Below are 246,615 nucleotides of genomic sequence, written 5' to 3'. Positions count from 1 at the left end.
CCAATGAGACGACTCTCCATTCGAGTCACAATTTATAAAAGTAAACCATTATAGGTCAAAGTATGTCATCAACATAATTTGGATATCAGTGAAACATTGAACTGTAGTAGTCCTTCTGAAGAAATATTTAAATGTTTGCCAACTATTTTCACCATTTTGTACATGCTGGCACCAGTAATTTCTTTGCTCTAATAACCTCTTGATTTTTTCATCAGAAGCACTTAGGCAACTTGAATAAATCTGGGTTTTCTTTAATTCATCATTATTTATGCAGTGCTCCATGTGAAAATTAAAAGGTACAGGGTACCAGTGCCAATTAAGTGGACAGAAATCATTTTGGGCTTATGTCTTATTGTTGAAACAAACTAGATAATTTATTGTTATCTATGTATTACATTTCATAGAAAAACTTACAATAGGGAAGCAGGAAGCAAATAAAAGATGGAAAGAAATAAAAGTTCATTTTTTGAACTATTTCTGATAATTTTCACAAAGTTGAGATTACTTGTCCAGGAACTTTTATTCAAATTTTTATACAATGTTCCATCCAATTCAAGTTTTTTTACACCCCATTTATGGGCATTATGTGATCTGATTTGTGCGTCCGTTTGTTCGTCTGTCCTGCATCAGGTTAAATTTTTTGGTCAAGGTAGATTTTGATGAAGTTAAAGAACTATCAACTTTAAAACATAGTAAACATGTTCCTTATGATATGATCTTTCTAATTTTAATGCACAGTCCACTGAGATACGAACTGAGATAGTACGATTTAGGAATCTGTGTACTAGGGACACATTCTTGTTAGTGTATTTATGTGGGGTTTTTTTTCGTGAAGGTGGTAGATGTTAATAGGAATCAACCTGTCTGTCTGTTTGTTTATTTATCTGTTCTTACTTTTGAATCCTCTGTCCAAAATAAGTCAACTATTGTACTTTGGCAGATTTAGGGTGGAGGCACAGGGGCCTAGCCAACCCCTCCCCCCCTTTTCTGTGAAAAATTTGGTTGATTAAATAGGGAATCAATAAAGCATGACCGCAGCAGGCCTCTTAGGGCCCCACTTATGAAAATGTCTGGATCTGCCACTGACTTGTATGCCCAACTTATGTTTTTTTGTCTGTGCATCCTTTGATTGATTCATCTGTCCATCTGTCGTGCTACAGGTTAAAGTGTTTGGTCAAGGTAGTTTTTAATGTCCATTCAACTTGAAACTTAGTATACATTTTCCCTGTGAATTCTTATTGCGAATTTTAAAGCCAAATTAGATTTTTGCCCCAATTTTTTCAGTCCACTGAGCATAGAAATGATTAGAACATGTTTTTTTACTCATCTGTGTACTATGGAAACATTCTCATTCTCCATTTCTCAATTTTATTCTTGTTATGATATTTAGTATACATTTTGCAGACACAACTACTAATTGCTACATAATGAAACTATATTTATATTGTAAGATCCTACCTATAACACAATGCTGCTCCATGGACAAATCCAAGTTGGTGCTATTCAGAATACACTTTTTTGGGAGCAAGTTCTTCTAAATGCCTCTTTAGTTGTTCATGAAACTTTGTATTCTCGAATACTCAAATAAGGTTGTACAAGCAAAATGTGGAAGGTTGACATTATGTGTGTTAGGTTTGGAGAACGTGTTTTTCAACAAACTATCGGTATTCCCATGTGAACAAAGTGTGTCCCTCTTCTTGTTGACTTGTTACTTTGTATTTATGAGGCTGACTTTATACAGGAACTTCTTAGGAAGAAAGATAAGAAGTTAAAAATATCCTTAAAGTTTAATTTTACCTTCCTCTATGGAGATGAAGTTTTTTTCGCTAAATATAATTCTAAATTTGGTGACTGTGTTGAACACATGTATCCCATCGAATTAGAGATCAAGGATACAACAGATACAGTTAATTCGACCTCATATTTTGACTTACATTTAGAGATTGACAATGAGGGTCGGTTGAAAACAAAAATTCACGACAAAAGAGATGATTTCAGCTTCCCAATTGTAAACTTTACTTTTCTATGTAGCAACATACCAGCAGCGCCTTCATACAGAGTATGTATTTCCCAATTGAAACGATATTCCCGGGCTGTATTTCCAATCATGGTTTCCTTTATAGAGGTTGCTGCTCACGAGGAAGCTATTAAACCAAGAGTTCCGAATTCAAATTTACGTACGCCATCACGAGTTGAGTGACAGGTATGAAATATCCGTTGTACAGACGATACGGATATGTTGCTGATGTTGTTACTACAATCCCGTTCCCTTTTCGCGAAAGTGACCTACCGAATTAGACTATTTATCAGGGTTTGTAATAACATGAGCAAGACGAAGAATGACACATAAGGAGTAGGATCTGCTTTCCCTTCCGCAGCACCTGAGATCACTCCCACTTTTTGGTAGAGTTCGTGTTGCTTAGTCTTTAGTTTTCTATGATGTGTATTGTGTACTATTATTTTTCTGTTTGTCTTTTTCTTTTTTAGCCTTGGCGTTGTTAGTTTATTTTCAAACTGTGCGTTTGACTATCCCTCTGGTATCTTTTGCCCCTCATTTGTGCATTTAATAGAAAGCAAGGGTGTACTGGTTCGAATTCAGGAACACGCGTGTAATATCATTTAGAATGTGTTTGTCTATTAGTCGTAGAAAGTTTGATGTTTAAAACAGTATAAAAAAGAAGATTTGGTATGATTGCCAATTAGACAACTATCCACAAAAGACCAAAATGACACAGACATTAACAACTACTATAGGTCACCGTACGGCCTTCAACAATGAGCAAAGCCCATACCGCATAGTCAGCTATAAAAGGTCCTGATTAGACAATGTGAAACAATTCAAACGAGAAAACTAACGGCCTTATTTATGTAAAAAAAATGAACAAAAAACAAATATGTAACACATAAACAAACAACAACCACTGAATTACAGGCTTCTGACTTGGGACAGGCACATACATAAATAATGTATAAAGTATCCAAAATATTAGTACTTTGAACAGTTTAAAGCCTGCATTTTTATACGACCGCAAAATTTGAAAAAAATTTACGTCTTATATTGCTATCACGTTGGCGTCGTCGTCTGCGTTGTCGTCTTCGTTGTCCGAATACTTTTAGATTTCGCACTCAAACTTTAGTAAAAGTGAATAGAAATCTATGAAATTTTAACACAAGGTTTATGACCACAAAAGGAAGGTTGGTATTGATTTTGGGAGTTTTGGTCCCAACCTTTTAGGAATTAGGGGCCAAAAAGGGCCCAAATAAGCATTTTCTTGGTTTTCACACTATAACTTTAGTTTATGTTAATAGAAATCTATGAAATTTTGACACAAGGTTTATGACCACAAAAGAAAGGTTGGTATTAATTTTGGGAGTTTATGTCCCAACAGTTTAGGAATTAGGGGCCAAAAAGGGACCCAAATAAGGATTTTTCTTGGTTTTCGCACCATAACGTTAGTATAAGTAAATAGAAATCTATGAAATTTAAACACAAGGTTTATGACCATAAAAGGAAGGTTGGTATTGATTTTGGGAGTTTTGGTCCCAACAGTTTAGGAATAAGGGGCCCAAAGGGTCCAAAATTAAACTTTGTTTGATTTCATCAAAATTGAATACTCGGGGTTCTTTGATATGCCGAATCTAACTGTGTATGTAGATTCTTAACTTTTGGTCCCGTTTTCTTATTGGTCTACACTAAGGTCCAAAGGGTCCAAAATTAAACTAAAGTTTGATTTTGACAAAAATGAATTGGTTGGGTTCTTTGATATGCTGAATCTAAAAGTGTACTTAGATTCTTGATTATTGGCCCAGTTTTCAAGTTGGTCCAAATTGGGGTCCAAAATTAAACTTTGTTTGATTTCATCAAAAATTGAATAAATGGGGTTCTTTGATATGCCAAATCTAACTGTGTATGTAGATTCTTCATTTTTGGTCCTGTTTTCAAATTGGTCTACATTAAAGTCCAAAGGGTCCAAATTAAACTTAGTTTGATTTTAACAAAAATTGAAATCTAGGGGTTCTTTGATATGCTGAATCCAAACATGTACTTAGATTTTTGATTATGGGCCCAGTTTTTTTAAAGTTGGTCCAAATCAGGATCTAAAATTATTATATGAAGTATTGTGCAATAGCAAGTCTTTTCAATTGCAAAGTATTGCACAATGGCAAGAAATATCTAATTGCACAATATTGTGAAATAGCAAATTTTTTTTTAATTAGAGTTATCTTTCTTTGTCCAGAATAGTAATCAAGAAATATCTAATTGCAAAATATTGTGCAATAGCAAGATTTTTTTTTAATTGGAGTTATCTTTCTTTGTCCAGAATCAACTTAAATCTTTGTTATATACAATATACAATGTATGTTCACTTTTTACTACCAACTGATAAATTAGTCTTTAGTTTTCTATGATGTGTATTGTGTACTATTATTTTTCTGTTTGTCTTTTTCTTTTTTAGCCTTGGCGTTGTTAGTTTATTTTCAAACTGTGCGTTTGACTATCCCTCTGGTATCTTTTGCCCCTCATTTGTGCATTTAATAGAAAGCAAGGGTGTACTGGTTCGAATTCAGGAACACGCGTGTAATATCATTTAGAATGTGTTTGTCTATTAGTCGTAGAAAGTTTGATGTTTAAAACAGTATAAAAAAGAAGATTTGGTATGATTGCCAATTAGACAACTATCCACAAAAGACCAAAATGACACAGACATTAACAACTACTATAGGTCACCGTACGGCCTTCAACAATGAGCAAAGCCCATACCGCATAGTCAGCTATAAAAGGTCCTGATTAGACAATGTGAAACAATTCAAACGAGAAAACTAACGGCCTTATTTATGTAAAAAAAATGAACAAAAAACAAATATGTAACACATAAACAAACAACAACCACTGAATTACAGGCTTCTGACTTGGGACAGGCACATACATAAATAATGTATAAAGTATCCAAAATATTAGTACTTTGAACAGTTTAAAGCCTGCATTTTTATACGACCGCAAAATTTGAAAAAAATTTACGTCTTATATTGCTATCACGTTGGCGTCGTCGTCTGCGTTGTCGTCTTCGTTGTCCGAATACTTTTAGATTTCGCACTCAAACTTTAGTAAAAGTGAATAGAAATCTATGAAATTTTAACACAAGGTTTATGACCACAAAAGGAAGGTTGGTATTGATTTTGGGAGTTTTGGTCCCAACCTTTTAGGAATTAGGGGCCAAAAAGGGCCCAAATAAGCATTTTCTTGGTTTTCACACTATAACTTTAGTTTATGTTAATAGAAATCTATGAAATTTTGACACAAGGTTTATGACCACAAAAGAAAGGTTGGTATTAATTTTGGGAGTTTATGTCCCAACAGTTTAGGAATTAGGGGCCAAAAAGGGACCCAAATAAGGATTTTTCTTGGTTTTCGCACCATAACGTTAGTATAAGTAAATAGAAATCTATGAAATTTAAACACAAGGTTTATGACCATAAAAGGAAGGTTGGTATTGATTTTGGGAGTTTTGGTCCCAACAGTTTAGGAATAAGGGGCCCAAAGGGTCCAAAATTAAACTTTGTTTGATTTCATCAAAATTGAATACTCGGGGTTCTTTGATATGCCGAATCTAACTGTGTATGTAGATTCTTAACTTTTGGTCCCGTTTTCTTATTGGTCTACACTAAGGTCCAAAGGGTCCAAAATTAAACTAAAGTTTGATTTTGACAAAAATGAATTGGTTGGGTTCTTTGATATGCTGAATCTAAAAGTGTACTTAGATTCTTGATTATTGGCCCAGTTTTCAAGTTGGTCCAAATTGGGGTCCAAAATTAAACTTTGTTTGATTTCATCAAAAATTGAATAAATGGGGTTCTTTGATATGCCAAATCTAACTGTGTATGTAGATTCTTCATTTTTGGTCCTGTTTTCAAATTGGTCTACATTAAAGTCCAAAGGGTCCAAATTAAACTTAGTTTGATTTTAACAAAAATTGAAATCTAGGGGTTCTTTGATATGCTGAATCCAAACATGTACTTAGATTTTTGATTATGGGCCCAGTTTTTTTAAAGTTGGTCCAAATCAGGATCTAAAATTATTATATGAAGTATTGTGCAATAGCAAGTCTTTTCAATTGCAAAGTATTGCACAATGGCAAGAAATATCTAATTGCACAATATTGTGAAATAGCAAATTTTTTTTTAATTAGAGTTATCTTTCTTTGTCCAGAATAGTAATCAAGAAATATCTAATTGCAAAATATTGTGCAATAGCAAGATTTTTTTTTAATTGGAGTTATCTTTCTTTGTCCAGAATCAACTTAAATCTTTGTTATATACAATATACAATGTATGTTCACTTTTTACTACCAACTGATAAATTAAAATAATCTTTACCATTCAGTGACAACAAGCAGTTTTTTTTACATCTTAATATTTTATGATGTATTTAAATGAGTAGTTATTGTTGCAAACTCCATTAGAAATTTTAATTGAGATTAGTTTTGGAGTAAGGGAAAGGGGGATGTGATTAAAAAAATTGGGTTCAATTTTTCTCATTTGAAATTTCATAAATAAAAAATTTCTTCAAACATTTTTTTGAGAGGATTGATATTCAACAGCATAGTGAATTGCTCTAAGAGAAAACAAAATTTTTAAGTTCATTAGAACACATTCATTCTGTGTCAGAAACCTATGCTGTGTCAACTATTTAATCACAATCCAAATTTAGAGCTGAATCCAGCTTGAATGTTGTGTCCATACTTGCTCCAACCGTTCAGGGTTCAACCTCTGCGGTCGTATAAAGCTACGCCCTGCGGAGCATCTGGTTGTATATACTCTACTCTGTTGTTGATTTAAAGATCATTTGGGTTGCTTTCTCGTCAATATCTTCCCCCTATCTTCTTATTTCCGTATATGCATTTCTGAAAGGGGGTAGATTTATATGAGACGCATTCGTGAACTATGAAAATGGGTTATGCAGCATTGGTTGGTGACTTAAATAATGAAGTGTCGTCCTATTGGAGATACAGTGGTATAATAATTGTGGATACAAATGCCTCCCAAAATCTATTATATACATTACATTTCATGTAAAAATCCACAATACAACCACCTCTTATATGTCAAAAATATTCATTTTCATATTAAATAGCCTCGTGCACCACTTTGAAAAAAAAATATCGCAATTAATTTTATGCAATAAGCAGCCCGGTTCAGTGTCCGTACTTGTCTTGATTAACAGGAAACAAGAAACTTAGTATGGACTCTTATCATAAGAGTTATATAATATAATATTCAGCATATATATGTTTTATTTCATCTATTAGATATAGACAATTAAAAACCCAATATAAACTGTATAGAATTGGCTTTACAACATGTAACTACATTATGTATGCAATGTTGTACATCTTGGCCGGGATAATGTTCTACGTCTAGTTTTCCTTTGGTTATGTTTAACTATTGGACAATTTGAAGATTCATTCTTAATCAGATTGAGGTGTATCCAGAAATATTTTCCAAAGCCAGCAAAGTTAAGTAAGCTCACACATGAGTTTTGGTGTTTAACGCAACCTTCGTAGGGACAGATAGACTGATGAACATGTGGTCGAGTTGAGTTTGTAATAGCTTTCAAAGTCGCTCTGAAATACATAAACCTGAGATTACAATTTTTTCTTCTTTGCATTTCTATAATCGACACTATAAAACGACAGATCACAAACACTATTTTCAAGTTTGACATAATTCTATGAAACATACCGGGGTACTAGTATGCAATTTTAAAAACATATTGATTTCATGCTTTGGCTTCCTGAGATGAAATGATACGTCTAAATACGTATTGATGGAAAGTACTGATAAACCTTAGTACCAATACTAACAGGATGTGGTATCCTGTTCATAGGGGGTCTCATTGGGGGGTTCCGATCCCGCCGGATCCCGCTTACTGTTTTGTCAGATTCCCGTATCCCGCTTTCACTATGTACGTCACCAATTCTCATTTTTTGTCATTTTCCGGGTCCCGCAAGACCTCATTTCCCGTTTTCACGACAAAATAATTTGACTTTCACGTTTCACGCTTACGAAAAATCGGCAATCCCGCGTCACGCTTAGACCCCAATGAGACCCACTTCATAGCCCCATGAAATTCGAACTAGTTAAATAATTATATTGTGCAGGAAATAAAAAGTAAAGTATATATATCATCGTTACCGGAAATATTGGATCGTCTGGTACAGAGGAAGATTTATCATTCTACCATTAGTTGATAATTATGGCGGAGAAGCCGAAATTAGACCCAAAGGACTATCAAGGCAAGTTTATTTCAGTTTTAACAAATGGATAGAAAAGTTTTAAACATTTTTTTTTCTATTTTCTAACGAATTTTGAAATACCGGTTTAAAAATGTTTATACATGAACTTTGCTTTCCAAACATTAAGCCTCAGATTCAGCTAGTAGCAGTCAAAGCAGGAGTTAAACCGTAAAGTACATAAAACTTCTTGCAATCTTTTTTTTCTGTGAAGTAATAAATTAGAAAATTTAATTAATGATTTTTTTTGGTTATAAATCAGCAATTTTGATACTTTGGCTTGATTATTCCACGTTGTGCAGCAAGCGTGATGAGGTAAAAAAATTAACTAATATCCAACCCCCTAACATTTAAAAAAAAAATATTACATACATATTTATATTTGTATTAAAAAACAGGTGGTAGAGCATTTGGTCAGTTGATGGAAGACAGAGAAGCTGCATTAGAAGCAATAAATAAGGTGGGTAATTTTGCTGCTGAAAATAAAACTGGTATATATTTATTTTTACATAATTTCTAGACAGGTAGGCTTATTCATGTTATTTATATATAGCTCTTCCTATATTTACATCTACGTGTGCTGGTTTTACAGTCTTATCCCTCCTCTTTTTCTCAGTAACTGTTTTGCTCAAATATACCATCGGTATAAAACATTAGCCTAAGGAGTAGGTCCGGTAAGGACCGATTTTGGCCTCAAATTTCAGGTTCATCTAACATAAGATTTTGACAGGAATTGTGAAGATTTCAGTAATTTAGAATGACTAAATGGTGCTAGCACACGATATATGTGCAGTATATTGTCAAAAACAGCATATTTTATGTAGCAGAAGCATTCTACTGTCCAATTAATTACTAAAAGTTTACATTTTAACAATTTTGTAAAACTGCCATATTTTGGGGCCAAAAAGGGGTCTTACTGGACCTACTCCTTTCAATTTGATGTTTTATTGTATTTTCATTCTCAAATTACCAAGATTAGAACTACTAAATGCTAGTCTTACAGTGTGCTGTAAATAGCAAACAGTTAGGAATTCAGTTTTTCTTACATAAATCGAGGGTTTGCATAATTCAAGATACAGTATTTGGTTTTCTCATGACCGCTTTAATTTCGTGAATTTTCATTTGAACCCTGGTGGGTAGTTTTCTCATTAGCAATCATAGCACATCTCTTTACTTATATATCGAAATCCTTGTCTACAGCATTAATAAAACGAAAATTTAACATTAGTATCCGTTAGACTATATAATAAAAACTATATGCTGCTTCTTTTTGATATTTTTTATTACTATGTATGATATGTACATTTTTCATTGCTTACAGGATTTTTTAGAAGATGATAAGTATAAAGAGGTAGAAGATATAGAAGAGAAGTTACAGACGTATAAAAGTAATACTTCCTTATATTCAAATACATTGAATAGTTATAATGAAACCTGTCATGACACTTCCCCTATTGATTCTAAGTACATTCACGTGTATAAGTGTATTGTAAAAGTGTATACTTCCTTGAACTGTATAATAATGTCAGACATCTCCCTTAACATGTTCAATCTCAGTATGAGTGTGCATGGTAACTGATACACATTATGTTTTCTTCGTTTTCGTCTCACTTATATATGGTATTGTAAAATTTCGAAAACGTGCGATTTAGTTGTACTTTAATATGATATAGTCAAATTACTATACAATTTAGTATGGTACGAACCAAATGTAAAGAACCAGTGTTCCAATCTATTCGCTTAGGTTTGCTAAACTATTGTTCTAAAAACAGTCTTTATATTTTACACGTCTTTTACATCAGGGGTGGAATAAGATCTTCTAAGAAATTAGTTGCCTTGTGGCAAAGTTCTGTTTCTTGCAAATTAAAATGTCCAATAACAGGAGAAGGTTGTGCATACTCTCTTTCGATATTCTGATATCTATAGTTCCTATTTCTGTATTCTTGTTGAGTAACTCGGTTATAGAAGTTAGTTATATCTCTGAGAACAGGCCTTCCAGAAAAGTGTTTTGTGTTGCATGTCTTTATGTCATTTTGTTCTGCACATCCAATTCTACAAACGTTGTCCAAATTCATATGCTTACAGGCATTATGAGTAGTTGACAGATCTCCATCGTCGTGTTTGTTAAATCCGTTCGTTATGGATTCTGTGCACACCTTGTTATGTCTAGATTTATAAGAATAGTCTCCTCTTCCATTGAAATGAGTGATTTCATGGCTAGTTTTATTATTTATATTAGATGTCACTTGTGTCGCACTAAATTGTTCTGATGAAACATCTCGCAATTTCCCGCAATTCACGGCATCATATTCAACCCCATTACAAATGCACGGTATAAACTGTTCACTTGAATCCAAACTTTGTTTCTCTGCGTCGGAATAATTGTTCACCATATCACTGAGGTTATTTATGTACACCATTGCATCCGTAAGAATTTTGACTTTTGAGCATCTATCATATTCCGTAGAATAAGGTATATGATTCCTCAGATTTTCAAACGCATCATTAACGGCGTGTATTCTCTCTCGTTCTCTACTATTTCGTCTGTTGACTAATTCCTCTGGTAACTGAGAGTGAGGGATGTGTCGACGTCTTTTTGTCCTTCTTTGCTTTACTTTTATCGATGATTGCAAACTATTTTCTCTCGCAAACTGTATCGGCGCAAACATTGTGCTGATCAGCTCTCTCTATATGTCAACTGGTAAAATCAAGATCTTAGGGAATTGCAAATTTTGGATTCTATTTTCGAGTATTTATAAAAAAAATGTATAATTTTACGGACAATTTACTTTTGACATTTTTATTAATAAAAATAAGTAAATAAAGAAAATCAGGGAAACAGTGAAATTTTTAACTTAAATGGATTATAAATTATTTTTCTTGTAAGGAGTAAGTATCTGCTTGGGGCAAAACGTTACTTGTGGCTCACGCTTTTTGTCAAATCTTCAAGGAAGGGTGATAATATTTATACCTTTCACGCCAAGAAATAGACAATAATTATTTATTCACAACAAATCAATTTCTTTAGTGTTAAAATTATCCGGCTGTCAACACGTTGATCAATCTTTCCTGAAATTACCTATCTCGTAAGCATGGAGCATTCAATTCGGTTGTTTAAATTTATTTAAACTTTGAAAAAAATAATTCCAAATTGTTTCGTTGATAAAAGGAAATGACTGGCACCAATCAGACTGATAATGCATAATTTCAATTATATATACATTTTTGTATTTCCTATAATTTTTACCATTGTATAACGGTTAAATTAGTTTGTATTATATATATGTATTGTATTTTAAAAATTATGGTTTGCATATTAAAGTTTGATATGGTCCTTGTGAACTCGATTTTTTTGCAGTGTATCAGATGTAAAAAGATAAAAGAAATATATATTGTCGTCTCTAGGCGGAAGTTAGTGGAGACAAATACATTTCCTTCCTATTCATGATTTTGAAACTTGCACATTAATTTATTCGATTGAATCATTGCATCTGTAACGGAGGGGGTCGGTGACGACACCTCCCGGGACGTGTAGCGGCCAGTACTTCGCCCCTATTCGACCATTGGGATACCTGATATCAGATTATGGCTGAACAACAGACAATTAATAAAATGAAACTATATTTTATTCACAAATGTACAGTAATAGCATGAATATTAAACAAAGTCGGAAATAAACAGGAGTCAGAAAACTTTCTAAAATGGAGTTCAAATATAAAGTAATTTCAAATGTAAAATGAAAAATAGAGTGTTCCCAGAGTTAGTCTTAAAAATAAAATAAGGTAAATTTTCTTCGCGTAATGTTTTAAAGAGGTAAAATTGCATCTAAAAGGGGTGACTAACTCTGGCGAACTGCACCGAAGTGGTGGGTAACTCTACACTCGAGTACTAATATTAGTTCCGGCGAGTATGTGGAGGCCTGTGCAAGGCTGACTCCGACTAATTATTAGATGATATCCTAAACTTGTCATTAATCAGGAGAACTTTAACATAAAAGGTACTGAAGAAAAGTTAAATAAATGAATATTCTTAAAACATAATAAAAACATCAAAAGTTAAATACTAAAACAGTTAAATTAACATTCATTACTTTTATCCTACTATATTTAAATCAAATTTAACTTAAAATAAACATTTAAATACTAAATAATTAATCTGTCCAAATTAAGGGGAATTAATCAGGCACATCAAAGCACATCTATTACACTTCGAACACGCGTGAATTATATTTTGGAAAAAAATGTAATTTAAAAAATGCATATAAAAACAATAAGTACAACATTCATAGAATTGGAAGTATTCAAATAGTATCTCTGTTATAATTTCTCTGATCGAAAGTGTCTATTTTGCCCCGAGGTATAGAGATGTCTTCACTCCATGTTTTGGTGGGAAGTCGTTGACAAAGGTGTGTATGTCCGTCAATTCACACCACAACCGACACACTTAGATAATTGCCACACGATTTGAAATCACTTTTTTGTTTGTATAACAATGAAACAACCATTTTATGTTGATAATTATGTATTCACTCTTTTGACATTGACATTTTTAACAATATTTTCAGATAAATTCCTAGAATTTGATTTGGACACTTCTGGTGATATCGGTATGTGTATTGTTTTCTCTTGCAATTTGTACATATATATATATGCATACGACTCCTTATAAGAACCAAGTTCTAAACAAATATTGGAGTCAAAAAATACTTTTCGGAGACTTCTGGAAATTTAATTATGAAATGTACCGTTATGCCGGAAGGTGTAATTTAACTTTTGAATTCTTTTCACATTTGTCTTAGCATATTCAGTATTCAGTGTCAAATGATTGTCGGATCAGTTATCCTGTTGTCCCCTATTCTGATGCCAATATACCTGAAAAGTCATTTAATACATCATTAGAAAAAGACAGTGCAATAAAATTTCATTGCACATTAACCAATTGTCGGCAATCATGCAGATTCCGCAATTCGAAAATCCGTGTTGTGAAATTTTATATAAGTTTTCATTATTCATGCAGTTGTAATTACTTACCTACAAGAATACAACAAAAACCAATTTTACACTTGTTGCTCAATTGTTGCTTATCTAATACAATACAAAAATTAAGAAGTATCATGCCATGTTTAAGTTTTTTTTTTATTTCGTTCTATAGATAAAATGGGTTTAAAACAAATGCTAGAAAAGTTAGGACAACCAAAAACTCATCTTGAACTGATGAAAATTATCAAAGAAGTGGATACTACAGGATCCGGTACTATAAGTTATCAAGAATTTCTATGGATGATGTTAGGAGGGAAAAGTTCTATCTTAAGATTGTAAGTCTTCATAGAACTCAATAAACCAACATTATACATCCTCTTACTATATTTGCAAGAACGAATATAATATCGTGATATCAAAATTAAAACGATAGCCTATGAAGTGATATTTCAATTCCATGAAAAAAATATGCATTTGACATGACAGAGGCTAATAGTATACAGAGAATATTTTAAAAGAAAGTAAAAAAACGACACATATATACAGGGCAACAAAAGGAAACATCATTGGTGTTCATAGCTGGCAAAAATGATATGTTTTTTTCAAATACTATTTGAAAAGAGACAGGCTGTTAGGTGCAATACTGAAAAGATATATCTATTTCAGGAGGGACATATATGAAAAATGTCAGTCGAATGAAGAAATTTCATTGCGAGACCGATTTTTTTCTCTCACAAATACCCCTCTTTATCACGATATTCCAGTTTTAAGTACACCGAGTAGAATTAAACTAAACTTTTATCAATCTGTAGTATGTACATGGCTTTCAATTAGAAACAGGCCGCTTCAGATAAAGAACATAAATGATGAAGCGTCTGCGAAAAAGGTTATACATGTACTACGAAATACATGCATTTGCTTGCAAAGACAGTACAAAGAGATACTCTTGTTTCGATTATCTTGGGTAATTCAAAATGAACGAATTTATCTTTATTGAAGAAGATACGTAAACAGTATACTAACTGTCAACCAATTAAAATCAATTATATTTATTAAGGTGTAATTATTAGGGATGTCAAAAGATCTGAAATTTGTAACTCGGATACTCGGTTATGATACTCGAGTACTCGCAAGTACTCGGATGAATCTTAAACGTCTATTGAAAAGTTAAGATTTTAGGTGGGATGCAGTGTTTTTGTACTATCTTTCATAAACAAATTAACGAAATACAAACGTATTACAAACATGGCTTGATTGTTTTTTGTGGCAATTAAACAATGAATAACCGATCGTCGTTTCAACAAATAACCTGTCATAATAGCAATTCTTGTTTGTGAAAGTGTCCATGAACAAAATTCAATTAAAAAAATTTGGATATAAAGTCCGACAAAGTTATGTAAAATCTGTTCCTGAGGAGTTGGTATTTTTTATACTTCAACTTGTCCATTAATTTTTCAACAACAATTTTGGACTTTGAATTACGTGTGCTTATTATTGAAGGGAAACATGTTTATACTTAAACTCATATCGAGGTATATGTAATAAAATTTATGATTATTTTCAGAATTCTTTTCTTCGAAAACGCCGCCAAAGACGCAGACAAGCCGCATGGGATAGCACCTAAACGGACATTAAGTAGCTTGCCATGAACGTCGACAAGATTTCTTTTTTTTGTCTATATTTTCTACATGTATGTCTTATGCGTATAAAACTGTACTAGAACATTAAAATCAACCTAGTCTTTAACTGTCATTTTTACTGAAATAAACGACAATATATCAATTTATTGTTCAATTATAAACCGTCGATGTAATTTTCCAATGATGATGCTTTGGTCATATAAAAGTTTTAATATTGAGGGTATTTTATTTATACTTAAAACCACAGTCCCATCATTTTAGTGACCTATCGAATTAGACTTATCAACGGATTTGTGGACTCTTCTGGGGCACCTGAGATCACATTCCCCTTCCCCGTTTTTCTTATTTTTTTATAACGTTGTCAATTTGTTTTCGACATATGAAATAAAAAATAAGATGTATGGTATGATTGCAACTCTCCACCAGAAACCAATTATAACTATACACTATCGTACGGCATTCAACAATGAACCCTTACCGCATAGTCAGCAATAAAAGTCTCCAATCTGATAACTGTAAAACAATTTTCAAACAAACAAAAAACACCGGCCTGATTTAAATACAAAAAAATGACCAAAAACAAATATGATATACAGCAACAAACAACAACCACTGATATTACAGGCTCTTACAGAATCTGACAGGGTTAAACTATTTTTTTGGTGCTAACACCACCCCTTTTAAACTTGGACAGCGATGTACAGTACAACATCATGAACATAAAAAAACAGTCGAAAGGGACCTCATAATTAGATCCGGATACAATGCAGAAACGCATCTTACAAAAACACAGACCAGCCGTTGCACAACAAGCAAATTAATGCAGATTTGAAAGTACTCGAAAGTTATTGATAGCTAGTTCAAAGCCAATTACAACTTGTAAAACAAAATCATGCATCTAAGAAAAAATTATCAATCAGTACACATGAATCTTACATCCAATGGATTTCGTATAAAGACGTCATAAACCGTCAGAGAAAAACATGACCTTTTGCAATGATAAGTTACGACAGATTGTAGCTCTATGAATGTGTATATGTATGTAGGACTCTATAAAGTGCAATAGGGACGCTAAAACGCGATGGTCACGATAAAGTGCAATGACCTATGCCAAAGTCCGGTAGTTTGATACTCTAAAGTGCGTTTGTTTGCAAACTTATGGACGTTTAACGTTAAGTTACAAAACGTTTCAGTACAAATTAAGATAGACATGCCGGTAAACGAGAATGTTTGAGCAGTTGAAGGATTGTTTTTAATTGAAATGAGAATCAAATGATCTCAATAAAGAGCATTTTGGTCGGTGCTAAAAGATTTATGTAGAGGAGTTATTTCCCAAAAATATCCTAAACAGTAACAGGAATGCAAACCTTTTGATCTCGCTGCGTAGTTGGGGACAAACGTGTTTTTGTTAGTATACTGGACAAAAAAATCTCATAAATAGAGAAACTGACGATAGTAATAATAGGCGAGATAGTAATAATAGGCGAGCGCCGATTTGAGAAAAAGCATCTCGTTAAGGTTTTTAATGCACCTATCGAACACACAGCTAATTTTGGTATCAATCAAAAGAAAAACTTCTAGAGCATACGATTTGGGTGGTCGTCAAAGATCCCTATGGTCACGTTTCTTGCAAATCTCACGAGAACACAGACATGTTGAATTACTTTGGATTATACGGTGACATTTAACATTGCATATATCGGAATTGTTGTAAATATATTATTCTTTTTTATCTAAGATAGCTTTGAATTCATCCGAAAGAGACATAGAATCCCAAAAAAAAGAAGATTTAGTTGATTCTGAGGTATCTTTAAGACCAACCCTAAAATGTAAAAAAAAGCATATTTTTTTTAGATTGTCAGTGTCAATGACTTATTAAAACTCTTGTATGTTTTGTTTTTATAAATTCCATATACCCTGAAAAGATTGCGACACACATCGAAGCTCAACGATGGATAATAAATGTTTGACGACTTTTCTAAAATCTGCATTATTAAAAGAGGGACCAAATATACCAAAGGGACAGTCAAACTCGTAAATCTAAAACAAACTGACAACGCCATGGCTAAAAATGAAAAAGACAAACAGAAAAACAATAGTACACATGACACAACATAGAAAACTAAAGAATAAACAACACGAACCCCACCAAAAACTAGGGGTGATCTCAGGTGCTCCGGAAGGGTAAGCAGATCCTGCTCCACATGCGGCACCCGTCGTGTTGCTTATGTGATTACAAATCCGGTAAAAAGTCTAATTCGGTAGGTCAAATTCATGAAAGGGAAGGGGATTGTAGTTACGACGTAAGGAACATATCCGATATCATTTGTGAAACGGTTATTCCATAACGGTCAACCAACTCGTGATGGCGTCCGTAAAATTTACAAAGGGATGATTTCAACTTCACCAATTGGAACCCTTGGTTTAATAGCTTCCTTGTGAGCAGTAAGCCTCTGTCAAGAAAATCATGATAGGAAATGCAAGCACGGGAATATCGTATCAATTGGGAGATATATACCCCGTATGCAGGTGCTGCTGGAATGTTGCTACTTAGAAATGGAAAGTTCACAATTGGAAAGCTGAAATCATCTCTTTTGTCGTAAAGTTTTGTCTTCAACCGACCCTCATTGTCAATTTCTAGATGTAAGTCAAGATATGAAGCCGACTTAACTGTGTCTGTAGTATCCTTTATCTCCAATTCGATGGGATAGATGCGATCCACATAGTCACCAAATTTTGAATTGTTTAGTGAAAGAACGTCATCTATATAGCGGAAAGTAGAGTTAAAGGATATTGCTAACTTCTTATCTTTCTTCCAAAGAAGTTCCTGCATGAAGTCAGCCTCATAATAATAAAGAAACAAGTCAGCAAGTAGAGGGGCACAGTTTGTTCCCATTGGGATGCCGACAGTCTGTTGAAAAACACGTCATCCGAACGTAACAAATATGTTGTCAATCAAGAAATCAAGCATCTTGATAATATCGGTTTCAGAGAATTTTTCATTTGAATCAGAATGATTCTTTACAAAGTAGGATTTATCCCTCCCTAAGACAAGATACTTTTATCTACGTTGGCCATTCTTTTTTATGAAGCAAAGTAATACCAACTCTTTTAATTTGTCTTTTAGTTTGGAATGTGGAATACTTGTGTAAAGAGTAGAAAAGTCAAATGTTTTAATACTGTTACAAGATCAAAGAGAGTTAGATTGTATGTACTCTAAAAGATCTTTGGAATTTTTAAGTTTCCACATCTGATTTACGTCACCTCACAATAACTTTGAAGCCCGTCTTTGATTGCTGATAAAATGGATGTTAATAATTTAGAAAGGGGTTTCGTGGAGCACTTGGAAGACCCAGCAATATACCGTTGTTTGTAAGGACACTTATGGAGTTTAGGTATCCAATACAGTGATGGAAGATCCAGTTCTTCATCTTTGGTTGAAATACCAAAGGAACAAAGAACAGACCTATGATTATCCAGGATTTCCTCTTTGGTAAGTGTCGTGAGGGTATATGTTGGGTTTCCAAGTGAATTGTCTATACCTAATTCGTTTATCAAGCAATTAATGTAATGACATTTACAGACAAAAACGATGTTATTTGGGGCTTTGTCTGCGGGGACAACAACATATTTATCATGGAGGTCAGATAGGTGTTTAGCAACATTTGGGTCTTTGAAGATTGACGTAGCATGGGCATTGATGGACCCATTCAGTTTCTTAATTCTGATTTGTATTAACGACCTCTTTATTAAACGGTATTCCGGATCTGTATCGTGTTTATCCCAGACGCTAAAAAATTATATAAATCTAGTATCTAATATGCATAGGTAACACTTGAGTTTCCAAAACACAAGTCGTGCTTTTAAAACATATTACTAGATAAATATTCGTACATGTGTAGTACATGTGTAACCAAAAGACCACTTTAACCATTACTAACGATATCGGCATGTGTTATGTAAGCAGCAGACTGCATTTTGTAGAATAGTATATTCTTGGGAGAGATCTGTTTGCGCCAAAAAATACGTCCTTTTGCGCCACAACATTTGTTCTCCAATGCTACGTTTGCGCCACCTGTTTTTAAAATTGCATGGTATCATTTGCGCCAAAAATAAAACATACGATTGCGCCAATTGCAAGAAAAATGACTTCCCTCCTCCTTTATTCTGACTTGGAACCAGCAGTTAACACGGCAACTGATTGTTTATTTTTCTGAAACATACTTTCTTCTTACTGCTGTTGCATGGTTTTTTCCAAATTTAATGTATGTAGTAGCTTGTTACTTCATTGTATTGCTAAAAAGACAAACATGCAAGGATGAAATGCATAAAACAGTTCATTATAATGCCCGTGGACTGCTTCTGTTCCATTTATGGTACGCCTTGCGGTAGATAGAGCTTCAGCCCATACAGATGGTAGGAACAAAGCACTGTGTCAACATATGGGGATAAAACATAATCAGCAAAAGCTTTTTTTTTCTTCTCTTATGGCATATCTTGTTATAAATATATTCAGCAAAGCAATAAGTTTTCTTCGCTGTACATGGACTGTATAATTAATTTCAAGTCATTTCATTTCTCCCCAGATGCTCATCTTCATATCTTCGAACAAATGAACATTTTTAAGCCAAAGATAAAAATAAATATTAATATTTATGGTAGATATGTGTACAGGTAAATTGGCGCAAATGAGTTCCGAATATTGGCGCAATTGATACATTTTAGAAAACAAAATTTGGCGCAAATGATACCCATAAAAAACAGTAATTGGCGCAAAAGGACTGCTGCCATATTCTTGAATATTATCATAATTACTCATCATTTGAAATGTGCCCCACTTCCAATGAAGCGCGGTCGCATGTCCATAAATTATCAACGCTGTATAATATGTCGAAATATCACACAAGAGACTCTCAGTATGACAACTAATAGAGGTTTCACAACCTTAATGAATGCTGTTAGCTTAAAGCAAAGACAAGATGATGTGTTAAGGGTTGTTTTTGAGTGAGGTTGATACATTAGAGGCATTGTTTAACAAAGAAGAAGGCTTCATTGATAAGATAGAATCTTACAAGGGATGTGCTTAGTCAGATAACATCGGCAATGAGAGCACGTGCGTGTCTTGTCCAGTGGTGACTAATGTCACGATGAAGCAAAACCAGCTGCAATGAAAAGGGATAAAACATATGTAGACGATCTAACTGTTTATATAACAGAAAATATGATAAATCCATTTGACGTTGATAATCACCCCCGTCAGCATATCATTATGAACATTTCAACTGGTCTCCATGCAAGTCACGACATTGAAGATTCACTATTAAAATCAGTTGAAACTTGAAAAACAAAAATGAAGATATTTGTTGAGTCATCACTATCAACAGACAAAGATCAGGACTGAAGACATTTGAAGATATGAACCCCAAAGTACAACTTAAATGAAAATCTGGGCAAGTTGTAAAAGGTCATTTGAATCCCGAGCTTGTGTTTACCCGTGCACTATCTCTAACTAAATGTAGAGATGACGTATCTGTGGAAACTGTTTCGTCCTATCTAATTTGTCCCATTCCCACTGCATTATTTTATGACGATGGAATTATGAGGAAGACAAATAAGTCTGAGCTTCCCATGAATTTGAAAATTTAGTAGGATCAGTCCCTAACATTCCTCCAATCGAGCACAGTGCTACCGTACCAATAAGAAATGGCATGAGTTTAGTCATTTGATGTTAAAAGGATGTCCACGCTTGGAGTCTTGGCCAAATCTTACATTATGCAGGCACTCATTTTTAGCCATGGCGTTGTCAGTTTATTTTCGATTTATGAGTTTGACTGTCCCTTTGGTATCGTTCGTCCATCTTTTACAATCATGCTTCCGATTCACAGACAAGGTTGTTGATGTCTTTGATCGCTATGACACTGAACATTCCATAAAATCAGCAGAGTGACATAGACGATCGGCAACAGCAACTAGGAAAAAATTTCATATCGCTGAACCGAACTGTTCCAGACTGGAAAAAATGTCTATCAAGCAACAAAAACAAGCAAGCTCTGACAACTTTCCTTGGAGATTATCTGAGCAGCAAATTGTCTGATATGTTCCAGGAGGAAAATAAATGTTTAGTTCTTGCCGGCGCATTTTCCAATCCAGAAATAGAGCGACAGCTCTCAATGAGAGCATCATGTAATCGATCTCCAGATATGTCCTGTTCGTACGAAGACCCAGAAACAAGACTCTTGCTTCTTGTTATATACTCTGATAATCTTTTAGCAGTTTAATACAAGGCGACGAATTATAGTCAAGTGTTCAGATACAGATGTTCTTGTGCTCTGTGTTTATTATTTCAAGATTCTTGTGTCGACTGAACAAATGTGGTTTTTGACGAGGTCAACTAATTCTCTTAAGGACTGTAGAAGGTACATACCAATCCATGAGTTAAGTAAATCTTTTTCAACTTTACTAGCTAGTCATTCTCCCTGTAGTTTATGCTTGAAATGGTTGTGATACCACTTCTGCTATAATTGGGTTTGGCAAAAAGACTGTTTTCAAGTTGATAAGAAAATCTCCGAGTAAGTTTACAAATCTCCAAATTTTCCACATCGTTGTCAGCAGCCAGAGAACTTATGTTAAGCTTGTATGACCCACAAGACAAATTCGCTTCATCACATGTTGACTTAAACAAGTTACGTGTTAAACTTGTAACATGCAAAGACTCAAGTGAAACCGGCATTCAAAGAACATATTTTCCGGTCATTTCTTCAAACGAAAATTTGGATGTCCTCACATCTCGATCATCCAAATCCTTTGTCTCCTTATGAATACGGATGGAAAAAGAGTTCACATGGCCCAGATCCAGTCTACTTTTTAGGCATGATGACGTATGATTTCCTGCAAGATTTAATATTTTCTTGTAAGAGGGAATACACATGTAGCAAGAAATGTATTTGCCGAGAGCCGCAAATGTCTTGCACTGAGCTTTGTTCATGTCAGGGCAGTGATACTTGCCAAAATATTTATTCTAAAGAGGACATCAACCTCTAAAGAAGATCAAATGAATGACGATGATGAAAATGAAAACGATACCATTGACTAATAGCGAAAGAGCATTTGATCAAAGGGGCAACATAAAGTTTAAGTTGCCTCACTGTTATTCAATGTAAATATGTATATTATTAGTAATTTTGTGTTTTGTAATAACTCTACCAAATGGTTGTGTACTTAAGTTCCGTAACGGTATGCGATGATAGTTGTAGTTAAGAAAAAACCGAAAAAGAATCAACACCTTGCTAGTGATCTAAACAAAACAAAACACAACAAAAAAACAACACCTTGTTATTGATCTTCGTCCTTGACGTGGTCGGCAAGCTTAAGACAATTAAATCATATTGTATTTATAACTGTCGAACTAACAGGAGACCAAAATAACATATATTTTTAAGTGTGCTGTAAACATGGTAAATATGCGCTTTAAAGCAGTTTTACGATATGTTTTCATATAGTTTTATCAATATTTTTTCGATATAATAAACCAGCTAGGCGAGACCTTAGAACTTAAAAAGCTAGTCATGTATGTCACTTAAATAAAACCAATAGAATTTGTGTGTGTTTAGATGCAAAATTAAATATTACCGAGCGTTTTGTGTCAATATCCGTAAAAATTATGATTTTCACAAAAATACGAGATTTTTTCATTTTAAACACTTTTTAAAAAAAAAATATTTCAGAAACAAAAATTAGATAGACTATAGTTTGTCAAATGATATATTTCATATTATATTGCAGATGAATTTGTTCTTAAACTGCGTTTTTCGAACAATATCGTCAAATTATGACTTATATTTTCCCCCCCCCCCCTTTTTTGCCGTTTTTTGAAAAATGTGACCATTTCCCAATTTGACGACCAGGCAATTCTGAATGTACAATAAAAGACCTTTCAAATGATATATCATATAGCCGTGTGTAAGGTAGGTGCATTAAAAACCTCCGAATCCTTGTTTTGGCGCTCGCCTATAAGGGAAACGTGTATACTGTAAAAAGAGCAAAAACGTCAAAATACACAAAGTGTCAAAGTACTTTTAATTCGTCCAAATATTTAGAATATGTTTTTAATCTTGTCTCATTTTCTTGCTTGAAATAAAAGCTATTTTCAGTTAACTTTCTAATTGAATTAGTATGTATAAAGACAAGCATTATATGATTCCGTCATTTCTTTAAAAGAGATGGATACTCGTCAACAAGTCAGTAACATAACGACCAGATTTGTAGTATAACATACTATGATTGATAATATTCTATAACGACCAAAGGATATCAAAACGACCAGTACAATACAATTCAAACGATTGGTTTATTTACAAACAATAAACAATAAAAAAAAACTGATAAGAAGATGTGGTATAATTGTCAACGAAACAAATACCCCTAAATGACCAAATGTGGTTCATGTATACACCTAATAACATTGTGACCTTCAACTCGGAGCCTTGGCTTACATCGCATAGCAAACTATATAGGACCACAAAATTACTCTTGTAAAACAATTTATTAGTGAATTTATAAACAACGCAAAAGACGAAAAACTAAAATGAACACAGCAAAAAACAAAAATCATTACCCGAACCTAATTCCCGTTACATCATCGTACTTTAGCGTGTCATATACCATCGCACTTTAGCGTCTGACACCATTGCACTTTGGCATAGACCATCTCACTTTAGCGTGACCATCGCACTTTAGCGTGACCATCGCACTTAAGAGTACCATCGCACTTTAGAGTACCATCGCACTTTAGCGTCCTACACTAATATTTAGATATTTAGATTGCTTTTAATTTACTGATATACCAAAATCAATATTACAACTAATAAAAACATAAGTTTACCCGGAACGTTTCTTAATTTCCGAGCATGATAAACAACATTTCAGTAAAATTGAGAATGTGCTATCCCGTTTAAAATAAGTTTTCTACGGGTACAAACCAACTTCAAAACCAAATCTTTTTATCTACGCAAGAATAAAGTATTTTTTTTTTGTAATTTGTGGCAAAGAAATCCCTGGCTGAATAATTTGCTAGTGATACATATGTTAGATTGTTTTGATAACACATCATTGTCAACATAATGTTATTTTAAGCGACTGTCATACAAGTGAAAGCTAGCTATAAAACTAGGTGCGATCCACCATTTTCTACCATAGAAAATGCCTGTACGAACGTTAGAAGATGCATGACAGTTGTTATCCATTCGTTCGGTGTGTTTAAGCATTCGATTTCGAGAAGTTAATATATATATATAGTTTTTTTTAATACTAACACAAATACGGAATTGTAACAAATGAACTACTCCACCAGATCCCAAAGGACATGGATAAAAACAAACTTCTAGATTTTCTTTGAAGTTTTGTCTCATTCGGTTAAATGTTTTGTCGTGAGAAGAGTTACTTGATTTCTTCCTTTTTATGGACTTGATCTCTTATTCTCATGATGCTTTTGTTTAAATTTCTAATGGTTATTACTCGAATTTTTGTCTTTGGTTTTGCGTATTTTTTTTTAAAGATATCTTGGAAGGTCCCTCCATGAATACATCCCAGTCATTTTGTTCAGGCTCCCATATTTAATTTTATTGTACTCGGTTTAACTCGTATTTCTCATGCTGACCAATGTTACTCTTTTACAATTTGATTTGTTTTATATGGTTGTTTGTCAATGGATTGATTTCCTTTCTTCATTCATAATTCTCGAATTCAAGGAATTACACATATTCTTGACATTAAAATTTTTAATTTGGTAGAGTTTTGATAAGAAAATATAATGTGCTTTTATTACTGCTTGGTTCTGGAATTATTTAAGTCCATCAGGAATATCTGTAATTTGGTATTGTTGCTCTGTATGTTATGTACGTTCGCCTGGGTTTGTTCCATATGCTGATAAATTGAAGTAAATTCCGATCAGTAGGCATGCGTTATTTAGTTACGCTCTATCGACAGCTTTTTCAACTTCACAGAGGCTTTCTTTGTTAACTAGAAGTTTAAACATTAAAATATGATTATATGTAGAGACCATCTGTTATGTCTTATTTGGATTCGTACGTATATTTTTATATACTGTTCGTGTCCTCTTCTTGCACTTCAGTTCTCAGAAAAGTTTTTTATGGACAATTTAATCCCGCTGTCATTCAGTTTTGTGTGTTTTTTCTATTCTTTTTGTTACTTTAAACTCTGGTGAGAATGTGTGGCTATTTGTAATTATTGATTCTTACAAAGTTTATATCATAATCACCACACATGGTTGTGTTCTATCCACAAGAGTGTTTGTATTTTTATTGTTTTTTTTAACGAATGACAGTTAAAGTTTCAACCAATCAAATGTTGATTTCGCTATCAAAATCAACATGTAGTGGAATAATTATGTTTTGTTTCTGTTCTCTCTAGATTAACGTGTTACGCGCTTTCCAGTTGATTTTCTTTTTGAGATCCAGTACTCATCATGTCAAGTGTCAACTCTAGTGTCAGCTCAAATGTTACAGGTTTGGCCTGCTTTCCATTTCACTTTCAAATTTTCATAAGAAAACAGTGATTGATTATTTTCTTTTTAATAAATGTGGTATACTTTGAATTAGAGATAGGACATTTTTCACAACCTTTATTCATGCAGTTATATTATTCTTAACTAAGCAATGTGTCGATATGTTTGTAATATACATTTATCAAACAAATATTGTAAGCAATACAGAGGGTCATATGTGTCAAATGGATCCCTCCCCCTTAGGACCACATTTGAAAAATGTTATATTATAGGGTAACTGCATGAATATTGGGAATATTGTCCTGAGTAGAATTGTATATTGCACGACAGAGGGGTAAAAAAGGCATATCCTTTTATCAAATACCCCGGTGGGGTTAAAAATGAATGATATTCATTGGATAACAGTACATTGGTGAAAAATACACTGGCTATCAACCAATCAAAACCCCGGAATCTTACAGAAGGTGTGATTATCCCCAATATCTTTTTATTGTATAGCAATATAGTATTTGAAAGTAAAAAATACTTAGTAGTAACGTTGTTTTAGACATTACCATATAAGCGGGAGGTTTGGCTGACCATAAGCCAGGTTCAATTCACCATGATTTTCTTGAAATGACCTGTACATACATGTACATGTAAACCAAGTCAGGAATAAGTCAATTTTTATTAAATAATCCATTTATATACAACATGTAAATGTACATGATGTAAAAATGTATGTTTGTTATTGTTTTTGATGGAGTTCAGTGTTTGTTGTTTTCCTCATACAGTTGATGTGTTTCCCCTCATTTTAGTGTGTAACTTTAATATCACGAATAAAGAACAGCTATGTCATGAATTTGGAGTAATTGCGCTAGTGCAATATTGGTATTTATTGCACGCTAAATTTTGGTTACTTTCTATAGGGAATATTATATTGCTATACAATAATATTGTTTATTATATTGTATATTGTATATTGTATATTGTATATTGTATATTGTATATTTTATATTGTATATTTTATATTGTATACTTCATATTGTATATCAGTTTCATACCATCGTAAATTGTATATTGTATATTGTATATTATATATTGTATATTGTATATTGTATATTACATATTATATATTATATATTATAGAAGACTCTGATCGGTATTATGGCATTTAAATGGTTTGTTAGTCCCAAATGGCTTCACCACAAGAGTCCTGTCAACCAAAGAAAAAGAAATCACGAACTAAAAGCAAGGATAAAAACGAGCCAAACGTGGGTGTGTTTGATTTGTCCGCCATTACATACTCACAACAAACATTTCCAATGAACAATAACATGTCCAGCCAGCCTTACATGAATAATATGAACAATATGACTAGTAACTATCAAAACATGCCTATGCAAATGATGGCTTCTCCTTTTGTTACTTCACCAACCCAGCAATCGCAGATGGTACCCCCCTTTTTTCCATGCCATACACCAGCACCGGTAGTTAGCCCTCCATTATGGGCAACTGATCTAATGTCTAAATTTGATGCGTTATCAGTAAAAATGAACAGTATTGATGACATTAAAAGCTATGTAACTAATATTGACCGAAAAGTGACCGATATGAAAAGTGATATGGTTCATCTCTCCAAGCGTGTAAATGAGGTAGAAAATAGTCAATCTTTCATTTCGAAATCATTTGAAGAGAACATAAAAATGCACGAAAAAACAAACAAAAAAGTGGAATCAGATTTGAAGAAACGTACCTACGACTGTGCGTCACTACGTAAAGAATTTAATTCCATGAAAACTGAATAAAAAAATCTAGTTGAATCCAAAGAAAACTTAAATAAAATTGCCAAAGCAAATGAAAGGTTAAACAGTGATTTAGAAACAATCCAGCGCGAATCAATGCGTGACAATTTATTATTTCACGGTATAAAAGAGGTGACAGAGGAAAATTGCGCTGATCTCGTTAAACATGTGTGTGAATTTAATCTGGCGATCCATGATGATCTTTGTATAAAAGCTGCATTTCGACTTGGAAAGAAGGCTGAACCGTTAAATGAACATGATATTGGGCAGGAGCGTTCGAGGCCAATTCTGGTAAAATTTAACGATAGGCAAAAACGTGATGGTATTCGAAAGAATAGTTACAAATTAAAGGGGGAGTCTATTTCAATTACGGATCAGTACCCAAAGTCAGTGGTGGATAAAAGAAAATCCCTTATTCCGTTGTTAAAAAAAGCTAGAGAGGCTGATGTTAAGGCAGTGTTAATTCGTGATAAATTAGTTATTGGAGATGTATTTTATTCAGGTGGGCCAATTGAAGTGGCCATTGAAAATGCTAAAAAGAGGAAATTGAAAAAACAAACAAGTGAGTCTGTAAATATTGAAAATGATACCGTTGCCGCCGGTAGTGAAATTCATAGTGATATGATCACGGCATAGGATCCGTCGGAAATTTCAGTTACAAATATCAAATGTTTATCATGGAATGTGAATGGTGGGTTTGAGGCGAAAATTAAAGATGTAAAATTTAAAAATTTTGTATGCACTTATGATATTGTGTTTTTAGAAGAATGTTGGATAAATAATACATGTGATGTGGAAATTGATGAGTTTATTTGTAAAGCAATCCCATTGTCAAAAAAGAAATATAAACAAGGTTGTGGTCTCTTTGTAATGATTAAAAAATCTATTGCTTCATATGTGAAAATAATTGAAATATCGTATGAAACATTTGTATGGGTTAAAATATCTAAAGAACTAACTGGTACTGAAAATGACTATATAATTTGTAATGTATATTTACCACCATATAGATCTTCGCTTTTCAAGGTACATGATGTGGACTTATTCTATGAACTGGAAGCACAAATCATCAAGTACTCTGATGAATGTCCGAATATTTTTGTTTTTGGTGACTTTAATGCAAGAACTGCTCATTTAAATGATTTTGTAGAAAATGATTTATTACATGATAGTATTTTAGATAGGGTTGGTGAGTTGTTTGCTTATGTTGCTGACGAGACTTTGCCAGACCGGAGTAATCCTGATCCTGGAACTAATGACTATGGAACAAAACTCATCAACCTTTGTAAATGTAGTGGTCTCCGAATTCTTAACGGCCGCCATGAAGGTAGTCTCGCTAATGATTATACATACAGTGGTCCAAAAGGTATGAGCGTAATAGACTATTTATTAACTAGATCAAGTAATTTCGACATTGTGTCAAAATTCATAACTTGTAATTTTACTACATACAGTGACCATGCACCCTTGCATATTCAATTCAAGACTAATTTTTCTATTAAATGTAATGGTGTACAGTCCAATTTTGTGGATGCTGAAGCATCCAAATTTTTTCGATGGAATGAGGAATATAAGGATATGTGTCGTAATGCACTTTTAATAAACTCTGACAATATAAAATCGACACTCCAGAATATAGAAGCTGAGTCTCAGGATGAAATGGATTCATGTGTGAACGATTTTACCCACCAATTCATTGACATTATGGCGCCATTTTTTCAACAAAGTCAGAAAAGTGGTACTGAAATGAAACGAAATCATAAACAGAACTATAAGCATATTGATAAGCCTTGGTTTGATATACAGTGTAAAGAACTTTATGTTAATTACTGCAAAACTTTATCTATATTTAATGGAAATAAATCAAAGAAAAACCATATTGAATTAAATCGTGTGAAGAAGACATATAAAGATTATGAACGTAAACGTAGACGTATATATATGCGACAAGAAGGTGAAACCCTTTGTAAGTTAAGGAAGAACAATCCTAAGAAATTTTATTCTGTATTCAAAAAAAGGAGAAAGGTCAACAGTGATCTAACAGTAACTGATTTTTAAAGAGCACAACAGTAGACCAGAAATGCCAGATAATGTGTGTATTTTTGAAGAACTGGATATGGATATAACCATTGATGAACTTATTAAAGCTATACATGACTTAAAACGCGAGAAAAGCCATGGTCCAGATGGTTTGTTAAACGAATTTTTCATTGAGTTTAAGGACCTTGTGCTGCCTTATATATGTACTATTTTCAATGCCGTTTTGAGCTCTGGATATTTTCCGTCCACTTGGTCTGATGCTATTCTAGTGCCAGTATTTAAATCCGGGGATGCGAACGACCCAGCAAATTACCGTGGTATAAGTCTTGTCAGCAATCTAGGTAAACTATTCACTACTATTTTGAATAGTAGATTATTAAAATGGGCATCAATGAACGATATTTTATCTGATGCACAATTTGGTTTCCGTAATGGTTACAGTACAGTAAATGCTGTGTTTTGTTTATATTCTGTCATACAAAATTCTTTTTGTAAAGGTAATAGATTATACTGTTGCTTTGTTGACTTTTTAAAAGCGTTTGATACAGTTGATCGTCTATGTTTGTGGTACAAGATTTCTAAATTAGGAATCAGAGGGAAATTGCTTAATATTTTAAAATCAATGTATAACAATGTAAGATCTTGTATTAGATTTGATGGATTTAATTCAAAATACTTTTCTAATAATCTTGGCTTAATGCAAGGGGAAGTTCTTTCCCCTATTTTATTTTCATTTTATGTCAATGACTTTGAGAATGAATTTATTAATAATGGTAACTGTGGACTTGAATTTCAGGACATAACACTTTTTTTATTAATGTATGCTGATGATATGATTTTGATGTCAGAATCAATCCAAGGCTTACAAAATATGTTAAATACTTTATCTGGTTATACTGAGAAATGGGGTCTTTCAGTTAACACCAAAAAAACAAAGATAGTAGTTTTTCGTAAAGGTGGGAAAATTAGTCTTACTGAGACATGGATTTATAATGGTAAACCATAAGATATTGTAGATCATTTTTGTTATCTGGGTGTGTTATTTCATTATAATTGTAAATTTTACTCAAAACCACTGTGCTGAACAAGGCAGGAAAGCTATGTTTAGTATGAGGAAAAAGGCTTTATCCTTATACCTGAACACTGTTACTTCTATAAGTTTATTTGACACTTATGTATGTAGTATTTTAATGTATGGTTGTGAAGTTTGTGGTGTTCATAGAGCACCAAATGTAGAAAAAGTTCATTTGGACTATTGTAAAACATGACTAGGTGTCAAGAGATCCACTTCTAATGTAATGGTATATTATGAATTAGGTAGATTTCCATTGTTATATGAGCGAAATTTTAGGATGCTCAAATTATGGACTAAAATTCACGGTAGTGAAAATTGTATTATAAAGTCTTGTTACAAAGAACTAGTAGCAAATAGCAATAAATGTAAAAACTGGGCCACTTGTATTAAAACAATTTTATATGATCTTGGTATGAATTATTATTGGGACAACCAATGGGTACTTTGTTTGGATAGTTCATTTTTACAATTTACCAAACAACGAATATATGATCAAGCTAAACAAGAGTTGCATTTTACGCTTGAAACATCACCAAAGTGTAGATTATATAAGTTTATTGTGTCAAATGTAGAATTACAATTTTATTTACAAAAATGTATTCCTGTAATAGCTCGTAAATGGATAACGAGAATTCGCCTGTCCTCACATAATCTATGCATTGAAACTGGTCGTTTTTATGGAATAAGTATAAATAGTAGAATGTGTATTGTGTGTGATTAAAATGTAGTAGAGGATGAATTTCATTTTATTTTACAATGTACAAATTATAATGATATACGTAAAAAGTTTATCAAGAAATAGTATTGGACTAGACCGTCAACTTATAAATTAGTACAATTGCTTTCTGTTGAAAACACTAAGGAACTCTGTAATTTAGGAAAGTACTTACTCTATGCATTTAAGTGCAGGAATAATATTTAAGATCTATATGTTTATTATATGTAGTATGAAACTCACAAACTGTATAATATGTAACTGATATTTCTGACGTTTGTTATTTATGTGTATGTTAACGCTATACAACTTGTAAACTGTATATTTATGCATATTATACTGATAAACTGTATTGTTTAAAGTAAATAAAGAATTGAATATGTTGTATATTGTATATTGTATATTGTATATTGTATATTGTATATTGTATATTGTATATTGTATACATATTGTATATTGTATATTGTACTTAACATTATCTACCTGATCACCATGGAGTGGTGTCAGGTAAAACAGATACTTATAGGGACAGGTAAGTTTGTTACTATTTTATTGATTTCCCGTAAAAAACGTAAACTATTCTATAACTGTACGTTTCATGCTACGTTTAGAATTACTTTTTGGGGATTAGTGAAGGAGAATTGCAAAAGTCTCTCCTCTGTGAAGGCGGAAAGTTACTCGCAAACAAAACGTCAATATTGAAAAAAGGAAAGTTATTGCAAATACATACTTATTTATAGACAATAATCATGTCACATCTACCACCTCTACCAGCGAGCCTTAAACCAATTCAGCATTATCTCAAAACTGCCAACGAACATGATAAGCGAGACCCCGTTGTTTCATATTATTGTAAGTAAATATCCCAGGAAGGTGTGATAATGACATCAATCATAATGTAACTCTGTAGTGACTGTACTCCTACCATCCCACATTTATTTACATATATCCTTGCAATTTAAATTATACTCCTTCTACTTCAATTTACTTCTACCAGATAATGACCACAATCAACACACTGAATATTTTGCCTTGACTTCGTTGCACATCACCCATATTGTTTGAATTTAGTTTAGCTTAGTCACTCACCGACTCACTAAGGCTTTAATAGCCTCGACTGATGGCCCTGACACTACCCCAGGTGGGAGACTATTCCAATAATTGATGGTTTGTGGAAAGAAAGAAAATTTCCAATAATAATTTGATGCTGCAGGATTTTTTGAAGCTTCTGTCATGCATATTTCTTGACAATCGTTTAGGTGGAATCAGACAATCTTCCTTTGTCACAGCAATTTTCTCATTAACTATATTGAAGAGCATGGTTAGTCTTGTATCTTTTCGTCTTTATTCAAGTGATCTCTACTCTAGGTGGTTTAGGATCTTGCTTACACTCCCAATCGAGTGATTTTGGTGTTTGTTCATTACATATCGTGCTGCACGTCTCTGAACCATCTCTAGTCGGTCTATTTCTGTTTTATTGTATTGATCCCATCCAGGACTGGCGTATTCTGATATTGCTCTAACAAGTGTTTTGTAGGCACTTTCCTTTACAGACGTAGATCTGATGTTCAGGTTTTGTTTTAGGAAACTGATTTTGAAGTTGAGAGTGACAAATTTCTAACTCATCCTCCTTTCAGCAGTGTTGCAAAGCATAATTTCTGCCTTAATTCCCTTATTTTCCAGTGAATGTACGTAGCATTCTAAATCCCAACCCTTCCTGCCAGACTCCCTATTGCAGGACTTATGGTACAAATTCTATTGTTCAAAGTTGGTTCTTGACATTCTTGACATATTATGTGGGATATATATATAGATATACATGTATATTCACCACTGGAAATAATGCAAACAACAATCACTCAATCAAACAACCAGAAATTTAATAAAATAAAGTCAGGTTGTCAAAAGGACTGATTACAATATCAAGCTAATAAATTGTATGACGATTATGCTGTTTCTAGAAGGGGTTAGTAAATCTGTCCAACAAGTTTTTTTATCATCATGATCACGTGATAATTAAGCAAATATTTAGAACTTTGAATGTATGACTTAAAAATTTATAACATTATGATTCTTCATAAAATATTATCATACATGTGAACCTTCCGACGGGAGTACAATAATCCTGTTTTCAGGGGTCTCCTCCCGTCCTCCCGATTAGGAGAAAAAACTCCCGTGTATGAAATATTTTATGAATGAAAATTTTCGACCGTCATATTTGATAATTCTTACTACTGTAAGGGTGTAATTAACACCTTTTTTAAATTTTACCTGCAAATCATAGAAGATGTATAATTATATGGCTTCAATTGACAGCTTAGGTGTCAAACATACTGGTAATCAACGATGTTTACCTCTGGCTAACTGCCGTTATGTAATAAAAAATTTGTGTGTTACTTCCCTTTGAATTATCATGTTTTAAGTTATTTTGCTCTTTAAAGTGTAAATTGTAATAAGACTATAAATGAATAATATTTTAATCAAATTATCATAAAAGGATGGTAATTAAATGAATTTAAGGTGGTACCCAACACTTGCACTAAAATCAATTTGGCTCGTTTAATTTTCATAAAATTTTGTCAAAGTACTTATTTTGAGCCTTTAACAAAAATACAAAAATTTCAAAAATTTTGAACCAACCGTTTTTTACACTGGTTATATAGCAGTTTGACAAACACCAATTTTGATCATTGAGAAGCTTAATATTCCTTTTACAACATAATGTAATTAAAACGTTTAGCTGACTTTACAGAGTTATCTCCCTGTAGTGTTAGGTACCACCTTAAATGTTTTGGGACAAATAAAAAAATATAAATTTATAAATTATTTTAGTAATCTGTACTTCTTTCCAAGGATTAAATGGAAGTTTATATTGAAAGTCTCTCTCAAGGTTGGGCGGTAAATATCACCCCCGGTATTTACCAGTGGTATTTACCGGTATTTACCGCCCCGGACAATACTCCCCAAGTGGTCAATACTGGCAAATACTGGTCAATTGAAATTTTTATGTTTTTTTTTACTATTAATTGAAGTTAAATCTTGATAAATAGTCAAAAATAATGTGTCAGCTTATAAAATTAATGAATTTGATATGTTTTATTCATTTATTCTTATTCTAAACACTTATTCTTACTGATTTAATTTTTTTTTTTTAATTATATAATTATGATATTGCATACTTAACATTGCTTAAGATATACATATATATACAAATTTATATACTTTATTTCAACATGTTTAAATCAATATATTTTTGTTCAAAATGTATGATTTTACAGGTAATTAAAATTAAAGGTAATTAAAACTTCAGGTGAATGAAGTTACATGGGTCTTTTTACCTATCACCTGGCGGTTTATTCCCGATTGTCCCACTTTTTTAAATTTTAGAGTTCTGATTGTCCCACATGAAAAGTTCTGATTGTCCCACATTATTTTATGTAGTAAAATGTTCTTAGATAAACAAAGTAACTGTTGTTTGTTTTGCTAAATAAACAAGAATTAATTATTGCACATTTAACATTAATTTTATAAAAGCATAAAAAAAAATGTTTTTTAAATCATTAGATTGATACACGTTTGATTAAAAAAATATAATATTTCTGATTGATGAAAAAGATCTTTTAAGGTCTTGAATTAAACTTTTTTTCTGAACCTGATTTTTGGGGTTTATATATGACTCTAGAAAAATAATTGATGACGAAAATGAGATGGTGGTGCACTTATTTTTGCTACAGCCATTTGAAAGTACCCAATTTTGAAAATTTTCTCAGTTTTCATCAAATGTTATCCATTTTTGGGCTATTATCATGAAAAAAAATCACAGTTTCACAATTAAACTTTACTTTTAAAAAACCACTAGAAGTAGGTGTTAATTTAAGAAAGTTTTATAAAATTTTATTGTTTTTTTGTGTCAAATTGACCATTCTGTCAATTTGTCAATTTTGGAATTTTCTCTTTTTTTAGAACACAAATCTAATTATTTCAACCTCTTTGTTATAATTCATTGAAAAAATACATATTTGAGAAATTTTGAAAGATTTTTTTTGTATATGGGATGCACATGCTTCTGGTAAAATCATTTCTTGTACCCCCATCTACTTTCTCTAAATTTGCTGCTGTCTAGAATTTTTCCAGATCAGCCTTTCCAAGAATCACTATTAAAGGTTGTTTTTCCAATTTTCCCATTGTTTTTGCAGTCAACAGGACTCTTTACCAATTTAAAAAAAGAGCCAAACTTCCATAAGAAATAAGAAGATGTGGTATGATTGTCAATGAGACAACTCTCCCAAAGAGACCAAATGACACAGCAATTAACAACTATAGGTCACCATACGGCCTTCAGCAATGAGCAAATCCCATACCACATAGCTTCAAAAGGCCCCAAAACGACTAATGTAAAACGAGAAAACTAATGGCATAATTCATTTACAAAATAATGAACGAAAAACAAATATGTTACACGGCAACAAACGACAACCACTGACTGACAGGCTCCTGGCATGGGAATCACCACAATAAAAACACTAAGTACAGATCTGAGAGTACTCGCAGTACTGACTAAAATTTTTTTTTTTTTTTTAAAAGACTTCATTTAATATTATATGATACTTCAATTGTACCTACTATGAGCAAAATAAAATATGTAAATATTATTATTTGTTCTTATTTTGTTCATATTTTATAAGTTACATTGATTAGTAACCTTTGATTAACTGCAACACGCTATAAAAACAGTTCCCAATTGTCCCACATTTAAACTTCCCAATTGTCCCACAAACATATTCCCGATTGTCCCACAAAGTTTCATTACCTTTTTACCTGTAATTTCAAAAAGTGGGACAATCGGGAAGACACCGTTTTATTGCTAGGTGTGAAAATTAAATTACTAAAACAACAGCCTCTAATAAAAGTTGACAGTACATAGGTTGAAAGTAATAAAATTGATATATGAAGACTCCCTTAAACAATAAATTATTTCCTGTCCATAGCTATTTAACTGTGAGATAAAAAAACCTTTTTCATGCTGGAAATAGAAATTTGAAGCAGGGACAAAAAGTTTTTATCTTTTACTATAATATTATGCACACATTATTCAATGTGGATCCCTATTTGAATTTACTTATAATCATGATAATATTAGAAATGAAAGCATTAAAAATGATTTGAACACTTTATTTTTCAATTAGTTATTAATTGTAATTATAATTGACCAGTAGATAGTGGTTTTTATAGTAATGACCACTCAAATTTCAATCGACCAGTATTTGCCGGTATTTCCCAGTATTTGCCAGTATTTCCCGGTAAATACCGGTATTTACCACTGGCATGGTCAATACTAGTATTGACCACTTTTTTGCCAACCTTGGACTCTCTCTACTAATTTTGTAATCAGAATAAACTACAAGTACATTTTATTTTAAACAAAATAAAAGTCCAAGTTATAGTTAAAAACCTTCAGATTGAGAATGAATTTATTGATTTTGTCAACCAAACATAGCAAAACGTTTCACGCTGTCAGAGTCTTTTAAGTTTTCTAGAAATATGACTTTCATAATGCTTAAAAACCATGAAATACTATTGTTAGTGTTTTTTATTTTTCTTATTAATTAATTTAACATGTTGCAAATATACATGTATAGCATATTTCTTTCTTATTTGTCTATACAGTTACCAATGATAAGGAGATGAGGACATGAATACAACTCTATACAGATAAGATAAATAAATATAATGATTTATTTGCAAGCAGTGAATACTCAATTATCAAATGACAAAAACAAAACAAGAAACAGATTCTTCTTAATATTTTATTTTCATTCAAATAGAAAGGCAACAAGGGTACTATAAACATATTACAATTTGATGGAAATTTGAAGAAAAACACCATTTCTACATCATACGGTTACATTTACGACAAAATTTATGTCGATAAAAAACCTCCTGATCTGAGTCCTAATCTCCTGACCAAAATTTCCAAATCTCCTGATCTGAGTTTCACAGACCATCACATGTATGTATTATTTATTCGTAATACTATTTAAAATATTTATAACTTAATTATACTTGGCTTTTAGTACACTTGACCAACATGTCACAAGGTTTACATTGACTATAAACTGCATGTTTTTAAAACCTGAATCAGATGTATTTAAATCATTGATGTACATGTATCTGTTTTTTAAAGGTCAACTGTATGCAATGCAGAATGGAATGGAGGTTGATAAAAAGTCAAAGGATGCAAGAACATTTTTATTTTCATTGATGGACTATTTAGAAAAGGTATATATATAAAAGAACCATTAGCAGCATTTGATTACTTTTAAGTAATAGTGACTGAGTAAAACTGTCTCAAATTGATTTAAAGTGGAAGGCTGATTTCGTAATCATCATATTACTCTTTAGCATGTATAGCAGTAAAAAAATCTTTCTGCATATATCTGCACCAACAAAACACATATTATGTTTGAGACTTTTTTCTGTCCTGTCCCTCTGTTTCACAAAATTAAAAAAAAAGATTTCTGCAAGAGAGGGAGAGAACTATTTGAATCAGCCTGTTGCACATTTAATATAACAAGTTACACCACACTAAAAAATCATCTCTGCATTAGAAAATTAGAAAGAAATATTTGCATCAGCCACATGATATAAAAAAGAAGATGTGGTATGATTGCCAATGAGACAACTGTCCACAAGAGACCAAAATGAAACAGACATTCACAACTATAGGTCACTATATGGCCTTCAACAATGAGCAAAGCCCATATCGAATAGTCAGCTATAAAAGTCCCCTATAAGACGATGTAAAACAATACAGTTTCACAATTAATTTTACAAATTTCATGATAATTTCGAAATGAAACATTGAATGAAAAACAACCTGACAATGTAATATCTGGTATTGATAACCATACACCCAGACATCATTTACTTTAAAATTGTCATGTAAGTATTTTGAAAGGTTGAAGCAGCATTAGATTTTCTTAATCTTACAAAATAAATCTTATGATTTGAATGATTTCTAAATTATCTCCAAAAAAAGTCTGTTAAATCATTTTTCACAGTCAATATTTTTGAAGAAATTTGACAAATGATTTTTTAATATCTTTTTTTTCTTTTCTTTTAAAAGCAGTGAACATGTATTTGATTCATTGGATCATAAATGTATTGGGTATAGATATGTATGCTTGATCCTTCAGCTTTTTAAAATATTATGAAGTAACCATGTATATATATATATATATGTATGTCTTTACTTGTCATTCACAAAGTTTCATATTTTTATCATGACACCCCAATATTTCAGTTTAAAACAGAACATAGTGAAAATGAAGCCATTACTAGTGAGGTAGTAGGACAAGCACACATGGAGAATTACGCTCTGAAAGTTTTTCTGTTTGCTGACAATGAAGACAGGGCTGGAAGATTTAACAAGTATAAACATTTATTTTAACATATCTCTTTACCATGTTTATCATCCACAACAATATACAATGCAGATATTTATGTATTTTTTTCAGAGTTCACGAAAAGTGGTGTTCCTCAAGATTTTACCACCAAAATGTTGCATAGGACTGGCATTTTTTTAGTATTTTTCAATAGAATTAATAGTGAGGACCAGTAGATTTTCTTCAAGGACCACCAGGGGAAAAATGCATTTGCAATGTTTGCATATTATTTTATTAATCATGGATCATTAATAAATTCAATGAAATATATTTTCCTTTTAATTACATTGTTTTGGTGGGCTACTTGTTTCTCAACCTTTAGTTTTCTACATTAAGTAAAATCACAAACATACTAAACTCTGAGGAAAATTCAAAACAAAAAAGTTGTCTCTTATTAAATGGCAAAATCAAAAGCTGAAACACATCAAACTAATGAATAATAATTCATATTCCTGACAAAAAAGGGATTGTTGGACTGTTGTTTATATCTTTGAGCCATACTAAATAATAGGTTTGTTTGCACAAACGCTACCTACCCAGAAAAAAGCTGCATACTCAAATTCTTTTATTGTCCTGATTTGAAGAAGGTTTTTTTTAATCAAATATGCATGAAGACAAATAAACATCTGATACTTCAATTTCTTTTTTTGAAAAAAAAAGAAAATGCCTACCTACTGTCTCAACCTTTGGGTAGGGTTTGGGCAAACCACAATACTTTTAAGTGTGGCCTTGTCCTTTTAAGTATATTAATATTTTATAATTTTACAGAAATGTGGTCAAATCATTTTATACAGCAGGGATGTTATTTGATGTGCTGAACTGCTTTGGTGAGATAAGTGAAGATGTGAGTACCAATATAAAATAAATAATTAACACACTTCTGATTCAGATTTCATGAATTCTTATTTGCTGAGATATATATATTTCTACATTTCATATAACGAGGGCATGCAGCAAGGCATGTTAGTAAAATCTCTTTCTGTGTCTGTATCTCAGCTCTTGTATGTGGCTATAAATCAAGATTATGAAGTTTAAACAAAATATGTGGTTAAAATAAAAGTTGAGTCTGAGAAACATAATTTTGTACAAGAATTCAAGAAAAAACAAAGGTATTCCTAAATCAACAATTCCATCTACAACGACATCATACTTTGATAAATTGAAGATTAGAAAAAGGCACATACTCGGGGGAAAAATTAAAATCTGAACATGCTTACATAATATAAATTTCTATAGGTAACAATGCTATTTGAAATTGTTTCTTAAATATGGTTAAAAAGATTGTTTTCGTGAAAATTCATGAATTCCAAGTTGTTTCTCTGTGTTAAATATTGATAAAAAATATTATGGATCTTCATTTTTTGTTAGAATTCCTCAAAAAACGAAGGAAAGGCATAATTTGCATTCCAAAGTTTCCCCATGCGTTAAATTTTAAAAGATAAAATGAGATACTTATTTTTTTGCTATGTTTCAATGAAAATGGATATGTCATGTATGTAGCTATGATTTGCTATTTCAAAATGATGCCCTGTGTCAAATATTATATGTTTGTCCCACCAAATCTATAGTACTTGGATTGTAACTTTTTATTGAGAAACTTCCTAAAGGAGCGGTAAGGATGGATTTTGGCCTCAAATTTCAGGTTCATCTGACGAAAGATTTTGACCACTTTATAAACACTTAAGTGTGTCTATTTCATTTGAATCAATGAGTTTATGTGAAATATTTTAACTGATTTTGTCATTTAAAACGACCCGATACAAGCTCAAATATGGAATATCTACCAAATATGCCGAAAAATGTCACTTTTCAGATGGTTTTCGTCAAAAATAAAAGTCTGTTCATCCTCAATCTTTATACATGTTATGTATTATCATAAAATACAACTTACATTTTAATATACAGGATGAACAAGAATGCGGCCACTTTCATTTCACATGAAAAGGGTCTAAAAATTAACTAAAATGCTAGAATTGTGAAGATTTCAGTAATTTAGCATGACTTATTGATGCTAGTACCTGATATATGTGCATTGTATTGTCAAAAACAGCCCATGTTTATGAAGCAGAAGCATTCTGTACAATAAATAACTAAAAGTTTACATTTTAACAATTTTGTAAAACTGCTATATTTTGGGGCCAAAAAGTGGTCTTACTGGACCTACTCCTTTATTGCTGGTCTCAAAATTGATAAAAAGTAATGAACATGTACCATGAGCACGCAACAAGTCTAGATCTCTGTTCCTAATTCATTAAATGACTGAGTGGGACATTTTCTTACATTTTTTAAGACAGTTTTATATCTTGTTTATTATTTTACTGCCTATATTTACATAAAATTAGAATAATCAGCATATTAAATAATAACTAAAATCCATTCTGCCTTCTGCAGACATTGCTAATGTTGATGTCAAATCTCTATGTCATTAGACTAAGTATGACTTATGGAAACATGTAATGTTGCTGAGTTTTTACATTAAAATGTTCCATTTTTTAAATACAGCATCAAGTTATCTCTTATAATTGCTTATTTTTGGTTTCCATTCTTATAAAAGGCACAGTTAAATATGAGAGCTTTAAAATTTAAATTTAAATATATAAACTTATGCAAATACATATGCAACATGTATTCACAATTTTGGTAAGACAAACTCAGATATTTTGAGATTTTTCAGATAAATGCCATGGTGTTACTAGTCAATATTGAAGAAATATCTTCCTTTTGACTTCTAGAACTTATTGATAAGTAATTTTTCCATGAATAGATGTAATGAGTTATCATTTATTCAATATTTTGTTGTTCTGAAGCATTCATAAACTAAATATAAAAAAGAAGATGTGGTATGATTGCCAATGAGACAACTATCCACAAAAGACCAAAATGACCCAGAAATTAACAACTATAGGTCACCGTACGGCTTTCAACAATGAGCAAAGCCCATACCACATAATCAGCTATAAAAGCCCCCAATAAGGCAATGTAAAACAATTCAAACAAGAAAACTAAAGGCCTTATTTATGTAAAAAAAAATGAACGAAAAACAAATATGTAACACATAAACAAAGGAAAACCACTGAATTTACTGGCCTCTGACGTGGGACAGGCACATACACAAATTATGTTGCCCGGTTTAACTTGTTAGCGAGATTCCAACTCTCCCCCTAACCTGGGACAGTGGTATAACAGTACAACATAAGAACGAACTAAAAAATAAAACCTTGAAAAAGGCTTATCTCATCAGATGGACAAAAATGCAAGACGTGGTCGGGTACTTATACATCCCCACCCAATTAGCTGTTGCATAAAGCTAGATTTGTATCAATGATGTCATGCTGTATGGTTCAATAGACTATTTCTGTTATGGAGTTATGCCTCTTTACAATATTATACAGGGGCATCTGTGTTCCATATGATTTCAAATTATTTTTATAGGATAATGATTTTGAACAGCAATTTCATAATCCAGGACATTGTCTGCCAAGCTCATCTGGCTTCCATCTTTCTAAGGTACAAGATAGTTAGAGAAGTGGTACCCTTCCATCAATGAATGGATAAAATATTGTTATGACATCTGTTAAATATTTGTTCCCATGTAATTCATTTGTAATGACGAATTTAGTTAGTTGTTGACAAGTCTTTTGAGTTAAACTTTTTTTTTTTAATAATAAAATATTTTTCTGAAAATTAATTTCCTTCTGAAGCCGACACATAAGTCTTAAAATGAGTTAAAGTTAACTGTCGTATGTGTTCTTTAACCTAATATGATAGCAGAAATGAATCATTTTGATTATTAAGAATTAGAATCAAGATTTCAATACTGTGTTTATCTTGGCCTTAATACTTCTTGGTTTTACTGGTGCAAATATCTGCTCACCTATCTCTGTTAAGACAAGCTTAAAATACAATACAGTTATCTTTTAAATACAGGGCAAAATATTGAACTTCCTGTCTAGGTGGAATTTTGAAATTGGTGTTATTTTTTAAGAACATCTAGCTTTTCTACACATTAAAAGAGCTACCTGGTGGGTATAGAAAAATTCCAGGTGTGATGATCATGTGCAAAATTGGGTATGATGTGACTTGTATGGTTTAAAGGGATGCGTCACAAATGCACTTTTGACAATTTATAATCAAATTCATGTTAATTGTTATTTTGCTTCATGTTTTATTCGTATACAAATTGATTTCTTAATGAAGCACCACTTTTTGAGGGATTACCCCTGCCATCAGTGTAACTGTCAACTGGAGGCATTGGTTGTATACAACAATGTAGCACAATTACAATCAATGTTGTACATCTATCTATGAGACACTAGAGGATAAGAATAAGGATATAAACAACTAACAGTAACTTTAGGGTCTTTAACAATGAGCAAAACTTATATGGTAAAACAAACAATTATTCAAAAGAGAAAACCAGGCCATTTTCATAACCATCATCAGTGGACACACTTTTTATGTTTTTAGATCCAAAAGAATAGAAAATATGCCAAATGGAAAGCAGCATACATACATAAATGTTTAAAGAATGGGGAAACCCCAGTGCCTGGCCCTCTTGGTGGAGAGGATGGAGAAGGTATGAGTTGTAATATAATCTGTGCATATTTATAGTGGCGTCTCAATTTAGTGTGTATAATTAAGTGATTTTTTTTTTAAACCTTTGTTTCTTATTTTCCTCTGAAGGATCATCATATATTAATCAAGTTTATTGTAAAATACATCAAGGAACCAGAGATGTTTTCTAAGGATACTCATTAATGATGTACGTCTAATCATGTTCATTTGGAAAAATTGATATTGACACAGTCTTTTCAAAATAGCTTTTTTTTCTTCAGTATTACCAGATAAATATTATTTAAACACAATTTTATTTTACATTTCAGAAGGTTTATCACCAGCTGATAATTTACAACCAGGACCATCTTACCCAGTGAACAATTTACCAACCCCCAGTAACCAACAGCCACAAGTTGGAGCCTTTGCTCCACCCACCACACCACAGGACCCACCCCAGATACCACAACAGCCCTCCCCATCACAGGCCTTTGTACCACAACAACCTGCCCCATCACAGTCGTTTCAACCACAGCCAGCAGCCGCTGCATCATGGACACCACCTCCAAATGCAAGTAAGTACATGTAACATGTGTGATTTAAGTTTTAACTCATCTGGTCAAAATAATCAGTTCTTTTTATACGACCGCAAATTTTGAAAAAATTTTCGTCGTATATTGCTATCACGTTGGCGTCGTCGTCGTCGTCGTCGTCGTAGTCCGAATACTTTTAGTTTTCGCACTCTAACTTTAGTAAAAGTGAATAGAAATCTATGAAATTTTAACACAAGGTTTATGACCATAAAAGGAAGGCTGGTATTGATTTTGGGAGTTTTGGTCCCAATATTTTAGGAATTAGGGGCCAAAAAGGGCCCAAATAAGCATTTTCTTGGTTTTCGCACTATAACTTTAGTTTAAGTTAATAGAAATCTATGAAATTTTGACACAAGGTTTATGACCACAAAAGAAAGGTTGGGATTGATTTTGGGAGTTTTGGTTTCAACAGTTTAGGAATTAGGGGCCAAAAAAGGGTCCAAATAAGCATTATTCTTGGTTTTCGCACACTAACTTTAGTTAAAGTAAATAGAAATCAATGAAATTTAAACACAAGGTTTATGACCACAAAAGGAAGGTTGGTATTGATTTTGGGAGTTTCGGTCCCAACAGTTTAGGAATTAGGGGCCAAAAAGGGACCCAAATAAGCATTTTTCTTGGTTTTCGCACCATAGCGTTAGTATAAGTAAATAGAAATCTATGAAATTTAAACACAAGGTTTATGACTATAAAAGGAAGGTTGGTATTGATTTTGGGAGTTTTGGTCCCAACAGTTAAGGAAAAAGGGGCCCAAAGGGTCCAAAATTAAACTTTGTTTTGATTTCATCAAAATTAGATAATTGGGGTTCTTTAATATGCCGAATCTAACTGTGTATGTAGATTCTTAATTTTTGGTCCCGTTTTCAAATTGGTCTACATTAAGGTCCAAAGGGTCCAAAATTAAACTTAGTTTGATTTTAACAAAAATTGAAACCTTAGGGTTCTTTGATATGCTGAATCTAAAAATGTACTTAGATTTTTGATTATTGGCCCAGTTTTCAAGTTGGCCCAAATCGAGGTCCAAAATTAAACATTGTTTGATTTCATCAAAAATTGAATAATTGGGGTTCTTTGATATGCCAAATCTAACTGTGTATGTAGATTCTAAATTTTTGGTCCAGTTTTAAAATTGGTCTAAATTAAAGTGCAAAGGGTCCAAAATTAAACTAAGTTTGATTTTAACAAAAATCAAATTCTTGGGCCTCTTTGATATGCTGAATCTAAACATGTACTTAGATTTTTGATTATGGGCCCAGTTTTCAAGTTGGTCCAAATCAGGATCTAAAATTATTATATTAAGTATTGTGCAATAGCAAGTCTTTTCAATTGCACAGTATTGTGCAATGGCAAGAAATATCTAATTTCACAATATTGTGAAATAGCAAATTTTTTTTTAATTAAGAGTTATCTTTCTTTGTCCAGTAAAGTAAGCAAGAAATATCTGCAAGAATTTTTTTTAATTGGAGTTATCTTTCTTTGTCCAGAATCAACTTAAATCTTTGTTATATACAATATACAATGTATATTCACTTTTTACTACCAACTGATAAATTTAAATTATCTTTACCATTCAGTGATAACAAGCAGTTTTTTTACATCTTAATATTTTATGATGTATTTAAATGAGTAGTAAATGTTGCAAACTCCATTAGAATATTTTAATTGAAATTAGTTTTGAAAAAAGGGAAAGGGGGATGTGATTAAAAATTGGGTTCAATTTTTCTCATTTGAAATTTCATAAATAAAAAGAAAATTTCGTCAAACATTTTTTTGAGAGGATTAATATTCAACAGCATAGTGAATTGCTCTAAGAGAAAACAAAAATTTTAAGTTCATTTTAATACATTCATTCTGTGTCAGAAACCTATGCTGTGTCAACTATTTAATCACAATCCAAATTTAGAGCAGAATCCAGCTTGAATGTTGTGTCCATACTTGCCCCAACTGTTCTGGGTTCAACCTCTGTGGTCGTATAAAGCTACGCCCTGCGGAGCATCTGGTTAGAACTTTATGAAATGAGTCAACCAAACCTCATTTAAAGGAAAATCAAAATCAAAATATGCAGAGGCATTCAATTTATTATTTTAAAACTTTTTTTGATTATTTAGGGAATCACTAAAGCATAATTGGAGCCGCCCTTCCTTTGAAAGGGTAAAATTTGGATAATCAATATAAATATATTAATCATTATTATTAAAGACAGCTATTTTACTTTTATCTGTTGATAAAGACAGGCCTTAGCTGATCATATTGTTAATGAAATTTTCTCACCATGATGTGTTCAAAATGAAGATCAATTGGTGTACATTTCTCAAAAAATTGTACGCTTATAATGTTAAATCAATAGATAAATCTAGGTGAATTGGTGTAACTTTGAAATATACTTAGAACATATAGTGTCCTATAGTTGTAAACATGATTATCCTTTGGTCTCTAGTGGATAGAAGTCATAATATCAGTCATACCAAATCACCTTATATTGATTTATAAGTTATAAGCCATTTGTCTGCTGCTCAAAATTGAAGTAAAGACTATTCTCTCTCCATCTCTTTCAGAGGGTGTGAGGTTAACTGCAGACCAGTACCAAAAAGCAATGAAGTTCTGTAAATATGCTGGTAGTGCATTACAATATGAAGATTCAGAGACTGCTGTTACTAATCTTACAAAAGCTCTTAAACTTCTAACAACAGGCAAAGAAACCTAAAATATCTGTGATATGTACTGTATGTGTTATTTTATATATTTTTACTTTATGTCTGTTACACAGATTAAAAATGTATATTTCCGTTATTTAGTAGGTAGGAAAAGACATTGGTTACTTTGTATGATTTATAACTCAGTTTAAGAATTGATTTATGTTTTGGCCAAATTATTAGTGATATTTATTTGTGTGTTGAGAACAAATGAGGTATGGGAGATTTTTTGTTTTAAATTAAGCAATGATAATGAGCAGATTTACTCTTAATATTTTAAGTCAGGTTTAACTATAGCAAGTATTGCTTATTACAATATAATATCCTGATGTAACAAACAAGATTAGGTTGCTTTTTTGTATTCTTGTATGTATACCCACATATAAAACTATAGAAAGTATTCTGCTCTTAAACTGTAGCAGAAATCTTCAAAACATTTAATTAGAACATAAAATTTCCATTGCTCATATTTTTTGCAAATTTTATTATGCAATTTGACAAGTATAATTTCAATGTGTATGGCTTTATAATGTTAAAGGTGTGTTAAGAGTTTAAATCTAAAATGCATATGTTCATGTCATTAAACATTTAAATATGCACATCTGATTAAAATTATGTTTCCCAAAAATTGCTAGAGAAATATTACTGTTTTGTCAAGAAAAGTTAACAACTACTATTACAAAATCTATACAAATTAGGTATAGGGATGTTTTTTTTAAAGTCTATTATTCAGTGCGCTTAGTTCATCTGTACATGTACTTATTCTGTATTGGTTTTGAAGGCATATATTTATTTCAGATTTTGTGAATATGTGAATTGTTATATTTTTTTGTGAGAGAGGCTAGTATTTGCAGTAAAGTATATTCTTCATGATTTTTCTCAAATTTAAAAAATATCATAATCCACAAGGAAATAATGAATTCTTGTAGTAAAAATTAGTTAATATATTATTTCATATTGAATACATGTTATTTATTGCTCTTCAATTTATTTTATTTAACTATTGTTAATGGTAGAGATTAAGACATGGCAAGATCTACCAGATATACAAATCTTTATTTCTTCTATCAAGATTAACAAACTTGACATGTAGCTGAAATAATCCAAAATGTGTTATAATATGAAATCTTTTAAGATTGTTTGTCAGATGTGAATGTATGTAAATGACTCTTATAGACCTGTATTCTGTTATTGACAAATGTTTTTATATTAAAAAACCTATCATATCTTTAATACAGTTATTTTGTAATTTTATTAAATTGTAAATTTTTCGATTTTCATGGACCAAATAGATTTATGGCAATGATACTATATTTATAAGATTCTAGCTTCTTTGCAAATAGGATACTAAAGATGACGTTTTCACATGCACCAACATTAAAAAAAATGTCATTAAGAATCTGTATGATAATAAAAATGCCACAAAAAAACAAAATAAAAAAAGACTAGCTCACTATCAAAAGGCAAATATTTTCCTGGAAAATGAAGATTGAACAGTATACACACTATGTAAAGAAAAGAAGAGCTGTTTTAGAATGTTTAAAGATATAATGATTGCTGTAGGCACTGCAAGAATTTCCAAATATCAGGTTTGCTGGAAATCTTGTATGAAGTACAGTAACTAATATTTGAGTGTAGGACAGCATGACTTCATATCAGCAGGTTGAATATTTACAGCTTACATTCAGTTACTTGGAGTATTCTTTAATACATTAGTATATTGTTTATAATATTGTTGTGTAAACTTGTGTTCTTGTTATCTAACTTGGCCTTTATTAAAGATTAAAGGTTTTTTTCTGGTTCTGCAACTGGTTTCACATACAGTTTTACAAGAAAAAATACTTGTCAGTCATGATGTTTTTGATATATTATATAGTCATTTTATAAAATTTACTGTTCACAAAAGTATGAATTATACTAAATTCTAAATAATAATGATGTTCTTGTCCCAGGCGTATTGTTTTCATTTTGTTTTTGGACTTTTGGTCCTCAGTGCTTTCAAATTTGTACTTATTTTGGCTTCCAAACTTAGCAATGCTGGTTAGTCTTGTGTGGACTTGGCGCACGTCTGGCTTGTTAAATTGTCATACTGGTACATTTGTTGGCTGAGCCTGTTATTCATTTGTTTCTCTGTCCTATATTTTTTCTCATTTACTTGTATTGCAGTCCTGTCATGTAATATTGTCATTTAAATGCTATAGCAAACACTGCTATTAAAACAGGAGGTTTGGCATGCCACAAAACCAGGGTTAACCCACCATTTTTATTTTAAAATGCCCTGTACCAAGTGAGGGAAATGGCCATTGTTATATTATAGTTCGTTTCTGTGTCTGTTGCATTTTAATGTTGTGTTTCTGTTGTGTTGTAGTTCTTCTATATTTAATGTTATTCCCTCAGTTTTAGTTTGTAACCCGGATATGTTTTTTGTCTATCAATTTATGAATTTTGAACAGAGGTATACTAATGTTGCCTTTATTTAATATAGCTCACAATTAATTTTGATCGTTATTGTTTTTGTGAAAAGAGCCACTGATTTTTAGGTCTTTCCACTTTTCGTGCAAAGACCTATTGTTTTTCTTCTGATAATTTTTTTTTTTTTTTTTTTTTTCTTCTGCCGTCTGTCAGAGATGCTTATTTGTTTTACAACATATCGAATGGATGTTTGGCCAATGATGTTGTTCAGTAATGGACATTTCAAAACTCACCCTGTGTGACCGAACAGTTATTCTTATATGAGTTATCTCCCCGCGTCCCCTTTTTCTTGTTATCACTATATCTCTAAAACCGTAAAAGATTTTTACAAACTGTTTTCTTCAAATTGTTCGTCTACTCTTAAGAATGATTTGTTTTATTTTGACTGAGGTGATCAGAAGACATCTTATGAGAGTTATTTCCCTTTGAAAATATTTAAAATAAACGATATGTTGGGTTAATTCATACGGTACAAGTTGTAGAGGCCTACAGTCTTTTGATATGAAGTCCTTGGTCCTTATAAAGTAAGTTGAGGTCAAGGTCAAAGGTCAAGGTCATGTTATAAATTTTGAATTTTGCTTGTTATCGTTATTCAAAAGAAACTGTAACAGTTAATGATATGATATGTTTGCAAAATCACTGTTTACAATAAGGCACAACTTCAACTTATTCAGTCGAAGTGTTTGGTTAACCCTTATAGGAGTTTTTTCCCCTTATGGATGTGAAATCATTATTTCTCCACAACCATACAAGTGATTGACCTCGGACCTTCTAATTTGAGTTCACTGACCCATGACCTTGAAATTGAGGTCAATATCAAAGGTCAAGGTCATATTCTAAATTTTGGATTTTGCTTGTTATCGTTATTCAAAAGAGACTGTTACAGTTAATGATACGATGTGTTTGCCAAATTACTATTTACAACAAAGGGCAACTTTAACCCGTTTAAGTCAAAGTGTTTTGGTCAACCCTTTTAGGAGTTTTCTCCCCTTTTGTATTTGTAATCGATATATCTGTACAATCATACAAGTGATTGATCTGGGGTCTTTTGATTTGAGATCACTGACCTATGACCTTGAAATTGAGGTCAAGATCAAAGGTCAACTTGACGTTCTAGATTTTGACCCTTGCTTTAAATTTGTTTTTGTTCATTATAAAACAATTAAGTCTTCTGCATATACCTTATATATCTTATTTTTCTATATCAGTTGAGGTACCAAATAACATCAACAAGGAGTTACCCTTTCTAACATATTTTTTAAAATTTCATTCTAATTATCGAGGTGGAAAGACCTCAATTGTTCTCTGAAGAATTGGTTTTTAGTTATTTATACATTCTTTATTTAGCTTTTCTTGAACGATACAGATTAAAGGGGAGGGATAAGATTTGATTCCACCCCATAATTTTGTGTCTGGTCCATGTCAGAGACTTCATCAGAGGTTGTCTTTAAAGAGACAAGACTGGGTCCTTGCATTGTAAACACCATTGACAAACCGGGTCAGTCCATTTTGACACGACCTGTTTCCTTACTTCTATACATACAAATACAATTCTAATGCAACATCGTTTGTAACTTTCATTCAGATTGGATAATGTTACCAAATCTCATGGCATCTATTGTCAATTGATGTTTTGAAAATGTTCCCGCAAGATGTACTAGTATACCAAATTTAAAATGTGTGATTTGATGTTGTTTTCTGTCAGTTTCATTAGAATGGAGATAACAATATTTTAAGCTCTGATGGCATCAATTGGTGATTTGATGGTCGCAAATACCTATTTACTGTACCTGCTAACATGTCACCTGTTACCTTAATTTGCGACCAGCAATTCATCACTTGATGCCGTCAGAGCTTAAAATAAAATACAGTTATCTCCTGAATATCAAGGTGCAAAAAATGGTTAATCTGGCAATCTTCAAGTATATAACTTTCTTTTTGCACATTCTTTAACTATAAGGTGCACATTTAGAATTTATGAAAAAATTGGCATATCTAATGAAAGTTACTGCTTTGCTTCAATTTGTCTTGCATTTTTTTACATTTCTGTTTTGATCTGGAACAGTTGTCGAAAATATTGCATCTGACTATTAAAATAGTGGATATTAAATACTATTAAGACAACTGTTTTGAGCATGTCAATAATAATTCAAGTATTGTATACTACAATGGTTAAACATAAGTGCAGTTATCTACGAAAAAACTGTCCTTTCGTGATCTTGTCTCTTTTGAAGGTTTGTCTCATTGGCAATCATACCACATCATCTTTTTTATAAACAGATTTTGCCTGGGTACTTGAGACACAGTGGAACATATCGATCATAAATTTTGAAAAAGTGTTGTCAGACGATTTTATCTTCAATTGTTATCTGAAGTGCTGATAATACTGTAGGGAATAACATGGCTAGCAGGGAGTGAGTCCAACATACTCAATAGCTAATTTTGAGGGACAACTACTCACTACATACATGTAACACATAATATTGTTTTGAGCCTATCGAGAACAATTCAAGTGTCGTCTACTACAATGGCTAATGACAGTTGCAGAAAATAGCAGTTACCTTAAAGAAAACCTGGTTCTTGTGTGATCTGGTGTACATCAAAATGTCTACCTCTGGTCTACAAACAGTCCACATTTTTCTATGTTTTCATGTCTGTGCTTAATAACAGATTGAATGATTTGCACTACCTACTTATTATTTAATTTGTTCTAATCAACAATAATACATGAACTATTGTCACTTGATATTTACAAACAAAATCATTAATCTAGGATTTCCGTTAAATGATTTGCTGTTATTCAAAAGGGAAAGACTACTTTCTTGCACATCTTACCGGATTTGTTATAACATAAGCAACACGATGGGTGCCACATATGGAGCAGAAAATGCTCACCCTTCCGGAGCACATAAGATCACCCAATTTTTTGGTGGGGTTCATGTTTCTTACTCATTAATTTTCTATGTTGTGTCTTGTGTACTTTTATTTGTCTCTGTTTTTTTGTGTTTATTTGTCTTTGTTTTTTGTTTCCTTTTTAGCGATCGCGTTGTCGGTTTATTTTCTATCTATGAGTTTGACTGTCGCTTTGGTATCTTTTGCCCCTCCTTTGCACATGATAGTATACGAAAAAGATAGTAAATAAGACACAATGGAAATCATAATCACATACATTTCGTTTATCATGTACTTTTCAATATTCACATTGTGTACCAATAAAATCACTTATTACTACTGCTGAAAGAAGTCAAGGAAAGATTTTTCAAAGTTAAACTGCTCATTCTATTTGTTATGGACTTAATTTTGACAGCCATTTTATTTTGATTTCACAACAATTTTTGTGCGTTTTACAACTGTTAGTTTTTAAGGACCACTCCTGTTTCATCCAGCGAGGTACACTGTGTTGCATTGTTGTTTGGATATGTTGGTTTTTAATCGTCTGTATTAAAGTAAACCTTTGTTGTATTTTTGGTCCTCAAGGCTCTTTAACTTTGTACGTGTTTGGCTGTATGACTATTTTGATCTGAGCGTCACTGATGAGTCTTATGTAGACGAAACACGTGTGTGGCTTATTAAATTATAATCCTGATACCTTTGATAACTATTAACAGTATTGTTCTAAATTCAAGATATGAAATGCAAATGTTTTCAAACTATTCAACAGTTTATTTAATATCTCAATACAAAAGTGAGGATATATAGATTCTCACACTGCAACAAGTGTATTACGATATTTCTCCACTCGAGACAGTTAAATTTTATTCGAGAGTGGAGAAACATCATAATACACGAGTTATAGTGTCGGAATCTTTTCTCTAATGCTTTTTATCGTTCTTTTTCAAAGATTTTCAGAATCTTGTGTTCTTTATATGCGACGTCATCAGGCATTGTCGCCTTTTTTCATGACATCACAATCGGAAAATTCAGAAGAAAACAAAACATTTAGACGTCATAATCAAATTTTGACTAATTATTTGCCGATAACAGATTTTTCACTAGTGAGGAGAAATTTTTTCTCACACCGCTCAGGAAATGTATAAATAGTGCCAAAAATTAGAGAAACCAAACTTGTAAGATACATTAGAGCACATTATCGACATCTAGTCATATTCATAAATACTGAGGTTGTTGTGGCACACAAAGGAGCTATCCTCATTTAGTGTTGCAAATTTAGATGTTGGGAAAAGTAAACTGCCTCTACTATACATTACACATAATATCCTCCCAAAAGAACCCCTGTTTTTTTGTCCAATTGGACAAGCAACTGAGTGTATGATGATGTCCAGTATAATAATGCATATACATTTGTTTTTGTTAATGATATAAATTAAACAAAACAACACATTATCCTTTTTATGAAAACCCATTTCAAAAATTTTGAAGACAAGTATAATATATGTGCTCTAAAAATGTTAAGTGTGCAATATTCTAGCATACACACTGATTTAAGATGGTTATTGATAAATGATTGCATGATGCATACACTATTTCAGGATTTTTTTCCAAAAAAGTTTTAACTGATGATCTTTTCAATTTTACAAATGACTTTTTTGTATGTATTTATATTGGTGTAGAACTGCGTTTAAGCTTATTTCAGGGGATAAACGACCGTCCTTGATAAAGTAAATCACAATAAGACAGAATTTAAATACGTTCTTTTTAATTTTGATATAGCTTCCCTCTTTTATCCATCAAATGAAATGTTGTAAAATCAGTTGAGTTTCATGACCATGTTAACGGCTTTACACGAATGGGCAAGTGATTTGCTCATTGTTGTCAAGTTGTCATGGGTAATTGACTGGAACGTTGCTGTAGCATCGTCTATCATGGTAATTAGCTTAATCTGTAAATATATTATGAAACGAAATTACATGTCGAAAAAAAAATAAATCTGCTTTTGTATGAAATTTATCGTTCTAACTGAAAAACTGAATGACTTTTGTCATACCACTTAACTTGCGTTTTTTTCAATGTTGATACAATATTGCAGACTTGTATGGTTTCGATATATCTTATATAAATCAAAGCACTACCGAAGCCAAAAAGGTTAAATTTTAATCTGAAAGACAATACAAAGTTTTAACTTTTTTTATATGATAAATTTATGAAATGATTTTGTGGGATATTGACTTTATTTCACAAATATACGAAGAATGTCTTTACTTTTTACTTAATCGAAAATAACTAGTCAGTTAATTCGTATGACACACATTTTCTTGTAAATCATTATTTTACTAGTATCACGAGTTTCTGAAAAAAAAAACATCATTAAATGTCATACCTCTAGAGCATGTAATCCATGTACTGTATGTACATCCATAGATTCTTGAGATGACATAGTGTAGATATAACAGGCCTTTGCGTTGACAGCCATCATCAAATGCTACAAAACAGATCATGCAATTTAATGTTAATGTAGTGCTTTTAACCATACAATAACTTATTTAGGGCAAATACAGAAAGACCTAGAAAGTAGGCTGTTGAGAGCTGGTACAGTTGATGGTGATGTGTATTTGACTGCACCTACATGTACAGGTGTAATACTGTCCACCAAATCCTATGACGTCATATACGAAAAAAAGTCGAAAAAAATATTCCCTTAAATTTAACAGTTGTGAGAAATTAATCCTACATTTCATTGCAGTTCATTTCTTAGTTATAAACATATATTTTTTGTATTTCAAATACGATTTTTTTTTCATTTGGCGTCCCTACAGAATATTTTTGGGAAATTGAGGGGAAATGCTTACTAAAGCTTTGTTTCTTTTCCCTAATACAACATCTATCTATATCAACGTGATTCAGCAGTGTGTGCTGTTCTGTTCTGCTCTGGGTTTTTTATTTTACAACTTTGATATATTTAGTGTATTTTTATAAACTTAAGTACATAGGTTTTTTTTAAAAGAGTTAAAAAAATAGTATGTTTAAATTACCAAACAAATGAACATGCAGTCCTCTGTCAACAAAATTTTAACATACCAACAAAAAGTCTATTTAGGTGAAGAATATTTTTGTCACAAACGATATTAAGTGTACTTACCGATGTTGGGTCATATTTAAAATAATGTTTATCTGCCTCCACTGGTTCCCTGGTAGGCCTGGTGCCATGGGTCCCATGAGAATGGTGATGGTGATTATGATGTTTTGTTGTCATGTCTGGTGCCATTGTAGTAGCACAAAAGACCTTAAATTAAATAAAACCAAATTAAAACTAATGATATCCATGAAAGTAAATCTGTAGAAATTTAGAAATTACAATAGTTTTATCTATTTTCCCGTCTGTATGTAGATTGTAACTCCTTACCTTTGATAGCCACAACAATACGTTTTTATTGCTATAGATATTTACCTTTTTCCTATATTAAATTTTTATTATTGAGAATAAAAATAAAATGTTTTGTGAAATGGAATACGGATCTTAGTACTGTTGTAAATAACTAAAATGACATGTCTGTGAAATAAACTAAATGATTTAAAGATATTTCGGTATAATTGTCTGAATGAATGAAGCAGACACAACCCCGCAATATGTAAGCGAATGAACTCTAATCAGCATGTTTTAGAGGATTATTTTCCCCATTCTTAGGAAAATCTGTCGGAATCCTATTTTTTGTTAGTGGTTTCTCGTTCGTTTAAAATTAAACAAGCCAACACTTTTTACTTAATATAATGAAGACTATAAAGATAATGTAAATAAGCTTAAAAATTCCGAAGAAGGTGACTATTTATCTCTCGAAACCAAACTTGAATAAATGATATATTAGTATATCACAAATACAGGAACATTTGCTTAGTATACCTTACTCACACCAATGATGAGTCAAATGAGGACTAATGATAAACTAAACTTTTTGATTCATATTATTTTAATTGTCTCATTGTGATTTTTTTGTATTAACTAGTATGATGCCACCTGAACCTGCATATAAGTAGATGCGATATTTCCGAGCTCATTTTGTGCAGATGCATATTTCTTTATCCTGTTAAAATTTTTCCACTATTGAACTAGTGCTCATTTACAGGTAGCTATTTTAAAATTTCGATGGTCACAATGACTTTCTTAATGTTATTAATAGTTGTAAATACATTATTTGCCACAAAGAATAATACAATGAAAAGGTAATGTTCAGCTACTTTGTTGTGAATGCTTTTCATGAAGACCTCGAGGATCTCGATTATAATTGCAGACATATTAAACATAAATGTTTTTTGCCGACATTTTATCACTAAGGGCTGAGGCAAACATATTAACAGTACGTGCTCCTTTTGGAAACTCTATTTTAATTGAATATTGTACTTCGAAACTTCAATATTTATTACATTTCTCACTTTAATGTCATATTTAAATTGTTATTTTTCTGGTAGCGACACAATCTGCATTCGTCATTCTACCCACATCCTCTTGTCTCAGATTTCAAACTATATACCTTAATATAACAATATCAAGGTATTCAGAAGAAAAAAATCTGAGACAAGTGCCTGTGATTCTACTTCCTAATTGAATAATTGAACTTGCTTTACCTGTGTGACAACCAATGAAATGATGATAGCCTTTAACATTGTGTTTCCTTTGAAGGTATTATTGGTTCTGGGAATGGTTGCGTACTTTTCTGAAGTCAACAAAGCTATAAATCAAGATAGGTATTTATAGTCAAATATACTCCAGCAAATACGTGACATATCGATGTTCGTATTGATATCTTGAGGTCCCAAGAAGTTATAAATTGATTTTAATTGTTCTACTAAACTATCAGAGTTCGTAGAGTATGTACCAGTCATTAAGTTCTAATTACGTGTTGACATGTTATCGTTTGTGGGATTTGACTATAGAGTCCGTTTAAGTCTCAAATCAAGGACGGATATCAGATCTTTCAAATAATTAGAAATTATTTTTCATGATAATAAAGGTCATATCCAACGTTTATGTCTATCTTTATAGACAAAACCACATGAATTATGAGGTATTGAAACATATGCAGCGAAAGAACCGAAACACAATCACACATGCCTTATCTCCTGTTTCACACTCAAGGAACACATAAATACTTCATAAATTTTCTGAAATAGGTAGACTCAAACTAAAGAAAATTGACAGCTGAGGATGTAGAAATACCTGAAAAAGTGAGAATCTATATGTCAAACAGTCGACATAAATTGTAGTCAAATTCTTCTGCGGTCAACTTTGCTCTTTACTATGAGTTTTACTGCTAGAAAGGAAGAAGTCCAGGACACGATATGTATTTACATAAGTCAACCTTTAGGTAGCAAATGGACTACATGTGATGTTTCTTTTATAGATTGTTATATCATAGCTAATAATAAATGATTTTTGATTATTTCGGTTAACATATAAAGAAGATTAATTGTTCTTATCAATTTCAGAATTTAATAAAATTGATTTTGCAAATCATGGAAAAGGGGACGAGAGAAAGTCTACTCCAATTGGAACATATTATGAAAGAACAATCAGATTTCTGGGACACATTTGATCAGAATTTTACTTCTACTAGATTAACCCCTTACACCGACAAATGTAAAGTTGAAAAGGAACCTTTAGCGGTATAATGCTGGGTCTTCCAAGTGCTCCACGAAACCTCTTTCTAAATTATTAACATCTATTTTATCAGAAATCAAAGATGGGCTTCAAAGTTATTGTGAAACTGCCTATTCTAGAGGTGGCGTGAATCGGATGTGGATACTTAAAAATTCCAAAGATCTTTTAGAGTATAAACTAAAAGACAGATTGAAAGAGTTGGTATTACTTTGTTTCATAAAAAAATGGCCAAGGTAGATACAAGTATCTTGTCTTAGGGAGGGATAAATCCTACTTTGTAAAGAATCACTCTGATTCAAACAAAAAATTCTCTGAAACTGACATTATCAATATGCTTGATTTCTAGATTGACAACATATTTGTTACGTTCGGAGGACGCGTTTTTCAACAGACTGTCGGCATTCCAATAGGAACAAACCGTATCCCTCTACTTGCCGACTTGTTTCTTTATTATTATGAGACTGACTTCATGCAGGAACTTCTTAGGAAAAAGGATAAGAAGTTAGCAATATCCTTTTACTCTACTTTCCGCTATATAGATGATGTTCTTTCACTAAACAATTCAAAATTTGGTGACTATGTGGAACGCATCTATCCCATCGAACTAGAGATAAAGGATACTACAGATACAGTTAAGTCGGCTTCATATCTTGACTTACATCTAGAAATTGACAATGAGGGTCGGTTGAAAACAAAACTTTACGACAAAAGAGATGATTTCAGCTTTCCAATTGTGAACTTTCCATTTAGCAACATTCCAGCAGCACCTGCATACGGGGTATATATCTCCCAATTGATACGATACTCCCATGCTTGCATTTCCTATCATGATTTTCTTGATAGAGGGTTACTGCTCACAAGGAAGCTATTAAACCAAGAGTTCCAAATGGTGAAGTTGGTGAAGTCATCCCTTCGTAAATTTTACGGACGCCATCACGAGTTGGTTGACCGTTATGGAATAACCGTTTCACAAATGATATCGGATATGTTCCTTACGTTGTAACTACAATCCCCTTCCCTTGCATAAATGTGACCTACCGAATTAGACTATTTACCGGATTTGTAATCACATAAGCAACATGACGGGTGCCACATGTGGAGCAGAATCTTCTTACCCTTCCAGAGCACCTGAGATCACCCCTAGTTTTTGGTGGGGTTCGTGTTGTTTATTCTTTAGTTTTCTATGTTGTGTCATGTGTACTATTGTTTTTCTGTTTGTCTTTTTCATTTTAGCCATAGGATTGTCAGTTTGTTTTAGATTTATGAGTTTGACTGTCCCTTTGGTATCTTTCGTCCCTCTCTTAGCGCTGTTCCTTTGCTTTGGTCTATTTTGTACAATCTTTGTGTGTTATGAATTAATTTAAGCCGTACTCAGCCAGTAATTACAGTATTCAAAAGTAACCGTTTCAAATTAACCATATATTGCGTACAATGCGATTTGGTAATACTCAGATGAAACGTTAAAACGAAAAAAAATTTGGCGGGCTGTGGTTAAAGGGGTCTTCAAAGGGAAGTTCTAAGAAATGCGAGGGAGCATCCTTTCTACAATAATGGTATGAACATAAGAATCGTTTATAAGCCGACGAGAATTCTGGTTCATTATCATCCATTTAATGTCTATGAAGACGATGACCATAATACGTACGGTTAGTTTTAAGTTATAACTGTATTCTCTAATATAGGGTAGATACTTGATTGTACAAATAGGACAAGATTTTTGACTAAGAACACATTGGTATTTCTACACATTAGTATATCAATATTGAATAAATCCTATACTTTGTAAATAGAACATTTTGAATTCAGTATCAAACTTGTAACAAACCAATTCTGTCTTAAAAATAGACACCCGTACCTTGTGTTCACGTTACATTATAACTTGTCTGAAACTAGATACGGGAAATATAGTTATACAAAGTCATTTTAAATCAACTTATAAACAACAAACACAACTTTTCACGTAAGGACGATATAAACGTAAAAGATATCTATTACAAATGGAAAAGACTCATACAAGTTACACAAAGTGGAAAACAGTGACAATTGTTTTATCTATAAAGGAAAAGATCAGGTGAAACAGATAGATTGATATGCATGTATGAGACAACATGATATTTCGATGCTTATGGATCAATAGGTTAAAAGGAAGGTTACTGAGTTGAGAGTTTGACTTGGTCTTTTATAATTTGGATGATTCATGAGGAACATAATCGTTGCTCTCTAATGTAAAACCCAACGTTTTCTTGAGTTAAATTTGCGGCATTCGAAGAGATTCTCTATCACCGTAGCGCTCACAGGAAAATGTTGGAAAACCAAACATACAAACATATTATTATAAGTAATAAATAAATATGAAAAAGTTTTATGAAGTTCCAAAAAAAATAGTATTGTTACAATAATAACTATCTAATGAATGTCAGAGCAGTATTTAATAAGGTACATATATATATTAGAAATGTGGTCTAGCGGGACGGCTGCAGTGCAGGCGATTTGGTGTCACGATATCACAATAGCATGGGTTCGAATCCCGGTGAGGGAAGAACCAAAAATTTGCGAAAGCAAATTTACAGATCTAACATTGTTGGGTTGATGTTTAGACGAGTTGTATATACATTATGTACACAGCCATGTATCACCATCATTGATGGCGATCCGATGGATACATCTGTTGTAGGATTGTCACTGACTCAGACGTACTTATGAATATAATTATTTTCTGTGACTGTATCTTACATTAATTTGTAGGATCCTTTACTATAGATAATTTAGCTGATCTGTAACAATAACATCTTCATGCCTTATATATCATGTACTGTAGTACGCCGCTAGATTAAAACTGACGTGGAAAGGTAACATATGGCCACCGAAAGCTCTTTTTTGAGAGCCCAGGTGGTCGTGTGGTCTAGCGGGACGGCTGCAGTGCAGGCGATTTGGTGTCACGATATCACAATAGCATGGGTTCGAATCCCGGTGAGGGAAGAACCAAAAATTTGCGAAAGCAAATTTACAGATCTAACATTGTTGGGTTGATGTTTAGACGAGTTGTATATACATTATGTACACAGCCATGTATCACCATCATTGATGGCGATCCGATGGATACATCTGTTGTAGGGTTGTCACTGACTCAGACGTACTTATGAATATAATTATTTTCTGTGACTGTATCTTACATTAATTTGTAGGATCCTTTACTATAGATAATTTAGCTGATCTGTAACAATAACATCTTCATGCCTTATATATCATGTACTGTAGTACGCCGCTAGATTAAAACTGACGTGGAAAGGTAACATATGGCCACCGAAAGCTCTTTTTTGAGAGCCCAGGTGGTCGTGTGGTCTAGCGGGACGGCTGCAGTGCAGGCGATTTGGTGTCACGATATCACAATAGCATGGGTTCGAATCCCGGTGAGGGAAGAACCAAAAATTTGCGAAAGCAAATTTACAGATCTAACATTGTTGGGTTGATGTTTAGACGAGTTGTATATACATTATGTACACAGCCATGTATCACCATCATTGATGGCGATCCGATGGATACATCTGTTGTAGGGTTGTCACTGACTCAGACGTACTTATGAATATAATTATTTTCTGTGACTGTATCTTACATTAATTTGTAGGATCCTTCACTATAGATAATTTAGCTGATCTGTAACAATAACATCTTCATGCCTTATATATCATGTACTGTAGTACGCCGCTAGATTAAAACTGACGTGGAAAGGTAACATATGGCCACCGAAAGCTCTTTTTTGAGAGCCCAGGTGGTCGTGTGGTCTAGCGGGACGGCTGCAGTGCAGGCGATTTGGTGTCACGATATCACAATAGCATGGGTTCGAATCCCGGTGAGGGAAGAACCAAAAATTTGCGAAAGCAAATTTACAGATCTAACATTGTTGGGTTGATGTTTAGACGAGTTGTATATATATATATATATATATATCCATCGAAAAGAGCAAATATTACAATTGTAATGTATCGGAATGAAAAGTTATGCACTGTGTTTACGATCATAAATTAGTACATAGTAGTCATTGGAATGAAAATGTGAAGTACTGATATAAATAAGTCAAATCGAGGTTATTTCTAATACTATTAATAGTACTGTTACACAACATATCGTGTTAGATGGAATTAAAGTTATCTTTATAGACTTGAAGATTGTCAACTCTACATGTTCATTCATGAATGGAACAAACATATGAACAAACATTAATTAAGACGTTACTACTATCATATATCATTCAAAAGGATAATATACCGGACTGTTTATGCCTTTATAGACCTCTGTTGGTGACCTTCTGCTGTTGTCTGCTCTATGGTCGGGTTGTTGTCTCTTTGGCACATTCCCCATTTCCATTCTCAATTTTATTTTATATTTCATGCAAAAAAAGAACTGTCAGCGTAACGAACAATCAACCTACAACACAAGGGGTTTCATAATTTTTGATACTGTACAGAATGTCAACAATTGCTTAACTTCCCTCTTTGCATCGTAAACAAATTATGCTACGTTCTTCAATCACCAATCATTCTAATGCAAGAAATCCATGAAATCATGCTATTTTGAAATATTAATTTCATGTCTCATTTCAAATTAATACTTGAAGGAAGTCGAAAGGAACATTTTCAAAAACACAGTTCTAAAATGTTATCGGAAATGGGCGTTCAACGTTTGAACTATTATTAAGAGACTGTTCAACAATTACTGAGTGCTTGTCTCGTGGAAAAATTAAGTGCACTAAAAAATATCTGATCCCATAATTTTGCCTTAATTTGATTTTAAAAAAGGGAGAAAATAGTAATAACCATTCAAAGAAAAAAACAGAAAACACCATGATTAAAACGAAAACAAACATATAGACAAGCAACTGCATCCAACTTGCTATAAATGAATTAAATATTGAGCACCACTAACTTCATCAAACCATTGGGATGGAATAGTATGCAGTTCCTACACCAGTAGTGGCATCTGAAGTAAATATCGTAGATAAGATGATGACAATGTGAAATATACCCGTAGACATCTGTGAAACATATATATCATAACGGTCAACCAAACCATAATGGCGTCCATAAAGATTTCGAAAAATAAATATTTTTTTTTTACTGAACCCCGAGGAAAATTCAAAACCGAAGGCCCTCAAATGGCAAAATCAAAAGCTCAAACACATCAAACGAATGAATACTAACTGACATATTCCTGACTTGGTGGATTAAATCTAGTTTTCAAGCTAGCGAAACCTCTCACTTGTACGATAGTCGCATCAAATTCCATTTCACCTTAAACATTTTGGTCCCTTTGTTTAATAATGGCTACTGTTTATCAAAGATATCATGATAGGAAACTGAAGTCCTATGATATCGTTGTAACATGTAAGTTAGATGTCCATGAAACAGTAACAAACAACAAAATATATAAACCAAAATAACCACCCAAAGGCCATCATAAATCTGATGGCAAATACAAAAAAATCAAATTTGACAATCTCTGAATCTTCCCGAAACAAATATATTGGGACATTACACAAATATCCATAAAAATGTAAAGTATTGTACTTTTAATTTTGGTTCTGGAAAAATATGTTCTGTTTCAATACCTCGTCACAGATACATTACTAATATACCATGCTGCTTGAAGCTAGTCCAGTTAATAATCAGCAATTGGGATAAATGCATAAAGTCAACTAGAGAAAAATACATTTTATTTAACCCCGCCACATGCAAATTCATGCATCTGACTAATACGACGAACTTCGTGTGGCAGTGGTTGTTATTTTGGTGTCTTCTGGCTATTCCTACATTTTGTATTTTACTATTCTGGCTATTCCTACATGGGGGATTAGTGGAAGAACAATACATGTTGTTATTGTAAAAATATGTTGGTTTAATCATTAGTGTTTAATTTGGTCAAAGGTAAATTTACCTGTAGAAATTAAATAAAAATCATTAATTATATGTAAAAAATGAGACTTTCTTGCTTGAAAACACGCATAAAGTAATAATTTTAAGTATTTTAATACCATGGAATTTCTAAATAAGCATTGGAAAAAATAAAAATACAATGAAATAAAAAGTAGTAAATTTAAAGCATTCAAAAGTCTGGAAAGCCTGAAAAAAAACGATTTAAAAAGAAAATTAATAGTTACCCACACTTTCAACTTCAGCCTCAAATATAAATAAGGAGATGTGGTATGATTGCCAATGAGACAACTGTCCACAAGAGACCAAAATGATACAGACGTTTACAACTATAGGTCACTGTATGACCTTCAACAATGAGCAAAGCCCATACCACAAAGTCAGCTAAAAAAGGCCAGGATATGACAATGTAAAACAATTCAAACGAAAATTCAACGGCCTTATTGATATATCAAAAATTAACGAAAAACAAATATGTAACACATAAACAAACAACAACCACTAAATTTCAGGCTCCTGACTTGGGACAGACACAAAGAATTTATCAATTTCATTATTTTAACAAATTATGATTTTTGAATATGAATATAATATCAAAAACTTAATTATTATAGATAATAATAGAAAATAAGGTTACAGAATGATGAATTTACTCTAGTCGAGTATGGAGATACTGCTTCTCATCTCCTGTACATTGATTTTAAGACTTTGTATTCTCTTATATGTTGTATTACTATGTGAGCTCAGTATGTGAGTATAAATTTCAAAATATAGGAATAGCCAGAATGAACCGTTATTTTATAATATTTTCAATGTATTAAGTTATTTGGATAAGTTGGTGTTAGTGCTGATGGCATATGCTTGATACTCGTTCACATTTTGTAAAGACTTTGGACGATTCAGAATTTGGCATGTTGACTGTAAACACAGTTGTCTTTTGTTGCAGATTGTATGCTGCTCTCCAGATGTTTTAGGTAATAACTAGTTTCTATGTATGTTGCATTGTCGTTTTTTTTGGATGCACTTCAGAGTTTTGTTGTTTCGTTGTTTTCATCTTAAATTGTATGTGCTTCCATCGGTTTAAGTTTGTAATTCGAGTTTGTTTTCTCTGAATCGATTTATGTACTATGATTTATGTATATTACTGTTGCCTTTATTTAAAGGTTCCTTTTCAACTCTACATTTGTCTTTTTACATTCCTATCTGATTGCAGTTAATAAATAACGATATATTCTATAAACATATCAACAAAACACTACCCTTTCCCAAAATACAAGTTATCATCTCTAACTGCCAAACGATATGTACCAAATATGTTTTAAAAGTGGTCTTAATAAATATACCATTTCGAAATAAGGGCATGAATAAGCTAATAAAGGTTATTTTGAATGAATTTATTAATTTGCAAAGTAGACCGTGTTTCCATATTAATAAATTCCTTCCTTATAACAATGTGGAGATGTGTCAGACTTATATAGCGTATATAACTTGAATTATATTGATATTCAAATACAGAGTCTTCAAATATTAAGTTCTATATACAAATAAATAGATGTATTATTTATAGAATAAATGCTTGTAATGCCGCCACGAAATCAATACAATTCTAGTATACAACATTAGAAACAAATTTATAGTATGTGTTCGATACAACCAAAGCAACAGGTAATGAAATTCCTGGCTGTGATACAAAGTCTTTAAATGCACAAATGAATCTTAGAATGTCTGTAAAATCACTACAGCAAACGTCATCTTGATGATTCGACACATATTCAAATTTATGTATTTTTAAGCATACACAATGGAATCAACAAGTAACATCTATAGATAGTGTTCCCAAAGAAAAAACTAATGTAAAAAATGCGTAGATGGGATAATACTTAATTGTTATAAAACTCAGTAAGAAAAAAAAGTGAACATATAAGAAAACACAGAAAAATATTCTGAACAGTGAGTATTTGGTTTCTTTTGGACTTGTTGTTGGAAACTAAAAAGCCTATCAAAGCACATTTTGTAAATATAACATAACAAAAATGTTTCCAAAGTACACGGATGCCCGACTCGCACTATTATTATTTCCCATGTTTAATGGACCGTTAAATTGGGTAACAAATTTAATTTTGCATTAAAAGTAGAAAGATCATACCATAAGGAACATGTGTACTAAGTTTCAAGTTGATTGGACTTCAACTTCATCAAAAACTACCGTGACCAAAAACTTTAACCTGAAACTCACAATTTCATTTCTATGTTCAGTGGACCGTGAAATGGGGACCAAAAGTATAATTTGGCTCTATAATTTGAAATAGCGAATCATAAGTAACATGTGTACTAAGTTTCAAGTTGGTTGGACTTCAGCTTCATCAAAAACTACCTTGACCAAAAACTTTAACATGAAGGGAGACGAACGGACGAACTGACGCATAAACGGACGAACGAACTGATTGACGGACAGACCAGAAAACATAATGCCCCTCTACTATCGTAGGTGGGGCTTAAAAACAAAATTTTAAACAAGAACCGAAATAACAACCAATACTTGCATTAGAGATCACATTTGTATATCTGCAGATGCGTATACGTAAACGTAAACGAAAATTATACGATGGTTACGTCTTTAAATGAACAACCTCTTATCAAACGTTAAGTACAGCCTTTGCGCTTTTCGTCTGTAAAGGATACACCAGTGACTCCCGAAACAAAACATTTCGTAAAAGGTCAAATAAAGAGCGACGATTTGTTGTGTAGATTTAAATCTATCTTCCTTTTGACCCATATTCGAGTTTTTTTATACAATGATTGTTTTTGGTTATAAGACACTCGACCAGAAAGATTTATTTTACACGAGCAGAAAAAGAGAACATAAAAGTCAGCAAGGTTAGGGATAAAACAAAATATCTTCTTTCAATTAATATGATTAAGGGAAGTATTGATGTGTAATATTATATTATTTATATATTTTGTTAATGTCTTTCGTCATCTCAAAAGTTTTCATGGATTACTTCCTCTTCAAAATTAAAACGGAATCATGGAATTTGTGAAAAGTCATATTATCATCCACTTTTTCAAATACATTAGCGCAGTAGATATCTAAATGAGATAGTAATCGAGATGAATAATTACATATATGATTTCTAAAGTTTGATAGAAGAATGACATAGCTGAAATTTTACATATGATATAATCAATAGTTTTATAACCATCACTCATAAGCATTTATAGAGATCACGTGTTGGATTCTGAATATGAAGGATAACGTTTGGTATTTCCCTTTGACTTCAGTCTCGTTTCAGGATCTGCAAACAATAAACAAATTCATTATTTTTATACGGATTAATTTTTATAAAAACCTATTTGTATTTAAAGTGTCATTTTATAAAATCATATAAACAATGTATAAGTAAGATTTATCGTTGGCTATTATTTGATCATTTAAGTATGTTTCTTTATATATATTTGATGCGACTGTCATACAAGTGAGAGGTTTTGCGCTATAAAACCAGATTCAATCCACCATTTCCTACATTTGAAAATGCCTGTACCAAGTCAGGAATATGACAGTTGTAGTACATTCGTTTGATGTGTTTTATCATTTGTTTTGGACTTTCCGTTTTACATTTTCATTGGAGTTCATTTTTTTTTTACTTTTTGTTCTTTAATGTTATCATGTTTATAATTTTTCAACAGAAATCGACTTAAATGATAATTTTGATAAATATAGAAAGAGTCATTTCCCTGGAATATTGCAGTTGTTATCCTTTCGTTTGATGTGTTTTATCATTTGATTTTGTCATTTGATTAGGGACTTTCCGTTTTGTATTTTCCTCGGAGTTCAGTATTTTTGTGATTTTCCTTTTCTTTTTTTTATTTTATCATTTTTACAATTTTTCAACAGTCATCAACTTAAATGATAATTTTGATAAATCTAGAAAGAGCTCTTTCCCTGCAAAACAATAATTTGTTCCTTTTTGTCACCTCAAAAGATAGTGTATTAAGCTGTCTTAGAATATGTTATATCTTATTTTACGTAAATCACCGCGGACATGATTATCAATGGTCAATGTTAATAATGTTTATAATGTGCTTTAATAATGCTTTGACACATAAGCACTCAAATAATTTATTGCGAGTACTATTTAATCTATGTTATTTTCGTGGTTTTGTTATAAATCAAACGATTCCAGGAACATTCCAAGTCGATACCTATCGGAATTAGTTTTTCAGTGATATCCTGTTTTATATTTTTTTAAAGTCATATAACTATTCTAAATATTGATAAAACACAAACTTTTTTTATTTTGCTAGGATTTTCTAAAATTGGAAGATATAAACTAATTGTACAAAGACAGTATTTTCATAATACTTCTGAATATGCACTTACAAGAAGCATCAATTTCCTTCGATATATCAGTAAACTCTTTCTTACTCTCACTGACCTCTGAGGTGTAAGTATTGGAAGTTGCATCTGAAGAAATTGAAAATAATAGAATTTATGAATCAGATCAACACATACAATTAAGCATATTGAAACATTCAATCACACTTGTATGTCTAGTGAAACACTACTATAATAAATTGAAAACATGTTATACGCAATGAAAAAAAAATTAATTCATTTTCTAATTTTTTTAAAATTGACTTTACAGTTCTTTTTTATGGAGAAAAATTGAAATCAATGGTTTTTATAATGCAGTATAATTTTATAGTTAAAAAAAATCCATGTCATTTTTCCGATTAGTTAGGAAAGTACAAACCAGTGGGTTAATTCCTTAAGATTGCATGATCAAACTGTTTCCTCTTATTTAGGATAACAGACATTAAAACAACATTCATTATTGAACAACACAGAACAGTTTATATGTTTGATAAAAAAAAATTAGATTTAAGTAGACAGACAGGAAGAACAGGAATTAATACAACATGACAGGTCTGAAATGTCAAAACACCTCAGGTATGTCATTATAACATATGAAGAGAGTGTAATTAAGTTTTAAGCACACACAAAAGATATATACAAAAATAGAAGAGGATATGAGGGGGCACTCAGACAAAGAATTGTTAGAATCGAAACACCATGGCAACATAACGAGACGAAGTGACAAAAATATTTATTGAAATATTAAGTAAAAACAATATTTTAAACATGAGCAACACGAACCTAAAGAACAACCAATATGATCAATGATTGGTATGTATGCTTAGTCAGGTTTCTAGAGATTATTCAGAAAAAAGGGAATGAAATATCTGAATAATATTTATAGACTTAATATAATTGCATTAACCATTCAAATCACAGGTGTCCTGATAAAATATTTTATTTATATACCCCACATACCCATTGATTCTAGAAACTTTTAATTCATTTGCCCCTTTTTAGTGCAGCCACATATTTCACACCATATGCACATTTCGACAATGAGTTTAAGTGATGTTCGATACCAAAACAAATCGAAAACTTGTTATAAAAAAAAGGAACAGGTTATAAACCAAAAAAAGGACAAATAGTATGGTCAAAGCCGGGAAGGTTATCAGATTTTAACTTGATTGGGTTATACTTTTATTTAAAAATAAAAGTCATAACCACAAACATTAAATCTAAGTAACATCATTTACTGATTTCAATTCATGGATAGATATCTTTTTTTTATTCTATTAAATCCAATTTTCATTTAAAAAAGTAAGATTTTTTCCCATATAAACAGATAAAATGTGAAAACATCAACAGAGTCAATATGAATATAAGCCAATAAAAAGTTAATACTTGCCCAAAATACATGTATTTTATTCAGTCAAATTTATTATTGATATTTGATGGAGGAAAAGTCATTTGAAATATTTACCTGTAGGACTATAAATTAAAACATGCACTTTACATCTTTATTAACTCCTCCTTATTATACGTTTATATCTTTTAAGGCTTGACTTGATCTCTCTATGATAAACTTTTATTATATTTGAATGGTAACAGAAATTCGATTGAATTTAATAGTTTTATTTCCATATTAAAACCATTTAATATGTATTTTTGATTTGATGACTAAAACAAGAACACCAAACATAACTAGAATTGCCATTGCAAGCAATAGCGGATGTCACCCTTCCCCCATTGCCACTGAGCGGCAGCCATTTCAAAACAAGTAAACAGTGAATGCAGATCTATGAATTGCGATATATCTTTTTGTAAATTTTCATTAAAATAAGTGCATCGTGAAAAGTTTCACATTTCTGCTGTTTCCATGGCAGCGGCAGCCATTTTGAAAATTCAGAAGTCAAAAGTCTCATCTATACATGCCAGCTGACAATAATATTAATTTTAATTAAGTTTGGAGCATTTTGAAAATTTTTGACATTTTTGCAGTTTCCATGGCAACGGTGGCCATTTTGGAAATTCCAACTTCAAAAATCTCATGCAGACTTGACATTCAGCAATCCTATTAAGTTTCATTATTTTTTTAGCATTTTGAATTTTTTGAAATTTTTGACATTTTGGCTGGTTTCTATGGTAACACAGACCATTCCAAATTTCTAATGGCAGATACCACATTGGTACATGGGAGGGAACATACCATCAGAGTTTCAATGGATTTGACCTACCATTTGAAGGAAGTAAATGCCACTTTTTAAGGTTTTTTAAGCGTTTTGACCATTTTTGCCTTGTTTCCATGGTAACACAAGACATTTTGGAAATTCCAACGCCAAATTGCACATCTTCCAATGTTGCTCATCGTTACTGTGAAGTTTCATTGAATTTGGAGCATTTTGATATTTTTGAAATTTTTGGTGTGGTATCCATGGCAACATAGTAGTTCCAATGAATGCCAAAAATCATCCAAAACCAGTATATAGTGGGCACCTACATTGTACCAAAATATAATGATTCTAAGTTAAAGCATCTCCAAATAATTCACCAAAACCAAAAAGTGGAATTTTTCACATTTGTTCCGTTTCCATGGAAACGGTGGCCATTTTTAACCATTCCATAGCAAGGTGCACAACTTCAGATGGGGGTCCTTATTATAGTAGAGTTCCATCAACATTGGTTCCCTTTTACTCCAAAAAACCTGACGGACAAAAAAAGGTGGAAGAATAATAATAATAACAAAGAAACATAAGAAAAGCAATATGTCACCCGACATTGTCGATCGGGTGACATAATAAAACTGTAAAAAGAAAACGTTTAATACTTTAATTTTGGTTTTATAGATTTTTTCTTAACATTGTTAGAACTAAAACAAGCACATTCAGACATAACAAGACTGTTAAAAGATTAACGGAAAATACAATACTTAGACGAAAAAGACTTCCTTATGTACATGTTTACATAATTACATGCAAACAAATTGCTTTTCCTCAACCAACATTACTAAAGATACTTTAAATAAATTTTAAATAATATTAGGCAACAATAATATAATATAAAGTAACATTTCCCCGGTTTTAAAAAAAGGATGATCGCTTGCCCATTCTTTTTTTTCATATTTTGATTCGTTTTTAATAATATTGGTTGTTTAAGAAAGGGAAACTAAGACAACAATCAACTACATCCTTTACCTCTTGATCTCGTATCAATAGTTCTCTCTACAATGATTATAAATAAGCATATACAAATGAAGTATATATGATATGAAATAAAAGGAATAAAACATGCGTTAACTGTGATTCATCATCAATGCAATGTTTAAAATTATCATGATTTTTACATTTATTCGTAGGTCAAACAGAACATATGAACATTCTTCATATGTTATTCTTTATCAATGTAATCAGTTTATAAATGGTTTGCATGTTAATAAAAATAAGATGAGCTAGGATATTGCTGCATCATATAAACTCTAGGTTGCAATTTGTAAATACAGCTGTTTCTCAAAACACGCCTCTTTTGGGGAGATCTTGAATATTCATAAACAATTAATTTTGTTACACACTGGTTCCCAGTTATGCTCTTTGTGTTCCATCTCACAGAGACATAATTTGGGAATGTTACCAGTAAATGAACATGTACATATTGTTTACATTGAAATATGTGGTAACCTTTCATTCGAGGTAGGGGTAGTTTACAAAATTAGTGTTAGTTTAAACTCTGAGAAGTTCAGGGCATATAAACGTTGAAAATATGCCGCACAGCCCTATATTTTGACCTTTGAAAAAAATTGTGGTTCATATGAACTTTCAATTCTAGGATAAGATTTTTTTCAAAACTTCATAGTAAAAGTTGTACAGTTTAAGCCGTAAAAGGAGTTCCTTTGGGAAATTGCACTGTCAATATTTACAGAAATGCAACCTGTGAGCAAGGCATTTTATAATATTTTAGATCTTTCAGATGTTCCTGTCATTTCCCAGATTCATGCAATTAAAAATCAAATATTATGATAAGTTATTCATTCACTTCAATATAAGAATACATAAGCAGATATACCAGCACTAGTTTTATATAACAAAAGTATATAAACGAGAAGTAATGATTGAAGATAACAGAAGAAGTAATAAGTTTTTATCCAATATATGACACATCCGGAAATTTAGAATAGTCCATGATCTTAAACGTTATTTGGATGCAAATGAAAACATAGTTATAACTATGTTAAAAGATTTATTTGATAGGATTTTCAAATTTATAGAATAATTGTTAAAACAGAAGATTCAATATCATCAATTATTTAACAAGCTTTTCTCAGATTGTCAAAACGTATAAGTTAACTTATTTTGAAAATTTAAAATAGCTATAAGTTTTTACTAAGGTAAGAACACTGTGTCTAAACCACACCGGCAGAATTTGATCGGACTCGATGGTATCTAACGTCCGGCACAATGACGGAACATCAATAGACAGAAGAAAGATAGGTTTCTCCTTATTTTCTTATTTTTTTTAATGATATCGAAGAATATATATACATATACAACTATTTTCTATTGTGAGATGCAATATTTTCTACAACCGTTCTATATTAACGGAGAAATAAGTCAAAATGCATGTCAAAATGACGAATTGAGTAAACCTTGCCTCGAAATTGTTTAATTTCTCTTTAAATTGTTCACATTGTACGGAAAGAAAGGTACGGGAAGATAGATACTGACACAGAGATTGCAAAACTAGTCATTATGAGCATCTCAATACTTGTATTTATTTGTATGGAACGAAAGAAATGGGTCATGTCAAATAAAAATACACCGGTTTCGTCATTGTTGTTTACTACACAACACCCGGTTTCGTCTATATATATCACCCGGTTTTTTATATTTTTTTTAAAACCAACAATTTATGAAAAGCAAGGTTAACACGGATCTGAACATTGTCTTTCGAAAGAATTTAAATATATATGTATTATAAAGTAAACTTGGCGTGTTTACATTTATTTACATAGGTAATTATAGTACTACACATTTTCCTAATGAAAGTCGTATCCGTTATTTCACTGATCTTCAAACTAATTTTAAATGGAATATAAATACTCAATAGCAAACACTGATATCTAATTATTTTTTTAACATTAACATTATGATATTTTTTTATATAGGTTTTGAGATACATCGCAGTATGTGACCCCCCCACTTTTTTTTTACAAAGAAAACCTAATTAACGCTTTAAAAACAAAATTTAAAACATCACCTTAAAGTATGCAGAAGTTAAGATTTATATTACTAAGAAGTGTGTAAAGTTTGATGCAATAATGATTAACCATTTTGAGATATGGCGCGACATGTTAAAAAAACACACTCCTGTTTTACTTACAAAGTTCTGTAACTCAAAAAGATTTAATTTGATTTTCACTAAAAGGTTTACAAATCGTTTGACCATTTCAAGAAATAACTTTGTTAAGTTTCATGAAAACTAGATAAGCTGTTCTCAAGTTACGGTGCGACATGTTTACGCTGGACAGAAAGATAGACGGATAGCTAGACGGACGGACGGACGGACGGACGGACCGAATGACTGATAGATGAAGGAACGGACGGATGGAAGGACGGATGAACAGACGGGTGTATACATTATACGTCCTGTCAAAATTGAGATGGGCGTGTAAAAACGCAAAGAAATGAAAAAAAAAATCGTAATTAAAGGTCAATAAGTTTTATTAGGATATCGGCCAAGTCGATTTATTTGTATATTTGTCTGCCTTATCATTTTCCTATATAACTTTTATATATATTTGAGAAAAATGTATAGAAATCGATAAAAAGAACTTGATATTCGGCATTTATTATAATAAACATAATCCAACTCACATAATCCGATTTCCCGGGTGTCCCTGTTTTCTCATTTCTTACAATATTTTAATTCGTTATACACTTTACAAGATAAGTGGCGAATCTACATGACGTATAGGTTGCACGCCCCGACCCCACCTTCGGTTGCCAAAACTATATTGATTCCTGTATTTAACGATTTTGTAAAGCAAAAAATAATCAAAATATTGTTCGACTCGCTACGCTCGGCGGTATGTACAAGTTGTTCGAAATACGCCCACTTTGAAATAAACTGAATCCGTCTGTCCGTATATATTGTCAAAACATATTGACCAACGTCAGTGTACGATCATCATAACACAATGGCGACAGTACAGACTCTTTTTTTTTTTAATAATGTTAACAAAATAATTATTATTGAATTTTATCGATGACCTGAGACTATTATACTAATTTGTACATAGCAGTATAGTTACAATTAGTGATAAATAAATTTTATTTTAATGCATGGTAGTTGTAACCCTACATTCATTTTTATGCCGATTATGCATGCATATACATTTGTCTTATTATCAACGTTTATCCTTAAGAAGATTTATTTTTAACGATGGTAGAAAAGATTACACACATGGAATGATTAGATTACTTATAAAGATGTCCATTCTTTTGTGCGAGAAAATCACATATCAATTGTGTGTTTCGATTTTTAAGACCGTAAACTTTAATTTCAAGTTTAAACATGTTCAACATATTTTCCCATAACTCATATAGAAAACGCACATTTAAAGAGCTTTAATCTCAATATGCTGTTAAAAAAGTTCGGAATGCAAAGTAAAATTAAAATATTTGAGTTCTATAAGAGTAGGAATTTGCTTATTATTTATTTGAATCTGAGGCTCATCTGAATAATAAGCCACTGTCCGGTGAACGAACTTGTTTTCGAACGACCCACAAAAATCCTTTTGAACTCTGAAATTAAATAATCAATTATAATGTAATGCGATTATGATTTATTTTTATTTGACCAAACCGGGTTATGCATTTTTAAATCTATGACGAAACCGGGTTGTATACATTGACGAAACCGGCCAGTTCCATTTTGACATGACCCATTTCTTTCGTTCTATACACAGAGTTAAAATTATTGAGATGCTCATAATAACTAAATTTGCAATCTCCGTGTCAATATCTATCTTCCCGTACCTTTCTTTCCGTACAATGTGAACAATTTAAAGAGAAATTAAACAATTTCGAGGCAAGGTTCACTCAATTCGTCATTTTGACATGCATTTTGACTTATTTCTCCGTTAATATAGAACGGTTGAAGAAAATATTTCATCTCACAATAGAAAATAGTTGTATATGTATATATATTCTTCGATATCATTAAAAAAAATAAGAAAATAAGGAGAAACCTATCTTTCTTCTGTCTATTGATGTTCCGTCATTGTGCCGGACGTTAGATACCATCGAGTCCGATCAAATTCTGCCGGTGTGGTTTAGACACAGTGAAGAATGTTGATTGTATTTTTCCCGCATTTATTTCGTGAAAATGATGCGCGAGTTATAATTTCAAAATTTGCTTATTTTCAAGATTGTTCTATTAACTTCAAGCAAAACTTCATATTATCTCGATGAAATTCTCCCTGTCAACTGTCATAGCATCTCTATAATCATGCATTCTTTGAAAAGAGATATATTTATTAATGACGATTATTATTATAAATGTTTAAATACACTATATGAATATATACCTTTACTCATTGTAGGTCCACTGTATTTTGGTGGAGCACGTCCAAACTTTCTCTTCCACGCTTGCTGAGCTTCCGTTTTCAACAGGCAATAGAATATAAAAATAAATAGTCCTTGAAGAGAATTGAATATCGTGAACAGATATTGAAACACTATTCCTCCACCATCAATGGAAAATATTGCAAATGCCCATGTTAAGCCCAGAAGAACGATTAAAGCAATTGCACCTTTAAGTCTCTGTGATATGCTGCTTTTATTGTCAGATTTAGTTATTTTCTTCGATGAACCATTCAATAGAACTCTGAACACTAATACAAAACAAATACAGTTAAGAATGAGAATGATCCCAACTGGTGCCAAAAATGCCACATAGAATGGTACTGGAGACAACCAGCATCTACAAAATGAAAAATATTTTAATTTTTTTTTAATCTAAGTTCATTTATTTGTTTTAGAGTTTAGTATGACGTTTATTTTCATTGAACTAGTACAAATCGTTATTTAGAGACCAGTTGAGGCCCACCTCCAGGTGCGGGATTTTAAAGCAGTATGATGTATAAATTAAATTGTTTCAAAACAAATAACAATGTGTAAAATATAGTAAACTATGTTTATGGTTTTTGTTTGTGACATGGATTTGTTTTCGTTAATCAATTCATGATGGCGAATTACTTCTTTTGCCTTTTTTATGAGGCCATTAACCATTAATTTAATTACTCGGAACTTGTTGTGTAAATTGATTTATATCACATTTTACATACATTCCACCTGCTTGTTGTCCATAATTGTTTGTAGAATTAATACCCAGCGTAGCTGCTACAATGATTAACGGCATACCTACAACCACAAACATAAAGGTGAGGTATATCTTCTAGCTATTAGACGTGTTAAGAAAATGTATATTCCCGATTCTAATGTTGTCAAATTAGACTCTAAATGCATTATGAATATTTCAACGCATATTCAAAAATAATTTTATGGATCAAAATTTTTTCTCAAACTTTTGTGTAGGTCAAATGTGACTTACAGCCATCCTTCAAATAGGATGGCTTTTCAAAATGAAGAGTGCTATATATGTAGCCAAAACAATTAAACAACTAGAATTAGTTATATCTATATTCTGATCAAATTTGAAACTATTTTCAAAACTGAAAGATATATCACAAATAGATGTTGCATAATTTTTATCAAAAGTAAATCTTTATCATCTTATTCGCTGGCAAGACACGAGGCATCTGATTTCTACATAAACATTCTTTTTCCTGATGGTATCAGGTTAAACAGTAGTTTGAAATAAAAAAAAAAATTAGTTATTGTTTTACAAATCCATCGTTATTTCGCATGTTTAAACTTATTCTCCAACAGTGCAGTCTAGTTTGGAAATGTATTGGAAATAAGTCAATCGTTGTTTATTATCAGTTATTATAAAATATACATAATACAAAAGTCTGCCTGGTAGTTATTTTCAGACTGCACAGCGGTGACATCTTTGCAACTAAGTACCTAATATTGATCATATTAATAATAGTCTTGTGTACTATTATTTGTCTTTTTAAGCCATGGTGTTGTCAGTTTATTTTGGACCCAGGAGTTTGATTGTCCCTCTGATATCTTTCGCTCCTATTTTTGACATATTTGACATGCGATGTTCCAAAATGTTTAATTAGATATGTGGATTCATTATTATTCGTTGGATACCAATTTTTGTAGGTTTTGTTGATATAGGTGATCTACGAAATTAAATGTACAACGCGAATTACACATTTTCTATAGGCTTTGTAAATAGAGATTGGCATAACCACGAAATCAAATATCAATGAAAATGCATGTTTTCCTTATTCCGCGAAAATTGATATCCACGAAAATAAATGAATCCACAGTAGTTGAAGTTTACTGTAAAGAGAACATAAGCCAGCATTTGCAAGTACAAATGAATAATGTTTATTCATATAAGAGAACGTATGATAATTCTAGAAAAACAGGTATATTGTAAATTATATCACCTCAGTTTGACCAAAACGTTTTCCTGAAAATTCGGCAAATGTGTTCTTTTATCAAAAAGGAAAACTCACCCCATCCAAAAAGACAACATTTTAACAGAAAATGTGAAAAATATGTATTGAAAACTTTAATCAGCGCAAGGTACATGTAAAAAGCTTCAATCAACATCCAACACATAGCTGATAGCAGGACATAATGTAGAGCTACAGCAACTATCTGTAAATAAATAAGTATTTTTTTATGGTTCTATATATGTTAACTACTTGTACCTCTTCAACGCTTCCTATGAGGACAATTACAAACATAAATGCATATTATAACTAACATGTAGGAAAATGTATCTGTTTATCAACGAAAATCAAAAGTCGGATTTAAAAAACACAATAACGCTCACTAATGAAAGGAATATGGTTGCATTTCATGAAATACGTGACTGACAAAACTAGATTTTATTCAGATGCATTGAAGAACAATGACTGTTGTTTTTGAATTGATGAAAATAGTCTAGAACGTCTTTGTAACTAATTGTTTTTTTAAAATTATATAGACTTTCTAGATCTAAAAAAAAGAATTACTTGGAAACAGCTGACTCAAAATGTTATTAAATTTCCCATTCTAGTTAAGAGTCTTGACATATGATAGTTATTACCTTACAGCCGATATCATTATCTAAGGTGTATTCCTGCATGCCAACAAGGAATATTACATTCGTTACAGCTAAAGCCATACACAGATTTATTAATATCTTGGAAGGGTTATTTACTCTTAATTTTCTGAAAAGTAAATCACATATTTATGTAAATATCTCATGAAAAATATCGAATCATTTGTTAAAAGAGATCTTCATTCATGAAACTTCTTTTTTTTTTCGATAACTTATATTCGTTTTGCCAAATAAAGCTTATGTATTCTATTCATAGGGTAGAATACTCTCATTCAATGATAACTCATGTCATATAGAAGTGATGACTCCGAAGCTATTATTCAACATTCAACAAGGGAAAAATATACACCTGATATTAGCAAAAATGTATACTAGTAAACGTTCAATTGGTATTCAAGCAATTTTCGAAAATGTAACAAACATTTACATAGTAATTCATTTTCTAAATTCAAAAATCTGATTGAATAACTATCTTAAACTCTATACTAGATAATTGGCAGTGGTATCAGATAGTCCGGAAGGATATTCCACATACTGTTTCCGTTTTTTCCGTTTAATTGGTTTTCAATTAAAGGCGGTAGTTTATGCTAGCTGTTAATGAGGCATAAGATTCAATTATTCAGTTTGTTTATATCATAAAATTACTATTAAATATGTTATAACAAAATCATTAAGTTACCCGCTTCACGGCTACTTTTGCATAGGTACTATTTCTGTATTAAAAAAAAAAGTACTGGAAATTCACTTTTAATATTTAGTACTATTTCTTCACTTCACAACTATTGTAATACAGTGTATTTAGGTACTTGTATTTTACAGTACTTGATTTGTACTTAAAATTTTGGTACAGAAATAATACAATATTCCATGTTTGAAAATCATAACTTTAAGAGTTTTGAAAAAGAAAATTTTCAAAATGCTGAAAATGTAACGGTAGTAATAGTACCTATGCAAAAGTAGCTGTGTAGCATATGTCCAAACAAATAATGTCTCTTGAGTAATGATCGAGACCAAAATATTTGAAAAATCCTAAAAAAAATCGTTGGAAGAAATGACCAAAAAAAAAATGAACTTAGGTACTGTAGAATCCAGACAATTAATCAGACTTTTGTATGAGGGAGAATATTCCTTAATTTAATAGGACTTCACACAAATCTTAAAGCAGCAAATCGTTTTATCTAACAATATCTAAATCCATAATGTCATGCCAGTACCAAAGTACCTGCTGCTAAGCTTATAAACAGTCAACAAGCAAATGTATCGACCAAGTGGTAGTGATATCAATTTTTAAGCACAAGATACGTGTTTCGATAATTAAAAAATGTCTATTAAGAGATGATCGATGCGAAAATATACGAAAATATTTGAAAATCAAAAACCTCTGAAAAACGATTGAAGAGCTGGTCAACACAAAAATGACGTCAAGTTTAGCCTAATCCAGATAAGGAGTCAAAACTAAAATGAGGTTAGTAAGGACACGAAGAGTACAACATACACAAATGTCATTAAACTTAAGCAGAAAATATTCTTTATCATTTAAACTACTTTACATGTTTGAAAAGAAAAATGATAAAAAAAAACTGAACTGCGAGTAAAATTCAAAACTGAAATTCCCTAATCAAATGGCAAAATTAAATGATAAAACACATCAAACGAATGGACAACAACTGTCATATTCGTGACTTGGTACAGACATTTTCAAATGTAGGAAATGGTGGATTGAACCTGATTTTATAGCCCGCTCACTTGTATGTAAATTCCATTACATTTACAACGATGCGTGAACAAAACAGCCATAATGGGTAAAATTGTCATAGGGGTATACAAGCAATAAGAAGGCAACAAAATGGCAACACACCAAGCAAGTAAAATGTCTTTTTGATTTATAATTGAATTTCATTATTGCAAATGAAAGGCCTACAAAAAACGAAATACGTTATGATTTCTTTCGCATTTCAAATTTTACATGAATAACAGATTAATCCTGTTAGATAATTTAACTGTTCCTATCACAAGTATCATCGTCGTCAAATATTTGTAGAATAAATAAAACTAACTTATTATTCGTTTGACAAGTCTTTTCGTTATGCATGGTCCAATTTTTATTTTAATCGAAATGTTAAGAGCTTCAATAAGTATATACGTTATAGAGTAAAAATACACATATTGAGCTATGTAAATTAGTTAAAAAAGCAGTTATCAAGCCTTTTGTGTATGTTTCTTATACTGATATTGAAGATCTCGTCACTTTTTAATTCATTGTTTTTAAATGTTTGAATTTGATGCAAACAAATACTGTTTTCGATGTTCCATTTAACTTTGTTTTTATCTTCTGGGTGTAAAATAACATTTATGTGATTTATCAAGACTGGGACAAAAAGATTGATTTAGTGATGCTTTGATTAGTAGGATGTTAGCGTATTTGGTTCATATTAAGTTCATTGAACTCACCTAAACATAAAATAAGTAAGCAGTGTTAATAACAGACCCAAAAGAGACACACCACATCCTATGTAGGAAATATAGGTCAAGGCTAGTTTATTTGCTTCAGACAAATTGCCACCAGTTTGGTAGATGTCCTGAAATAAACATAATACACATAAAACATAGAAATATCCATTATTGAATTGAACCTTTAGTAGGTTATGACGATTTTATGATTAAAAAGAAACATTAAATAGCAATATTTTACACGACTTTCTTTCGTTGAAATATATTATTAAAGAAGAAAATGCGGTTTAGAAATATGTCAACTACGTCTTTCTTCGAGGACGATATTATAAAAACCCAGTAACCCTACATCGTATCATCATATGAAGTAGTATCATAACAGCTTCACATAAAATATTTTAATAGAATTACATTACTATTGAAAAGGTGCGTGTTGTATTAGCCATATATTTGTCTACGTTGTTGGATATTTGGTCACTTAATTGTTGCCTTTCTTGTTTATTATTTGTTAATGACATTTGTTTATAGTTTGATACCGATCGATTGATTGAAACTGTAGTACAATACAATATTATGCCATGAATTTCATATGTCTCATATGTTAGTTGGTATCTATGATGAGTTTATTTACTACAACTGGGTCGATGCCACTGCTGGTGGAGATTAATTCCCCAGAGGGTATCACCAGCCCAGTAGGCAGCACATTTGTGCTGACATGAATTATCATTGATAAATAGCTATATTTATAAATTTACTGTTCACAAAATTTTGAATTTTTGAAATACTAAGGCTTTTTTTTTTGGATTCGAGCGTCACTAATGGGTCTTTTGTGGACGAAACGCGCGTCTGGCGTATATACAAAATTTAGTCCTGGTATCTATGATGAGTTTATTCGTTTATTTTCTTATTGGCTTATTTCGCAGTTTTATTTTTGAAAGTGGTATCTAAATTGTTTCTTCAGTCAGGGTACTTCATGTCTTTTCATAGTTATCAAATATATCGCATTTTAATTTAAGGTAAACAATTTGTTGATTTGGACATTTACTAAATTAACCATATTTCACCATGGCGTTGCAAGTTTTTTGTTTACTTAAGAGTGTGAATGATTATTTGGTATCTTACGCCTTACGAATGTTGTCTGTTCATCATTTTTTCTTTTTAACCTGTTGGCATATTTCTTTTTGGCGTTTTCTTACTTTTTTAAGCATTGCAAACCTGTGATGATCAAAATTATAAATGTATTTGATAACAAAATGAATAATGATATGACCCGATAGGTTCGTAGAAAGCATGACATTTTTATTAGTCGATTACAATACATGATGTAATTTTTAACAAACATTAAATCAGAAAAATGATTTCATGACACATTTGTTTTCATCTCAGAATCAAAACGTATAAATTATTATATAGGCATGTATCATCATCCCTTCTACACCCTACACAAACTTAATATATTGTTATTACTTGAAAATTAGTTTGAAGAGTACAAGAATACTAACCATAAGTAAGGCAAAGCTGGTGAGATGATCACATTCGCAGTCTGTATGACTTCCTTTTACATGTTCTTTTACTATACATCCTTGGCTCGACCATTCTATACTGGAAGATACAGTTGGTTCAACAAAAACACACTGTGGTCGATCAGAACTCTGACAATGAATTAAAGAAAGTTGAAACAAATCTAAGAATATTTAATTTAGTGAAGAACTTGAAAAAAAAGTATTCACATTTGTACATGTTGTAGTCTTAAAAAGGTACGTATTGTGATAATAACTGATGTTACTGTAAAAAAACAATGGTTCAAAGATGTTTGCTTTTCAGCTATTTCAAACGTTTTCTTTTTCGCGAGTTTACTTATCATAAAATGTAAAAACGAATCGATGTCTAGTAATGATAAATGATACAAATTCAGTTACAACTGGCAATTTATATCATTATTATAGTATTTCATATTCAGTATATATGATAGTAATCTTAAAATTACGAATGTTCGAATGTTTAAAAAAGCATATCTAAATTTTCGAACTCTTCAAGACGTTTGTGTAGTCGAATAGCACAAAATCCTTTTGCTCGATTTTGATAAAAAGCATGTCATATTGTAAGAAATTTTCAAATACAAACTATTGATAAAAACTAATGTCAAAGACTACATACTAAAAGGAAAACATACATCATCGAAATGTTTAAATCTAAAGACCACAGGTTGCTTCAGTCCTTGTACATTTGTGTTCTGTACTGATGTTGATATTACAGGAGCATTTACCACGTTTACACTCTGGACATTTATAGGCGTCACTAGAGGTGCCTTCAGATTCTTTGTGACAGCATTCTATTTACGAAAAAGTAAAATTATTCGTTTAACGATTTACAATTGTTAGACATAAATGTTTAAAGAATTACATTCTTCAAAATAGGTACACTCTATAAAAACAAAGAAACATAAAAAATAAATAAAAATAATTATTTAATAGATCAAAACAGGTTTATTAAATACGTAACATAGGTATTATAACGGATGTTGTTTATCATCTTAACAACGTGTTTTATAGTTCTTTCATTTGTCTTTGTTCTACTATTAATATTAATTTTACTTTTGAATGGTTTTATGTAATATCCGTTTGACGTGGATCGGTACTTATACATCTCGTCAATGTGTTTTTATTGTCTTTCATTTTTTGGTGGTGTGTTTTGTAATGCGACTTTTTGTATTTCTTTGGTTGTTATTACGTGAATCTGTACTCTAAAAGATCCCGTCAGTATGATATTGTTCGATTTTTTGTCATTATGATATATTTCTAATATGAATTACAATATACGTTGAACCACAAACGCCAAAATCATTCAATCGCGTAGTGGAATTATCTATTCGTGGATTCTTATAAATTCTATATATAACTTTTTGACTAGTTTAAATATCGGTCTATTTCTGAAATTTATTCTTACATCCTTTTGATTTTTTAACCCTGTATGCTAACATTACCTATGTAAATTTTAAAACTGTTTGTATGCACATTAAACGACAAATCTATGTGACGTATAAAATTTTCTGACGTCAGACACACAAATCAATGAATGTGTTTGTAGATAGATGTTTTTGTGTTCTGTTAAATTTTTCCTTTTGAAATTGTTATACGATGATGACTGATGTACCTACATTTTGACTATTTAATTTATTGTGTCTGTTTAGTTAACGCATCAATGTAAATATAACGAAATTTGAAGAGAATGTCATCAAAGTGAGAGGGTTAGCGCTATAAAACCAGGTTTAATCCACCATTTTCTACATTTGAAAATGCCTGTACCAAGTCAGGAATATGACAGTCCTTGTCAATTCGTTTTTGATGCGTTTTGTTATTTGAGTTTGCCATGTGATTATTGACTTTCCGAATTGATTTTTCCTCCAAGATCAGTATTTTTGTTATTTTAATCTTCACAATACATTTGTTTCACCATTTTTAATGATAAACCATAATAAATGGCATACTCTTAATCAGGCTAATCTAGAAACTTATTTCAAACTCATTTACACTATTAAAGCATCTACCCTCAATGTCAAATTTCAGATTAAACTTAAAAATATGAATACAATGGAAAGATGTATTTTTCTTCCTGAACTATGTATATAAATAAAATTTCATAAAACGCTTACTTTGAAGACTTTGTTGTTACCATATACTGCAAATGCAAGTCTTGGCGAATTACCACCAACAGTTTGGAAAAATGTTGACGGTATAATAACTCCTGTCTGCAGGTCTGATAGATCAACCCCATCTTTTATTGTAATCTATAACAAAAACATATGGTTCAATATTTTAAAACTTGCATGATCAAACATTAATGTTATTATTTTGATGTTCAAATTGTTGCTTCTTTAAAATGTTTAATTTGTAATTTCTTAATTTCCTTGACTATTGAACAGTGGTATACTACTATTGCCTTTATTTATGCTGTTAAATCCTTTGTTTACATAAAATTTGAAATGTTTGACTTTGATATAAAACGGTACTTCATTACAAAATCCATTCTGTGTTTATCTATTTTCATAATTAAATGTTCTAAAGGTTCAAATAAGTAGCATTCCATACAATTTTAACAATTTAAAGTGAATTAAAACGTTTAATTTAATTGAATTATTTAGATTAACTTGGACTTTCCAGTTTTTTTTTTGTTTGTAAATAAAAAAATTTAGGATGAAAATAACCGAACATTGAATAATCTAATTATTTGAAATTGAACTTGTTATTTTTATAAATGCTTTGATAAAGTTTATCAAATAACAAATAAAAAACATACTCCATTTTTACTAATTCCTCGCGTTTGCGACACACTGACTGCCATAGTTAGTCCTGAAAAGTTATTAGGGTCATTTTGTCGCACTGCTAACGCCAAGTTGTCTTTTACTGCTGTAAATTCTCCTGATGAAGGCACGATTCTATTAGCCAAACTTTCTACAGTCTTAACAAATCTATTTTGATATTAAAAATATGACAGATGTATATTTAAAATGCATATCAGGAAAAAGTGTTAATTTGTCAATACACTTTATTCTGTGTGTAGTGAGAAATAAAACAACAAGTTACACGATCATCAAAAAAAAAAGACAGTGGCAACTTCTATTGCATATTTTATAATCATTTATATAAGTTTCTGCTATTTATCCCCACATAGTGTACAATAAATGCTGTATTCTCATTTACCATATTTTAGAGCATAAAGAATAGATTCATAGTTTCTCCATTTTTGTGTTAAAAATTAATAAGGCTTTATTGAAAAAAACAGAACAAATTATATATTATTTAGGCTACGATGATGAAACCTCCAGAGCAATGACTCAGGGTCAGACCTACACCGATATATTACGATAACCATGATCGAAGTTTGTTCACCTCTTTATACTCAAACACACGTTTGAAGTCATTATTTGACGTTGTTTAAAAAATATTTGAAGCAAGCTCTATATCATTTAAAAACAAAACCGTTTCAAAGTATCTGTAACATAGAAACATTACGTAACTTAACAGTATTTTCTCATATCAATAGTATTTTTAACATCGTCACATCAGCGGGGGATTTTGGCTAGCCATAAAACCAGGATCAACCCACAATTTTGTCTTAAAATGTCCTGTCCCATCTCAGGAATATGGCCGTTGTTATCACAAAGTTCGTTTCTATGTATGTTACATTGACGTTTGTCATTATTGCTCTTTAGTGTTTCTGGTGTTCTGTTGTATTCCTCTTATAGTTAATTTGTCGTCCTCGATTTAAGTTTCTAACCCGGATATATTTTCACGCAATCGGGTTATAATTTTTGAACAGCAATTTTATACTGTTGCCTTTATTAATATTCAGAATTTTCTTATACTAGGAAGTATCATTTCCTGTCCTGTCATTTTTATGTTAATTTGATGTGAAGCGTGGTCATAAAACTTGACACAAACGACATGACATACCTTTCTGATGACTTATACGTAGTTTCTGACTCTGTTAATACATTTTCCGGTGAGTTAAGTATATTACTCATTGTTTCCATCATGTCCTGACCTTTCTGAGTGTTTGTATATAGCGAACCTTCTATTAGCAGATCTTCAATTACCTCCACGGAAAGAGATACATCAACATCGGTAAAAGAAGACGATTCTCTGGATAATGAAAGAAGGTCTGACTGAATGCTGTTAGCATTACCTATAACAAAACAAAGCAAAATTTTTTTTTAATTGCAACTGAATCAAATATTAAATATAAGGTTAAATATGTTTTAAGAGATTGGCACTTTTATCTTAATATACAAAACTAAACTACAGTAAACATGATTGAACTTACATCATTTTACAAAACTTTACTCCAGTAAAAATGATTGTGATTGAATTAAAAACTAAGAACCGATAAAATGTTGTAAATACTATCATTTAAGATAGTACAATACAAAGATTTTACAACCCCAATCAGACATCTTTAACCTGATGTAATTCGACTCATCCTTCTTTAAATTTTATAAATGAGGTACCAAAAGAAAGAAGAATGATTAATCTTTCAAATTGTGATAATTTCATTATGACATAATTATTACATAATTAATCGTTATGTAATTAGTTGCTATATTGTGATGTCCATACTTGAATGAATTTAGCTTCTTTGTTATTCATAGCATCCCAAAATATTTAATAGATTATTGCACAACCCAGTTTGACCTCCAAAACTGTGTCTCAGATTTTTCCTATCTTCATATTGTATTTCATTCTCTCATAAATCTTCAATAAAGTTTGCAACATCAATTCATAAGAGATCACTAAATTCAATTGGGTATAAAATTTGTTCTATTGATGTTTTTGGAAATCTGAGACACAGTTTTGGAGGTCCAGCTGTGTAGTTCAGGAATCTATAAAATAATTTGGGATGTTATGAAGACACCTCATTTATAAAATGTAAAGAAGGATGAAATGAATAACATCAGTTTAAAGTTATCTGATTGGGAGTGAAAAATCTTTGTATTGTGCTACCTTAAATGTAAAAAGTATTGGTAACAGCTTTGTAGTCGAGTTGTCTTATCGATTCCCAGATTAACTCTTGTGATAAATAGTTGTACCTCGGAGTTGTATTTGGCACGCCTTTTCAAAAATTTCAGTTCTAATTCTCATCTTTTTATTTGATTTTGGCCATTAACCTGTGTTTATTCAAGGATGCCAATATTGAGTCTTATGTAGTCGAACATGCCACACGCCACTGGCGTACACACTTATAAGTCTGATGAGCTTTTTTTATTTTTTAGAATAACACTTACTACTATCAACGTTTTTGTTGGCGAGTTCAGTAAGAGACTGTGTGACTTGATTTATAAACTGACAAGATGATGTATCTGGTGCATTCCATACTGGTTGTCCTGATTGGTTCGTGGAACTATAAAATATGATAAATCATACTTATCAATAATTGGTTAAAAATATTTCAATTAATTACTTGCGTAGGGATTTCTGGATTTTACTTCTTTAGGACCGCTCCTACCGAAAATAACGAAAGATTAAAAACCAATAGAACATGGGATGGGCTAAATGCACAAATGTGGTAATTTAAAAACAAAATATAAATTCAACAACGAAAGGTTATAAAATCAGTCAATATGAACTATTAGGGAACACATACATTATTATTAAAATTATTAATTAAGTTTTAAGCGTCGGTTTTCCATCAAATAGTATTTGTGTCTTTAACTGTTCTTAGATATAGGAAGATGTTGTGTGAGTGCCAATGAGACAACTCTCCATCCAAATAACAATTTAAAAAGTAAACCATTTTAGGTTAAAGTAATATTTACGTGTGTTTTAATTATGCAATATGTATGCTAGATTGGAAGAGGTGATGTTGAGCGCTCGTACAACTAGATTCTTCTTGTAGGTTATGTACTTGTAGCAATTATTCTAAACACAGTGTTATTCTTTATCATTTATCTGTGTTTTTATTTTTGTCAGGACTATGGCATTATTTTCATTGTTCCGTTGTTTGAAATCGTTTGATTTTGTCAGTTTGTGTAGACCTCCCCTGTTTCAATGCATTTTGAAGTTTTGTATAATTTTTGATTTTTTATATATGTTTATAATATTGGAGGAATCGGTAGTTGGTTCTTTGCTGATTAATTCTTATGTTATCCTTTTCTTTTCATTTCAAAAACTTAAATGAAACAATGGGGTGGTCAATTATCTTAGAAAATAAAAACCAACACGGATATATTCAATCGATATAACAAAAAATCTTATTGGTTATAACAATATTCCAAAAGCTGTTTAGCTCATACTCATTACTAGGTCATACACAATTACACACATGTGTTTTGTAAATCGTACTACCAATTTGTTCTATTCGTGGCTCCATAATTTGTAATTACCAAAGTCGTGTTGCTGAAGCTCCTGAATTACCAGAACAGGGTACCGTTGAAATTTCTGCTGGGAAAACAGGTTTCCATTGGAACTGGCCTTTAGTATCACTTGTAGTTTCTGCTGGACACTTGCCATCTAAATCATAAAATAATTCCTCTTTTAGAAATATTGTCAGACGCATATATCAGGAATACATCACCTGTAGGACAAACAGACGGTATAAACTATCTTCAGTTTCCTATATTTACTTTAATATGTCTTAAATATTGTTTAAAGTTAATATAATTGTAAAAAATACAAATAATTCAGCAAAATAATTGGACATTTATGGTTTAAATAATAGATTTAAGACATATGGAGAATAAAATATAATCGAATTAAAGAACATTTACACCGAATAAATGACAAAACGAAATTACACTAATTATGAGTAAATGAATATGTTATATTGATATTATAATGTACTATTTCTGTTATATTAGAAACAGTTGAATTTATCAACTGCAACAACTATTATTTAACCTAGATTTGGTATAACCAAGACAATTTGATTATTGATACAGTACAAATTTATTATTATTTGTAAAAACAGGTATATAGGTTAAAGCAAAACAGACTTTGAATAATCGAATGAGAATTGCATCTAAGTGTTATTTATATAAATACATTGTCAATAATGGATGTTAACAGAATTATCTAACAAAACATATGAATTTTAGAGGGTATTTAACCCGGTTACATTGTCTTCACATAATTTGTTTGTTGAAGTAGACCTTTATCATGGTGGAAATAGGTTAGATAGAAAGTGTACTCTTTGTACCTCAAATACAACTGAAGATGTATTCCGTTTTGTCTTACAAAATGAATTATATAGAGACATTATGAGACAGTTTAATAAACCTTATTATTATAGACGTCCATCGTCGATCAAATTAGTGCAACTTCTCAGCACTGAAAATGGAAAAGATTTGCGTAGTTTGTGTAAATTCTTGTTTAATGCACTTAATCACAGGACCGAACTGTTAGTAATCAATACTTGAAATTTATTTGCTTCTTTGATGTATTATGTCATGTTGTGTTATATAAAAAATATTTGTATTTATTGTACTTATAAGTATAATGTGTTTGAAGTAAAAAAAACAAACAACAACATTGAATTAAACTAGCAGTGTGGTATATCTTTCCAATGTTTTATATTTAATTAAAAATTTGGATTTATAATGACAGAATAATAATTACCAAGGAGATTAATATCTATACTGAGTATTGGGTAGGCTGGCGAGTACAAGTGTGACAATTGTGGGATTTGATTTTTGATGAAGGAAGATCGATTGTCACTGTCAACCTCTTCTATTGTGGTTATCACTACTCGCACATTAACTGTCCTTTTTGGAGACCTGAAAAATTAACTCGTCAATACAAAGACATGTTAATTACAAAAGTCACAATGTTTGATTAAAAAGTTTCAATTTATGGAACAATAAACAAGACAAACCAAAAAATATAATTTGTAATTGATACAAGAAAAGTATTTTTGAAAGTTTAAAAAAATGTAAAAAAGTGATCAATGTCATGCGTTTAATGCTTTTTTTTTCGATTTACTTTAATCAGAAACGTTCAAAGCCGAATATTTAAAAGCCTAGGATGTATATGGATCAAATACGTCGAAGAGCTATAAACCAAAAAGAACATAAACAATAGCGTAATCCATCTACGGCCAACTTTGCATGAGAGAGTGGAAATAGTTATTGTCTGTATCAGCTCATTTTGGTCAATATCATACCTCGAGCCTTCGGCCCTTGAGCTGATATTGAACTAAGGACTGCTTAAATATCCGATATGAAAAATGCAATGTAATAATCTGATATTATTGCACACCTGAACGATTTATTCAGATTAGAACGCTTTTCCCTGTAATTAGTAATTTATACTAGTTCATGTATACCAATATTGAGATCCTGGACCTCCGAGAAATAAAGGTCCGAAATAAATTGTTATTCTAATACCTTATCATTTCATTATACAAATATTGATATGTATAAACGGCAAAAGATTCTTATAAATCATCAACCTTTGCGTCGAATTCTTTCTTTCACTATATTTTACAGATCATTTACCTCTTTTCTTCAAATAAAAGCGTATGGAAATGTAGGCTTGATCGTACGAATAATAGATAGTTATCATCTTTAAATTTTCTCCCGTTTTGTACTAATGACCGGAATTAGCACAGACTTGATTTTATAATAATTATTGCATTTTGTACCCACTTTTTATATATTCCTATATAATTCTATAAATCTCCAGTAAACACGTAATTAAGAGAAGAAAAGACACAATGGGTAAGCGTTTGTTCAATAGAAATATAGATACATTAAACCAAGAATTATCCATATCATTCTTTACTTATAAAACAATACTTGTACTTAAAATGTTCGCTTCTTTCGTTTTTGAGTTTTTGCCATATATTCGGAATCCTCTGGCTTTATTCATAAAGTGTTATATATACTATTTATTCTCTGCTATAAATTCATTTTAAAAAGCAATATGTCAAAAACCTTATAAAATCCTTGTAATTGTTTCATATATTTTTTTTAAGAAAAAGGGTTTCAATGTTAAATTTAAGAAAATGTCAAGGAAAAAATATTTCTAGCCAAATTTGCAATAGCTCATATTTTGAAAAGAAGCACATGGAACCATCTTTTTTTTCTTCTTTCTTTTTAGGTTTCTTCATTTATAAACTATCAATTCATAACAGTCTTTTAAGGTGGTACCTAACACTACAGGGAGATAACTCTGTAAAATCAGCTAAACGTTTTAATTACGTTGTGTTGTTAAGGGAATATTAAGCTTCTCAATGATCAAAATAAGTGTTTGTCAAACTGTTATATAATCAGTGTAATATTTCTGATAAAACGGTTGGTTCAAACTTGTATTTTTGTCAAAGGGTCAAAGTAAATACTTTGTCAAAATTTCAAGAAAATTAAACGAGCAAAATTAATTTTAGTTAAAGTGTTGGGTACCATCTTTTGAAAAAACCTTTTTTTTTCTTAACAGAGTAACAAACATCCTCAAATAAACATATTTTCAGTGCACTGTACTAAGATCTAAAACTCTTGGATGACACAATTACAACAATATACATGCAGTGGATTTTAAATAATAAAAATTATTTTTAAAAATAATGTGAAAAAATAAAATTGGTCTAAAAAGCAAAATATAAAATGAAGAGCGGATATTCCCTCAAAAAGATAATAAATATATCAAACACATTAAACGAATGGAAAGTTAAAGAAATATTCCTAATGGTAAAGACATTTCCTGATGTAACAAATGGTGGATTAAACCTTTTTTTGTGTATCAAATCACAAAAAAACTTCATTATGTTAAGTTAATATTGCTCCGATTTTGTTACGCAATTCACAAAAAAGGAATAGCCGCGTAAACTAATTTTTTTCTATAAAAATAGAAATATAAATAACTGTAATTTTAGCATTAAATTAATGTAACCTACATCTCAATTTCAACTCGTTATATTCTATAAATATGCATTCGTAAACAGATGGAACTATTAAAGTACAAATTGGTTATGTAATAATATTCGTTTAAGTGACTTCCATACACGGATCTACTATTAAATGTTACTCTTTCATAAGACGAAAAAAATCAATTGCAAAAAATAGAATAAATAGAAATAACATACACAATGAGAACAAATGTAAAAGTGAAGAATATATGTTTGCTAAGAGTTTGTAGTTACACGTTTAGTGTTTGTCAAGACTGTCAAAATAGAACGAAAACGACAATTTCAGATACTAGTACGCTTTTCTGGATATACTCTCAGCCCATATATAAATAGCTAATAAAAGCTAATGAAATATTAGAACCAAAACAGATAAAGTGCTATATGACTTATGAACGGTAAAATTTGCCTGAGGGATTTGAAACCTCAGATTTTCTTTATATGATTGATTTATTCATAAAGGTACATTTCAAAATATTGTAATAAATCATGTGATTATCGAAGTACTGGATACTGAAATGATGATACCATCAGGTACTAATAGTACAACAGCAGGGGTCACTGAACATTTACCTTATAGGTCTTTAAAAGCGCTAGGCATTTTAGTACTTTGCAACAATTTACGAAAACAAACCAAAACCGTCTGTAGTAATAGTTTAACTAAGATAAACTATTAACCAAATTGGCCGCAACATATTTCTAAAAATCTGCCATCGACGATGGAGCTTAAAGCTTAACATGTTTTAACTATTTTTGACTCATCATAATTATCAATAAAATGTGTTAGGGGGTAAAAATTTGCGAATAAACACTAGCATTTTCTTAGATAGTAAATGTATCGACCAATCTCCATAGCAGATACTGTAAATCTTCGGACAAAGGGTTGCTTCATGGAGATATGTCCCTAGCTGTATATGGAAACACTTTCAGGAATTTTTGGTGGTCAATGCTCTTCAACTTCGTTCTTTATTTGGCATGTTTGACATTTTTTTAATTTTTATTCGAGCGTCACTGACGAAACGCGCGTCTGGCTTCAATAAAACATTTTAATCCTGGTATGTCTGATGAGTTTCTTTTCTTTTTTTTGTGTTCTACTTTCGAAAAAGTATTGTGAGGTGTAAATTAACATACGCCATAACTACTGAATACATAATTTTTTTAAGGAGAATCAATAAAGCACAATTATCAAATTCCGACATTTCTTAAAACAAAACGTACATTCGATGTGATAATGCCTTTTAATTTTTGTTCAAAGAAATAAAATAGTGCTTGTCAGTGCCTATCAATTGAATAATATATACCTATAACATGAATTCTAATAAAAAGTAGGACGAGTCCATTTCTGTAGAATGCAATTGTGTTTAGCATTTCTATGAAAAACATACCACCCAAGGTTGAAAATGATTAGAGCTACCCTAATAGGAACTAATAACTATGCTAACTAAGCACACACTAGTGTTAGTAGAATGTTTTCAAAACTGCAAATACTTTTGTATGAAACTTCAATCGAAAAAAGCAATTAAATTAACTTATTCATTGTCTCAAACAAGAGGCGTTACATACATACACTACGAACCGTCTATGAGGACATGAGATAAAACTGTAGTTATATATATAAAAAAAAAGCTTACATGTGTAATATGTGCTGATAATTGTTTGTTTATGACCAGAACTTATTAGCAATATATAATAAGCAAATATCAATTAATCCTTAATATTGTATTTGAACTACGTTTAATAATGCAGTTGATCGTTTTAGAATCTTTGCTTTGTTAAATTCAAAACTCTGAAAATGAAATTGAAAAAGAAAAACTTACTCGATCACTGTAACTGTTGAAACAAAACTGCCAAATGAATTAGCTCTGTTGTTCAGTGCATTGTCAATCTACAGGGTTCAATATTCATAACGAAAATTAACATATATAATACACAAATAGTTAAAATAATTTCGTGAGAAATAATGCTGATGATTGTTATTGATTGTTATTTTTTATCATTTGTTAAGAAAAAACTCTGAAAATAAAGAATAAATTGGTAATCTATGTTTGAATAGTATTTTGATTATTTTTTTGATTATTTTTGGAATATTTCGCTGTTTCCATTTTTATTTACGGTCTTTAAATTGATTTCAATTTTTTTTTTAACAGATAAGCTTCCCATTTAATTTGTATAGAAACACTCAATAAAATGGAATGAGTCAAAATCAGTCAAACATGTGTACGAAAACATATGCGGACAAATATGATATAGAAATCTTCGTGTAATCGAAACTTCTAACAAACCGTGATGGATATCAAACACTTAACCTAATCTTCTTTGCATGCCACACCCTACATATTGTACTAGTTGTCAAAGTAATTAATTGATAGTTTAAACACATTTTATTGTTCCAAAAAGAGACAAATGGATAAGACACAAGTTATTCAACTTAGTAACGTCTTCTCCAAAAATTAATCGATGACGTTATGAATTAAAAATGCTTGGAGAAATAACGTTAATAATCACCTGAGACTGTACAGCAGTGATAAATGTTGTGTAGAATATTAATCCAGGATTAGATAAACTATCTGGTATGTCTGCATTCACAACTATTTTGACCATATAAGCCGAGGTGTGTAATCTACCTATATTAGTATATATGAAAGGAATAAAAGTAAAATATACAATGTTAATTTCATGAACTACAAAATGTACTCAGAGAAATGATTAAAAGTACAAAATAAAAACAGAATAGTAACCAAGCTGCTCCTCAACGTTTTATTTTTTGCTTACTGAACATTACTTGCATGTTTGTATTTGCCAAACTTAGTATAAATCATGAGATGGTTAAGGTTTTGGACCTGTCTTGAAAGTCAGACGGAAAAGCTTACCATGGAAATATGTTAATCATCATTTATTTATTTTTAACATAATAATCATCTCGAATAAATATCATACTCGTTCAACATTTGAATCTTTATATAAATCGTATTCATGATAATTACTTGCATACTTTTTTTCTGTATCTCTTTTCCAAAAAAAATTTTGTTTGTAAAAAGATGTGCCTACACAATAGATTATAGTAAAATAGTATAGAAGAAAAATCAGAGTTAATGATTTAAATCTGAACATGATCGGAAATGAAATTACTCTGTTTGTAAACAAAATCAGTGTCGAACGTTAAGGTTTGTCCTTCATTAATTTCCGTTCTTTGACAATAGTGTTCCGTTCCTTCCATTAATGCAGTTTATATTTGTCAGATGTTTGATGTATGCACTTGGTTTTTTTTTGCATTAACGTCTTTGATTTTAATGATGCAATATTTTTGTTCATTTAAAAACATTAAGTTCTAGGAAAAGAACCTTGGAAATTTGTTATTTTAATTATTTTATCACAAATATCAAGGTTATTTTAACTACATTTGCAGTTTTGATTTCAAAACCGTAATCTTTTCTTAATTTAAAAAAGTAATTACTTGGAGATAGTATCGCGTATTTTGACAAAAACTGGCATGCAGATAATGTTTAGTAAGCCAAATTAAGGCCAGAGATCATTTTTACTATGTTTGCTTTCAGGGCCGTCGTATTGTATTTTGCTTCAAGAAAACTACAAATGTATGTTTAGACGGAATAACTCTTTCTTGTCACAGTGTATAAAATGAACAGCTACACCAAAAAAGAAAAAGAACACGTTGTATAAATTGTTTGCGTCCGAAGCACTTTTTGTTTGGAATAAAATTCATCAAAACACTCAGAAATGTTTTTAAAATACTTTAAATGTGAGCATTTCCCTGAAGAGACATGTATTGTCGAAATGCGCATCTGGTGCAACAAAATTGGTACCGTTGATTTTATTACTACCACTGGGTCGATGCCTCTACTGGTGGACTATTAGTCCTCGAGGGTATCACCAGCCCAGTAGCCAGTACTTCGGTACTGGCATGAAAATACGGATTTTTTGTGTTATTAAAATTTGCTGTTACAAAATATTAAAAATTATTATAAATTAAGGAATGTATCTCCCTCACGCAAAGCTCTGATTCCTTTCACGAATTTGGTAATACTTTTTGGACCTTTTGGATTATAGCTCTTCATCTTTTATATATGCTTTGGATTTCAAATATTTTGGCCACGAGCATCACTGAAGAGACATGTATTGTCGAAATGCGCATCTGGTGCAACAAAATTGGTACCGTTGATTTTATTACATTTCAAATTGAATAACATAATTTATTTTATTTGGTTATTTTCTTTGTTATGTTTTATACTTTGTTGAAAAGTTGCTGTAAACAAGGAAGCGTTTTAATCAATGAGTTTTAAAGTTAGTTGAAAATATTCATCGAAAGTTTCACCGACTTCAAATGTATTATTAGACAAAAGAACACTCGCAAAGGTAGTTGTGTACGAGTGCTTAAAGACCTTTTTATGTCATGTGTTTGTGTCATTTTGGTCTTTTGTGGAAAGTTGTCTCATTGGCAATCATACCACATCTTCTTTTTTTATATTTTTAAATTAACAAACATATCTCTATTATACAGATGAAAGTGTATATAAATACACAGTAGCCTTTCTGAAGAAAAATATAGCCAAGGAGAAGCATATTATTTACGAGTGGGCAGATAAAACAGATGGCAAAATTCAGTTCAAATTAGATGAAATTAAATATATTAATCAAATTTGACCGGAAGTACTAATATTACATCTCACACAGGTTATACCAACTGACCCTTCAAAGCTGGTTTATTACAACGCTCTCCTACGCAGCAGAATTTACACCGAGCAGTTGATTGTCCATAGCACTGATCGGCATTGTTACGTTCACTTCCCAGACACTGACTGTATGATGTGCATCCTTTATTAATCATTAATCCAGAAGATACATACACCAATTCTTCAAAACATGTAGGCTACAAGAAAAAAATATTAAAATTATCCCAATATTTCAAAAAGTAACATTAAAAGCCAATCAGACAACAATTAGAGTAACATTTAGTAAAAACTGATTAATTAGTAATGAAAAAGAAGACGATACTTTGAGTATATTTCTTTCAATTAGGAATAGTTAGAATTCAATATGAATAAATTTATCAATTAAGAAAATACAATGTGTGTGATAGGATTACAACTATTGCAAGGTAGAAATCTGCATGAATGAGAATGAAATTAAATATCGGACGAATTATCAGGACAGCACAGCATTTTACAATATTTTTCATCTTCTTAAAAAGGGACGAAAGATACCAAAGGGGAAGTCGCCATGGCTAAAAATGAAAAAGACAAACATAAAAAAACAAAAGTACACATGACAAAACATAGAAAACTAAGGAATAAACAACAGGAACCCCACCAAAAACTAGGGGTGATCTCAGGTGCTCCAGAAGGGTAAACAGATCCTGCTCCACATGTGGCATCCGTCGTGTTGCTTATGTGATTTCAAATCCGGTAAATAGTATAATTCGGTAGGTCACATTCATGAAAGGGAAGGGGATTGTAGTTACGACGTAAGGAACATATCCGATATCATTTGTGAAACGGTTATTCCATATCGGTCAACCAACTCGTGATGGCGTCCGTAAAATTTACGAAGGGATGATTGCAACTTCACCATTTGGAACTCTTTGTTTAATAGCTTCCTTGTGAGCAGTAACCCTCTATCAAGAAAATCATGATAGGAAATGCAAGCACGGGAATATCGTATCAATTTGGAGATATATACCCCGTATGCAGGTGCTGCTGGAATGTTGCTACTTAGAAATGGAAAGTTCACAATTGGCAAATCTGAAATCATCTCTTTTGTCGTAAAGTTTTGTCTTCAACCGACCAAGAAAGGGAGCAATGCATGAAAACAATAGAAAGTCTAACTAATGGTTTGTTTGCTGTTTATCTCTACGACAAAAATAGCAAGTAAAAACATTAACAGATATTGCTTTATCCCGATCGTACATATTTTTCAATTTATAGATGACTTGTTTACCACATGTCAAGAAAATGTGTTAATTATGTCTTTAAGGGAAATTTAGAGAAACGTGGATTTTGTTATATATAACGTTGTCAATCTTAATTTAAAAGTTATTGTTTGAAAATAACGCGATGAAAAACCGATCTGTTAACATTGGTATCCAGTGCTGATGATGAATGCAATGTTTTCAATTAGAAATAAAGGAAAAAATGACACCATATTTTATTGCGGGAATGAACGTACGTAAAACCGAAGATTTTATAACATTCGATTTTTATACAACGACAACTGATGAATAACAGGCGTTTGACTTAAAACAGGAAATAAAGCTTGTGGCGGGGTTAGTTGGGGTATACATGTTTCTTGGAGCTTAATCATTTCTCTAACATGAGACAATGTTAAAGCAGTACCATACCAGAAATACAAACGTTAAATCTCGTCTTAAAAAACAAAAAACTTACAAACCAAATAAAAAAAAAACAATAACAAGGAGACACGTACATAAAGTACAAATCTAAATAGTATCAGTAAAAAGTTTTAGCAGGATAGTAAAAGCAAATTTCAACTTATAAGTAAACCATTCATATTTTGTGTACATAACAAGTTGTAAATGTAAACGATTATAGATGAATATAATTAGCATATTGAACTAGTGATACACATATCAATGCGCTCGTGTCATGAATGCAAACACTAGAAGCGTGACACTGTGGCACGTGTTACAAGTCATTTTCGGAGGGATCAACAACTTGTAATTCAGTTCATAATCTAACGAAACATTAGATTGTGTGAGAAATTGAATGTCATTTAATACTAGTATATGTAACAGTTATCTGGAATATCCAGGAATATGAAAGTTGTTGTCCATTTGTTTGATGTGTTTGAGCTATGGATTTGGCCATTAAATAAAAAAAAATCCGCTTTGAATTTTCCTCGGAGCTCAGTATGTTTGTGATTTAATTTTTTATCTGCATACTTAATATATTGTATGTTCATTAATGCTTTTTCTAATAGAAAACAAATGTTTCTTCTATATTGTAACATACTTATTCCGGGTTCAAGGCCATACCTTGACCTATAATGGTTTACTCTTATAAATTGTTACTTGGATAGAGAGTTGTCTCATTATATCTATAAATTTTAATTCTGTAAATATATACAATATAATGTCCCATAGAAACTCCAATTACGGCTAAATAAAGGCAACAGTAGTATAACGCTGTTCAAAATTCATAAATCCAAATCGGGTTATCAAACTAAAACTGAAGGAAACGTATTAAATATAAGATGTAACACACAGAAACGGACTAAGCATTAGACAAAATCCTATGAGAATAACAAATATAACATCAAAACCTAATACATGAATTTGGGATAGATAAGTACCGTGACACGTCTTATAGTAATGTGAATTCACACTAAAAAAACCGATACAACGGGAACGCAACGTTAAAATGTAACACACACACACACGGAAACGAACTATAATATAACAATGACCTAATCCTGCCTTGGTACAGGACATTTTTAAAGGTAAAAATGGTGGGTTGAACCTGGTTTTGTGGCATGCCAAACCTCCCTCTTTTATGGCCATGTGAAATATAACATTAAAATGACAACACAATTTTAACAGGACTACAATAAAAATAGATAGGAGAACACAATTGACAAAGAAACACACGAATAATAGCTAACAAAAGGCAACAAGTTTAAAATTTCAATACGCCAGAAGTGCATTTTGTTCACACAAGACTAACTACTGACGCCCAGATACAAAAGTATGAAAGCCGAAACAAATACAAAGCTGAACAGCACCGAGTACCAAAAGATCAAAAAAGGTGTGCCAAAAACGGCCTGGGTTTTCTGTTCGGTACCAGAACATCCCTATTATTAAGAACAATTTATACTTTTGCAAACAGTAAATTTTATAAAATGACTATAAAAAAGATGAAGTATTAACCAATTACAGGAAACAACCGAAAAAAATTACATAACCCGACAAAATGAAACACAAAAAATAGACACATACGAATAAGTCAAAACCTGAACGCCAAGTGACGTCATATTTGAAATTGTAAAAAATGAAGAAAAAAAAAACCCGTCACATTTGAATTTGTAAAACAGATCATTAAAAAATAAAAATAACGTCACATTTGAATGAATAAGATAGAATAAGGATTGATTTAAGATTATATTTGAACTAAATACTGATATTACATTTAATGACAATGCACATTTCAATTCTTATTAATAGCAAACTTAGGTAGCAATTAACTATATTATATAGCCATGTCCGGTTTGTTTTGAATCTAACTTCAAACGTAAAACATCATACAAATTACGTTTTAACATAAATTGGATTTTTTTCGTTTGATGTTTTGATGAAATAATTTGCTTAAAAAGTGTGGTTAGGGAAAACCATGGTATATAATATGCTAATTGATGTTGTACAATACTTTGCTAATTAAATATGCAACTCAACTAGAAACCAAAGGGAAAAAGGCGGAGCTTCAGCCATGGTATAACATATTCATTTTCATGTTATTCCATGGCTGAAGCTCCACCTTTTGTTTTAAATGTGTCCGCCTCTTAAATATTAAGGAAACTGCTAAACGTACTAAAAGGTCAAGATCTTTATTTGTTTTCATTTTATAACAAAAGCAATAAGTTATGTGTGCCCACATCTTAAGAAACTCTTTTCAAACTATATAGGAGTGTTACGAATTCCCCTAATTTTGTAAATAATTATTAAATGTTTCTTCTTTAAGTTGTGAAAAAAAAATGAAATGTGAAACTATCATTTCCTTTGCTAAAATCCAATTAAATTTCGATTTAAAAGGGGGGTACGTATAGAAAAAGGAATAATAAAATATCGGCTACAAATATCTGTGAATTTATTTTTTTTGCGATCAATTAGGGGAACGTACACTATCTACGCTCCCTGGGTCCGCTACTGTTTAAATACAGTGTGTTATCATTAAAATTGTGTTTTAATAAATAATCTAATAATCGAATTAATAAAATAACGGAAGAAAAGCAGTTTGTACGAAAACTAGAAATGTATAAATATGCATTTTTCAATGAGATGAAAATTCTGTAAAATATGATAAATTTGTATAATACCTTGAAAACAAACAAACAAAAAACAATTCTTACCGTCATTAGTATAATTATTTAATCCTTTTCGCTGAAATCCGATATTTTTATTTACCTCATAAAATTGAGAATGGAAATGGGGAATGTGTCAAAGAGACAACAATAGGACCAAAATAAAAAAACACAACAGCAGAAGGTCACCAACAGGTCTTCAATATAGCGAGAAATTCCCGCACCCGGAGGCGTCCTTCAGCTGGCCCCTAAACAAATATATACTAGTTCAGTGATAATGAACGCCATACTAATTTCCAAATTGTACACAAGAAACTAAAATTTAAATAATACAAGACTAACAAAGGCCAGAGGCTCCTGACTTGGGACAGGCGCAAAAATGCGGCGGGGTTAAACATGTTTGTGAGATCTCAACCCTCCCCCTATACCTCTAACCAGTGTAGAAAAGTAAAAGTCTGTCTGATGACATTATGAAATTAACTGCGCAAACAATCATACACGGGGCGCAAAACTAAATAAAAATTGGGAAAATCTGACATTTTCTTTCCATTTTTACAAAATCAGGGGTTCTATTACATGAAATACACAGTCAGAAGATCATACACGAGGCGCAAGTAACGAGACGCAAAGGTGACTTACACGAGCTTCCATTTCCTTGGATAAAACTGAAATGTGATCAATTTCCAATATTAGTTCAAGGTCTTGAAGCTGTCAATCATTTTATTTATATTACAAATTTTATATACCATGTGTCTTACTCATTAACATATTTAAACAAACTCATCCTTCGGATTCGTTTGTTTAAATGTGTTAACTCGTTAAAACCATGGTATATGTAGTACTTGAACAAAATCAAATCTAATAAATGAAGGCGGTGATTAATTTTCTTTACCATAACACGGGAATATAATAGAAGAGACGTCAACACCTTTGACAAAATTCGATGAGAATTACAAATATAGCATTAAACATTTAAACTAAATACATGAATTCGGGATAGATAAGTACCGTAACACGTCTTATAGTAATGCAAATTCACACTCAACAAAACAGTCACAATCGGGAATAAGTCACTTTTGGTAATTAAAAGATTAGACGACGTAATGACAAACCAAAATCTACCATGTGGTAAAAATGTCCTTACCTAGATTGGTCAAAGACACATTGTATGGATCCACCAATTCGTGATGGTGTCCATAAAATTTACGGCGTATCAATTTTAATCTGTCCTCCTCATAACTTTGTTGGAGCAGTTTCTGCGCAAGGAGCACAATCCTGTACATGAAGTCCGTATAGTGTGAACAAGCACGGGAATAACGTACCAATTGTGATATGTAAACACCATACGAAGGGGCAGTGCTTCTTTGACTATAAACTTTCCGAAAAAAAACTTTTTTCAAGATTGGAAAGTTGATATTTACTTGTATTTTATTCTGATGTCAAAGCATTTAGCTATTCAGTTATTTTCATCATTTATATACCCTGAACTTCAAGAGTTAAAACTAATACCTAAACTATGAACTATCCGTCCTTTTGCGTTGTGTCTTCTTTAAAAATAAATATGTGCCTCTATCAAGTACTAGTATATTTATCCTGGTATCATCCCCAAGTTATGAAATAAAGAGATCATATATGGGAACCAGTACATTAAACAAAACAAAATATCTATGAAAATTTCATTTCTCACCAAAAGAATCGTGGTTTATGAAACAGCTGTAACAAGTGAAACTGCGAGCTACTGCTCACTGATGATACCCCCGCCGCAAGTGGATAATATAAATAGTGTAAAAATATGCAAGTGTTCGGTAAACAGGAAGTTGTCAAGTGATCAATCTGAAAACGCATCACACGGTATAGCTGACTTATGTAAATTCAGAAACCAAATTTCAGAAATCCTTGTATTGTAGTTCCTGAGAAAAGTGTGACGAAAATTTTCAACTTGGCTATCATGTTAAAATCATACAAGTGTTCGGTAAACAGGAAGTTGTCAAGTGATCAATCTGAAAACGCATTACACGGTATAACTGACTTAGATAAACCCTGAAAGCAAATTTCAGAAATCCTTGTATTGTAGTTCCTGAGAAAAATGCGACGAAAAAATAAATAGTGTAAAAATATGCAAGTGTTCGGTAAACCGGAAGTTATTGAGTAATGAATCTGAAAACGCATTACACGGTATAGCTGACTTATATCAATCCTGAAACCAAATTTCAGAAATCCTTGTATTGTAGTTCCTGAGAAAAGTGTGACGAAAGTTTTCAACTTCACTATCATGTGTAAAATCATAGAAGTGTTCGGTAAACAGGAAGTTGTCAAGTGATCAATCTGAAAACGCATCACACGGTAAAGCTGACTTATATAAATCCAGAAACCAAATTTCAGAAATCCTTGTATTGTAGTTCCTGAGAAAAATGCGACGAAAAATATTCTTTGGACGGACTGACTGACGGACGGACTGACGGACAGACAGAGGTAAAACAGTATCCCCCCTTTTTTTTTTTAAAGCGGGGTAATAATTACAAATTGAAACCTATATCCCTGTAATTCAATATTTATATAACACAAGTAAAAGATGTCCTAAAAAATATGATAAAACAAGGATATTCACTTAAGTTTTCTATGATACTAAATTTAACATTTGCATTTACTTCGGTACAACGCGTGTTAACTTTGATACATTTTAAAACTTGCTCTAACCTCCTTTGATACATTCCAAATTTGACGTTAGTCTACTTTGCTACAGATGAAATTTTGCTAGTTTACTTTGCTACAGATGAAATTTTGCTAGTTTACTTTGCTACATGCACAACATACGTTTGTTTTCTTCTTTACATGAAGTACTTAAGCTAAGCCTAGGATACTTTGAGTGTTACCGATGAATCTCTTTTAGACGATACGCGTGTCTGGAGCACAACATCTATAATGAATTTGCTACAAGGGTTATATTACCGTAGTTTATTACCGCGTTAGAAAACTAACGATTATAACATTATGTTTCATAGAAAAAATACGCTTGTTTACTTTGCTTTAAATCAAAACAAGCGTAGTTTTAATACTAAGTAAAACCAACGCTAGTATCCATTGTTTTACAGTACACATATTGGCTAGTTTATTTTGTTTCACAGTACACATATTAGCTAGTTTATTTTGTTTCACAGTACACATATAAGCTAGTTTATTTTGTTTCACAATACCAATTCTATCTACTTAGATCTGATAAAAGTTTTATCAAACACTAGTTGACTATACATTGTAGCAGAGCGTGAGTTTGTTAACCCGGGTAAATATTTAAATTTACGTTAGTTTCATATTTGTCATGTACTTATCGATCCTTCTAAAGCAGTTTAGTAATCCAGTCTGCACCAAAAACTTTTTCAACTACTAGTCAGAAGACAAATATTCTGACATTTTTCTTATTGGTCCAAACAAAATTTTGCAAAAACTCACTAGTCCGAATCAAATTTTACTAGTCTGGGGCATCGGACTAGTGGCTAACCGTGCAGACTGGTAATCTAACGCGGTGGAAGAGTTAGTCCCTTGTGAATGATGTTTAAACAACAATACAAGTATTGTTTCACGTAATATAGAAATTTTTATAGAATGTTTATTGTTGATATCGCTATTTTTAATTTTATGTTCATAATTCTAATGTACGTGATCAATACTCTGCAAGAGGTTTTTATATGAGTCTGACCGTATTCATAACTTTAAAAACAACACTTTGAATGCAATAACTATATGATACAAACTTGATGTCAGCGCGTAATGGAGCTGATGTTTTCCTAAAGTGAATCAACGATTTTGATCAAATTTGAATACTCTTTCAGTAACGCATCGTTAAAATTATTAACTGTTAAGTAAAAAGAGATACTCAGAAGGATAATCTTAAACATAAGCATAAAGCCAATATTATCTTTTTTTAGTATAAAAATCATCCGATAGTTCAAATGTACTAAGCAATCTCGATATCGGCTTTTTATGAGTCTTTAAGCATCAGTGTGCCGAGATGTATATGGAAGGTTTACCATACAGAACTTAAATTGCCGTGATATAATACCATCGAGTCGTCATAGAAATATGACGGTATAATATTTTGGCTGAAGGTCGGAGTTAAACAATACACTTAGCAGCATTCAGTCGAGTTGAATATGAAAGGTCAATCGTATTTGGCTATCGATTGAAGGTATAGTATACCTTAAATATCTTTGGGCTGTCATCAAATATGAACTTAAGGTGGTAACGAACACTTTCACTGAAATTAATTTGGCTCGTTTAATTTTCCTAAAATTTTGGCAAAGTATTTACTTTAATCCCTTGACAAAAATATGAAACTTTCAAAAAGCATTTCATCAGAAAAATTACACTGGTTATATCGCAGTTTGACAAGAACTAATTTTGATCATTGAGAAGCTTAATATTCCCTTAACAACACAACGTCATTAAAACGTTTAGGTGATTTTTACAGAGTTATCTCCCTGTAGTGCTAGGTACCATCTTAAATAGTGTCTAAAGTATCATTGAGCCGTGAAGACATATGTTATTTTATAGAAGTCGGAAAATATGCGAAATTTGCTTCTTTACAAATATTTTTCAAGTTTAACATCATTTTGTTGTGTGAAATCGGACTAATGAAACATACAAGACCCATATTAAGAAGGAAAAAGCAGATAGTTGTGGGTTCCTGGTTGAAAGATTGCAAGTTCTTATACGGAGAGGGGATTGGGCAAGGATCCCTGACTTAGAACAGCTGCACAGACAAACAATATATCTCCGACATATCGTAAATAAAACCATAAAATGACATCAACAACACGCATCATATAAAACAGGAATTAACGTTCTGGTTATACATATACCATGCGTTGAGCTGGTTTCTTTTGGTTTAATAATGATTAAAAAAAACATAGATTTGAAATGAATTTGATATTTATTCATATAACAGTGATATACAAATGCTAAACATGGTAAGTCAAAATCATCTTTATAATCATAGTCAGATGAATATAGATAACAGGTAACATTAAAGTCTTGAAGCAAACACCAATCAAACAATTAAATAATTATCAAACATCAACCATCTTTATAATAATTGATAAGATAAATACATCCTAAGTGAACTGGCGGCTCTAAAGAGCACGTGTCGCTCACTTTCAAGGTTTGTCTACACCAACAACAGAGACTTTTGTCGTGAATTCTATTCTTGTCTACATCAAATGTGTGTGGTTTTTTATATGTACGTATAATTTTTATACGTACTCGACGTAAAAAACCCACACACATTTGATATAGACAAGAATAGAATTTACGACAAAAGTCTCTGCTTTGGTGACTCAGCAACCAAACAGTCATTGTTTTCTGCGTATGGCGGATAGAAGCTGACCTGATGAACATTTATACCCATGTCAGATTTGCTCTTAATGGTTTAGTTTCAGAGATATAAGCCAAAAAACGGCATTTTACCCCAATGTTCGAGTTTAGCCATGGCGGCCTTGATATATTATAAACATTATATACCCTAAGGATGATTTAGGCCAAGTTTGCTATTTATTTTGCCCACTAGTTTCAGAAGAGAAGTTAACGGACGCCAAGTCATGAGAAAGGCTCACTTTTAGGCCAGGTGAGCTAATAAAAATACATTCTTTTTTACATATAATGATTGATTTTTAGCAAAATGTGAATTGAACGGAGAATTTTCTCACTGATAGTCATACCTGTAACCACATATTCTCATATATATTGCAAAATATTTTTGATAGTATTCATACATCAATCATCAGTATGATCATTAGTGAAATAAATACATACTTAAATAATAATAATACAATAGTCTTATGCAAATCTTGTCTTTTTTTGTTTCCTTGATTGGTAGTGGAAGGAGGCAGAAGGCAGATCTTTGATACTTGTTTTCTTTTCCTTACGTTGGTTGACAACGTTTGATTTTGTCAATGTTCCATTCTTTGAATTAATCAGGGAGGTCGGTATGTTTGCTATACAATTTAAAAGTGTATGTTTAATTCTGAATTCAGGTTCATAAAAGTCCGAGCATTCTAAAGCTAGATTTCGTCTTATATAGGTTTTAAAAGTAATTCTAACTCGTTGATGTATTCTTTCACCAGATTTTGTCTAGGTTAGGTATTCTGAAGTCAGTTTTATTCTATTCTAAGCATTCATATGCCAGTTCTGATGTAATAAATTCGTATGCAAATTCTCTAAATATTCATTTTTTCTCATGATTTCCTTTTCAACATCTTCAGGCATGTATGTCGGAAATGCTTGTGTAGAATTGCATATATCAATGGATTAATTGCATTGTTTATATAAAACAGGTGACAAAAAAAACTCTGTGATACGTTTTCGAAGTGAGATTTTGTATCCTTTGGATCTTTGGGATCCATTAGATTTTTAATTCGTACCACGAAAAAGGGTAACCATGAAAGAATAAAAACAGCTGTAACTAGGGACAGTATCTTGGCAGCTTTTAACTTGTCAGGTAAAATCTGTTTTGCCACGGTAAGCTCTTCTTTTCTCTTTACATCTTTTACTTTTGATGAAAAATTAAACTTCTGGAAATTCAGATTGTTCTCAGTACTAACTGTTTCTACATCAGTTAATGAAATTATAGCGGTCGTATTTGTGGTTGTTGATTGTGGTTTCATATCATCCATCGAGGTAGTAGACGCGATGATTTTTACGGGATTAATTTTTCTGCGTGCTACATATGCTTTACGAGCAACACAAGTGTACAACACAACTAGACAAGTACACATAGCAACAAAGCAACAAAACAAAACCGCTGCAAATAGTTTGTATAAAAGGGACTGTCTATAATGACTGGTAACGTCACATACATATCCATGTAATAGTGTATTGTTTATTTCTATGACTATTTCACGTTTTCCATAAAATAAAAGCAGTGGAGTACTGATGACTACACCAACAATACAACAAGTAATCAAAATATGGTTGGCGAAATTCTGATAACGGAAATACTTCAGAGGGAAACAAATAGCGATAAAGCGATCGATTGATACCATTAGAAGAATAGCAGTCGAAACACAAAGCCCGGCGTGGATTCCAAATTCAAAGAATTTACAAAAGTTTGTCCATTTTTGGTTGGTCGAATTGTACAGCTTAAAGATAACATACGGATGAACAGATATCAATGTTATCAAATCGACATAGGCTAAATATAAAATAAAAAGAACAGCCGTTGTTTTCTTCTTTTGTTTGGTATACACAATAATGACAAGTGAGTTCCCTGGAACACCTGTCACTACTAAGATAATCATAAATATAATGATCGTTATGCTGTCTGTCATAATTATCCTGTTGGCTTCCTCCGTTAGGGGTTCCCAGCATGGGTCCGTATTCAAACATGTCTGTGTTGTGTTTGAAACATTCATTCTAAAAATGGAGAAAAAACATGAGGTCAACATTCTGTAGGTACATGACAGAAACTACAATGTAAAAAAATAGAAATATCAAAATGAATGTCTCCTCTTTCATTTCAATTCAACATTCAAAAAGAACAATAAATCGGTGAATTAGCGTCCTTCAGTCATTTATATAAAATAAACTGTCGCATATCAGTTTTGTTTTTTACAGTTTTGTTTTTAACTTGTTGCACAGTTGCATCTGAAAAACTTGCATTATTGCAAAATGGAAAAAACAATCAAAACACCACAAAAATACAAGCAAAACAGGCTCAATTTGAGATTGTTTGTCACAAGATGCATTTGACTAAGATGTTAATTTTAACATATCTGTTTGGGTTAGGCCTTTTTTCCAATCTTTTTTTTTCTTTCCAAAACTAGGTTAAATATGTCCGTCCTCATAAGAAAATGTCTGTACCAAGTCCGGAAAAGGACAGTTATTTTCCATTCGTTTAATGTGTATATATTGTGATTTTGCCATAACATGGGGGACTTTCCGTTTTGAATTTTCTTTGGAGTTCAAAATTATTATTAAAAGAACATCATGTGTAAATTCCGAAATATATAAGCATTACAAGCTTCATTAAATCAAAAACAAAACTATTGAAACGCAAATGATTTCAACAGGAAAGACAATAGGGAGATCGAACCAATATAAAACGGACCAATAGGACAAAACAACGTTAATAATACATTTAAGGAGGCTCGCGGTATAAACATTTCAGAATTTTTTTCTTTTTTTTTTCTTTTCAAATTTTATCTATTACTTTATTATTTGTTACTTTATCATATGGTACAAAAAAAGTCATTCAACTAAAAATTAATTCGTTTTGGTCCCTGATGACTTTTAAAATGTAAGTTTCATTGAAACAGCTCCAAATTATCTCCCTTTGGTTCAAAATTGCCATTTTTGGCATTGAAATTGAAATATCTTTCTTAAATCATTAGTGAGCTAAATTTTTTATTGTTATTTTCACAGAAGCTGTACTTAAACTTAACTATTATAAAGTTTTAGCGATTTCTGTAATTTAGTTCTTTTTTTTATTTCGATATTTCCTCTTTTTCTCCTATTAGTTCAACAGAAGCAAGTACTTTTACGAAAATATATGCTTCTTTCGAAGGCACATTGTGATCGTAAATGAACTGTGACCCCGTTTTATATTTTATTTTTATTTAAGGTTTGAGACAATGTTCATTTATAGAAAACATTACTGAAATCCTATATAAATAAATAAAAAATGATTTAGACCCGCAAGCCCCCTTAACTGCAATCTAAAGATGGTGCAACACGAACCCAGGTGTTCTTGATAACAGTAATAATGCACATGGAGCAAGAATTGCTTTACTAGATGAATATATATTTTATTGATGTTAAATAATCCTAATGTGTGATAACCAATTTTTTACTTATTTAGTAGTAGAGAAACGCCATTTTACGATTAATAACTATGTGAAGAAATTGTTTTCCGACTTTTTCAGATTTGTCATTTAGAACACCACTTAGAATGATATATACCTTAAAACCGACATCATTCAAACGAAAATTTGTGTTTCAACTGTGTCAACTATATATTAATTTTTAAACAGGAATTGGTAGTTATGATTTTCCTACAAATTTAAGAATGATTTTTGATAATAGAATGTGATTTTTACAAAAATGAACAAAATATTTAAATCTGTTTATTTCATAAAATTAATGATATAAATGCATTTGTAGTTCAACGAGCCAAAGTTGTATGCGAAATGTGACCAAAATAAATGACATAACCTATTTACCGTACTCTGACTTTAATATAACTATTTTATTTTAAGTGCTATGTTTCTTTTAAAATCCTAATTTGTTTTTATTACAGTCATCCTATAATTTCATACCATGTATCAATCGCTGATTAAGACATAAAACATCATATAAAATATGCATTCGTAATTCAATAAACACGATTAAAATTTCTATAAAACAAAAATGTTAATGAGGAGAAAGCTAACATTCAATTAAACACATGTATTGACTTACCCTTCAAATCTTAAGCTGTCAACTGCCACCAGGTAAAAGCGCGATTTGATGAATTCAGCCTCCGCGCCCACGATCTTGTTTATAATAAACTGTTGATCCAGCTAAATATATCATGTTTCTTATGACCTATATATTAGTCTATATCATCTACTAATATTCACACTTAGCAAGTTTAATTGCAGGTAAAACAAATATAATAATTTATATCAAATATAACAAATAAATCAGTTTAAATGCAACAGTAGTAATAATAGTCACAGTTAATACAGATGTTAGCATTTGTTCAACAGACTAGGAGGTTTAATTCAGTTAAAAGCTAAAACTCCATTTGAATATTGAAACTGATCCATACATGAATAATTAATACATACTAAGTGAACATTTCACTTGCACTAGTAGTAGGAACATATTAACATCAATAAACTGATTGTTTCCAGATCATGGACAATGGACTGTTCTGAAACGTATACCTTAATCAATCATTAAATGACAACTTGCTTAGAATTGTTATCTTGTGAACATATACTATAACTAATTATGATGAAATGAGTACTGTGAACCATCTAATTATCGCGACTTTCGCAAATATAACATTAACGCGAGTACAAATCGTCGCGAAACTGTATATCTTGAATCTTTCCTCGTTTAACTACAACAAGTTAATTTCAAGATCGCGAAATTGACTAGAAAGGACTAAATGCAAAATAAAGAATCTTCGAAAATAAGTTGGTTTACAGTATTAGATGGACGCTTGAGAGTATAACGCAGCATTTATTAAGACCTCTATATACAACAGGTTAATCAAAAGTGAAAAACAAGAATATCTGTTATGAAAAAGATCAGAAGATTATGCCGATGAGAATTCTCGAGAAAAGATTTCATTATTCACAATACCTGATGAAATTTCTAAATTGAACCTTTGCCAATATGTTTAGTCATCAAAATAAACAGCAAATTTATTTTTCAACTAAACAAAATAAATATGATATTTGGCGTGAAAATGTACTGTTATATATATATATATAATAAGACTTTAAAACAAATTCCCAACACTTGAAATAAAACACTATGATTTTACTTATTTCCATACCCGATTTGTTGTTTTGGTTGAGCAAGTTGTAGTGAAATTCTGCTTTACACATTCTTCTGTACTGCGAACATTTTTACAGTTCATGCATGTTACCGTCTTAAACAAATCATCTACAATGCGAACGTGTTAAAGAAATAATCAGAAGTATAGCCCTTTCAACCACAATTTCGAAGATAAAATTTGTACAAATTCATATGATTTTTACAGTTTGTTAGATTGTAGAAATAACACGGTATCGCCATTGTGATTTCTTAAAAGGTATATAGGTCATTAGGACACAAAAACTATCATTCTTTTATATGTCTCTGTAGATTTGACATTTCTTACTACCAACATGGTATTTCTCACTTCCAAATTTAAACAGAGAAATCCGTAAAGAAGAGCCTTAGAAAAGGTAAATATGGACGGAAAAGGGTCATGCTTAAAGTAAGTCTTGTCAACTTTGAACTTGTAAATGCATTCCACCATTTAAAACCCTAATCTATTTGTTTAACTTTGTTCTTGTAGCTGTGTTGCTATTCTATTAGACTGCTCACTATTTAAAACAAAATATGATATTTAGCTTTCAGAAACTGAATATTTCGGGAAATCCAAGTGTCATTTATCTTTATATAGTATATGTAATACCTGAACACGATCCAAACTGCGAATCAGTCATATCTGTCATTCGAATGTTAGTTCCTTCACATTGAGCTGTTATAACCAATAAATCGCCCTGTCTAGCGGTAATCGATTGTCTAAATGCCCTCATCTCACAATCACAGTTTAATGGGTTAGCGTTAATGGCCCTGAAAACCAATCATACAATATATCCATATCATCTTCAATTAGTACGACAAATACTCATTCGTATATTACACTTAATTACTTTCATTTGAATGCAATTATATTGCGATTGTAGACATATATAAAACTAAGTATAAAAAAGAAGATGGTATAATTGCTAATGAGACAACTATCCACAAAAGACAAAAATGACACAAACATTATCTGTAGTAAGAGATGCAGAAATCTATTTTTGTGTTGCGCTTCTCTGTTATCAAACAATATTGCGCTCTCGTAAGAACGTAGTAAGTAAATTATAGTTTATAACCCTAATGATTTTTTTAGGTTAGTTTTTAATGATTTCCTGTTGTCCCTTTTGACGCTACCATCGGTTTAGGATTTTATGCATAGCTTTCCCGGTTATAAGTCTTTTAACGATTAACGAATTTGTACAAATACAAAACGTCTTTTTAGTCGATGAAACATAAGGATACATCACAAGGTCTGCCGATATTTTTAAATGGAATAGACTGTGTGCATTAAATTCTAGAAAACGCATCTGTTTTAAAGCTAAAGCTTATCAAATGTAACTTATACACGGAAAAATAAATATGATTATATAATACACCCAGACCGATACCAATTCGTCAATATTTTCACAGTGTTTGTACCTTGAGTTAATAGTTATCAAAGGTACCAGGATTATAATTTAGCACAACAACAACAAGTTTACCAAGTTGGCCTGAATATAGACCTTAGAGTAAACAGTGTATAACTTGCAATTTTTTTCATACATTTTTCCAATTTATTTCTTGATATTTTATGCATGAAAGATTGGGTGATGGAATTACTTTATCTTTATGTTCAGTAGTGATTTGATCTAGTTTAAAAAGGTAAAATAATAGTATATTTGAAGCTGTTTAACTGAATTTTATATCCCTATAACACAAAATTGCCAATATTATGAGTAAGAGCTGGTAGAAGTTTCAATAAGTTCTATATTATTTGTCCCAATAGTCAGTTCCCTACACTGTCAGCAAGTTTTTGAGATAGAGCAAATGTGATTTTTTTTTATTTTTCAATTTGAATTTATTGTCTGAAAGAAATGCACTACGAAATAGCTGTGTTCTCGGGGCAGTTGGGGGACAATTAACGAGATTAGAAACTATTGTGAAAGGACATAAATTATGATATATTCATTTTAAAAAAGAATACCAGATAATTAAGATATTAATCAAAATGTGAAAATAGATATTTGATCACCCATATTTGAATTCATACAATTATTTTGTGGAAGGTGTAAAAGATTAGGCAAGACAGATTTATCAATTATTTACAGGAACACAAATTATTATATGTCTCTCCGTTAGGGGAAATAAAGTGGCAAACATGCACGCAAAAAAATCTGAAGACAAAATTCTGATAAATCAAAACACTTTTTATACTCTTGTTCAATTATTTCCGTACAAGAGCTAGAAGGCTAATCTATATTACTTACAACATTCCAAGTTTAGGAAGGTACAGGATACTATCTCTATCAAAACTCGATATTTTATTATTCGATAAATCTCTGTAAAATATAAGAATGGGACATGAAATACTAAAAAAATGTTTTCAAAATATGATTGTTTATCACTCAACACAGATTCACAATATAATTGGAGATTCTGGTTCAATATAATGTATATATAACTTTGTGGTTAACCAGATCAATACAAAATGCATGAAATTGCACTTTGTCAAAAACATTTATTTGGCACCATACATCTTATCTACCCAACGATCTTCATATTGTCATGTCAGGTCTAGTTTCAGTAACATACTTAGATATGTAGGAGCCTAAATATATGAATACTGAAACATATCAGTACTTAATTAATGGAACATTGGAACTTAAATGCAAATGTGGATGTTGAACTAATGCTTCGAATAAGATGATATTTGATAACAATTGAAATAGTCGATAGATAACTTTTTTCCGTTTTAAGTTAAAGTTTATGTTCTCTATATTCATACATAGAGTTGTAAATGCATATAATCACACCCTATTGGCTAACTTGTAACCTAACTATCATGTTTTGAATTCTACAGAATAGCAATCGGTTCAACTCTTAGGAACTGTGATACATTTAGAAAGTTTAGTTAAAACCAGGTTTAACCATTAAATCCTTTATTTCCTTAATAAAATGCCTATATCAAGTCAGAAATATGACAATTGTTGTCCATGCGTTCCGTTTGTTGATATAGTCGAGAACTCTGTTTTGTCTGAAGTATGGGTTTACCCTATTTTGCCTTGTAGTTCGGTATTTTTGTTAATACTGTTTCGTAAATTAATTTTAAACAGTAATACCTGCATGAACAAATCACTTACAAAAAGAAGGTGATTGGATTTTATTCTAGGAAAGTTATTTTGTTCTGTAAGATTATTTCTATATCAAGAGAAATAACTCTGTTTTAACTTTCAATAATTTCCTATTTTATGTAAAGCATAACTGAGAAAAGGAGTAGGTTCAGTAAGACCCCTTTTCGGCCCCAAAATATAGCAGGTTTACAAAATTGTGGAATTGTTATCTTTAAGCAATTTATTGGAAAGTAAAATGCTTCTTCTATATAGCATAGGCTGTTTTTGACAATTCAATGTACATATAACGGGTATAAGCATAATAAAGTCATGCTAAATTACTGAAAGCTTCCATATTTCAGCATTTTAGTTAAATTTTAGACGGTTTCCGTCTAAAATGAAAGTGGCCGCATTCGTGTTCATTCAAAACTTTGAAATGCAAGTTTTATTTGAGGATAAATGTAACATATATGAAGGTTGAGGATGAACACGGATGCGGCCACTTTCATTTTTGATAAAAAAAACAAAAACATCTGAAAAGTGATGTTTTTGGCATATTTGATAGATTTTAAGCTTGAATCAGAGCGTTTTTAATGACTAAATCAGTTAAAATCTTTCACAAAAACTAAACAAAATAAATTAAGAGAGACACTTAAGTGTTTAAAAAATGCACACAATCTTTCGTTAGATGAACATGATATTTGAGGCCAAAATCAACCCTATCCGGAGCTACTCCTTTACTTTTGAGAGATTTAGCTAGCTTATAAACCAGGTTTAATCCTCCATTTTCTACACAAGAAAATGCCTGTACCAAGTCAGGAATATGACAATTGTTATCTATTCGTTTGATGTGTTTGAGCTTTTGATTTTGCCATTTGATTAGGGACGTTACATTTTGAATTTTTCTCGGCATTCGGCATTTTAGTGAGTTTTTTCTTCACCAAATCAGTCGCCAGCACTTTGGTGTTCAGATAAAATATAAATGATATGTTCAAGTTTTCTGTATTTTTATACTGTTAATGAAATGTCACATCCTATGGCGATTTGTCAATAATTCATTCATATAAAAAAGTACCTTTTTGCCATAAACCAATAGATACCCTTCCGAAGCGCATGTGATACCCTTTCTAATTTTGTTTTTGTTGAACAGTCTTGAGTTTTCTACGTTGTGTTTTGTGTATTGTTTGACTTTTGGTGATTTTTTAGTGTTTTTTTTTAAACATGGCACGGCCACTTTGTTTTCGACTTATGAAGTTGAATATCCCTTTCGTTTTTTGACCGCCTTTCTTTCGTCTCAATTTGGTGGCGAGTATATGTTGAAATTTAAGGAAATCGTCTATTAATAAGTCAGGAATATAACAGTTGTTATCCATTCATTTGATGTGTTTGAGCATTTATTTTTTGTCATTTGCTCATGGACTTTCCGTTTGGAATCTAAATTGATACTCGGTATTTTTGTAGTATAACTCTTTAAATGCACAAACGTAACACAAACTAGTCTACAACAATAAAGTCGAGTAATTATAGCTTATATCATTTTTATAGGCGTCCCTGGTTCTCAGTCAATAAAGATACCTCTACTGTTTTAATGTATTGGTGTATCCACTAGACACATAATTTATCAGCAATAACAATATACTTACAATGAAACCAGATTTGGTAGGTAAGTAAAAGATCCAGACTGAATCACTGTCAGTTTGTTATTCTGTAGATTTCTGTAATATGATACGCAAAAATATGTTTTATTTCAAATTATATTACATTAAAGGCAGTCAGTTTTGATTTTGTTCTTTTGTTTGAAATGTAAAACGAAAGATTTGCAATACATATTATTGCTTGTAATGTTTCTTTTCATGTCCGAAATGATTTTCATTAAATCATTAGTTGTCAGAAATTTGTATCTAGAAATCAAATTCGATTCTCATGTTCCTGAAACACAATTGCAAAAAAGAAAATCTAAACTGTATACCAGTCTCTTTTATCGATTTGTTCTAAACGTGTGCATGTTGTTGGTGTTGTATGTGGAGTGGTCGCTTTTTTTCATTTGCTTTGAGCGGTAGCTTGTAAATATTTTTTTGTGAAAAAAGTCTTAAGCAACTCTGAATTCAAAAGATTTTTTCTAAATTGTTTATATAGGAAATTACCTCTGATTAAACAAGCACCATTGATGTAGATATTGAAAAGCAAGCAAGGAGTATTACTAAAGGAATGTATATATCATTTCCATGATTGCAGAAAATAATATGATTGAATAATATTTAGAAAAAATATTTTAGACACATGAAATTTATCAAGCGTCGATGCTGCTGCTGGTAAACTTTTTGTCACTGATGTTATCCTCAGTTTAACAGTCCTTTCTAAATCACCCGTTTATAAATTAACAAATTTTTAAAGAAAGTAAGATTTGACAAAGTTGACATTAGATGAATTACACTATATATGTCCTTTATGATCATATAACTCCGTAACTGCTTCGTTCTTATATATCCTTGGCTTCCAAATTTTTTAGCATTGAGCATTATTGATGAGTATTTCAGGAAGGCGATCTGGAAAGCAATTTCGAAAAAATATGCGTTTTTTTTTAACATTTATTCCGATTATGATCAGGTACGTCTGGATTTCTAGCAGACTTGGTTGTTATTTTTAAGAACTGTAATACTTACATGGTACTGAGTTTGTATAACTTATCAAAGGCTCCCTGTACTATAGTAGAAATCAGATTACGTTGTAAATATCTGCAACAGATAAATATCAAAGATCGCTAAATGGCAGTTAATGTTACATCATTAAAAACCAATAATAACAGATAACTGTCAGAAGCCATTCTTACGCAGGAGAAAGTTTTAAGTATTACTGATATAGAAATATGAACATTTAGTTCATATACAGTCAGGATGATTAATGGACTATCATATCACTATTTGCAGTCTGTCCTTTCAATACATTCTCTTTTATTAAATAAAGAGATGATTAATTTGTCGATCGTCAGATCAAGTTATATCATATATTGCATCTCAATTAATTTGCAGTATATTTACATCAAACAGAGCCGACAAATTCGCTTGTCATTTACTGCCAATGAAAAACATCGAAGAAAAATTGTACAAGACAGCACAACACAAGAAAGACACTAGACGAATGTAAACAAGGGTTTAATCATACATAACGATAAGAAGTAGGTGAAAAAAATATAAATGTTTTCTTTATCCGTATATTCGTAACGGTTGGTAAATCAGTTCGTAGTCAACCAGTCCGTAAGGCAGTCAGTTCGTCAGTCTGGCTCCTGATTTGAACTTGTTTTTAAAAATCGGAATGCAACCTTGATTGGATATGTGGTCACAGATAATGAGAGGTAGATTCCTAATGATTAAAAGTCACCATGACAAAATTCAAGGTTGTGGTTATCAAAAATAAAATAAAAAGTTATTTGGCGAAATCAAAAATAAGTTTAATATGACCAAAACTGCCAATTGACCCTTTAAGGAGGTATACATTTTTTCACAATTTGTTCATCTAGTTTTTTTTTTAGTTAATTTGAAAATCTTCTCTTTTGAAACTGCTGAATCAATCTCAGCCAAAATTGGGCTGAACGAGTTTCAGAATATATAGTATAAATTTTGTATTTTATTTCTTTGTATGTCAAGAAACATAGCCATTTTGGCTAAAATAGAACATAGGGGTAACATATTAAATGCATTTATTTGCTGTTGAAGAAGATTTGACAGATACAAAGAACATTTAAATGTCATTCTAAAATCTCTAATTAATATTTATTCGTGGATGAAACATCTGAGCAAAAAGTAACAAGCGAGCGTTTTAGGCTTTTGAGAGCCTCTGGTTCTATTTATTTAAACGACTTTAAAAGTGCAAAATCAAGAGGATAATAATCATATATTCACACGATTTTGTCATTTACACTATAATGCCATTTAATGTAATTTAATATCCTGTTTTTGTCATGCTTTACTATCAAATATAGAGGTCAAATTACTAAAAGACCTAATCCTAAATTATTGAAATCCATCATTAATCGTTTTAATTCATAGTGTACATTAAATACATACAGTCGAACTAACGCTTTTATGGGTGTATATGATACACTTTTTTCCAGCGTGTGAAAACGTGACCTTTTTTTTAACAATTGTGAGTATGATGACGCATCAGTATATAATGTGAAGTGTGTGGTTTTTTTTAAGTCTGCCATTATACGACCTAATTTAAAATGACGGATTATATTATAGAAAGCAATAGAACTTCAAAACCGTGCAAAAATTCAAATAATTCAATATTTTAAAGTTTTTAGGGAAAAGAAGTGCTCATCAATTTGTGTCAAACTAAATAAAGATAATTCGATCACCTTTTTTTCTTCGTTATCTCAAACGTTTAAAGTATAAAAGATGATAATAGGGGATATGTGAAAATAATCTAATAGTGAAATTGTCCGTTTTATGTATTTTCGTTTTTCCATAAATGTTCGACATTAAAACGAGATAATTATATTTGCTTTTTCAACGAGATAATACATATCTAGAACATTGAACCTAAGATTATTAGGGAGCACTATACCAGGTATAAAGCATGGTAGAATACCGATATATTTTAAAATACGGATCTTTCTAACTTTCTTTCTATGTATTAAAACAACATATAACTCTAGACTGCAATAATGCAACAACACTAACTAAACAACAATCAATCACCAATAAAGTGTTGTTTCCAAGTGGACGGAGATACGAAGTATCATACCTTAATTCGCAAACACAATCTTAATTCGATTTCTTATCGATTTTATCGTGGTTGCATAAGAGACATATTTTTTGTTTTGTTATTACATAACTTTAATGCAAACTGTATCTATGCATTCATCGTAAATAATTACAATTATATTCCATATTAGAATATATATAACCGTAAAGAGTTTGTTGACGATAGCCAGATACATGTATCATTATCTTTATAGTTACAATGTTGTTAGCTGATTTCATCCGGCAAAGTCGTTCAACTGAATGGTTGTAATGAATTCCTGATGTCGTTATCTTTATACTTACAATGTTGATAGTTGATTTAATCCAGTAAAGTCGTTCAATTCAATAGTTGTAATGATGTTATCACTGAAGTCTCTAAAAAACAAAAACAGAGACTGATATAAATATGCACAAATGGGTTCTCTGTATTAAAAGATTTTAACAAAACTCAAAACAAAATATAACTAATTATTTAGACGAGATTTGGACATTGTTTTGTAAAATGTACTTTATATGAATTATGTGTTATTGTAAACTAATACGTTTCCATCATTTCGTGAGGAAAACAATATTCATTAAATGACATCATGATCACTTATACGTACATTTGCGTAAGAAACAAAGTCTAATTTACTCTTTAATATAGTTTCCCTCGGTGGAGATGTATTTCCCCGAGGGTATCACAAGCCCAGTAGTCAGCACTTTGCTGTGACATGAGTTGTCATTAATATGGTTATGTTTATAAATTTACTGTTTACAAATTTTAGAATTTTTTGTAATACTAAGGCTTTTCTACCTCGGGCATGGATTACCTTAGCTGTATTTGGCAAAACTTTTAGGAATTTTGGTTCTCAATGCTCTTCAACTTCGTACTTTATTTGGCCCTTTTAACTTTTTTGGATTCGAGCGTATCTGGTTAGTCTTTTGTAGACGAAACGCGCGTCTGGCGTATATACTAAATTTAGTCCTGGTATCTATGATGAGTTTATTCACATGGTTAAATTCAGAAATTGATAGAACATAATAGTAGAATTCTTATATTAAAATGATATTTTAAAAAGACTTCTTTTAGAATTTTTATAAATATATTATATATGAAAAGTCAATACTTTCAGCATCATAGCATTTCTGTTTAAATACAATGCTGCTTCAATACTACTTTAACCTGCATGTGTAATCTAGTTTACGTTTTACCTAGTATACGTACCACACGATTTGATTTAGTATTGTTTAGGAATGTCCTTATTCGTTTTATTTTTTAAATTCGCAAATCATCATGATTATGCTTAAATAAAATTGCATGATTTGTAATCTTACAGCTTCAATATTTTATTTACATGTTAATCAAATTCAACATCTACTATTTCAATCTTGAAATACCCTTATGATAAAAAGGTAGTATTGAAAATTTTAGTAATTACTGAAATAATAGAAAAACCAAAGATATGGGTTTCATTCATGACACAATATCAGTACATGGAGAGCCAAAAACACTTAAAGCAAAGGAACAGCAAAGACCGATCGTCCAAGTCAGAATAATGTGTCCGACTTGAAAGATAAGTCATGCGTGGAATGGTACCATTTGAGCTTCGATTGTTTTATGCTAAGTAAAATATTTTGGTAGGGTTCGTATAGCTCAGTCTTTAGTTTTATAAATTGTGTTTTGTTGACTGTTTTGTTTGTGTGGTGGTTCTTTTTTTTGCAATGGCATTTTCAGTTTATTTTCGACGTGTGGATTTAAAAATCTCTCTGGCGACCATCGGCTATCTTTTCAAACATTTGTCTGTGTACCCCGGGTTTCGGGTCACTGAGTTCGACTAATTTTCAATATCGCGTGTTCCTATACGTGAAATATAGCAACTAAGGAGAAACTATGATACTATTTGTGTGTCTATGTCCATACAACTAGAACTAATTGGAAATAGTAATGTCCAAACAACGACCGGATCACTACCTTTTCTATCCACACAAAGTCTATTGAACAACAGTCATACAGTTTTATTGCAATACCAGTGCAACTAACCTAACGATAATGGATTAACCCGGCACATAAAACAGAGAAAAAAAAGATACTCTAATAATATAAATCCGTAATTAATTAATTTTATGTTCTTGTTCCTGTTTCTGGAACATTTATCGTAAACGTAAAAAGAATAAAAAATCTTATGTTGCGTAAATGTATTCCAACAACGCATTTTCAAAATATAATATGCAAGCGCTAAAAGCTTTTACCGATATAAAAATCGTTTCATTTGAATATTTTGTATAAATTCAGCGTCAGCTACTGTGTTTAGGGTACATGTAAATAGCTAATAAAATTTTTATTCTTTTTATTCTTGTCTCAGTATTTATGACACAAGCCAATGTACATTATTTGAATTTGAACCTTGAAGTTTATGGGACTTTCATACAAGTGAGAGGTTTAGCTAGCTATACAACCAGGTTTAATTCACAATTTTCTACATAAAAAAATGTCCTGTACCTTGTACATAAATAAGGCCATTAGTTTTCTCGTTTGGATTGTTTTACAATGTCATTTCGACACCTTTTGTAGCTGAATATGCGGAATGATCTTTGCTTATTGTTGAAGGCCTATAGTTGTTAATTTATATGTCATTTTGATCTCTTGTGGAGAGTTGTCTCATTGGTAAAATTATTCCTAGTTGCCTTGTTCAAATATCACATTTAAAGGTATGCTTTGACATTTCTGAAATTGTTACTGCAGTGTAAATTAAGTTCATATTCCAAATCAGGACAAATAGAAGGTTTTGATGTCGTGTAAGGTAGTTAACATTAAAAAAACAAATTGATTTGGTAGGATTGACAAATGAGGCAACTATTCATCAAAGTTCAAATGAAGCGGATGTTAGCAATCATAGGCAATCGTATAGACTTCAACAATGAGACCCAAAAAAATATTCAGTAAAGTCGTCTTTAGAAAGTCACGACATGAAAAATATGAATCAAAACAATTTAGGAAACTAACGGCATAATTCATAATAAAACAATTTGAGAACAACAAATATGACAGACATGAGCCAACGACAACCAATATTCTAAATTGCTGCAAATTGTTCAGGAAATAAAAATAAAAACAAAAATAAAAATAAAGGGTAACAAATGTAAGTTGTACTTTTAGATATACATTCTAAATAATCGATGTAAACGTATATACCGACAATTTGTTTTGGTTTTAAATATTTCCAAAAGATTATTATTGGTATAATCGGTGGATGAGTGTTATCCCCACTTAGAACAGACACTATCGAATGTAATAAAAGAGATGAACCAACTTGTGTCCGTCTCCATTTAGGAGCCGGTAATTAAATGGTTCATGTTAGTTCATTAACGTCATATCTTTGTGTTCGTTTAATGTTTGATTATACCGTTGTTTTTCTAGTTCTAGTTTGAATTATTTACCATTTTGACATGTCGGGTCTATTAAGGTCTACGTCCCTGAAGTCTAGTCATACAAACTGTGAAAAGTCGTACAATGTGACCCATAGCCTTTAGTTCGTGTCGAGAACACCAAAAAAGTAAATGACTTGTTAGTAATACAAATATTTTATGGAGTCGGGTTTCGTTATCACAATTTCATATTTCCCATTTATCCCCAAATAAAATTTTAAATAATTTTAAATGGACATTTTTTTCATAATATGTTTTTTTTTCACTTACAAAACTTTTGTATAAAATGTATAAGTTAATAATTTTCAAATGAGTTTGTTCTTTTGGAATTTATTATAGTTATGGAAAAGTTCTTTCTAAATTAATTATCGTCACTTCAAAATCAATAACACATACTTTTTTTTATGGGTTGGGGAACTATTTTTACCCTTTCTCTTTTTAGCCCGAAGGCTTTTCTCATCACTAAGCGTCCGTCCTCCGTCGTCGGCGTTAACTTTTTAAGTTTTGAACTTCTCCTAGAGAACCACTGAATGGAATAAAACCAAACATGGCATTCATGTTCTTTATGAGGTGCTGACCAAGTGTTTTTACTATGTAGCCGATCCATCATTCAAGATGGCCGCCAGCGGGGGATTTAGTTTAACATAGGATCCTATGGGAAATGCATACAAATGACTTCTTTTAGAAAATCACTGTCTAGAATGAAACCAAACCTAAAATGAATGTGCCTTATGATGTGCTGACCAAGCGTTGTTACTTTGTAGCTGATCCCTCATCCAAGATGACAGCCAGAGGGGGACTTAGTTTAACATAGGACCCCATGGGATGTACGTACAAATGTCTTCTTTTAGAGAACCAGTGTACGAAGTCAAACATGGCATGAATGTTCCTAATGAGATGCTGACCAAGTGCCAATCCAATGTCCAATATAGCCGCCAGTGGGGGGACTGAGTTTAACATAGGACTCTATGGGAAATACATACAAATTTCTTCTTTTAGAGAACCACTGAATGGAATGAAACCAAACATAGCATGAATGTTCCTGATGAGATGCTGACAAAGTGTTGCTACTTTGCAGCTGATCCATCATCAATCATGGCCCCCAACCGGGGTGGGGTAGGGGTTAGTTTAACATAGGACCTTATTGGAAATACATACAAATTTCATTTTTTAGAGAATCAAACTGAATTGAATAAAAACCAAACATAGCATAAATGTTCATTCCTAATGAGGTGCTGGTCAAGTGTTGTTACTTTGTAGCCATTATTATTGGTATAATCGGTGGATGAGTGTTATCCCCACTTAGAACAGACACTATCGAATGTAATAAAAGAGATGAACCAACTTGTGTCCGTCTCCATTTAGGAGCCGGTAATTAAATGGTTCACTTCAGTTCATTAATGTCATATATTTTTTTGTTCGTTTAGTTTTTTGTTATGAAAACTGTTGATTTCCTCGTTCTCATTTGAATTATTTCCCATTTTGACATGTGGTGCATACAACATAAATAAATGCAATTAGATAAAAGGTTATTGCACATGATAAAGAAGTTTTAATTGCATTTTACAAATCACATCAGCATTCAATTACAAAAATAATTATTCTATTTTCAAATTAACGGCTTGGAAGTATAGTCACTACACAGTAGAATGGAAAGTTTATGCTAAATCCTAGCAACGATCGTGTTAGTTGTGTACAAAGAGAGCTGCGAAACAAACAGTACCTGGTACGTTTAATATTGAAAATAAACTCAAATGTGTTTTTGCGCAAAATGGATGACAAAATAACACGACAAGGTAAAGAAGTACATGCAATGACACTTTTATGACGGTTTTGGGGAAAGGAGATTTGTTTGAGAAATGACAGCATTCATTTTCTCACGTTTTCTATTTGTTAATAATTAAGAATATATCATACAAACTGAAAAAAGTCGTACAATGTGACCCATAGCCTTTAGATCGTGTCGAGAATACCAAAAAAGTAAATGTCTAGTTAGTAATACACAATTTTATATTTTATAGAGTCGGATTTCTCTTTCCCAATTTCATATTTTACCATTTATCAAAAAATCATTTTTGTTTTGTTTTAAAAGGTGGGGAAACTATAGTTACCCATTCATTTTTTTTCAAATGTGAGTATGTTTCAGATATGGTATAATTGCCAAAAAGAGACTGACTATTTATCAAAGACCAACTGACGTGGGCGTGGTACCGAAACATGTACATGTATCAATACTATCATGATGGAGAATATCAACGATATATATCCTTTAGTGTTGTAACATCGTGCAGCAAAGATGATCCGATAATCTCGTCTACATGTGACAAAAGATGCGGAGCAAAGTTACTTCGTGTAGCAAAGATAATCAGATAAGCACATCCAGACGTGACAAACAAAGCGATAGACATAAAACATAAACTTACAACTTTGGTATCAACGTGCATAACTCATCTTCAAGGATAAATTTTATCGGGTATCATTAGTCAAGAGGGAAAGATTAGAAGGGGACAAGAAAAGCTTGGAAATAAGATATTTTCGAAATTAAAAAAAATTGAAGTTTTCGATATGCCACTTATTGCTTTATAAGAAAATGAAGGTATCTTACGTTTTTTCACATGGTATTTCAATCGGCCTGAGAAGTTAGATTGGTACGTGAAATGTAAGATCGGCATTGAACATTATTTACCTCCCCTATTCCATCACCTATATTAAAATGTAAAAGTATTTATGAACCCATAAAGTGTATCACTCTAACAAATGCATTAAACATGTTCAGAAATTCTATTAAAATATTCTACCCGATAGAAGATCTACAATTCCTGATAACACTCCGCAATTACTTTTGTATCTTGTTATACAACAAATGACACAGTTGTTGTTTTATTACTAATTTTAAAATTTTGATTAAATACGTCAACCCGTTCATAGTAATTTTAGATTAGATTGAATTTTAATTTATTTATAACATACTGTTTGCTCGTGGTTTCATTTTGCATCACGTTCACACTTTGCTTTCTCAAAACTATAGAGAATATTTTAATATCAGTGTAAAACATATGCATTGATATTGCGGTGGATCATGGCTAAGTAAATGTTTGACGTTTATAGTTGATACTTTTTTTAGCCTTATTCAGATGGAGATTATGGAAGTCTGCTATGAAAATGAATACTTCTTTGTGTTAGATCGATACACTGAATGAGTCTGCCCTCAAGGAGACCTGTATTTCTTTAATCCGAAAAACAACATGTGAGGTCAGTGTTATCGTGATTTATGAGTTTAAATATTTTTTTATTTTTTTTAAAGTTTGGTCTATCATCGACAAAATTATGGCGGCGAGTCTTATGCATGCTGTTTCCGGAGGGTATGGTGTGTGCGCCTTAATTTTGAATTTTGAATTTTTATATTTTATTAGATTACATTTCTATTAAGAATTGCTTATTTTATGTCAATACTATTTGGTAGGATGCTGCATTAGTATTAGTATCATTTATTCTGGCAGTTAAGATTATTTGAACAGACCCGTCAGGCAAGTATTTATTGGCTTGGATACTTTTGCATACTTGAAATGTTACATTATATATTATATATTAAAAAAGAGGGACGAAAGATACCAGAGGGATAGTCAAATTCATAATTCGAAAATAAACTGAGAACGGCATGGCTTAAAATGAAAAGGACAAACAGACAAACAATAGTACACATGACACAACATAGAAAACTAAAAAATAAGCAACACGAACCCCACCAAAAACTAGGGGTGATCTCAGGTGCTCCGGAAGGGTAAGCAGATCTTGCTTGCTCCACACGTGGCATCCGTCGTGTTGCTCATGTTATAAAAACATAGTGTAAATCGGAGGGTCACCATCATGAAAGGGACGGGGATTGTAGTTTAGACATTCGGAACATTTCCGATATCATTTGTGCAGCGATTACTCCATAACGTTCAACCAACTCGTGATGGCGTCCGTAAAATTTACGAAGGAATGATTTCCACTTCACCATTTGGAACTCTTGGTTTAATAGCTACATTGTGAGCAGCAACCCTCCATCAAGAAAATCATGATAGGAAATGCAAGCACGGGAATATCGCATCAATTGGGAGATATATAACCCGTATGCATGTGCTGCTGGAATATTGGTTCTTAAAATGGAAAGTTCACAATTGGAAAGTTAAAATCATCTTTTTTGTCACATAATTTTGTTTTCAACCGACCCTCACTGTCAATTTCTACGTGTTCTTCGTTTATGTTATACAATAAAATAAGCAGCTTTCGCTATAAGAAAATCAACAGTACTTAATATTATATTCATTAAAAAAACAGCTGTATAGGAAAATTGACAGTTTAAAACCATAAACATCTAAATTGTGCTTAAACTTTCATTATTTGTCCTTTACTTGTTTGCTTATTAGTTTGAAATGAAAATAGTGAATCTGACATTTCATAGCGATCATGATAATCTCTAATTTATCGAATTCTTTTTAATGAATAAATACTATTTAGCAACTTGAAATACTTTATTAAATTATTACGTGTGTATAAAGAAACCCTATTTTAACAGTTAAATCGTTGATGATACATGTATGTTCAATGTCGCTTATTTACACCTTTGTTCGTTATAAATCACCAGTACGTGATAAAATAGATAAGTAAACTAGCTTCGGGAGAGGGTTTTTGAAAGGTTACCACTTGAAAAGATATTCATCCTACAAGGACTAATTAAGAACTATTTGTAACTTTATTAAACAGTTGTTGAACTAACAGGTATAGTCAATACTGAAAATTTCAAAAACAAGTGCCTTCTTTATATATGCATATTAATAGGGGAGGGTTGAGATCTCACAAACATGTTTAACCCCGCCGCATTTTTGCGCCTGTCCCAAGTCAGGAGCCTCTGGCCTTTTGTTAGTCTTGTACTATTTTAATTTTCACATTGGTTTCTTTTGTACAATTCGGAAATTAGTATGGCGTTCATTATCACTGAACTAGTAAATATTTGTTTAGGGGCAGGCTGAAGGACGCCTCCGGGTGCGGGAATTTCTCGCTACATTGAAGACCTGTTGGTGACCTTCTGCTGTTGTTTTTTTTTACTTTGGTCGGATTGTTGTCTCTTTGACACATTCCCAATTTCCATTCTCAATTTTACATTAAGATCACTATGAAAAATGAATCCTGATGGAAATATTTAGCAATAACGTAAGGGGAAATGAACAAACCTAACCAATCTGACCATATACATCTGGTGATATTTTGAGTGTACATATGTACATGTATGATAAATGTGCTGACTGTAAACGTGCGCAAGACAAACATTGAAGAACATTTTCACAATCTTTTCCAGGTGATCTAGTATTATGGTTGCAAAATATTCTAAATTAATATCAATTGATATTGTATCGATACATTTAAGGAATGGAGTGATAGCATTTATTTCAAGTTAACATAAAGCCATGAGTAAGTTTCCATATTTTGAATTAACAATTGAAACTAATAGTTTTATTTTCCCACCTTTTCTATAACTTTAAATTGAAGTTTTAAAATCAATTTATCTTTGGTAGATATAGTTTTCTCATTTGAAATCATACCATATCTTCTTATTTTTTTTTTATATCACTCGGTTTGTTAATAGTCAAGTTAAAGGAAAGTATTCGTTGCTTTTAACAAGGGTAAACGTGTGGGTATCCGAAAAACAAGGCTATGTATGGAGTAGAAAATACGGACTATTTGCAAGGCGTTTTCGAAACACATTTACGAAAAACCTTACGCTTGAACAAATTTTTTGCTGGATTTTATGGTGTCTCATTAGCCATGAAGTTAGGTTTACTAACAAACTGTACTTCTGATAGAGGTAAAATTACATAGAAGGAATTGTTATGAAAATAGCCATACGTATATTATATTATGGAAGCCATAATTACATTAGATAACGAAATTCGCCATTAGTGTTTTACCATATTCTAATAATCATTTAACGCCCAAATGGCTTAAGTACTTTTTGAATTACTTTTTTGATGAATTTGTTTTATATCATGAATGAAATTATCATTGTCAATATACTTAATATAATATTCATACATCTAGATAAATCCATGGAGACAGCTATACCCTAATAATTGTACACGATAAGTATCATTTTATAAGCGTATGGGATACTCAATACATTTATATAACTATAAAAAACAACAACATTACATTTAAAAAGACGTACAGAACAGCAAAAAAGGACTGCCCCTTTCCTTAATAATTAATTGTCAAATGCTTGTATAGATTTGTGTATGATCAAGAACACGTGCTAGTTCCTCGTGCAAAGAATATCTATTCATTATGATAATGCATGATATATGCGCTGGTCACAGATACACTGTTTTCATTGAGGTGCAATTTTACGACTAATTCTTTCAAAATTCTTTTTAGAATTGTTTATGGAAAACAGTTTAGAGGCTCAATGAAGGAGGAATAATATATACTTAAAAATTTCCAACAATTTCGATCTTAAAAAAAGCTTCACTGATAGACTGTATATTGTAGACGAAACTCAAGTCTGGAGTATCAAATTATTATAAGCCTGGTTGGTACCTTTGATAACTATTAACAGTTACAAAATTCCATTAAACCAAAACATGTTGCTGTTGGAGGCATTTTGAAACAAAATAGCAAAATTGAGGTTCGGCTCTACATATGTTGCCGATAAATGCATTTAAATTTTTTTGATTGAAAATTACAAATGTTGATATTTAATAATAGTTTGGTTCGAGGGACGTCCATCCCTAAAATAAAATAATGTGTATTAGATATCGATATATCTGTATATGTATCGTTACGTCGAAGGTAACAAGGCTTTACAAAAACTTTTTCAAATTGTGACTTGGATGGAGAGTTTTATCATTGGCACTCATATCATATCTTCTTATATCTATTGGGAAGTAGATATAGGAAGATGAAGTGTGAGTGCCAATGAGACAACTCTCAATCCAAATAACAATTTAAAAAAAAAAAGTAAACCATTATAGGTCAAAGTACGGCCTTCAACACGTAGCATTGGCTCACACCGAACAACAAGCTATAAAGGGCCCCAAAATTACTAGTGTAAAACCATTCAAACGGGAAAACCAACGGTCTAATCTATATAAAACAAAAACAAGAAACGAGAAACACGTATATATTACATAAACAAACGACAACTACTAAACATCAGATTCCTGACTGAGGACAGGTGCAAACATTTGAAGCGGGATTAAACGTTTTAATGGATCCAAACCTTCTCCCTTTTTCTGAAACAATAGCATAACATCAAAGCACGACTTGTTCCCATATAAAATTGAATTCTCTTTTGAACAAAATATAAGGTCAATCAAAGAAATCGGTCAATCTGACTTTTGATTGAAAAAAAAAAAGGTTTATTCACAATTTTAATCCCACACTTCTTATAATATTAACAGTGTAAAAATATACAAGTGTTCGGTAAACAGGAAGTTGTCGAGTGATGAATCTGAAAACGCATCACACGGTATAGCTGACTTATATAAATCCTGAAACCAAATTTCAGAAATCCTATTCACTATTCAACTATGGTTTTGAGAAAACGATGATAGTCCGTCGGAAAGGGACGATAACTGGCTGATCCGTGTTAAGAGAGAGCCATATCTCTTGCACGTGAAAGACACCTTTGTAGATTTCGAAAAAGAGTAGGCTAATGCCGCTATAAGGCAACACTCGCACCCGCAAAGTTGAAAGGGATTAATATAAGTTGCTTTTTTTCCCAATCCACTATAAACAAATATGTTTAAATTACAATTTAAACTACTCAAGATGAAGATAATACCATAAGTACTACCGACATTATAGCAAGCTTTGTCAAAGCATACATTTGACTTTTTTAACTGACGCAACGACAAGAGTGGGCAGAACAAAGCTTAATTATTACACACTACAATACGAGATACTATTGTTCTTCAGTAACTTGAAAGTGCTGATTTTAAAACAGTGTTAACATTAAGAAAGACGATTTCACCTAACAAATTACAAACTAGTAATATACATTTTTTTAAACTCCTATAAAAAGACTATTCAGTAGAGACATTTGAAATCAAATTCTTCATTATTGGAAGAAATTGTTAAGAAACAGTGACATTTTCTTAAACCATAACAATGACAGACAAATATTTACGAACCCTTCAAATATGAAATAGTAATAATTTGAACAAACCTCAAACCGTAATTTGATAAACCGTAATTTGATAATTGCATAATACATGTAATACTTACACAACCACTGCATCAGGTTGAATCCCAGCAGGAACTAAGTCTAAAGTCCTTTTGGAGCAGTTAACCTCTAATCTTCCAGCACCATCATACGTACAGTCACATTTAGTGCCAACGGTGTTAGTACACAGGTTTCCAACTGTTACTGAATTCACGTTTATTGTAAATGAAAGTAGCAGGAACACACCGTACAGCAATGGCATCTTTAAAATAAACTTATTAAACTTTTAAAAAGTTATTGTTTTAGTAGAATATATTAAGAATCAGTACTTAAAGCACTAGAAAGAAGAAGTCTGATTGTATAAGGTACTGTTCCTTTTCCGTTTGTTCAGTCAGTGCATTGGTATCGCATCTATTGCCGTCCAATTAACATTGTTCCTAGGTATCAGTTTTCCCACTGATGAGTCGGAGATCAGGCACCTGTAAAATATCACACCACTAATAAAGATAATGTAACAAAGTAATTATAATTAAATACTACAATTTTTACACTACAAGAATTTCCATATTGATTTGAATATCAATGAATTTTTACAACAGCAATGACTTATCGCTAAAAAACAGTCGTGCCACGCTAATGGAAAAGGTACTTGTACTTAACTGTCCCGTCATTACGTAGAATATTGGATCGCCGGTATTGGATATTTATTGCTTTTTTATTAAGTAAAAGTTCATTTGACTATTTCGAATAATTATAATTTAATGAGGTACACAGACAACTGAGAATCAGCAGATCAAATGCAGTTTAATGTTGCATCAAAACTATGATGTTATGGCTATTCCAAACTCATAGAGCAATTATACTTGGGAAAAAAATAATACAATTAGTCATTCTATCCACAGTTATTGCAGATATTGAAAAAATAGATTTAAAAAGTTCTATAGATATGAAACCAAAGAAAAAGTTAAAAAGGCATCAAACTTTCCAGCAGTCATAAACGTATAAAAAAATAGGAGGTCAAACCAAAATTGAAAATCAGTCTCCCTTAAGTTAATAACAAATTGCATTGGAGCTTTAATGATTTTTTTATTTTTTAAATTGGCCAGAGACATAAAATGGGGATCTTGAGGGTTCTTTTTACTTACTTTGCTCTAAAGTATCGCCAAATTGAGCTTGGTAATTTCAAGTAAGAAGAATTTTTGAAAATTACCGATCAGAATTGATAATCGCCACGTGATGACCCTGTTTCCATCGAATTGAAACCATATGAGTATTATTTGTAATAGTTCTTTCATAATCATTCCTGCTAGTTTTGCTTGAAATAGGCCGTATAGTATAGGTAGGGTCAGAAAAAGGGATACAATTGAGTTCATTATAGTGAAACTTTAGAAACGAAGTTCATATTTCTCTCTGTAGAAGTACAAACTACCGTCGTGTCGAAGAACGAACAGCTGCTTATTTAAAAGCCTTATATAAGTGAAAAGAACCAGCTTCCGGTTCCCAGTTCAGAGTCTTTTTAGTAAGTGGTACATCTTCCAGTTTCACTGTAATGAATGGTCATCTTTCATTATATTTAGGAGTTCTATTTTTATATTCTTTTGGATTCTTCGTGTGAATATCTAGTTGCATGCTGTGTTTTTGAGGGAAAAAACTAATTATTGGATAGAAATGACACGATGTGAACGACACGATGTGAACGAAACAATTCAAAATACTGAGCGAAACATGTTGATATCATTTGTTAAAGAATGTATTAAATGAACTGTTGTGGTGTTCATTTAAATGTCTATCCCTATTATGTCTTGTTTTCTTATGGGCTTAGTTTTAGCCATTTATAGGTTTAAATCGTATATACATACTTTTTACGATAGAATACACCGAGTAAATGTTTTGTTTGCTTGCAGACAAGAAGACAAAGACAAATGATAAAAACAATACATGTTCCTATTCATTTTATTATTTGCGAAATATAGCTTTCATCTTTACTCCCAATAAACATTACGGCTGTACGGTGCCTTATAGTTGTTTACTATTTATAAGAAGATGTGGTATGATTGACAATGATTTCCATCGAAGTTGCAATTTGTAGAAGTAAACCATTATCAGTAAAAAAAAACAAAAAAAAAACGAAATACAACACGTCCATTTGGTAAGATTTTTTTAGCACTCCCGATATAGCTGTCTTTTTTATTTTATCTGTCTATAATTATGTAGTATGATTGCCAATGAGAAAAATCTCCACAGGGAACACAATGATACCGACATAACAAATATATGTCACTATACAACCTCAAATAATGAATAAAGCCTACACCACATATATAGTCAGTTATAAATGGATCCGAAATAAATTTAAAAAAAAGGAAGTAAAACGATTCAAACGAGAAAACTACCGGCCTCATTTAAAAGAATAAACGAAAAACATATATGTAACACAGCAACAAACTACAACCATTGAATTACAGGCAACCGACTTGTGACAGTCACATACAGAATGTGGCACGGTTAAACTAGTTTGAAGGTCTTCAACAATGAACAAAACCTATAGCATACATTGCGCTACGAAAGGCTCCGAGATGACAAAAGGTGAATCAGTTCAAAAGAAAAACATCATTATAAAAATAATAGTGTCAAATTATGAATAAATACAGATTTTTAAAAACATAATTTCTCTACTTTGTATACAACGTCATGGGTCAGTGGTCACAAGACTTTACAGTTGTTTGCCTTCAATTTTTCTTAAGTACTAAATTAAACACTGGCTGAATGACAAATAGTAGAGTTAAAGGTGATACACCCTTTTTAAGTGTAAATTAACCATGAAATTACTTTAATACATTTATGGCACACTTAAATTGATATAAATCGTTTGTGCAAGTATTTTTTTAACCATTTCATTACACTAACTATAAAATGTTTTGGAAGAGTCTGTTACTCGTTATTATGTTATAGAACAGGAAAACATCGAATTAAATTTAAAACCGTATTATAGATGTATGTCAGAGGTTTTGCAACATATGAGAAGCAAATACATGAATTATGTTTATGCATTTTTTTCTTAACTACAATCATTCCTCAATTTGATAACTGAACTATTAAACCACTTTACAGGGCTATTATTAAATTTCATGTACTGTGTTAAAATCCTATATTAAGCACATGCAGGAAGTCATTGCTCTTCTAAAGAAATCTCTATTGCATAAACTCATTGTCGAATAGTATGTTTGTTAATTCTGTATATAGCTCACCCTCAACTTGATATTCTTTGCATAGACAGTCTTCTGTGAAAAGTGTACAATACCCTGACAGAATCAATTGGTGATTGGTGGACAAACATACTATAGGACATCTTCTTTTTTAATATTGTCATGGAATTGAATTCATTTATAATATTAGTTCTAACTGGAATAGGATTTCTATTAGAAGAAGTGTTACAGTATTGAGCTGTACAGAAAAAGAGGTATGGAATATGTGATCCAATATGAATTTATATAAATAGTGTTGTTTCAACCAAATATTTAAAAGAAAATATCAATTAGGAGGAAAAAATGTACTTGTACAGAATGGTAAAAAGTGCAAATTAGTGAATATTGATGGCATAAGCTGAATCCTGTAGAGAGAGCGAGATACGTTGACAAGTTCAAAAATACAGTTGAAGAAATTTGATACTCCGGCTTTTGATTTGAATGACTCATGAAAAAGTAAAAATTTAGATCTTTAGCACTTACTGCGTTTGCTAATAGGATGGATGAATGATCGTTGACCGGTTAGTTCCGCCCAGTTTCATTGTGTAAGTCCTAATAATGAGATGTCTAGTTGCTATCTTATGTTTAACTAAACCAATTGAACATTTTATACAAATAAAAAAGCTTTAAAAAGTTTTTTGTATAACTGAAATCATTATAAAAAATAACATAATTACACGAGTGTCGGAAAAGCCTGATGTTACACGCCCTTTTAAAATCTCTGCACCCCCACCCCCACACCTTAAAAAAAAGAAGGAAAAAAAGATAACCTTAAAACAAAAACAAATAGTGAAAAGTGGATTTGTATGATACGTTTGTTAAAATTGTAACGTATCTTAGACCTTTTTAATGTGTTTACTATAGGTTTCTTTCACGTTAAATCACCTGCCGTCCAGTTTATGTAAAGACAGGCACAGTGGTATTTACTATAAAAAAAAACCATACACAAAATATAAAATGTATAAAGCAGCATTCATTTTTTCTATCCTTAGCTTCATTTTAATACATATGAATTATTAGAAAACGTGGGGGCCCGAAGATCAACCTTTTAGATATATATATATTTTTAAATTGTTCGATAAATTTTCTGTGGTCATCCGTACTGCTTTAATAAAATAATTTCTTACAAAGTATATTACAATTGAATTGGCAGTTTATTCTGTCATCTTTTCATGACATCTTGACCAATTTCTACTATCAATTTACAAATACCTTAATCAGAATTATCTACACTATTGCGATGCGAATCGTTGTTATTATTTTTAAGATATAGTATTGTTCTATTTCAAAGTCGGATATGTTTTTAACATTGACATGTTAGAACTTACCTTACATATTTAGAGTCTTGTAGTATTTCTCGTATGTTTATAAGTTTATACTTTTAAAAATTGTATAGCATCAGTTTTTTGAATATTAAATCCTATTTACTATTGAACACATCAGTCATTTATCACTGCTGGTCCCTATCATTAAATAATTTCACATTATATAAAACTGTAAAGACGGGTTTATTTTTAAGTTCATTCGACCATTTCAAAACCGATTAGTCACAGATCTTAACCTTAGTTAAAAATGTGGCCAGGGAGTTTATTTTCGTTTGATTTTCTGATTTCGTGTCCCTCATCTCAAGTTCTTTCATAAGCTATGAAAACTTTTTATAATTTGTAATTTGATTTTTTGTTGTTAAAGAAAACTGACATGACATTGGAACACCTGTATTGACGACATATAGATTAAATTTATTATATAGTATACAAATATTTTATTTGTGAAAGTTATCCATCATAACAACAAAAAGGGAAATAAAAGGCCAACCGCATGTTACATGTACCTATCATAAAATAAACTCAATTTGAAATAAAAAGACTGTTAAAGTGTTAAGTATGAGTCTTTGTATAACATCATGAGGGTGTATCAACACTAACAATCATATTTTGAATATCATTTTACCACAGTTTAATGGAAATATTTTGTACAGAGAAATATTTTATGTTTTTCCTCATTTTGGACGATGCATATCTGCCCTCATTAAGGACAAGGCTCACATAATGTTATTATTATATTATACATTTTACGTGTTTGTTTTATGTTAACTATAATGATATTCGATATTCCAACTATTTATTGACTTGAACCAAGATTAAAGGTCAAATTAAGTCAACAAACACAGGTCCTATAGTTTATGAAAGGTATAACACGCATATATACATGTATGTAAGACCTAGACCGATGTCAAGGTTTTGAAATAAACATTAAATCTCAGAAGTTATCGGAAATAACTCAAAGTAAAAATCACCCCAACAGAAAAAGAATAACATGTTTTCAGACATATTTGGATTCGATCTTTACCTGTTTACAAGGTAAACATATTTTCAATGTCTTTACATGAAGTGCTGGGGTTCGTAAGTTCATTCCAGGACAACACGAAACCGAGACTGGTATTTGTTGCTTCTCCATCATACACATGGACTAGTCAGATCGGACTGAGAAGGGTAAAATGTCTTCCTGTATAGACCACAACCTTGTCAGCTAACTGAACCAACGCATCAACATTTCAAATCAGCGTGTCGTTCCAGTTCAAACAGGAGAAAATCATATTTAATTAGCTTTACATCGTCCCAAATATGCATGTAATGATATCCACTGCACATTAACTAGTCACCAATTAACCTTTTAGTAAAGCTTTGTTTATAATCTGAACAAAACAGTTAAGTTTTTAGATATTATGAATAAAAACTGCAGGGGCTCAAACACCAGAATATATGAATACTTGAATAGACATTATCATTTATCAAAGAATAGTTTGTAATTGTAAGAACTGTAATCTTGTGAGCTGACATGTTGACAATCAAACTAGATGTGTCGGTCTAGTACAAATCAGGGTTTATTCGTGTTTTATTGGTATGTAATCGTCATGAATATACATGCAATATTTAGCGGTTAATATCAAATAAACATAGACAGATGAACGAGTTATGAGGTAAGATTTCAGATGATTTAGGGTTTAAGAGATCAAGATCTGAGGAATTCACCAATGGCAGTACAGTAGCTATATCACAATAAAAAACAACAGGATGAAGTGATGTAAAGGAGAACCATTTTTATTATGTTATAAGTCAAACAACCACTGAAATAGGATATCAATATAATTACTTATTTCAACGGGCGAAATAATTGTGACAACAACATGTTTATACATACATTATATAGATAAAACACTACTTAGTTACAAACGACTTTTTTGCTAAAATATCATAAATCGACGTTTGTTCCTTAAATTGTAGTTCATTAATACTAATTTATTGGAATTGAAGATCTTTTATGACTTATTCTGACCCCATCGCAGTTCTTTTCTAGGTTTGGTAGAAACAACCTTATTTATCAAATGAATTTATAGATACCTCTTATTTGAAAACATCTTTAGTACATTTATATAGGTACACTTCTTTTAGTACATATTTAGCAATTCGGGACTTGACTTCTAAAAGTAAAGAACCCTGATCTGACCTAATCCTTTAAATTATTTGTGTCGTTACTCACTTAGCTGATTCCTGTTTTTGGGGCTTCTTTTCTACATACAAGCATCTGTATAGACTTATAATAATCGGATATATTGCTTTTCTTACTCATTCAGTGATACGAGATTTCGACAAGTTCTTTAGAACTGTATTAAATTATCATAAAAGTGGTTGTATTACCTTGTACATCTTTCAAGGCTATAAAACATTTGTTTTCCTTTACAGATCTGGATGTATATAAAAAAAAGAAGATGTGGTATGATTGCCAATGAGACAACTGTCCACAAGAGACCAAAATGACACAGACATTATATACAATGTAGGTCACCGTACGCCCTTCAACAAAGCCCATACCGCATAATCAGCTATAAAAGGCCCCGATAAGACAATATAAAACAATTCAAACGAGAAAACAAATGGCCTTATTCATATATTATTAATAAAAAAAAATAAAAAAATGAACGAAAATAAAATATGTAACACATAAACAAACAACAACCACTGAATTACAGGCTCCTGACTTGGGACAGGCACATACCTAAATGATGTGGCGGGGTTAAACATGTTAGCGGGATCCCAACCTCCCCCTAACCTGGGACAATGGTATAACAGTACAACATAAGAACGAACTATAAAAATCTGTTGAAAAAGGCTTAACTCATCAGATGGACAAAAATAAAAAAAGGACGTGGCCGGGTACTTATACATCCCGACACAAAAAGACACAATAAACAGATCTGAGAGTACTCGCAGTTATCTGACAGCAAGATCAAAGCCACTAACAACTAATAAAAAAATCATGCATCTAAGACTTAACTATCAATCCGTACACATCCACCATGCAATGGATTTAGTTTAAACAGAAAAACATGACCTTGTGCAATGCCAAGTTATAGGTATCGACTTATTGTAGATCTATGAATATGTATATGTATATAACATACTAGTAATATTTAGTTAGCTTTTAATTTACTGATAACAAAATCAATATTTATACCAATAAAAACAATATTCAATGATCTTATTACAGTGTTGAATAGGTAACCTTTTAGAATAAGTTTATTTAAAATGAGCGACATGTTTACATGGATCATTTCTGAATTTCCGGGCACGGTTAACAATATTTCCGTAAAAATGAGGATGTGCTATCCCGTTTGCAACAAGTTTTTTACAGGTACAACTAAACTTCAAAACCAATCTATGGAAAAATTTAGTAAACTTAAGGTTTTAAGTAATTTATGGTAACAATATCCCTGGTTTGATAATTTATCAGTAATACATAGATTGCGTTCGTTGAAATCAAAAACGTCACAACGGACACGAGTATAGCGAACGAGCTGTGAAATATAAACACTGTAAGATGGTGCCAAAGAACATCACCATAAAAAAATGTAAAATTAACAATAGGGAACGAAAAATCGTATAATTAGTTTTAGAAGTTTCTGTGTATAAGAATTCATGTATTTATTGTTTGTTGGATATTTTAACACAATTTATTTACATAAAGCATGCATACTAATGCCGATATGAAGTATCAGTTATCAAATATATAATCGAATATATACCGATTAAAGAACATTGTAATGTTTCCAATCTTTTATTGGACCATCCTTTTCAACGAAACGTACATCAATCTTCACAAAGAATTAATCTTAAGCAAATTTAAAACACATCTTGGATAATTGGATTAAAATTGAATTTATTCCACTTTTTAGACTTAAATCAAAATGTTGATTGATATCGAGTTTATGACCTGCAAAATGAATAACAATCCAATAACGTACAAAGAGATTTGCGTCAGAAATGATGCATTCTATCACCATCAGATAATGCATCTATTCTCACTGCTTTAAACATCATTTCCGCATCTCTATATATTGATTACTTGTCAAAACTTCATAAAACTATCGAACCTAATCACCATCAATGCTGTATACCTCCACTGTAATTGACTAACATCCTATGTCATACTGGGTGCTTGTTTTAAGTTTGCATGCTTAAGGATAAAAAGTAAATAGGAGTCTATGTAAAATTGATATCCAATTTATTATAATGGACACCTATACAACTAACTGGATAAGATGATTGGTATCCAGTCGCTTCCCTAGAACGATAATTCTTTAATGAAAAATATAAGTAAAATCAGATATTTAGATTGATTTTACATTTTAAAGGGAACGTCATCTGAACACGTGATTGATGCTTTACATTATTTTGGTATTTTAAATGTTTACTAGAAAACACCCGCAAAATTGCGGGCTTTTAAAAGCGAAGTAAAAAGTGTGTATGTAAAATTTCAATCTTTTATGTTAAAAGCTCTGGCATTCATCTACAAGCCCATGAATCGTGACTTCTAAATTCAAATCAAGGAACAGTTATATGTCGGCTATGGATATAAAAATGAAGACAGTTCCACAGACAATATCCAATGAAATTACACCAGCTCTTAAAACAATAGTCTTTTTCTTTTAACACTTATTGAAGCTATACTTAAGAAGCTATCAAATAATATTTGATATTTGTTTTATTTGTAACAAAAAGAAACCCCTGTGTCTGATTTAAATTTGAAATTTCATGTCTAAAATTGTTAATTTTATTTGAACAATTATTTAAAGAGGCTTATATTGCGTTTATATTAACTTTTCACATCTGCTTTTATGTATAAACGAACAAATGATGGGAATTTATCAACAGTTAGCACAAGATGAATTGTATACTTTATCATAATTAGTTATCAAAGGTACCAGGATTATAATTTAGTACGCCAGACGCGCGTTTCGTCTACATAAGACTCATCAGTGACGCTCAAATCAAAATATTAATAAAGCCAAACATTTATCATAAAATACTATATCAATAAACAATGCTTCATTGCATGTTTTAATGTGTCTGTCATAATTAAGGGGCATGTAGCTCACATGTTCCCTTTGGTTTCTCTCTGTCATATTTGTTTTTCTTTTACCTATTAAAGACTTAGTCGTTTTTTTTCTAGATTGAACTGCATGTTTCATTTTTTATGGCCTCTTTGGCCATACATTGCTTTTCAGTATACGTTCTGCTCATTGTTCAAGGCTGTACTATGAGCTTCAGTTACTTACAATGTACATTCATGGCTTTGATTTTTACTTTATAGTTATCCCATTGGTGATCAATTATGAAAATTCAGACTTTATATGTCAAAATGACAAACGATGTTGCATTCACAATTTGAGTTTAGTTCAATTGTTCAGAAATAAATATTTATTTAGAGTTTTTTCTATATGTTTACTTTTATTTATATATTAGATCATTTTGTTTCATATTTAATGGTCTTTAACGAGCAAACATCTTACCTTTAGTGAGTTTAACATTTGTGCACATGATTGAATGTAACACTTAATTAATTTTATATAAAAAGATGTGTAATGAATAAAACATTATCATATTCAATAATTACATGTTCATAAATATTTAAATCTAGCACAATTATCTTATATTATACCATACAGTATTAACCTACTTAAACGGGACATAAAGCAATAAAGATGAAAGGACTAACTATATATATATTTATTTAAAATTTTACGTATATATATTATATATCTACCAATATAAAAATACCCATCAAAGATCCTTCTCACCAAAATACTTGATCCGTCTCAATGCTGTAGCATAGATGTGCGTGATAGTCATACAAAGTATCTAAACGTTATATATATCAAACGTACAAGTAGGTAAAATGTATATACTAGTGATATATTTAAATCAGGTTACAAGAATAGATATATATGTGTACAAAAAATAACCACACACATAAACCAGCCACCACAATGGACCATTAAGTCAGCATATCTATAATTAAGAGTAAATCAGTGATATAGTCACGAAGTATTAAACAATTGATAAACATGTATACTAAGTTTCAAGTGAATTGGACATCAACTTCATCAAAAACTACCTCGACCAAAAACTTTAATTTCATGAGGACAGACGGACGAACGGACGCACATACCAGAAAACAAAATGGCCATAAATGGGGCAAACAAACTTTGGAAGTAAGTTTTTACTGTCATATAAGTGAGAGATTTTGCACGCAAATAAACTCTGCTCCAATGCAGTAATACATTATTTTATCTGTAATAGCATTTACCGATAGGGGATCAAGAATTGTAGTATACATGTAGGCAGTTCTTTTTATATCGTTAAAAATGAAATAAACAATCATTATGTTAAGGGCATATCCAACAGTTTATTTCTGACGGTGAGAATTTTTTCACTTTAAGAAGTTTTATTCTTCAATTGACAGAGAATGAAATTTTGCCAAAAAAAATATATGTTGTCGATTTCGTTTTTGCAAAAAATGCTGCTGAAAAATGAACATTTTTGCAATTTTGGAGTAAAAAACGTTTTTTATTTAACAAAATTGATTATGATTTTTTAATCAACAAAAACTTATATAATTGGGCTCAAATTGAAGCTAAATAATTTAAGATGGTAAGAAAAATCTAACTTTACCATTTAAAGCATTAATTCTTACTCAAATAAAGTCAAAAACGTCATGGTGAACCCAAACAACGGCAAAAAATGACCATTTGAAATGCACATTTTTGATTTTTATTAATATTTCTAACGGTGTCGATTTGGCCAAAGTAAGATATGTTATTCTTTGAAAAAAATGGAACGTCATAACGTTTTGAAAAATATTTGTCACCATACTCGTTTTTGAGGGAAATTGAGAAATATAATATTGTTTACTCAATCCCTCCCGTAAGCCTCACAAATTGCGCCAAAAATTAAGACGTTTTCCGAAAATAACGTTAGATTTCCCCGCTAATTTTTCAAAGGCAGTGCGACGGTGTGGCAGACAAATGTATTTACACTGTGACTTTGTTGGGTATATTTGTCTCGATAGCAATCATATCGCATCTACTTATTTATAATGAACCAGTATCTGGACGAGATAACAATTCAAATAGTTTTACTATTGTGTTCGTCAAAATTGTGAAACCCGGGTGTGATACAAACCGTGGAATTACAGACTATTGAAATAGTCCCTCTTTTAAAAACAAAAGTATTACAACCATTAGAATTCCGTTACTGTGTCTCGGTCTATAGTACCAACTCAGGGTTAATTTTCATATTATATTTCCATTTGATTTTTTTATCTTAATATTCATTTAGTATGCCACTTGACGTCTGTCTTCCATAATCATTATTTATTTTACCGTTACTTTACAATGAATCGTTTTGCTTGTATCGAAATCAACGAAGAGCACGTGAAATTGCAACCAAACACTTGTCTATAAACTCACTGACTCCGTATTATTTATTCATTTTGCAGTTTCGGGCTTTTTATTCTTTTTAGGCTTCTAGCAATAACAAAAATCTGCATGTTGACTCTTCGTGTTTTGAATTATATGGGTCGTTTGGTTGCTGTATAAATGTATACCTTTAAATCTTTTTTCAAAATAAAAGGATTGATTTTGGTATGGAAATATTCACATCAGTCTATTTCTGTTACGGCCAGAAATCGCCTTTAAATTGTAGCCAACAAAAGACACAAATCAATAGTAAAATTTAACAATATTTAATATACAAAAGTTTACAAAAGGTATTACACAAATATTACTGTTAACTTAACTGTCAAAATATGAGTCCAATCTGTTATCTTTATCTGTATCCAGAAATCTTTCGGAATCCAATTTGAATATTACGTTCACTACTAATGTCACAATCCAGTATGATGTTGTTTGTAGAATAAAAGTGTCAATCCAAATGCTGTGAATACTAATGTCTATCAAAGTCTATGTCCAAGTTTAATTATGAGAGTTTAACTTTAGTGTCTGTATATATAGTGTTGTCATGGAAAGTTCTTGAACACTCTATAATGGAACATTGTGGAAAATCCTGGAAAGTTACAACGGAAGTTTCTGGAATAACGTAGAAGTTTAAATTACGCATCTTTTATAAGGATCATTCTAGAAAGTTCCAATCATTCTGTGATTGTTCCAGTGATTCATAAACTGCACAGTTATATAATTATTTGGTAAACAACTATCAGGCCATTCAACACAAATTAGGCCAACATAAATAAACATAACCATTACAATATCATAACACCTCCCCCCTTAAAAGAAGTTTTAGTGTAACAAAAACTTATCATGAATAATATGAACAAAAATACATAATATATACAAAGTGATTTAATAAGCTCTAGATAAAGCATCAGCTATTACATTATCTTTACCCTTAATATGTTTTACAATTACATCATATTCCTGTAACAATAAACTCCACCTAGTCAACCTCTGATTCTTGTTTCTCATTTTATGCATGAAGGTGAGAGGATTATGATCAGTATAAACAAGAATAGGATATACAGTGGGATTCAAATATACATCAAAATGTTGAAGTGCTGACAACATTGCAAAACACTCTTTTTCAATAGTTGAATAATTTTTCTGATGTTTATCTAATTTCTTAGAAAAATATGATATAGGTTTTTCAACATTATCATCTGTCTCTTGATATAAAACAGCTCCTATTCCTACATCGCTTGCATCAACGGCAAGTTTAAATTGTTTTTCAAAGTCTGGAGTAATCAGAACTGGACTATTAATTAAAAGTGATTTGCTATTTTCAAAAGCGTTTTGACAATTTTCACTCCAGATAAATTTAGAGTCTTTTCGTAAAAGATGAGTCAATGGTTGAACAACAGTAGCAAAATTTGAACAAAATTTCCTGTAAAATCCAATCATGCCTAAATATCTCATAAGTTGTTTTCTATTTGTAGGAGGAGGAAATTTGGAAATAGCTTCCACTTTAGCCATTATAGGTTTTACTTGACCTTGGCCAACTGTATGCCCTAAATAATCAACAGTGGCCTGACAAAATTCACTTTTACCAAGATTAACAGTCAAATTTGATTTTGACAATCTATCAAAAGTATCATACAAATGTGTTAAATGCTGTTCCCAGCTATCACTACATACAATTAGATCATCAATATAAGCATAACAACAGTCTAAATCTTTTATAATATTATTGATCATTCTTTGAAATGTAGCTGGAGCACTTTTCATGCCAAACGGCATTACAGTATATTGAAATAAGCCATCTGGTGTAACAAAAGCTGATATTTCACGAGCTCTCTGTGTCAATGGAACTTGCCAATAACCTTTCAATAAATCAAATTTGCTCACAAATTTTGCTTGACCAATATTGTCAATACAATCGTCTATCCTTGGAATCGGATAGGAATCAGATTTTGAGACTGAATTTACTTTTCTGAAATCAGTCACGAAACGAAAGGTTTTATCTGGTTTTGGCACAAGGAGACAAGGAGAGCTCCATTCACTGTTACTCGGCTCAATAATATCATTGTCAAGCATATATTTAATTTCTTTTCTCATAACTTCAAGTTTGAGTGGATTGAGCCGGTAAGGATGTTGCTTAATTGGAGAAGCATCTCCTACATCAACATCATGACAAACAGCAGTTGTTTTGTTAGGCACATCTGGAAAAAGATTTTTGAAAGAAAATACCAAAGTTTTTATTTCTTCTCTACGATCAAAAGACAGATGTGCAAGTTTTGAATCTAAATTTGACAAAATTTCTGAATTTTTCAATCTAACTGTCTCTTCCATAGTTTTACAACTAAAAGTTGGTTCAATTACATCTGGTTTGTCATGATTGTTCTCAAATTTAACCATGCCTAAAGTTGCAACTGGTTTACTATCACATAGTACATTAGTACGCTCAAAATATGGTTTTAACATATTAATATGACACACTCTATTTTGTTTGCGCCGACCCGGAGTTTTTACAATATAATTCAAATCATTAATTTTACTCTCTATTGTATAAGGACCACAATATTTAGCCTGTAAAGGATGTCCAGGGATTGGCAAAAATACAAGTACCTTATCACCAGGCTCAAAAACTCTGTCCCTGGCATCTTTATCATACCATATTTTCATCTTGTTCTGTACATTTTTTAAGTTTTTCTGAGCAATTTGACAAGCAGTAAACAATTTTTCTTTAAATCTAGATACATAGTCTAAAAGATTCAAGTCAGTATGTTCAGTAAGCCACTTTTCCTTAATCAATTTTAACGGTCCCCTCACAGTATGACCAAATACCAACTCAAAGGGACTAAATCCAAGGGATTCTTGAACAGCCTCTCGGACTGCAAAAAGTAGAAAGTGAACTCCATCATCCCAGTCTCTGTCAAATTGAAGACAAAAAGTTCTAATCATGTTCTTCAATGTTTGATGAAAACGTTCTAAGGCACCTTGAGATTCTGGATGATAAGCACTTGATCTGTATTGAGCAATCCCTAACTGGTATACGACTTGCTGAAATAAACCTGACATGAAATTTGATCCCTGGTCGGACTGTATAGACTTAGGAAGTCCTACTAATGTGAAAAATTTGATCAAAGCTTTGACGATAGTAGTTGTCTTGATATTTCTGAGCGGAATAGCTTCAGGAAAGCGAGTAGATGTACACATGATTGTCAATAAATATGCATTTCCAGTCTTGGTCTTTGGTAAAGGTCCAACGCAGTCAATTAGAACTCTGCTGAAAGGTTCGTCAAAGGCTGGAATAGGCAGAAGAGGTGCTGGTGGTATTTTCTGGTTAGGCTTACCAACAACCTGGCATATATGGCATGATTTGCAGTATTCTGCAACATCGTTTCTAAGTCTGGGCCAGTAGAAATGTTGCAATATTTTTAGGCAAGTCTTCCTTATACCTAAGTGTCCAGCCAAGGGGGTGTCATGGGCAAGACCAATAATTTCTTGCCTATAAACTTTAGGCACCACCACTTGGTACACCACTCTCCATTCCTCCTCTGGGGTAGCATCAGGAGGCCTCCACTTTCTCATTAAAATGCCTTCCTGATGGTAATAGCATTCGGCCACTTTGTCTGCTTCCTCCTGTGGTTGAGCTCTCTGGCTGAGCTGAAGAACCTCAGGGTCTTTATGTTGTTCTTCAGATAAATTCTTTCGGTCTAATGAATGGCTGTTAACGTCTGGCCATGGCATAATAACATTCTTGTTAACACTAGGTGGTTTTGTAATGGCCTTTTCTGAGCTACCAGGACCTTCAATGTCAGCTATAAAAGTGTCAGAAAGGTCCATGTAATCAAACTTGTCTTTTTGCAAATTCTGATTTTGTTGTTTTCTAGCCATCGCCCTAGTAACAACACAAGCTGGATACAATTCAGCATCATCTTCAGGTGATTTAACATCCACCACTGGTTCACTGGTAACAATTGGTTCAGCAACCACTTTGTTCCTAGCTAGATCATTTCCTAGCAATAATGTAACACCCTCAACAGGGAGATTAGGACGAACACCTACAACAACTGGTCCAGTTATCAAATCTGACTTCAGATAAATACGATGGAGAGGAACATCTATACAACCTAACTCTACACCTTGTAACAAAACGGAGGCACCAACAGAAGTATTCTCGGACAAAGGCAACACACCTTCTAACAATAAAGTCTGAGAAGCTCCAGTGTCCCGTAAAATCTTAATAGGCTGAAGAGTGGTATCATCAACAATAGAAACAAACCCATCAGACATAAAGGGTTTGTATTCCTCCATGTAATCACAAAAACTGGACTTAAAAGCCTGACGCGCAGGGCATTCCAATGTACTGGTAATATAAGGTGTCGTACAAGCACTGGTCTTCGGCTTATTATCTCGTTCATTCTTCTTCTGGAGTCTAAAACAATCAGCCATCAGGTGACCAATCTTCTTACAATAAGCACAAGTCAGTGACTTCTTCTCAAAAGTATCAAATTTTGGACTAGACATATTATAACTGGACTGACTCTTATTCTGTGCAACAGGCTTACTATCAGTACGCTCATTGCTTTGATTTTTGTAATTTCCACTGGAAGTATTGACATTTTGACCCTTGAAACTTCTTTTATGTGAAAGAGTATAATTATCTGAAATGACAGCTGCATCATGTATTGACTCAACAGTTTTGTCGTCTAAATGTGTTTTTAAGTCTAAATGAACACATAGTTTGAACTCTTCTAATAATATCAATTGTCTTAGGTTATCAAAATTGTTATCTGTTTTCTTTGACGTAAGCCATTTGTCAAATAGATCTTCTTTTTCCCGAGCAAATTCCACATATGTTTGTGAATCAAACTTTTTATAAGATCTAAATTTCTGTCTATATGCTTCTGGTACTAGCTCATAAGCTTTCAAAACTTCCTGTTTAACCGTGTCATAATCGGAACTTTTTTCTGATGGAAGTGCGGAGTATATTTCAGCGGCCTTCCCCTCAAAAACACTTTGCAGCATCGTAGTCCAATACGGCATAGGCCATTTCAAATTGTTAGCAATTTTCTCAAACTGTGGAAAATATTTATCAACTGTTTTTTCACAAAATTTTGGAACCAAACGTATGTTTTTTGCTGCATCAAAATAATCTGATTTCGAGTGAACTTTAGTGTTGCTTTCTTCTTTGACCATTTCAATTTTCAGTTTCTCCATCTCTAGCCTTTCCCTCATTTCAAGTTCTTTTAATTTCTCCCTCTCCTTCATTTCCAGTTCTTTTAATTTAAATTCATCTTCTTTTTCTTTTTTTCTCCATTTCTAACCTTTCCCTCATTTCCAGTTCTGCCTGTTTTAATTTAAATTCATCTTCTTTTCTTTTCTCCATCTCCTTCATTTCCATTTCTTTTAATTTAAGTTCATGTTCTAATTCAAGCTGTTTTAACTTAAAGGCGTCAACATTTTCAACCTTAAGATCAAGAGCCTCTTCACCTAAAATTTCTTCGTCAACTAATTTGTCTATAACCAAATTTTTTATAATTTGTTTTCTCATAGATACTTTAAAAACTAATTTCAGTTGTTTAGCAAGCAACACTAGTTCCTCTTTCTTTAAATTATCAAAACTCTCCAGGTCTGGCGTTTTCAAAAATTTACCAGCATCAAATGCCATTTTGTAGAATTTTGTTGGCTAGTTATAATAAAAATATTAAACAAATTTTGAATAAAATATGTTCAGTCTCCCGGACGAGCCCCCAATTTCTGTTACGGCCAGAAATCGCCTTTAAATTGTAGCCAACAAAAGACACAAATCAATAGTAAAATTTAACAATATTTAATATACAAAAGTTTACAAAAGGTATTACACAAATATTACTGTTAACTTAACTGTCAAAATATGAGTCCAATCTGTTATCTTTATCTGTATCCAGAAATCTTTCGGAATCCAATTTGAATATTACGTTCACTACTAATGTCACAATCCAGTATGATGTTGTTTGTAGAATAAAAGTGTCAATCCAAATGCTGTGAATACTAATGTCTATCAAAGTCTATGTCCAAGTTTAATTATGAGAGTTTAACTTTAGTGTCTGTATATATAGTGTTGTCATGGAAAGTTCTTGAACACTCTATAATGGAACATTGTGGAAAATCCTGGAAAGTTACAACGGAAGTTTCTGGAATAACGTAGAAGTTTAAATTACGCATCTTTTATAAGGATCATTCTAGAAAGTTCCAATCATTCTGTGATTGTTCCAGTGATTCATAAACTGCACAGTTATATAATTATTTGGTAAACAACTATCAGGCCATTCAACACAAATTAGGCCAACATAAATAAACATAACCATTACAATATCATAACAGGACTTCTCCCGTCCGACAGTATATCTTTGCTAAAACTGGGTGCGGCCGTTAAGCTGCTCGGATATATAAATGTGCAGCTTCGTTTAGTCGAAATAAAAATGTCGTATATCCGATGCATAGGGCAGTGAGAGTTTCGTGCTATCTATACGTTAAACAAACATCTAAATACATGGTTGAAAGGATATATACGAACATCGAATAAAATCTCTAAAGAACAACAAAGGTTATATGAATCTTCAAATAAGTCACACTGCTGATTTTAACACATATGCTGCGCCTTTTCCAGTTTTAGATAAAAAAAAACAACTTTATTTAACAAAAGAGATCAGTAAATCAATAAATTGAGAATAATCGAAAGGACCGAAAATCGAGCATGAATGTCGTTGTTTTACGCTTCAATATATGAGTTATTGCATACACAATGGAGATATTTTCTGTTCTACTGCCCTCCACCTAGTTTGGCTGCATACAATGTAGCTACTGATGTTAAATTCGTTTAAAAATAAAATATAAATAAAAACAAAATACCAAAACTGAAAAAAACTGTTTGAGACAATTGTCAGTTGAGAACTAATGATTATGCATCACTATATGAAACTGATAAATTGATTTCTCCCGTGCTCCAGTGGCAAATATATCACGCATATTTACGACGAGGCGAAAGTGGGTCTGAAGTAAATCATTGATACATTATTGTGTTAAAGAGTTTGCAAGCGGTAAAACGTATGCCGTACTAGAATAAAGTTGAACAAGATCAAAATCTTGAGTTAATCTATTAGCCCCCCTCCCCCTCTCCAATTTTGAATTATGGTATTTCGATGGCTGCATTTTCCCCCTATCCTATTAAGGATCCGCTGATTTTGTGAGGGCGTGTCTAATTAGTCCGTAAAAAAGAAACTACACCGCTTTTTTTTTGCTAAATTATATTTGTTTCCTCATACACCTAAACACCAAAATCGTCAGTTATTTTCTACTTGTATGTCAGTGTATATATAACAATGTTTTCTATTTCATTTTTTGTTTTACATTGTTAAAGAGTTAAAGGTCGTATTCATTTAAAAAGCTACTGTACATTAACAGAGAGGGGTAGGACCTTTATTGATTTCGGGATTGATCCATTCGGGATCCGGGAATTCTGTTTTTCGAATCTCGGGATGTCGGGATTTAAGTAATTTCAATTCGGGACCTCGGGATTTCGTGTTTTTAATCCCAAGATTTCGGGATCAGGACCCCTCCTATCAGCACTTCAACGCAAAGCTTAATGAATGTTAGTTTACGCTGTATTTTATATTTCTCAAGAATTTTTTTTTTCATCTTTCTCAAGTAAAACCAAACTTTGAGTTTTCTATTCTGATTGATAAAATCTCGGAAAAATTGGTAAAGATCGAATTAATTACAATTTGCATTCTATATATAATGCAATAATAAATCATTACGCATTTGTTCTCGTTGTCCTTACTGCATGTATTGACGATAATTTCAAGAAAAACGGAAACTTACGTGAGTATGGTCTATAATGATCAAGATAATTGCCTTTCTTTTATGATAGACCAAATGGACAAAAAATAACTTTAAAGATTTGAGTTCTAATTTCTGTTAATATTTTGTATGAATTTTTTGCCGATTCCCGCTGTGCTCTTTCCTGTGATGAAAGGACCCTCACTTTCAAGACGGCCATAGCAATTCCAATGGTGATTCCTTTATGACGTCGTTGAAACAACGTTAAATTACGGGAACCAATAGACGACGTTTACGTTTGTTATTACCTCCCCTGAAACTGTTGGATATGCCCTTAAGTTCATAATGTAGTATTCTTCTTTTTATTTCTTCAAGTTCATCACAGAAAAAAACAGAAGAATAATAACCACCACTGGCTATAATTGTATATATGTTGAAGTTGTGATGAATAATTGTGAATTTTGTTATTTTCTGTGTCGAGTATTCTTATTGTAAAGATTTGTTTCTAAAAAGCACAATTACCATATTAGGATGGATTTCACACATATGATAGTTATGTTTATTGTATCTTCAAAACAATCCCTTACTCATGTTGATCTTTCAAGATTGTTTGTGGAGGTGAATTTTACTTATATCGTTCAATAAATATATGCTATAATATTCATAAAAATGACAGCTGTATATAAAAAAAATATCATTTATAGACATTCAAAACTGACAAAATGTTTTTTTATTCGTTCTTGACATTACAGTTTCAATGTTCAATTGCTATTTTAAAATTCTGAAAATAAAACCCCAGCATATTGCATATTGATATTAAAAAGATATTCCATCTATACTACATTTCTCCCCCTCATGTGTATCAGGTTTTTATTAGAGAACACATTACTTTATATAATAATCGTCTGTAATACGATGCGATATTAGGTGTAAAAGTTAAAATGTTAAGATACTAAATGTTAAATGGTACATTGAAACGCTAATCATTAAAGTATCACATAAAGATCAAATTCAAATGTGAGAGGAAGTACGAATATGTTAGTCATTTTGTTTTATAAAATGATATACTAGTACAATGACATTTTGGGGCATACTATTTAACTTCCAATAGTTATCAAAGGTACCAGGATTATAATTTAATACGTCAGACGCGCGTTTCGACTACATAAGACTCTTCAGTGACGCTCAGATCAAAATTGTTATAGAGCCAAAACAAGTACAAAGTTGAAGAGCATTGAGGACCCAAAATTCTAAAACGTTGTGTCAAATACGGATATAAACCTGTTTATGTCTCGCCAAAAGACAAAAGGGGGTAAACCAAGAAAAGAGCTTCACGCACGAAATTGAAAGAATTATATTTTGATCGCCATTTTTTACAGTATAAATAATCGACGAAAATAAAAAAGAACACGTGCTAATAATATTTTCAAACAGATCTTCGAGTAAATAAAGGCAACAGTAGTATACCGCCGTTCGAAAGTCATAAATCGATGGAGAGAAAACAAATCCGGATAACAAACTAAAACCGAGGGAAACACAACAACTATAAGAGGAAAACCGCGAATCAACAGAAACACTGAAGTGCAACAAAGTAAATCTGTTTATACATGCCAGAAGCATACTGCCCAGTTATTCAGAGAATTGTGTTGATAAATTCAACTCAAATATGAATAGTTATCAGGATTATAATTAAGTACGTCAGAAGTAAATTATATTCAAAGTAATGTATTTCACACGATCAGCCTCTTTATCCTATTGCATTTCTGTTGACAAAATGTATTTAATATGTTTTCAATTTTAGGGAGTAAAAGTATATATGAATCACAGATTTTGTAGAAGAATGCATAATTAGTTATCAAATGTACCAGGATTATTATTTAATACGCCAGACGAGCGTTTCGTCTACACAAGACTCATCAGTGACGTTCAGATCAAAAAAGTTAAAAAGCCAAACAAGTTCAAAGTTGAAGAGCATTGAGGACCCAAAATTCCAAAAGATTTTGCCAAATACATGAGGTAATCTACTCCTGGGATAAGAAAACCCTTAGTTTTCCAAAAATCCAATGTTTTGTAAGCAGGAAATTTATAAAAATGACCATATAATTGATATTCATGTCAAAACTGTAAACTTCGAAACTTTAGGAAAACTAAGATTGCAACTTCATCATGGTCAAGAAAATTTTACCTTTCATTATCTGGTTATCCTTTCAGGTTCCTAAGGTGATATGAATCATGTAATCATATGTTCATGGCTATCGAATATTTGGATTTGAACTTTCCTAGTGTAGTTAAATAAAGAATAACTATTTGAGTGAACGAAATTTATAAAATGTTCTTTCTTTACTAACACATTGTAGATATCATTGTTTCATCTACGATAGTTTAATCACTAATCATCTCATTCTTCAGTGCTTCGGTACTAATATCCCTCACACAACATTTTTCTTTTATGAATAAAGACATTACGAAATAACTAAGGTCACAACTTTCGCAGGTAACTTTTACCTATCTTAGTCTGAGATAAATTTTAAAATAAGTTTTATTTTATTTCCTTTTTTTTTTGTTTTTGCATTTTAATTTTCGTTTTTGAGCGTTCCTGACGAAACTTGATCTAGAAAAACGTACAAAGTGCATTGACTTTATAAAGTGTTGTTCTCAGTTTTATCACTATTTTTTAAGTGGTATATAATGAATGTTTTATGAAAACAGTTGTTGTTCTGTGATAACCTCCTTCACTTTAGGTTGGAATTATAGTCATAAGTTTCCATGAACGAAAAAGATAACTAAACGAATTTCAGAAAAGCCATCTTTTATGCAAGTGAAAAATGTTTCCCTAATCAGTAGGAGTAAAAATAAAACAAAAACAAAGAATTCAAATTGGGGTAACACATTAGTCAAATCCCATCTAATAAGTCAAAACGTTACTGTGAATGGAGATGGGTGGTGATCGCAAATAAAGCAACAAAGACGAGATAGTAAAACGATAATATCATATTTTTCCTACTGATTTAAATGTGAGTCTAAATTTTCCAATCTTGCTCTCAGTCGAAACCGGAAGATACTAGCTGTGTCCCTGTGACTGACAATTAGTCTTTTGTCTACGTTTGTTTTGGTTAATTTTTTCGACCGCCACAGCTGCTGATACTTTTTGTATGTGCGTTACTCTGTGATGAGTGTTCTTGCTATTGTGATGTATTTCGGACACGCAGTACACTAGAAGTCAATGAGACATTTTCAACATTGCCATTTAAGCGGGATGTTTCACCAGAAATAACACCAGGTTCAACCAACCGTTATTCCTAAAATTATTGTACCAAGTCATGAATATTACAGTTGTTGCCTAATAGTTCGTTTTTGTGTATGTCGTTTGTTTTTGTTCTGTTGTTTCGTTGTTTTCCTCTAATTTAATAGTTGATGTGTTTCCGTCGGTTTTATTTGTATAATCAGATTTGTTTTCTCTAAATCGATTTATATATATCTTTAAATGTAAAAATTTTTTCAATCAAAAACATAAAGCACATAAAAGGGTCATAACAAGTTAGTCAAAAAGAAACAGACAACATCACTTAAAAAAAATAAAGCAAAACACTACGCTAAAAAGTGGTACAAACGCAATGACATTCTTAATATTGAAGGTAAGCATATCTTAGACATAAGAATTGGAATTGTGTACACCATACGCACGTTTGTTCTCAAAAAGTTTTGCCAACTACAGCTATGGTTATCTGTATCTGGGATAGCAAATTCTATGTATTTAGAAAATTCGAACAATTGTAACAAGTTAATTTATGGATATGATGTAAAACTGCACCAGTAGTGTCATCGACCGATTATATCTAACAAAATGTAATAAACCGAAGACAAATCATTTAAAATCTGCATTTTATTTTTTATCTCCTTGGAAACACAAAACCATTTCCAGTTTATGTTTGTGAATTACGTAATATGGCAATTTATTTCCTTTTTGCAATAACTAATAACGTCATAGTAATAGATATATTTTGATAATTATGGACCGAGTAACCGAAGTAACAGGATAAACATCATCATTTAGTTCTTTGACCTTTCCTTTTTAATAATTATTTAATCTTTGTTCTTTTCGATTTAACTATATTATACCATAGCAAAGCCATAATCTTCATCTTTTCAATTAATCATATATCCTGCTGCTAATGTTTTAATTATATTGCTTTCCGTACGGGGTATCTCGTGTGCTAAATGTACTGCAAAGGCAATTTCTGTCATCACTCAACACATTTCATTAAATTTTCGTTTATGTGTTGTGGTCTCTGTGTTTGAGCTTTGATGGCAATATAGAGAAAAGCTTGTTTTCAAAGAAATTTTATTCATCAATAATGACTTATATTGTTATTATACATCGCTATTTCAGATTTTCAAATCGAAAAATTTGTGTCTCAATTCATGGTTTAACATTTAAGTGTTTCAACCAGAAGGTTATTGTTTTAATTAAGAAGAAACTATCCATTTATCAAAGATAAAGATAAATGATATTCTAATAATTATAACAAAAAGTAAAATAGCAAAAATCGAAGAAAACTCTAAACGGAAAGTCTCTTAGCAAATGGCCAAATCAAAAACTAAAAACACATCTAACAAATTGATCACAACTGTCATATTCCTGACTTGGAAGATGATAGAATAAACCCGGTTTTACAGCTAACTAAATCTCTCACTTGTATAAGTCGCATACAATTATATTGACAACGATCTGTGTAAAAATAGGTAAAAAAATCAAAAATAGGACCACAGTTTTTAACACAGTTATAAACGTAATCACTATAAAAACAAACAAATATTTCAACAAGGAAAATAAACCCAAAAAGATATATAAACAAAGCACATCAGCAAAAACGAGAGACAAAAACACAAAATAATACCACAGCACAAAAAACACAATGACGGGCTGTTCAAGTACCGAGCCACGTCAAAAAGATATCACCAAACATATACTAAACATTTAAAGTAATTATTTACAGAGACAAATAAAAGACTAATATTGCACGCTATTATTAGTACCTATGTACTTCAAGACCATCCTGTATACTTTGTGAAATTGATTCGAAGGGTTTATCAGTAAGGTCTGGCTGTCTTCCGATGAACATTTTTTTAAGAAAAAAGACCAGAGGTTCTTTGACTTACCCCTGGTTCATTAACTTTCTACCAAGAAACTGGTATAAACATTTATACATTTTATAAATAAAAAGAAAAGTGATTGAAGAATAATGATAAAGAGGTCATCTCGGTCTACACAATAGATTCGACAAAAGTATGCAGAAGAGATTTTGCACATAACGTCATGAGCTTGCAGGAATGCAAACATAACTCAAAGCTAAACCAGTTCTGTTTGATCGTGTCAAAGAAATGAAGAGCTACATTTCCTCTCGTCGATTTAAAGATATTTGTGTGTTCAATTCAAAGTTATTTACAAAAATTTGCTTCTGTTGGATAACCAAATACTCTAACTTCTGTAAGTTGCAAGTATTCGGTACCGATGATTTGTAGTTTAACGTAACGACCTACTACTTCCTTTTCTAAATTAAATACATGATGTTCACCGTCTGATCCTGGTCCATTGTAATGTACACACACAGCCATGCTATCCAGTGAATTACCAACACTAATATCAAGGTTACGTAATCTATTTCCTGCAAAAAAGAAGGAAATGTAATGTAGTTGGGTGCCCAAAAATTATCGGTGTTTTGAATTAAGTGCTAGTCTTTTGTTAGAAACAGGCAACTTAAAAGAGCTACATGACAACAACAAACAAAAACTCACTGAAATACAAGAACAAAAAGAAAACAAAAACGAGTTATATTCGTGCACCAATATACATTTTAAACTTAGATAATGTGAACCTTTTTTGTTTGTCATGTTTTCATATGTGCTTCATAATTCCTAATTCCAAAGCCTAGACCAATTGTTGTTTTTGGTTCAAGTAATATAATTTTTTGTAAATATTTTTTTATTACAAATCAAGCCGTTTGTTTCTCGTGTATGTTATAGTATTTTGTTGTTATTTAAAAAATGGATGCGGTCCTAACCTTAAAAAAGTCAAATGAACTTATGATCTTTTATCAGAAAGGCAATATATCCTTATCAGAAAAGCCATTCATTTTGATGTACTACTTACAAGTTTCCCTCGGTTTTAGTTTGTTACCCCGGTTTTGTTTTTTGTTCTTGGATTTATGAGTTTTGAACAGCGGTATACTACTGTTGCCTTTATTTATGATGCCAATATATTATTTTCGATAGTACATCGATGCTAAAAGACGATTGATACCCCTTACATATGCATATCTAGAGTACTGTTTTATATTTCTATTCGAATTCAGTACATAATACGTTACTAAATTTGAATATTTATAATACTATTACACTGTATTTTCCCCTTTCAAAACAAAGTATAAATATGGCCAGTACTAATTGATACATGCACACCATATTGTAAAACTTTGATATAAAGGCTAGAGATTGTAATGCTCGTTCCGCATTTTAAATAAAAAAGAAGAAATGTTGACATTACTAATTACAGAAAACACCATCTGTTGCGTAATTGTAAACCCTTTAAGTTATCTTTCACTATTATATTATTAATTCCCAGTTACAATATTTAACTGATTTATTATATTTGATTTACATTATGAAGTGCATGCATACAACCAGTGTCAATTGATGTTAATAAACATATAAATTTGTTTTACAAATTATCTACGGAGATATCAAGACTAGTGACTGTTAATGTCAGTAGTGTATTTTGAATTTTGAAAAGAAAAATTAATATTCTCACTCTTCATTTAAGATACATTTTTTTAACAACATTTTACAGTAATATTCATCAATAGTTCTGTAAAGTTATTTGTCAATCCTTCCGTATTTACCCAGGTTATTGATTAATGATTCAGTGTACCTGCCTATGTAATTTTCAATAAATTTGGCTAGTATAAATGAATACTTTATAAATTATTAAGGATTACACATGTACACTGACTCCTACATTTTTAAACCGATCAGATCTTTGATATAAAATAAACATAGATTTCATCTTAATCAAAATGTGTAATGAAAGTAAGCTGTTAATCTTTCAACAGAGTAATAAATATAATTTCCCAATTCTTAGCAATTATTCGAAGTTTATATATATTTTTGAGGTCAATAAAGACAACAGTAGTACAATAGTCATAAATCGATATTAAGTTCAAAACAAATCCCGGTCACAAACCAAAACCAACGGTAACAACTACTAGTATAAGATGAAAACAAGGAGCACCAGAAACACCGGTCTGCTACTTCAAAACCAACGCTAACATACACTGATTTGAATAATTGATAACTGCCAAAACCCTGTCTTGATACAGGAATAAGAACATTAAAAAAATGTCGGTAGGACCTGGTTTTATAGTAGTTTAAACTGCAATGTCTTTTATACTATGGACACATATGACTCTCCATCCATTACGATATAAAGATGCAAAAAGGTTTATGAAAAGTTGTCAAGGCAATTTTAAATTACATTGGATATACTTTTGACAATTTTCCACTAGCATTGCTAAGTGATGCAGTTAAAATAATAGAAGCAACTGTTATCCTTTTTTAAGGAGATGTAAAGCCCGAAACTTTAAAAATGCATCATAACAACTAAATGATCCTTTGTTGTTAGTCGTTATTTGCTCTGAACTAATGATCAGTTACTGAAGGTACACTTATTTCGGTGGAGTGTGTCTATAGTTTATACGTGATGGTTTTGTGTCTGACCGGTCTTTCAGCCAATTGATACCAATTTTTACAATTTGTTCTTATTGTTTGCGCTTATATCACTCCCAAGTGTAGGTTAGAGTTGAACGTAAACAATCAGACGCTTCCGTATGATTTAAATAGAATTACATTTAGTCGTCGGTCCGTTTAAGGGGTTTGACTAAACTTTCACTATGGTCTAGTCAAAAGCGTAAACTAGCGACGTTTGGTGGTATTTTTTCACCAAGACCTACAATTTCTCCTAAATAACTAACGTAATCAGTGATCTTTTATTTTTTTACATTATCAAACGGAAATTGATCTAGCAACACCATATGAATGATAAAGAATAAAGTATGACCTGTTTGTTGAATTATAGTCAACAGTATTTTACGTAAAGTTTACAGTTGCTACACTTAGGAAAACGATGTTTTCGAAATATTACAGCTATCAATACACATATTAAAATGTCTGAAAGTCGTTCTCATGTATATACTGAAACATCACTTTATCAAAACCGTATTAAAATATATATATAAACACAGCTATAGTTAATTGGTGTTAATAAATAGATACGCTAGTATGCAGCAAAACACTTGTCAATAGCTGTTCGATCTTAATTTTGCTTTTTCTTCAGATAATATCATAAATGTAACAATATTTTTAATGTTTGTTTTGTTTTATCTCAACAACCATAGAGTGAAACAAAATACAGTTGTTAACTTTTTAGATCGGAGTTATACCGCTTTGTGCGACATCACTCATGCAACTAAAACTTACGAATATGTTAAACACGCAATTTAAAAAAAACACGAAAAGTTCTGTAAGTATATTTTACACAAGTAATCCCGAAGAATGCTTTTGTAAAACAGCTACATTGGAAAACTCTAATAACTCACAACACATACACACGCTGATTGATTTTAGAAAAAAGCTTAACATCATTTTCTGTCGGAATCCCAAGACCATCTAAAATTTCACGCTTACCAAAGAACAAATATAGCACATCTATATATTAAGATTTCTACTTATACCATCACGGTCTTCTGCAGTGAAATTTAGTATGTAGCTCCTCTTATTTTGAAGGGAAAAAAATAATGTTTATGTTAAACATTGAAAGCTAAGTTTGTGTTTTGTGTTGTCTTTTGTTACAGAATAAATGACAGAAATAAGAATCGCTTATAATTGCTGACAAAATTCCTACCTTTCGATATATAGATTTTAATTCCGGGCAATTGAAGACATCATAGATTACGACAACACATTAAAGGTTCAAACAAAATTTTTCAAAGGCATTTGATACATTCAAACATCCCTTCATATACCAGACTTTCGAACTTTTCAGATCCAATTGATCATTTGTAAATTTGATCAAACAGTATGTATTACTGGTTATCATGTTACCTGCATATTGATATTGTTAAATATCAGCTGTAAGTCAATAAATGAAGCTTTTTGACGAGTGATGTCAATGACCTCATGCATGCATAATTTAAAAATCAGAAGCTGTATTTCGAGTGGAAATATTTTTCAGGTCTTTAGTCCATATGATATAAAAAGAAGATGACCCCATTTCTAAAATACACTAAAAATCTCATTTTTAAAAGATAGATAGGCGACTCAAAATTTGAATAGTTAAAGAAAGTTATAGTGGAGTGGTTTCTTCGTTTTGGTCATTTTAAGAAATTTCCAGATTACGGCATTTACAGGTTTTGTAAACAATATCAAAGTATAAACTAATGTTTGTTTTACAGTATATGAGACGGGAAAACTAGAAGGTAATTCTAATGAAAAGCTATCATTCGAAAAACAATACCAAAGTCACCATGGTCATCAAAATAGTATGAACCCGGGTAAACGTATGCATACGGCATTCGTAGAGTTTAAAATTATGCTTATATTATTTTAGATACTATTGTGACTTCTAATAATGTATCTATTTATAAACAGTATCCACATAATTCTAGTACTTTCTCCCAATTTAGGAGTCCCTGCAAAATTGATATTGTACCTTTTCAATTAGTCTTACAATCTATCAAAATAAATGTATTACAGAAGGTCAAAGGTGACATCTGGTAAATATTATTTTCTGTTGATCATTTGGTAAGCAATGCCTGTACTAAGTCAGAATTATAAAAATTGTTACAATGTATCCATTCGTTGGATGTGTTTGAGCATCTGTTTGGTCATTTGATTACGTGGTTTCCGTTTGGAATTTTCAGCTCACCTACCAAAGCAGAACTCAATTTTCAATTTTCGGCTCTCCCTTGACACCATTTGCGAGTATGGTCTTAAGGAAACGATGATAGTCCGTCGGAAGGGGACGATAAATGGCTGACCCGTGTTAAGAGAGAGCCATATCTCTTGCACGTTAAAGACACCCTTGTAGATTTCGAAAAAGAGTAGGCTAATGCCGCTACAAGGCAGCACTCGCACCCGCAAAGTGGAAAGGGATTAATATAAGTTGCAAAACTTGTTTCCCAATCCACTATAAATAAATATGTTTAAACTAAAGCAGATAATGATGACCAGACTGCTAGAGTTTAAATATACATGTGTGGAAAATCAGATTGGTTTCATTCCTGATATGTGTAGACTATTTATTAAGTACAATCTCTTACAATATATTGTGAACCTTATTGAACATGGATCTTTTCCTTCAAAAATTGCATGGAACTATGTAGTGTCGCAAAACATTCACAAGACTGAACAATTGAATTGGCTAGAAAGGATTTCAAACGACAGCGACGTTTACTTTTTCAAACTTATCCATCCAGCCATTAGGTTCATAAAGCATAGACAATTCCGAAGAGATATCCAGATATAAGAGTAGCTTCAAAGTACATTATCGACGTGTGTGCTATTGTTTGTATTGGAGCTGAACAACTCCTATGTATAAAATGCAGGAAACTGTTTTCAAACGTTTAAGAACATATACTATGCTCATATGAAATTGTTCTTGGTTACAGAAATGAAATGTGGAGAGACATTATAAACAGAAACCCGATCCAGTTGAGTGTCTATATGGACAGCCTAACATCTCTAGAATTCACAGCTACTCTTCTATCCTGTAGACTAAATCCGAACTAGATGACTACGAGACTATGGTATTAGAAAAACTTTGTGTTCAGCATGTCTACAGCACATGTAAACTCTTTTATCTATTAGCTGCTGATCATTATCGACAATGAAGATTGCTTAATTTGATGTTCCTTTGACATTTTGAACTGTCTAAATATGTGTTGTTATGTGTTTTGTTCTGATGTGTATATATGTTATGACATAATCTCTGTATAAGAGGAAATAAGGTAAGGTCAATAATAATAATATTTTGTAGGCTTCAAGGAGAACAAACAGGTGAAACAAGATTGCATGTTTTTGAATTAGAATAAAAAAAAATAATAATCCATACGAGTAAGGTGAAAAATAAAGGCAACAGTAGTATACCGCTGTTCGAAATTCATAAATCGATATAGAAAAAACCCCAAATCCAAGTTACAAACTAAAGCTGAGGATAACGCATCAAATATAAGAGAATTACGACATAACAGAAACACAACATTACAACGTAACAAACACAGAAACGAACTATAATATAACAATGGCCATTTCCCTTACTTGGTACAGGGCATTTAAAGATATTTAAAGATTTGGTGTGTTTCCTTGAGGATGATATATTGACCATTTTTATGAATTGATCAGTTATAATATGGCATATGATTTACATACTTAATGTATTATCTAAATGTTGACTATCCTTAATTCTGAATAATAAATGCTATATTTTACTCACCACAGCAGGTTATTCTATTTATAATATAGATTTGAGTTATAGTGAACGTGTCTCCAAGATCTACCCACCAGTGGGGTAAATATTGTTCAGATGTAATTGAAAGCGTTTTTGTGTCACCATCAACAGCGTATGAAGAAGGATACCCACCGAATTCTGAGCTCTGTTGTGTACTTTTTCCAACGGCAATATTTGTGAGTGGCGGCTGAAAATTACATTCTGTGAAAACAAACACCATATATTACTCAAATGCCTAACGATTGTACACGATTGTAGGAAAATTCAGGCAAGTTAAGTATAGAAAAAGGGTTAATACAAAGATTAATGAAAAAAAATAATATGTTTATTGAATTCAGGATAACGATAAATGTATCAAATTTAGATGAAGAAGAATGAATTGATACCTAGCCTTCCATTTCTGTGGTTCTTATTTTCATCAGAATAAGGGAACCTGCACCACGTATTAATCCTATGTCTTTTGCTTTTTAAGCCATGGTGTTGTCAGTTGTTTTTGGTTTTTTACATTACATACAAATTTTTTGAAATGTCATCGTTTTAAATCAGCATTTGTGTATATAATACTAGGAAAAATTGTTTTACATTCAAAATAGACATTACTGTCATATGTTCCAATATTATACTTTTGGCACTATTTTAGTAATCAACGTATCTGTCTGAAAAGCAAAAACATCTTTAATGTAAACAAGTCAAATTGTAAACACAATATATATTTTTATACAGGATTTACAATTTTTAAATAGGTTGCTTTTTATGCCTGTTTTAACTAGTTCAATACACTAATTCCAATCGAAATCCCAACTTTAGAAACCAACGCCGATTGTTTATAACAATCAATTACAGAGATAAAATTGCCCGTACACTAGCTAGATTGATTGTCCATTGATTTCTTTTTAAATTTATCTTCTTCATCTCTACTTACCATCTTTAATGCAAATATTTCCGCCTTTTGATACACTTTGACAACTTTCTCCTTCCTGACAAAGATTTTCAATACACGGGTCATAGTTAGAAACCTATAAAGTAATACACAGACCATTCTATCAAAGTTTTTAAAATGTGAAGTAAAAGTTGTTTTACTTATTTTTACTTTTGGAATTGTTTAGCAATTACGACTTTTAAGTAGGAATAATACAAATAACTGTATAAATTGCAATAAAAAGTTAAAAAAAAAAAAGGACTTTTAAATGTGGTAAATCCTAAGCACTATTATGTCATGAACATTACCAGAAACACTTAAACCACAAAAATCTAAATAACTAAGAATGCATAAATACTCATATACTTTTTTTTAAACCTCGCAATAACTATTTTAAATTGCTGATATATGTTGCATAAATAGACAATGTCCACAGAAGATAAATGACCACAAACGTGACATAAAATCGAGACAAACATGTATCATTTACATGTCTCCCAATTGATACGATGTTAGAATGCCCCTCATTAGTGTTCGCCCCTCTTTTACAAAGTTTAATTTTGATAGTAATTTCATTAATTTTGTTACGTTTTGGGTTTTCTAAAGATTTGACAAAAAAAAAAATGGTTATAAAACGTTCCTTATTTTCATTCATCTTTTAATAAGTACGACTTTTAACAATTTTTTTTTTGTGTATTTCAAAACATGACTTACTCTTCTGTAAGGCTCTATTTCTACATAGATGTATCCATTCTCAGTGTAAAAATCCAGAGTAGCATCAGCCTGTGGTTTGACATTTAGTTCACATCTCAAAATATAGCGGTTGTAGTTGAATGAATAGCATTTTGGTCTCCGTATACATTTATCAAAACATAACCTTGGCGACATTTTCTCAAAAGTACGATATACGAATCCATCAAGTCTTGTATTACTTTTATCTGGTTGAATACGGAACAGTCCAGGTGTCTGGTGTTGGGAAGATAGTTTAGTTAGAAGGAATAACGATGACAGGATCGTCACACGTAAGTACATGTATGGAATCATATCCATGTTTGTGCAACCTGTAAATCATAACCATTCTACCTCAAACACATCACCAACTATTTACAATGACATTGGACTACTTTATTGAACACCAATGATTATATATTTATATATTTGGCATAGCTGTTTAAACAATTTTCAATTGATTAACGAAAAACAATGCGGTTAAATATCAAGAACTGTACACATCTCCAATATATAAAAAGTAAGAGACTACAAAGTTTTAAATAAAATTTGGCGGCATTAGAAAACTATTCTTAAGAGTTAAAATAGAAAATAGAAATAAATTAGGCCATTGAATATTTTTTATTGTAGACTTTGGAAAAAAAGCAAAGATCTACACATAAAATTCAAAAATGTTATCATATTTAAATCGATTTATATTTTTTAAAAGTCATCTTATTGTTGATTTTTATTTATAAATAATCAATTTACTTTATTCTAAAAAACAGTCAATCAATCAATCCAAAGATCTACAAAATACATTTCAATCAACTTGCAGTGTAGTTGTTTATATATAATTTATGTATACAAGCATCCATATATATCTCATTACTATTCTCAGATTTCTCTATGTAGTTTTGATATAAATCAAAATGTCTGTATGCCATCAAGAGAGTTTTTACGACAAAATTGGTTGCATCTGGGGCCGTGTCATGTAAAGTCTCCTAAGATTTGTCCTACGATCCGTCTTAGGACAAACTATAGGACTGTCTAAGGACTGTATTAAGGTATGTCTCAGACTGTACATTGAAGCTATCTTAAGAATAACAAAGATGTCCTATCGTAGTCCTAAATGCAATTTTCTCGTTGCCGTATAGTGATTCAATTATTTCATCAAGAACATACATAAATAGTATGGTTCATTAGATTTGCACACACATTATGCTTAAACTAAAATGTAAAATAATAATAATATACATATAAGTTCAAAATATGTTTTATTGAATAAAGGGAAGAAAATAAAGAAGAAAATGATATTTAAAATAAATACAATACATTTATACCGCAAAATTGTGTACACATTAATAAAATCATGCTTTATTAAAAGAACAAAACTGGTACGCGGAACCATTAAAATTCAGCAATGAATCCGGTTCCTTACCAGGAAGAAGAAGAACCTTATTGGAATCTCTTCGAAACAATCATACATACACCTTCAATATTTGTCATAGTGGTGTTATGTAAAAAGAAATAAGGGTTTCTATCAACTACTCTCACATGCCCTAAAAAAGGAGTCAGGCAATGTAGGGCAGGTACGCGAATATCGTACACAATCATTTAATAATCTAGTTCAAAACTATTTCAAGATCTTACATGAATAATCACAAAAAAAGGTACTACTTATATACATGTAAGGAACTTTGAATATTGTTCATCTGCGATGTTATCATAAAAGGTAATAGAAAAGTACTGAGTATCACTCTATTTGTCAAATAACAATTTGGTTCTACGTGAGCACAAGTTCATACACTAACAAACGATTTTACCTTATTCACTCCTATCATGCCTGTAAAAGGTTCCAAATATCCGGAAAGTCGGGTTACATGTTCCACAAAAACTTGTTATTTCCCAATTGTTTTGTAAATGTCTGCATTAAAATTTAATCAGTCGCCCATTTTCAATATGGAAAGTACATAAATTAAAGCTCGGAATCACATACTGTTTTTTGGTATATCAGCAGATGCGGATACGTTAACGTATATGATACGGTTGATTCGTCTTTAAATGACCGACCGGTAGAGCATTTGCATTATTCACGTACCAGGATACGTGCACGGATCGACGTATACGTATCGAACAGATTTGTTTACAATAATGATTTTACACCGATCACAATTCAAATTTAATGCATTAAATAATATTTTCATCGGGACCAACTTGACTTAATTTATCTTTTCCTCATATACGTGTTATACGATACGTCGATACGGATACGCCAGCAAATACTTGATTAATGCAAATGCTCTAGTAGAGCATTTGCATTATTCTCGTTTCAGGATACGCACAAGGATCGACGTATACGTATCGAGCAGATTTGTTTACAATAATGATTTCACCCCGATATCAATAAAATTTAAATGCATTATTAGATATTTTCAGCGGGACCAACTTGACTTAATTAATCCTTTCCTCATATACGTGATATACGATACGTCGATACTGATACGCCAGCAAATACCTGATTAATGCAAATGCTTCTTTTCAAAATGAATCCATAACTCTTCTCGTATGAATATTTCTTCCAACTAATTGCACTTATGGTTGAACTTTTCGTTCAAGAGGTATCATCAGCCCAATGGTTTGTGCCCTCCACTGATATGATTTATCACATGATATATTTTCAAAATTTCCCGTTAATTCTTCTTTTTAACTATAAGATTCTAGTTTTCCCGGGCAAAGTAAATTTACCATTGTTTAGCTATTCTTTTATGGGCAAGTTTGATAATTGTACCACGGTACGCTATAACAGCAAGACTGTATATATTCCTTGTTTAAAAAAAAAATCATTTTAGCCTTCTTGGTGAGAAAAATTGAGTTTATTATTTTTCGGACGTACTAGATTTATAAAGTGTTATTTTACAAATGTACTTTTATTCCATATATATGTGTCTATTAAGTACTAACTGCAAATGAAATCACACGTAACTAATCGCAGCATAATATTTGATAGTAATTCATTACCAGAAAAATATCGATATATCGTAAACATTCAGAATTCTGTCATTATTTTACTTGAAATTAATATTGCAGAACTAATTGATTAACTGCAGATAAATTTTATTTGTCAATTTCAAACGATTCTAAAGCGGGTGTTCTGGGTTAAAATCGATTATACCCTAATTGTATGTAATTAAAAATTGTTTAGATATTGTGTTTACAGTATTAACTTACATAGTAGTCCATACACATATTATTCGTTAACAATTATCATATCAATGACGATATTTGTTGATGATAAAGTATGAGTTTTGCATAACTAAAACAAACATACAATTCTAGGAAATAAGTATAGCCTACAAAGAAAATATCATTAAACGTTGTGTCTTTATTGAATAATTCATATTTGAAATACAATATCTTTCTACAAATAAATGTTAAAAAAAACAATCTAAAAACCTCTTCGATCTGCGAGAGAAAATACATTATACATCCCTTTCCTTATACTATAATACATTTAAATATACACACAAGTATAGTCATACACTTAAAAAAATTATACAGGATTGTTGTACTGTTAACCCTTGTTTGTTTTAAAAGATTCTATTTGTGAACTATGTTTTGATGGACATGTGTAACAATGACGTTCAAACATTTTTAGCTGACCACCAAATACAATACGCTTTCAAAACACGTAAACTCTAAAAAGTATAAAAAAGAAATGAAGTTTCACATCTAGGTTTCAGCGGATGTTTTATTTTGTGTGTGAACAACACCAGTGGTTAAGGCTGTACGGTGACCTATAATTGTTAATATTTGTGTCATTTTGGTCTTTTGTGGATAGTTGTCTCATTGGCAATCATACCACATCTTCTTTTTTTATACTATATCAAAATATGTAACAATCTCCTCTGGAGACAGCATACACTCACTTGCTTCTAGTTTTGAAATTTTACAGTACTAGTAGAGTACTATGTAGAAAATTAAATGCTACCACGACTGTGATAAAGACTCCCCTTCTAAAGGAGTAGATTCAGTAAGACCCCCTTTTTGCCTTAAAAATAAAGAAGTTTTAGAAAATTGTGAAAATGTAATCTTTTAGCTATATTCTTGCAAGTAAAATGCTTCATAAATATGAGATGTTTTTGACATTCAATACAATTCACCAATATTGCGTTCTAGCATCATTAAGTCATGCTAAATTACTAAAATTTTCAAAATTTTAGCATTTTGATTAATTTTTAGACGGTTTCTGTCTGAAATGAAAGTGGTCGCATTCGTGTTCATCAATTATATTGAAATGAAACTTGTATTTGATGATAATACAAAACATATATAAAGGTTGAGGATGTACATTGTATTCCACTTTCATTTTTGACAAAACCCATCTGAAAAGTGACGTTTTTTGACATATTTGATAGATTTTCATATTAAAGTTTGATTCACAATGTTTTTAATGACTAAATCAGTTAAAAATTTTCACATAAACTAATCGAATCAATTGAAGTAGACAGTAGTGTTTAAAAAGTGTCCAAAAACTTTCGTTAGATGATCATGAAATTTGAGGCCAAAATCCGCTCTTACCGGACATACTCCTTTAAATTACTTATATAGGTTTTCTTTTTTCAGTAATTTGGTTAAGTAAAGAAATAACAATCAAAAACCGAAAGTGAACACATATATGCATCATCAAATGTTGACAGGAACGTAACTAATTCTACCCTTCTTTGTTTTTCTGTTTCTGTTATAGTGTTTAAATCTTCCTTTTTTAATTATATGGATTCACTTAACCTACAATATTATTCAAAATGTCAATACATCAATGAGTACAGGACTTTCATCTGAATCAGACAATTTATTGCTATGAAAACTATTTTTACAAAAACTATCTACTCAAAGATATTATTAATATAAACAGTTTGATGTTATTGTCCGGAACTAAGAGAAATTTACGAGTAATTCGCTTCAGAATATCCGACTATTGATTCATTGCACTGGTATTAAATTACAAAACTCTTAAAACAAAGAACTTAAAATGACACTTGTAGGTTAATATTAGAAAATAACTTTGTTTAAAAAAGACAAACGTAAATGATAACAATAACCAACAATGTTATGTAAACATTAGTACAATCCAGGTAAAAAGAAATAAATGTTTTTACAGGAATTTATAAATAGAAGTTTATTGTTTTTACTCAGTTTCGTGTCTTTTAAATTTGCTTATAAGCTTTGCCTATATGCCATTTTGTTTTCATTGTTGACATATTTTTTTGGTATTTAAAACATTTTGATTATGACACAAAGTTGACAACTACACCCCTTCTTTCGACATTTTTACATAGTATGTCTTTGCTTTGTCCTCACGTTGTTGTCAATTTAATGGAATGTTATACCACTGTCGTACTAGTTAGCAGTTTAGCGTGCTATAAAACCAGGTCCAATCCACCATTTCTACACAAGGGAATGTATGTACCGAGACAGGAACATGACAGTTGTTATGCATTCGTTCGAAAATCATTTGACGTGTTGAATCTCGTTTTGCCAATTGATAAGGGACTTTCCGTTTTGATTTTTAATGGAGTTCAGTATTTTCCTATTTGATTTTTTGCGTAAAATGTGTCTAAACTTTAAGCTTATCGATTTCAAACATTAAAATCGTATCGAGTTTTTGATTTTTTTCAACATCACATGTGGAGCAGATTCTGTTGTCCTTTCCGGAGTACCTTGCACCCCCTCCCCGTTGTGATGGGGTTCGGATTAATGAATCTTTAATTTCTATGGTGCGTTATGTGTACTATTGTTTGTCTGTTTGTCTATTTGTCTTTTAGTCCTTTTCTTTATTTTAACCACGCCTTGTCAGTTTGGTATCTGTCGCCCCTTTTTGTTTAATTCGATGATCGTGATTAAAATACATTCTTCATTATACCATCAACCATGATTTTTTCATAGACCTTAGAAAAAGTTTGAAAAAATATCTACTTCCATAAATTGATGCAGCTTCAGAAAGTCGTTTAATATCCTGTCTCTAAAAGAAGTCTGTCCCTATTCAATCATATTGTGTACAATATTGATATTTCTTCCAGATATGATAATCTATAAAATAAATGTTGTTTGACGAGCTTGGTGGATGTTTTCCGTTTTTATATGGCTTAATTGTCTACAAAAAAATATTTGTGTTTCATAACTTAGATGTGTTATCAGTAAAACTCATAGTGCTATACATACCTGTGCTGATATTTTGTCTTTTTTTTAATGTTAGTAATTATAAAAATTGGTCAATTCTATAGTTTGTTAATAGTGGTGCAATATGTTCATTTAAACTTTGTTTTATAAATTGTTTGGTCATATATCGTATGACCTGACTGTTACATAACTTATACCTCAAATTTAGATCTGTATTACCTTAAGTTGTTGAGTTCACCTCAATTTTAGTTTGTAACCCGGATTTGTTTTCTCTCAATCGATTTATGACTTTCGAACAACAGTAAACTACTGTTGCCTATGTTTAGCAACATAATGTGACAACATAAAATGCCCAGATTTTCTTAAATAAATCTACATTCTTTTTTAATATAAAGTTGAATATTGAAAAGGTCTGAGTCTGTGTAATATGTCCATTACAGGAACAAGTGCAAACCTTTAATGCTACAAAATATTTTGGAAAGCAAAAGCTGTATTATAATATCAAGTATTCAAATTGAAACCGCCTCGTTTCTTGGAAGCGTGATTACCTGGAGTGCGAAGGGTCGTTGATTGGATCTCTAGATGAGTCAAATCAAAGACTTAAACCTTGTATTTACTGCCACACAGCAAAGCACACTTCTTTTTTTGCAAACAAGTGTTTCTGATGTCTTAAATTTATTAACGATTCATAGATACCAGGATTAATAGTATGTACGCCAAGTGACTCATTTATGATGCTCGAATAATTTTCATTTTAAAAAAAAAACAAAGTACGGTACGAATTGCAGAGTAAAATTTCGATATAATGTACCAATTACAGCTAAGGTGATCTTTTCTATGGAAGTATATTCTTAGTATTTCGAAAAATTCAATGTTATGTAAACAATTGAAGATATGATTATGGCAATATCCATGATAATTCATGTCAACATAGAAGAGCTGGCTAATGGGCTGCCGATATCCTCAGGCAATAAATTCCGCCTGCAGTTTCAATGACCAAGTGACGTTAACAAAATCATCACATAGGCCAGGATTAACATTGTGTACGCCAAAAGCGTTTTGTCTGCAAAAGACTTTTAAAATATCATTGACGCTTAAAAGAAAACTTCAAAAGGGAAAAAATAAAATACGAATTTGACGAGCATTGAAGATCAAAATGTCGAAAGGTTTTCCAAAATACAGCTATGATAATCTACTTTTAGTATAGAAACTCCTTAGTATTTCGAATTATTCTAAAGTTTGGAAACAGTTAATTTGTAATTATGACCATATCAATGAAAATTCATGCCATGCGTTTTGTGTTCTCAATATGTCTTTTTTAATGGTGTTTTGTTTTGTTAAAAGTTGTTTTTTAAATAATCATTTCGATTGTCAATATTTGTCGCAATGCGTAAATCATTTGAAGTTAGGGAAGTTGTTACGTTATCGGCACATGTCATTTCAACGCAAATAGTTTTTTTTTTAAACAGATATAACTCGCTTTAGATTGATTATTCTTCTTATCCCTTGAATACACGTGTGCTAATTTGTGTATGTATCCTTCTTTTCACTTCTGTTTACTTCTCAATTTTTGTTTTGAAAACGCAAAGTCAATAGGATTTTCTTATCCCAGGCATATATAACTTTAGTCGTATTTGGCACAATTGTAAGGGATTTTTATTCCTAAATCCTCTTCAACTTTATACTCGTTTGTCATGCTAACCATTTTTATCTGAGCGTCACTGATGAGTCTAATGTGGAGGAAAATAGTAATTATAACTGTGAAATATATAATTCTAAAATATCTTATACGTCGTATGAATAGATTGCAATACAATTTTTAATTATGGACTCTAATAAAATTAAAATTGAATTGAAGAGAAATCCTTGTTTATCTTTTTCAAAAGCTTACTCAGATTAGTTTAACCGTCAAGGTCAATGTGCTCTTAGATGATGAGCATACTAATTGAAAAAAATGTGTTTATCATTTTCTTCATTCACTATTTTAGACTTCTAAATATTTTATATAAGCAGGAAGTCTTTCTTTACTTTTGCTGCAGGCTTCTTCTCTCTTTTGATTAATTAGGATTTGATATGACGAGGAGCTGTACAAGTGGAATAAAACATTTATTTCGAAATCAAAAGCTATAACCGCATTATACAACAAGGTCGGAATGAACTACTTTTTCACGTAGGCGCTTTTAAATTATTACGACCATTTACCATAGTAATCTATGGACACTGAGCGGAAGAGAGGGGGAAATTACTACAATATTAAAAACATAGAAGAACTTAGATTATGTCTTCTAGCTTTGTTTCTAATAAACCAATGACAGACTTTTGCTGTAAATAGAGAAAAAAATAGAAAATAAAAAGTACAGAAATAATAAAGATGGTATAGAAAACCTAGTACATATTTCAACCGATAATTCACTGTTCAGTTCTCGCAGTCCGAGCAAAAGTAAACTGTTGTCGGTTTTTTGGGGGGAATGAAAATGATTACATTAAACACGACGGACGATAACTATGTTCTTTGGTATGGTTTGAATGGATATGGAATCACTTGTTTTTATCTAGGTATAAACATTCTGATATTTGTTGTTGCCATTGTGGCAGTACTACTGAATGGTATAATAATATATATTCTATTCGGAAGAGACTTCCGAGAGGATGTGTCATGTATTTTCATCAGTCATCTCGCATTGTCGGATTTTCTCAGTGCTATTCTTTTATTTTATAACGTCATATACAATCTTATACATTTCAAACATTTTTACGAATGTGCCATCCGATTTGGTTTAGTAAATGGAGTATTTCTGAATTCGTCCGTCATTCTTCTATCTTTGACAGCCGAAAGATATGCCAAGATTCTATTACCGTTTAAGTATACCAGTTTGATTACTCCAGAAAAAGCTAAATATTTTATGATATCAAGTTGGGTGGTATGTTTGGTTATATGCCAAGCCCCACTGTTTGGTTGGAATCAAGATACTTCAGAAGAGTATTGCAGATATTTTGGAGTTTTTACAAAGAATTTCCTGTTGCTATACTGTGCTATAATGTATATGATGTCATTCATGGTCTTTCTGATGTACTGTCATATTCTATGTATAGCTTTCAAACAGAATAACCGGATTAGAAGGGAAGATCACAGACAGATAAACAAACAACACACACATATTTGGTGGAAACCAACCAAAACAGCCATGATCATCGTTGGTATCAACGTTGTTTCTTGGCTACCATCAGGTAGTTACACTATTCATTATTGTAAATCCTCTGTTATGTTTTAACAAGCATTTTAACATGTCTTGTTCATTTTTCCTATTGTACACGTTCCATTTTTGAGAAGTGACATGTCATCTGCCCATGCTGTCGTTTAATAGTAATATGTGTCTCATATATCAATGCTTTTTTTATGGTGTGGTTTGAAGAACAAATGCAGGCTTTACTAAATAATAGACTAGTCAGTATTAAGACATATAGCACCATATTACCATTTTTTTATCACTATCTCGAATTCATCTTTACGAATTCTTAATTTTTCGGTAAACCGGATGACGACCATAACACATGGTTTGCGCATGAAAATAATAAAGACGACGCGTGCTACATGTGGAGTAGGACTTCTAGTTTTTGGTGGGGTTCGTTTTGCTAAGTATTTAGTTTTCCATGTTGTATCTAGTGTGTTATTATTTGTCTTCGTCTGTCTTTTATCGAAAAGGATGATAAATGCAAAATAACAAACTCCATTTAACAATATCTTGGTTTTAATTTAGATATATATCATACTCTGAAAGTATATCCTTATCGTTATATATTCAAAGAGCAAACGTATATAAACCTGCATCCATGTGCCATATCTACAGCATAACAATTCAGTGTTTCTCGTTACTTGTTATGAGTCATACTCTTCTTGTTTTATTATTTCTTGCATATATCAGGCCGTTAGGTTTCTCTTTTAAATTATGTGACATCATCCGATGCCAGGTGAACTACTTTACAGTATGTGTTTGTTTCTGGTAAAAGATCGTACAGATTCTTTGTTCTCTGGTGAATAGTTTTTGGCTGTATTTGCAATTATATTACATTTACACCTTCTTATTATCATTTAACCTTTAAATGCAACCAAATAAAACCATTTAAACAAACTAACGAAAAATTAATATACAAAAACAAGTATTTATAACATTTATTTCTCAACGAGTTCAAATAACAAAAACAAAAAATACACATAAATGTACATTGTAGATCTCCCACAAATAGCATTTTAATTCGGCAAAGCGAAAACAATGTAGAGTTGAATATTTTTTCCAGCTAAAGCGATATCGTTAGCATTAGAAAGATTATATTTACAAAAAAGGTTTAAACCTTCGTTATAATCTAAAGAGACATCATGAAATTGACTGATTTGCATGAATAATAATATACATTTGGGTTTCTTCCAGGCATATTTGCTGTCCTGGTTACAACAGACCATTTGGATGACCTTTCCCTTGGACAAAAAGGAACAATACTGACCTATATATCTTCCGTAATATATCTAAACTGTATTGCCAATCCATTGATCTATGCTTGTAAAATTAAGAAAGTCAGTCGCTTTTTGAGAAAATTGTTCAAGGTGCGAGAACATGTCACGTACGTTACAGAGTACGATTTAAAACCAGAAAGCGGTGAACAACTTATAGAGAAAGAGGTGAATAGCATAACAAATAGATGAACTATTGTTTTGATTGGCAGTTATTCATAGGAAAAAACAGTTCAATCGGCGCAGAAACTTTAATATTGAAAATGCTATTTTCTATCATTAGAAGCATTCCGTACCTTCTAGCCGATTTTTATGTCCCATGTGAAGAACCTATATAAATCAGAGAAACTGGGACAACAGAAAAAGTGGCACTCATTTAATTGAGGTTTTTCTCGTGTGACCAACATCAGATACAAGCTTTAACAGTCTAAAGATGAAAAAGTATAATAAAAAAGTCCCGCCTAAATAAAACTTGATAACTTATCCGAGTTACGTGGAATGAAATCGAAAAACATTCCAAATTGAATATGTTTAAAAGATCTTTCCAGAGTCACATTTTCCGGCTTACCGTAGGCCAAAGACAAAAATTTCTTGGGCGGGGCTGATTTATCTTCTTAACTAATCATCATGGTCAAAAGGTTCTTGCAAGTGACTATTACCGTCATTGGCAAAAACCTGCTTTGTCTAAAGAGGAGAGAATCACATGGCAGAGATATTAATAAGAAAAATAAAAAAAGTTGGCATCAAATGGGATCAATGAAAGTGTATTATACAGAACATAGTTTGTAGTGCTCATCACAAAAGCTTGATGTGTTGTTTCATTTGGTATGGATCCATGCACAGCCTCATCGATTGTAATTACAATATTTGCATGAACTTCGTTCGAGAGATGTTCGGATTTAATTTGCATTACTGGTAAATAAAGAATTGTAAACTATAAACACATAGTATATCGACTATCGATAGATAGATTATTTATAGCCTAGTTGGTCGATTGGTCTAGGGCGCTAGACGAAGTGCAGGTGGTGTGGCCACAATGTTTTCTTGTTTCAGTAAATCTACTGGTGTGCGAAGTTCTGTTCTTGTTTCCTTTAACCAGTTGAATGTGGGCTTCTAGAAATATTCTTGCTTACATAAATCTATTACTGTACATTGCTATTTACTTGTTTCCTTAAAGCTGTTGTTTAGTTGAGTTTAAACATATTTATTTAGTGCGCGCTGTTTTGTTGTTGTTTCCTAAATCGATTGATGTGCGCTGCTGTGTACTTGTTTTCCTTAATCTATCGGTGTGTGTTGCTTTGTTCTTGTATCCTTAAATCTATTGGTGCGCGGCTGTGCGCTGCTTTGTTCTTAGGTATTAAATCTATTTGCGTGCGCTGTTGTGTACTTGTTTTCCTTGATAAAATAGTGTGTGGTACTTTTTTCTTATTTCCTCAAATCTCTTGGTGTGCGCTGATTTTTTTCTTGTATTTGACCCCAATTGGTGTGAGCTACTTTGGAAGTATGTTTTTTTTTTAATCTATTCAATTTGCGCTTTGTGCGGCTTTAGTTTTGTTTCTTGCATGAATCGTTTTGTGAGCTGCTGTGTTTTTGTGTCCATAAAATGTTTGCGGAACCTGGGTGTGTTCTTGCTTCATCAATGTTTTATCTCTTTGTGTAATTGTGTAATGGTTGCCTGATATTGCTTTCATTGGTTTATTTGTGTTGTTCTAGTCTAATTGTTGGGGTACGCATGTTAATGTTTCCTGGTAAAACATTGCCTTAACATGCAATAAGTGAGATTTAAACAAAATAATCCTGCTTTAATAAAATTGTTATGTACTGGTTAATTACATATCGCTTTTGTACACTTATTGTTGTCCTGTTACACTGTACCTAAAGTTTGCTTTAGTTAGAGTTTACTTTACTGCATGGGAGTCACATCTCGATATAAAAGACATATACCAGTAACATTTGTTTTATTTTAACAATACATTTTATATTGTCCAAATTATATACATAAATTAGTATTTATAGAGTTAAAAAATAAATGGGATATTTCGAACTTGTTATGTATTTCTATTTATTTATTAGAAACAAACATAAAAAAATCAATTTGTCTGACATCAAAGTATAATATTGTAATTTTCGCTCAAACTAATAAATTTCCGTCTTTTGTTCGTTTCAAACAATTGACTGTTCATTCTAAAACCGAACAACTTTACCGGTTTATATATGATCGTATATGTTGCTATTAATTCTTACAATCGTTATGTTGTTTTGTTAGAGGAAGACACAGACCAGTCAAGCATGCATTTGCAAATCCGTCGCCACCATTTCTTTGGGCTAGTGACAAAATAACACTTAAATAACCAACATTATGCAGAAATAGGTCGAATGTCTATCATGCCATAGGAAATGGATGACAATGTCATCCATTTCCTATGGCATGGTCACAACACTCTGTCTGAAGGATGTCGTATAATAACGCACTTACGATATTTTTCATAAATGTTTTTTTAATTAATGACGCTACTCTTTTATTGGTATTTAAATCCTATTTGAACATTGAATTGAGTTTATAATCCTTTTTGTGAATTCTTTAATTCAAAAGTAAACAGAGGCAAATAATTTTCATTATACCTTTTTAAAAATCTTTAAATGCAATGGAAGGACAAAACAAACGTTTAATCTTTGGAGTGCATTAAATGGTACATGTAATTCTACAATAAGAAGTTTTAATTTCCTAAATTTCTTATATTTCCAAATGCATCAAACTTTGCAACGCACTCATTATTTTGTTTTCATTGATTTTAGATAATAACTTATACATAACTGAGGTCCAGTTTCTTTTATTCATATAGTATACATTTCAATTTTAAAGTTCATAGAATATAACATTACACTGTAAATATTTTAAATACAAAGAACATAAAAGTAAAATAAAATGTGTATTGATTGTTCTAAGTATTTGTGATTTTTGAATCTTAAAAAGTTATTAAGGACTAATTAAGGTTGCACATTGTTTGTACTGTAAATTGTCCATACGAACAAAAGTAGGTGTTCCATTCTGAACACCAACATGTGTTAGACCCATCAGGGGAGACAAATCCCACGCCAATTTCATGCTCTGTTCCCCCGTATGTGCAGTTGCCTGAAAATACACGAGAACATCATGAGAATAAGATAGAATGTAATTGACAAGAACAAAATAATTAAAGGCTACTGAAAAAGAAAGTTGAAGATCTGATACAATATATAAACAATGGAATATAGTATGATGGTCAATGATAAAACAAAAAAGGTCAAAAAGTTGCTACTCTTTCATTTTTTTTATGTTGTTTTATTTTCATTTAATTGATCACGTCAATTTAAGCTTTAATTACCATTTATGTATGTTCTCGTTCATTAAAGAAAGAGAGACGAAATATTCGGAAGAAAAATTAAAACTCAAAAGTCGCAAATAAACTGAAAAGTCAATAGCTTTCAAATCGGAGAAAAGGACAAAAAGAAAAACAGTAGTCTTGTCGTACAAAACCCAACATAGAAAACCAAAGACTGAGAAACACACAGTGTAGTGATTGAGAAACACACAGCGTTGTGACTTTTAAATTGTGTATATGTTATCTTGGATATTTACAATCTGTGATACCACTTCATACCTCGAGTGAGGTGGACGCGTGTCAGCTATACAAATGATAAGATGTGGCATGATTGCCAATGCGGTCTATAGTATAAAGAAAGTGTTAATCTCACAGCACGTTGGGCAACACGACGGGTGTCAAATTTGGATCAGGATCTGCTTACCCTTCCGGAGCACCTGAGATCACCCCCAGGTTTTTGAAGGGTTCGTGTTGCTCAGTCTTCAGTTTTCTATGTTGTGTCTTATGTACTATTATTTGTCTCTGACTTTTTATTTAAGCCATGGCTTTGTCAGTTTATTTTCGATCTAACATTTTGACTGTCCATTCTGGCATCTTTCGCCCCTCTTTTGAAAAATGTTATAGGTTAAAAGTCGCCCTACTCTGAAACAAAATAGTGCGGTTGACGTAATTTTTACTGAGACCAACATTTGCTTAAAAAAATGTAAAAGAGAAATATATTTAGACAATTTTGAGCCAAAATACAAAGTAGTACTACTTGTCTATGACTTTGTATTAAAAATTTACAGTTAATGCGCTCCATAGAATACAAATTTAAGATTTACAGAAAAACAGTTGTACCTGTCTTCCAATAGTACTAACCTTTACAATAAGACTTGCAGGTTCCATATTCGCCAGATATTGGCTCGTCGCAGCTCGGCACCGGACATTCCCATTCTTTGCATACGGCTTCACCTTGATACAACATACAGATTCGGTCTTTTCCGTCTTTCCACTGAATAGCATCAAAACTAGGGTAAACGAAGCATTGGTTTCCAATCAGGTATCCTAATAAAAGTAGTTTGATTTAGTTCTTTGAATTCAGTAGTAGAGGAAAAAGAAAGGATAAACTACACACTAAAAGATCTCCAATTTAAGCAATTACATACATGTACATGTACTTGTAAATACATAAATATGTATAAATATCTGGTCAAACTTATATATACTGCTTAAATGACAGTTAAGTGTATTATACAATCTGTACGCTAATTCAACGGTGAAAATAATGCAACGTTTCTTGCTTCAACTATATTTTACGCAGTTTCAGGCAAATGGTAAGCACAACATTACCTGTAGTAAAGCAGCAGAGAAGTCCAAATAGAAAAATAAAGAATATGTTTGTAACCACCATTATGTCGACCAGATCGAGTTGTGATTATAAACTCTGTAATGATATAAAAATAATTTCTAAATGTAACCTTCCGGCTTCAAATTTCTATAATTTAAATAACCTTTGACATTACAAGTTTTCGTTTTAATGACAATTTACTTAAACATAATATACTGAAATAATAGAATAATGGCAAGATAAAAGCTGTTTATATAATAATGAGAAATCATCATTCATTGAAGTTGAAAAATCATATTAACATAAATAATGCCAGTTAAATATTTACTAAAGAAATAGCTATTCGTTTTTCAGAATACAACAAACCTGTATTTGATTCTTCGCACTAGCAGTGATTCAATATCGAAAGGTTGAAATTTAAAACTTATTTCTATGATTTCTCATGATCAGATATCAATCATTTTAAGTGTTGATTAAAAATGACAAATGTAATATCCGTGTGTTCCTTTAAAACATGCATGATAAGCACATGCTGTTTGGCATTTCACGTAAGTATTATCTGACCATGGGATGTATTAATAGAGTGGTGTAAACATTGATTTAAGTGTCTTAATTGTAACATGAAAGTATCATGGTCTGGTGTAAACCACACAAGGTGCATTGGTACCATTCCAGTGACATATATATAAATCTACCAGTTCTGAGTATTTCAAAGTTGCATAGCATAAGGGTTCGAAAGGATAAAGAGAAACTGGAAATGAAGGGGTGGGATGTGAGACAAGGATGCATGGCATGCATTGGAGTAAAACTTAGGAATATGCTAGAAAGTTTTTGGGCTTTTCGTCTGGAAAAAAGTGGAGGAAATTTGGAAAAGCGGTGAGACGAAATTGTACTGGTACATGTGTCTTTGAAAGAAAAAAGTGTTAATTCAGATTCAAAAGTACTATACAATTTAGCGTAGTAATTGAATTGGTCATTTTTCAATAAAAACTGCATAAAAAAGGAATGTATATCAACTTTAATCCTACTACATGATTTTGTTTTTAAGAATATCATCTCGTAAAACTTTAATAAGAACTTTCCAAATGTACAATGTATAGGTAAAAAAAACAAAGAATTCAAGATCTTGTTGATTCATTCAAGTTAAGTAAAGCAATATAGTTATTTGTCTTTCGAAACCCCGCTTGATTAGCTTTTAGTTGACTTTTTGATTATGCTTTTATTTCTAAATGTAATGATTTTTCAACCTTGTATATATATCTTTTCTTTTCTAAATTTTACTTTCACAATTGTTCATGTATCAGAGTAAATTACAGACTTATTTTGAGCAAATTAACCCATTCAAAAAAAGAAAAATACGTATTAGCAAGAGCTTTTAACTTTTTTCACATAGACATAGAACCATAGTAAAATAAGAAGATGTTGTTCTATAAGTCATCAAAGCAACTAGGCCGAACGTATAGCCTCGGAAAGCTGTTTAAGAGTCTATAAAGTTTACACATGGCGGCGAAGAAAAGATTTTTTCCTTTCAAAATTACCCCAACAATATATTTTTCTCGAACTATTGCATGCTGGTCTATGTTGGTCTTCTTATGTTGTCAATGTTTCAATCGAATTAAATGAATTTTAACAATAACAGTACATTAAAAGTAAAAATGTATCGGCTTGATTCCATGCTAGTTTTAACAGATATCGGGAAATATGGTCCCCTTCCAAAACTTCGTCTCACTACTTTTCCAAATTTCCTCCATTTTTACCAGACGAAAAGCCTAAAAACTTTCTAGCATATTCCTAAGTTTTACTCCCATGCATGCCATGCATCCTTGTCTCACATCCCACCCCTTCATTTCCAGTTTTCCTCTATTCTTTTGAACCGCCACTTGGCTTATACTATGCAACTTTGAAATATATGATAATTTTATACAATTTCTATGAAAATTACGAACCCGTAACAGTTTCCAAAAACATTTTTTTTATTTTAATAATTGTTATGGTACTTAGGAATCAAGTTGCCAATTATCTGTGGAAAACATTTTAAACATGCAGACAGCACAAGTTTATATGATGTGACGATAATCTCGGTAATACCCAATTTATATTTGACATTCCAACAATGACCAATGATCACCAATACAACGACACGTCCGTCACATGCCTTTATAAAGGAAGAGACCCCTTGTCACCACGCTCCGCCGTCTACACACATTGGGCATATAATACCACTTCACCTATCCATCATTCGGTGAAATCTCATAAGCTTTGGGAGTGACAACAGTTTGTGCTTCACTAGATAAAAATGTGCATTCATTAAAAAAAAACCAAGTAGATCTATAAAGCAGTTAAAATTGATCCTTTCAGTGTGTAGCCACTATAGTTTATTTTCCGTCCATGGAGGGTTATGATTTAACATTGTTGTCATTCTTGAATTTTGTTAATATTGACATTCGTTTGATGTGTTTTATCATTTCTAATTTTGCTATTTGATTAAGGACTTTCCGTTTTGAATTTTCCTCGGGAATTCAGTTTTTTTTGTGATTTTACTTTTTACCGGAACTGAAACCGGCATTGAAGCCGACTGTTAGATACCAAAGTTGTGACGTCATTCTTTACATTGACAAAGACGCTGAAAACAGGAAGAGAACGTCAGAATAGAAAAATGTAAGAATTTCAATTTTGTAAACACATAAGATATAAAAAATTAATTGCAATTTAACAGTTGCGTACATTGTACACATAATTGGTCGACACAGTAGGGTTGGCTCGGAATTTAATTGCAAATTCAAATGACAAAAGAGTCAATTTTGACGATGGAAAATGTTTCTGTTGCTCTTTTTATTAAAACTGTACATCGATTCGTATCAGTGTCTAGTTACATATTTCCCTAGTTATATTTACGGAACCGTAATTCTTATGTCCATGGTCCCTGTACTCCACTATAAACAATTTTACGTCTTGAAAGCCAGAAAGGCTATTTTATTCTTTTTCAAACTCAGTGACGTTCGTATCTGCATAATCTGGACTACAAATAGTGAAAAATATCATAAGGACTTAGACTAAGGGCTACGGAAAAAAATGTTCTTTCCTCAATATTTTCTTTCCAATATATTTGTTTTGTATGCGTTTTGCGTCAATAGTAGTTCAGTTAATCATGTCGTCTGCTGTCGCCAGTGTCGGCATTTTTCGATTTTGGCTTTTTGTTTTATATAATATAGTTCCCACTCCAAAAATTTCAACTGGCAAATTTATGTAAAATAAATACCGTAAGATGAAGAATGTTGAAAGTTTTATTGTCTTTTTGGTCGTGATATTATTCATGTTCATTTTAATTTTTTGACAAGGTGAATACGAAGGAAAATGTTTCTGGAAAAGTTTACTATTCTTACCAAATTAAAATTGTAAAAAAAATGCAATTGTGTTTAACCCATCAGAAAATGAAAACAACCCTCACGATTTTTTTAAATCTCAATTTTAGCTAAAAATAGATTGATAGTTTTTGAAAACTATCGAAACTATCGATTTTAGTTGAAATAATAGAACATTTTTTTGAGTGAGAACTCACTTTTGTCCCATGACTGTATTGCCATTGGTACTTATAAAAGCTTAATATTACCGCAAGCATAGATCTACATCGAACCTTTTGTGTTCATATTTCTTATTGTCAAGCATGCCTTTTGTGTTATTTCTTATTGTCAACACGCCTTTTGTGTTATTTCTTATTGTCAAGAATGCCTTTTGTGTTTAATAAATCTTATTGTCAAACATGCCTTTTGTGTTAATATTTCTCATGGTCAAGCATGCCTTTTGTGTTATTTCTTATTGCCAACACGCCTTTTGTGTTATTTCTTATTGTCAAGAATGCCTTTTGTGTTTAATAATTCTTATTGTCAAACATGCCTTTTGTGTTAATATTTCTCATGGTCAAGCATGCCTTTTGTGTTATTTCTTATTGTCAGTCATACCTTTTGTGTTATTTATTGTCAAGCATGTCTTTTGTGTTATTTCAACTTATTTGTACTATATTATTACTGCATCTTTTATGTCTATGTCTGTGATCTTTGTCATGTTTAGTCGTACTCGTCTCGTACCAATATGCATATGAACACTTGTTTATTGTTGCCTTAATGTTGGTGTGATTTTGTTTTACCTTAACACAGAAACACACAAAGAAGATGCTGAAATTAATTGTCCTTTCGATCGTGCTGTTAGCAGTATCAATTGAAGGTGAGTTGAAATATAACAAATATTCAATAGCATTTAGATAAGATAACATACTTACAACCATGGAGCCATAAAAAAATAAAATATGTTTCATTGTTGCGGTAGCCCTACGCAGGGGCGGATGCAGGAATTTGGAAAGTGAGGGCAAAGATTTTAAAGATTGCCGAGCGAAGCGATGCGAAATTTTGTTTTGACCTTTTTTGGGCAAAAAACATAAAACAAGTGTAAAATGCAGTTTTTAAACGATTCCTGCATGCCGTGTGACATGTACAGTCATGGGACAAAAGTGAGTTCTCACTAAAAAAAAAGTCCTAACATTTCAACTAAAATCGTATTTTTTCAAAAAAATATTACCAAGTAATTGTATGAGCGATTTTTATAAAATAGATACCAAATGATGTAAACGGATATTCCGTTCGTGCTATCCGGTAAGGTGTGGCCGAGGCTTTAAGAAAAATATTAAAATTGCCATTATAAATTTTACCATCCCCTTTTTATTGCTTTCTTGCAATATATCAAGTTTACTAATGTGTCATACATGGGCATATGTATGTAATCGGAATCTTCCATAGATTTTATATCCAGTATATAAAATGGTAAAATATAATTTCTTTTGGGTGTATTCATGGCATCAATCTGCATTTATTTGTTATAAAATATTGCAAAAAGGGGAAAAGATGTCATATATTTCCCAAAAATTTGACTAAAAGTAGAATTTCAATCGCTTGAAGTAATACCTTTTCTGAAACTGTGTACATATATCATTCAGCAAATCTAACGAAAATCATGTCTTTCATCTCATTTTTTGTAAAATTGCGTCAAAAACTTCGTGTAGAAAAAAAGTGTTTGCAAACATTGCATTAATTTCTGGACCGATGGCCGGTCTAGCTATGAAAATACGGATTGTCAATTTATTTAACAGAAGCCCATAAAACATGTAAAAATAATCTTGATGCTCTTATAAACCTTCCTTGGAGGCTTAAATTAGCACTCAGCTGTCTAAAAATGAATTTTATTACACAATAATTTTCCTATTTGAAAAATCCACAAGGGCCAAAATGCATTACTAAACTCCTAACTCTGTATTGCTACCTTGTAACCTTGTACATTCGTTATACGCGTCCGTTTTATTTGCTCAGTACATCAACGGACTCCCAACGGATAACAATTTAATTTGTCAACGAACAACTTTTATTTTCATCCGTTAGACGTCCGTTCGTACTATTCGGTAAGGAGTGACCGAGGCTTAACGAATATGATTGTGCAAACAACATTAAGTATCGCAATTTTTACTATCACCCTGTCGTTTTCTGCAAATAATCTTTTATTCTAGCAAATCATATTCATGCAACGTATATAAGTATGTTTTTAATTATATGTTATTGTTTTCAGCATGTCCGCAGGGATGGCAAACATTCCAAAACTCTTGTTATTTTTCAAGCGCGACGCTTGGTGACGATTCATATGCATCAAAGGCGAAAAGATCTAGACACTGGTATAGTGCTCAGGTTGGTTTTGTTTATGTGTATGGTAGACACAAATACACCAGATAAATGTACATTGGTAAAATCACATAATTTAGATTTAGATACATTAATATAAATAAGATATTTTTTTGCGAGCTTTAACCCGTATTAGTATTACCATGCACTGGTCATTCATGAACACAAGTACAGTGCATACAGTGTATCCCAAACTTACCTGACTGACAAAAACATTCTGACAGACAGAACTTTCAAGATTTTTTAGTTGAACATATAGTAGATGTAGTAGAAAAGTTCAAATTTCTGTTTGGTCAGACATACCCTAAATTAGTTTGGCACAGATTGGTGTACACTGAAATATGAACACTTAGCTATAATTTAACATTCGGAAACTCTTTATTCCTACTTATTAATCAAGGTAAAAGAATCATAAGGTGATTTTTTATAATCATTCGAATTGAGCATATTTTAAGCGGGTATAAATCACTAGATGAACGATTCAGAATTTTTTGATGTACAGTATTACATATATGATAATCTCTAATATCTAATATCTAATGTCACTTTTTCAGAGAGAATGTAAAAAATTGGGAGCAACTCTTGCTGAAATTAATTCACAGGCCGAGCTGCAATTTGTAAGGAAATTAGCAATGAGAGGCCGCAGAAGTAAGCATTGTTTTGTTTTGTCTATGTAATGTAAAAATCAGAAAATGAGGTATGAATGCCAATTGTAACAAAATAACAAAATAACAAAATTACTGATTTCCAAGTTATAAAAACACTGACAAAATCAGACGTAAAACTAAACCAAATTACAGAATGTCAGAGTGGAAAATTGTCGTATACCTGACTTGGTATCTAGGTATTTTCCAATGAAATTGGTGGATTAAACCAGGTTTTATAGCTTACTAAACAAGGATAGCCGAATACAACCTAAATCAGTACATGACGAAACTATTTAATTTTTCTCAAGATAAAGCACACTATCAATTTGTACACTTCAGTTATGTTCAAAATCTTATCATTAGCAAGATATATATTTATACAAGACAAGACTATACACTGTCTGGCTTAAGCAGTGTCTTGTAATTTACCAAAAACACTTAGGATTAAGTCACCAAGGACTAATGACGGAACACAAAATTTAACAATAAAATGTCAGACCAAGAACATTTTTTTGTAAATTATTAAACATGTTAAAGTTCAAAACAAAATACAAAGGTGATACAAAAAGGATATTATATGGAGGAATGACAAGCTTACAGTTTGGCTTATAAGAATACTTGGGTTTACGAAAATACTTAAATCCAAGTACTAATACGACATTCAACATGGAGAAATCCCGTATGGTCGGCTTTAGGTGGCCGGAACCGTAAATAATGTGAACAATTGAATGATACTAGGGAAAAACTATTAACGAAAAACCAATATGATCTCGCAAATCAACAAAAATGGTTAACGAATAAACTACAGTCTCCTGACATTTGGAGAAGCACATAAAAATGTGACGGAGTTAAACATGTTTGTCAGCGCCCAATCGACCCTTTGACATAAGACAGTTGTGTTACAGCAAAAAAAAAATAGAATTTAATGATTATTGCTCAACGAATTCACTGGAATTATCACCAATTATAAGTTCAGGACAAAGAAAACATATTCTACAAACAAACAAACAATATATTGGAAAAGGAATGTTAACAATTGAAAATTATCAAATTTTAGCTTCTTGGATTGGTGGTACAGATTCGGCTAATGAAGGAGAGTGGAAATGGATATCTGGAGCACCAATTACTGTCTCTGACTTCAAACCTCTTACAGACCCACAAATGATGAAATATGATCGCCCAGAGAGACAAGACTGTCTTGCTATTGCAGGATATCTTGATTTCCACTGGAGAGGCATTTTTTGCATACAAGGATATGAATACATATGTGAAAAAGGTAAGCTATGTCAGTATGCACTTTATTTTTGAATAAAATTGAGAATGGAAATGGGGAATGTGTCAAAGAGACAACAACCCGACCATAGAAAAAAAAACAACAGCAGAAGGTCACCAACAGGTCTTCAATGTAGCGAGAAATTCCCGCACCCGGAGGCGTCCTTCAGCTGGCCCCTAAACAAAATTAATATATACTAGTTCAGTGATAATGATCTCTATACCAATTTCCAAATTGTACACAGGAAACTAAAATCAAAATAGTACAAGACTAAAAAAGGCCACGGAGGCTCCTGACTTGGGACAGGCGCAAAAATGCGGCGGGGTTAAACATATTTATGAGATCTCAACCCTCCCCCTATACCTCTAACCAATGTAGAAAAGTAAATTAATAACAATCCGCACATTTAAAATTCAATTCAAAAGAAGTCCGAGTCTGATGTCAGAAGATGTAACCAAAGATAATAAACAAGATGACAATAATACATAAATAACAACAGACTACTAGCAGTTTACCGACATGCCAGCTCCAGACATTTTTCACAATGTAAATTGACGACTTTATACTAAAAAAAAATATTGTGCACAGTAAAAAGTATTTACATCTAATCCTTCATGTTATGCACAGTAAATAGTATCTTTACATCTGATCCCTCATGTTGTGCACAGTAAAAAGTATCTTTACATCTGATCCTTCATGTTGTGCACAGTAAATAGCTAGTATCTTTACATCTGATCCCTCATTTTGCAAACAGTAAATCGTATCTTTTCATCTGATCCGTCATATTGTGCACAGTAAATAGTATCTTTACATCTGATCCCTCATGCTGTGCACAGTAAATAGTATTTTTACATCTGATCCCTCATTTTGCAAACAGTAAATCGTATCTTTTCATCTGATCCGTCATATTGTGCACAGTAAATAGTATCTTTACATCTGATCCGTCATGTGGTGCACAGTAAATAGTATCTTTACATCTGATCCTTCATGTTGTGCACAGTAAATAGTATCTTTACATCTGATCCTTTATGTTGTGCACAGTAAATAGTATCTTTACATCTGATCCCTCATGTTGAGCACAGTAAATCGTATCTTTACATCTGATCCCTCATTTTGCAAACAGTAAATCGTATCTTTACATCTGATCCCTCATGTTGAGCACAGTAAATAGTATCTTTACATCTGATCCCTCATGTTGAGCACAGTAAATCGTATCTTTACATCTGATCCCTCATTTTGCAAACAGTAAATCGTATCTTTACATCTAATCCCTCATTTTGTGGACAATAAATAGTACTTTACATCTGATCCCTCATTTTGCAAACAGTAAATCGTATCTTTACATCTGATCCCTCATTATGTGAACAGTAAATCGTATCTTTACATCTGATCCCTCATTTTGCAAACAGTAAATAGTATCTTTACATCTGATCCCTCATGTTGTGCACAGTAAATAGTATCTAAACATCTGATCCCTCATGTTATACACAGTAAATAGTATCTTAACATCTGATCCCTCATGTTGCGAACACTGTAAATAGTATCTTTACATCTGATCACTCATGTTGTGCACAGTAAATAGTATCTTAACATCTGATCCCTCATGTTATACACAGTAAATAGTATCTTAACATCTGATCCCTCATGTTGCGAACACTGTAAATAGTATCTTTACATCTGATCCCTCATGTTGATCACATTAAATAGTATCTTTACATCTGATCCCTCATGCTGTGCACAGTAAATAGTATTTTTACATCTGATCCCTCATGTTGTGCACAGTAAATAGTATCTTTACATCTGATCCCTCATGTTGTGCACAGTAAATAGTATCTTTACATCTGATCCCTCATGTTGTGCACAGTAAATAGTATCTTTACATCTGATCCCTCATGTTGTGCACAGTAAAAAGTATCTTTACATCTGATCCCTCATGTTGCGAACAGTAAATAGTACCTTTCATTCTGATCCCTAATGTTGACAGTTGCGCACAGTAAATAGTACTTCACATCTGATCCCTCATGTTGAGCACAGTAAATAGTATCTTTACATCTGATCCCTCAATGCGTGAGTACCAACACCTCTATGGTACATGGTGTTAAAGATCTTATAAGACATACATTTTATTGTACTAGTTTTTATTGCAGGAGGAGCGAACACGATTTTATCGATGATGGCAGCGCAAATTCAGTCCTATAATATAAGACTCTACAGTTGCATATCATTTACATTCAACATTCTTTATCGGATATTTTGTTTTTACTATCAATGTTGAACCGCAGAGTCTTATAACAACCAACCATTTTAACGTAGTGGATTGACAATGTTTCGACAGTTTTAAGTTTACTTGTGTCATGATCATTATCCTTACACATGAACATCTCAAATAATAAATATAATGTTTTACCTTTTCATTTGATGGATTTATATCCTTTTTTGAACCACTTTTCAAACTGCCCCCCCCTTTTTTTCTTCTTCTTCTTGCCTCCGTTATAAGCATCCTTTATAAGGATCACCACAAAGAGTTATGGCGTATAAAGGAAGCATTTGGAGCCTGTATGATGATGTAACTTTCAGGAATAATATTACTGATTGTTTCCCTTTCAGGAATTGTATTACTGATTGTTTCCCTTTCAGGAATTGTATTACTGATTATTTCCCTTTCAGGAATTGTATTACCGATTGTTTCCCTTTCAGGAATTGTATTACTGATTATTTCCCTTTCAGGAATTGTATTACTGATTGTTTCCCTTTCAGGAATTGTATTACTGATTGTTTCCCTTTCAGGAATTGTATTACTGATTGTTTCCCTTTCAGGAATGGTAATAGTGATTGTTTCCCTTTCAGGAATGGTATTACTGATTGTTTCCCGTTCAGGAATGGTATAACTGATTGTTTCCCTTTCAGGAATGGTATTACTGATTGTTTCCCTTTCAGGAATTGTATTACTGATTGCTTCTCTTTCAGGAATTGTATTACTGATTGTTTCCCTTTCAGGAATTGTATTACTGATTGTTTCCCTTTCAGGAATGGTATTACTGATTGTTTCCCTTTCAGGAATTTTATTACCGATTGTTTCCCTTTCAGGAATGGTATTACTGATTGTTTCCCTTTTAGGAATTGTACTACTGATTGTTTCTCTTTCAGGAATGGTATTACTGATTGTTTTCTCTTTCAGGAATGGTAATAGTGATTATTTCAGCCAGATAGCTTCATTTTATTAAAAAAAAATGTGTAATATAAATTATCATAAGATCAAGATCAAAACAAAATTGTAATTTGGTTAAAAAATATATCATTCTATTTTTTTGTATACTTTCAGCAAACAACTAGAGTAATAGTCATGGTAGAAGTTGAAGAAATATTCTAAAAAGGAATAAAAAAAAATAACAGAGGATTTAACTTCAAGATCAAATGATTAAAAACATTCACATGACGCTCAATAAATTATTGCTGATTGGAAATATTGTGAAATAAACTAACAGAATTATAATAAAATAAATTGAACACCTGATATAGACGATATTTTTTGATAAAAATAATAATTCTACAAAAATGTACAGTTTATGTTATAGCAACAGTTCATATTTAAATGAAACAACTTGGGCCTTAGCCACAGTGGATTTTATTAACACTCTTTGCATCAGTTAAGGGGTTCCGGCCCGATGATATTGGTTTTTTGTTTTAAAATCATACAACGTGAGGCCCAGTTAGAGGATGTTTGCATTATATTAATATTCCGTACAACCTGTCAGAGTATACATAGATAACAATTGTTTGTAGTAACCGATCCTTTACCCTGAAATTACTCAACCAGGTCTAAAAGTTAAAAAATGAAAATCGTCCACTTCACATTTAACACCAATGTGTGCGCACTATCATTTTGTTCAAACTTTTTATTATTTTTTCCAAAAACTTGTTTATCATCTGGTAAACTGGGGTGCTTTTTATTTACACCATGGTAATAAACCAATGATATTGCAAGATTCTTGCTCGCTATATGAAATATGGCTCATATACATTTGGTTTCAATACTTTCATGGTCTAATTTCGATGTGACATCGTGTTTTTTGCTGTCCTTGGGTGTCCAGATTTTGTTGTCTTTTCCATTTATTGGGGAAAAAAACAATTATTTTAAAAGGATTTAGGAATTTATGTAACTTTCCAGTTTCAAGTGTTAGATAATGGCTCCGTTTAATGTCTTAAACAAACCAAATTATATTGGTATAGAGATTCACACAATATATGCCTGTGGGTATGCACTTTTTTTTTTGAAAGTTTTTTGCATATGAAATTCATGTGTCAGGCCCCGAAGGGAAGCCCACCCATCCAGATAACACAATATTATCCCGATTTCAATTTTCCAAATTCGTTTTAGAGTTCAAAATGCAATTTATACAAGAGAAACATTACAATATATAGCCTCAGGTGGAGGGAACATGCATAAATTTCGAAAATCAAGTATCATAAATTTGATTTCTAAATATATGGAACGCCATTGGAGCCAAATAACGGTGGTTCGGGTACGCCCGTCATATGACGTTCACAGCATGGTAAGGGTTAAAACAAGTTCAGTGCCTAAAGATTTGAGTAGATCAATGTTGGAAAAGATAAATAGTTTGTTCATAGAAAAAAATCCGTACTGTACCAGTGTATTCGAAAAAAATTATCTGTCTACCAGACACTATTTTTCATATCCAAGGTAACATTGAACTTGATCTTCTTTGACATAATTTCAGGTCCTATATATCAAATAAGAACATTTTGTATGAATGCCAATGAGACGAATATTTATTCAAGACACACTACTATATAATAAGTAAACAATTCCAGGTCATAGTTCGGCCCTCAACACAATGGAGACTTGTCTCACAGCAAGTTTTTACGGGCTCCAAAATGACAACTGTAAAACAAAAAAACACCAATGATCCACATTAACAAACGACAACCAGAGGCGAACAATAGTCTCCTGACTTACGACAGGTGGGGAAAATGCAACCGGTTTAAACAAGTAAGATGACGCCTACTCGACCTTTCTTATCAAGATCGCAATAGACTAAGAAAAATATGATTAGAGATACAAACAACAACCACTCGACTTTAGGTATCAGACCACCAATTAATCCCTCCAATCTAGAACGTATGCCTAGTAAAAGCAGCCCGCGGCTACTCTGACAGTGCTTTTGATGTCATTGTAACTGCTAGGTAGAGTTTCTGTCTTATTTCTCTAGCGCCTGCACCTGGCTTTACTATTGTTGGCACTTATTCCGGCTTCAGTTTCAATGTTCCTTTTAACCCCAAAGATTCGGCCATTAAATTTCTATCAAAACAGTTTTCTTCAAAATGATCTTGGCATACAACACGACTTTTACTCCCTTGGAAAGTGTCCATGTTTAGCTTGTCATTCCGTAGGTGGTCGGTCCACAGTTTGCACTGTTTTCTCCACTCAGCGAATTTTTTTGGATCGGGGATTTCAAAAAAGCTTTTATCACACCTCCCTCTTGTATTTGTACACAAAAAAATATTTTTTGAAAAAGTTCTACAAAATGTCGGTACCCATAAAATGGCGGGAAATTCAAAATTGCCTAATTAATCTGACCATTTGTCCATTCTTTCATATATCAACAAAAAAAAAAAACCCCGCTTACTCTACTTTTTTCAAACTTTTCTTTGAAATAAAAACAGTCATATTTTATTTTGGGTTTTCTTCTCCTTAAAACTAACAAACAAATGAAACTTTTGGTGAAAGAGAAATATATTTATACCATTTTGATCCAAAATTCACCTATCTATGAGTGCATTAACATTCAGGATTAATGCGCTATACAATTAATCATGTATATATGGAAAGGTGATACATGAACAATTCAGTATAACTGTTTTCCATGAAGTTTCATTTGACGGAAAATGTTTAGAAAGCTGTGAAAATTGCAAAATTTGGTTGAACATATAGGGATTTTTAATTGGTGGTCTAACACCTATAGGCTCCTGACTTGAGACAGGCTTATATAGAATGGGACATTTACATGAATGTATATATGCAAAATGAAAACAGATTTTAAGCAGAGTGTTTAGTGATTCTAAAGAGCTTTTGAAACTCGGGGTAATATGATTTTTTTGTTCTTTGAGGGCTATCATATTTGCTTTTCATCAGATCAAAATTAAAGACACTTGGTTGGTACACCATGACGAAAGTATTATTTTTTATTTTATATTCATTCCACCTAGTCCATTCTAGAGAAGAAACGCATGACGTTTTAAATATAATTTCCCGACCGGCTAAAATCGTTTTCCGCAGTCGAAAGATGCCAAAAGGATATCCAAACTGACAACACAATGACAAAAAAACCACAACAGTACACAAAACACAACACAGAAATCTTAATAGATTTAGCAACACAAACCACAAATGCTGACATTTTAGATAATTTATTAAATTAATTTGCAACTAATGGATTTAAAGACAATTACTGCTTGCATGGAAATTTTCTAATTAACATGAGGAGATTTTTGTTATCAAAATGTTGTTATCTTAATGCAAATTTTGCTATTTAATCAATCGACTGTTCTATTCGAAACAAAAATTTAAACACTGAAGAAACAGAAAAAAATTCTGTTTGTTTTGTTCACACTCTGTATAATTATAATAAAATTTTAGATGAGAGGTTTAGCTAGTTATAAAAGCAGGTTTAATCCACCCATGATTTTCTGCATAAGAAAATGCCTGTACCAAGTCAAGAATATGACTGTTGTAATCCATCCGTTTTATGCGTTTGAGCTATTATGCCGGCATCACACATTGAGGTATAGACCGGCGTGCACCAAACGTACGTAGAGAAAATTGACAAAGTTAGTTGCACGCCAGATGAACTCTGGAGCAATCGTTTAAACGTTGCATAAGTTTGAAGTACGTCAAAATACAAAGGTATACGCTTGGTGAACGCTACAACTCGTTGACATTTTTATGCAGCATAAAAATTTTCATCCAGCTCAAGCGTGTGTCTAGCGTAATCACTATGTACCTGTACACTACACGCACGTAATACGTACGCTACAAGCGCTTTGAAAACGCTACAGATAAGTTTAAGACACGTTTAGTGCACGTTATATACGCTTCAAGATAGTTCGACCCTAACTAAAACCTATGCGGGTGTGTTTGTAACAAACGCCCTATAATAGAACGTCCAAGATACGACCGGGACGCGTCTCAAAACCATGCAAGAAACTTTTTTTTCCTTCGTAGCGTGCATTCCATCTACGGTCAGACCTACACCAGGCAAACACCAACATCCGTTTCTTGAACGCCCGATAAACGCTTAGGTACGGCGCTTCTCGTACGCCCAATACACGCGTTAAGCTCGTTATACACACGTTACGGATATGATTGACAGGTTGAATGCATCCAAAATTAATAACGTATTGGCAGCGTACATGATTTCTTAACACGCTCGGCGTATTGTGGAGCTATACTCTGATGTTTGACGCCGGTTGATTTCGTCATTTGATTACAGTCATTTTGTTTTTAATTTTCCTCGATTATTTTTTGTTTTTAATTTTTACACAAGTTTACAAAAAAAGTATCGCCAAACATTAAAACACCTCAGCGACCTTATTAAAACTATTTTTTGTTTGTGTAATTTTAGATAATTCCTTTTATAAAATTTTGACCTTTTGATAGCTGTAAAATATTTTCTGAGACGCTACAGCAATGTATGTACGAGGTCAGTATAAAACAAGAGGGGAGGGGAGTTACAGCCTGAAAGGAAGAGAATTGGCATTTTAAAAATAAATCATAGAAAATACTAGGGTATTCAAATAAAAAGAATAGAGAAAAATGGACAAAGAAAATTAAAGACAAAAAAAGAGGAAAATGTTCTACCAAAAGACATTTAAAAAATCCAAATAGTTACATCATGCATCCAGGTAAATAGATATTGTTGTGATTCAACAAGGTTTACACTGGTATGATGGAATCTGCACGAGTTACACAAAATATAGTCTGGCACCCTGACCAAATCATACTTCGTCGTATACCGGTACTATAAGCGGTGAGCCAGGACCACTGGCTACACAAAATACCACAAACATTTTGAACTCTTCACTTATTTTCTTAAAAATATCTGTTCGATATGTTTAAAGTGGATACTGGTAGTTATTTTGCTGATCCAGCTTGCCATTGCGCTGTGTATTTGGCCCAAAAATTACTGCAAATTTAAAAGTTATCATGCATATTTTTAAATAACCGAAAACTTGACTAAGGTATAAAGTACTAAGTAAAACAAAAGAAATTTGACATCGAATAAGTTACCATGGCAACGAATCATGACCTAATTTGCATATTTAGTTAAATTTCGTGATTTTCCTTGTTTTTTCATCAACTTTTAAGTATATTTTAGATTGAAAAAGTATGTGCGCACCCAAGAAACAACTTTATATTTGGTGAGATTATGCCAATAGTTATAATAAAGCTTCTGTTAAATCATTTTGTTGTTTCTCTGGTGCGCAGGATGTTTCCTCAACGGAAATAATGATAGAAAACTGCATTAATTCTGTATTTTTCATCGTTTTTGTGAAAACAATACATATTATGACGTAATTGTGACGTCATCAGCTAAAAATCTTTCTGTTTTTAATTTATGTTTTTTTACCCTATGCATTTCTAAACATTATGTGCCAATTTGAAATGGTTATCAAACATTTTATTTTCTTGGGCCAAAACTAGGCCTTAATGCCCCTACTCCTTTCATAAATAGATTCAGAAAAGCAAAATAAGCGTTTAGAAAAATCTTAGATATGACTTCCAACTAACTGTACATTAAATGTATAACTTTTGATCTCGGGCAGTTGTCTATTCACTCAGAAGCAAACTTAAAATATCTTTAAACATGATTTTGAGTTTATAACTGGGAGGGTCGGATAATTTTCATATTACATGTATCTAGATGGTGAAACACGTCATCTAAGTTGAAGTAATTTTTGCTTTTTTCTCACTCTTTGTTTTTCTTCTGATGTGCCATTTAAAGTTTCTATCCAATTTACGAGGGTCTGGATGGTGGTCCTTTATTTCCGGCTGGTTTTATTTTTTAACTATTATACCATTTTCTCTCTCAGGTTATTTTTAAAAAATATTTTGCCAATTACTTTCTATACTATATATTTCGATACCTTATAATTATTCATTCTTTTTTTGGGGGGTCCAGTTTTCTCTAATATTGGCATTTTTTTCCATTATTGATCACTATTCTGTAGTATGTAAACCCTCATCGATATGTACCCTGATAAGTTTATACACATGTTATATATTCATTCTCTAAGTCTTGCATATCTTAATATTGTAAACTTATTGAATTGAGAATACTTCATGCGTCTGTTTAACATGCGTTTATGCAAATAAAATAGTCTTATACTACTGAAAAGTACGTGTGTTTTAGTGCATTACATGAAACGGCAACTTTGTTAACTTTTGTTAATCGAAAGCCGATAACCGGAACTGAACCCGATATTGAGACCGGCTTTTAGATACCACCAAAGTGGAATGTGACGTCATTCACGCAGAAAGGAGAAGGGAACAGAACGTCATATTTACTAAAATGTAAGACTTTCAATGTTTCTTTAGGCACATCCAATTAAATTCTGATTGACAAACATAAAATACTAGTGTACAGCAATATAAATGAAGCATAGATATCGTCATAGTGTTAAAAAAATGTGTCAAAAATAGGTCAAAATAGAAAGATACAACTGGATACAAGTTAAGAAAAGGGAGACAATTTTCACAACATTAGAGGGGTCCTGATCCCGAAACCTCGGGCTTAAAAAACACGAAATCCGAAGGTCCTGAATTTAAATAAATTGAAATCCCGACATCCCGAAATTCGAAAAAGAATTCCCGAAAAGGTCAATCCCGAGCTTAAACACAACCGATCCCGGACTCCCGATATACATTTGTAGATCCCATACCCCTCAGTGGTCATACTTAACAATAAACTCGTTGTTATTCGTTGTTTTTTTTGGTTGGTTTTTTTTTGGGGGGGGGGGGGTCGAGGTTTATGAGATTACATACAGAGTGTGGCCATAAGTATTCGTCACATGAATTTTTTCACTTTATTGTATACAAAAATATATTTTTGCGGTCATTTTTGGTTTGATTTTAGGGAGCTACCATTTGATTTTTATGGGGGGCTAGGATGAAAAATTTTGTCCTGCCTTTTTTTTTAGCTGTAATCTCTGTCCTGCCTTTTTATTTTTCACTCTGTTCGGTCCTGCCTTTTTTTTTTTGTTTATCCTGACTTTTTTTTACCTAAATTGTCGTCCTGACTTTTTTTTTTTGCAAGTGTCTCATCTTGCCTTTTTTTTTACTCAAAACTCCTGTCCTGCCTATTTTTTTCAAATTTCATCCTAGCCCCCCCATAAAAATCAAATGGTAGCTCCCTTAAGCAACTTGGTAGAATAGAAGCAGAATTGTCACAGGTTTATTTTTTTATTTGGTTGTAATAATAGACTTTTATTCAAAAGCAGTACAGCTTATAGAATTTACATACGCAAATATACTAATGTAGCTGTATTCAATAGTCATTAACCAATATCCAGGAAAATATGTCAAATTCCTTACCCAAAGAGGGCGAAAGATACCAATCTGTATGTGCCTGTTTCAACTGAAGAGCCTGTAATTCAGTGATAGTCGTTTTTTCTAGTGAATTATTTTTTTATTCGTGTATTGGTTGTTTTTTTTAACATAAATGAAGTTGTTTGTTTTCTCGCTTAAATAGTTACAATTTGGTCTAAAGTCATTTCGGGTCTTTTATAGCTTACTATGCAGTATCACGGTGTTTTTTCAAATACAATTGAGTGCTCATTATTGAAGGCCGTGCGCACAGTAAAATAAGGAGATTTGGTTAGATTAAGATTGCAAATAAGGCAACTATCCACCATAGTGAAGTAACTGATGCAATTTGCAACCGTACAGTAATCAACAATGATATAAAAAAAAAACACATACTAGTACCGTATAGTCAGCTATAAAATGCTAGCTATACGTCTGTGCTAGGTCATATTAGCATACATAATATGCATAGAAAGAAATAGTTTCAGGTTAATGTAAGTAAACTTTTGCTGTATTAACTTTTCCAATTTTAAATTTGACACAGAAACAGGCATTGGCGATGCTGAAATTGATTGTCTTTTCCATCGTGTTGACAACAGTATTTAAAGCATTTGAAGGTGAGTTAAAATATAACATGATAGAACAATTGAAAATCCTTAAGATTAAACATTACATAACAGAAGTAGTAATTATTTTGAAACAAAGTTTTAGACGACCGATGTCAGTCCCTCCCCATCAAACAAATTTTTAAAAAAATAGACCGAATAAAATAAGTCATTTGTGACAAAGCCTCTGAATATTAAAAAAAATGTTACTTTTAAACTTAAGTTAACTCAATTACAGATAATGGTAGGTATGATAATTTATGATCAATAAAATTTAAATAAGATCGTTTTGATTAAATCGCACAAATACATAAATTCTAGATAGGGTACTTGTCTTTATCTTTTATCTCCATGTATTTTGAAACACAATTCTTGGTAGGTGTTGTGTGTCTTGTAACTCGCATGCTTTCAATTGTTATAAATATAGGGGTGAAAATTCCCAAATCCTTAGAAGCCTATGTTGAGCTTGTCTCCTTTTTTTTGCAAATTTTTTTATTGGGAAAAAAACCCGACAAAACTACCACTTAAAAATGTAATTTATTTCATTAATATGGCTACTAAATTTAAGCAGCAATTGACTCAATTAACAAAATTATTTCAAGTAAAACATTACTTTTATATTATAATGTAAATCAATGTATACGGTTCAATCATTTTTTTTTGTCTCAGATTCTCAGGCTATCTTAACATAATAGTGAGGTATACCTAATGAGAGGAACACTGCAAAGAGCCAAGACAAATCATCTATCTATAATACTAAAATTACGAGGTCAAATTTGTCAGCCGTCATCACGTTAAAAGGACGAATCACAGAATTCAACTTTATATATAACTTATATAGTTCAAAGGTGTAGATTAAAAATTACACTACCCCAGGCCCTTTTGTTTTCCACGTAATTAATATGGCCAATAATTAAGAAGTTCCGGATCGAGTCCGATACCGATACCAATAGTATATTCACCTGTTACCTATTACCTTATCTGTACGTTCCGCATCTGACAGGCGCACCACCAAACGGTGTATTCAGGATTAATATAAGTATGCTATATACACGGGTCATAATCACAGGGTTGACACCACTAAATTGTCAAAGTGTTACCTATTGTAGTATTTTAATTAATAAGACTTTCTTAGATAATAATACGAATACTAAAAATCTGGAATAAAAATAAGGCGTTTAAGGACAGTTTTAATTTGTTAGTGGGCATGACGTAAACAGCGAATCAAAGAATTTAACTTTATTTATTACTAATAAAGGACAATGCTGTTGATTAAAAATACTCCATTCCAGGACCTTTTGTTTTCCAAATAATTTTAAATATCACCAATAATTGATAAGTTCCAGTTCGACGGGTTCAAACAGAAAGATTTGAAAGCAGAGAAAAACTGAGTATCTTATAATCGGCATGACTTTATCAAATGACAATACTTATACTAAAATAAGGCTTGCGCATAGTAATATACTTTAATTCAGTCACGGGCCCGTGATATCACGGGTGTGTTCTAGTAACTTATTAAAGAGACAACTATCAATAAAGACCAAGGCAAAGGACTTAGGTGTGAACACTTACATGTATCCGTTCGGCCCGCAACTCACAGAACCTGAATCTAAATGGCCCATAAATAACAATATGTTGAATCGATCTAAATGGAAAAGCAAACTACCTAGCGTATACAACAAAGCCCCAAAACAAGTGACAGAGACAGCAACCAGTAGCAGAGTCCATCCGGACAAATAGAATACGACATACATCAGCCAGTATCGCAAATACATCCGGGTGCGGGCTATTCTATTTATACTTCCAACGAATTTGATTGTTTTAATAAGTTTTCAAAGGGTACATCTTGTGTCGCTATTAATTCTACCATTTTTATTTTCAGCATGTGATAATGGATGGACACAGTTCGAACAGTCTTGTTATTACTCAAGCGCAATAATTGGGAATGTATTTCAGGTCAGACATAGACATAAGCACTGGTTCGGTGCTCAGGTAAGTAGTATAGTAATGTAGACAAATGATAAATACACAAATATGATAGAACTACTTTGAATTATATATGTGTTACAAACGTCTAAAATTGTGTAAATTATATAAATTATACATAAATTTTAGAATGTAAATAGGGATTGTGTCAAATCTGAGACTACTGTTATAGTAGTCTCAGGTCAAATAGATAACCGTGGCAACCCGACCATAGAGCAGACAACAGCCGAAGGTCACCAATGGGCCTTCAATGCAGCGAGAAACTCATGCTTCCAGAGACGTCCTTCAGGTGGCCCCTAAACAAATTTTTAAATATGTATACTTTTTCAGTGACAATGGACGTCATACTAAACTCCGAATTATACACAGAAAACTAAAATTAAAAATCATACAAGAGTAACAAAGGTCAGAGGCTCCTGAATTGGGACAGGCGCCAAAATGCAGAGGGGTTAAAATGATCTCAATCCTCCTATACCTCTAGCCAATGTAGAGAAACAAACGCACAACAAAACGCACAGTAAAACTCAGTTTAAGAGAAGACCGAGTCCGATGTCAGAATAGGAAACATACGAAAAGAAACAAAATGACAATAATAAATAACAGACTACTAGCAGTTACTGACATACCAGCTCTAGACCTCGATTTAACTGACTGAAAGGTAATGTCTTCATCATATGAACATCAGGCACAATCCCTCCTGTTAGGGGTATAGTATTCATCATAAAATATATGAGAAGAACATAACCCGTGTCATGCCAACAACTGGTTTTAGAATAAATGGGTTTACTTCCAATGGCGATGCAAAGACCCTATATAAAGTGAATCAACATTAAAGCCAAAATATGCAATATTCAATAAGCTGACAATAGTATCGTAACTATATCCGTTCTTAATAAGTTTGAAGGTTTTGTTAGCTTTTGAGGTGAATACTGACATGTTTGTGCTTTGTAAAGAATATTATCATAAAAGATATCGATTGGATGTGAAATACCTGAACGTATAAGATTTCTGCATGTTGAGTTATATTAACGGATGATGTCCTTATACTGATGATAAAATTTAGTAAATCTTTTGTCCAGTTTTTGATACCGAAAAGCCTGTAATAATTTTTCAGTAATACATAAATTTCTCTCGCTTAAATCTAATACGTTGTTACATACACGAGCGAATCTTACAAGTTGAGATTTATAAACATCATAAGATGGTGACAATGGAACGTCACCATCTAAAATTGGATAAGTAACGATAGGAAATGAAAAAAACATCTCTTAAATCACAAATTTCTCTGGGTCAGGTAGGCGCACCCTATTAAATTTTAAGAAACAATGACCACGAATCGTATTTTTTCCTTTTTGGGGTCGTTTTTGCTCCCTCTCACCTCACCCATTTTCTGTAGTTAAGGGTTTTAAAGTTCATTCAAAAAAATTTCAAACCTAAGGGAATATTTTAACGTGATAAGTAGTTTTCCAAAACAGAATTTGAAAAATGAGAAAATAGGGGGGCCAAAAACAGGCCTTATCGTACCTTGACCTTTCCAACAAATCTATGGCTTCTATGAATTATTTCTTAATTAAACATTTGATGTTTCCAGAGGGTAATCAGTAGATGAACAATCCAGAGTTCTTTTTGGAACCTATAGTTATACATGTATTTCAACTTTATCAATAGTATTATTATAATAGTAATTAACTCTCAACTGTTTCAGGCAGAGTGTGAAGGGAAGGGAGCAAAACTAGCTGAAGTTAATACAGAATCAGAGCTCCAATTTGTAAGACAACTAGCACAAAAGAGGCACAAAAGTAAGCATAAGTTGTATATCTTATATATAGAAATAAAAACTACATAGCAATGAATTGGGCGGTCTCATTAGCAATTTAGAATAATGCGTTCGAATTCAAGATGATGACCACGAAAACATAAAAGTGACATAACTGGCCTAATTAAGATGAATAAAATTATACAAAACAAGAATGTGTCCAAAGTACACAGATGCCCCACTGGCACTATCATTTACCATGTTCTATGGACCGTGAAATTGGGTCAAAAGTCTAATTTGGCTTTAAAATTAGACAGATCATATCATAAGCAGCAAGTGTACTAAGTTTCAAGTTGATTGGACTTCAGCTTCATCAAAAACTACCTTGACCAAAAACTTTGACCTGAAACTCCCATTTTCATTTTCTATGTTCAGTTGACCATGAAATTGGGGTCAACAGTCTAATTTGGTTTTAAAATTAGAAAGATCATATCATAAGCAGCAAGTGTACTAAGTTAACCTGCGGACGAACGAACGAACGAACGAACGAACGAACGAACGAACGAACGGACGGACGGACGGACGGACGGACGGACGAACGAACGAACGAACGGAGCCACAGACCAGAAAACATAATGCCCCTCTACTATCGTAGGTGGGACATATAAACAACCTTTCACCGAACCAAACAATGACGTTATCTTTATTTTCCTGATATGACACAATTCAACTGAGAAAACTAACAGCATAATTTATAACAAAACAATTTACGAAAAAAAAATTGATAGACATGAACCAGCGACAACTACTTACAAATGTAACTCCTGAGTCCTGACTTGGAATAAGCACATACAGAATGAGGGGTTAAGCATATTTGGGAGCGCTCAATCTTCTCTGTACATGGCACAGTGGTGTAACAGCACAACATAAGAAAAGACTATAACACATTGACAACTTTACAAATTCATTTTTTTAAAAGTTGTCTGTCTTAGTTGATAGAAACACGAAATATATAAAAAGAGCAATTAAACACCGAAGAAATTTGATCCTGTTTTTCTCGCATCTCAGTTAGTTTCGAGAAACTTGTGTTTAAGCGTGAAGACTGATATAAATTATATATATATTGAGAAGGATAATCAACGAATTTTCTTAAATATGACGAATGATAAGTCGAAGACAAGTAATCAACAGAATACAATGATTGAATTGCAGGTGTATGGATTGGTGGCACAGACGGAGACAAAGAGGGACAGTGGATGTGGGCGTCTGGTACACCAGTATCAGTCAAAGACTTCAAACCTGTAACAGATCCACGTATGAAACAATTCGATCGTCCAGAACAACAAGACTGTCTTGCTATTGTTGGTGGGCACTGGAAAGATCTTAATTGCTTAAAAACAATGGACTACATATGTGAAAAAAGTAAGTTTAGTTTGAAAATACACAACAAAAGTAGAAGATGTTAAAGATAGTTGAAAAGAATTAACCTCAGGCATAGATTACCTTAGCTGTATTTGGCAAAACTTTTAGGAATTTTGGTCCTCAATGCTCTTCAACTTCGTACTTAATTTGGCCTTTTTAACTTTTTTGGATTCAAGCGTCACTGATGAGTCTTTTGCAGACGAAACGCGCGTCTGGCGTATGTACTAAATTTATGTATTGAACAAGTTTATGCTTATATAAATGAACAGTGTCTTGTTTTATGATATTACGTTCAATTGCATCACTGAATTACCCGAAACGTTTTGAATTTCATTATATGATGATATATAAACTTATAATTTTAAGGTCAAGCAAGAAAAACATTTTTATTTAGGAAAATAATATAATGATGATGTTATTATTGTTTACTTCCAGAAAACACTCAGAATAAAGTTACTGTAAGCAAAGAAAAAAAATCTAGAGATATAGACGAGACAAGAAGAAATTAAAAGATTTGGACAAAGTTATTGCTTTAAATGTATTTGTGAAATAAACAAAAAAAAACTATGATGAAAAAATACGTTGAAATACTGTAGATTTTCTAATAAATAGTATTATCACAATATATTCTACATGTATTCTAAAAGTTTGCTGATTTGAGCTAAAAAATAGATCGATTGTGTATCATGCTGTTTTACAATCCATTATTACGATTCCTGAGGTTAAGGAGGTGGTACAGCACATCTTTGTATAGACAACTTATTGCATGAAACTCTATTATATTGACAACAATGTGTGAACAAAACAAACAGACATAATTGATAAAAATGTCAAATATAGGGGTACATCAGTCAACATTATGTTATAATCTTAACCACTATAAATCAAACAATTATGTCAATTAAGAAAAACATAAAGGCATATATAGACAAAGCAAAAAAGATTGACAAGAATACAAAATTTATATTACAATGTACAAAAAAAAAAAATGCTAAACAGTAAAAGTAAAAATTTACAACACATTTATAAAAGAACAGTATAACAGTAATTACATGCTACACACTCAACGATATCCGCTCTAACAACATAAACTAAAATCAGTATATTCAATTATTGACTTAAAAGTGAATAGTTTTCAATTTAAAAATAGTAACATAATCACCGATACAAGGTCGATTAACCACTAACATGATAAACAAATAAACTCAAATCTATGTGTGTAGCTGTTGTCACACGACAAAGATGCGAATTCTTCTTATTATTTCGTTGATCATATTTTTCTGTGTAACTGTATCCAGTTGTATGAGAAGCACAAGGAGAAAAGACGGTGAGATTTTAATTTTCACATGCAAAGTTTAAGAAGAAAAACATATTGTTGAGTCATGAAATATCTATATTTCACGTTGATTTTTTTTCTTCAGTTACCGCCCCTTTCCCTGTCATAGCATAAATCAGTATGACAAAATTCGTGTCCGCATTCTTTTTTGTATCATATTCAAGACAAGAAAAATCCCGTTTTTGATTGTTTGTTTAATCTAAGATTTCTCAGTCAATTGTATTAATTTTATTTTTAAGTTCAATTCGTTCTGTATTAATGGTCCATATTTGATTATTTATCACTATAAATTGTAACATATGGAAACAAATTCAAACAATTAACTTCAGCCGTCAGTAAGTGCTAGTCGATTAGGTCTGTCCTTGGTGTCTTTTTTTGTTGTGGATGATGTACTTTAGTTTCCTGCCATGTCCGGTGTGTTTCTTTTGTTGTTTTTTGTTTGTTTGTATGATGTCTTTCTTCTATGTATTGATTTGATATTTGTTCAAATATCCCTTATGAGCTTATTTTTTATGCCCAATTTATGGCAATATGTTTTCTAGTCTGCGTCCGTTTGTTCGTTCATTCGTCCGTCTGTCCCGCTTCAGGTTAAAGTTTTGGGTCATGTTAGTTTTTGATGAAGTTGAAGTCCAATCAACTAGAAACTTAGTATACATGTTCCTTATGATATGAACTTTCCAATTTTTAATACCAAATTTAGAGTTTTGACTCCATTTTCACGGTCCACTGAACATAGAAAATTATAATGTGGATGGGGCATACGAGTACTAGGGACAAATTTTTGTTAATAGTTTTTTTTTTGTATTGTAACACTACTGTCCGTTAGGGGTTGGATTTCGCCTTCAATTTTTGTAACATTTTGTATGTGCCTGTCCCAAGTCAGACCTCTGTTATTCACTCATCTCATCTACCAATAATGGTCAGGAGTCGTAGACGACTGTAAATATTGACCAGGCGTAGGTCTGAGGGAGACACTCTCCACAAAGGTTTAATATGTACAAATTAAAAGCTAGTTGTATTTACAGTTATAACTATCTACATCAAATGGTGGTTTATGCGGTTGTCCTCAGGGCATCCGCTGCCTGCATGGAGGCTAGCCTTGAAGTCGTCCATAGTGGTTGAGTTGGTCACCGTTGTTGCAACTTGGTAGCTGGTTCCAATTCTAGATAGTGCGAGAAAAGAAGGATTGTCTGTACACTTCTGTTTTGGTGTAGATCTGCCTCAATCTGTTTGCCCCTCTGGTTCTGTTGTCACTTTTGTTGATGATACTGTTAGCTTCTGGTATGGAAATCATGCCATTAATGGCCTTGTACATGATCAATAGGCGACGGTCCTTACGTCGATCTTGTAATGATTCCCATATGAGAAGCTGAATCATGTTGGTGACACATCAAGGGGTTTTATCTCTGTAGTTTTTACAGACTAACGGGCTCCCCTTCTTTGCACTTTGTCGAGTCGGTTTATGTCTTCCACTTTGTATGGGTCCCATACAGCAGACGCATACTCTAATGATGGTCGTATCATGGATCTGTAGGTTGTTTCTCGGACTGTTTTGTTACAGTCCCTGAAGTTGTGGTGCAAGAATCCTAGAGTTATTGATGCTTTGGCTGCTGTTACCTCTGCTAGCTTTTTCCAAGTTAGGTCTTCGCTAAGAGTAACACCAAGATATTTGCTGCTGTCCACAACTTCGAGTTGGTGTCCATGTAGGTGTTTTTTTCTCGGTTGGTTCCTATTCTGATGACTGTGCATTTAGCAGGGTGAAAGCTCATCTGCCATACATGTTCCCATTGCTCTAGGGCAGTCAATTTTGTTGAAGGTTATTTGCATCTGCTTGATTCCTGATGTGCTTATATAACAAGCTGTCATCGGCAAAAAGGCGAACTGCAGAAGATGATACTGTGTCAGGCAGGTCGTTAATGTATACCAGGAACGAAAGGGGACCTAGGACAGTGCCTTGAGGAACTCCAGAAAGAACATCTAGATTCTCTGAGGTAGAGCCTTCTACTATCACTCTTCCGAGTTCGAGATCACAAAAATGATGAAATCCATTTTGGAGTGATACCTCTAATCACATAAAAACCTAGCTTATACAAAAGGCGTTGGTGTGGCACTTTGTCGAAAGCCTTGGCAAAATCCAGTAGTATTATGTCAACCTTATCTCTCCCTGTTTTCAGTTTTTCTGCTATCCCTTGGATTGTTAATGACAACTGTGATTCACACGATGCTTAGAGCGGAATCCATGATGGCAATCTGTCAGAATCTTGAAATTATCTAGATGTCCATGATGGTTGAATAAACGACATGTTCAAGAGCTTTGCTGACAACTGGTGTAAGGGACAATGGTCTGTAATTTGATGGAACATTGCGCTCCCCTTTCTTAAAAAGCGGTGTAATAAGAGCTTCTCTCCAGTCTGATGGGACAGTCCCTGAGTTGATGGAATACTGGAATAGTAGAGTGGGTGCTGGTGAGATCTCAGCTGCACATGTGTTCAGGAACCGGGTTGGTATTTGGTATGGACCAGACGCTTTGTATTGATTTAGTCCTTTCAATAGCTTGATGATGCGCATTTCATTGATCCGGATGTCATTCATGCTTTCATATTGGCTTGGGCCTTTATCAGGCATAGTGGTTAGGTCCTCTTCTGTGTTCAGGATTTCAGCTTTGGAATGACTGTCGCTGTGTAAAAAAACATATTTATTCAATAGAGGTGATATTCCATCTGGTTCTTGCTTCTTACTTTTTACATAGGACCAAAAGCGTTTTGTTGTCGTTTATTTCATGCTGTATATCACATTTTATTTTGTTTATTATTTTGTACATAGATCGTTATATAGTTTATCTCGTTTGATGTTTTTTTACAATATTGTCATTTCGGGTCCTTTTTAGCTGAACACGCAGTTTGGAAACGGCCATGCGGTCGCCTACAATTGCTTACACCCACTTCATTTAAACTCTTAATATCCTTATTTTTAGGAACATGTTTTTTCCTAATTTTTATTAACATGACCCGCAATACAACAGCTAGATATAGGCCAGTAGACCGAAATTAGTTATTGCCACTTTGCAGTAGTTGTTGAAATCAAGATAACATAAAAGTCATATGATGCACATTTTCTTGGAAATTTTGTTGATTAGGCTATTATCTTGAATTTGTTCCGAAAAGAGAAACTTTGACGAGCAATATTGATCAGGATCTTACAATAGGTCAACACAACAAGATTGTTAATTTACTTTTACTAGTGCGTTATTGACTTTAATGGCTATTATTGGTCTATTTTCCGTTGTTTATAATCTTGAAAAGTATAGTTGACAAAGCGAAATATAAACAGCAAATATTATTAGCAAGATACGATCACCAATGGCCAAACAAGACGAAAATTTTACCAGATCCTAAAAAGAATGCCAGTTAAACTTTTGAATTTTTTGGCTAATTTGTCTTAAAAACTAAAATAAAAAATAAATATGTAAAAATGTGAACAGAAAAATCTTAGTCTTATAACAATGTACTATCTATAAAGACACATTAAGATCATTAAGATTTTCTGCAGGAATGATAACATGTTGCACACAATATGTGCCCGAGTATATTAATAAACTTGTCTTGTCTATTTAAACTTTAGGCTACTATCTTAAGAACTAAAAAAAGTAACTGAAAAAAAAAGAAACTTGGTCTTTATAATATTCCTTAGAAAGACACATGTGAGCTATTCGTGTTATTGGAGCTTCTAGTTATTTTTGTGAAGATCTTTTTTTTTGTACTTTTAAATTAGTTGGAAACTTTACATTCTCATTTGCTGCATACTATGGAGATAATATGGTTCTACAGAAAGCTCCACAGGCAGCCACAGTATGGGGATATGGTGAACATGTTGGTAGCGACGTGGTTGTTACAGGATTCGATCATGAAGCCGTCACCACTACTGTCACAGAACAAAATACGTGGAGTGTAAAGTTACCACCTATAAAGGACACTAACTCTACTTACAACATTACGGCGAAGTCACAAAACAAAAGCATTATGTTAAAAAATGTCTTGTTCGGTGACATCTGGATATGTTCCGGTCAAAGCAATATGGTCTTCACACTTGACATGGTACGTACTACTCTAGTGCTTAACTTGCGTTTATTTGTACATCGATCAGAATTACTGGTCTTGTTTTTCTTTTTTACAATCATACATATAGACACTTGTCTATACATTTGTACTGTAATTATTGAAGATTATGTATTAATGGAATTGTTTTTCTTTTGTTTTGCTGTTTGGTTGCTACTTCTCTCATCAAGTTATTCTTTTAGAACAAAATTTTAGATAGAGATTAATAAATATAATAGCATGTACAAAATGTGTTTAAAACATTCAGGCCAATGATGCACAAGCTGAAATGCAGGAAGCAAAAAACTACTCGCATATCAGGGTTTTTACAGCCTCTCAAGAAACATCTGATACACCACTCACAGATCTGAAAGGAGTTGCAGAGCCATGGTCAATTCCGAGCCAAGGTATGTTCGGTGTTTTTTTGAAAATGTATACAATAAACACAAGTCTATGATCAGTTCAATTTTTAAAAAGTGTCAATGCTAATAAAGTAAAAACGCTTTTTTGGTGCCTCGGTGGCCGAGTGGTCTAATTAGTTACTATTGTAATCACTAGCCAGTCAACACTGAGGTTGTAAGTTCGAACCCCGCTCGTGTGGTGTAGTCGACTCCAATCTTAAGGCAGCAACCATTTGATTTTCTGGGGGGGGGGGGGGGGCTATGGATTTTTTTGGAAAAAAAATCCATGTTTGTTTCCAGTCTTTGGAGAAAAAAATAATTTGTTTTTGACCCTGAGAAAAAAAATTGTTTGTTTGACCCTCAGCTGCCACTATATGTAATGCTAAAATTGAAAAAGAAAAATTGTTTTCGACTTGTTGGAAAAAAAATAGATTGTTTTTTGCCAAAAAAAATTGTTCAGAAAAAAAATCCATAGCCCCCCCCCCGAAAATCAAATGGTTGATGCCTAAATGACTAGGATTGTCAGTTTTCCTATCGAAGGTCGGTGATTTTCTCCGGACACTCCGGCTTCCTCCACCAATTAAAACTGGCCGCCACGAAAAAGCCTAAATGTAGTGCTTAAAGGGGCACTAGCTACAAGATATATATAAAATCTAAAATATATTTTTTTTTGTTCAATCATTAAAAATATAATGAGAGTGGAATAGTGAAATAATAATTTGCTTTTATCAGCTAAAAGGGTTCAATTTTGTAAAAAAAAACCACTAATAAACATTTGTAACGAATTATTCACTTGCAAGTGAAAAACTCAACCTCATTAAATTCGTATTCATGTGAACTTCAATTTAACCTCGTAGAAAGAGATAGTATACGAATGCATTGCACGTGTATATGGTTATTTAAAGGAAAAGAATGTCAACATAGAAAGTGAAACAAAGGTAAAGAATTTGATTGACTAATTCGATCCCCCAAAATTCTTTCTTAAAGAGGTAAAAGCAACGATAAACATAAATCTATAATTTATAAAACAAAATTTAATAGACCTATAAAAATCTAATTGCATGTTTACATTGCTTGCTTTAAATTGGATTTTTTAGCACTAACCCATGTAACACTGATTTCACATCACCAATGAAACATCATATATTATATAAGACTAATGAGATAGATTTTTTTGTTAACACATAAATGTATTCCTGTAATACATTTGACGAATTACACTTCTAATTCAATAATAATAAACATTCAACAAATTTCCATCAAAAGTCTTAAAGATTTAAATACAATACTTCAGATACAGTAGGACATAAACCATGGACGTATTTCTCTGCCGTTTGTTGGTTGTATGGCAAGCTTCTTTACCAGAACAGGGGATATCCTATTGGTCTTATTACGTCAGCATGGGGTGGTACAGCTATTGAATCGTGGTCATCGGCTAATGCCTTAGCTAAGTGCGGTATAAAGGAAGGAAAACCAGACAAGTAAGAAGTATATCAATACATCTACCGTCAAAGAAAAACAAAATCATTAAATTGTTCTACCGTTTGTGTTATAGTGTGAGATTCTTAAAACTTGAAATATGCGTACCTTGACCTATAATGGTTTTCTTTTATAAATTGTTATTTGGATGGAGAGTTGTCTCATTGGCACTCATACCACATCTTCCTATACCTATTTACTGCTCCTTCTGTAAAATGAAATGAAGACGTCCTCAAACTTCAAAATATTAAAAAATAATACTGGAGCTAATAGTACAAGTACATACAAAGGCTTAGAAGATGGGACTCTTTGAATGGAATATTATTTTTAACCGGATTTTTGTGACAAAATTGTTTTGGGGATGTACGGCGGGCGGTCTGGCGGGCGGCCTGGCGGGCGGCAATCAAATGTTGTCCGTGCATTAACTCATGAACTGCTCAACCAAAGCTTTTGAAATTTTAATATGTTGTTACTGACAACTAAATGAAGGTCAAGTTCAATAATGACGATTTTGACTTTTACCGTTCAGCAGTTATGGTTCTTGAAAGTTTAAAAAATGGAGTTTCCAGTCGTGTCCGTGCATTTACGCATGAACTGTTCTACCAAAGCTTGCCAAATTTTAATATGTTGCTACTGATGACAAAATGGAGGTCAAGTTCAATAATGACGATTTTGACCTTTACCGTTCAGGAGTTATGGTTCTTGAAAGATTGAAAAATGGAGTTTCCAGTTGTGTCCGTGCATTTACGCATGAACTGTTCTACCAAAGGTTCCCAAATTTTAATATGTTGTTACTGATAACAAAATGGAGGTCAAGTTCAATAATGACCATTTTGACTTTTACTGTTCAGGAGATGATAGTGCTTGAAATATTAAAAAATGGTGTTTCCAGTCGTGTCCGTGCATTTCTCATGAACCATTCAATCTAAGCTTTTCAAATTTTAATATGTTGATACTGATGACAAAATGGAGGTCAAATTTGATAATGACGATTTTCACTTTCACCATTCATCAGTAATTGTTCTTGTGATATTGTGACACAAATAAATATTAATAAATCCGGTTTGCTGTCGTTGTGACAGCCTCTTGTTATAAATTATGAACGTACAAAATAACTTGTTTCTCTTGACTTTCAATTATATGCTCCATGTGCTTATCTGATTTTTACATAGTGGCTGATAAAATATCATATGGTCATTATAGATAAATTTAATATTTGCTTGGGAGGATTTGAACTGTTTTAAAATAGCTACGATTACATGTATTATAATACGTTTAACTTAATAATTGTAGCCTTACTCTAACACATTCATCTCTTTGGAATGCAATGATGGCGCCTTTTACAAGATTGACCATATATGGTGTTGTTTGGTATCAAGGTAAAGTAAATCTTAGATTTTACATTCTAACTTCCTCGTAGTCTTACAGCCGATTTCATAGCGTGTTTATCTAATTTGAAAGGTAATATATTGAGTTAGCTTGCTTGCTAGCTGAACCGTGTAATCATTATTAGGTGCTTAGGTATACTACCCTCATTTCGAAGCAGCTTAGTTCTACAGACAGATAGACTGGTTATCTGTCGGACTTCACTACTCTTAATGAAGGGTAGTTTACCTGACCTAATAATGATTTCACGGTTCAGTTAGCAAGCAAGCTAACCAAAGATATTACCTTTAGATACACACTCTGTGAAATCGGCTGTAAATTGCACGATTTTCTGCATTTACATGTACTAATAAAAAGAGAATCTGGAAAATCACCGTTAAACCGTACTATGTTATATTTTCGAAAACTGTACTTCAAAGTAAATGTACGTAATGCAATAAAAAAAGTCACATTTTAAAGCTTTGATTTATAATGGGTCTTTTTTTATTGTTATCATAAATATGATACACACCAATTTTTTTTTTCCATTTATATAGTATATGTTAATTGAAGGTCACCATGGTTCGAAAGCCTTTTGAAAGCAAATGAAAATTATAAAGTTAGCAAACGTTTATTAAAAAACGAGTCCTGAAATTTTGTGTCTATAATTTCAGACAAATAATAAAATTAATTGGAGTTAAAGACATACAGTCATTTTGTCCCAAAATATTTTCAATATCATCTCTTTAGAGTGGTCGTTGTCTCTTTCACACATTCCCCGTATCAATTTTGTTTTCTGTAGTATTTAAACAAAACACCTTTCATACGTTTGTTTAAAATAGGTTAAACTATTATTTTCAATCTTTTTTTACAGGAGAGGCTAACGCTGGCAGTCCAGATACATATAACTGTACTTTTCCTGAAATGATTGCAGATTGGAGGAAACAATTTACCACGAATTCTGATGGTCAAACAAATAGCCTATTCCCTTTCGGATTTGTTCAGGTATGAAATTAAAGTACATATAGGTTTATTACCTAATTCTTTTTATTCTGTAAACAAATAGCTGATAATTCCATGAAGCTAGTTAATACCACTATGAAAAGTATCTCTTTTTATAGTTTAAAATAGTTAGTTGTACACATAGCTATATAAAAAATACAGTTTTACGAACGTTAATCATGATAGCTTAACAACTGTCTGCTGTTTTACGAACATACATCTTCATAGCTAAACAAATGTCTGCTGTTTTACGAACACACGTTTTTCATAGCTTAACAAATGTCTGCTGTTTGACAAACATACGTCATTTATAGCAAATTCAAATGTCTGCTGTTTTACGAATATACGTAATTATAGCTTATCAAATGTCTGCTGTTTGACAAACATACGTCATTCATAGCTAGCTTTACAAATGTCTGCTATTTACGAACATACGTTATTCATAGCTTAAAAAAATGTCTGCTGTTTACGAACATACGTCATTCATAGCTTAACAAATGTATGCTGTTTTACGAACATATGCTATTCATAGCTTAACAAATGTCTGCTGTTTTAAGAACATATAAGAAAGAAGATATGGTATGATTGCCAATGAGACAACTATCCACAAAAGACCAAAATTACACAGACATTAACAACTATAGGTCACCGAACGGCCTTCAACAATGAGCAAAGCCCATACCGCATAGTCAGCTATAAAAGGCCCCGATAAGACAATGTAAAACAATTCAAACGAGAAAAACTAACGGCCTTATTTAATATGTAATACGTTATTCATAGCTTAACAAATGTCTGCTGTTTTACGAACATATGTTAATCATAGCTTAACAGATGTCTGCTGATTTAAGAACATACGTTATTCATAGCTTAACAAATGTCTGCTGTTTGACGAATATACGTTATTCATCGCTTAACAAATGTCTGCTGTTTTAAGAACATATGTTATTCATACATGTAGCTTAACAACTGTCTGCTGTTTGACGAACATACGTCCTTCATAGCTTAACAAATGTCTGCAGTTTTACCAACATAACATGTCATTAATAGCTTATCAAATGTTTGCAGTTCTTATAATTTGTTATTTGCATTCGCAATAATCGCATTAATTTTATAAACTTATAATGACTTTTAAGCTCGCACCAAACAGAGATCGATCAAAATACGACATTTCAACTGGATTCCCTGATATAAGATGGCACCAAACAGCAGACATGGGATATGTCCCGAACTATTATATGAGTAATGTTTTTATGGCTGTTGCTATGGATCTACCAGATTTTTCATCCCCGTATGGAAGGTAATAAAATTAAGAAATAACTTGGCGACTTTCTTTTTTAATCTTCATTATTCGTTTAAAGCGTAATCTGACCATTTGTATATAATTATTCTTTATTCTTTAAGTATGTTATACTCGACAACTAAAACTCCAGGAAATTTCAATACATATAAAAGTATCTCTTAGGAACAGGAACTATAAAAGATATACATATCTAACGCCTTTTATTCAGGGCCTTATTGTTTGAAGGGGTGTATTAAACGATCACCATCGTACATTAATTAAATAGAATCATGTTCATAACAGCGTAGACAACCGCAGTACTTGTGTTATAAAAATACTGAATTATTTCTATTTAACTGGTTTGTCATCGGATATCAGTCAGAGGCCTTACAATGGGTATTTAAACATAATAAAAGAGTAAAGTGCATGCAGGGGCACGAGAAGAAAAAAAATTAAAGCATTTAACATTTAAATCGACACACAAGGATTAGTCCTCTGCTAGTTATTCGTATTATTTGATTTTAGCGTTTGTAATCTTTGGCAAACAAACAAAAAATCCAGTTTGAATGTATATATTAACACTGTTATATACATTCAAACTGGATTTTTTGTTTTACACGTACGATATGACAAATGGAGCATTCAGACGAACTTTCACTTAAACTTAATTTAACCTAGTCAATTGATAACCCGAGCGAGTCAAGAATGGTCTTGTCTACGCTGTTATCAAAATGATTGAATAGATTGTATAAAGTTTGTTTTTCATCCCGTTTTGAAATTTTCAGTATACATCCACGATATAAACAGGACGTTGCAAGTCGTCTGCTGACTTCAGCTTTAGCTGTTGCGTACAATAAGCATACCAACATAAGATATCAAGGACCACAGCCAGATGGATATTCACTTCACGAAGGAGATAAAACTATACGCATTGGATACGATAATAGAAGTACACATTTGGATATAAGATCGATGGAAGGGTTTGAGGTAGAACAATTATATCATCTTAACTGTTAGTTTAGAAAAAATATTTATATCACTTTTATCCAGTTAAAAGTATTCTTGATATTAAGTGCCTTAAAGAATTTCTGGATTGCATTTCTTCTTATGGTTAAAATTCATCAAGATGAGTAAATCAAAAATCTTAGAGATTTTTGCTGCATTGGTTAAATTATATCATTGTTATACCTTCGATGCCACTTTGAAGACTTTAATTTCTCATGCCACATGCACTTAATATGTGTTGGTTAAACATGAATCAAGATCATAATATAAAACCATTTCTGATACCAGAAGTTACTCTGACTTATAACATTGTAGTTTTTCTTACACTTTTTGCAAACGTTTTGCAGGTGTGCTGTTCAACAAACAACAGATCCGTCTGCAATAAGTTCGATAACTCTTCTCAGTGGATGCCAGCACCTATAGTTGAGTATGATGCATTCTCCGTTAGAGTTTGGTATGCTGCATGTGCTGACACCGAACACGTTGTAGGTCTACGTTATGAATGGAGGGAGTCTCCATGTGATCTATTTAGATGTGCTATTTATAGCAAAGAAAATGGCTTGCCTGCCCCACCAATGATAACAGTCGGTAACTTTGGAAACAATAAGTATAACAGAATAAGAGCAAGGAAACGAGTTACATATTAAACAAAACTAAATATATTGTATATTTAATATATTTTTATTCTCTTGTTAAATATAAATATAAACGTTAAAATGCACACATCGTTTATTTCATCTGAATAAAAAATGTGTTTTACGATAGATTGGCCTAAATATTCGATATATATTTTAAGTGTTACAGTTCCATGCTGAAAATCCTCACAGTATATCAATTGTCATCAGCCTTATATGTAACCTTTAGACTAGTACGCAAGATCTCTTAAAACTTAAAATTGAATTTTCATCAGTATTGCAAATGTCACTTAAAAAAAGAAAAAAAACAAACCCAGCGAATGTACTGCTATTTCCATATTTTGGCAGTTCAAAGAACAATTCCAATTACAATCATGTTCTTCAAAGTAAGATAAATCCAAATCTTGTTCTTTGCAATCCCTTCCTGTACATATAGCAACAAGAAACACGCCATCCGCTTTGAATTTAACTGTACATGTACATAGTCTTCAAATTTATATTCCATGTCGATTATGTTAAAAGTTGTCGAAACCACATTTAAAGATTGTTGGAAGTACTAGTATTGTATTCCGTCTTATATTAGTTTGACTTTTTTCAAAACTTTGTCATTTCGATTTTCAAAAGGTCATTAGAACTGGGTTTATATTTTCTGGCTTTCTTCTCTCGGTACTGATCTCTGTAATTAGAAAATATCCAAAGTTTACTTTAGTGCGACATATTATTAGAATTGATAAGGAATAAACATCTACTCTACCCAAGGGTTACAATCCCCTCCCCTCCTCGTAGCCATTGGCTAGAGAAGATGTGAATAAAAGGAAAACACGAATTAATAATATTGGACAGTACAAAAGACTTCACCTTCAACCAATTCCGACTCTTTTGAAAAACTAAACGTGCATAAAAGACAAACAAAAACAAATAACACAAAGTACAGATACATGTAGACTGACTTGGTTCAGGAACAAAATGCTTGTATGTTAAACTGGAAAAAAATCTACTAATATTTATACCGTATTTTTTAATCACACAATAAATAAAGGGCTGGCGCTTTAGCGCATGATACGCCCGTTGCTCTTTTAACTTGTCTTTTAATGAATTTATATGATCAACTAGAAATAGTGTGAGCCCTGTCAAATACCCCCCCCCCCTAATAAATAAAAATGCACAAAAAAATGGCACTATTAAGGCTACCTCAAATTTAACTAAGTTCGTTGTCTTAATTTTTCATCCATACAATCTATCTTGTTCACAAATCACTTTCTGAGTACCTAGTACCTTTTATATTTATAAAATGGAAAGGGAGCTTATGTGAGTTATTGTCTGAGGTGTGGACGACGGACGGACGGACAGACGGACGGACAATGGTATACCATAATACGTCCCGTCTGAAAGACGACGGGCGTATAAAAATGGCAAAAAAGACTACTATGACAATAAGGAGCAGCAAGAAGATAACAGGGAAAGTGAAGATGGTGAAAGTGACTCTACTGAAAGTTATGATCTAAATGAGGAAGTAGGCGATGAAAGTAAGGATTTCATTGATGATGAAGATAAAGATTACATTGATGATGGAGATGAGGATTTCATTGATGATGAGGATGAGGATTTCATTGATGATGAGGAGGCCTCTTCTGAGAATGAAAATGAGGATTTATCTGATGATGAGGACAGTGATTACAGTGAAGAAGACACTGATGATTAAACCTAGTTCAGCTTTTCAATATTTAGCATAAAAAATAAATATCATTAACATTGGCATATAACATAGAAGTCTTCAATGCAATATAAGGAAAGGGATATATGATCATGGGTTTTAGTAATTCTATGGCTGATTTCCAAATTTTATAGTAGTTTGAAAGAAGGTAATTTTCTTGGGGTATATTGATTGGACCTTTTTATTGTTTAGAATATTCACAAGATGATCATATTGATAAATGTTTAGGAGACTTGATTTCCAAATTTTTTTCATAAAATGACACCCTTTAACATTTAAGGAATATTTAGTAACATGTTATGATTTTTATGTCGTCACTTGTTCACTTATTATATGCTATTGTAGACTAGTTATGTTTTATAACATTTTTTATTGCGCTCAACCCTTCCACCGAAACCTATAGCTAACTATATAAAAAAGCTGCGATGCTAAGGTATCATTTGTGATTTCAATTGCAACCAATTTTAACAAGAGTAAAACATCCTATATGCAAAAATAGCATTTGATTTTTATCCAAAGGTTAGATAGTAAAAATGTTTTCATAAAATGATATATGCCTCAGGGAACAGTTAGTATCTCAGGGATTGCTAATGTGCTTTCATCCTTGCAACCATTCAATAATAGTACAAACGTATGACATTCATGGAACCTATTTTTTACAAGAAATATAATGTTTTAAATTGAACTAAAGATTTTACAAATTTTATGTTTTCATCAGATTTTATTAAGTATTATTTGTTACATCAATAGATATAAACAATTCACCAAAGTTTCATGGACATTGGTGAAAGCCTTTTTGAGTTATTGTCCGAAGTGTTAAAAATCCCCCTTTTTTATTAATAAAGCCCCATAAATCCAAAACTTAAAATCTGAAATTTATGAAAATTGAAAGGGAGCTTACATCAATAGATATAAACAATTCGCCAAAATTTCATGGATATTGGTGAAAGCCTTTTTGAGTAATTGTCCGAAGTGTTAAAATTCCCCCTTTTTTTATGAATAAAGCCCCATAAATCCAAAACTTAAAATCTGAAATTAAAACAAAACGAAAGGGAGCTTACATCAAGAGATATAAACAATTCACCAAAGTTTCATGGACATTGGTGAAGGCCTTTTTGAGATATTGTCCGAAGTGTTGAAAATCCCCCCTTTTTTTATGAATAAAGCCCCATAAATCCAAAACTAAAATCTGAAATTAAAAAAAAAACGAAAGGGAGCTTACGTCAATAGATATAAACAATTCACCAAAGTTTCATGGATATTGGTGAAAGCCTTTTTGAGTTATTGTCCGAAGTGTTGAAAATCCCCCCTTTTTTATGAATAAAGCCCCATAAATCCAAAACTAAAATCTGAAATTAAAAAAAACCAAAGGGAGCTTATTTCAATAGATATAAACAATTCACTTAAGTTTCATGGAAATTTGTGAAAGCGTTTTTAAGTTATTGTCCGAAGTGTGGACGACGGACAGACGGACGGACGGACAACGGTATACCCTAATACGTCCCGTCCCGGACGTATAAAAACTGGACAGTCAGTCAGTTACATTTAACAGGCCTATCGTGTACTAAATAGTATCAAAAACAATTTAAGAGTAATGCTCGAATTAGTAAAAAGCATAAAGGTTGAGGTATTGAATAAAGTTTTTCTTTGGGATGGGATGCTGTCTCAATAGTTTTGACACCTAAGTTCATTTTATTCATGTAAAATTAAAGTGCACTTTAAAAATAATATTTTAAATTACTTTCTGATTATACATGTAGTTGATCATATGATATCGAAACTATGATGATTTTGTTATCATTACAGAACGTTTTATTTCATTATTATTTTATAAATTGCTCATTTTACAATTGCCCTGTGCTATATGTTCATTAGTAAAGTCTTTCCGGTCTCCATTTTCTAGTAGATAACAAGGACAGTTTTCGAGACCATCTTCCCATTCAAGCTTATTTTTTCGAAGACTTATATTATGTTTTTCGGGGATCATTGGAATGTTTCGTTCATTGCATAGTTTTGATGTGTTAACTGTGATGTGTTCTTATATATCAACCAGGGATACTTTCAATAAGTTATACATGTAGATACATTTCACGTCAAAAAGTTGTGATGGATTACAGGATTAATTTTACTTATGTACATGTAGTATAATATGACAAACTTAATGAACAGCAATAATCAATATCGTAATCTGACAAAGATAACATTTGCGCCATGCATTGTGTCACTAGGTAACAGCACTGAGAATATATATGTTATTAAATGTTGTCCAACTCCACTTTTGAAAGACTAGCGAAGTTGAAATATTTGTGTCTTATACATAACAAGAAAACTCAATCAAAATCAAACATAACAATATAGATTGAAGAAGGTATGATATGAGAATTCAAAAGATAACACAGACCATACCAAATAGAGCATACCGTTGCAGTAATTAAATGAATCCTGACTATTGATACAAAATTGTACTACAACTCGTCATTTGGTACATGTATATGTATTTTTGCGCGAAGCACACAAACAAAAAATGTTCTCATAGGCATACCTGCCAACTTTTCAAAATGAACATGGGGTTTTGCGTGCAAGATGGCTTTCATAGTCCTGAAAAACTTCCAAGGGGGCCTTCAAATGTATTTCAATGTTGTTTTTTGGCTGCTTCATACTTTTAAAAACCTAAAGCCATTAGAAGATTAACTGTTTTGTTATAATTGTGGACACAATTGTTCTTTTGAAATTTCCATTTTGGAGCTTTCATGGGGGAAATCCCCCGCAAATAGTGACAGTTGGCAGGTATTCATAGAGTCCCATAAATCTCGGGCGGACTTCTGTTTTATTATATATATTAAAATTTAACCTTCAAAATCATTAGCCTAAAATAAAATTATTGGAATAAAAGATTTTCTCTGGACTATTTTCTAACAGCATGGTAGTAAACAAGTTTGAATACTGAATGTGTTCCTCCCTGTAATTTTATCACTTAAAATTGAGAATGGAAATGGGGAATGTGTCAAAGAGACAACAACCCGACCTAATAAAAAAAACAACAGCAGAGGGTCACCAACAGGTCTTCAATGTAGCGAGAAATTTCCGCACCCGGAGGCGTCCTTCAGCTGGCCCCTAAACAAATATATACTAGTTCAGTGATAATGAACGCCATACTATTTCCAAATTGTACACAAGAAACTAAAATTAAAATAATACTTGTCTACATATTTTCTTCTTCATTGTAATGATTTTTTAATTTCACCTAAGTGCATTCTTAAGCTTAAGAACTTACGTTCCAAATATTACTCCATCCTCTATAGACTCTGGTAAATGTTCACCAAGAGTCTCTGGTAGCAACAGCGATAACAGTCCAGCTAACACGGAGGCAGCACCAAATACTGCTAGTGGCACAGCATGGCCAAAATCACCACCAATAATTTTTGCCTTTAAATAAAATTGTCGTATTCTCAGTGATATTTTTGGCTTTTTTCAAAACTACCTCCACTCTTTTTTATTGGGAAAATATGCGTAATTTTCATCAAATTAGGAAAATTATAACAAACCATGAATTTGACTGGAACTTCTATTTGCAGACCCCCTTTCAAGAGGTAAACCCTCATTTGAAATAAGAAATAAGACCCCCTATTGTCAATGATGATACATAAATAGGCCCTCAAATCTGCACATTTAGTCATTTTAGGCATGGAAAATGTGTAAATGAGTGGTTTTCAGTTTGTATTCATGCACAATAACAACTGAGACTGCACTGTTTGGGAAAACTGTTGTCTTTTTGGGAATAATTTTAAGCCATTTCTTTTCAAATTGGGATTCTTCTCCAAGAGAATGGAAATGGAGAATGGAGAATGGAAATGGGGAATGTGTCAAAGAGAAAACAACCCGACCATAAAGGGAAAATAGACCGAGGCCACAAATGGGTCTTCGACACAGGGAGGAAATTCCGCACCCGAAAGCAGGCTTCTGCTGGCCCCTAAGCAAAAATATTTACTTAGTCTAGTTAAGCAAAAATTGACATCAACTATATACATGATTATATTCCAACCAACATAAAACTAGAAATTAGTGTGGCTTAAACAAAACACTGCCACCAAAATTAGACTCTTTTAAATCATCCAATTCTAGAGGAATGTATTGAAGTCGCAGATTAAACAGTGTCAAAAATGAAAAAAAAAAAAAAAAAATCAAATGATTAAAAATATCAGACGATCATACGTGATAATAGGTCAATGATCATCATCCAAGTAACCAAAATGGCATTAGTAACATAGTTCTAAATTAAAATAAAACCGGAAGAATACTAAGAAAGTATGGCTCTAGAGGACAAAACAATGGTTTTTTTTCCCTAAGAGCTCATTAACTTTGCGATTTTTTCTCTAATTTTAAGTAGAAGTAAGGAGGCAACTTAAAACAAGTGTAAAAGAAAATAAAAGTATATGCTTTATCAATTCATTTATTTTAATAAATCATAGCGTGAATTGACAAACCCTAAAAGTAGAAGAACAACGAGTAATTGAGAGTCTATTATTCTTCATAGACATAAAATATAGCCAAATTACAAGTGACCGCTTTTGGGCTTTTTCGTGGCAGCCAGTTATTAATGGTGGAAGAAGCTGGAGTGTCCGGATAAAACCACCGACCTTCGATAGGAAAACTGACAATCCTAGTTAATTTAGATTGGATTCAAGTGCACCCGCACGAGCTGGGCTCGAACTCACAACCTCACTGTTGACTAGTCTCGATCATCCAGCCGCTTTATTTTTCAAAGTAGAGCGTCTGGATGACATGTGATATAAAAATGGTAATTTATGACATTCGGAATAGTATCGGATTTTTTAGCTTGTATTTAAAGATATTGTCCAAGACGAATAACCAAGAAGTTGGTTATTGACTTCGGAAGAAATTATATTACGATATTACTATTGAAAAGCCCGAGTGAACCGATTGTTGTGTAAAGCTATTTATATTTTTTTTGTGACGACATACAAGTCGTGGAAAACACCAGACAGCATGGCTTCCATCACCGCGAAGGAAAATAACAGCACATCAAACTTTGGTAAGATGATATAACAACACAAACTGTTACATAAATTTTAATACTAGTACAACCTGAAACATCGAGTAGTTATATTCTTTCATGCATGTCCGTGCTACGCAAACAAGTTAATACTTATATACAATAAATGGCAATTTTTGTATTAACTGGGACCACTCGAACAGTCGTATACGCTATAAATACATTTTGTAGTTGATTAGTAGTATCTTTAACTTTATAAATACTTTATTGAAAAGTGCTATGAAATGTGAACTTCATCCAGGATAAGTTTGTTGTATCTGTCTGCAGTGTATAATGGAGTTCGCATTTTGATATGTAAAAAAAAGGGGGGGGGGATAATGCGCAATGTTGTACACATTTATAGGAGGGAACGCAATCCAAAACCATTAGTAGAAGAAAACCAATCAAAAGATATCTAGAAGATGCCAATTTGAACATACACCAAATGGTCAAAATGATTTATGCTCGATTTTTTTTATAAAACAAATGCATTTAGCTTTTACAAACATATAAGAAGTGGAACACGTTGTTATAAAAAGTAATTTAAAATACTGTTGGTAAACAAAGTCTGGACTGGTCAACTGGACAATACTTTTTTTGCACTTTTAAAAGGAATTTTTTCCACACTAAAAAAAAATCATAAAAGAATACATGCAATGTTGTCGGTGAATATATACCAATTGGCTTTCTTAACCTTGAAATAAAACCATTGCATGAGGAAAACACTGAAAATTCGATTTTATGCAAATCAATAGATCCAGCATCAATGAAAGGAGGTGTCAAAGAGGCAACAACCGGTGATCCCAGTGACATACATTACCCAAAGTAGACATCTAAATGATTAAGAGGTCATAATGTAGACTAAAACAAAAATTGAGAATAAAAGTACCAAAAGGTCAACATTATACAAATAAGAAGACGTGATATGAATACCAATGAGACAGTTATCCACCCCAAGCTCAAACGAGGTAGATGTGAGCAATTATAGGCAACTGTATGGCCTTCAATAATGATAAAAAATTCATGCATGATTTTGATAGAGAATACAAACAGGGAATGTGTCAAAAAGACATCAACCCGACAAAACAACAGGAAACAACACAATGCCACCAATGGTTTGTGTCATCAACACAGCGAGATAATCTCGCATGTCGTAGCGGGATTCAGCTGGCACAAAGACATTTTAAAATGTATATTTACATATAATATTTTTTCCAAACATTTTGTTTTCATATATGCTATGCTGGTGATAAAAATTTAAATTGATTTTAACATTTACTTTCTTTTGTAGACAAACCAATGAAGATTTCTGGACACAGATATTATATGTAAAATGTGAAGAATTAAAAAAAAATCTATAATACTTGAATTTTCATTGTATCATATACAGCTCCAATTTTATAAAAAAAAAGATTCAAAGATTTGTTTTTAATTACTGAAGCTGCCAGCAATCATTATAATCATAGTATATAAACATTATTCTTGACAGCAACCATAAAGCGAAAAAAGGTACACAGACATTCACGTTGGCATTGTATCTCATTTACATGTCTGACCCTTCTCAGTTATTTATATGGTGTGGAGATTTCTTAATATTGAAAGCCAGGCAGTGATTATATTTGCGAACATCCATGTCATTTGAACTCTGCTAGGTTGTTGCCTCAACTGCAATCATACCAATCTCCTCATTTTATATAAAAGTTCACATGTACAGGAGAATTTTTGTGAAGCTGCCCCTTAATACACGATGGATATTGGAATCGAATTCGTATTACGTGTGAACTCAGCATAATAGTTTGTAGTAGGAGAATACACTTTTCAGGTTTTTTTTTACAAGTTATCATGCAGTATTTGATAAATCCCATTCCATCTTGTCCATGTGATTGATTCAAACATGAATTCAAAGAGTATTAAATTGGGTTTCATGAATGGCTGGTTAACTTATGTATTTCTTCAGGGACACGGAGACTGGCAAAGTGGTATTGTGTGCAGATTGGTCCCAAAAGGATTATGCGATATAGATTATTTTGAAACATTTAGACTATTCTGTTGTTTGCAATTTTAAGATCAGTTAATTTTGTAAATAAAAATTGAGTTGGCTCATTGTATGATCTCACTGATCTGCCAGTACATGTAATAAGTTGTTATGGAGGATTTTCTACATTGAAATATAAGTATTTGTATGAGTTGTTTTTTCTTTCCATAAACGTAACGTGATGTGTGCTTTTCGAGTAAGGTAAGTGCGTCAGATATCTGAAAGATTATATAAAAAGGAAAGCATAAATTATAACAAGGATTTACAGAAATAAGAATAACGAGACAAAACTAAGAAAAAAGGGAAAAAATAAAGAATGCAGACTAATGTTGGTTCAATATAGATCAATATACCGACTGTTGGTTGCTTAACGTCAAGTGGCAAATGTTTCATAGAATAGAGAGAAAATGCTAAAATACAAAAATATAGAAAAATGGCATTTTATAGCATTAAGAAAAGAGAATATTAAAGGTGGTGTGTTATAATATACAAATAGATTGATTTTGGGTTGCTTGGTTATCGTCTTGTGGCAAATAATGGTAATGTTCAGGACGGAAAAACGACACTAAATATAAAGATGAGGTCCTAGATTATAGGCCGTTCGGGATACTGTGTTACATGTCGGAGAAACTGTAACTCGCCACAAAATTAGGCTATATTGTATGGCTTTATGTACAACGGTCCACCTGTACGGATCTATGAGCTCTCTAAAAAAAATAGCGCACATCGGAGCGTGGTATCCCCTATGTACACAAACAGGACTGGCTCATGCATTTTCATCCTGATAAGTGCAACATTCTCAGTGTAACTCAAAAACGCAAACCTTTAGACTTCACTTATAAATTACACAATCACTCTCTAGAAAAAGTTGACTCTACAAAATATTTAGGCCTAACTCTTCAATCAAATTTAAAATGGGACAAACATAGATAACATGACATCAAAAGCAAGTCAGTCCCTTGGATTTATTCGTAGAAACCTAAAAATAGCCTCTCCAAAAGTTAAAGCACATGCATATAAAGCTCTTGTCCGACAAAATTAGAGTACTGCTCAACAATCTGGGATCCACATCAAAAACAGCAAATTACACAAATCGAAAAAGTTCAGAGAAGAGCAGCACGCTTCTCATGCAATAGCTTCCATAACACCAGCTCAGTTACTGAAATGATGACAGACCTAAATTGGTACCCACTCGAAATTAGGCGCTTACGTTACAGACTTGTTTTCTTCTACAAAATTATTCATGAAATTGTTGCAGTCCCTACACATAACCTTTTGATCCCACTAGACAATAGAACCAGACATAGCAATCCGCACTCATTTAGGCAAATACAAACATCTAAAGACAGTTATAAATATTCTTTTTATCCACGAACAATTAGAAATTGGAACTATCTGCCACAACAAATAGTATCATGCAGTACAGTAGAGGGATTTAAGAGTATGATCACAGAATCTGCTCTCATCCCCATATTCTATCCCTAACTATTCTGTTATCAAATGTATATAGTTTTATCAAAATTTATTTTTTTGAATGTACATACGTTATTTTGTTTTTTTCTTGATTTTGTTATTTTTGATTTTTTCCTGCTAAAATGTAAATTATAAATTTTATAGTCGACGCCCGGCGAATAATCTTCAATAATTGAAGGATCGCTAGAAACCTAAAGAAGAAGAAGAAGAAGACAGTGGCTGATCCAGACCTTGTTATAAGGAAGGCACTCTACAGTCATGCTAGATTGTTTCCCAATATAATCAACCAAATGTTTCCCACGAAAAAAATTCCTGTCTTAATTCTTAATTTTTTTTTTTACATGTGTCACAAAATTCAGGAAAAAAGACCACCCCCGCTAATTACATTTTTTGGTCGTTCTTTTAAAATTGCCCATCTGCAAGTTGGGCAAAATAGGGTCAACTACAAAATGTCAGTTTTAATAATCACATAACTTTTATACATGTAACGTTACACTGTTTACTGTTTGTAATAATTGTTTTTAAATATAATGGGGATAACGGAAGTGCTATTTATAGATATGTTCTATATTTAATTATTTGTTACGCCCCCTATAAATATCTGAACAGTCCGGTTAATCACCCCAGACGCTATATTTAAATATGCGTCTGGGTTATCGAGACTAACTGTTGACTGGCTAGTGATTACAGTAGAAACAACTTGGACCACTCGGTCACTAAGGCTTCTGTTTAAAAGGAAGAGTAATGCAAGGTATATTTAGATATTGATATTTACCGAGTCTGCAACGTATGGTGCTATCATACCACCCACACGTGCACAACAAGAGCTTGCACCCATCCCTGTATTGCGTACAACTGTTGGATACAGCTCCGCAGAGAACACATATATTATTGCAAATGCTGCTGCAGAACCAAGCTTTCCTATCATGGCCAACGTTGTCGTCAACCATTGTAACTCTGGAATAAGTTTTTATTCATGATTCGGTATACAAAATTCATTATTGAACAATAAGTTAAAGCCGATTGCATTGAGTGTGTAGGTAAAGCTAATATCTTTGGTTAGCTTGCTTGCTAGCTAAACATTGAAGTCATTATTAGGTAAGGTATACTACCCTCCTCCCGAAGTAGTCTAGTCCTACAGACACATAGATTGGTTATCTGTCAGACTAATCTACTCTTAAAAAAAAAAAGAAGTTTATTCCAAAAAATCTTTGTGGATACAATGGTATAACTGAAAACAATAACAACAAAATAACCCTCTGTCACAGCGATGATGAAACGTTGAAAAGGTTTTCATAGAAACATTTAAACATGTACCGAATTGTCTATAAAAATGCTTAATAGCAAAGCAATTATTATAATTTAACGAAATAATGTTCCCTTTTCTCTTTAAAGTAGAATGTTTAAAACACTGTTCACTGGGGTAAAGCTGATGACCGTAACTGCATTCACGGTCATCCCAAGATGTCGGACGAAAAATCAGGTCAGTATTTTTATTGTCTGTTAAGGTGTTTCTACATCATTTTCTTTACAAATAATACATTGGTATGATGTAGATTTATAAAAGATTCACACGGAAGTCACAAATCTCTATCGAGGAACGTGTATAGAACGGGAAATTGGATTTGAAAAATTCGCTAAGATGACCGTAAATCATCTTTAAAATATTTTCAAGATGACCGTAACATATAATAAGGATGACCGTGATTGTTAAAATGATGACCGTAATTTCGAAAGGATGACCGTAATTTATAAAGGATGACCGTACCTTTCATAGTATAACCGTCATTTCTAAGAAATATCCGTATTTGTGTTACCTTTTTTGTATCAAATGATTAATCGTGTTGGTGTAAGACGTATTTCTAAGACAACATTAGTTTCAACAATATTTATTCAGATAATTCATCATGATACGATATTATACAAAGGAAGTAATATTCAGGATTCGGAAACAAGCAATTTGCTGTTACAAATCTGTCTCCTTTACAAAAATAATACACTTATTGAACAATTATATAAATATAAATACTGGCATGCTTTGTAATAAATATATGAATATGAAAAAGGTGAAAGAAGAAGAAGAAGAAGAAAATTAATGAGAAAAAAATAAAAAAATAAACATGAATTGTTGTAATGTATACAGTGTGAAATGCTTTGGTTTCTATTGAGTGATGAAGCATTAACATCAAGTTTTAAAACGTTTACTTTTAATAATATATTTCTGCACCAAACTAAATAAAAGACTATTTTGCTCATCTGAGAGTACCGTTGATCCAAAAAGCAAGCAAAGTTTGTGTGTGAACTTGGACAGGAAGAACTGAAACAGAATACAATAGTTCTTGTCTTAAATTAGTATATAAAGGACAAGATAACAGGAAGTGAGAATTTGTTTCAGACTACATCGCCACAACGACAATTTGGAGAGTCTACTAAGTTACGAAGGAAAAGGTGATGTCCTATATAATAATACGCTATGATCTTACTATTTTGGGTACTAATTTGTTTTTTAAATAATGATAAAGATTCACATTTTCTTATGTTTAAGTTAAGAGTGTTCCATAGTTTTGTTGTTGAAGGGATGAAATATTCAGAATATAAACGGGACCGTGTGTTTACTTGTGAAATATTATTTCTCTGTTTTGTATTATGATCATGTCTACTGCCTACTGAATCAGGCAATAAGTCTCTTTGATACTCTGGAGTTTTATTATTCAAAATTTTGTGATATGAGTTATTCTGTGATTGCGTTGTCTTTCAGATAATTTTTCCCATCGAGTTTTTGAACATACAAATTGTTTATATTTGTAAGTTTAGTACCCCCCCCCCCCCGTGACATACGCGCTGCGTCAAGCTGAATACTTTCAAGTTTAGCAATCAAATTCTGATTTTGAGAGTCCCAAACGACATCGGCGTAATCAAGAATGAGGCGAGCAAACGATATGTAAATTTTTTCAAGTCAAAATCTCTCAAGAACATTTTTCATTTTTCCCATTATATTTATTCTTTTGTAAGATTTAAAAACTATATATTCAATATGGTCGTTCCAGGATCCGTTGTTAGAAAAAAAGACACCTAGATGTTTGTGTTTTTATTTACTGTTTGTAGCTCTTGGGTGTTCATATTTAATGGAGGATGAAAGGGTCTATTTCAATTTTTTGAAATTATCATACTTTCAGTTTTTTGGGCATTAAAATTAATAAGCCATTTTTTTTTACCAATTATAAATCTTATCTATATCGTCATTTAAAATTTTAGCTGTTTCTGTTGGATTGTCAACCATAATATATAATGAAGTGTCATCTGCGAAAAGCTTAATTTGAACTTGAATGTCTTCTACGATATCGTTTATAAATACAATGTATCAAAAAATGGAGAGGGCCTAGAATGGACCCTTGTGGGACGCCTGCATTGTCATGTAACCATTCGGAACTTGAACCCGTTAATAACTACCCGCTGGACTCTATTTGTAAGATAATTTTCAAACAATCTTAGTAGAGAACCCGGTATGCCCGCTTGTTGAAGTTTAAATAGCAGTCCCTTATGCCAGACTCGATCAAACGCTTTACTTATATCACATATTACTACCCTGATTTCTTTACCGCTATCTAAAGCCTTTTCGAAATCATTCAAAATGTTAATTAATTGATTAACAGTTTTCTGCTGAATCCCCCCGTGTAAAGCCCGACTGATTTTTCGTTAAAATATTATTGCGCATAAAGTGATTGTAAACATGTTTATATACACATCGTTCCATACACATTGATAATTACTATTCGGTTTACTGTTTTTATAAACTGGGATAACACTTGTTATTTTCCATTGATCTGGAAAATTAGACGTACTTAACGATAAGTTAAACAGTTTACATAGGGGATACTTTAAAACAGAAGATGCTTCTTTTAACAATTTGGGACTTATGAGGTCTGGGTCGGAAGCTTTGGTGGGATTAACAATTTTCAATATATCTTCAACTTCAGTAACAGTAAGTTCTATATAACTAATATCATCACTAATGTTATGAAGTTCCTCAGGTAACACTGCACTTGAATCATCAATATTTGACTGGGAAGAAAAAAATCGATTAAATTCATTTGCCTTTTCGATTTCATCAACTATTAAGTTGCTATTAACCATTAATGGGGGTACACTTGCGTCGTTTGTTTTTAATCTGGATATTTGTTTAACCGTTTCCCCCCAGTAAGTAGTGGACGGGTTACTGTTCATGATTTTTTAAAGTAAATTGTTGTTATAATCATCCTTCGATTTTCTTATTAAACTAGTAACTTCTTTTCGTATTTTCTTAAATGTTGACCTCTCCGATGGGTTATTATATTTTTCAGCCTTTCTGTGGATTCTATTTTTTTTCTTTATCTTTTTTTTAACATCATTTGTTAGCCATGGAGGTTCATTTTAGCGAACAGTTATTATTTTATTTGGAATACATTTTTCAGCAGCTTCTATGATAGTTTTTGTTATTTCGGTTGTAAATTGTTCAACGTTATTTAAGTTAATTACGGAATCCCAATTTTTTTCAGATAAAATGTTACGATAACTGTCATAGTCTCCTCGATCATATAGCCAAATTTTACCCTTAAAAGTTTTTTGACGACATTTTGGAAAAGTTCAAAAGACTAATTATATGACAGTGAAAACGTATTTGGTCTAATAAAGGTGGCCCGACTCCACAGTAATTTATTATGTGAGCATCATTTGTTATAAAAAGGTCTAACAATGATGACGACGATTTAGTAAAATGAGTAGGTTCATCTATCATTTGAGTAAGACTAAAATGGCTTAAGGTTTATGTACCCTTCTGTAGCCATTTTTGTACGATATTTTCAAACCTCAATTATATCAGAACTACAGATATAATGAATAATAGAGATAGGCCATTTAGTACATATTCCAAGGGGAAACTTGATGCAAAGCATTATTTAAGACAGACAGCTAGATACCATAAACATACTACGTAAACACAAGCCAGAGTCTGAGCTTGATTTGCTATATGATATAAAAACTAAACTGACGAAAAAAGGTCATTTATTCAAAATCATAAAATGCAAAAAATACATTTTGCAAATAAAACATTTGACATAAAAGTTCATATTTAATATGAAATAATAATACATAATTACTACGAAATAACATCAACTAATATCATGTCAATTGAATAAATGACAAAGAATAGCAAAGGTGGGGAGAAAAACCTGCCCCATAAATAAACATATATACATATCTACTCAAAAGATAATATAAAGGGCGGTATGTGGGTGGGAATTTTGAACAAATTGTTTGATAAAAATCACAAGTTAACACATCAAATGCTGATGATAAAAGGAAGTGACCACAATGCACTTACACGTGAACTCGTGCTGACCCGCAATGCCATTGACCAATAAGAAAGATGATATCCGGTCATGCATTGTTCATAAAAGAAATTTCTCTGCACGTGAAAACAAGTTATCTAATTTCAACAATTTATCGTTTAATTAAGTAGGACACTCTGACCCTTTGACCAGACTAGAGACATTATACATTTACAGTAATAATAGATCACTCTTTTATTTAAGTCGGTTAGTAATAACCAATTAAACAGAATTATCTTCTCTGCTGTCTTAAATTATTTTATTCCGCTTAATTTTCAATTAGCAAATAAAACTGGTTTTAAGACAGACAGCTAGATACCATAAACATACTACGTAAACACAAGCCAGAGTCTGAGCTTGATTTGCTATATGATATAAAAACTAAACTGACGAAAAAAGGTCATTTATTCAAAATCATAAAATGCAAAAAATACATTTTGCAAATAAAACATTTGACATAAAAGTTCATATTTAATATGAAATAATAATACATAATTACTACGAAATAACATCAACTAATATCATGTCAATTGAATAAATGACAAAGAATAGCAAAGGTGGGGAGAAAAACCTGCCACAAATCCACCCTTTGGCTGAAAGAGTGGATGAGAAATCCACTCTAAGGCTAAAAGGGTGGATCCCCCACCCGAGGACTCTGGCGAAGTGAATACAATTATATATGACTCGAAAAAAAAATACATTCACATACATGTACACCAAACACATATCACTTTATTATGTAAAATGTTTCCACATTTAGCAGAAATATTAAAAGTTCCTATTTTCATATACCAAACATTACTTTAAAATTATTTTTACTGGTAAAAATGATTGAAGGTGTAAATCTTATTCCGACCAGAATCACAGCAATTAAATTACAATAGAATCGCAGTTACAATGTAAGTATGATTCAGAATTCATATTTCTTCTTACATCCAGACATTTAAATATAGAATCCTTTATATATTTTAGTACAGACAATTAGTACTTTGATTAACCGAAACTATATTTTTAATTTTAAAAATTCAAACAAAACTAAAGTATATTTTTACAAAGCCCTGGATCCTTCCTAAATACGAAGTTTTATATCTGACTATTTCTGTAAGGGACCATGAGCAAAGGATTCCCAAACTACACTTGACATTTTTCAATTGAAAATGTATAAATATAAAAAAAAAAAAAAAAAAAAAAAAATATGTGTTATGATGCCAATGAGGCAGTTCACCACAAGAGACCAAAATGACACGTAAATTAACGACTATAGGTCATCGCACGGCCTTTAACAATGAGCAAAGCCTTTATTGCATAGTCAGCTAGTAAAGACCCCAAAATGACCATGTAAAACAATCCAAACAAGAAAACTAACGGCCGTATTTACATAAAAAAAAAAAAATTTCGAAAAATAAATGAACAAAAAACTTAAATGTAACACATAAGCAAACGACAACCACTGAACTACAGGCTCCTAACTTGGGAAAGGCACATAAATACATAATATGTCGGGGTGAATTCCAGAGGGTAAACATTTTCAAATTAAAATTAGTAAATAAGTATTTACTGTAAACCTTTTTTATCTCTCAGTTATATTTGTTGTGATCCGAATTGATATGAGACTATAGAAATAATTTTCGTAACTCATGATACGGTAAAAAGAAAAGTTTTAGTCACAGTTTTTAATATACAGCTTTTTAGAAATTTAGTGACTGGTGAACATCACCATTCAATATTAATAGTAATAATTTATATCGATAACACCACTATACAAAAGGAGGAATACACCAAACCTACTTCAACCTAACATAAAATAAATTCCTTCCTTCCTGGCATGCGACAGAACTTATTTTAACAAACTGTTATTCCAATGCAATACATTTAAAAGGTTTATATTGTATAGTAGTAAATAAAGTTGTAAAATGAATAATATAATATTCCAGCTTTAATTGATGTTTCATATAATTTTTTGTACCTTAATTGCGATAAAAGTTAAAAGATGTAAGTTTTAACCGAGTAAATATTTATAGCTTTTGACACATACTATAAACATTGAACCAAAAGAAAAAAAACCAATTTAGTTAATAACCAGTTTAGTTAAATATAAAAACTTTGGTTTGTGATGCATTTATCTCTAAAGACCATAGCATTTAGACAACATTGGAATAAACCATTAAGTCGTTTTATATATATAATTTAAATAATTAGTATGAATAAGCACGGCAACATTTAAAACCAAAACATGAATTACGAATTATTCATGTATACATACAGGGAGTTAAACCGAGCCTACCGAATGATCCCATTGACATTCGAACAATGTGTAAAGAAAGCATGAGAAGGGCGGCAATAAAGACATACATTGTATGAAATAAAGATCACAAACGTTTTAGCAGGCTATACTGACCCAAAACAGGATACATTGAAATCATGTGAAATAAAGATAAAAAACGTTTTGGCAGGTAATGCTGACCCAAAACAAGACAGTTGTAATTATATGAAATAAAATTCATAAAACGTTTTGGCAGGCAATGCTGACCCAAAACAAGACAGTTGTAATTATATGAAATAAAAATCATAAAACGTTTTGGCAGGCAATGCTGGCCCAAAACAAGACAGTTGTAATTATATGAAATAAAAATCATAAACCGTTTTGGCAGGCAATGCTGGCCCAAAACAAGACAGTTGTAATTATATGAAATGAAAATCATAAAACGTTTTGACAGGCAATTCTGGCCCAAAACAAGACAGTTGTAATTATAAGAAATAAAAATCATAAAACGTTTTGGCAGGCAATTCTGGCCCAAAACAAGACAGATGTAATTATAAGAAATAAAGATCATAAAACGTTTTGGCAGGCAATGCTGGGCAAAAACAAAACAGTTGTAATTATAAGAAATAAAAATCATAAAATGTTTTGGCAAGCAATGCTGACCCAAAACAAGACAGTTGTAGTTATATAAAATAAAAATAATAAACGTTTTGGCAGGCAATGCTGGCCCAAAACAAGGCAGATGTAATTATAAGAAATAAAGATCATAAAACGTTTTGGCAGGCAATGCTGGCCCAAAACAAGACAGTTGTAATTATATGAAATAAAAATCATAAAATTTTTTGGCAAGCAATGCTGACCCAAAACAAGACAGTTGTAATTATATGAAATAAAGATAATAAACGTTTTGGCAGGCAATGCTGACCCAAAACAAGACAGTTGCGATGGTTTGAAATAAAGGTCACAATGTTTTGTCAGGTAATACTGACCCGCAACAGCTGAAGTGTAAAGTTCTGATACTAAATTTATTCTTTTTAGCCGTCAAATTCTATAAACGTATTTGACTTCAATCCTTGAATCACGGATACTATTAGGACCATTCCATCCATGAACTGCGGCAGAAGTCTTTGTTTGTTTTATTTTCCTTCCTCTAAAACTAAATGTTGAATTTAAGTAACGAGAGTCCTGGACAATTAACGACATAGTCAACTTTGAAGAGATGATGGAATAACATTAGGTGCTTTAAGCTTTCATCGTAATTAGGGTCCAGTTGTGTATCAAAATGCTGATCGAAGTCGTATTTTGTAAATTTGTATTTATAAAACAGTCAATTAGGCTTTGGTTAGTCAATGTTGATACGACTCGCACTCTGGATCAAAATTCTAATCACGAAATTAGGTATGTGTCCTTAATGTCAGTGAAACAGCAACCCATCAATATTCGTATGTTCGTATTATCGGACTTATGGCATACCGCTGGCAAAAGAAAGTATATGGAAGTTGTTGATATCACGCTTTATTGCACACGTCCTTAAATGGGGAAAGTTCTTTCGTAGATGAATGTCATTCTTAGCTCTCTTCGTCCATAGTCAAGGCATGAAATAAACAAACAAAAAAAGAATATAAAATAATGGATAAAAATTAAATTCTTGGTCTTATTCAAGGACCACAAACATAACGCATGTTAAGAAATAATAAGCGATAATTAAATTATCAAAGTTTCTCTTCTTTAATATTTTAATAATCAACCATTAAACAGAAAAGATGTTTTTTTTTTATCATGTATTAAATGAAGAGTATGAACTTTAAAATATCATCAGTTTATATCTATATATGTCTTGTCCAATGTTATTTTTATTAACAAATCTAGTATATAGAAAAAAGCAAACGACCTTACAGTGCATAAGTATCGGCATAAAAATTATCAATTACGTTCATCGCAACCCAAACTATATCAATAAAATGAATTATGCTAGTAAGGATAAATAAAATAATACAATAAAAACATGTATTACAAACTGACAAACATGTATCAAAATACTGGCAATTTTGTATGAAGTTAAAGAATTGATTACAAAATTAATTTATTCCAAACCAATCACCATGACGAAAAAATAATTAAATGTAGTTTAGCATGAGTTTCATGGCGAAGCATAAAACAATACAGAGATCATAGACCAAGCTACTACGACCTCTGCAAAAATATAACATGCGTTTCATGACGAAGCATAAAACAAAACCCACTACATATTAACTTTACAAAAGCAAATACACAGAGGTCATAGACCAAGCTACTACGACATCTGAAAAAGTAGCATGAGTTTCATGACGAAGCATAAAACAATACAGAGATCATAGACCAAGCTACTACGACCTCTGTAAAACCGAAGCAGCATGAGTTTCATGACGAAGCATAAAACAATACCCACTACATACTACAATATTTGCAAAAGTAAATACACAGAGGTCATAGACCAAGCTACCACAACCTCTGAGAAAAATAATACACAGAGGACATAAGTACAAGCAACCATGCCCTCTGCGAAAATTTTAATATCGTCCACATTACCCAAAACAGGCAAAGACAGGTAAATTGGTTCGTAATAAATAAGCATTGGGTTGCGGTAAACATATAGGTAAGAGACATATCCTTTTTATACCGATCACATAAAGCAAACAAGGTACACTTGCATAAATTAAAATACTAACAATTATAGCGATTAGGCTAACTTGCAAAATTATGATAAGCTCAAACCAAACTGCTGTGACGAGATTTACGAAAGTAGCACGAGTTTGTATGGTATTATTATCGTTATGCAATAACCCAATTTTTAATTGTAGTAAAATTTAAACGAATCATGTATCTTACAAATACATAAGGCGGATATACGTTCTGCAAACATTATGATGCTGTAAAGGATGCAGTAACTTGTAAAATTACAATCAGGTTAATCATCAGATAAATGATAAACAATTACATTTTGATCGCAAACGCATAGTGTCGGCACCCACATGAAAATCAAATTGACCCAATATCTCTTTGACAAAGAAATGAATTTGACCAACTGCTCATGTTTGGCATAAATCTAAATAGTGAGTTTTATCCGAATGAAAGGATGGTTAAAAAAATTAACTGTACGTTTGTTCAAAATGTAAGCATAGAATAGCTTAAAAATAAAAGTATAGTTCGATTTTACCTGAAATAGCTAAAATGAAATCACTCCAGTCCAAAATTATCCATAAAATAAAAAACAAAATCACATATAATTTTGAACAAATTGTTTGATAAAAATCACAAGTTAACACATCAAATGCTGATGATAAAAGGAAGTGACCACAATGCACTTACACGTGAACTCGTGCTGACCCGCAATGCCATTGACCAATAAGAAAGATGATATCCGGTCATGCATTGTTCATAAAAGAAATTTCTCTGCACGTGAAAACAAGTTATCTAATTTCAACAATTTATCGTTTAATTAAGTAGGACACTCTGACCCTTTGACCAGACTAGAGACATTATACATTTACAGTAATAATAGATCACTCTTTTATTTAAGTCGGTTAGTAATAACCAATTAAACAGAATTATCTTCTCTGCTGTCTTAAATTATTTTATTCCGCTTAATTTTCAATTAGCAAATAAAACTGGTTTTTTCACTGTTTCATTGCATTTGATAGAAAAAGAGGACTTTGTGGCAAATAAATCAAGATGTTTATAGAAAATCCACAGCCTTTATCCTTGGATGTCTCTATTATTCATTATATCTGTAGTTTTGATACAATTGAAGTTTGAAAAGTTTGTACAAAAATGGCTACAGAAGGGTACATCAACCTTAACAAAGGTGTAATTTTGAAGACAACATTATCCTAAAGGTAGACAAAAATAAGACGTGCTTCAAATACATGGTTCGTCATATGTAGCATCCAACTACAAACCAAAAAGTTAAAACGAACTAACCGAGCCCCTATTGCGACAAACTCAACAAAAAACAATGCATACAAATATGGATATTTCTTTCAATTGACGGTCATCCTTTTAAATTTAGTCATTCTTTATAAATTACGTTCATCCTTAACAATTTACGGTCATCTTTTAACCAATTACGGTCAGCCTTGTTATGAATCGCTAATCCTGTTACGGTCATCTCGATTACGATTTACGGTCATCCTCGCGAATTTTTCAAATCCAAATTCCCGTTTTATACACATTCCTCGGTAGAGATTTGTGACTTCCGCGTGAATCTTTTATATATTTACATCGTATCAAAGTATGCTTTGTAAAGAAAATGATGTAGAAACACCTGAACAGACAATAAAAAAACTGACCTAATTTTTTGTCCGACATCTTGGGATGACCGTGAATGCAGTTACGGTCATCAGCTTTACCCCAGTGACTGTTAATTGTTAGGTATTTTTTCTAGAATCGTCTGCGTTCTTTATTGTTTGGTAGTAAAATCTTGTTTGAACAGGTGGAAACCTTTCAAGCTAGCCTGCGATAATTGAGGTTCATTTGTTGATCTTTCGTATTGTTGTGTTAATATATTTCTTCGCTGTTTTAATTAAAAATATCATGTACATTTTCGTTTCCAACTCCTTCAGTGTTTGATTTGTACAAATCACCATCAATGTACAATTTGTCTCTCACCATACGTACTTTGCTTTTGTCTTTTCTTGCCTGTTTTGCAACTGTGTATAAAGGTTTTCGTTGTTGTTCGAATTCTTTTGAAAATTGTTCTTTAACTCCCAAATGTGTCTCTTTTAATTTTGTATCCGTTTTAAAAGGAGGGTAGTTAACCTAATATAATAATGACTTCATGGTTCTGCTAGCAAAAAAAATAACCAAAGATATCCCCTTTACCTACTAACACATACTCATTGCAATCGGCTATAAGTTTTTTTATAAGGTTTATAGTTTAAGGTCATTACATGTACATTAAAATTTTGTAATTTGGGAAATCGTGTGTTCTCATGCTTTATCCAAACTTGAGTAAAATTCCTTAAGACCTCCTCCCCATATAAAAGTGTTGAAATCTTTGATTTAACTGTTTAGATGTACGTTGTCATAATATAAGGGTTTAAATTCTAGATAAAACTAAATCAGGCTATAAACACCTTGGATATATTGAATACAGATCGATTTATCTTTCATGTTAGTATATTGAACGAGAAATAAACGTGCATGCTGTACTTGTAGTATGTCATTTATCAACCGATTTTTTTTTACCGCCCTGATTTATATATTTTTGAATATCACTTTTACACACTTAAAATGAACTTCAAAGGTTCATTGAGAATAGTGTTGATCTACACTGGTAATAAAACAAGCTCTTACAAATGATTTAAATCAAACATGCAAGGAAACTATTGAGATATTTATGGCTATTAAATGTTTTTGTTACATAACCAAGTCAATATATCTAAGATATGCCTTTAGAGTTGAATTTATCACGCCAGTCAATACTATGGGCTCATTTGCCTCTTTGGGAAAAGAATGTATAGATGAATGATTAATCAAAATAGTATATCTTTTGGACTGGACAATACAGCAACAACAAAAATCACAATTATAACTTGCCTTCTCCACCATATACAATGGTGAAAATTGTTGCTAAGCAGCATCCACCTCCAATCACCATAGCTAATAGATGACAAATTTTTCGCCCTATTCGGTCTAGAAATAATATTGATAATGTGTATGCTGGAAACTCCACTAAACCAGATATGAAGAAATTCATATAGAAGTCTCCTCCTAAATTACCCGTGTTAAGAGACAAGCCGTAATACGTCATACTAACAACCATCCTAAAAGTATAAAAGTATAAAACCTCATTTTAATATATAAAAAAGTACAAGATTTGTTTACAGCTGAAGTCACCAACCTTCAACGATGGCAACTTGTCGTATAGTAGGTCTTGGAAGGACCTATTAGAAAAAATATTAGAAAAAATAATAAGCAAAATAAACGGACTGATTTAAGAGAATAACATGAATCAATTATATGGAAGACAGTAACTAACAACAACCACAGGATTGCAGTCATTTCGGGGCCTTTTATATCTTAACTATGCGCTATGGGTTTTGCTCATTGTTGAAGGGAATACAGTGACCTACAGTTGATAATGTCTGTGTTATTTGGTCTCTGTTTGAGAGTTGTGTCCTTGACAATCATCCCACAGATTCTTGTTTTTATATGTAATGCTCTTTACAGTACACGATCAAACCTAAAGTATGAGTCTTTATTTAGAGATCATGTAATGTAACATTACCAGTTAAAGAATATAACAAGTGTTCGAACAAGAAGTACTCGACTGGTAAACAAATGCAGCAGGTGTCCAGTCGGCGGTTCTTCTTCGTCTTCCTCCATGAACAGTTTATCAGGTAAGGTCACTTTGTTGACCTTCGCTGCCTTTCGAAGTATAACTTCTGCTTCCTCTTTTCGACCTTGATTGATCAACCATCTCGGTGATTCTGGTATGACCCTAAGCATAAAAAAGATTGCATAAAAAATATATATGCAAGCTACATTTTTGGTAATTATCTAACCAATTTCATTTTTAATTAAAAATAAGTCAAGTAAAACTAACTTTCATAAATTGCGGTATTTTCTAACTAGCTATTAATTTTGCAATTCATTACACATCTTCCTACAAGATTATCAAGTCAATGTGTTCACTCACATTTCGAGTGCGTTCTCATTTCGTATTATTGATTACTTTTCGGTTTTGACTATTCCTTTTGGGGTAATAAATTTTGATGAAAAATATCACCATAAACAAAATAACTGTAATCTATGTCATGCTTTCAGTGAACGGCAATTGAGGATAGAAGAATTCTTTTTTTTAAAATATCATATTGAAAATCTTTTTGACATTCATAATCTGTAAAATAACGGATCTTTATCAAACATGAAATATATTCAGAGAAAATTGGATAATTCAGCAGAAATCCCAATTTCAGAAAAGTTGAAAATATGCATTTTATCACAATTTTTTTTACAAAACTTACAAATTTGGTTGACATGCAATCTTTGCTAAAATGAAGCGTAAACCAAGTTCTATCAATGCATGATTCTATTCATAATCAGGCTCTGAGTTGGGTTGATTTAGCTGATTTTGGAAAGATTTTACCACGCTTAACAACTAAAAAATAGAGTGTTCGTTACATGGCAACCACTCATATTTTCACACGTAAACATTTTTTTTAACAGGATTCATTTATTGCTTCTACTAGGCCAATTAAAGAAAAATTCTGAAACTTTCATGTATCGCACTCTACCTGGTTCTTACAAAGAGCTGTACTTAATAACAGTTCGATGATTAAATCCTCTTACCACCACATAAGCAAAAACAGGACCATCGGTGCACCAAATGCTAGTTCTATATAAAACCAATCCCTCAACAGATATGCCACACCTGCCAAAAGAACTAATCCTAGTGCAAAGAAATATTCTATAACTATTCCCGCCAAATTTCTTTTAGTAGGACCAACAAGTTCCAATCCTGCAAAATAGACAATTAGAAAAAAAAACATTATTTCAAATATATATAGTTTGCTGTTTGGTGTGAGCCAAGGCTCCGTGTTAAAGACCGTACTTTGACCTATACTTATTTACTTTTACAAGATGGAGGTATGTTATTGCATTCATACTGCATCCCTGCATTTTCTTATGTCTATACTCTAATAGATTAAATAAGCAATGTAAAGATATGTCATAAGCTTGTTCCTTCTGCAAGGTGATATGATGCACAGTCTTTAACAATTGTGTCTGTACAATGAATATTTATAAGAAGGAACATATTTAAAAGTACGTATATGGACGGTAATTTTAATGTTGTTAACAAATTTGATTCATAACTGTGGCATTAATATTAATAGTAATCTGGAAAGGATATTTGACTGCTATTTACCAAGTTGGTATTTTTAATCGTTTGCTTAAGAAAGTAAAATCACATACCAATTACAAAAGCTGTCATGAAAATACCAGCCATAGAAAATCCTACAAAGAAACGTAATGTAACGAATACTGGATATGATGGTGAGAACGCCAAACCAACTGTTGCTGCTAAAGCCAAGAAGAATGAGAGAAACAATGTCTTCTTTCTTCCAATCCTGAAATAAGAACAGAATGGTTTCTCACGGCCATAGTGAAAAGCAATGCTACTTAAACAAATGCAAACTACAACTCTTGAGAAATGTTAGTTTAGTTTAAACATATTTATTTATAGTGGATTGGGAAACAAGTTTTGCGACTTATATTAATCCCTTTCAACTTTGTGGGTGCGAGTGCTGCCTTGTAGCGGCATTAGCCTACTCTTTTCCGAAATCTACAAGGGTATCTTTTTTAACGTGCAAGAGATATGACTCTCTCTTAACACGGGTCAGCCATTTATCGTCCCTTTCCGACGGACTATCATCGTTTCCTTAGACAATACTCGCAAATGGTGTCCAGGGAGAGCCGAAAATTGAGTTCCTGAAATTTTCATTCCAATGGGAATCGAACCAGGAGCCTTTGTGTTAGTAGTCCGATGCACTAACCACTACACCACCAGGGCATGAGAAATGTTGATACCCTAGGCTAAAATATCTCAAAATTAATGTTTGACAAGTTTCGATATAATGCTATAAAAGTTTCATAACTTTGCTATGCACTAAAATTCAACAGGTTTTTCTAATTCCAAAGAAGAAGATTTAAATTTAGCTTCCATGACAAAGACCCTTCCTGCGTCAAATGTTTTCGTGTAGTTTTGTTTATTTTTTCGTAATTAGTATTGTTTACTTGCTGACTCGTTAACGTGTACTATTTAGATGCATCTCACACTTACAGCCTGTGCGAAATAAAACGAGTAAATTGTTTAAATTATTTAAAAAATGTAACTTGAACATCTTTTTTTGTTTAAAGTTTCCTTCAAATAGCATATATCAAGTAAGATGAATATTCATGTAGTAATTTATAGTTCTGCGAATGACAAACGTGCATATAGAAGTTGAAACATTACATTCAACTGTCCGACAGAGGAGCAGTTCTATTACCTCACAAGTACAAATGTAGAATACATTCCGATTAATATACACTTATTCAATAGAAGGTCCTGTACAACATTTACTAGACGTATAACGCCACGTCAGTTAGTGTAGTATTGTATCACCGTATGCAAATATCATGTTTTAGGTTCCCAAATATGCATACCTTCAACTCTCCTGAAAGTATTTTGAATCAACCTAATTGCTGGAATGACAGCTTGACACATACAATTTACTCACTTGTCGGATAGCATGCCTGTAATAAATGCCCCCACAAGAACTCCACCAAAAAACAAAGTTTTCGCTTGGGTTGTTTTAGGAAAGTCATCACAAACTAAGTTCATCTAAAATATAATACCAATATTTTTTTTAAAAATATTTTAGATTTAAACAACAATTCTGCGTTAAATGAACTAACGCTTCTTGTATAACAAACGTTCAAATATATACACATTACCAAGTTCTACACTCTGAAGCGTAATGACAGTCATTCCATAGGGGACCTACATTTTGTAAGTGTCACACATTTTTATACAATCACTGATATAGTCGATTCAGTATTTAGTATTTTATCACTGGCATTATTCAAATTTCACGAATTTTATTTTTGAAATTCAGGCAAAGTAGTCTCTGATCAGTTTTACAGTTTTGTTGAGGTCCCATTGGTTTTCATAAAAAAAGAAGATGGAGTATAATTGCAAACGAGACAACTCTCCACAACTTTTAAATGTTGTTTTTTATTCTTTTGTTGTACTGTAATAATTGAAAGTCCTAATAGAGCGTAGTGATATTTTTTCTTCTAAGTATTTAGTCTACATAGAGCATAAGATGTTTATTTAGATATTTTACCTCTGAGGAAAATGTAGACGCGAAAATTGCATCATCATATACCCATTTGTTACATTTGACTTTGGTGAAGTTGAGTGGACGACTTTCATTATCAAATAAGACTGTTTTACTGTCAAAGGCTAAGTAGGAACACTCGTCATATTTCTTTTTTTCTTCTGTTGGCTTTGGTATATAATGGTTGACTAGAACCTGGTGGAAATCATTCTGTATAGCGTAGGTATCGTTCTCATATCCAGGGATCACGCACCTTATCACAGGATAAAAGGTTAAATTGTAGTTTCATAATATAATTATATATTACAATATGTAAATGTTGTAAAACTCCATAGTGGTTGGTTGAAATGTTGGTTTTTGTTGTTGTATTAAGCACAGTTTCGGAATAAAATTTCATACTACTGTACCTTATAAAGTTATGTTGCCAGCTAAATGTATACTTGTAGAACTTGTAGAAATGTAGATTGTTCTTATACGACTTACATGTACTTGCTTATTTGTTTAAAATTTATATTTTTTGCTAAACCCCTTCTGAAAAGATTTTAAAATCAAAATAGCAATATGTGCTGACAGAGATCAGGATCTGATTCCAGATAAATACTTAAATTAGAAGATTTGATATTAATGCAAGTCGGAAGTCTGTAATTCAGTGGTTGTCGTTTGTTGCTGTGTTACATATTTGTTTTTCGTTCATTATTTTATACATAAATTAGAACGTTAGTCTTCTCCTTTGAACTGTTTTACATTTTGTCATTTCGGGGCCTTTAATAAATTAATATGTGATATGAGCTTTGGTCATTGTTGAAGACCGTACATTGACCTTTATAGTTGTTTAAAATTCCTGTGTCATTTGGTCTCTAATGAAGAGTTGTCTCGATCATTGGCAATCATACCACATCTTCTCTTCGATATTTATAGATTATCGTTGATCATCTCAACGAGATTGATTTTCTCGCTTGAGCTGGTACAGCGAAAGTGAGAAAAGCAATCGAGTTGAGATGAACAACGATAATCTATTTATCGCTATTTTACCTATGACGACGTTGTCAATTTCATCATGTTCATGTCAATTTCGTTAGCAACGCCACGTGGCCTCCTTAGTTTCTAGTGATAATTATTCCATCTCAAGCGAGAGGAATGATATGAAAATTATCACAAAAAAAGATCAAACGAAAAATGCACAAAATAGCGATAATAAATAATATTATTAATAATTACCTCTAAAGAACAAATGAAGTAAAAGAGAAAAGGTAAGAAACGAAAGATTTTTGTACGACTTTAATTTCAACAATGAACACAATCGAATTTGGAACAAAAAACAAAACACAAATATAATACACAACAACAAACGACAACCACTGAATTAAAGGCTTCTAACTTGGCACATGGAAATACATTCTATGTTGGTGTTAAACATATTTTTTTGGACTGCTGTCGAATACTTTTTGCCATCATGCTGTTGTTTTTTTTCTTCGATTTACGAGTTTTTGTTATTCCTTTAGTAATTTCAGCATATTTTCTACTTTTTACATAACATCTTCCACTTGACATTAAGTAAACAATATCAATCAATCTGTATATCTGCCTCTACGATTAACATCATTCAAGTCTACCCATGTATTTGATTAAATTAAAACAAATATAAACATGCTTTTATCGCATATCTTAATACAACATCATAATAGATAAAGAAGTTTTTAAACAAACAAATTTTAAAATTTAAGATTACAGGTCATTGGTATATTACATTAAGTGTGATATTCTTAGATTTATGTTTTATGTATAATAGCTGTGTAATATGAAGCAGAGTAGTGCGTTTATTTTAACCATTAATCTTTCCGTTAAAATCTTTTTATCAGCACATATTTGTACCGTATTTTTTTATATATCGTGCTAAACTTTTTATAACCGTATACGGAATAGAAACGAAAAATGAAATGGCATACATATCCTTTTTTCTCTCTTTTTTTCCCCGTAGTTATCTACTTTAAATTCATTTTGCGTATTTCATGTTTTTGTAAATTAAAAAAAAAATTAAAAAAATGATTAACCGAGGGAAATGAGATAATCATTTAATGCTCAAATTGTCCGAATTTTAGTACATTAAGTGCAAATGATCCATGTCTGCAGCAGGTTATTTCAACATTTTTTAATCGTATAAAATAATCAAATTTCTTAACATAATTGTCGAATAAGTAAACCCAGGTATCAATTTGGTGACCTATAGACATAAACTAGTATAGCATTGGAAATGTATCAACAACAAAAACGAGAAGTTTTTTTACGCATTAAAACCCCAAATTACGAACAGGCATTGTGTATAATTGTCAAATTATAGAAGAACATTATGGGTAAAACTGTTTTCCATATGTTACTATTTATATATTATATATTTAAAAAAAGATACGAACCTGTGGTCTGGAATGCCAAGAAGAAAAACAGAAATCACCATAAAGACACCCGCACTGATTCCAGGAATACATAATAAAGTATAGAGAAATTTTTGGTACAATCCAAATTCTCCTATTTTTTCTAGTATCTCGTCGAAATGCATTTTGATGAAATGAGTGACAAAATCAACGTTACTATACAAGAAAATGAACGGAGGCACAATCCATGCAACCTAGGTATGAGGTTCATTTAAGATTTTTTTTTATCTTACTAGTTTTAATTCACTTATCTATATATTATTGACTTTTGTAAATATACATGTATCTGTTCCCTGACAAAATGTTGTTGGTATATGTAAATATCTTGCCCTAAATTCCAATTATTTCTTTCGGTTGTTTTGACATTTAAAAATTGCCCGTCGCAAAAAGGCAAAACCATAGTGAGCTAACTGCATTCTTTTGGAGTCAATAACATGCTATTAGATTGTGATCTTTAATGAACGTGTCACAACAAAGTGAATAGGATTAGGTAAGTAGTGCAGTATTTGAGAAATATACACTCGTCTTTTATCAACACAAAATTCTACTTGTAATACATGTTATATCGACCTCAATAACTAAATTGAACTATCAAAAATAGGTTTGT

General features: G+C 31.9%; 15 protein-coding genes across 16 annotated transcripts; 6 read left to right on the top strand and 9 right to left on the bottom strand.

The window, feature by feature from the left end:
• The first annotated feature begins 8,147 nt into the window (after positions 1 to 8,147).
• On the top strand, positions 8,148 to 15,128 carry LOC134687507 (allograft inflammatory factor 1-like). The gene is made up of 6 exons (XM_063547865.1): positions 8,148 to 8,294; positions 8,690 to 8,751; positions 9,613 to 9,679; positions 12,856 to 12,897; positions 13,443 to 13,605; positions 14,835 to 15,128. Exons 1-6 carry the CDS (start codon positions 8,255 to 8,257, stop codon positions 14,917 to 14,919), a joined length of 459 nt encoding a protein of 152 aa, XP_063403935.1. The 5' UTR covers positions 8,148 to 8,254; the 3' UTR covers positions 14,920 to 15,128.
• On the bottom strand, positions 9,673 to 10,997 carry LOC134687506 (uncharacterized). Its single transcript, XM_063547864.1, has one exon. The coding sequence runs from the start codon at positions 10,958 to 10,960 to the stop codon at positions 10,085 to 10,087; it is 876 nt and encodes a 291-aa protein (XP_063403934.1). The 5' UTR covers positions 10,961 to 10,997; the 3' UTR covers positions 9,673 to 10,084.
• A 16,559-nt stretch (positions 15,129 to 31,687) lies between the features above and the next one.
• LOC134687505 (vacuolar protein sorting-associated protein VTA1 homolog) lies at positions 31,688 to 47,003 on the top strand. Its single transcript, XM_063547863.1, has 7 exons — positions 31,688 to 31,898; positions 37,231 to 37,325; positions 38,350 to 38,477; positions 39,260 to 39,335; positions 42,959 to 43,067; positions 43,375 to 43,620; positions 46,194 to 47,003. The coding sequence occupies exons 1-7, from the start codon at positions 31,796 to 31,798 to the stop codon at positions 46,340 to 46,342; spliced, it is 906 nt and encodes a 301-aa protein (XP_063403933.1). The 5' UTR covers positions 31,688 to 31,795; the 3' UTR covers positions 46,343 to 47,003.
• A 6,501-nt stretch (positions 47,004 to 53,504) lies between these two features.
• On the bottom strand, positions 53,505 to 56,470 carry LOC134686291 (uncharacterized). The gene is made up of 4 exons (XM_063545958.1): positions 56,322 to 56,470; positions 54,841 to 54,984; positions 54,082 to 54,183; positions 53,505 to 53,643 (listed from the first exon to the last, which is right to left on the bottom strand). Exons 1-4 carry the CDS (start codon positions 56,358 to 56,360, stop codon positions 53,512 to 53,514), a joined length of 417 nt encoding a protein of 138 aa, XP_063402028.1. The 5' UTR covers positions 56,361 to 56,470; the 3' UTR covers positions 53,505 to 53,511.
• An 8,229-nt stretch (positions 56,471 to 64,699) lies between these two features.
• LOC134687503 (adhesion G-protein coupled receptor G6-like) lies at positions 64,700 to 113,636 on the bottom strand. 2 transcript variants are annotated; one of them, XM_063547859.1, is made up of 22 exons: positions 113,571 to 113,636; positions 111,935 to 112,095; positions 111,308 to 111,417; positions 96,430 to 96,610; positions 94,231 to 94,349; positions 93,543 to 93,610; positions 89,445 to 89,602; positions 88,214 to 88,340; positions 87,116 to 87,231; positions 85,788 to 86,019; positions 84,631 to 84,802; positions 83,987 to 84,121; positions 82,508 to 82,666; positions 81,837 to 81,986; positions 80,335 to 80,462; positions 77,869 to 77,992; positions 77,291 to 77,435; positions 75,980 to 76,055; positions 75,221 to 75,615; positions 70,833 to 70,859; positions 67,663 to 67,746; positions 64,700 to 66,577 (listed from the first exon to the last, which is right to left on the bottom strand). In XM_063547859.1, exons 1-22 carry the CDS (start codon positions 113,573 to 113,575, stop codon positions 66,507 to 66,509), a joined length of 2,943 nt encoding a protein of 980 aa, XP_063403929.1. In that variant the 5' UTR covers positions 113,576 to 113,636; the 3' UTR covers positions 64,700 to 66,506. The 2 variants fall into 2 exon arrangements, with proteins under 2 accessions (XP_063403929.1, XP_063403930.1); XM_063547860.1 differs by lacking the exon at positions 70,833 to 70,859.
• Positions 106,725 to 110,270, bottom strand: LOC134687504 (trace amine-associated receptor 13c-like). The gene is made up of 2 exons (XM_063547862.1): positions 110,218 to 110,270; positions 106,725 to 108,174 (listed from the first exon to the last, which is right to left on the bottom strand). Exon 2 carries the CDS (start codon positions 108,171 to 108,173, stop codon positions 106,998 to 107,000), a length of 1,176 nt encoding a protein of 391 aa, XP_063403932.1. The 5' UTR covers position 108,174; positions 110,218 to 110,270; the 3' UTR covers positions 106,725 to 106,997.
• A 2,416-nt stretch (positions 113,637 to 116,052) lies between the features above and the next one.
• On the bottom strand, positions 116,053 to 135,515 carry LOC134687962 (asporin-like). The gene is made up of 5 exons (XM_063548426.1): positions 135,348 to 135,515; positions 130,832 to 131,248; positions 119,462 to 119,533; positions 117,077 to 117,148; positions 116,053 to 116,128 (listed from the first exon to the last, which is right to left on the bottom strand). The coding sequence occupies exons 2-5, from the start codon at positions 131,029 to 131,031 to the stop codon at positions 116,053 to 116,055; spliced, it is 420 nt and encodes a 139-aa protein (XP_063404496.1). The 5' UTR covers positions 131,032 to 131,248; positions 135,348 to 135,515.
• On the bottom strand, positions 131,207 to 148,082 carry LOC134687961 (uncharacterized). Its single transcript, XM_063548424.1, has 3 exons — positions 145,805 to 148,082; positions 144,795 to 145,027; positions 131,207 to 131,266 (listed from the first exon to the last, which is right to left on the bottom strand). Exons 1-3 carry the CDS (start codon positions 148,080 to 148,082, stop codon positions 131,207 to 131,209), a joined length of 2,571 nt encoding a protein of 856 aa, XP_063404494.1.
• A 7,351-nt stretch (positions 148,083 to 155,433) lies between these two features.
• Positions 155,434 to 164,164, bottom strand: LOC134687960 (uncharacterized). The gene is made up of 4 exons (XM_063548423.1): positions 163,829 to 164,164; positions 163,118 to 163,211; positions 162,181 to 162,396; positions 155,434 to 156,301 (listed from the first exon to the last, which is right to left on the bottom strand). The coding sequence occupies exons 1-4, from the start codon at positions 164,162 to 164,164 to the stop codon at positions 156,075 to 156,077; spliced, it is 873 nt and encodes a 290-aa protein (XP_063404493.1). The 3' UTR covers positions 155,434 to 156,074.
• Positions 164,165 to 172,905: 8,741 nt separating this feature from the next.
• LOC134687959 (alpha-1A adrenergic receptor-like) lies at positions 172,906 to 174,701 on the top strand. Its single transcript, XM_063548422.1, has 2 exons — positions 172,906 to 173,230; positions 174,430 to 174,701. Exons 1-2 carry the CDS (start codon positions 172,906 to 172,908, stop codon positions 174,699 to 174,701), a joined length of 597 nt encoding a protein of 198 aa, XP_063404492.1.
• A 2,622-nt stretch (positions 174,702 to 177,323) lies between these two features.
• LOC134686290 (uncharacterized) lies at positions 177,324 to 179,316 on the bottom strand. Its single transcript, XM_063545957.1, has 3 exons — positions 179,204 to 179,316; positions 178,733 to 178,918; positions 177,324 to 177,642 (listed from the first exon to the last, which is right to left on the bottom strand). Exons 1-3 carry the CDS (start codon positions 179,262 to 179,264, stop codon positions 177,494 to 177,496), a joined length of 396 nt encoding a protein of 131 aa, XP_063402027.1. The 5' UTR covers positions 179,265 to 179,316; the 3' UTR covers positions 177,324 to 177,493.
• Positions 179,317 to 181,826: 2,510 nt separating this feature from the next.
• Positions 181,827 to 190,355, top strand: LOC134687502 (CD209 antigen-like protein E). The gene is made up of 6 exons (XM_063547858.1): positions 181,827 to 181,859; positions 183,356 to 183,422; positions 184,812 to 184,927; positions 185,476 to 185,569; positions 186,626 to 186,844; positions 190,164 to 190,355. Exons 2-6 carry the CDS (start codon positions 183,371 to 183,373, stop codon positions 190,172 to 190,174), a joined length of 492 nt encoding a protein of 163 aa, XP_063403928.1. The 5' UTR covers positions 181,827 to 181,859; positions 183,356 to 183,370; the 3' UTR covers positions 190,175 to 190,355.
• Positions 190,356 to 196,332: 5,977 nt separating this feature from the next.
• On the top strand, positions 196,333 to 203,794 carry LOC134686288 (C-type lectin domain family 17, member A-like). The gene is made up of 6 exons (XM_063545956.1): positions 196,333 to 196,433; positions 197,989 to 198,061; positions 199,932 to 200,041; positions 201,741 to 201,834; positions 203,004 to 203,213; positions 203,649 to 203,794. Exons 2-6 carry the CDS (start codon positions 198,004 to 198,006, stop codon positions 203,720 to 203,722), a joined length of 546 nt encoding a protein of 181 aa, XP_063402026.1. The 5' UTR covers positions 196,333 to 196,433; positions 197,989 to 198,003; the 3' UTR covers positions 203,723 to 203,794.
• Positions 203,795 to 204,402: 608 nt separating this feature from the next.
• On the top strand, positions 204,403 to 215,895 carry LOC134687500 (sialate O-acetylesterase-like). The gene is made up of 9 exons (XM_063547857.1): positions 204,403 to 204,540; positions 208,321 to 208,643; positions 208,912 to 209,050; positions 210,339 to 210,525; positions 211,817 to 211,902; positions 212,763 to 212,893; positions 214,024 to 214,187; positions 214,955 to 215,156; positions 215,522 to 215,895. Exons 1-9 carry the CDS (start codon positions 204,456 to 204,458, stop codon positions 215,819 to 215,821), a joined length of 1,617 nt encoding a protein of 538 aa, XP_063403927.1. The 5' UTR covers positions 204,403 to 204,455; the 3' UTR covers positions 215,822 to 215,895.
• A 385-nt stretch (positions 215,896 to 216,280) lies between these two features.
• On the bottom strand, positions 216,281 to 246,411 carry LOC134687499 (organic cation transporter protein-like). The gene is made up of 10 exons (XM_063547856.1): positions 245,991 to 246,411; positions 243,586 to 243,832; positions 242,977 to 243,080; positions 241,670 to 241,824; positions 241,046 to 241,214; positions 239,982 to 240,194; positions 239,291 to 239,517; positions 226,860 to 227,041; positions 220,798 to 220,949; positions 216,281 to 216,485 (listed from the first exon to the last, which is right to left on the bottom strand). The coding sequence occupies exons 1-10, from the start codon at positions 246,131 to 246,133 to the stop codon at positions 216,404 to 216,406; spliced, it is 1,674 nt and encodes a 557-aa protein (XP_063403926.1). The 5' UTR covers positions 246,134 to 246,411; the 3' UTR covers positions 216,281 to 216,403.
• Between the last annotated feature and the right edge of the window lie 204 nt (positions 246,412 to 246,615).

Source organism: Mytilus trossulus, chromosome 10, assembly GCF_036588685.1.
Source record: "Mytilus trossulus isolate FHL-02 chromosome 10, PNRI_Mtr1.1.1.hap1, whole genome shotgun sequence".
In the NCBI taxonomy this organism is placed as follows: Eukaryota; Metazoa; Mollusca; class Bivalvia; order Mytilida; family Mytilidae; genus Mytilus; species Mytilus trossulus.
Note: the sequence above shows the minus strand (reverse complement) of the source record. Positions and strands in the feature narration are given on the sequence as shown.

What these genes read in the sequence shown, in the direction of transcription:
- LOC134687507 (XM_063547865.1), top strand. Translation starts at nt 8,255, where the DNA reads ATGGCGGAGAAGCCGAAATTAGACCCAAAGGACTATCAAG. An exon ending in GGACACTTCTGGTGATATCG is followed by an intron (nt 12,898 to 13,442) that starts GTATGTGTATTG and finishes TTCGTTCTATAG; the next exon opens with ATAAAATGGGTTTAAAACAA. An exon ending in AAAAGTTCTATCTTAAGATT is followed by an intron (nt 13,606 to 14,834) that starts GTAAGTCTTCAT and finishes GATTATTTTCAG; the next exon opens with AATTCTTTTCTTCGAAAACG.
- LOC134687506 (XM_063547864.1), bottom strand. Translation starts at nt 10,960, where the DNA reads ATGTTTGCGCCGATACAGTTTGCGAGAGAAAATAGTTTGCAATCATCG.
- LOC134687505 (XM_063547863.1), top strand. Translation starts at nt 31,796, where the DNA reads ATGTCACATCTACCACCTCTACCAGCGAGCCTTAAACCAATTCAGCAT. An exon ending in TGATGGACTATTTAGAAAAG is followed by an intron (nt 37,326 to 38,349) that starts GTATATATATAA and finishes CCAATATTTCAG; the next exon opens with TTTAAAACAGAACATAGTGA. An exon ending in TGGTGGAGAGGATGGAGAAG is followed by an intron (nt 43,068 to 43,374) that starts GTATGAGTTGTA and finishes TTTACATTTCAG; the next exon opens with AAGGTTTATCACCAGCTGAT.
- LOC134686291 (XM_063545958.1), bottom strand. Translation starts at nt 56,360, where the DNA reads ATGTTAAAGGCTATCATCATTTCATTGGTTGTCACACAG. An exon ending in TTTCATTGGTTGTCACACAG is followed by an intron (nt 54,985 to 56,321) that starts GTAAAGCAAGTT and finishes ATTTAATTTAAG; the next exon opens with GTCTTTTGTGCTACTACAAT. An exon ending in ATGGATTACATGCTCTAGAG is followed by an intron (nt 53,644 to 54,081) that starts GTATGACATTTA and finishes ATATATTTACAG; the next exon opens with ATTAAGCTAATTACCATGAT.
- LOC134687504 (XM_063547862.1), bottom strand. Translation starts at nt 108,173, where the DNA reads ATGAATGTTTCAAACACAACACAGACATGTTTGAATACGGACCCATGC.
- LOC134687503 (XM_063547859.1), bottom strand. An exon ending in TAATAAACCAGCTTTGAAGG is followed by an intron (nt 94,350 to 96,429) that starts GTCAGTTGGTAT and finishes ATACTAATATAG; the next exon opens with GTAGATTACACACCTCGGCT. An exon ending in ATGTTGTCTTTTTGGATGGG is followed by an intron (nt 76,056 to 77,290) that starts GTGAGTTTTCCT and finishes TTGTGGTTGTAG; the next exon opens with GTATGCCGTTAATCATTGTA.
- LOC134687962 (XM_063548426.1), bottom strand. Translation starts at nt 131,031, where the DNA reads ATGCCATTGCTGTACGGTGTGTTCCTGCTACTTTCATTTACAATAAAC. An exon ending in TTAAATCAACTATCAACATT is followed by an intron (nt 117,149 to 119,461) that starts GTAAGTATAAAG and finishes TATCTGTTGCAG; the next exon opens with ATATTTACAACGTAATCTGA. An exon ending in TTATACAAACTCAGTACCAT is followed by an intron (nt 116,129 to 117,076) that starts GTAAGTATTACA and finishes ATCATATTACAG; the next exon opens with AAATCTACAGAATAACAAAC.
- LOC134687961 (XM_063548424.1), bottom strand. Translation starts at nt 148,082, where the DNA reads ATGAAGGAGAGGGAGAAATTAAAAGAACTTGAAATGAGGGAAAGGCTA. An exon ending in TTATCATCCAGAATCTCAAG is followed by an intron (nt 145,028 to 145,804) that starts GTGCCTTAGAAC and finishes ATCTTTTTCCAG; the next exon opens with ATGTGCCTAACAAAACAACT. An exon ending in TCGTGACTGATTTCAGAAAA is followed by an intron (nt 131,267 to 144,794) that starts GTAAATTCAGTC and finishes TATCTTTATTAG; the next exon opens with TGGTGTGATATTTTACAGGT.
- LOC134687960 (XM_063548423.1), bottom strand. Translation starts at nt 164,164, where the DNA reads ATGGATATGATTCCATACATGTACTTACGTGTGACGATCCTGTCATCG. An exon ending in AAATATTTGCATTAAAGATG is followed by an intron (nt 162,397 to 163,117) that starts GTAAGTAGAGAT and finishes TTGTTTTCACAG; the next exon opens with AATGTAATTTTCAGCCGCCA. An exon ending in AAATAGAATAACCTGCTGTG is followed by an intron (nt 156,302 to 162,180) that starts GTGAGTAAAATA and finishes TCTTTTTTGCAG; the next exon opens with GAAATAGATTACGTAACCTT.
- LOC134687959 (XM_063548422.1), top strand. Translation starts at nt 172,906, where the DNA reads ATGATATCAAGTTGGGTGGTATGTTTGGTTATATGCCAAGCCCCACTG. An exon ending in TGTTTCTTGGCTACCATCAG is followed by an intron (nt 173,231 to 174,429) that starts GTAGTTACACTA and finishes GGTTTCTTCCAG; the next exon opens with GCATATTTGCTGTCCTGGTT.
- LOC134686290 (XM_063545957.1), bottom strand. Translation starts at nt 179,264, where the DNA reads ATGGTGGTTACAAACATATTCTTTATTTTTCTATTTGGACTTCTCTGC. An exon ending in TCTCTGCTGCTTTACTACAG is followed by an intron (nt 178,919 to 179,203) that starts GTAATGTTGTGC and finishes TACTTTTATTAG; the next exon opens with GATACCTGATTGGAAACCAA. An exon ending in CTGCAAGTCTTATTGTAAAG is followed by an intron (nt 177,643 to 178,732) that starts GTTAGTACTATT and finishes GTGTATTTTCAG; the next exon opens with GCAACTGCACATACGGGGGA.
- LOC134687502 (XM_063547858.1), top strand. Translation starts at nt 183,371, where the DNA reads ATGCTGAAATTAATTGTCCTTTCGATCGTGCTGTTAGCAGTATCAATT. An exon ending in GTTAGCAGTATCAATTGAAG is followed by an intron (nt 183,423 to 184,811) that starts GTGAGTTGAAAT and finishes TATTGTTTTCAG; the next exon opens with CATGTCCGCAGGGATGGCAA. An exon ending in GACACTGGTATAGTGCTCAG is followed by an intron (nt 184,928 to 185,475) that starts GTTGGTTTTGTT and finishes TCACTTTTTCAG; the next exon opens with AGAGAATGTAAAAAATTGGG.
- LOC134686288 (XM_063545956.1), top strand. Translation starts at nt 198,004, where the DNA reads ATGCTGAAATTGATTGTCTTTTCCATCGTGTTGACAACAGTATTTAAA. An exon ending in AGTATTTAAAGCATTTGAAG is followed by an intron (nt 198,062 to 199,931) that starts GTGAGTTAAAAT and finishes TTTTATTTTCAG; the next exon opens with CATGTGATAATGGATGGACA. An exon ending in GGACTACATATGTGAAAAAA is followed by an intron (nt 203,214 to 203,648) that starts GTAAGTTTAGTT and finishes GTTTACTTCCAG; the next exon opens with AAAACACTCAGAATAAAGTT.
- LOC134687500 (XM_063547857.1), top strand. Translation starts at nt 204,456, where the DNA reads ATGCGAATTCTTCTTATTATTTCGTTGATCATATTTTTCTGTGTAACT. An exon ending in TGGTGTTGTTTGGTATCAAG is followed by an intron (nt 211,903 to 212,762) that starts GTAAAGTAAATC and finishes CTTTTTTTACAG; the next exon opens with GAGAGGCTAACGCTGGCAGT. An exon ending in TCCCTTTCGGATTTGTTCAG is followed by an intron (nt 212,894 to 214,023) that starts GTATGAAATTAA and finishes ATGACTTTTAAG; the next exon opens with CTCGCACCAAACAGAGATCG.
- LOC134687499 (XM_063547856.1), bottom strand. Translation starts at nt 246,133, where the DNA reads ATGCATTTCGACGAGATACTAGAAAAAATAGGAGAATTTGGATTGTAC. An exon ending in CATGACAGCTTTTGTAATTG is followed by an intron (nt 241,215 to 241,669) that starts GTATGTGATTTT and finishes TCTATTTTGCAG; the next exon opens with GATTGGAACTTGTTGGTCCT. An exon ending in CATTGTATATGGTGGAGAAG is followed by an intron (nt 227,042 to 239,290) that starts GCAAGTTATAAT and finishes AACTTATTCCAG; the next exon opens with AGTTACAATGGTTGACGACA.